The sequence below is a fragment of the Lagenorhynchus albirostris genome, chromosome 7 (genome assembly GCF_949774975.1).
Source record: "Lagenorhynchus albirostris chromosome 7, mLagAlb1.1, whole genome shotgun sequence".
Lineage (NCBI taxonomy): Eukaryota > Metazoa > Chordata > Mammalia > Artiodactyla > Delphinidae > Lagenorhynchus > Lagenorhynchus albirostris.
In genome coordinates this window covers 22,944,441-23,229,670 of record NC_083101.1, presented here as the reverse complement: position 1 = coordinate 23,229,670, position 285,230 = coordinate 22,944,441, and the positions used below count along the sequence as shown (strand labels likewise).

General features: G+C 39.6%; 3 protein-coding genes and 1 pseudogene across 3 annotated transcripts; all 4 read right to left on the bottom strand.

Annotated features, from left to right (window-relative positions):
- Positions 1-7,677: 7,677 nt before the first annotated feature.
- TXNDC8 (thioredoxin domain containing 8) lies at positions 7,678-47,021 on the bottom strand. The gene is made up of 6 exons (XM_060153350.1): positions 46,998-47,021; positions 44,102-44,206; positions 38,256-38,315; positions 35,636-35,701; positions 8,663-8,728; positions 7,678-7,740 (listed from the first exon to the last, which is right to left on the bottom strand). Exons 1-6 carry the CDS (start codon positions 47,019-47,021, stop codon positions 7,678-7,680), a joined length of 384 nt encoding a protein of 127 aa, XP_060009333.1.
- Positions 47,022-76,647: 29,626 nt separating this feature from the next.
- Positions 76,648-262,139, bottom strand: SVEP1 (sushi, von Willebrand factor type A, EGF and pentraxin domain containing 1). The gene is made up of 48 exons (XM_060154645.1): positions 261,477-262,139; positions 231,503-231,758; positions 228,111-228,287; positions 197,500-197,658; positions 196,488-196,667; positions 187,908-188,087; positions 181,624-181,821; positions 176,988-177,106; positions 174,407-174,536; positions 170,785-170,892; positions 169,892-170,023; positions 169,068-169,262; positions 167,690-167,811; positions 165,190-165,298; positions 161,547-161,711; positions 160,790-161,023; positions 158,381-158,542; positions 156,913-157,074; positions 151,552-151,713; positions 150,774-150,865; positions 149,625-149,721; positions 147,919-148,032; positions 146,561-146,674; positions 145,531-145,732; positions 142,278-142,435; positions 140,802-141,003; positions 138,768-138,943; positions 135,643-135,767; positions 134,565-134,688; positions 133,613-133,783; positions 132,060-132,233; positions 131,476-131,595; positions 129,722-129,898; positions 129,413-129,497; positions 128,386-128,577; positions 126,569-126,736; positions 114,320-114,992; positions 109,867-112,658; positions 107,501-107,726; positions 105,640-105,795; positions 100,671-100,734; positions 99,124-99,297; positions 96,023-96,199; positions 91,951-92,121; positions 88,501-88,596; positions 86,615-86,710; positions 82,244-82,337; positions 76,648-77,153 (listed from the first exon to the last, which is right to left on the bottom strand). Exons 1-48 carry the CDS (start codon positions 262,011-262,013, stop codon positions 77,132-77,134), a joined length of 10,719 nt encoding a protein of 3,572 aa, XP_060010628.1. The 5' UTR covers positions 262,014-262,139; the 3' UTR covers positions 76,648-77,131.
- LOC132523994 (U6 spliceosomal RNA) lies at positions 81,918-82,017 on the bottom strand (annotated as a pseudogene).
- Positions 179,106-180,716, bottom strand: LOC132523442 (14-3-3 protein eta). The gene has a single exon (XM_060154643.1). It carries the CDS (start codon positions 180,558-180,560, stop codon positions 179,820-179,822), a length of 741 nt encoding a protein of 246 aa, XP_060010626.1. The 5' UTR covers positions 180,561-180,716; the 3' UTR covers positions 179,106-179,819.
- Positions 262,140-285,230: the final 23,091 nt, after the last annotated feature.

Here is a 285,230-nt window from a genome sequence, read left to right as displayed (position 1 = left end):
TTGAGAGTCTGCCTGCCGATGCAGGGGACGTGGGTTCGTGCCCTGGTCTGGGAAGATCCCACATGCCGCGGAGCGGCTGGGCCCGTGAGCCGTGGCTGCTGAGCCTGCGCGTCCGGAGCCTGTGCTCCGCAACGGGAGAGGCCACAACAGTGAGAGGCCCGCGTACTGCCAAAAAAAAAAAAAAAAAAGAATAATCTGGATTCCTCCCATGACCGCCCCCCAACCTCACCCAGCTTTTGATTCAGGGTACCTAGAGGCGGGTGGGGGGTGTCTGAGAATGTGCATTTCTACCAAGTTCCCAGGTGATGCTCCTGGTCCCAGAACCTCACTTTGAGAACCCCTATACCCAGCCATCCCTGACAAAGATGAAATCCTTATAGCAATGGCTTTCAGTCATGCCTCGCCAGAACCCACGGTGAGAAATATATTTTACATTGTGACCCTAGTATAAACATACATATAACTAAACGTGTTTCATGAAATAATACTCACCATTAATGCCGTAAATGTACTCCGATATTTTTTGTTTGGTTTTAAGAAAATGCCTGCTACACTGCATTTTATGAACCATCATTGGGTCCTATCTCAGCTATAAAACACTGTTAGCGCTTGATAAATAAATATGGCACTGGTAAAAATGCACAATGCAGCCATTAGACAACGTGGCAGAAATTAAGTGATGTCCCATTCTCTATTCCTCTCAAAATAGAAAGGCCATTATCAAAGTATGGACCCTTCTTCTACATTTTTTCTTTTTTTTTTTTGCGGTACGCGGGCCTCTCACTGTTGTGGCCTCTCCCGCTGCGGAGCACAGGCTCCGGATGCACAGGCTCAGCGGCCATGGCTCACGGGCCCAGCCGCTCCATGGCATGTGGGATCCTCCCGGACCGGGGCACGAACCCGTGTCCCCTGCATCGGCAGGTGGACTCTCAACCACTGCGCCACCAGGGAAGCCCCTTTCTTCTACTCTTAAGCCAGAGAAATTATGTTGAGACCTTGGCTGCTGAAAGTGAGATGGAGAAGACTTTGGTTTCCAGGGAATTCTCTGGGACTCCGACACGTATCCTCTTTTACTGCTGACATGGAAGGCACGACTCAAATAACAATGAAGAAAATGAAACATCTTCTTGCTCCATCACGTACAGAGATGCTACAGAACGTGAAACGCTGGAGGCTGTCTGGGTGATTCCATCCATGGCACATCTGGGCATGGAATTCATCCTCCATCCTGCTTCTCTTCTCCAAAGACAATTTTGGGGGTGCCCTTTCCAGAGGCCAGTGACTTGCACAAGTTGACTGGTTACAGCTGGTCCTTGACTTTCATTGCTCCAACGTGCACACATTCCACATTCATGCACAGAACTCCATCTTTCCACTGCCACCAGCCATAGAATGATTTCCCAGCCATCTTTCCTACAGTAGCCGGTGCTCTGGGGATGGGTGGAGGCCTTAGCCAAGGTGATGGGAATGAGATAGGCTGGGACCTGGGACCTTTTACTGGAGTGCTTGCACCTGGATAAATCTCTCCTTGAGCAACAAAATACAAAGAAACTATAAATAATTGCACGCATGTGCAGTTGGGGTAATTATGAACAATAAGGTACAGAAAGGCCACAAACCAACTGCCATTTCTGAGGTGCAGAGAACAAAAGCAGGGCACTTCGCATCATGCCTGCACACAGCACCACCACGGAGGCAGGCAGACCGCCCAAGCTACCCCTCCTGCCCAACCCACCTTTCTGCCCCTACCCTCACTCCATTTAAGGAACCAGCTTCGTTTGCTACCCACTCCCAAGGGCACCTGTTTCTTATTTTTGCTCCCTCGTGCTGCAGCATGAGTCCCAGTAAAACCTTGCCTGAATTTCCATCTGGCCTCATCAATTTCTATTGATTAAAGAGTCCAAGGACCCAGGTCGGTAACAGGAATATTCACTCTCCTGTACTAATGCCAGTGCTGGTCTAGGCCCAAGGGCCTCAGTCTGGCCCACAGCTCCCTAGCCACACTCTTTGACCTTCCAGCAGTCTGGCCCTTTAGAGCGGGCTAGCTCCAAGCTGAGATCCCTGGCACGCAAATCTCATCCGGCCCAGCCTCTGTCCAAGCCTCACTCACATATCACCTGGGCTCCATAGAATGGCATGTCTGGGGAATGCCGGAGAGTGACAGCTTCAGGCCCCACCAGGCTCTTGCTTTGGTGGAGAGAGGAACTCTTCTTCCTTTGTCCTGGTATATCTGGGCCCAAAGATTTAAAGTTTAGGAGCCATAAAACCTTCCATCCTCCCCCCGGTGGTGAGGTCAGGCTAGTGGGAAACAGAAATGCCAGGCTTGATTTTGTTCAGGCAGACAAGCAGTGAGACCTGCCCGCAACCTCAAACAAGCCTTCAAGCCTTCATGAAGGCTTCCATCTGCCCCACTGAGGCGGGGTCTGGGCTGGAAAGTGGCGGCATTGTTACCAAAACGACTGGATTAGCTGCCAAGAGACACAACCAAACGGAAGAGCAGGAGAAGGAAGGATTTCTTGCTCGCAGCAAGTCAGGAGAACACTGGGGATCTTTCCCAAAGCAGTGTCTCCCCAGCTGCAAAATTGGGAAAGTTTTAAGCTAAGGGTACATGCATATTTATGAAGGGGCTTGAGCTGAAGAGAATTCAACACAGAATTGGGGCAAAGGTTGACAGAGTCCAAGCTTTAGTTGAGTGAAGTCAGGAGGGTCAGCAGAGGTCACCATCCTCTTTCCTTAGGTCCCAACCAATCTGGGGTCTCAGCATAGTTACATCCTCCACCTGGGTAGGGGTCTTAATTCCTGCAGAACTCAAAGATCTGTATCAGATTGTGATGTATATCCCTTGAGGAGGAACTAGGACTCTATTTTATCTCTGAACTATTGTTTCTTGACTACTTTTCATTCCTTTGTTCCCTTAAGATCATTAATTACTGAGATCTAGTCAAGGGCAAGCATTATGGCCAGGCTTAGATCACAAAATGGTTTAGGCCTAAAATGGCTTCTCTTATGTCAAAAAGCTGTATCTGTATACTGTATCTCCCTACTGTATTGCACAGGGAACTAGATCCAATATCCTGGGACAAACCATAATGGAAAAGAACATGAAAAAGAATGTATATATACGTACAACGGAATCACTTTGCTTGTACAGCAGAAATTACACAACATTGTAAATGAGCTATACTTCAATAAAATAAATTTTAAAAAAGCTATATCTGGTTCTTTTCCTTTGGGGACGCCCTACTCTGCCTAAGGCATCACTAAAAATAATTAAGGTTTTTTAGTAAAAAAGAAAAAAAAACTTTCTTGGAATCAAAACGATCTTCTAATCTCCAAGTCCCAGGCTTTTTAACCTTGTGACCTGTGATTTTCATAAAACACTTCCTCATTTTTAAGACATCAGGTCAACAGTCATTTCATGGGAAAGCACTCCCAGGTCACATCATGGTCAAGTAGGGATAACACGCGCTCACAAAACACTAGTGCTTCTCCCCTATAGCCACGTTACGGAGGCATCTTAAAAAATAAATTTTATATTTTGGAATAATTTTGGATTTACAGAAAAGCTGCAGAGAGAGTAAAGAGAGTTCCCATATACCTCGCACCCAGTCCCCTGATGTTAATAAATTATCATAGTATATGTCAAAACTAAGAAACCAACACTGGTATGTTACTGAGGACTAAACACCAGATTTTACTTGCACTTCACCATTTTTTCCCACTTATGCCCCTTTCTGCTCTAGGTTCCCATTCAGGGTTCCATATTGAATTTAGTTTCGTGTCTTCTGGATCTCCTCTGGACTGTGCATTGGGCTGAATACCAGCAAATCAGAGATGAGAAAGAGAACATGCTCCCATCCTATGAGAGTGTTTCAGCTTAAACATCCTAAGGGTCAAGATAAGCAACTCAAGGTTAAAGAAAGGTCAAGAGAGCTGTACCCCTCCCTGCGGGAGTCCTCCTCTGTTTGTCCTTTCCTTAGTGAGGCAAACATTGATTAACTGATACTTGCATTTCAAGGGACTGAGATCAATTTATCATTCAGAAGGAGTACAACAGCCTTTTTATGACAGTTTGCTTTTAACCTTTTGCTAGTTTTTTTTTTTTTTTTTCGGTAGGCGGGCCTCTCACCGTTGTGGCCTCTCCCGCTGCGGAGCAGAGGCTCCGGACGTGCAGGCTCAGTGGCCATGGCTCACGGGCCCAGCCGCTCCACGGCATGTGGGATCCTCCTGCACCCGGGCACGAACTCGTGTCCCCTGCATCGGCAGGCGGACTCTCAGCCACTGCGCCACCAGGGAAGCCCCCAACCTTTTGCTCTTGAGCTAACATTTAATTGTGAGATCAAGGAGCTTGAATACTCCAGGTGCACATTATTTCACATTTTAACATCTTTGAAATTGAGATGCCCCTGACAAGGAGTGGCATCTCACAGTCACAGTGGACCAGGTGGCAGGTCTGACTTGGTTGTCACTGTCTGTGTGTGCACAGACTCAGCCGCAGCTATTCATGTGTGGTCACCTGGATCAATTTAGGAGCCTTGTCGATGCCCTCTAGGTTGAGTTTAAAATGTCTTTTAAAAGAATACACTGTCAGTATTGAAATGAAAAGTTACTGTGGATGCAGAAAGGCCTCAACACACAGCAGGAGGATATACATTTGGGACCGGTAAAGGGACTAGTCATTGTTGGAGGCAAGACTGCAAATCCCTGTTTTCTCAGAATGCAGCAACCCAGTGCTTAACAGGACCCAGGAAAGGAAGTTGGATTACATTGTGTTACTGAGATATATGTAAATGAGACATTTCACCACATGCCAGGGCAGTGCTCCTGAAGGGAGAAGAAATTCCTATCAATCCTCTAGAAGAGATGAAAGAAATTTCAAAGCACTGGATTCTTCTGGGAAAATTTGGGCAAGTCATTTTGAAACAGGATGGAAGGGGGCAGGGCACAACCTTTAAAAGAGTGACATAGCCCGAGGACATGACATAAACTGATTAGAACCAAATGGGTCCAAGATGGCAGACGAGTCGATTTCCACTAGACCTTCAGCCTCAGTATATGCACATTGTAACACATCAGCAAGCTAAATGACATACCCACAGGCGCCATGACAATTCCAAGGCCATCCAAGGCCAACGGTAAGGGTCAAAAAGTGGGCGGTGGCCCAATTCCTGAAAATCCCAATCCCTTCCCCCAAATAGTTGGAATACTCCCCCCACTCATTAGCCTATGAAATTATCCACCCCTATAAAAACTGACAACCCCACACCCTGGTGCCTCTCTCGCCTTCTGAGATGGCCCACACTCTGTCTGGGGAGTGTATTTCTCTCTAAATAAATCCACTTCTTACCTATCACTTTGTCTCTCACTGAATTATTTCTGTAATGAGACATCAAGAACCTGAAATTGATTAAGTTCTGAGGCCAGGTGTGCGATCTCAGTTAACACGGGTTTAAGTCCCAATCTGGGTTTTGGCTGGGTTTGAGTCCTGGCCCGTGGGTTCAATCCCCAATCTGAGTTGCATGGTTTCAATTTAACTAGATTGTGTCTTCTATTCTCTGTAAGAAGAGAGGGATAAAAGTAGTACCTCATTTGTAGGTACTGGTGTCCTGGATCTAAATCTTAAGCAGCTCACAAGAGCCTATTAGGCCCATCTTTTCCCAGCTCCATGTTTAGTGACATCATTTGGTACCTTGAAATCTACCAAGTATTTACACCAACGAAATTGGCAATCACTACAAACTGGAACTTTTTTCTTCCCAGAGAGCCAATTAAACATTTATTAGTACATGGCTACTTACAGGATTGTTGCAAAGGTTAAACAGGGTGATGGATGCAAAAGGCTTGAAACTGAGCAGGATCCTGTGAGCCTCCTGGGCACAAAAGCCTTTCTGTGTTCCGTTTCTTGTTTGTAGGAAATAGCTTCATTCAGCCTCCATGACCTTCCCTGAGTTCCAAGGGGCAGGTTCAAATAGTTGCTAATCAGGGAAGGGAGGGGATGTGGAGACAAGGGAGGAGGAGTCAAGAAACAATAGTACGAGGCTTCCCTGGTGGTGCAGTGGTTGAGAGTCCCGCTGTCCATGCAGGGGACGCGGGTTCATGCCCCCGTCCGTGCAGATCCCACATGCTGCGGAGCGGTTGGGCCCGTGAGCCATGGCCGCTGAGCCTGCGCGTCTGTGCTCTGCAACGGGAGAGGCCACAACAGTGAGAGGCCCGCATACCGCAAAAAACAAAAACAAACAAAACAATAGTGTGGCCTTGGGACGAGTTCCCGGTTCCCGCTCAAGGGATATATATATAACAATATCTATGAGTTGTTTTGCAGATACAATAAGTCCCTTACATACGAATGAGTTCCATTCCGAAAGTGTGTTCCTAAGTCCACTTTTGTTCATAAGTCCAACAAAGTTAGCCTTGGTACCCAACTAACACAACTGGCTTTAGAATACTGTACTGTAATAGGTTTATAATACTTTTCACACAAATAATACATAACAAACACAAAAATAAAGAAAACGTTTAATCTTACAGTACGGTACCTTGAAAATTAAAGTAGTACCAGCTACATCACCACTGCTTTTATGCTTGCTTCTGGACATCCTGGGCTTGAAATAAAGATACTGTACTACTGTACTCTATACAGTACTGTAAAGTACACAAAAGCACAACCACTTGTAGAGGATGCACGCACGTGACAATGTACGCCAGACACGTGAACTAACTTACGTGACTGCACATGCGAACTCACGTTTGCATCTCTGAAAATTCGCAACTTGAAGGTTCGTATGTAAGGGACATACTGTACCGAAACCGCCACCAGGTGGAAGAAGTTTACTGTATGCTGCCCACAAGCATGCAGACCCCAGAGCAGCTGGAATCAGAAGGTTGATGCTACTGGCTCCCAGTTACCTCACCACCAACCAGTCAGAAGAATGTCCACGAGCTGATCGCGCCCTCCTCTTTGAACCATTTACTATAAAACTCCTCACTACCCCCTCCAGGTCAGGACACACAGTTTTGAGGGCATTAGCCCACTGTGGCCCCCTTTGCCCAGCAAAGCAGTAACCAATTCTTTTCTACTTCATCCAAAACTGTCTCCAAGATTCCATTCAGTATCAGTGTACAGAGGCTGAATTTCGGCTACAGGCTTGGCATATTGCCTAGCATGTAATAAGTTTTTATATATGTAAGCATAGCTGTTTATATGTGCTTTTATCCAATGACACCTTTCTAATATAAGGTGATATACTGGAGAATTTGGTACTACAAACAATGACTCAATGGGGAAGAGGCCTCTATGTATTTGGAGTGCACCAGGCCAATAAGACAGTTATTTGTTTCTTCATTGCTGAGGTGGATCCCATCTTCCACAATCTCTGGAAAACTTTCTCACTGAGCTGGTATTACTTAGCTGTGCAGGGCCTCTGCTGTGAAGGACGCTGCCTAAGGAATGTGGTCAGAGGAAGTGGAAAGGCCGAGTGAGAGAATGCAAATGCCACAATCTCTGATAGCACAAGAGTTCCAACAATTTTTGCAGTGAGATGGCAATATGGACTTCAACCTGTAAAGCATTAGGAGAGAGATCAATAGAACACTACAATGTTTGCTGGAAATAAAAACACAAACACATTCACGGTGGCCTTTTAAAACGTTGCAAGTATGTTTGTCTTGGAGATCAGCTTACATTAGTTCTCGAATCTTTTCTTCCAGTTTTTTAGCATCAGTTCCACAAAGTTCAAAAATCTGTTCACAGATACACAAAGGTGAAATAGTTATTGGTTCAAACATGGCAAAGATGAAGCTTTGAGGAATTTTGTTCCTGTTTATAAACTTATCCTCTACTCATTTCCATCATCTGCAAGATACTTTAAACATACATTAAACACATTAAATTTCTGATGTTTTAATTATTTGGCACCTTTTCAAAATTGTTTATGCTAATATGTTGCCAGATTTATATAATTCTCCACGATGTTCCTCTAAATTAAGATCTAAAACATATCATGTTGTTGGAAATGAGGAAACCCAATCACTGAAACGTCTCAGAGCGTTTATACACTGATCTTGAGGGCTTGTTAATTCATATACATGATCCCCTGAAATCAAATGGCTTGTGATTTCCCATGCCCTGACTTTAGCCCAGGTAATAGTAGTTTAATTAACTGATTCATAGAAGCATATTTTCTTTTCAAATTCTCACATCTCTGAATCAGGATGCATTTCACAGGGGATGGTATATTTTATTTGGAACACTTTTCAGTAGGAGATAAAATAAGGGTGCCTCTGTCAATGCACATCTTATGTTTGATGAAATATGGAAGTTAGAGACCCTTAACTATTCATGATCAGGTTAGTACCAGTTGTATGAGGTGGGTGGAGAGAAGGAAGAGTGTGGGTAAAATGAGGCTGAGATTGGGTGAAGACTTGAGTTTCCAGTGAGGGAGGTTTCAGCAGCCAGAAATGGTGTTAGGACATTGGGGGCAGGGGTTAGAAAAGTCTAGAACTAACTTCAGTGCTCAGTGTGCAGCAGAGAAGAAACTATGCCCACATCTAATGATTCTGCTTCCCCTTATAGCAGCATGGTGCCTGTGGGCATCATGGTTTGTTCTGTTCCTTGAAGGTAAACCCCACTCTTGTGCATCTGTCTTGATCCCGTTTCACTTACCGGCTCGCTCAGGGATCCACTTCTATAACAGCAACTTGCTCTTTTGATTCTTGAGAATAGGGTTACCTAAGTGGGTGGAGAATTTCATGATTTATCTGGGTTGTCTGGTTTGTAGCCATCTCCTCTATAAATAGTTCTCTTGGCCTTGGCCACCAGGGGAGGAAGGTGTCAGAAAGGATCTGCAAAAGGCTCTTAAGAAACTTTCTTAAGAGTCAGTGGCAGCGGGACGGTGCCTCTAGGGCGTGAAGGGAGTTTCATACTCCTCTCAGGCTAGAGCAGGTACCAAGACAAGAAGTCCTGGCAATAACATAGGCAGGGCTTGGCCACCTGAATGACCAGACTTGGCTGGGGACAGGAAAAGGATGCTAAGCTTAGCCAACTGACCAAAGTACTGAACCCATTGCCAGGAAACTCCTGACCAAGGTGAGGCAAAGGAAGACTTGGCATCCTCCATGAGGCTGGAGGTTGGGAGTCTGGGCATACTTTTTTCACTTGGGGGTATTAGGACTTTCTAGACAGCTCGGTCTGGTTGGAAAGGAACTTTGTCCCTCGTCTCTAACCAATGCTGGGGTGGAATGCAGGGTGGGAGAGGCTTGGGGTTCACCCCAGTCTCAGTCTGTCTTTCTCCATGGGAGCTGGAAAGGTACTATGTTTGCAGTGGTTCCCGTTTATCCTTCCTTGTGCCCTCTGTCCAAGGTTCCTCCTGAGTCTCTATCCTCTACTCCTCTGCTTCAGGAGTGGCTTGACTCCAGTGAAGGGCACACGTACTAGGTGAGCAGAAGAAAGGCACTGGCAAAGAAGGGATGAGAAGTTCCCAAGGTGTGTCTGTTCCCCACGACCACCGCCATGTAATTCTAGACAGTCCCCCACCCCCCCGCAGTGGTCTAGAAGATGATATTTTTGTCATTCTTATGGCAATAACTCTAGTGGATCTGATTATGCCTCCTTATCTTAGGATCTCCCCCACTGCCAAAAAGCATTGTGGAACCAAAGAGAGATTGGGGGCCCCTAAAGATGGGCATCTCTCCTTGGAGGACACTGCCCTGCACAGAGGGGTGGCACAATCTATGAGTGTATTAGAAATAGGAAGGCACAGGCCCGAAGGGAGATTTCCAGGGAGGGGTGATTTCCATGACCACGGGGTTGTGGCATGCCTGTGCTGTGACTTGGGCAGCCAGAAGCCACAAGTGCACTAAGAGCCTTGGCTACTGTTGAATGTGACTCCTCTTCCTTTTAGATACATTGAGCCTAGTACAGGGCACCATCACCCACCCTCGTACCTGAGCCAGGAAACTGAGGTCACTTAAAACATTCATATATATTCAGAACATTGCACACATGTCAGCATACAGTTTGGGGAGTTATTACAAAAGAGAGCCCACTTGCGTAACCATGTCCAGATCAAGATGCAGATAGAGCTTTAGTCCCTCGCTCCCAGTCATCACCCTGTGCCCAAAGCCAAACACTGTTCTGGATTTTTCACCATAACTGAGCTTAGTCTGTTTTTGAACTTTTATAAATGGAATTCTACGGTATGTTGTGCGTATTCTTCTGTGTCTGGCTTCTTTCACTCAACGTGATGTTTCTGAGATTTACCCATGTAATGGCCATACATTCATTTTTCAGTGTCGTTTTTTAGTACTCTGTTGCACGACTATAACACAGTTTATCCATTTTGGCTGTGACCAAGAGTGCTGCTAGGAAAATCCTTTTCCACAACTTTGTGGGGACATCTCTGGGGGCAAATGAGCACCCATTCTTGTTGGGTTCTGTTGTCTACCTGAAAGGGGGATTCCTGAGTTCAGCTTTAGTAGGAGATACCCAACAGTTTTTTGAAGTGATTGCATCAATGTACACTCCACCAGCAGGGGATGAGGGTTCTGGTTGTTCCACATGCTTGACAACACTTGGTATTGCCAGTCTTTTTCATGCTAGGCATTCGGGTGGCTTTAGGTGACATTAAATTTGTCTCTGAATTCCATGGATTTTTACCCCATCAACTTCCCTCTGGGTTTTAGTAACAGCTTACAAATTGGTTTCTCTTTCTCCAGTCTGTGCCCCTGAGGTCTCTTCTCCCCCTTGAAGCTCAAAAACATACATCCCATCATGCTTTCTATGTGAAATTCTTGAGTGTTTCTCCATCATCATAAAATCCAAGCTTTTTTTTTTTTTTCTTTGCGGTACGCAGGCCTCTCACTGTTGTGGCCTCTCCCGTTGCAGAGCTCCACAGGCTCCGGACGCGCAGGCTCAGCGGCCATGGCTCACGGGCCCAGCCGCTCCGCGGCATGTGGGATCCTCCCGGACCGGGGCACGAACCCACGTCCCCTGCATCGGCAGGCAGACGCTCAACCACGGCGCCACCAGGGAAGCCCAAAATCCAAGCTTTTTACCAGAATTCCTCGACCTTGTCCTTTCTAGCTCCACTGTCACTATCTACCGTAAACTCTGGACTCTAGCAACACTTTATAGTTGGATTTATTTATTCACTTAATAAATACTTAGTAAGTGCCTACCATAAGCCAGACATACGGTGAACAAAACAAGACAAAAGCCCCTCACGGAGCTCACATTCTAGTGATAATTTTACAATTTTATACTACTGGTGTATATGATTATCAAATAATTCCTGACCCGTACCTGTGACATTTTTTAACTCTCTGCTTCTTCCCAGCTTTAAATCACTTGCTAATCTTAAGCATCCTTTAAGATTGAACTCATGAAGACTTCCCTGAAGTCCTTCTCTGTCATCTCATAGTATCCACTATTCTAGTGCATTCCATGATTAAAGAGTTGATTTTGTTATCCGTCTTCCCCACTAGACCAAGGATGGGGACTGTACTTTATTTTCCCGCCCATAGTTTTAGTATCTAGCCCAGAACCTTACCCGGAGTAGGTGCTCTATTAATGGTGTTAGGCCTGAAATGAGTTGAACTATGCTGATTTCTGGTCACTGAGGTCCGGGTCCAAGATTTTGTGTTAAGTATCGGGGATTAGGTGTTATCTATTTTATTCTTTCTTTGTCCAATTTGCCAAAGACAAATTTTATATTTGTGTCTCCCTGTCTAGCATGGGCCTTTGCATATAGGAGTTTAATAAAAGTAGTTAATAAATAAGGAGCAGCTTACGGATAAGAGCTTATTTTATAAATAACTTTCTTTGGAAAGGATATATATGCAAGGCCATTAACATACAATTTCTGCTCAAAATATTTTCTCATTTTAACCTGAATGTTTGGCTGTACCTCTCAAGCGCATGCTCCACTCTGAAGCATTAGGAAGCAGTGTTTACCTTGTTCTTCCCAATGCCTTCATTTTTCATGTATGGCTGCCACCCTAGCAATGACTGCTAATGAAAATTACAAGCTCCAGTTTGCAAAGACCAGTGGAATATGGAGTGGCTGTTCCAGCATTAGAGAACCAACTATAGCCAACGATCAGTTAAAAAAAAAAACAACCCTGAAGTTTTATCATGGACATTTTCAAACATACACAAAAACAGAATAATAAAGTGAACCCCATCCTCTGATTACCCACCACCCAGGTGCAACCAGAGGCAGTTCTGTATGCTAAAGACATTCAATCACCTACAGAGTTTATTCCTGCCGCTGGGAAAATGCAAAGGGGCTGGAGAGACAGTGACTTCTGAGAACATAAATTAAGGAGTCTGGCTAGTGATGTCCTCATAGAATAACTATAAAATGTGTTGGCCAGTTGACGTGCAATTTAGTTGAGTCAACACTGAAGTTATGTTTGGACCAGCTGTATGAGAGCTCAACAATTTTCAGACCTCTGTAGTGAGTTAAAAACAACAACAACAGCAACAAAATTCTCCAAGCAATAGCAACCATCACAATACGAACCAAAAAGCCCAACAACCAACCCACACAAGATACTTCTTGGAGGATGGCTGTGGAAGTATATGTATGTACAAGTTTATAATTTGAAATAGTATGATGTTCTTTTTCTTTAGGAAGGGTTTATTAAGACATTAAAACTGATGAATAAGATGAAAAGGATATGTCCAACAAGAGAACGTTTAAAAGTACCTCAACCTTCTGTTGAGAGGTGGACAGTGTTAATCACCGTTTGTTCCTATCTTGGCTTCCTTCTCTGACTCCATCCACACCCGTTCCTTCCCTAGAACCATCTGCATCACATTGCAGGTATTTGTACACCTCTTTGATTTTCACAACACCCAGGGCAGACTCTGCAAATGCAAGGAGGTCAGTTAAGGTTTTTGGAGTTGAGCAAAATCCAACCAAGATGACACAGTCCCTTCAAAATAGTCTGTTTCAAACAGCTTGAATTTGTATGTACTTGCATTTAAGAAAAGAGCATATAAAGCAATCTGTTCACTCACTTTTCCCTAATCTATGCTGGCCTTTTTGTCAACTTGTTCCAGTTGTGAGACTTCAGTAACATACTAATTCACTTTCATTTTCCTGTAGCAGATTTAGAAACTGCCTATGCATCTGTTTCTTGGCACACTGGTAGCATAAATAAGGACTAAAGTGCTTTTTTCTTCTATGTTAGGAGTTGACAAACTTTTTTTGTAAGGGGCCTGATAATACCCACTTTAGGTTTTGTAGGCCATATCGTTTCTGTCAAAACTACTCAAATCAACTCTCTGTACTATCTGCAACTTTTACGTAAATCTAAGTTTTTTCTATATAAGTCTATAAATTATATAATAACATTAAAAATATAGTCTATTTTTTATAATGATAATGCAGCCATAAACTTCCTTTTATAAAAAAAAAAGTCTACCCAAGTTGTTAGGGGAACCACTGACCAAAACCGTCCGCCCTGGCCAGGCACGACAGTAACCACTTGCATGAGTTATCTTACAACAGGAGGTCCTGGTAAGGAACGTGGAACTAACAAGCTACCACCAACTGGAAGAATTCGGGAAAGGTCGAAAGGAGCGAGGAGACGCCAGTCCATATGAGCTACCAACCTTCCAGAATCCTTCTCACTGGAATCCATCTTGGCTGAGCGATGTGCACATCACCTGGAAGGACCCTGAGTCAGAATGATTGGCCAGAGACAACCCGGAAACTAACCCCATTACCATAAAGCCTGAGACTGTGAGCCACGTGGCAGAGCAGTTCTCCTGGGTACCCTTACCCTGCCGCTCTCCACCCAGGCTCCCCTTCCCAATAAAGTCTCTTGCTTTGTCAGTGCGTGTGTCTCCTTGGACAATTCATTTCCGAGCGTTAGACAAGAGCCCACTCTCGGGCCCTGGAAGGGGTCCCCCTTCCTGCGACAAAATCAGCTATTGTAGTGCGAAGGCAGCTGCAGGTAATTAGTTAAACAAATGGGCATGGCTGTGTCCCAGTAAAACTGAGAGTCAGATTTGGCCCCGAGGCCATAGTTTGCCAACCCTTATTCTATGCCATCAACTAAAGCTGCCTGAGAGTTGGTCACTCAGGACCATGTGGCTTTCTGTTGAAGGGAATAAGAGGCATGAGTCTAATGTGGGAATTCATCTCAAGCTACACTGAGAATAGGACAAGTGATTTTGGACTCTGGCCAGGTTAGATGCCATCCTGCCCATTACTGCAAGTGTGGGATGGAATTTTGTTCTTCGGGATAAAAATACTTTTGGAGCCATTCCTTTCAATGGCATATACTCTAGTTCTCATGCCTCCATTAGACCATCTGCTTAACTGTCTATTATTGGGAAAATATACCTGGTTCCTATATCCCTTCACTTCTCCCCAAGTTCAAAGGCGAGCTTGTCAGCTGAGCCTAGACAAAGGCATGAGCTCATGCCTATCCTCCTCTCCCTTTTCGGGAGTGTTTGCTCGAGGGACAGGTCTGTCCTGCAAAGCACATTTGAAGTGAGCCTAACATCTGCCTTCTAAAGATAGCTCTGGAAAGTTATGACCCTCTGTCCTCCCTTTTTGGGGCTAAATAGTTATGAAAAGCAGCAGTATCTCCTCCACCTGGGTGGGGAAGTTTGTCCTCTGTAGCCCCAGATTCTACCGTAGCGGGGGGGGGGGTCATCTCAAGATCTAGGCTACAAGTGGGAAATCTTTTGACATGGATCCAAGCCATGTTCTTCAATTACTACAATTTAGCACTACTGCTACTTTTTTTTTTTTTTTTTGCGGTACGCGGGCCTCTCACTGTTGTGGCCTCTCCCGTTGCGGAGCACAGGCTCCGGATGCGCAGGCTCAGCGGCCATGGCTCACGGGCCCAGCCGCTCTGCGGCATGTGGGATCTTCCCGGACCAGGGCACGAACCTGCATCCCCTGCATCGGCAGGCGGACTCTCAACCACTGTGCCACCAGGGAAGCCCTACTGCTACTTTTAATAAAGGTGACATTTTGATTTTCCACATGAATCCATGTGAGAAAAAAGTTAATGTAGCAGGTGTGGTTGCTTACTCCTGGCGTGTCTCCAAGAGAACCACGATTGATCCATCACCAACCCTTGGGTAATGTGGTCCTCCAAGTGTCCCTCGTGTTAGTGATGGATGATTTGGTTACATGTATCTGGAGCAATGGACTATGCCACTGCTGGCTTGCCAAGTTGTTTTGCATAAACGTCAATAATTATGATGTGCACCTAGTTTTATTGTTGGGGTCCTGAGTTTCCATTGTCATGGCTGGTTGTGTAGCTATGGTTGCTCAGCAAGATATATCTATGTGACCAGTCCCCACATAAAAAAACTCAGACCCAGAGAATCAAAAAGGCATCCCTAGGCAGAGACATTCCACACATGTCCCTGAGTTCACTGCCAGGGAGAACACTCTCCTAAGTATCTCTGGATGAGGAAGGACATCAGAATTCTGTGCTGGACCTTTCTAGACTCCAACAACACCCTTCTTTCTTCCCTGCTGCTTTAACTCTGTGTTTATTGCTGTAATAAATCTTAGCTAGGAATATAACATGCTGTTGAGTCTTGTTAATCCTTCTGTGAATCACTGAATGAAACACTCCTTTAGTTCAACAATTTCAAATTCAGAGAAGAACAGGGCTGGGACTAGGGTGGAAAATTTAAGGGATGCCAAAAACTTAGTGATTACGATAAATAATATCTTAATAAATATTTTTAAAAGTATTAACATTTAATGCAAAAAACCCATGATAAATGAAACATCAAAAATTCAAATAGGGCTTCCCTGGTGGCGCAGTGGTTGGGAGTCCGCCTGCTGATGCGGGGGACACGGGTTCGTGCCCCGGTCCGGGAGGATCCCACGTGCCGCGGAGCGGCTGGGCCCGTGAGCCATGGCCACTGGGCCTGCGCGTCCGGAGCCTGTGCTCCGTGGTGGGAGAGGCCACAGCGGTGAGAGGCCCGCGTACAGAAAAAAGAAAAAAAAAATTCAAATAAAGACAGGTTTCCACCCTACACCTGCAATATCTTGCCTCACTTGCCTCACCCAAATCCCTGCCCTGGAGAAAAGAGGTACACAAGTAATTACTGCCTGTACGTTGCTAAAGCTGAGAGCTGCATCTTTAGCTATGGTGCTAAAGGTTGCTAAATGGTGATAAATATTTGCTGTACTTCTCTGACTTTCCCTTCATGTCACTTAGTTCTTGCCTCCTCCAGTCAATTAATCTCTGATAATGTATCAGCTGCTTATGGGGCTGATATGAAACCCCTTTTGGGGATCTGCACCCCTCAGAGCCCTGAAGACTATATGAGAATTCTTTTCTTTTCCTCCTCATGCAGAAGCCCTCTGTAACTAAAACAATCCATTAAGGTCGAATACCATTGGTAGGTAACTCCTGAATGCTAAGATAACTTAGCTTAAATGCATACTATGGTTACTCAAAAGAGCTTTAGAGATCTCTGGTAACCTTCATTTCTAAATTTCTATTTACCCATACATTTTCAGGAAGATAGGTGCACAGTTAGATCCTGGGGCTCTAATAATAGCTACATTTTATAGTATGTACAAAGACTAGTGCTGGGCACTTTATTTACATTATCACAAATTTTTATGACAATAGTTCAAAGACACATGATACTGTCTCTATTTCACAAAGAATGAAACTGAGCCTTAACGTGGTTAAGACACATTCCCAAGGTCCCCCACTAATAAGAAGCAGACCTGGAATTCAACCTACAATCATCTGACTCCAGAGATGGCAAAAGCCAGCCGCAGACACTCTTTTGGGGGTGTGTGTGTGTGTGTGTGTGTGTGTGTGTGTGTGTGTGTGTCAAACCTTGTTTTTTATGCACTTGAACAATGAGCATTTGGGAGGGTCATTCTCCAGGGACCACCTCCTCCTCACTTCCTACTGTGTCACCTATTGTCCCTGCCTGGCCCTTGAAGACACTGCGTACGGGACCTCTGCTTCCAAGCCTATCCTCTTTCTAGCACTTGATGGTACCACCTACTTTGGATTCCTTTTATCTCTGTACCAACTTCAAGGAGGGTGCTTGCTGGAAATGACTTCCATGACCTCAGCTGGAGCCCTGCGATTCATACACATAAAAGGGCAAGAGCTTCTTCTCACTCCATATGAGAGCTCAGTTCTTCTGAATTACTCATTTTTGAATAACTCATGTATTAGCATCTATGTACTCATACCCCATCACTGCCATCTTTCCTAACTGCTTTAGGAAACCATCTTATGCTCATATCAAAAAATGAAAAGAGGGAGGCAACTTTTGAGAGTTGGCCCATATTTAAGCAGTTGGCCAAGACTTGCTAAATCTTTTTTAGTCTTCCTTTCCTCTACATAGACATACCAACTTTCGCTAGAAGCAACGTAATGCACATAGAGGATCTACTGATGGGCTTCAGAGGCTCATTGAATACCCTAGGCATTACATGCACATTTCAGTTTATATGTATATTTTTCTGGAGAGAGAGAGAGTTTATAGTCTCCACTGGATTTTAAGAGGGTCTACAGATTTTAAGAGGGCCTGTAAACCAAATTTATGAACTACTCATAATAGCATATAGTGTATTATTCTGGTTACAAAAATCAGCCAAGGTTTTGGATGCCCCATCTGACAGACACCACAGGAATGCACATTTTGTTTTCTTTTTCTTTTGTTTTCTTTTTTTAACCACAATGAATCTTACTAGAACATGCTGTGATGTCCTAGATGAAAACACTAAGGAATACAGCAGGAAAGAACAAACCCACCTTATTTATTACCTAGAATTTGTTTTGGCTGTCCTTTGCCCTAAAACTGTGAAATAATTATAGCTGTTGTTTATAGCGCATCCCAGCCAGATGTTCATCTAACCCCTGCATGAAAACTTCCAGCACCAGGGAAGGCCCATCATCCACCATGACCCTAGGTCATGATTATGTAGCTTCATTTGTTTTAGGTTTTTAATGTTTTATTTTGTTTATAGTCTATGTATTTTGCAAATATTTGAAATGAGCTAGACTCAAGGCCAAGATAAAATAACAGAACCATTAAAGGATGATCCAGTGTGGAGACGGCAGTTAGGAAATGCCAGGAAACTGCACGTAAGTGGGCTATTGTATTTGAGTAGAGGAGGTAATCCTGAGATTTTTGGCAACGATGGAAACAGAAACCCAAGGGATTCCCTAAGTCTTCTGATCTAATGAGAGGAAGCTGATCATATTTTCAAGGGAGGCAAACATTCTCCTAACGCTACATTCTCCTAACTCTATGTCCTACAAGGAATTATCATAAGGCTTTTTAGACAGTGTACATTTTAAAAGGCATTAATGGACAGTGGCTTGTTGCCAGGTGTTTTACCATAAATGTAAAGACATTTTTTATAACATTACTCCATCGAAGCTAGATTCTAGGGTTTGTTTTAATACTAGATAAACAATATTTAACTGCTTCAATAAGCCAATTTTCAGTTGTGCCATCCCAGAAGAAAGAGAGGAGCACGTTTATAGAAGTGCTCTCAAAGAAGTATATTTAATTTTTCTCTATTCCCAGGGAAACAAGTGAACGTCACTGGCAGCCTTCATAGTCAATTCTATTGAGAGAGGAGGGAAATTCACAGGGACTAGTCTTTTGGCCTGGCCACCCCAAACTTCCTCTGGTTCCAATGATTTTCCAGTGCAGACCACTAACAGGTAGAGCCTGAGGGGAATTTCAGAGGTCTCATAGTTCGCCTGCAGCCCTGGATGTAATGGTTAGAAATGGGGACCTTGCAGAAGCCCTACAGGGCTGTTCAGTTACCCAGTTCTGGGGGTGGAGTCCAAAGAGGTAAAAGATTTGTAATACTGTGTCTTTATTACCTCTCCCACCTCCTTTTTTTGTGCCTTTGTCTTTTGCACTGAAGATTGATATTCTTTGTCAAATGGAACAACCATTACAAATCTTTTCCACAGGTTTTCAAATGATATCTAAATTGATCCAGGTATGAATCCTTCTGGAGATATGATTACATATAACTACAAATGAAATTTAGAAGTAGACTCATTTGATATTATGACATAAATAATCTCAAGTTTTCTTTTTTTTTAAAAAAATAACTCTATAACCGCCATGCTAAGTTAACGCTATTCAACGAAAAATTCCATTCTCAAGAAAATTTCTTGGGACATGGATATCCATGTTATAGTTAGAGGCTTGCTGGATGACTCTGGAATTAGACTACAGGGAGGTAGATCAGTTTAATGGACATTGTCATCAATTCAGTTGATTTATTTTCCATTAGCTAGTTGGCATAAAATTCCAATTTGAGATCCTTAATGATCCCTAGAATACAGGCATTGTATTCCATTAATTCAAAAGGATCCATACCCTGTAGACACAAGTTAAGAAATACTTGATTATAGGAGGTCTCTCCACCTACAAGTGAGGGCTCTTACACCTCCAGAGAGAACCGAGACTAAGCAGGGCCAAGCCTTATATCAAAAGCATAGCTATGGATTTGCTCGAGAGCCTAGACACATAATCAACTGAGAACACAAAGTTTTGTTTCCTAAAACAGAGAACAACCTTTGAGCCATTAAGCAGTATCTTCTGCAGAAAGGATGAAACCAGAAAGCTATTCTGAGCTGGACAGAAACTTCCTCTGAGTCAGATTAATACGAGGACAAAATCGGAAGGGGAGGCAAAGCTGCGGGGGGATGCGGGGGACAGACAGAAGGCTTCACTTGTTTGCTCATTCATTCATTTGTTCACTCCCTCATTAGTCAAACACAAAATAAATATTTTCTATTGACGGGGCATTCTCCTAGGCCCTGGGGTTTCAAATCAGACATGAACAACTCCAAGTGCTTAGAAGAATATGAGAAAACTACATGAAGTTAAGATCTGAGTCAAACAAAAATGGGCTTGGAAAGGTAGACTGGATCAAAATTAGGGAGAAATTTTAAAGTCAGACTTGAATACAAGGGTCTAGTCTTGATTCTGAAGGCAATGGAGGGGGACAGGTATCAACTTTTAAATAAGGGAATGACATACATGGAGCAAGGATTTATTTGGAAAAGAGAACAAAGCTTTGGCATGAACTTGGGGGTGAGGAGGGCTATTGTTTAAGTTAAAGGTATTCACAGCTGGAACTAGAAGTGGGGGTGAAATTACTAAGGGAGAGAGGTAAAATGGAAAAAAGACAGAGCCTTGGGAAACACGTATATTTGAGAACGGCAGGAGACAAAGAAGCCAGAAGAACTTGGGGATGAATCAGCAATAGAAGCCAAAAAAGGAGGAAGTTTCCAGAATGTAGAAGTTGATTAGTTAATGACACTTGTGTAATCAAGGAAGAGCAGGATTGAGAAATGGCTTTTTAAACCAGGTGCTGGAAGGTTCTTGGTGACTTTCAAGAGTGGGTGAGGGAATGAGTAGAAAATGAGAATTGGAAGAAGTAAATATATCCAATTTCACGAATCAGACCACAAAATAAAAGAGAGCAGGGCTTCCCTGGTGGTGCAGTGGTTGAGAGTCCGCCTGCCGATGCAGGGGACGTGGGTTCGTGCCCCGGTCCGGGAAGATCCCACATGCCGCGGAGCGGCTAGGCCCATGAGCCATGGCCACTGAGCCTGTGCGTCCAGAGCCAGTGCTCCGCAAAGGGAGAGGCCACAACAGTGGCAGGCCCATGTACCGAAAAAAAGTAAAATAAAATAAAATAAAATAAATAAAAGAGAGCAGTCTGAGAGAACATCAGATATATTCATTAGAAATGTTTTGGTTGCAACAAGCCTCTTAGACAGCCTCATCCACCAGAGGACAGACAGCAGAAGCAAGAAGAACTACAGTCCTGCAGCCTGTGGAACAAAAACCACATTCACAGAAAAACAGACAAGATGAAAAGGCAGAGGGCTATGTACCATATGAAGGAACAAGATAAAACCCCAGAAAAACAACTAAATGAAGTGGAGATAGGCAACCTTCCAGAAAAAGAATTCAGAATAATGATAGTGAAGATGATTCAGGACCTCAGAAAAACAATGGAGGCAAAGATGGAGAAGATGCAAGAAATGTTTAACAAAGACCTAGACGAATTAAAGAACAAACAGAGATGAACAATACAATAACTGAAATGAAAACTACACTAGAAGGAATCAATAGCAGAATAACTGAGGCAGAAGAACGAATAAGTGATCTGGAAGACAGAATGGTGGAATTCACTGCTGCAGAACAGAATAAAGAAAAAAGAATGAAAAGAAATGAAGACAGCTTGAAAGACCTCTGGGACAACATTAAACGCAACAACATTCACATTATAGGGGTCCCAGAAGGAGATGAGAGAGAGAGAGGACCAGAGAAACTATTTGAAGAGATTATAGTAGAAAACTTCCTTAACATGGGAAAGGAAATAGCCACCCAAGTCGAGGAAGCACAGTGAGTCTAATACAGGATAAACCCAAGGAAAACACGCCAAGACACATAGTAATCAAATTGGCAACGATTAAAGACAAAGAAAACTTATTGAAAGCAGCAAGGGGAAAATGACAAATAACATACAAGGGAACTCCCATAAGGTTAACAGTTGATTTCTCAGCAGAAACTCTACAGGCCAGAAGGGAGTGGCATGATATACTAAAAGAGATGAAAGGGAAGAACCTACAACCAAGATTACTCAACCCGGCAAGGATCTCATTCAGATTCTATGGAGAAATCAAAAGCTTTACAGACAGGCAAAAGCTAAGAGAATTCAGCACCACCAAACCAGCTCTACAACAAATGCTAAGGGCACTTCTCTAAGTAGGAAACACAAGAGAAGAAAAGGACCCACAAAAACCAACCCAAAACAATTAAGAAAATGGTCTTAGGAACATACATATCGAGAACTACGTTAAACGTGAACGGATTAAATGCTCCAACCAAAAGACACAGGCCTGCTGAATGGATACGAAAACAAGACCCATATATATGCTGTCTACAAGAGACCCATTTCAGACCTAGGCACACATACAGACTGAAAGTGAGGGGATAGAAAAAGATATTCCATGCAAATGGAAATCAAAAGAAAGCTGGAGTAGCAATACCTATATCACATAAAATAGACTTTAAAATAAAGAATGTTACAAGAAACAAGGACACTACATAATGATCAAGGGATCAAACCAAGAAGAAGATATAACAATTATAAATATATATGCACCCAACATAGGAGCACCTCAATACATAAGGCAACTGCTAACAGCTGTAAAAGAGGAAATCGACAGTAACACAATAATATTGGGGGACTTTAACACCTCATATACACCAATGGACTGATCACCCAAAATGAAAATAAATAAGGAAACAGAAGCTTTAAATGACACAGTAGACCAGATAGATTTAATTATATTTATAGGACATTTCATCCAAAAACAGCAGATTACACTTTCTTCTCAAGTGCGCATGGAACATTCTCCAGGACAGATCACACCTTGGGTCACAAATCAAGCCTCAGTAAATTTAAGAAAACTGAAATCATATCAAGCATCTTTGCTGACCACAACACTATGAGATTAGAAATGAATTACAGGGGAAAAAAAGTAAAAAACACAAACACATGGAGGCTAAACACTACGTTACTAAATAACCAACAGACCACTGAAGAAATCAAAGAGTAAATAAAAAAAATACCTAGAGACAAATGACAATGAAAACATGACGATCCAAAACCTGTGGGATGCAGCAAAAGCAGTTCTAAGAGGGAAGTTTATAGCTATACAAGATTACATCAAGAAACAACAAAAATCTCAAATGAATAATCTAACCTTACACCTAAAGGAACTAGAGAAAGAAGAACAAACAAAACCCAAAGTTAGCAGAAGGAAAGAAAACATAAAGATCAGAGCAGAAATAAATGAAATAGAAACAAAGAAAACAATAGCAAAGATCAATAAAACTAAAAGCTGGTTCTTTGAGAAGATAAACAAAATTCTTAGAAGAAGAATTTTATTCTTAGAAGATAAACAATTAGCCAGACTCATCAAGCAAAAGAGAGAGAAGACTCAAATTAATAAAATTAGAAATGAAAAAGGAGAAGTTACAACAGACACCACAGATATACAAAGCATCCTAAGAGACTACTATAAGCAACTCTATGCCAATAAAATGGCCAACCTGGAAGAAATGGACAAATTCTTAGAAAGGTATAACCTTCCAAGACTGAAACAGAAAGAAATAGAAAATATGAACAGACCAATCACAAGTAATGAAATTGAAATTATGAATAAAAATCTTCCAACAAACAGAAGTCCAGGACCAGATGGCTTCACAGGTGAATTCTATCAAATATTTAGAGAAGAGCTAACACCCATCCTTCTCAAACTCTTCCAAAAAATTGCGGAGGAAGGAACACTCCCAAACTCATTCTATGAGGCCATCATCACCCTGATATCAAAACCAAAGATACTACAAAAAAAGAAAATTACACACCAATATCACTGATGAATGTAGATGCAAAAATCCTCAACAAAATACTGGCAAACAGAATCCAACAACACATTAAAAGGATCATACACCATGATCAAGTGAGATTTATCCCAGGGATGCAAGGATTCTTCAATATATGTACATCAATCAATTCGATACACCATATTAACAAATTGAAGAAAAAAACCATATGATCATCTCAATAGATGCAGAAAAAGCTTTTGACAAAATTCAACACCCATTTATGATAAAAACTCTCCAGAAAGTGGGCATAGAGGGAACCTACCTCAACATAATAAAGGCCATATATGACAAACCCACAGCAAACATCATTCTCAATGGTGAAAAACTGAAAACATTTCCTCTAAGATCAGGAACAACACAAGGATGTCCACTCTCACCACTATTATTCAACATAGTTTTGGAAGTTCTAGCCACAGCAATCACAGAAGAAAAAGAAATAAAAGGAATACAAATTGTAAAAGAAGTAAAACTGTCACTGTTTGCAGATGACATGATACTATACATAGAGAATCCTAAAGATGCCACCAGAAAACTACTAGAGCTAATCAATGAATTTGGTAAAGTTGCAGGATAAAAAATTAATGCACAGAAATCTCTGGCATTTCTATACACTAATGATGAAATATCTGAAAGAGAAATTAAGGAAACACTCCCAACTACCATTGCAACAAAAAGAATAAAAGACCTAGGAATAAACCTACCTAGGGAGACAAAAGACCTGTATGCAGAAAACTATAAGACACTGATGAAAGAAATTAAAGATGATACCAACAGATGGAGAGATACACCATGTTCTTGGATTGGAAGAATCAATACTGTGAAAATGACTATACTACCCAAAGCAATCTACAGATTGAATGCAATCCCTATCAAATTACCAATGGTATTTTTTATGGAACTAGGACAAAAAATCTTAAAATTTGTATGGAGACACAGAAGACCCCGGATAGCCAAAGCAGTCTTGAGGGAAAAAAACGGAGCAGGAGGAATCAGACTCCCTGACTTCAGACTATACTACAAAGCTACAGTAATCAAGATAATATGGTACTGGCACAAAAACAGAAACATAGGTCAATGGAACAAGATAGAAAGCCCAGAGGTAAACCCACGCACCTACGGTAAACTAATCTTGACAAAGGAGGCAAGGATATACAATGGAGAAAAGACAGCCTCTTCAATAAGTGGTGTTGGGAAAACTGGACAGCTACATATAAAAGAATGAAATTAGAACACTCCCTAACACCACACACTAAAATAAAATCAAAATGGATTCGAGACGTAAATGTAAGACTGGGCACTATAAAACTCTTAGAAGAAAACATAGGAAGAACACTCTTTGCCATAAATCACAGCAAAATCTTTTTTGATCCACCTCCTAGAGAAATGGAAATAAAAACAAAAATCAACAAATGGGACCTAATGAAACTTAAAAGCTTTTGCACAGCAAAGGAAACCATAAACAAGACGAAAAGACAACCCTCAGAATGGGTGAAAATATTTGCAAACGAATCAACGGACAAAGGATTAATCTCCAAAATTTATAAACAGCTCATGCAGCTCGATATTCAAAGAACAAACAACCCAATCCAAAAACGGGCAGAAGACCTAAATAGACATTTCTCCAAAGAAGACATACAGATGGCCAAGAAGCACATGAAAAGCTGCTCAACATCATTAATTGTTAGAGAAATGCAAATCAAAACTACAATAAGGTATCACCTCACACCGGTTAGAATGGGCTTCATCAGAAAATCTACAAACAACAAATGCTGGAGAGGGTGTGGAGAAAAGGGAACCCTCTTGCTCTGTTGGTGGGAATGTAAACTGATACAATCACTATGGAGAACAGTATGGAGGTTCCTTAAAAAACTAAAAATAGAATTACCATAAGATCCAGCAATCCCACTACTGGGCATATACCCAGAGAAAACCACAATTCAAAAAGACACATGCACTCCAGTGTTCACTGCAGCTCTATTTGCAGTAGGCATGTCATGGAAGCAACCTAAATGCCCATCGAAAGACAAGTGGATAAAGAAGATGTGGCTCATATTACAATTGAATATTACTCAGCCATAAAAAGGAACGAAATTGGGTCATTTGTAGAGATGTGGATGGATCTAGAGACTGTCATACAGAGTGAAGTAAGTCAGAAAGAGAAAAACAAATATCATATATTAATGCATATATGTGGAACCTAGAAAAATGGTACAAATGAACAGGATTTCAGGGTAGAAATTGAGACACAGATGTAGAGAACAAACGTGTGGACACCAAGGGGGGAAAGCTGTGGGGGGGTTGTGGTGGTGGTGTGATGAATTGGGCGATTGGGGTCGACATGTATACACTGATGTGTATAAAATTGATGACTAATAAGAAACTGCTGTATTAAAAAAAAAAAGTGCTTTGTACCAGAATGATTACTGTGTGTTGTAGGGGGAGGAGGCTACTTGATAATTTTATGTTGTTTTCCATAATTCCTTGGAATTTTCTTTCTAAAATAGATGAATTTCCTTTAGGAATTCCAGAAAGCCTTTAGAGAAATATTCTTAAAATTGTTTGCTTTACAAATGTATGTTATTTTATTGAGAAATAAGATTAAAATCATCTTTCTGATTTTAAGGAAAAAAAAAAAGAAATGTTTTGGTTGCAAAAGACAGAAAAAGCAACCCAAAGTTTACATAACTGCAGAATTTATGGGGGTAGTTCAGGCTTCAGGCATGGATAGATTCAGGGTTCAATCAATGCCATGGGCACCAGTTGGCCTGACTCTGCTTTCCTCTATATGCAGCTTTCATTTTTAGGTTCCCTATGGTGGCAAGCCAGCTATGTAATAGCTTGAGCATCATATCTTTCCAAGTTCAAGTTTAGTACAATCAAAAGATTGTACTAGCTGCTTAAGCAAAGCCCTGGGATTAGCTCTGGTTGGGCTTGGATTGGCTTGAATGGAATGAAGGGCCCATTCTTGATGGGGATGGAGTTCACTGATTTGTCTAGACCTAGAGATAGAGCCCTAGGAAGTACATGGACTAAGAACTAGAGAGGGCTTGGTTCCCTGGAGGAAAATCAGAGAACTACTAATAGGGAATGGTAGCTGGGTGGTAAAAACAACAAGGGTCCAAACACCAGGTTTGAAAAAGGATCAATGAAGAATAAAGGCCTGGCACAGAAGGGAGGGATGCAGTCAAGAGATGGATGGAATTGACTTCAAACGAGGAAGCATCTTCATTTCTCTGATGGAAGAGAAGGAGAAGATAATAAAAGATGACACACAAACCATTTGACCATGTAGGTGGAGGTAGTTAAAAATGCATATGTTGGAGACTTTCAATATGGTGGAAGAGTAAGATGTGGAGAACACCTTCCTCCCCACAAATATATCAGAAATACATCTACATGTGGAACGACTCCTACAGAACACCTACTGAATGCTGGCAGAAGACCTCAGACTTCCCCAAATGCAAGAAACTCCCCACGTACCTGGGTAGGGCAAAAGAAAAAACAGAGACAAAAGAATAGGGACGGCACCTCAGGGAGGGAGCTGTGAAGGAGGAAAAGTTTCCATACACTAGGAAGCCCCTTCACTGGTGGAGACGGGGGCGGGGGTGGGTGGCGGCGGGGGGGAAGCTTCGGAGCCACGGAGGACGGCGCAGCAACAGGGGTGCGGAGGGCAAAGCGGAGAGATTCCCGTACAGATGATCAGTGCTGACCAGCACTCACCAGCCCGAGGGGCTTGTCTGCTCACCCGCTGGGGTGGGCGGGGGCTGGGAGCTGAGGCTCGGGCTTCGGAGGTCAGACCCCAGGGAGAGGACTGGGGTTGGCTGTGTGAACACAGCCTGAAAGGGCTAGTGCACAACGGCTAGCCGGGAGGCAGTACAGGAAAAAGTCTGGAGCTGCCTAAGAGGCAAGAGACCAGTGTGCCTGAGGAGAGGGGATTCAGAGCACCGCTTAAAGGAGCTCCAGAGACGGGTGTGAGCCACGGCTATCAGCACAGACCCCAGAGATGGGCATCAGATGCTAAGGCTGCTGCCGCCACCAAGAAGCCTGTGTGCAGCACAGGTCACTATCCACACCTCCCCTCCCAGGAGCCTGTGCAGCCCGCCACTGCCGGGGTCCCATGATCCAGGGACAACTTCCCTGGGACAACACACGGCGCCTCAGGCTGTTGCAACGTCATGCTGGTCTCTGCCGCCACAGGCTCGCCCCACACTCCGTACCCCTCCCTCCCCCCAGCCTGAGTGAGCCAGAGCCCCTGAATCAGCTGCTCCTTTAACCCCGTCTTGTCTGAGCAAAGAACAGACGCACTCAGGGGACCTACACGCAGAGGCGGGGTCAAATCCAGTGCTGGACCCCAGGAGCTGTGCAAACAGAAGAGAAAGGGAAATCTCTCCCAGCAGCCTCAGGAGCAGTGGATTAAATCTCCACAATCAACGTGATGTACCCTGCATCTCTGGAATATCTGAATAGACAACGAATCATCCCAAATTGATGCAGTGGACTTTGGGAGCAATGATATAGATATATTTTTCCTTTTTCTCTTTCTGTGAGGGTGTATGTGTATGCTTCTTTGTGTGATTTTCCCTGTATAGCTTTGCTTTTACCATTTGTCCTAGGGTTCTGTCTGTCAGTTTTTTGTTTTTCTTTAGTATAGTTTTTAGCGCTTGTTATCATTGGTGGATTTGTTTTCGGTTTGGTTGCTCTCTCTTTCCTTTTTTTTCTTCTTTTTTTAAATTACTTTTTAACTGTTTATATTTAATAATTATTTTTTATTTTAATAACTTTATTTTATTTTATTATTTTCTTTCTTTCTTTTTTTCCCCTTTCTTCTGAACCCTGCGGCTGACAGGGTCTTGGTGCTCCAGCCGGGTGTCAGGCCTGTGCCTCTGAGGTGGGAGAGCCGAGTTCAGGACACTGATGCACCAGAGACCTCCCAGTTCCACGTAATATCAAGTGGCGAAAGCTCTCCCAGAGATCTCTATCTCAATGCTAAGACCCAGCTCCACTCAACGACCAGCAAGCTACAGTGTTGGACACCCCATGCCAAACAACTAGCAAGATAGGAACACAACCCCACCCATTAGCAGAGAGGCTGCCTAAAATCATAATAAGGTCACAGGCACCCCAAAACACACCACCAGACATGGACCTGCCAACCAGAAAGACAAGATCCAGCCTCATCCACCAGAACACAGGCACTAGTCCCCTCTACCAGGAAGCCTACACAACCCACTGAAACAACCTTAGCCACTGGGGTCAGACACCAAAAACAAAGGAAATATGAACGTGTAGCCTACGAAAAGGAGACCCCCAAACATAGTAAGGTAAGCAAAATGAGAAGACAGAGAAACACACAGCAGATGAAGGAGCAAGGTAAAAACCCACCAGACCAAACAAATGAAGAGGAAATAGGCAGTCTACCTGAAAAAGAATTCAGAGGAATGACAGTAAAGATGATCCATAATCTTGGAAATAGAATGGAAAAAATACAAGAAACATTTAACAAGGACCTAGAAGAACTAACGAGCAAACAAACAATGATGAACAACACAATAAATGAAATTAAAAGTTCTCTAGAAGGAATCAATAGCGGAATAACTGAGGCAGAGAACAGACAAGTGACCCGGAAGATAAAATAGTGGAAATAACTACTGCAGAGCAGAATAAAGAAAAAAGAATGAAAAGAATTGAGGACAGTCTCAGAGACCTCTGGGACAACATTAAATGCACCAACATGCAAATTATAGGGGTCCCAGAAGAAGAAGAGAAAAAAAAGGGACTGAGAAAATATTTGAAGAGATTTCAGTTCAAAACTTCCCTAATATGGGAAAGGAAATAGTTAATCAAGTCCAGGAAGTGCAGAGAGTCCGATACAGGATAAACCCAAGGAGAAGCACGCCAAAACACGTATTAATCAAACTATCAAAAATTAAATACAAAGAGAAAATATTAAAAGCAGCAAGGGAAAAACAACACACAAGGGAATCCCCATAAGGTTAACAGCTGATCTTTCAGCAGAAACTCTGCAAGCCACAAGGGAGTGGCAGGACATATTTAAAGTGATGAAAGGGAAAAGCCTACAACCAAGATTACTCTACTCAGCAAGGATCTCATTCAGATTTGACAGAGAAATTAAAACCTTTACAGACAAGCAAAAGCTAAGAGAATTCAGCACCAGCAAACCAGCTTTACAACAAATGCTAAAGGAACTTTACTAGGCAGGAAACACAAGAGAAGGAAAAGACCTACAATAACAAACCCCAAACAATTAAGAAAATGGTAATAGGAACATACATATCGATAACTACCTTAAATGTAAATGGCTTAAATGCTCCAACCAAGAGACACAGACTGGCTGAATGGATGCAAAAACAAGACCCGTATATATGCTGTCTACAAGAGACCCATTTCAGACCTAGGGACACATACAGACTGAAACTGAGGGGATGGAAAAAGATACTCCATGCAAATGGAAATCAAAAGAAAGCTGGAGTAGCTATTCTCATACCAGAGAAAATAGATTTTAAATAAAGACTATTACAAGAGGTAAAGAAGGACACTACATAATAATCAAGGGATCAATCCAAGAAGAAGATATAACAATGGTAAACATTTATGCACCCAAAAAAGGAGCACCTCAATACATAAGGCAAATGCTAACAGCCATAAAGGGGGAAATCGACAGTGACACAATCATAGTAGGGGACTTTAACACCCCACTTTCACCAATGGACAGATCATCCATAATGAAAATAAGTAAGGAAACACAAGCTTTAAATGACAATAAGATGGACTTAATTGATATTTATAGGACATTCCACCTAAAAACAACAGAATACACTTTCTTCTCAAGTGCTCATGGTACATTCTCCAGGATAGATCATATCTTGGGTCACAAATCAAGCTTTGGGAAGTTTACAAGAATTGAAATCATATCAAGTATCTTTTCTGACCACAATGCTATGAGACTAGATATAAATTACAGGAAAAAAATCTGTAAAAATTACAAGCACATGGAGGCTAAACAATATGCTACTGAATAACCAAGAGATCACTGAAGAAATCAAAAAGTTCCTAGAAACAAATGACAACGAAAACACAACGACCCAAAACCTATGGGTTGCAGCAAAAGCAGTTCTAAGGGGGAAGTTTACAGCAATACAATCCTACCTTAAGAAACAAGAAACATCTCTAATAAACAACCTAACCTTACACCTAACAATTAGAGAAAGAACAAAAAAACCCCGAAGTTAGCAGAAGGAAAGAAATCATAAAGATCAGATCAGAAATAAATGACAATGAAATGAAGGAAATGATAACAAAGATCAATAAAAGTAAAATCTGGTTCTTTGAGAAGATAAACAAAATTAATAAACGATTAGCCAGATTCATCAAGAAAAAAAGGGAGAAGACTCAAATCAACAGAATTAGAAATGAAAAAGGAGAAGTAACAACTGACACTGCAGAAATACAAAGGATCATGAGTGATTACTAGAAGCAACTACATGCCAATAAAATGGACAACCTGGAAGAAATGGACAAATTCTCTGCAAAGCACAACCTTCCGAGACTGAACCAGGAAGAAACAGAAAATATAAACAGACCAATCGCACGCACTGAAATTGAGACTGTGATTAAAAATCTTCCAACAAACAAAAGCCCAGGGCCAGATGGCTTCACTGGAGATTTCTGTCAAACATTCAGAGTGGAGCTAACACCTATACTTCTCAAACTCTTCCAAAATATAGCAGAAGGAGGAACACTCCCAAACTCATTCTATGAGGCCACCATCACCCTGATACCAAAACCAGACAAACATGTCACAAAGAAAGAAAACTATAGGCCAATATCACTGATGAACATAGATGCAAAAATCCTCAACAAAATACTAGCCAACAGAATCCAACAGCACATTAAAAGGATCATACACCATGATCTAGTGGGGTTTGTCCCAGGAATGCAAGGATTCTTCAATAAATGCATATCAATCAATGTGATACACCATATTAAGAAACTGAAGGATAAAAGCCATATGATCATCTCAATAGATGCAGAAAAAGCTTTTGACAAAATTTAACACCCATTTATGATAAAACCCTCCAGAAAGTAGGCATAGAGGGAAATTACCTCAACATAATAAAGGCCATATATGACAAACCCACAGCCAACATCATTCTCAATGGTGAAAAACTGAAACCACTTCCACTAAGATCAGCAACAAGACAAGGTTGCCCACTTTCACCATTATTATTCAACATAGTTTTGGAAGTTTTAGCCACAGCAATCAGAGAAGAAAAAGAAATAAAAGGAATCCAAATCGGAAAAGAAGAAGTAAAGCTGTCACTGTTTGCAGATGACATGATACTATACATAGAGAATCCTAAAGACGTTACCAGAAAACTACTAGACCTAATCAATGAATTCGGTAAAGTAGCAGGATACGAAATGAATGCACAGAAATCTCTTACATTCCTATACATTAATGATAAAAAATCTGAAAGAGAAATTAAGGAAACACTCCCATTTACCATTGCAACAAAAAGAATAAAAGACCTAGGAATAAACCTAGCTAAGGAGACAAAAGACCTGTATGCAAAAATCTATAAGACACTGATGAACAAAATTAAAGATGATACCAACAGATGGAGAGATATACCATGTTCTTGGATTGGAAGAATCAACATTGTGAAAATGACTATACTACCCAAAGCAATCTACAGATTCAATGCAATCCCTATCAAACTACCAATGGCATTTTTCACAGAACAAGAACAAAAAATTTCACAATTTGTATGGAAACACAAAAGACCCCAAATAGCCAAAGTAATCTTGAGCAAGAAAAATGGAGCTGGAGGAAACAGGCTCCTGACTTCAGACTGTACTACAAAGCTACAGTAATCAAGACAGTATGGTACTGGCACAAAAACAGAAATATAGATCAATGGAACAGGATAGATAGCACAGAGATAACCCACGCACATATCATCACCTTATCTTTGATAAAGGAGGCAAGAATATACAATAGAAATATGACAGCCTCTTCAATAAGTGGTGCTGGGAAAACTGGACAGCTACATGTAAAAGAATGAAATTAGAACACTCCCTAACACCATACACAAAAGTAAACTCAAAATAGATTAAAGACCTAAATGTAGGGCCAGACACTATAAAACTCTTAGAGGAAAACATATGCAGAACACTCTACGACATAAAACACAGCATGATCCTTTTTGATCCACCTCCTAGAGAAATGGAAATAAAAACAAATGGGACCTAATGAAACTTAAAAGCTTTTGCACAGCAAAGGAAACCATACACAAGATGAAAGGACAATGCTCAGAATGGGAGAAAATATTTGCAAATGAAGCAACTGACAAAGGATTAATCTCCAAAATTTATAAGCAGGTCATGCAGCTCGATATTCAGAAAAACAAACAGCCCAATCCAAAAATGGGCAGAAGATCTAAACAGACATTTCTCCAAAGAAGATATATAGATTGCCAAGAAACACATGAAAGAATGCTCAACATCACTAATCATTAGAGAAATGCAAATCAAAACAAAAATGAGGTATCACCTCACACCAGTCAGAATGGTCATCATCAAAAAATCTACAAACAATAAATGCTGGAGAGGGTATGGAGAAAAGGGAAGCCTCTTGCACTGTTGGTGGGAAAGTAAATTGATAGAGCCACTATGGAGAACAGTACAGAGGTTCCTTAAAAAACGAAAAATAGAACTACCATACGACCCAGCAATCCCACTACTGGGCATATACCCTGAGAAAACCATAATTCAAAAAGAGTCATATACCACAATGTTCACTGCAGCTCTATTTACAATAACCAGCACATGGAAACAGCCTAAGTGTCCATCGACAGATGAATGGATAAAGAAAATGTGGCACATATATACAATGGAATATTACTCAGCCATAAAAAGAAACGAAATTGAGTTATTTGTAGTGAGGTGGATGGATCTAGAGTCTGTCATACAGAGTGAAGTAAGTCAGAAAGAATAACAAATACCATATGCTAACACATATACATGGAATCTAAAAAAAAAAAAAACAGAGAGAGAGAATGGACTTGAGGACACGGGGATGATAAAGGGTATGCTGGGACAAAGTGAGAGAGTGGCATGGACTTATATATACTACCAAATGTAAAATAGATAGCTAGTGGGAAGCAGCTGCATAGCACAGGGGGATCAGCTGGGTGCTTTGTGACCACCTAGAAGGGTGGGATAGGGAGGGTGGGAGGGAGATGTAAGAGGGTGGAGATATGGGCATATATGTATATGTATAGCTGATTCACTTTGTTATAAAGCAGAAAATAACACAGCATTGTAAAGCAATTATACTGCAATAAAGTTGTTAAAAAAAAAGAATGTACACATTAAACGGTTTCAATTTTCAAGTAAAACCTCAAGAGAGGAAATAGGTAGTGTCATTTTTGGGGGGAAAAATTATTTAAATCTACTGCTTTGGGACTTCCATGGTGGCACAGTGGTTAAGAATCCACCTGCCAATGCAGGGGACATGGGTTTGATTCCTGGTCCGGGACGATGCCACATGCCACGGAGCAATTAAGCCCGAGCGCCACAACTACTGAGACTGCGTTCTAGAGCCCACAAGCCACAACTACTGAGCCCACATGCCACAACTACTGAAGTCCGCGTGCCTAGAGCCCGTGCTCCGCAACAAGAGAAACCACCACGATGAGAGGCCATGCAACGCAACAGAGTAGCCCCCGCTCACGGCAACTAGAGAAAGGCCGCGTGCAGCAACAAAGACCCAACGCAGCCAAAAAAAAAATCTATTGCTTCAATTATGTTACAGCAAATACACACAAATAGAAAACGAAGATAAAATTCTACAGCTAGCATATCAAATGCTCTCATTCTCTGTACTGCAGACTTACGTAATCTTTACAAAGTTTAAGTATGAATTTTTTTTACTTTACATATATTCTTCATAACTCTTTTATTTATTTATTTAATCTTTTAGCTCAATCATTTAAAACAATTAAAAACATTTTTTACAATTTTGAAAGGTTACTTTCCATTTATGATTATTACACAATATTGGCTATATTCCCCATGTTGTACAATACATCCTTGAGCCTGTCACAACCAATAGTTTGTACCTCCCACTCCCACACCCCTATACCGCTTCCCCCACCACCAGTAGTTTGTTTTCTGTATCTGTGAATCTGCTTCTTTTCTGTCCATAACCCTTTTTAATTGCATACTGTTTCATAGACTAGATGTATCATAAATCACTTAGCCACTCTACTAAAAAAAAACCATTTAACTTGCTTCCATATTTTGTTAGAAATAATGCTACAATTACTATGCACTTAGCCATTTATTTTTCCATGAGGTATTTCATTAGCAAAAATTCCCAAGAATGGGATAATGTGTGAAAGGGAATGAACAGTTTGTTCATCTTAAGTGTGTTGCAAAATCACCTTTCAAAAGGTACACACAAGTGTCTGTGCTCCCAGCCATGTATGTAATTACTAGTTTCATCACACACCAAGTATTTGAGGCATTCCATTCCATTAATATCTTCGAGGTAATTAACATAACATACTCATGTGTGTCAGGATGGGTCTAAAAAGTTTAGTCATGTTAATTCATTTCATTTTCACTAAGGAGGGGGAAACTTTTTACGATCCATGTTTTTACAGATAGGCAAACTAAGATACCAAGAGGTTATTAAGTAAACTGCTGGGAAGTGGAAGAACTGGTTTTTGAACCAAAGAAATCAGCCCAGAACCTGCCTGGTCAACCACTAGGCTATTTAACCTTGTAATAGCTTTTGATTGATGTTTGCCCAAGTGTGAAAAACGTGTATATATTTGTGAGAGAATTTCATCATGCCCCTTGTTATAAGGTTCTTTTTTGATGGTTCTGCCCCAGAGAGGGATAATAGTGGGGTATTTCATATGGATTGGGACACCTCAAATGGTCTGAATGGGGAGATTTATCACGATTCATGCCTTTTTTTTTACCCCTTGCCAATATGTAAAGTTCAGAAACTAAGAATTACATTGCTAAGATTGAAAATAAATACAGTTGTTTCGTCCATCCAGGACACCCCAGGCCTTTTTTTTTTAAGACTCTGATGGCTCTATAATCTATTTCAATCTGCCAGTTACCATAGAAACATACCTTCTGGGCTTGCTTGAACATCTGAAATGTGGGCATTGCTTTGATGTGATAAATTTGGGCCAACTCCTGGAAAATGAAAGAAGTAGCATGAAGTCACAGTTTTGGTATCCTCTCTCTGGACCAACAGTGGTACTTGGTGACGTCTCAGGAGGCATGTCTGAGAGCCCAGGGACAGCTGATACATTACAGATTCTCTTGCCAAGAACTTTTCTAATATATCCTCAAAGCTTCCAGGAATGTTACAGTAGAAAAAATGACTGTTTCCAGCATTCCTGAGCTTTCTCATTCAAGAGCTCTAGGAGACGGGTGAGAGATGGGGGCCAAAACAGAATGGACTGAAGGACAAAATGAGCTCTATTTAAAAGAGCTTGTGAAAGACGGCAGAAGGGAGCCAGTGGAATCCAATATGGAAAGAGCATATTGTAAAAAATAAGAACGGGTAAAGGTCTCTTTATAACTCACACTTGAGACATGGGGTGATATAATGTCTTGCATTTTAAGTAAAGCTTGCATATTTCTTTCTTTTAAGCCTTATGCCTCTTCACTGCCCATCTTTGTGAAAGATTTGGAGCCAAGAGACAAGAAAATATGTTAGCACTCCAATTGCTCTAATCCATTACAATCTGATTTCAAATACCACTTTCCGTTTATTTTGTTTGAGTCAAAAGAAAATTAGCCACCCACAGGATCAAAACCTCTCCCCTGCCACCCCCACTACATTATCATTTTCATGACCACAGCAATGACAACAATGAATACATTACTATTAGAAAAGAAAATTGTGCATTTTGTTTCACCTTAAGAGACAAAGAGCTGTAATCAAAAAAGAAAATAACACATGTTGCTGAGGGTATGGAGAAATCAGAACCCTCATACATTGCTGGTGGGAATGTAAAATAGTGCAGCTGTTTCGAAGACAATTTGTCAGTTCCTCAATAAGTTAAATAAAGAGTTACCATATGACCCAACAATTCCATGTCTAGATATATAGCCAAAAGAAACGAAAATGTATACATAAATGTTTATGCCAGTATTAGACATAATAGCGAAAAGTTGCAAACAACCCGAATGTCCATCGTAGGATGAATGGATAAAAAAAGGTAATAGATTATTCAGCAATAAAAGGGAATGGAGTACTGATACATGCCCCATCATGGATGAACCCTGCAAGCTTATGGTAAGTGAAAGAAGCCCATCACAAAAGAACACATATTCTATAATTCCATGTATATGAAATGGCTAGAATAAGCAAATCTAGAGACAATGTAGACTTATGGTTGCTTAGGGTTGAGGTGGTGGATGGAGGGATCGGGGCAGGGAGGTGACTGCTAAAGGGAACAGTGTTTCTTTCCGGAGTTGTGAACACTTTCTAAAATTGACTGTAGTGACAGGTGCACAACTCTGTGAATATGAAAAAGACAAAGAGATAATAACCCTAGCTGTGTATTCTGAATGCATAGCATATGATTCATCTTAAAGGACAATCACACACTGTCATACTTTAATGAAAGTTGAAGGAAATGGAAAAATGGAACTTTTTTTATGTTCTGGGTAGTATGTCATATATGTTGTGCCTTTTATCTTACCATACTCCGTTAATTATTACCTTGTTTTACATACAGAGAAAGTGAAGTTTATAGAGGTTAACTGATAAGAGGTCACAAAACTATTAAAGGGCAGGATGGGTGAATAGTAGATTTTTTAAATTCTAAAGCTCAAATTCAATCCAATGTATGCATAGGCCACTTGTTATCGGTACTTTTCCTCATTATAAGTGAACAAATGTTAGGAAGAAAAGTTTTGTAGACACATTGTGTGTATCAGTAAGCACATTTTGATTGAGGACACGGGCTGATTATATTTGCGGGGGGGGGTGAGGAAGAAAGGCTCTAGGGAGGTAAGGGAAGGATTTCCTGGAATTCCTTGTGGTGTTTAAAAAACCCCACAAAAAGCATAAGCTATAGCAAGGGGAAAGCAAGTTATGTTAAAATGTCTGTAATGCATTGAGTTAGGTTTTAGAAATTGAATAATAATCTATTATAGGGGTGAAAATCAGTTTTCACTCTGAGCTCAACTTCAACCAACTGGTATTGTCTGTCTAGAGCAACTCTACTGAGCAGGATTGTGGGGCAGAGTCCAGAGCAAGTGGTGAAGAATATTAGGCTTGATTAGTGAATTCTGCCATAGTATGGGAAGGCAGGGGGCAGCAGGAGAGCCACATATCTATTGTCTTTTTAAAAAAAATACAAAATATACAAGAACGTTATGAGGGAGTTTACTACAGTTCATCACACTTATATATATATATTTTTGTTTGTTTGTTTTTGCGGTACGCGGGCCTCTCACTGTTGTGGCCTCTCCCGTTGCGGAGCACAGGCTCCGGACGCGCAGGCTCAGCGGCCATGGCTCACGGGCCCAGCTGCTCCGCCGCATGTGGGATCCTCCCGGACCGGGACACGAACCCGTGTCCCCTGCACCGGCAGGCAGACTCTCAACCACTGCACCACCAGGGAAGCCTGTTCATCACACTTTAAATTGCTTATATAATCACTGAGACAGCACTCTCAATGACATTGCGTTGGATTTTACATATCTACAAGGAAGGATTTAAGATTCTTACCCGAGCATCGTCCACATCCACACTAGCAAACAGGACGTTTCGGTATTGCACAGACATTTCCTTCAAAGTAAAAGAGTAAAAAATTCCTCATTAGCTTAATGTTAATATTAAATCACACACCAGCAATGTCTTTTAGCAAAAACAAAACCGAACAAAAAGGTTGATCAAGAGAGCTAAGCATCATTCTGGCATTGCACTACTGCCTAGAACCTCAAGCACGAAAGTCAAAGTTGGATGCTGCCAAGGTCAAGCAAAGATCAACGGCAGAACCAGAGTCTAAAGTCTGTGTCCTGCTATGTATCAAAACTAGATTTTCCAGAATCCTCTGCCAGCTGTCTTCCTGTTAGGTTCTGCCAGTGGGAAGCATTTGCAGGAAAATGGAAAATGGGAGGAGGGAAAAACAACTCTCCTGCTTCTGTTCCAGATGTTCTGGAAGCATCTTTGACAGCGGTGGTGACAGTGGTGTTGGTAATGGATATGGGGTAGTGGATGCAGAAGCAGCCTGTAAATGTCAGCTCCTGGGATTTTCTTTTTTCCCAACAGCTAGGTTCATTCTTTAAGGGCACTTAATAGCATACTGATTTGTTTGCATTAACATCATATCTCAAGCATTTCCATTGACCTGTTTCAAATGAAACCTCTCTTCAATGGTGGTATGAAGTGTCCAGAGTTTGGCCAAGTGGAGACAGCAACGGATGGAGCTGTCACTGGCGGCTGCTCCTGTGGGCAAGCAGGAAGCAGCATGACATGGACTGATTAGGTGGACATTAGGTGCAGAGTTCTGTTGTAGGGATTCTCTCCGGTTGTTTGTCCATGAAATGTGCCCGAAGTGGGAGTTCTTTCTTCAGTGGCTCATCAAGATGATGAAATTGGGGGAAAACTCTTGGATAATAAATACAAAGGTCTTTGGTATCTTAGAGTACTTTGCAGATAAAAAAAAGATGCTGATTTTGACTGGCAGCATCTCCACGCCTGGCAGGAAGATGGTGTTGCCCAAGAATTCTGGAGAAATTGACTTGCACTTTTCAAGTTTCAAGATACATGGGTGTTCTCCAGTAGCAGTCAGGTGGGGCAATGGGTTTGACTTATGTGGACATCTGATTTCAGGGTCAGGTTCTATTTAGGAAGTTTTCAGAGTCTCCCAAGTCTGACAGGAAGTGGACAGGGTTATAGTAGTTTTGTATTGAGTAGTAGTCAGAAGACATGGTACAGATGGTACAGGTTCGTTGCTAGACTGGGGTTCCCTTGTGAACACTGCCTTCCCTCACTATTCCACTCCATCTACCTAGGACCCTCCTCTGCCCTCAACAAAAATTCTTCCTCCTGCTCTGTTCTTCCTCCCATACAATCTGTTACCATCTGGTCACCTGTTCTGTTTGCTCTTAACTCTAAACTGTCTCCTGAATTTGACCTTTCCTTTTTTCTCCCCAAATCACTGCCCTAGTTTTGGTAAACTCATCATTGATATTGTTGTTCACCTTGGGTTACCTGCCTCAGTCTTTCCAACCCATTCTTATACAACACTGCCAAAAGTATTTTCCAAAAACCCACATTTGATCATGGCAAAACCTTTTTAAATATTCTTCTATTTTGACTCTACAGCAACTCATTAAGTTATAACACAAGGGCCTTCTCCATCTGGGCTCAGCTTCCTTTTCAAGGCTCGTGTGTTGCTACTTCCGCTGTATACACCGTAAGTTAGCCTCACAGAGTACTTGCCTTCCCACGATCATACCATGCAATTTCTCAACAAATTTATAACCTCCTCTTTTCCAGAAATGTCCTTTTTGGGGTTCTATGCCAGGTAATCCTCTTAGCCCAGAGTCATCAAACTTTGCCCTATAGACCAAATCCAGATCTCCACATGGTCTCATAAATAAAGTTTTATTGGAACATGTTTGCCCATTCGTGTATTGCCATTGCCTGCTTTTGTGCTACAAGATCAAAGCTGAGTATATATGACATAGACCATATAACCTGCAAACCTGAAAATACTGACTGTCTTTAACCTTTACAGAAAAGGTTCCTGACCCCTGCTCTTAATCATCAAGGCCCAGATCAAATGGGACTGTGGAATTTACTCAAGACTTAAAGTTTTAAATCACTTCTTAAAATCCACATTTGCTTATGATTTACTTTTTTTCTTCTTGCCATATATCCTTTAGCAGAGACTCTGGGTTGTCAACTTTTAGTTTTTGTGTGTCTGAAAAGGTCTTTTTTAAAAAAAATTAATTAATTAAATTTTATTTATTTATGGCTGTGTTGGGTCTTCGTTGCGGTGCGCTGGCTTCTCATTGTGGTGGCTTCTCTTGTTGCAGAGCACAGGCTCTAGGCACACAGGCTTCAGTAGTTGTGGCACAGGCTCAGTAGCTGTGGCTCACGGGCTCTAGAGCACAGGCTCAGTAGTTGTGGTGCACTGGCTTAGTTGCTCTGCAGCATGTGGGATCTTCCCAGACCAGGGCTCGAACCCCTGTCCCCTGCATTGGCAGGCAGATTCTTAACCACTGTGCCACCAGGGAAGCCCCTGAAAATGTCTTGAACTCTTCCCCACCTAGAGTAATGGTATAGCTGGCTCACTTCCATTCCACCTTCCTGCAGAACCTGGAAAAGGGAAAAGGTAAAGTTTCCTTGGATTCCCTTGCAGCTAGAGTTCTGGATGCAAATTGGTTTCACCAGTGAGATGCATGAAGGCAAGACTTGGAAGGCAGAAGTGAGACAGGGCTACTTTCTTTTCATCTTTGGATGTCCTGCTGGAAAGCACTGGGGTGTGGGAGGGTAATCGTGCTGGAGGCAGCAGCTATGCTGAGGGATCCAGTGCCCCGACATCAGCTTCCGGATTCTGATTCTAACTCCCCGACTGCTGTTTTTCTGTTTGTTTGTTTTCTCCCAGTAGTGGCTTCCCATCTCTTCTCACATCTGATATTGGTAAAGTTAGGATCCCCTCAAGTGGGTCTGTTGTGCTTTTGAGTCATTCATGGGGTTCCCGTCTGGAGCCCATTCATCCAGTCTTGTAATGATTTTATGAGCATTTAACTCCTCGTATTAAAATCCTTTTCAGTCTAATTTGGTTTCTGTTTCTATTTTGATCTCCAACAAAGTGCCCTAGAGTAAGAAAAGCGTTTCCTCCAACTCCATTATGTACAATGAGTTTTTAATAAATGACACGTGATGAATACCTTCTCTTGAAAAAGTTCAAACATTACAAGAAAAATAAAGCAAAGCATGGACTTTTCCCATTCTCAATCCTCCCCCAATTTTCACTCCCTCTCACAGAAAAAAAAAAAATTGTTTGATATGCATCTTCTGCTTCCCTTTGTCTACATATTATATGTATATATGTTGATATATACATACACACATATGTATATGTATCTCTGTTTTACATAAATGTACTGTATACATTTTCCTATACTGTTCTCTTTTTACTTAATTCTATTGTTGTCTTGGAGGTAATTCCTTCATTATGTGTGGGTCTACTGGATTCTTTTTATCATCTGAATAGTATTTCACAGTGTGGATACACCCAAATTTAAAAACGGTGTGTGCATTAGTCTGGATCCCAACAGAAAACAGATGGCACATTCAAATTAGGATAACTTAGGGACATTTATCACCAAAGGGCTAACTATAAATAACTGTAAAGTTAGGGATGGGTGTTGAGGAGCTGTGAGAGTCTTCACACAACAGTAGCAGAGCCCTTACCACCCTCAGGGCCCCGAAGGTATGAAGGGAGAAAGGGGTTACCAAGCCCGAGATTAAAATGCCTCATTGGCCATTGAAATTTGATCAGCTTTGACTTTGTGGCAGGTGAGGTAGTTATACTCCTGAAGCTAAACTTTGGAGACTCTAAGTTTAAGTGTCTGAATAGAGGGGCCTGCCAGATATGAAAATGTTCCCTGTGGATATTCTAAGAATTTTAGGCAGAGAATAGATGTTGAGATGTCATGTAGCCAATTTCTCTATTTGAATATGTTTCTTTTAAAATTAAATATCAAAGGTTGTGATTGTGGTTAGAATGAATTCAGGTAGATTGAAGAGTTTAAGTCAAAAAAGTTGAAATGTTAGAAATCTTGCTGAAAATAAACCAGAGTATTTTCAGTTGTGTAGAGAAATCCAAATTTTATATTTGAAGGAATAGATTTCATAAAAGGGTCCATAAATGTGAAACATCTGTGCAATAAGGAGAAATGAAAAGAAAATGCCCTGAGTTTCTTTCTGCCGCACGTTATACACCTCCCTCCCCATCCCTCAATGGTGAAAACTCTTAAATGGGGTAATAGGAAAATTAACTAGATGAAACATTGTATAGACATGAAAATGATAATCTGGAAACTTGATAAAAACATGAACAAATGTGTATATGGAAAAAGATCTGAATATAAGTATATGATTACAACTAAGTGGAATGTTTTACTAAGATATTTTATAAAGGAGTTCAGATATGAAAGGAATATGTGAGACATAGGATTTGTTCTGATAATAGGGTGGAAGGATTGGGAGCAGTTTATTCTTTTATATTATAGTTAAAAACAAGTATCATGTTCATCTGTAATCTATTCCAATATTTGGAAGTTCTGAATTCTGGAACTTAGGTAAAATGTCATTATTATGAATAATCCATTGCTTTGTACAATTGTACTCTTTCGCACCTTTTGATGATCCTTGCAGAATTATCCATAGACAAGTAACATTAATTTTCTGGTGTGTATACTAATGATCTAATTAGATCTCACTATATTATATTCAGGTTAACCAGGATGCTTCAAAAAACTATGATTCTGTGCAAAATATTTTGTTTAATTAGGTCCCATTTGTTTATTTTTGTTTTTATTTCCATTACTTTAGGAGACGGATCTAAAAAGATACTGCTGTGATTTATGTCAAAGAGTGTTCTGCCTATGTTTTCCTCTAGAAGTTTTATAATATCCGGTCTTACATTTAGGTCTTTAATCCATTCTGAGTTTATTTTTGTATATGGTGCTAGTGAATGTTCTAATTTCATTCTTTTAAATGTGGCTGTCCAGTTTTCCCAGCACCATTTACTAAAAGGACGGTCTTTTCTCCGTTGTATATTCTTGCCTCCTTTGTCATAGATTAATTGACCATAGGGGCGTGGGTTTATTTCTGGGCTTTCTATCTTGTTCGACTGATCTACATATGTCTGTTTTTGTGCCAGTACCATACTGCTTTGATTACTGTGGCTTTGTTAGTGAGGTCTGAAATCAGGGAGCCTGATTCCTCCAACTCTGTTTTTCTTTCTCAAGATTGCTATTGGTTAGTTGTGTTTCCTTACAAATGAAAAAAAATTTTTTTTCTCTTCTGTGAAAAAAGCCATTAGTAATTTGATGAGGATTGCACTGAATCTATAGATTGCCTTGGATAGTACAGTCATTTTAAAACAAACTTATGGTTACTAAAGGGGAAAGGGGGGTAGGGGTAAATTAGGAGGTTGCTATTAACACATACACACTGCTATACATAAAACAGTTAACCAACAAGGACCTACTGTGTAGCATAGAGAACTATACTCAATATTTTGTAACTTGTAAGGGAAAAGAATCTGAAAAAGAATATCTCTATCCCTATCAATCTATCTATCTATCTATCCGTCCAAATCATTGTGCTGTATGCCTGAAACTAACACAACATTGTAAATCAACTATACTTAAATAAAATTGAAAAATTTTAAAAATAATAATAAAAAAAGAAGTAGGCACCAAGTGGGGGGGGGAAGCTGTTATTCCATAATGGCTCATAAAGGCAAAACTTTTAAGATTTATTGGGAAAACTATTTAAGAACTTTAAATTCCTTCTAAAGCTGTGAAATAGACACTGATGATACTTACATGAAAAAGAGGATAAATTCTTTTGCAAGGACCACACCATTTTGCTGAAAATTCAATTACTACAAGTTTGTTTTCGGCAGATTTCAAAAGTGCTTTTAATTCATCCTGAGACCAGAGCATAAATGAGGAAATGTGCACAATCACTGAATCTCATAATGTCTTGCAGGGAATAAAATGACAGCTTAGTTATGGTGCCCCACCCCATTGTTCTCCAGGGGATCCAACCTTTCCTAAATGTCCCTGAGGGCATATATATACATTTATCTTTCTAAGTATACATAAGTGATGATAAACCCACACAAAAAGGTTAGGATTCTATTTACCAGATGGGTTGGTAATGGTGGTTGATAATGGTTGGATACCTCTGGGGAGAGACTGAGATTGGATAGTGAGAGATGAGGGGTGGAAGGCGGGGATGAATGGGTGTTCAAGGTGGACATCTATATTTGATTTTTTAAACAAGGACCTAAACATGCATTAACAGAGAAATCTAAAGGAGAGCTAACCTAATACCTTGAATCATTTCTTGATTTTGTTTTGTTTGGTTTTGGGGGGGGGTGGGCTGATCATTATTAAAGATATAGTTAAAACCATATATTTAAGGATTAGACATGCTTCTTGCTGAATGTCTTAAGTGAATTTTTTCTACCAACTGTCTGTATCATCTAAGTAAAGTAAGATTTTCCCTCCTGGGACCTCAGATCATGGTATCTATGCTTGATTGCTTTGTGAACAATGTCCTACACTAGTTATTTCATGCACGGCTTGTCTTTCCAACAAGTCCCTGCAGAACTCAATCCTGACTCACTTCTGTGCCTCCATGGCCCCTAACTGGCACCTGGTAAGTGCTCATGGAGCATTTAGTTGATGAATGAATGATCTGCTAATACACAGTGCTCTGTTCAAGATTTACTTTTCCTTTTCTCACTGGAATTCTACCAAGAGTATCTAATTTACTCTGCGCTTGGTATTCTCTTCCTTAATCTCTACAACCACCCTATGCAGTGGATATTATTATTATTATCCCAATTTCACAGATGAAAAAACTAACATTTATTAACTTTCTCATAGTCAACCAGCTGGTGAGTGGTGTAGTTGGGATTGCTAACCTAGTAAGCTTGACCCCAGAGTCCATTTCCTTAACCACTAGACAAAATCGTCTCCTGAGTTCTTTACAGTAACGGGGCTCACTCTTCCTCTCTCTGGCCCAAATGCCATCATGCGCTTATACCTGGACCACTAATTAATACGGAGGGATGGGATCACTAATTGAGTTAAATCAATCAGGGCCTATCACTGGAAATAGGGATGGGGTTAATTCCATACAGATGGCATATACTTCATAATAGGGGAGTCTTGACAATTAACATTGCCATTTGATTTACTTTCAAGAAGTGAAACGGATGACTCAAAGAAGACATGCTCTTCCTTTACCAATATTCCTCCAAGAGAGGGGTGACTAACTTTTCAAAAAGCCACGCCAAGCCTCCACTTCTCAGTTGCTTCTGAAGTTATAAGGTAGATGCCATCCTCAAAAGCATACATGTCTTCTCTTCTCAGTAGTTGTTAGGGTGTAAAATGGACTACCTGGTCCAATGAATTTGACTTGGCTAAGTTCTCTGAAGGTAATACTCCCATGGTATGCATAGTGATCCCACATGTACCTACTGAGGCTGACTCTATGCCAGCTACTGGACACGCTGCTAGGATATAGCATAGACAAAAAACAAAACATTCCACCCACGGCCTTCATGGAGCTTACATTTGGTGGGGAAACCAATGGTAAGATTAATAAGTAAAATATATAGTAAATTTGTGATCATTGCTAATAAAGAAAAAAGGAGAGGAATAAAACAGGAGGGAAAGATGGGCACTGGATGACAATCACAGTTGGGGTGGCCAAGGTCCACCTCGATGTGACATTTGAATAAAGACATAAAGGAGACAGTAGGCCCTCAGAATAGGTCTCTGAGGAGGAGATGGAGAGGGCTTCTCAGAGGATGAGTGAGACTCCAAGCTACTCTATGAGAGTCCCAGAAAACCAAAAAAAGAAGAATTACCAAAATCATTAGCAAGTGTGTGCTATTTCTAAAACATTTTTTTATGTCAAAGGTACATGGCAATGCCTTCTTTCAATCTGGTCGCTCTCATATTTGTGATCTTACATGCAGGCACATTTGGGGAAAGTGTCAAAAGTCTAATTCTGAGGGTGCTAGTGGAGGGAAGACCCAGCCCCTATGTGTCCCTCTTCCCTCCAGCTCCTGGTCCTCCTGTAATGTGGTCACATCAGAATGTCTGGATGCTAAATGCCTGCTCTACCTCTAAATGATGTAGGCCCTTAACCACTCTTTTAGAGGCAATTTTCTTTACATAAAGAATTATCCCTGGCCCATATATGTATTGAGATTTGTTGTGGCAGTACCATTGGACAATGGATAGAAAGTGATTTTATGAAATACCACCTAAACACTTGTTAATGCCCCTGGTCCATTCTATAGGCATGTCTAGGGGTTCTGTTCTCTTTCCTGGGATAAAAGAAATATGTGGACTATTTTACTTCCATAAAATTTTCCAGGTACAACTAAGGTAAAATTGGTGGGATCAGGTACAGGATGGGCTATGTTAGGAGCTGGCCTGGATCCAGCTAGAGTCAGAGCAAGAAATGAGACGGAGGAAGGGATAAAACTCTTTTTGATCAATTTTTCTCTTGGCTACTCTCTAGAGAGTGCCATCCCTCAAGAAACAACATGAAGAACAAGCATGAAAAAAGAAAAATCTCCTCTTGCTACAGAGCAATGAAGGAGTACTGGATGGAGGAAATATTCCTTAAAGTTGATCAAATCTGCTCTCAAGATGTCTCTTTTGAAATACTCCTTGAAGCCACATAAATACTTGCCATGTCTCTAATATTCTGCACCATGACTTACACCTGGGAATTGCTGACAAAACTCTCCTGTTGGTTCAGTTGGCTGACTGTAGCTGTCTCCTATCAACTATCGGATCCTAGCTGGAATATAAGGGTACCTTCTCTATGACATCATTGAACATGACATCTTAGAATCTGGAACTTTGGCAGACATGGAGCTAATTTCATTTTGATGCTATGACTAGTTAGTCAGTGTGTGGTCAGCCAAAAATCAGCCAACTGCTGGCCTTGTGGGCGGAGTCAAAAATGTGTCTGTCTCTTGTTAACCTTCCATGCACCCCCTCCCTTCCCCAGCCCTGGCAACCACCAAATGAGAAATAAGCAAAGTAATATTAAATAGATGAAAGTTATTTTCATTTAGGATTTTGAAGGGATTAGTTTGCAGTTGAGAAAGATACTAAAGCCTAATCCTATAATAATGTTTCTTGTACATTTGGTTTTATGAGTCACAGATTCCCTAAACTTAGTTATTTTTGCTCTACTTATTTAGGAAGTAATGAAACTTCACTTTCATGGACTGGACCAGGGTTTGGCCAACTTTTTCTGCCAAGAACCAGATAATATTGGGGGCTTTATGGACCACATGCAGTCTTTGGTTCATATTCTTTGTTTTTAAATCTTTTAAAAAAGTAAACATTTTTAGCTGCTGGGCCTTACAAAGATAGCAGCAGCTTGCCAAACTCTGCACAGGATGATTTGTTATTTTTCAAAAGTTAATGTCAGAAGAAAACCCAAACATGGCCAGGACCAATGTTCCTCAGACCTTCCTCAGAGCAACAACACCAGCCATCACCACAAAGTAAGAAACTGCAGAATTCTACAATAAAACAAAACCAGCAAGATCATTCTTTCGGTTTTTTCCACTCCTCCATTCAGGTCTCTCAGGAACGAATTATCTGCCTTTCTTTTTAGTGTGTGTTAGATGAAGAGCTATGAATATTTCTTGTACAGCCTCGGCCAAGTTGTTTTTTGTTGCTTCCCAGCACCCATTTCTTCCACTTTCTACCAAAAATACACGGATTTTTCTGTGGGTGAATTTATCCCTCCTCCATTTTACAGCAGCTATGCGGTTTGTATGGGATTCATCTAAGTCCAGGGCTCCACCCTGATGATCTTAATCCAACCAACAATCCTATCTTTAGGCCAAGGGTTAAGCACGAGAGAACAAGAAAGCAAGAGAAAGCAATTCCTAGCCCTTGTGACAGTTACTGAAATTTCCTCTTTCTTCATCTGAATGTAAACAAGATGCTGGCTGGCAGCTGTTATAAAACACACAGGAACCCAGTCTTTAAGACCAATGTTTCAGAAAGCAGTGAGGCGACAGAGAGGAAACCTGGGTTTTTGGTTTGGTCCACTGGATGAAATGTTGCTGGAAGTGCTATCTAAGCCTGACATTTGTTTCCACAGACAGCAAATTCCTTTACAGCTGAAACTGAATTAAGCTGGAATTTCTAATACTTACCTGGTAAACACTCAGATACAGTATTACAGAAATTTCTCCACCTGGGTCAAACCGCAAGAACTATGACTCAACGTGGTCACTGGTGTTTAAAAATCTCTCAAACAAGGCACACAATAGTAGAGCAAAATCTAACTTCAGGATTGAGGAATCTAATTTCTGGCCTGCAATGTGTCCAGACTCAAAATAGTCATTAATGCTCTGAAATAACTATTTACCAACTGGCATTCCAGTCATCTAAGTTCCTTTCTGAGCCTCCCTAACTGCTTAATATTTATCAAGGGAGAAGGTGGAAGGAAAATGAGCTTTAGACTCAGACAAATGTTATTATGCCACTTTACGGTATATGAGAGGCACTAAACTTGGATAAAACAACTTGGTGTCAAACCTGAGTGCTGCTACTGTGAGCTCTTGAGCAAATTACTGCTTATCTAATCTTCTATTTCCTCATCTGTGAAATGGAGATAGCGCTCACCTCTTCGGGATATGATGATAATTAACAGATATAAAGAAGTCTCGTGAAGTGTGTACAGCTCCTAGCTGAAGCCAGTAAAGGCATGCACCATTCTGGCTTTCCAAGTTTCTACTTCTGAAAGGGTTTTCTTACCTCTTAGCGAACAGAAAGCAAACCGCAACCCAATGTGCTCCCTTCTGAGCTGACAGAGCTCTAAAAAGGAGAAGCGACATAGGTTGTAACCTAATGTCCACAAGCCTCTGATGGCCCACTATGTTGATCGTACCATAGGGTTGGCCAACGTTGGTAAAATGGAATATTTTAGGAATCAACAGAGCCTCTTACTTATCTTGCAAAGAGTCCTAAGATCCGGCAATGCTGGGCCTTTCATTTTGTGTCACATGATGACTGTCAGGTGGAGAGCAGTGGCTGCCCCTCTGGAGGGGGCATTGCCCTATCCAGCTGAGTCCCGTCCCCATCATCTTCCATTGCTTCAAGAACCCAAGGTGGAGTGGCAAGAAGCCATTTTTCTTGTGGGTGTGCAGCTATTTGTCTTCTACCACGAGAATAGATATTTGAAGCATTTCTATTGTCTTGCCACTGTCTGTTGTATTCTTTTTTCTTTGTCCCTGGGGTGCTTTGCTTATTAATATTACTTGCCCGGCTTCTACTGGCATTTGAGTTTGAGACTGCTGATTTTGATGCTTCTACCATCACAGCCAGGAATTTTATTCATGGTTATCCACTGAAGATCCTATCATTGCCTCTCCTTCTTCTTTTCTGTCTTTTTCATTCAAGAAGGAAAGGCAGATGTTGATGCATATTGAACATCTTCCAAGCCCTAGGTTGAGAACCAGTTTTGAAGTGTGGGCTCCATTCTTGGCATCAATGTCATTTATGTTATTTTGCAAATACCCTGTTAGTTAAGGTGATTGTGTTCACTCTACAGATGAGATAATCGAGGTGCAGCCCTTAGATAACTTATCCTAGCCGGAATCAATTTAGAATTCAAGTCTGGGTCACCTGTCAGATAGGGAGGAACACAGGGTCAGCTGGAATCTGCAGGTCCCTTAGAAAGCTACTTAGTACTGGATGAACTGAATGCAGTGAATTCCTTTTTTTCCTCTGCATCAGAAGCTATCCATCATCTTTACTATTCTTTTCCTTATGGAATATAGATCTTCTTGAACTTCTCTCCACTGCATTTGGAAAGGAGATGGTACAGAATTAACTCTCAGGCACAGCTACTTAACCAACAAACTCCTGCCATGTCCCTGGGTTCCCAGAAGTGGAGCAAGCCTGGGCCAGGATTTCTGCCTTCCGGCACTAGGGCTTGTAGACTTTTCCACAGAATTAGCTGCTAAGCAGCTTGCCCAGCCCACGGGCAGGGAGGGTACAAGCCGATGGATCACAGAAGTCTGTTTATATCCAACTGGAATCAAGCGCTATTAAAGTCCAGGAAAAGCATTATTAAAGTCCAGGAAATGACCAAGTTCATAAAAACAGACATCTTTTTTATGTTTTGCAGAGAAAGTGCTTAGTTGGTAAGCAGGGCAATTTCTAGTCCTGGATAAAAGCTCCTAGTCAAGTATTTTCTAGAAAAGCGCACTCGAGCCTTTCCTTTTACACTTGACTGCTTTCTTTGTTTCCCCGACACGCACTCACACGTAATTTTCCTAGACTCATTTCTGATCTCATTGTTGGAATCATGAAGCTCCAAAACAGTCTGGGTGGAGTCTCTTTTTGAGAAGTCAGGGTTGCATTAAAAAAAAAAAAAAATTATTCAGGGGTGGAATCCGGAGAGTGGGTTGGGAATTTGAAATCTTGAAGACATTGGCAAGAAAAAAACAGAGAGTGGGAAGAAAAGTAAAGAGAGAAAGGGAGAAAACAAAGCGGGAGAGAGGACGAGCAAAAGAGGCCAAGTGAAAACAATTTTTAAAAGAATAACTAAAAAATAAGAATAAAGAGATAAATCATTCACACACATGACTTGTAATCCACCTCAGAACTTACAGAGACACGCCAAAATGTGAAGGACCATAGAAGCAGCTAGAGAACTATTTAGTACAAAACGCAGATCATTATTAGTCTTATCCTAAAGAAAAAAAGCCAGTTTATTCTCTCTTACCAAAGACTCCGGTGGGTGATATCTTCCTCTTCATGTCAGTTTAGGCTTTAGTTGAGTGGTGAGAGGGGGAAGTTCGAGGATTCGCATGAGAGGAAGAAGGGGCTGTTCTGAAGTGCTCTGCCACCGAGGTCTAGAATTACAGCCACTACGAGGTGTTACTACTTAGTAAGCTCACAGACTAACAGTATCAGCATCACCTGCGAATTTGTTAAAAGAAAAAAATGAAAGAAGCTACAGGAACTACAACAACAGCAAAGAATAAGAAATGAAAGAAGGAGGTCGAGAAGGGAATTGTATACAGAGAGAATAAAGGATTTATAAGGAAGACTTTCATTATGTGGATGAGAAGCATGAATTCCCTGTAGAAGACCTTGTTATTCAAGGTCATAGATAGTGGAATCACCTGGGGGCTTGAGAGAAAAGCAGAATTTCAGGCTTTATCCCAGAATTTCAGGCTCTATCCCAGATGCACTGAATAAGAATCTGTATTACAAGGTTCCCCAGGTGATTCTTATGCATACGGGTGTTTGAGAAGTGCTGCTCTAGAGATCGTTTCTATCAGGGAGCTGCCTGTGGAACAGAGGACTGGGAGCTTCAGTTTCAGCCTCGCCTGGGAATTGTGAGAAACGCAAATTCTCAGGCCCCATCCTGGACCTCCTGAATCAGAATCTCTGAGGGCGGGGCCCAGAGGTGCGCGTTTAAACTAGCCCTTCGGGTGATTCTGTTGGGCGTTCATGTTAGAGAACCGCAAGGCAAGAAGTTTTTTGCTAACAACCGGATTGATTGATGTCGGATTGATTTATGTCAGTCTGGTGTATCACGCCTTCAACACCATAATGATGCAGGAGGATCAATTAAAATATCTCCCACACTGGGAATTCCCTGGCGGTCCAGTAGTGAGGACTCTGCGCTTTCACTGCTGACGGCCCTGGTTCAATCCCTGGTCGGGGAACTAACATCCCACAAGCTGTGTGGTGTGGCCAAAACCAAAAAACCAAAAAACCCAAAACCAACTCACACCCTGAGTGACTTGGGCACTGATCAGTCCAAATGGACAGCAGCTGTGCATCAGCTCAGCGGGGTGCCTGGCCCGGTATTCACCCTTTCAGTTGCTAGATTGGGGGAGATCCAGGGTGTCCAAGGGGAAGGACTGGGACAGCCTCAGTGAGGTGGGACATGAGGACAGAGGCTACGTATCAGCCATTATACATTCCCATAATTTAACAGCGGGTTCAACTGGCCATACCTGCACGTATCGGCTGAAGATCAACCTTGTGATATTGATGAAAAATGCAAAAACTGCTCTTCCCAGACATCAAGGGCAACTGCAACATTCAGAAGTGAGTCATTTACCAGGAAAAATGCTTATTCAAAATAAACAAGCACATCTGCTTGGCATTTCAGCATTGAGATGGGAATATAACCTTCAGTGATCCCTTTACTAGTAGGAAGCAAAACTCTGCTAGGTCCCTGGGTCGACGGCTAGTCTATGGGACAGAGCAGGAAGGAGCTCTACTATTTGAAAGGCACTTGGCACTGGCTCAAGGTTATGGGGGAGGAGTCACAATGGCGTGTAGTATGAATAGTACACAGCTCAGATAGTGGGGAGAAAAAGAAAGGCAAGAGGCCAAGGACTCACAGAAAGACCGAAAGAGAAAAGGGCCATCCTCAAGCATCACCCAATCCCTACAACGCGCCTTCAGGGAAGTGAATGAAACTGTATGTATCCAAAACTGTGCCAAGGGCAAAGTGTTTACAAAAGGTAAATTATCTAGTATTATGGCAATTATAGCCATCATGGGGCAATTTCTGCCAGCCTGGGGCAAACTCATGCCTCTGGCTTTTGTGGGCTGTGGCTGCAGTGAGATACATATGCACTGGGGTAATAGTAAGGAAAAGTACATGGTTACCCCAAACTTCTTAGATCCGGATCCTAAAAGTCCTTGGATTTCCCTTCAGGCATGGAAAGAGCTGGAACACAGACTGAGGTCAGGGAAATGCCTGTCACTTGGAGTGAGGGAGATGTTACATGTGAGTCAGTTTAGAAAACGATCTGCTTGAATCAGCAAACATTCTGTAAACACAGAAAACGGACCTCAGCGTGCGCTCTGATAAACTGAGGCTCAGGGAAGCACTAAGGAGGAGAATTGACTAAAGCCGCGTCATTGCTTCTTTCCTACTGAAAGGTCCCTTTGTTTTCTTTATATTAGAAAACACTTGAGTCTTCATTTACTTCTCTCATGGCCACAGGTGGCTTACAGTCCCCCCAAAGCCTCCAAGGCTTCTTGTAAAAAATCTATAGTTAATTGTGTCTTCCTGATTGCTTTTATTATAAAAACATTTCAAAATACTGAGAACAGGAACGTAGAAAAATAATTAACTGAGATACTATTTCCAAGACTGTATTATCACCACTGTTTATATGTTGATGTTATATATACACAGATGTAATTTAGTTTAAGCAAATCACCATTTTATTACTACACGATTTTGCATTTTGCTCCCTCCCTTAATGTTATGCCAGGGGCATTTTCCCATTATCTAATGAACTCAGACCCACTTGATTTGTAATTGTTGCATACCATTCTATCATTTGGGTGCATTGTGTTTTAACTGGCTTTTTTCTCATGCTCTTTACAAACTTAGTCACAAAACAACATCACAGAAAACTGTGATGCGTGTCTCTCCAATAAGTAATTGTGGAAACTCTTATTTTCTGAGAGTAACTTCCTAGGAATTTACTCTTTTTAGTGATCTTGATGCAAACTTCCTTCTTGAGCGCTTGTGCCAATTTACAGACACCAGCACATTCTTGAACTTGCTCACCTTGCCATACCATCACCAGCGTTAGCATTGATTTTTATGACTTTAATTATTCTTTGTTAAATTGATAGGAAAGCTGTTATATTATTATAGTTTTAATTTGTATTTCCTTGATTACTAATATGGTTGAACATATTTCTATTTTTTATAAAATTACTTAGTATTTAATTTTTTATTAGGAGGTCTGATTTTTTTTTTTTGCGATACGCGGGCCTCTCACTGCTGTGGCCTCTCCCGTCGCAGAGCACAGGCTCCGGTCGCGCAGGCCCAGCAGCCATGGCCCACGGGCCCAGCCGCTCCGCGGCATGTGGGATCTTCCCGGACCAGGGCACGAACCTGCGTCCCCTGCATCGTCAGGCGGACTCTCAACCACTGCGCCACCAGGGAAGCCCAGGAGGTCTGATTTTCTATTTGTGAGAGTCTCTTTATATTTTAAGTTTTTTGGTAATTAATAGTTTTTTAGGCACAGAAATTAATTTTTTAGTCAAATCTGTTGATCATGTCTTTTGTCATTTTTCCATTGATTGCATACTTGAAAAGATCCTCTCCTTTTATGGTTATTAGTGTATAGTCATATTTTTCCTAATAACAAAAAGTAACTTTACTTTTTAAACCTTTTCTGTAATGATCAAAACACATTATAAAAACCTAGGACAATCAAAATACAGAAAGGATAAAGGATGTACCCCCCCAACAAATAAAATATTATATATATTCCTCCCCCATTGTATCCATGAACATTTTACTCTTTAATATTTTCACTATTTATTTTGTTGTTGAGGGAAGAGATGAGGATATACGTACATTTTCCTCGATTCAGTTTATGGGACATCAATCTATCTCTGTTGCTTTGTGATGTTTCCTATACAACCTGTTGAGATAATATCTGACATGGCAATGTTTAAGCATTTCTGTTTTTCACCCAGTGATTTGTGTTTTTATTCTTGCACCAGACCCACTTTTGTTTATTACACATTTAATTAAAATATAAAAGCTAATATTACTTGTCCACTGGAAACTTTTCTTAGGTATGAAAAAAAGGAGGGGCAGGGATAGATTAGGAATTTGGGATTAACAGATACATACTACTATATATGAAATAGATAAAGGACTTACTGTATAGAACAGGGAACTATATTCAATACCTTATAATAACCTATAACGGAAAAGAATCTGAAAAAGAATATATAGATACATACATATATACACATATATATCAATGAATCACTTTGCTGTTCACTTGAAACTAACACAACATTGTAAATCAACTGTACTTCAATAAGAAAAAGAAAAAAAAAGTCTGGAAAAAAATCATTGCTGTTAAGTTATATGAAAAACAGCTCCTTAAAAAACTAAAAATAGAGCTACCATATGACCCAGCAATCCCACTCCTGGGCATATATCCAGAGAAAACCATAATTTGAAAGGATACATCCATCCCAATATTCACTGCAGCACTATTTACCACAGCCAAGACATGGAAGCAACCTAAATGTCCATCAACAGATGAATGGATAAAGAAGATGTGGTACATATATATACGACGGAATATTACTCAGCCATAAAAAGAATGAAATAATGCCATCTGTAGCAACATGGATGGATCTAGAGATTATCATACTCATTTTTTTAAGACTTTTAAAAAATAAATTTATAAATTTATTTTTGGCTGCATTGGGTCTTCATTGCTGCATGCGGGCTTTCTCTAGTTGCAGTGAGTGGGTGCTACTCTTTGTTATGGTGTGCAGGCTTCTCATTCGGTGGCTTCTCTTGCTGCAGAGCATGGGCTCTAGGCACGTGGTCTTCAGTAGTTGTGGCACGCAGGCTCAGTACTTGTGGCTCATGGGCTCTAGAGCGCAGGCTCAGTAGTTGTGGTGCACGGGCTTTGTTGCTCCGTGGCATGTGGGATCTTTCCAGACCAGGGGTTGAACCTGTGTCCCCTGCACTGGCAGGCGGATTCTTAACCACTGTGCCCCCAGGGAAGTCCAAGATTATCATACTTAGTGAAGTTACCCAGACAGAGAAAGAGAAATATCATATTGTTATGGAGTACTAGCTCACTCAGCTTGCTGCACGACAGGCCAATAAATTGGAGACGAGGTGTCGAGCAAGGAATACGACTGTATTTGGAAAGCCAGCAGACTGAGAAGAAGGCACACTAAAGTCTCAAAATAACCATCTTATCGGGGTTTGGATGCCAGTTTCTTTTATAGCACAGAGATGGGGAGGAGATGAGGAAGTGAAGTAAAAAGGCCATAAGTTTGGCAAATATCACCTGGAATGGCCAGCCTCGGGGAGGGGATGGGTTAATTTCTTCTTTCTTGTAGCCATCCACAGGTGGACAGCGTCTGGATGTTTCCCTGAACAAAGGCACTCTGGTTTAACATTCAGGCAGAGGGGCAGGGTTCCCCAAGGTAGGCCATTATGTATAGACAGTATCCTCTGAGTGAACAAAAGCAGTGGAAAGCAAATGTTAAAGTAAAAGAAACAGGTCCAACATGTAGTCAGATTTGGTTCTTCCCTGTTACAATATGATATCACTTATATGTGAACTATAAACCAAAAATGATACAAATGAACTCATATACAAAAGAGAAATAGACCCACAAACATAACAAATTTTGGTTACCAAAGGGGAAAGGGGTGGGGGAGAGAGGAATTAGGAGTTCCGGATTAACATAAACACACTACTATATATAAAATAGGTAACAGAGAACCTCAGACCCCAGGGAATATTAATCAGAGTGAGGCTTCCTGGAGGTCCTAATCTCAGCATCAAGACCCGGCTCTATCCAACTGCTTGCAAACTCCAGTGCTGGATGTCAAAGGCCAACAACCAGTAAGACAGGAATACAGCCCAACACATCAAAAAAAAAAAAAATGAAACGACAAAAAAATGTTATAGACGAAGAAGCAAGGTACAAACCTAACAGACCAAAATAAATGGAGACGAAATAGGCAACCTACCTGAAAAAGAATTCAGAGTAGTGAGAGTAAAGATGACCCAAAATCTCGAAAAAAGAATGGAGAAAACCCAAGAAACATTTAACAAGGATCTAGAAGAACTAAAGAGCAAACAAACAGTGATGAACAACACAATAACTGAAATTAAAAATACTATAGAAGGAATCAATAACAGAATAACTGAGGCAGAAGAATGAAGTGAGCTGGAAGATAAAATGGTGGAAATAACTGCTAGGGAGCAGAATAAAGAAAAAAGAATGAAAAGAATTGAGGACAGTCTCAGAGACCTCTGGGACAACATTAAACGCACCAACATTCGAATTATAGGGGTCCCAGAAGAAGAAGAGAAAAAGAAAGGGATTGAGAAAATATTTGAAGAGATTATAGTTGAAAACTTCCCTAATATGGGAAAGGAAATAGTTAATCAAGTCCAGGAAGCACAGAGTCACATACAGGATAAATCCAGGGAGAAGCACACCAAGACACATATTAATCAAACTATCAAAAATTAACTACAAAGAAAAAATATCAAAAGCAGCAAGGGAAAAACAACAAATAACATACAAGGGAATCCCCATAAGGTTAACAGCTGATCTTTCAGCAGAAACTCTGCACGCCAGAAGGGAGTGGCAGGACATATTTAAAGTGATGAAGGAGAAAAACCTACAACCAAGATTACTCTACACAGCAAGGATCTCATTCAGATTTGGTGGAGAAATTAACACCTTTACAGATAAGCAAAAGCTAAGAGAATTCAGTATCACCAAACCAGCTTTACAACAAATGCTAAAGGAACTTCTCTAGGCAGGAAACAGAAGAGAAGGAAAAGACCTACAATAAGGACATAAATCACAGCAGGATCCTTTTAGACCCACCTCCTAGAGAAATGGAAATAAAAACAAAAATAAACAAATGGGACCTAATGAAACTTCAAAGCTTTTGCACAGCAAAGGAAACCATAAACAAGACCAAAAGACAACCCTCAGAATGGGAGAAAATATTTGCAAATGAAGCAGCTGACAAAGGATTAATCTCCAAAATTTATAAGCAGCTCATGCAGCTCAATAACAAAAAAACCCAATTCACAAATGGGCGGAAGACCTAAATAGACATTTCTCCAAAGTAGATATACAGATTGCCAACAAACACATGAAAGGATGCTCAGCATCACTAATCATTAGAGAAATGCAAATCAAAACTACAGTGAGGTATCACCTCACACCAGTCAGAATGGCCATCATCAAAAAATCTACAAACGATAAATGCTGGAGAGGGTGTGGAGAAAAGGGAACACTCTTGCACTGTTGGCGAGTGTAAATTGATACAGCCACTATGGAGAACAGTATGGAGGTTTCTTAAAAACCAAAAATAGAACCACCATATGACGCAGCAATCCCACTACTGGGCATATACCCTGAGAAAACCATAATTCAAAAAGAATCATGTACCACAATGTTCACTGCAGCACTATTTACAATAGCCAGGTCATGGAAGCAACCTAAGTGTCCATCGACCGATGAATGGATAAAGAAGATGTGGCACATGTATACAATGGAATATTACTCAGCCATAAAAAGAAACGAAATTGAGTTATTTGTAGTGAGGTGGATGGACCTAGAGTCTGTCATACAGAGTGAAATAAGTCAGAAAGAGAAAAATAAATACCCTATGCTAACACATATATATATGGAATCTAAAAAAAAAAAAAAAAAGTTTCTGACGAACCTAGGGCCAGGACAGGAATAAAGATGCAGACATAGAGAATGGACTTGAGGACACAGGGAGGGGGAAGAGTAAGCTGGGATGAAGTGAGAGAGTGGCATGGACATATATACACTACCAAATGTAAAATAGCTAGTAGGAAGCAGCCGCATAGCACAGCGAGATCAGCTCGGTGCTTTGTGACCACCTAGAGGGTGGGATAGGGAGGGTGGGAGGGAGATGCAAGAGGGAGGGGATATGGGATATATGTATACGTATAGCTGATTCACTTTGTTATACAGCAGAAACTAACAGAACATTGTAAAGCAATTATACTCCAATAAAGATGTCAAAAAAAAAATGAAAGAGTAAATGGAAACAAAAAAAGATATCCAACAAGTGTATAGCACAGGGAACTATACTCAATATCTTATAATAACCTATAATGGAAAAGAATGTGAAAAAAAATATAACTGAATCACTTTGTTGTATACCTGAAAGTAACACAATATTGTAAATCAATTTTACTTCAATTAAAAAAAAAGCAAAAAAAAATAGCCTTTGCACGTGGAGGACAATAGAGTGTTAATATATGACATGTGGAAATGTGAGTTGTATGAAAGTTGAATGTTGAACATTGAATCCCCCCTATGTAGAGCAGGTTGGAGATGAGGTGTAAGAAAACTAAGATTGGATAAGTAGACTGTGGTCAGATTATGGAGGGACTTTAAAGAGAGGAGTTTGAGGTCAATAAGCAACTTAGAAGAAACATTAAGGGCTCTTGAGCAGGGACAGTGATGGGGGAAAGACATGCTTTAGGATGGATTGGTAACAAACGCTGTACAGGCTAGTGGCAGACACTGATTCAGAGAAGCATGTTGGGAATTGCAGAAAATCATCCATGATAGAATGAGGAGTTTTACAAGAGTGGCAACAGAGCAGAAGACAACAGTTTCTCCATATGTAAAATCGACAAGACGGCACTGGCTCAATAGATATTTGTCATTTCTATACACTCTAGGTCTATAAGGGACAAGAAAGAGTAAGAGAATGCTGCCGTTGTGAGCCTTATACCAAAAGAAATAGTAATACCACTGATCAAAATGGGAACATTTTCTCATACTGTGTGGACTGTAGGATAACCTTTTTCCACTCAACTCACCAAAACTAACCCCCAAGAGACTCTGTCCTCATCATTTTTCTCTATGATAACTCCCAAGGGGAATCCAAGCATTGTTGTTGTTGTTTTCAGTCCATCAATCCTTGGATGGGGAGTCCAGTTGTGACTATCGTTCACGCGCTCTGACTTACAGGTGGTCTTAGCTTCCTTCCACTCTCCCTGAGTTCCGTGCAGGACAAACTCTAATAGGGGCTCTTCACATGGGAGGTCCCTAAGATCAGTTTACGTAAAAGGAGGAAAAGGGTCAAACCTCCCTTTCCCTTCATCTAGGTCTCAGAGAAGAGCCCTCCAGCGTGATTCAGCCCATCTCATCAGAGTATAAGGTGACTTTGGCTAATTTTGGTTCTCTGTTTGAACATCACGAAACCAACAGGAACCCGTGTTTTCACGCCTGTAACTCTGAACCTCTTGCATTGCTTAGCTTAGGTTCCTCATCTTTCTCCTTGAATTTATCCCTAAAAAGCCTTCAGATCACCTTAGTAGAAAAGTCCCTGCTTTTGCCTTCCAGAACCATTCTGCTTCCCCCCACCCCCGCACCTACTCCACCAAGAGCCCACATGGCTTCTGCCTGGCCTATAGTCGGACATTGCTGCCCAGAATCTACAATTAGTTACTACATAATTTAAAATGTCAGTAGCTCGCATGATTCCTCAGAGGGCACCATGACCTCTGATTGCTCCAAACCTACACAAGTTTGAGAACTGCCGATCTCTAAAATGAGGCTAAGACAACTTGGTCTGCCTGCCTTACTGAGTTGTTGTGAGGATCCAATGAGATTATATGTGGAATCTGGCTTTGAAAGCTATGAATTGCTCCAGAAATCCATGAGATTGTAATTGCCATTCATTGAACACTGAGCAAACATTACTGGGCACCTATACTGGGGCAAAAAGCATGTTTGTTTTGGCTTTCAAACCATGCTTTTGTACAGGGAGTAAAAGGAGTATGTGGGAGGCATAGAAGAGGTAGATTTCAGTGTAGGTGAGTCCATTTTTCTAGAAGCTATTGGATGATCAGGTATATAGTTCAATCACCTGTGACTCCTTAGACCTTTCCCACTGTCATTCTTTTCGTTGATGCTTATTCGACATATGCCCATGATCTAATTTGAGAACTCTACCACAATGTGCTACACGGTCTACAGGATTTAGGAAAGGCACATGGGCTGCAATTTCTAGCTTGCCCAAGATGAACAATTCTGGGACAAAAACACCTTGTAAGAGGCTTCCATCGCTACTAAATTTAGTCAGTCACCCAGCCTTGTCACGTGAAAACAGTTTAGTGCTTGATCCACACCGATTGCCCTATCCCTGGACGCCTTCCTTTCTTCCCTCCATCCTCCTCCCCTAAGAGATAAAAACAAGACACAGAGAAAAGCCAATGCAGCCAGGCCTAGGAGATTATAGTACCAGTTTCAAAAATTTGAAACTAGATAAATTGAAGGTTTCAAAATAGAACACAAGGCTTTACGTAATTGGGCTAATTGGAGGAAGGCTTGGGAGCAGGTTAGGAGTAACTGGGAGTAGAGAGACAGGAGGATTTGGGGGGCAGAGTCTCAGAGAATGGTCCTCTGACCTACCCTGCGGAATTTCGTCACAAAAGAACGGGATTTCACACAGAATTTTCATAAGATGTTGGCAATGTGAGCAGTGCTATCTGGCAATCATCATGTTAGATTATTGCAACAATGGGTGTGTGGGGAAAGGAATTTTTCCTCTTTAGTAGAGTATTATAAGCCAGTGTGATGGGCGCAGGTCAACCTTGGGGGCCATGGATACCTGGTGATGGGATGGAAAAAGGCAGCAACTTTCCAAAGGAATTTCACAATGTACATTCCAGAGATGTCTCATTTTAAGGAATCAGAGCCCAAGAGAAAAAGAATGACAGATGTTACTAATTTGGAAAAACTGTAAGGTAGTTTCAGGACCCCCAGAAATGGCTGAGAACACATTAGGGAGCGGTGAGCTAGAGGTTTTACAACAGCAATAGATGCTCAGTAGAAAAAACATCTACAATATACAAGTAGAGTATTTTCATGAGCTTCCAAAAAACAAAAGCTGGTCCCAGCACACCCTCAGAGGAGGCTTTCTTGCTGAATGCCACCAGGTTAAATTAGTTCTTTTATGTTGGCTGGATAGAGTGAGATCAGATTTATCACCTTTTCTCCAAGTCAGTGCTTGGAGAAATTAGGCTTTTAGTCAAGATGTCCTCCTCCCCTACTTGGAAGCTGAAAACTGCTCCTACTGCTACATCCAGCACTTTCAAAAGATGAAGGAGAAAACAGCTTAGCTGGCGATTGTGAATACTCACAGTACACATGAAGAGTCTTAGGACTTTACACCTTCTGGAGAAGGGACAGTGTCTGGCAATGGGGACAGAGAGGTGGGACTTCTGGAGGAAAAAAATGATAAAAGGAGAGAAGGGAAGGTTTAGATTGGGCCTCTCTCCACCATGTGAGGGAACATCTAAGAGGGGAGCTCATGAAGGTCTGGGCGGGGAGGCCTTACACTTCTCTAGATAAGGGGACCAGATAGTTAGACTAAGAGACACAAATACCTGATTCTTTTTACCCCTATCTCCTATCACTAAGTCTGTTAAGTTTTGATTTTATCACCTGTATTTGAGACAAAAGTACTGAATCTTCTTGGATCGCACGCATGCACGCGTGTCTGTGTGTGTGTGTGTGTGTGTGTGTGTGTGTGTTCTTGTGTATTTTTGCTCAGGAAGGAATGTAGCCAAGATCTTCAACAGCACGGGGAGGAGAATACATTCCCAAGTTCATGTTATATAATTTTACTGTAATGAAAGAATGTTGATGAACGAATCCAGCCAGGGAAGATCCTCAAATGGCAAAGGCATTTAAGGGGCCAAAGATTAGGGACCTATTGCCTGGTTGAGGTAAGGGTGCCGAGGTGATAGTGTGGGACTTGCTTTAACCCTTTCCACACACCCTCCACTCTTTGATGTGGACAATCGATTCGTTCTTGATCTAACATAAAGTCAAACGCAAGCCAAGCTCCATTTTCCAACCACATTGCTGCATCTATTAAGTCACCACAGTCTGGGTGATAAAAGTGATGTCCACTGCATTCTCACACCCTTTTACTGTAATCCAGGAAGATTATGAAGAGGATGACAGCTCTCCAGTTCTGCAATCTACCTGCTCTTCTTAAGACTGCAGTTGGAGCCTCATAGCTCCGGCTAATATTTTTATCTTCAATCTCTGTTTATTTAACAGGTTAAACAAATACTCACCTTGTTGTTTTAATTAACTTTAGTACGGCTAATTTGTTAATTGGCCAGTTGTATTTCCTCTTCAGTGAATTTCTCACTGCGTTCACTAGAGTTTTAGGGTTTTCTTATTGATTAGTGTGAGCATTTTTATATATCAAGTGTATGAATCCTTTACCATATTACTATAAATATTTTTCTAATTTCACACACACATACACAAAAAGACTGCAGTTGGAGAGGGAATTCCCTGACTGTCCAGTGGTTAGGACTCTGTGTTTTCACTGCTGAGGGCCAGGGTTCAATCCCAGGTCGAGGAAGTAAGATCCCTCAAGCTGCATGGCACAGCCAAAAAAACTTCAAAAAATTAAAAAAAAAAAAAAAAGACTGCAGTTGTAGAGAATCTAAACAGAGGGCAGAAGTACATACTCCCTAGTGGCAGTGGCCAAGATTCTATTCTTCACTCTATTGCCAATGATGACGTCACTCTGGGTAAGTCCCTCAGCCCTGAGCTTCCTTTTTTGTTTTTTTTTTGCGGTACGCGGGCCTCTCACTATTGTGGCCTCTCCCGTTGCAGAGCACAGGCTCCGGACGCACAGGCTCAGCAGCCATGCTCACGGGCCCAGCCGCTCTACGGCATGTGGGATCCTCCCGGACCGGGGCACGAACCCGTGTCCCCTGCAGCGGCAGGCGGACTCCCAACCACTGCGCCACCAGGGAAGCCCTGAGCTTCATTTTTAAAATCTAAAGATAAAGAGATCCCCTAAGGACCTTAAGAACTTCACTAAGGTCCTTATCCCTTCCAGTGACAACTACCTTGTGGGGAGTTGTGCTGTTAAGAGGACAGATTGGTTGTGATTGTTACTGCAGAAGCTGATTTAAGGAAAGGCACTTTTTCTGGGAAAGAGGAATATGAAGTCGAAGGTCAGCACACCAAGAGAAAAGGGGAAAATGATCGTATCAGCAATGGGAAGACCAAGTGTTCCTATTCAGGGTAGAGGGGTGTAGTCCAGGTACTGCTGCCTAACAGACAAGCCCTCCAGTGTATGCTTATGTGAATCACCCAGGAACTTGGTGACAAGGCTGATACTGGGCGGAGAAGGTACTCCAAGTATGTGAAAGGGAATGACTTTGTAAGTGGCATCTTAGGGGGAAAGATGGTGGATTTAGCCAACTAGTTTTCCCCATAGACTCCACTCAGCTGTTAGGAAAACCGACAGAAATTGTTGGGGGAGGGTGCCAGGGCGGGGAGCGGTCAGGACCTAGAGAGACCTTCCACGATGACTCATACAAACAATGGTGCTTAGGAAAGAGCCTCTCTCAAATCAAAGTTCAGGGTTTCAAAGAGCTCACATGTGTTCCTTCTATCCTGATGTTTATTTTTTTGTTAGAAATACCAGGGTTTAGACAACACAGAGACTCAATAAGAAATTTCATAGACTCAGAAAATACCTCTAGAGCTTTGGGCAGTAATTCACCTAAGCCTGGAAGTTTCCATATGTCAAACGTTATATTGATACAATGCCAGGAGCTGAAGATTTCATTTGATCATGAATCTAAGATACGACGATGGCAAGGTACACTACTAAACTGCCAACTGTATCATGCAATGCCATTGTTAAGAGGCATTCCTATTTTGGAGATATTAAAAAATATATATTTTGAATGAATGAAGCATGTTTAATATCCTAACTGTTGAATACTGTGGTTTCTATGTAAGTCTAACTTTAACTGCTACCCAAACACTGTTATACTATCTGAGGATGTGGTAAAGGCAACTCTGGCCAAGAGTTTATTAATTCTCAGGGCCTTGTTATGATACCTGGCTCAGAATCCTGAACACCAAGCTGGTAGAATTAAGTGGGGAGGGTCACTGGTGGTATGTTGGTAGCAGGGCTGCCGGGTGGTAATAGGAAAACTGATTCTCTTGGCAAATTGATAGCATAGCACAAGAGACCAAGGATAACAGTGCTTTTTTTTTTTTAAGTTTTAAATTTTATTTTATTTATAAGCTTTTCAACTCCACTTCCAAGTGCTGACAGTGCCCTTATCTTAGTATTGTCCCTTCTTTTTTTAAAAAAAATTATTTCACTGAAGTATAGTTGATTTACGTGGTATTAATTTCTGCTGTATAGCAAAGTGATTCAGTTACACACACACATACACACACACATATATATATATATACACACATCTACATATATATACATCCTAATATTGTCCTTTCTTTAGTGGGAGAGATTTGGGGCCATCTAGGCATCTAATCCATAAGGTCCACAGCATGTCTCATGCACCTGTCTAAAGCATCAGCAATGTTGCATTGGGGTTAACGTTGCCTGCACTTTCCTCTGAAGGGCCCGGCTTTCAGTATTGTTGTGAGGTTTCCTCTAGTCTAGCCCAGTCACCTGGAAAGAATATGGGATTAGGAGATAAAAGAGCCTGGATTACAGTCTCACGGACTATAAGCGTTGTAATGAAACTCACAAGGAAATGTACTTGATTGAGAAAAATGGACTCAGTAAATTGTGTGAGTACCTACTTGTTGGTGAGACTCAGTCTTCACAACAACTGGAGTAGGTCTTATCCTTTTCATTATGCAGATGAGGACAGGAGGCACCTTGTCCAACTCACGTGGCTCATAAGGGAAGGGACGAGCATTTGAACGTGGGCAGTTGAATTCCAGAGCTTGTGCTTTTCATCACTGCACCCATAAATAAGAACTAAATCTTGCCATTAAGGAGAGTCAGACATAAATTAGCCATGATATAAAGATAAAAGTGCTTTAATAGACATGTTTACAAAGTGCTACACAGCCCAGAGGATGAAGGAATTAAGTTCATGCATCTTACATATTAATAAGGAAACTGAGCCTGAGAATTAGTCAGCTACATTATTTTTTTAAAGAAGGGACACATCTTACTCTATAATTTCAGATCATGGGTTTCTAAAATACCATGCATTTGTTTGTTTGCGGATCGAACAGCAATGCATTTACTACAAGACTCCTGAATATCAAACACAAGATTCGTCAGAGAATAGCCAATAAATGTGATATAAACACATTTTTTGACTGTGGAAAATTTTAAACACACACAAAAGTAGAGAGGAGAGTATAATGAGTATAATGAACTCCCAAGTACCCCTAACTCAGCTTCAGCTATTAGCAACATTCTGCTGTTCTTGCCTTAGCTATACCTACCTCTCCTCCCCCTCCCTACTTTTTTTTTGTTTTCTGGAGTACTTGAAAGCAAATCCAAGCATGCATATAATTTATTGGTAAATACTTTGGTGGGGCTATATAAACTACCAAGCCTTAAAAAATAATTAAAACGTCATTATGCCAACCAATGAAATTAATAATTCCAAATATCCACCTAATACCTAGTTTATGTCTAATTTTTTCCTGATTAATAAACATGCTTTTAATGGAAGAACTTTTGTCACTATCAAATGTCTTCCGAAACCTCATCAGGACACCAACTGTTCAGGATGCTGGGTCCCTCTCGGCATGCTCTGAATCAGTCCAGCATTCAAGGTAACTATCATCATTTTCACCTTTTAGATTTCTTTTGTCTTTGACTTTGGAAAGGCAGATTATGAAAACAGGATTGAGAAATTTGGTTGTTTGCCTCTGAGGAAAAATTATATATGTGTGTGTATATATGTAGATATATATATATACACACACAGACACATACACACACATTATCTAAAATATTATATCCCCCTAAATACTTTGTTTCTTCCCCACGAGTACTTACTATTGCATTCTTTCCTTAGTATTTATTGAGTACCTACTATATGGCAAATATCACCAAGGATATATTGATAAATAAGATATAACTTCTGTCTTCACAGAGGGAGGGAGGCAGACAAATGATAACTAAGCGCTACGGGCTAACCTCAGAACCGCAGTGGGGGGCAACTATTGGTTATGGGAAAAATAAGAAGGGGAATCTACTCCACAGGATGGAGAAAAAGCGTCAAGTTTAGCAGTATACAGAAAAGGAGCTGAGTTAGTAGATTAAAGTGTGCTCTAAATCAGAGGTGAAATGAGGAGAGAACACACAAGGACTGGTTCTGTTTCTTAGGGACCAGGATGATTGTGACTGTGAGTTGGCTAGATTTGTTTTCCTTCAGTTTACTGTAAAACTAGCCAAATATTCATATAATGATGTACATGAGAGCAAGAATACAGATGAGTGGGTGGGCCTTCCAGTTGCCCCCCTCAATCCACTTGTTGTGGTTATCAGAGTTTGATCATCTCGGCAGCCTGTGCAGTGAGGAATCAACTGGAGCTCAGTGCCTGTTCTATTTTTAGTTTGATAGGAGACACCTTAGCAGGCAAGAGTCTACACTGTTAAAGTGTACGCATGTTCCTGTGACACCATGCTTACAGGCTTCTGGGGTCCATTTCTGAATTTTGGGGTCTACTCAAGGTTCAAGTGTAGCAAGCTGGGCAGTGACTTAAGACCAAGATCATGAACTATTTTGATAGGGATAAAAAGGTCTGTGGGGTGTGTGTATGTGTGTGTGTAATACAGCTTCCAGATATATCTCACCTGTTGCTTCTCCTTCTGAATCTTAACACTTCTTTCACACCCACACCCACAAACACCCTGTCTGTTCTACTCATTGGCATTGCTGACTAGAAGGAATCTTGGAATGAGAAAGGGCAGAGCTCATTCTCCTCATGTCCTATATAAGTCGACCTTGGGGTGGAGGCAGAGGGGTTTAGAACAAAGTCAACAGCATCTGAGGGCTCAGAACAAGTGGTGATGATGATGGTGGGGTGAGGGGAGAACAAGGAGTAGAGGAAAGTGACTCAGATAAAGGAAATGGCTTGTGCAAAGGCTTCACGATGAGCCCGTGGATATTCAGAGAGCTGAAAGCCATTCGTCATGAGGTCCTCTCAATGTTGCAATTATGACTTATGGAACACAAACAGCCTGGAGTTACTTGATGGGACACTTAAAAAAACCAAGGCTGCTTTGTGATTAGGAACACTTCCTTTTGCAAACCTCAGAAACGTAGGCTGTAATAATAAAGGACCACAGTCAATAAAGCTTACTGAGGGTTGAGAATGCCAGCCATATTCTAGCTAAGGTTTGTTTTCTAGAAAGTGTGCTGTGGTTGGTTACTCTGAACCTTAGCCTTGGACTTAGGTGTTAGGCAGTAATTTCTAGATCTTGTAGGCATTGCTTCCCTACCTCAGTTTTCTTAAGTGTAAAGAGGGAGCTTTGCAGAATCAGCTGAGATGGGCTGCGGAGGGGCTGAGAAGAGGAGGGACCTGATATTTATCCAGCCATTGCTAAATACTAGGCACCCACATGACTTTCAATTCTCACAACTTTATGAGACAATGTAGGAGAAAATACATTTTAAATGACAAAGCACAATACAAACTATAAGGTGTGCAAAAACAGTTTGGAAATATTTCCCCTTTGACTGTATATTTCATAGATTCTCAATAAAGGATTCAGATTCTTTTGAAGAATGTGATGTAACTGAGAAATGCATATGGGTGGTTTTTGCTACTTTTTTTGTGGTCCTCACTTTGCTCTGTCCTTTCAGGTTTTTCTAGTTTGTCAGTTAGTCTTTATTACCCTTGCCGACTGAATACACTTTGACTTAGAGAAGTATAAACAATCTTGAACACTGCTGGGAAAGTAAAAGATTCAGTGGACATAATGAAAGGAAGAATCTTAATGATTTAGGAGGGCGAGGATCAGGTGTGTAATTAGACCGGTCAGGAATCATGCGGGTGGAGCGAATACACTAGAAAGTGGTTTCTATGAGGAGTGGGTGTGATCAGCATTTCCTCTGAAGAGAAGGGGACAGCAGTCTGTACCTCAACGCTTACAGACATCCCAACGGCCTTGGTCTATGTGTGTGTCTTTTTTTTTTTTTTTTTTTGCGGTACGCGGGCCTCTCACCGCCGCGGCCCCTCCCGTTGCAGAGCACAGGCTCCGGACGCGCAGGCTCAGCGGCATGGCTCACGGGCCCAGCCGCTCCACGGCATGCGGGATCCTCCCGGACTGGGGCACGAACCCGTGTCCCCTGCATCGGCAGGCGGACTCTCAACCACTGCGCCACCAGGGAAGCCCTATGTGTGTCTCTTTAAAGCAGCTTGGCTGCGTGCACAAAATTTAACAGCCCAGAAGTATTCCACCAAGGATCATATATTTTAAGTGATTTTGCCTGCTGATTACTGTGGCTGGAATATGTAGCTGTAGACCAGCTGAAGACATGTGGACCTTACAATATGTTTGTGGCTTTTTTATTATTTTCAAAACAGTGCGTTTCTTTCAGGCTCCATCCAACGCGACACTTTGAGCCCAGGTGACCTTTAATGGCTGGTTGGTAAGATAATTAGGGGAAAAAGGTCTGAAGTTACTGTCACTGCTTTTAGGTCAGCGTTAGGAGAGAATCATGAGTAATTAGGTATAATCCCTTCAAACAAAAAATACTGCTGCTGCTAGGTTGGTTGTTAAGGAAGCATAACAAAGTAATTCTGATGTAACCTGGCTGGTAAATTTCAGGTATTCTAAGCGTCCGGCTCTTATGTTCACTGGAGCATAAAGCACAAGGATATACTGTATAAATACACTGAGAGTTTCAATAATTAATTTCGGTTCCTTAATTTGATCATCAGCAAATATTTTCCTTTGGTGTATATAAGTAGCTCATGATTCATATCTCCTCTTGGTAACAGTTTCCACTTTTATGTTAAACTATTAATCATCTTGATCTGAACTCTTCTCTAAAGACTCCTGAAGGAGTGTTTAAACAAAATTATGTGGAGGCACAATCTTTAAACTTATACATGCCAATGCATATGCCAGATTAATTAGGGTAAACGGAAAGATGATATACTCATTCACGTGGGGCTTTCACTTCAACTCATTTTTACAAATTTAAGATTATTTTGTATGAATATGAAAGTATATTTATGAATGTAAAACTAATATATTTTCATTGAAAATTGTCAGAAATAAAGGGAAAATTTGGATGAGATAAAAATCACCCATAGTTCCATGTCTTAGGGAAAATCATTATTAACAAAGTTAGGTAAATCTCTTTCTATGCATACTGCGTATGCATTTCTAGGCAATTAAGAGCACATTATAAATACATTTTATATACTGTTTTCCACTGAACATTATGCCATGATTTTTTCTGTTATTAAAACTCTGTAAATGTAACATTTAATGGCTTCGTAATATTTAACCCTATGAATTCCATAACCAATACTATGAATTCCATAACGAATTCCAGGATTTTTCATCATATAATTTGTTGCTGATTTTTAATATTAAAAATGCTGTGATGGGCTTCCCTGGTGGTGCAGTGGTTGGGAGTCCGCCTGCCGATGCAGGGGACACGGGTTCGTGCCCGGATCCGGGAGGATCCCACATGCCGCGCAGCGGCTGGGCCCGTGGGCCATGGCCGCTGGGCCTGCGCGTCCGGAGCCTGTTGCTCCGCGACGGGAGAGGCCGCAACAGTGAGAGGCCCGCGTACCACAAAAAACCAAAACCAAAAACAAAAAATGCTGTGATAATTATCTTTGTGCATAAATATTTGTCCCTAGGTTAGATTTTTTTTTTTTTTAATGAGATTGTGTTTCGGGCAAGGAATCACTGAAGTAAAAGGCATGCGTTCACATTAAAAAATTTTTCGATTCAGGTTGCCAGTTGTTTGGAAGAAGGGTTGTACTAGTTTGTACTCCCTACAAATGTTCAAGAAAATGATTTTATCTAGTAGCCAGCTGCATATAGTCATTAAAACAAACACTACCATCACTGCTACCACCACTACCAAAACCCCTGCCAAGTGGGTAGGTGAAAAATTTTCATCATTTCTTTTATCATTAGTGAAACTGCTCATTTTCTACCCATATTTCTTCTCTAGTGAGTTGCCTGTTCGTATCTCTGCCCAAAACAAAATGTTTTCTTATGGCTATCTGTTAAATCATGATATTTTAGAATATTACTATTTTGTCATGCATGTTTCTGCTTGGTTTTACAATGCAGTTTGTGTTAAATTTTTTTTAAAATAAATTTATTTATTTATGGGTCTTTGTTGCTGCACGCGGGCTTTCTCTAGTTGCTGCGAGTGGGGGCTACTCTTCGTTGCGGTGCGCGGGCTTCTCATTGGGTGGCTTTTCTTGTTGTGGAGCACGGGCTCTAGGCGCGCAGGCTTCAGTAGTTGTGGCTTGCAGGCTCTGGAGCATAGGCTCAGTATTTGTGGCACACGGGCTTAGTTGCTCTGCGGTATGTGGGATCTTCCTGGACCAGCGCTCGAATCCGTGTCCCCTGCATTGGCAGGCAGATCCTTAACACTGTGCCACCACGGAAGCCCTGTGTTAAATTTCAACTTGTGAGAGAAGCTTCCACATTTTTGTAGTTAAATATATTTCTTTTGTGGGTCCTTTAAAATTTTATTAAAAAAATTTAAAGTGTATACGTCAGTGGTTTTTAGCATACTATTTATAAAGTTGTGCAACTATCACCACTAACAAATTGTAGAATACTTCATCAGTCCTGTACCTATTAGCAATTACTCTTCATTCTCTCCTCCCTCATCTTCTGTCTCTATAGATTTGCCTATTCTGGGCATTTCATATAGATGGAAGCATATAATACATGGCTTTTTGTGTCTGGCTTCTTTCACTGAGCATAATGTTTTCAAGGTTCCCAAGCTTCATGTCAGTCTTTTTTTTTTTGTCTCCTTTTGACCCTGTTTGGTTTTGCTACATCCTTTGTCTTTTTTGAGGAACCACAGGAACTTAAAATCTATTTGGCCATAGTACACCTTAACCCACTGGCTTTAGTTAATTTGCCATTCAGCTTCTACTGCTTCTTACATCAGCGCATTAAGCATGCTGGGTATTTGTTTGAAAAGGAAAAGCTTTACTACAGTAGAGAAGTATCCTTCTAGTCTGAGTTTTAGAGATTTTATTAAGAATAGATATTAAATTTTTCTGAAAGCTTTTCCTACATCTACTGAAATGATCAAATGGCTTCTAGTACTTGACATTCCTATGATATACAGTAGGAGTAACTTTACTACAGTTGGACAATTTTTTGATTCTTGTGGTAAAAAAACATGGATTGTTGAATTTGTTTGTATCTGTTATGATTAACTATTTTATGTTTGCCACGTGGATATTCCAAAGTTGAGAATAAGTGTTTGAATACAGTGAAAACACAGATATTTGGGGCCAGCATATCTGAGTTTTTTTTTTTTTTTTTTTGCGGTACACGGGCCTCTCACTGTTGTGGCCTCTCCCGTTGCGGAGCACAGGCTCCGGACGCGCAGGCTCAACGGCCATGGCTCACGGGCCCAGCCGCTCCGCGGCACGTGGGATCCTTCTGGACCGGGGCACGAACCCGTGTCCCCTGCATCGGCAGGCGGACTCTCAACCACTGCGCCACCAGGGAAGCCCCCTGAGTTTTAATTTAAGTTCCAATACTCATAATCCTGTGACCTTGGGCATTTTCCTTCTCATCCTCACTTTGTATAATTTTTGTAGATTTTCAATCATATGAGTATGGAAAATTTTATATCCTGCTTTTTTCCTCACTTAACTTTACACCACATACATTTTCCATGTTACTGCATTATCTTTTTGAAGGCTGGTATAATATATGATTTAGAAATGTGCTTGAGGTAGCATAGTTCAGAGTTCTTTATTGTTGGGCCTTTCATCCATGTCCACATTTTCAGCAATAATAACGTTGTGATGAAATTTATTATGTCTAAAACTTGTGTATATTAGCTCAAAGCATATAAAAATACTTTTAGGGATATAGATCATCATAGTGCTTTCTAAATTACACCAATTTACACTCTCACTGACGATATATAAAATTTCCTATTTTACTGCACACTTGCCAGCATTGTTTAACATTAAAAAAAGTCACTGCTAATCTGGTAAACAAAATGTTTTCTCCATATTTGTGAGGTTGTACTTTTTCTCACACAAATATGAATATATGGCATTTCTTTGGTGAGTTGTCTGTGTTCTGGAGTTCCGTAAGTTTTTTTTTCAATTTATATAATAAAGACATTATAATAAAATGTTCGTACTTGGTCTGTCATAAAAAATTTTCTTTCCATTTTATCTTTTTTTTTTGTTTTTTGGCTGCATGGCTTGTGGGATCTTAGCTCCTCATTGATCAAACCCACACTCTTGGCAGTGAAAGTGCAGAGTCCTAACCACTGGACCACCAGGGAATTCCATCTTTCCATTTTGATTATCATCCTCTGAATGACAGCCCAAACTTTCTATTTATGCTATCAAATCTGTTTATTATTCCTACTGTAATTTTTCTGTAACTTCTAGGTTTCGAAGGTTCTTTTTTTAATTTTTTGATACATTTATTTATTTATTTATTTATGGTTGCACTGGGGTCTTTGTTGCTGCGCATGGGCTTTCCCTAGTTGCGGCGAGCGTGTGCTACTCTTCGTTGAGGTGCGCAGGCCTCTCATTGCAGTGGCCTCTCTTGTTGTGGAGCAACGGCTCTAGGCGGGCGGGCTTCAGCAGTTGTGGCACATGGGCTCAGCAGTTGTGGCTCACGGGCTCTAGAGTGCAGGCTCAGTAGTTGTGGTGCACAGGCTTAGTTGTTCTGTGGCATGTGGGATCCTCCCAGACCAGGGCTCAAACCCATGTCCCCTGCATTGGCAGGCAGATTCCCAACCACTGCACCACCAGGGAAGTCCTTGGAAGGTTCTTTTAAGCCTTTAAATTTTTGAGAAAAATTAATTCTAAAAACTATCTTATGGTTTTAATATCAATATTTAACTCCCCAATCCACCTTGAATTTATTTTTATGTGGTGAGAATACAAATTAAAAGATTTTCAAATTTTTACCAATTGTGTAATGCCAGTCACTCTCTTACTTTCTAATATTTTACAACAAAAATTCCACTGGTTGTTGATGTTTTCTTCATGACTTCCGAGTTTTTAAATAGAATATTTAAATTAGTAGGTACAGATTTTCATATTGATGCTTTCCCGTTTCTTGATCCAGCATGCACTATTTTAATTACTGCAGCTTTTTATTATGCTTTGATTTTTAGTAAAGATGGTCCTTTTCATTATTTTTCTTTAAAATATTTTAATTTTCCATTTTTTTTCTTCTTAATGAACATTAGAGTAAATAATTTGGTCATGTTCCCCCCTCCAAATCCAATATATTAAGCGTGATTGGAATTACATTACGACTATAATTTTATTTGGGAAAAATCAACATCTTTAAGACATGTTGTTCTCTCATCCAGGAGATGGCATGCTTCTCATTATTTTAGTATTTATAAATGTTTATAGATACAATTTTATAATATTCTTCCTTGAGGTCACATAGATTTCTTACTTATATATGTATATATATTGTGAATAGGATCTTTCTCACTGTACTTTCTATTTATAAATGACAAGCAGGAAAACTATTTTTCTATCTTGTAACCATCCAGTTTACGGGACTGAGTGTTTCTAATAGATTTTCATGCCTTTGGTTTTTATCTTAGAAGGTATATCTTCGTGTTTTCTGCCAAAACGAAAATTGTGACTCTTAATTTTCTCATTTTATACCCTTTATTTATAAATTTATGTATTATTACTTTGGCTAGAACTCACAGAATAATGTTCAAGATCAGTGGGGATAGCCTTTCTGCTTTGTTTCTGGTTTAAAGGGAAGCATTTAATGGTTCACTACAGAACTGGTTATAGTTGGTTTGAAACAGATATGCTTTAAGTAATGCTGGACAAACACCCTTATTTCTTCTTTAAGAAATTTAAGAATTCACTATGAATATATTTAGTACTGGAGATTTAAAAAATAATATTCTTCTGTAAATTAGTACAGCCACTATGGAAAACAGTACGGAGGTTCCTCAAAAAACTAAAAACAGAGTTGCCGTCTGATCCAGCAATCCCATTCCTGGGCATATATCTGGAAAAAACTACAATTCGAAAAGATACATGCACCCCTATGCTCATAGCAGCCTATTTACAATAGCCAAGACCTGGGAACAACCTAAGTGTCCATCGACAGATGAGTGGATAAAGAAGATGTGGTATATGTACAATGGAATACTACTCAGCCATAAAAATGAAATAATGCCCTTGCAGCAACATGGATGAACCTAGAGATTATCGTACTTATCATACTAATTGAAGTCAGACAAAGAAAGACAAATATCACATATCACTTATATGCAAAATCTAAAATATGACACAAATGAACAGAAACAGACTCACTGACATAGCGAACAGACTCGTGGTTGCCGAAGGGGAGGGGGTGTGGGGGAGGGATGGATTGGGAGTTTGGGGTAACAGATGCAAACTATTATATATAGAATGGATAAACGACAAGGTCCTACTGTATAGCACAGGGAACTATATTCAATATCCTGTAATAACCCATAATGGAAAAGAATATGAAAAAGAATATATACATATATATGTATATATATATAAAACTGAATCACTTTGCTGTGCAGCAGAAATTTGCACAAGATTGTAAATCAACTATACTTCAATAAAATTAAAAAAAATTCTTCAACTACTTTTAGTATTATTTCCCTGTGAATCACATTTCTAGATATGTAGAACCTCATATCATTTGCAAACCTAACTCGTATGGTGCTTTACTTCCTTATTCTGTCTGCATAATGCAACTAATTTGACTTACTGTGCAGTATAGATCTTTTAATCTATTCAGAGTAACCCAATACAAATTCTACGTAGTAGGTACACTTTCAGAACTGTGTTTTGTTTTCAACTGCAGTAGCTTTTCCTAGCTAAAAATTTCTGGTACCATCTTTCTTTTTATTATTTAGATTTTGAGCTTTATTTTATAGTTTTATGATTATAAATGACAAAAATCAATATAATTTGGAAGTTGATGGGGTATAAATTAAATAAAAGGAATACTCATAAGCATGGAAGATTGGTCAAAAGAGTGAATGCCAGAAGAAAGAAGGAAGCGGACTCAATGGCTGAGGGAAGTGAAGGCGGTGAAGAGAACCATTCGGACAATCAAGATCTTTTTCATTGTTCCTGTGTTTCTTCAGAGTGCTACAGTGTGCCCCCGTGCCCTATGTGGAAGCAGTTCTCCCAGAGGATGGAGGTGAGTTGATTGGGATTTTCCTACTTGAAACAAAATCTAGTATTCTGGCTTTTTTCCCCCCCAGAAGCCTGAGGAGGTCTTTATCCTGGTAGAAGGACAGTGATGGAGTTAGGGGAAGCAGCGGAGTCTGAGAAGCAGCTCAGCTCTGCCTTGGGCAAACTCAATTCTTTCTTTGCAGGTGGAGCCAGGAGCATAGGTCTGGGAATTTTCCTCATTTGCCTTTTTCCTTCCCTTTCCCTGTTCTTTTATTCCAATCTCCTTTCTCCCAAAGCAGTGATCTTCCAGTACTTGCAGTTCTTATTCCAGCTGTGAGAAGGAAGGGGAGCACTTTATCTTGTGAACCATGGTTATTATGCTTTTTTCCCCCATCCACTAAGTTGATGCCTATAGCTTTCCAAATGTTGGTGAAGGAATTAGCCAGGCTGCCCTCAGCACCAGGACAGCGTTTTGTGTGGAGGGTAGTAGGTCCAATAGTTACTTTCCGATTAAATAAAAGGAAACCTTTACTGTTACACATATGGTAGAGAAGATGGAAATAGCACGAAGGGGTCTCCTTTATTGTAATTTCTCAGTACACTGCGTGGAATACCATAATATGCTAGTGGAATAGATCATGAATCCTCTTTATTATTCCCAGGCCACCTCACAAAATGGCACTATCCAGCAAAACATTATTTAGTAGCAAAATATATTTTAATTGAAAAATCATTTTAAGTAACTGAATAAAAATGTGTATCAGGAACTTTCCCCATAGACAGGAGAATATGTACATTTTGTGAGAGTGGAGCAGCATCTATTTAATATATTTTTATATAGAAAATACAGGCATATTTAAAAAAAGAAAGTATGTCACAAGAAATAACAAAATATAACACAAAATTAAAAGGTAAACCAAAAGTAACAAGTTGATTAAAACAAGACAAGACCCAGCACCGTGTTGGAATGTCTTTGTGTAAGTTCTGGGATGTCCAGGACTGCCAGGAAGAGATGATCCTGCATTTTAGGAGAGCTGGTTGGTTGTGCAGTGGTTAAAAGCCAGTCCTCCTCTTCCTGGAACAACAACAAAAAAAAGAGATTCAACAGAAAAGACTGAATTGAAGGGGGAACAGCTATTTGGGGGCTGATTAAAACGCAAATGAAAGTCTCAGATACCTGGGCATCATCTGTGATGTTGTTTGGATGGATGGGGGCCATTCCTTGAGAAAACAAAGGGACACGGAGGAAAAGCGCTAACATATGAAAAGATGTGAGAATCAGCACACTGGAGTTTTAGTCCTGGCTCTGTCACTAGTTTCCTGTTCGATAATCTGCTCATCTGTACAATGAGGGGTTTGGACTTGGTGAATCTGAAGGTCTCTTACAGCGTGAACCGTCTGTGGGTGTTATTATTATTTTTTTTTTATAAAATTTTAAATTTATTTTTGGTTGCGTTGGGTCTTCATTGCTGTGTGTGGGCTTTCTCTAGTTGTGGCGAGCGGGGTCTACTCTTTGTTGTGGTGCGCGGGCTTCTCATTGTGGTGGCTTCTCTTGTTGCAGAACATGGGCTCTAGGTGCGCGGGCTTCAGTTGTTGTGGTGTGCGGGCTTCAGTAGTTGTGGCACGCGGGCTCAGTAGTTGTGGCTCGTGGGCTCTAGAGCGCAGGCTCAGTAGTTGCGGCGCACGGGCTTAGTTGCTCCGCGGCATGTGGGATCATCCCGGACCAGGGCTCGAACCCGTGTCCCCTGAATTGGCAGGTGGATTCTTAACCACTGCGCGACCAGGGAAGCCCCCGTCTATGTTTTTTATTTATGGCATCTGTTTAGGATTCATTTTCTGCATACAGAGATCAGAGGAAACAGTCTCTTCCTTAAGGATTGAGCTATCTAGGAAGAATACTGGGTCAGTCTTATTCATCATCAGAGAAGGATGCAGGTTGAGGGATTTAATGAATGCCACAGGGTGTTTCTCCACCAGCTGTCACAGATGCCCAGAAACTGCTCTGTCAACCAGCACTGATTGAGCATCAATTTTTGTTCCTATACTAAGTATGAGGGAGACAATCTTTAAGGCACTCAATCTCGTGGGAGAGAAGGAAATAAATATTATTTGTAAACATTTATTATTTTGATTTCTCAGAAAAGCTTTCTCCCCATCCCATTTCAGGGAATTATACTCCACTTTTCTTTCTTCAGTGAATTGCCAGTCTCTTCTGCCCTTTACCCAAAGGTATGGTAAAAGTTTTAGCAAAATGACTTTTCACGTTAGTGTAACATGACCTAACCTAGGATCACCATTGACTGATCGATCTATGGTGGGCCCTTGAATCAATCTGGACTCATGAGTTCTTCTCCTGGATTTTTAAACTGGGTCAGCACACTATTACTATAGATGCTGGAGTGTGACAGGTAAAATGTGGGCTCTATAAGCAGTTCTGTCCTTCCATGCGAACTGAACAGCAGAGGAAAGCACTCTGCAGCAAGAGAGTCATGGAGAAGATGCTGGAGAGAGGAGGTGAGACGGGAGGTGAGAGACTTCAGATGGCTTTCAAGAACTCAGTCTGGTCGTCCTGATGCTGAGCCAACCCACGTCTTTGGGTTCCATACACGATCCCATTATTGTGATAACAGATTCCTTTCTTTGTTTAAGCCAGTTAGAGTTGCAGTAAGAGAGTCCTAGCTAATTCAGGTCTCCTAGAAAAACCCATCACAGCATAAGGAGGGGCAGGGGGGCTACTGAGGCCTCTGGGTTGACCTTTCCTTGAATGTGGGAAATGCCTCTGAGGTGAATTTGCCATCATTTTTTTGGATTCCTTTATCAACCTTTTGCGTAAAAAAATCTAGAAGATTGTGTTATCTTTATTAATAGACAGTATTTTAACATAAGCTGATAACTACCCTTCCCCTGGTCAAGAAAAAGCTTCTTTGACCCTTGAACAATGTCGGGGTTAGGGGCGCTGACCCTCTCAGCAGTCAAAAATTGGTGTACCAAAAAAAAAAAAAAATTGGTGTACAACTTTACATTTGGTCAGTCCTCTGCTGTTGTGGCTCTGTATCCACAGAGCCAACCAGATCGTGTGCACTGTACTGTGGATTTACTGCAAAAAGTCTGCATTCAGGTAAACAAATCCATGTTGTTCAAGGGTCAACTGTATTTTGATATTAGGGAATCACGCAAACTCTGAGTTTCCTTTTCGTATCTGTAAAATGAAGTAGTTGAAACATAAAGTCTAAAATTATAAGAATGTTACAAATACTTCCTGTTCCTTCTTGAGTCACTGTCATTCTTACTCCTTTTATTTTCTCTCTCTCTCTCTCTTCTATTCTTTGCTCTCTTTTTTCCCAGCAATTCTCTCCAGTTTGACTTCAAGCTCTTTCGACTCTGCTCTCAGGTAAAATGATCATCTTTATCTTGGAAACTTCTAAATATACTTGTACAATCCAAATTTGTCCTTTTGGGTTCAGTTTTTTTTTTCTCTGCAGAGATGGCATATGTTTGAGGTGATATGAAGAAATTCATGGGCATGAGACAGATTTTTTCGTTAATTAAGTTTGTATTTAGATAGATTTTTGTCTTTGCAAGTTGACTTTGATATTCCAATCGAAATGAAATAAAAGGACATGGAAAAATAAAAGCTCTTTTCAGTTAACTTTTAAAAATCAATATGGAAATATCCATTTGTTTTTAATGATTCCTATAAGATGGAAGTAAATATACAAAATACAAATCTAAGTGATGTAATACAATGATGTATATTAAAAGTTTTAAAATAGAGCTGGTGATGTTCCAACATTGCAATATTTGTGAGGACAATGTTTTAATATTGAAAATATTTTGTCAATGGTATGATGCAATATGTAATCAGAATGGTATGTTACTGGCATAAAAACAGATGCATAGATCAATGAAACAGAATAGAGAACCCAGAAATAAATCCACACGTATATGGTCAGTTAACTTACAACAAAAGAGCCAAGAATATACAACGGGGAAAGGACAGTCTCTTCGATAAATGGTACTGAGAAAACTGGACAGCCACGTGCAAAAGGATGAAAGTAGACCATTATCTTACACCATACACAAAAGTCAACTCAAAATGAATTAAAGATTTGAGTGTAAGACTTGAAACCTTAAAACTCCTAGAAGAGAACATAGGTGGTAGGCTCCTTGAGGTCAGCCTTGGCATGATTTTTTTTGGATTTGACACCAAAAACAAAGGCAACAGAAGCAAAAATAAACAAGTGGGACTACATCCAACTAAAAAGATTTTGCACAGCACAGAAAAGCATCAGCAAAATGAAAAGTCACTCTACTGAACGGGAGAAAATATTTGCCAACCATATGTCTTGTAAGGGGTTAACATCCAAAAAATATAAAGAAGTCATACAACTCAAGAGCAAAAAAATCTCCATCTGATTAAAGAATGGGCAGAGGACCCAAACAGACATTTTTCCATAGAAGACACACAGAAGGCCAACAGGTAGGTACATGAAAAGACACTCAACATCCCCAATCATCGGGAAACACAAATTAAAACTACAATTAGACATCATCTCACGCCTATTAGAATGGCTATTATCAAAAAGACAAGAAATAACAAGCATTGTTGAGGATGTAGAGAAAAGGAAACCCTTGTGCACTACTGGTGGGAATGTAAATTGGTACAGCCACTGTAGAAAACAGTATGGAGGTTCCTCAAAAAATTTAAAATAAAACTACCACATGATCCTGCAATTCCACTTCTGGGTATTTAACTGAAGAAAACAAAAACACTAACTCTAAAAGATATCTGCACCCCCGTGTTCATTTCAGCATTATTTACAATAGTCCAGACATGGAAACAACCTAAGTGTCCATCAATGGATAAATGGATAAAGAAAATATGTGTGTGTGTACACACACACACACCTACACACCACAATGGAATATTATTAAGCCATAAAAAGAATGAAATCTTGCCAACTCTGACAACATGGATGGACCTCGAGGGCATTATACTAAGTGAAATGAGTCAAAGAAAGACAAATACCGTATGATCTCGCTTGTATGTAGAATTTAAAACCAAAACCCAAACCAAACTTACAGATACACAGAACAGGTGGGTGGTCGCCAGAGGTAGCGGTGGGGGTAGCGGGTGAGCAAAATGGGTGAAAGGAGTCAAAAGGTACAAACTTCCAGTTATAAAATAAATGTCATGGGGATGTAATGTATAACATGGCAATTATAATTAATAATGCTGTATAGCACATTTGATGTTGCTAAGACAGTAGATCTTAAAGGTTCTCATCACAAGAAAAAAATTTTATAACTATGTACATGGACTTACATAGTTAACTAGACTTATTGCAGTGATCACTGTGCAATATATACATACAAATATTGAATCACTATGTTGTACTAATATACTAAACTAATATAATGTTGTATGTCCATTACACCTCAATACAAAAGTTTAAATTATTATTTTTTAAAAATTATTTCAAACTATTTCTCCTTTGATTTATTTTTGTGATAATCTTTTCTCAACTATATTTATCTGGTTAGAAATGAGAAACCAATTGCTAGAACATATTTTTACATAAATTTTCTTGTAATCCATTAAATACTGACTATATATACCATAAAAAATATGAAACAAAAATTTTGACTTTAAAAATAAACATTCCTTATCATCAATTTTAATTCTATTTTTTATTATAAACAGGAATAGAAATGAACATCAATAAAACATATTGAGTTTGTTATTTATTTGCATCCTTGCATATGAAGGGTGAAATCTTCTGTTCAAGAAGGCAGTTAATTTATTTGTTTAATTAACGCTTTTTCCTTTTTTGGGGGGGGAAATATGGAACACTTCACAAATTTGCAAGTCCTCCTTATGCAGGGGCTATGCTAATCTTCTCTGTGTTGTTCCAATTTTAGTATATGTGCTGTAACACATATGTGTCTTTGAGAAATCATTGTTTTATTTGTCAATCCTTAACTAATACTTCTTCGTTTGGTTTTAGTTCAAATTTAGGGAATATCTCAAAATGGATAGTTTTGGATACAAAATGCTTACATTCAAACTAGAGGTACCTTCTGGCTCTCGAGACAACTTAACTAACTTGAATTTCAGTCTCCTTAATTAAGTTACAGATAAATAGTAGTTTTTGGTTGTCTTACCTGGAACAGTCATGTCCTGTCCAAGCCGAGAGACAATGGCACCGGTTTGGTCTTACGCATTTTCCACCATTTAAGCAGGGAGACTGGCAAACAGCTGGGATGAGAAATTCATGTATTTATTTAATGAATACTGAGCAATTCTGAAGATGCCCATGAAGGCAGGCAGAATAAGATTTGACTCTTTTTGCTCCAGCCGCCACCATTCCTCATGGACTGCATCCTGCTACTTTGCTCAACCTCATGTCATTAAGTGGTACCACCTCCCTTTTTCCTTCCAACCGAGTCCATTTTCATATTTAAGCCCCAGGTTAAGTTCTACCTACATACTGAAACCTTTGCTGATAACTCAGTCGACTGATTTTTCTCTTTAATCTTTTTATTTGTTCAACCAATTTGACACATTCTGTTTTGAACTGTAAATTATTCAAATACTCGATGAGACTGTAAGTCTCTGGAGGGAGCCAGCACTGAACTCTATGACCGATGAAGTCATTACATCAGACATCAACTCTTACGACAACAGATCAGGCACGCAGATTGTCTAACATGACAGATGATTCAAAAGCCCTTTGTGTTTGCTAGGAAACGTATTTCATGGCTTTTACCATTGGAATTACAGAACCTGGGGTAGAGTTAAAAATTAGCCACAGGTGAAACCCTGAGTGAACACCCAGAGATTTACTACATAGACAACTTTCTCACAAGTCCTTAGTCTCAGAGTCAAACACTTCATCTACATGAATCTATCTGTTAAAAAACCTAAGGACACTAAAAACTGATGAAGACCAGTCAGTTTAACTTATCAAAGAGAAAATAAAATGTCTGTTGGGAGGAAGCTGGAAACGAGACACATTTAAGTCTCATGATTTCAGCCTCATTATAGCTTGGAAAGGGCAGGTTTCCCCAGAGGAAAAACTCATCTTCGGTGAGAGATAAAGAAATGTCACTTCTCTAATCACTCATTCATAAAATATGGGGAAAACGTCAGCAATCCAGGCACTGGATAAGCACAGAGAGAGGACAAGAGGGAAAACACCAATCTTTGCCCTTAGCTTTCTTGACGAGCAAGCGAACAGAATGAGCGTATTTGCAATATAACAAAAAGGAAATTATGAAATAAAGCAGGATTAAAAATAGCAAAAATAAAACCCAATCATCCACAACTAATTCTCCATAACTGCTTGCTAATGTATATAAAAAAATTACTCTTTTTCAAGAGCATGATGATTTAGTGGTACCTGACTGTACTAACAATTTTTTTTTTATTATTTTCACTTCTCTGTCTAAAAGCCTAACACTTTCCTCCTTCCCTATAACATGGGTGCCCCCAACGTTCTATTCTGGGCCACCTTCTCACACTACGTGTCTTCTGCAAAGACTTATTTTTTCTCCCCCATAAATGTTTTCCAATGATGACTGACATATTTCTATCTTCAATGTAGATGAGTCTTCTGGGACCCTAAACCATCATCTAATTGCCTGTCAGACCTCTCCCTTTTATGTTCCACTGGCCTCTCAAACTCAGCATGTCCTTACTTACTTAACTCCTTTTCTGTACCTTCAAACCTGTTCCTCTTGGGTTCTCTATCTCAAGGGTAGAAGTGGCACCGCCTTCCACTCAGGGGCCCAAACTGGAAATATCAGTCTTGACTCCCTTCAGACCTTTCCTCCTACAATACATCTATAATAATACAAGTAGTGTTGACTCATCTCCCTAACTTCTCTCCAATCCATCCTTTTTGGTCGTCCTCATTTCTCTAGACTTCATAACCTCTTGCCAATTCTGCTTTGATAACTCCCTAACAAGTCTCCCTAATTTAAATCTTGCTTTCTGCCCTTCTCCATACTGATGCCAAAATCATTTTTCAAAAAGAAAATCTGATCACATGATTTTCCTGCTTAAGACCCTTTAGTGGCTCAGAAGACATAATCCAGCATCTTGAACTTGGCATGCGACGCGCTTCCTAGTCTGGCTCTGCCCATCTTTACAGCTTCATTTCCAGCCACACCCCTCCACTGCCTCGGTGGCTTCAGCTCTATTTCGCTGATCACATTTGTGCTGCACTTCTACGCCTTTGGCTAGAACGAGCTCCTCCTGGTGACTCCTCTTCCTTTGATTCTGTGCTTGAAAAGCCTTTTCTGAATGTCTGCACTTGGGTAGTTTACCCATCTTCACTGTTGTCCTCTAGTCACCTACTTATAGGCCACTCTGTATCCCTTCTTATTTTCTACATTGGATTCTGGAGGGCAGGAGCTCCTGTTTTATATACTTTTGTATATTTAATATCAATACTTAGTGGGTATAAGTGGGATATGGGCTGAGGTAGCTGCAGCAAGATTGAAAAAAAAGACTATACAGCTCATGTCATTAAGGTGCTTAATGTCAGTTAGGGAGCTAAGGAGCTAAAAGAAATACAAATAAATCAGATCAACTGAGCTTTAAATGGCATGGTTCTAGCTAATTGTGTAATATCTATAGACATGGGATGTTAGAAGATAGATTATCGTGGTAGAGAGCAAGTTTAGGGACAAGAGGAAACTTAGGCAGGGCTTTGGAGGTTGGGTCAAGTTCCAATAGGTAGAGGAAGCCACACCTGCAGGGGACAGGATGTGACTGGCAGGATGGGAAGTAAGGTGTATCAGGTGTGCTGACGCCAGTCTGAGAGTCAGAAGAATTTGGGCTGGATGTGAAGACAACAGGCAACCATTTTAGGTTCTTAAAAAGGGCAATTCATGCCCAAGGTCGTGTGTAATGGTGTTGTTTTGGAAAAGGAGATGGGAAGGTCAAGTAGCAGACTCTGGCGGTGATCCAAAGAAGAGGTCTTTTACTAGCTGGTGATAGTGGGGATAGAGTAAGATGCAAGAGATACTGTGCAGGAAGGAACAGAAGGAGTGCTGACACTGGTAATCTCAGATGAAGGGGAGGGAGAGTGGAGGATGTCTCCATCTGGAAGCATGACGCCACCACCTGCAGAGAGAAGATGCCTGGGAAAGGGCAAGGCTGGTTTGCAGGTAGGTTCAATTTTGTATGCATGAGAAATAGAGATAAATACCAAGGTTGATTTGTAATAAAGAAATACCAAATAGATTGCTGTAAGAGTTTCAAATAAAAGCTTCAAATTTAGCCTCCGGTATCACATTTTTCCTTTTCTACACTCATGGATGCCTCACTTTTGGCTTTATGTGGGGTGGACGCACATCTGATTTTGCCTTTCACTACCATTTCCCTGGCTTACTTATTAATAGTGCCCCTTTCATTCTCAAAAACGTCCCAGTCTGGAGGCTAAATTATATGGTCACCCCAGCCTCAGAGCTCATGACAAGCTCTGGTGTCAGCTAGCCTGTTCTACTTTTCAATTATCCTCACTAGGAGGTGGTATACATATTATTTACAGGAGGAATAGTGGAGTGTTAAATAAATATAGCAAGTTCTTTGCTTTTAATAGTTGCCTGAAAATTAGGACATTAAAAAGGTAAAAAAATCTATCATTTTAAACTGATTGATTTATTAGACAATTACTGAAGATCCTATCATATGCAGGCACTATGCTAGGTACTGAAGATATAAAGATCACAAAGGAATATCCCTGCCCTCAGGTGGCATATAATCTAGTGAGGGCAGGGAAAGATCAATAACCGAGCAATTAAACAGATGTCAAAGTACAGTGGGATAAATGCCCGTATTTGAGATAGACAAGGGTTACTAAGGGGACATGTTTGTCACCAACAAATCAACAACAGTTTGTTACTGTCTTCCATGATAAGGAACCATCTCTTGTTGAGTTTTTTCACTTTAACTTAAATTGTATTTATTTAGAGCCTTGTTCTTTCTAGATAGTACTGCGAATTTAGTGATTTAGCTTCATAGAGATTAAAATAAATATTCTTCCAAACTTCCGCATTATGTTTCCTCTACGTTCTGCAAAATAGAGCAAATGACATGGAGAAGGCCGACAACTGAGTCGACTCAGATGCTCTTTTTTGTCACACGACCCCGAGAGGTGTCTCTGAGGCAGCCATAGGTTCAGCATTGAGACCGCCATTCAAGGGACCACCTTGAGGAATGATATATATATATATATATATATATATATATATATTTTTTTTTTTTTTTTTGGATCTTTTCAACCAAGATCCCATGAGGCATGCGGGATCTTAGTTCCCCGACCAGGGATTGAACCAAGACCCCTGCATTGGAAGCGTGGAATCTTAACCACTGGACCGCCACGGAAGTCCCTTGAGGAATTCTTGAGAAATTCTGATACCCTTTTGTTTCGCTGCCACCTCTGAATCTAAGTCACACTCATCAGCGTCCTCTAGGGCTTCACGGAGTCAAGTCACCAAGAAAACAAACCATGAGAGGAGGCCTACCTGTGTGACAGCGGGACCCTGTCCAGCCAGATGGACAGTCACACTGATAAGGTGCCACACAGCGACCGCCGTTCAGACAGGGAAGAATGCAGATTGCTAGAAAGGAGATCAAAAAGGATTTGATCAAAACACACACACTCAGATATGTTCAAGTGTTCAAAAAACATTTTCCAGGAGGAGTAAAACCTTGGATGACCCACTAGATAATCTTCCGTATGTGCTCTGTTTATTAATCAGTATCACTGGGAAGACACAATCCAGAAAGTCAGTCTGGACCCTCTACCTGATGTAATGACTCTAGTGCCAAATGCACTCTTTCCGAGAGGACACACCGTAATCGACGCCTGCTAAGTGCTTTGCTTTCTCTTCACAAACTAAGCAGAATGTTCTCCATTTGTTATCGTTTCAAATTTCCATTACAAATTACATAAAATGCTCTAAGAGGGTTTGGCTACCTCGAGATTCTCTTCTTGCCTTTAATTAAATGTGAGAATGGGAGTCAGATAAGCTCTTCCGTGCGCTGGTGTTGGCAACACATTAGTAGTGATGGGACAGCTCAGCCTTTATTTTCTTGGAGCTGAGGCCCGATGGTGACTGAATGAGGCCTCCCCTACACCCTCCACGGCAATCACTTCTCCTACTAGAAATTACTGAGCTCTGTAAAGAGGTGTAGTCTGTTTCAAAGGAGTGAGACTGTCTACTGGCTTGGTACTCAAAGCACGGTTCTCAAACCCAAAACGTTGGTATTATGTAGGACTTGGCTAGAAATGCAGAATCTCAGGTCCCAACCCAGATCTACCAAATCAGAATCTGCATTGAACTTCTCCCAGGTGTTTTGTATGCACAGTAAAGCTTGGGAAGGCCTGCTCTACGGCATTACCAGCGCATGCTCAGTGAACTAAGCCCAGCCTGTTGTTACCCCAGGGTAGATGCTTCCCGAGTCTCTGGATCCTTAGCATTATAGCAGGCCATGTGTGGGAGCCCTAGGTGGGAAGGCAGGATTGGAGAGAAGGAGAAGGAAAGATGCAATTCTCTTCTTTCTGAATCACTGTGAGAACACTTGCTTTGGTGAGCTGTTAGCAGCCTAAATTGATTTCCATCCTATAGTTTCCTTTCTAGATGAGTTGAAATAGTTACACTTTAGAATCTCTTATAAAATGTCTGGCCTTAAAAAGAACTGATATAGACCAATGGCCATCATGTCAGTGACTCAATGCGATTTACACATTCCCAGTGAAACATGAAATCATTTTATCCATACATATATATTTTTTAAGATATTGAAACAGAGTGTAGTTTAGACATTAAAAGAAATTAAAACTATTCATTTACATGCTTTTGGAAATTCAAATTTAAATGCATTTCCATGAGGATCGAAATTCTATGTTAATTTATCAAGCACTGCATAGATATGAGAGTACCAACTTTCCTTACTTTCTTAATTGGGAAGAGCTACACTTAATTAATGGTGGGCTCCAAATCTTACCTGAAAAGTACAAAGTTATGCAATGCCATGAATTTATACCAGCTGTAGCAATGAGTGGCACAGAGCACAAACAGAAGTGAGATAAAGGAAGACCAAGGTTGTGGAACCCTCTATTATAAGCTCCTTCCCAAGAAGATTCTTGGAAATCTGTGCCAGGAGGCAGATGAAGACGGCTTTGGATGGATCTCGATAACTGTATTTTTCAAGATCACTGATATTCTAGATGTTCTGCAACTAAATGACATATGTAAGTCAGCCCTTGGCCCTCTGTCTGGTCTGCTATGGGATTTAAGCCAGTGAATTTCTGCCACTAGTAAAGCCAGCTCCTGGTAACTCCCCTGAGTTGGCAACTTCTAGACCAACCACTGGGACTCAAAGTAAGATCTGAGGGCAGACTCACGCTCTTCACAGAGACGCCCCATCCAGCCGTCTGGACAGGAACAAGCATTTGGGCGTTGGCAGATACCTCCATTCTGACATGGGAACCGACATACAGCTGGAAAACAAGCAGAATGAGTCATAAATCTAGGGAATTATGGAAGGGTGGTTGTCAGAAAATAGCACTGATTATTTACATTTCATGGTATTTCCTTGAATCGAGTTTTAAGGAAGAGAAACAAAACCCAATCTCAAGATTCGGTTGGGGATGAGCATGAGGGGCTCAGGAGGGGCATAAACAAGCTTGGGTAGTTCTGAGACTGTAACTATCAACGTTTTCATAATTTGAGGATTCAGGGCAGGAGGGAACAAGGCGGTTTATATAAAAAGATAGTCTCTTTTGATCTGGACCAGGGGAAGTGCCCTTCTAGAAGATGCGAAAATTCTCTTCCAAAGGAGGCCTTTGATGGCCGGTAGCTCTTTGGTGATACCACTGTCCCACACTACCTTAAACAAGTGAAGAAACAAACAAACAAGTAAACAAACACACAACTTTCATTTGACTTCTGACTTTAAGTGACACCTGGGCTATTCCTTGAGGATACCAGCTCCTCAGTCTCCCTCTGAAGAGGAGTTTGCACACACTCTTACAACCCATGTGTTGGTGATCTCATTTCTCACTGCTGCTTCCAGACAATTAATCTCCTTTCTCTTGCAATAACCCTTGCCTCTTTTGAGGCTCATGCCTTTCACTCACTGATTTCCTCAATTCTCCCTGCCCCCAAAGTCACTGAAGACTTTGGCATTTTTGACTTAAGACATGACACCATAAAACTCCTAGAAGAGAACATTAGCAAAACATTCTCTGACATAAATTGTAGCACTATTTTCTCAGGTCAGTTTCCCAAGGCAAAAGAAATAAAAGCAAAACTAAACAAATGGTACCTAATCAAACCTATAAGCTTTTGCATAGCAAAGGAAACCATAAGCAAAATGAAAAGACAACCTATGGGCTGGGAGAAAATATTTGCAAATGATGCTACCGACAAGGGCTTAATTTCCAAAATATACAAACAGTCCATACAATTCAATATCAAAAAAACCAACAACCTAATTTACAAATGGGCAGAAGACCTAAATAGACATTTCTCCAAAGAAGACACACAGATGGCCAATAGGCACATGAAAAGATGCTCAACATCACTAGTTATTAGAGAAATGCAAACCAAAACTACAATGAGTTATCACCTCACACTGGTCAGAATGGCCATCATCAAAAAGTCTACAAATAATAAACGCTGGACAGGGTGTGGAGAAAACCCTCCTACACTGTTGGTGGGAATGTAAATTGGTGCAGCCACTAAGGAGAAGAGTATGGAGGTCCCTTAAAAAATTTTAAAAAGTTACCATATTAGTTACCGTATGATCCAGCATTCCTACTCCTGGGCATACATCCAAAAAAGACAAAAACTGTAATATGAAAAGATACACGCACCCCAGTGTTCTTAGCAGACAATGGCCAATAGCTATTAGCAGACAATAGGTGCTAATAGCCAATAGCTAATAGCAGACAACAGACAATAGCCAAGAAGCAACCTAAGTGTCCATCAACCTAAGTGTCCATATATATATGCACACACGCACACACACACAATGGAATATTACTCAGCCATAAAGAAGAATGAAATATTGCCATTTGCAGCAACATGGATGGACCTAGGGATTATCATACTAGGTGAAGTACATCAGAGAAAGACAAATATTATATGATATCACTTATATGTGGAAACTAAAAAATAATACAAATGAACTTATTTACAAAACAGAAAAAGACTCACAGATAAAGAAAACAAAATTATGGTTACTAAAGGGGAAAGGAGGAGGAGTATGGGACTAACAGATAAACAATACTATATATAAAATAAATAAAAAGGATTTATTGTATAGCATAGGGAACTGTATTCAATATCTTTTTTTTTTTTTTTTTGGCAGGGGGCCGCACCATGCGGGCTTGCGGGATCTTAGTTTGCCAACCAGATATTGAACCCGGGCCCTCGGCAGTGAAAGTGCAGAGTCCTAACCACTGGATCGGCAGGGAATTCCCTCAATACCTTGTAATAACCTATAATGGAAAAGAATCTGGAAAAGAATATATATCCGAATCACTTTGCTGTACACCTGAAACTAACACAGTATTGTAAATCAACTATAAAATTGAAAAATCAACAATAAAATAATAAAAAAAGACTTTGGCCTTTTTTCACCCCAAATCCAAATCTGACCACTGTCCTCATGGCCATGTGGACAACCCATCTAACAACCTGATTATTCTTTTAGTTCCTTGGTAATGTCTGTCTTGTTCAGTAGCAGAATTCCTCACGTTTAGTATTTGAAGAATGAATGGAATAATTATTATGATTTGTAAAAAAAAGCAGCCTATCTTATTAGAGAAATATAAGTTTTAGAAGGACATACTAGGATGTCTCATTATCTATCTCATTCCATTTTGCAGAATTTTCAACATAGAAACCTCCCCCCACCGAGAAGATATTATTATTATTATTTTTTTTTAGTTTTATTTATTTATTTAGTTTTGGCTGCGTTGGGTTTTCATTGCTGCACACAGGCTTTCTCTAGTTGCGGCGAGCGGGGGCTACTCTTCGTTGCGGTGTGCGGGCTTCTCATTGCAGTGGCTTCTCTTGTTGTGGGGCCTGGGCTCTAGGCGTGTGCAGCCTCAGTAGTTGTGGCTTGTGGGCTCAGTAGTTGTGGCTCATGGGCTTAGTTGCTCCACGGCATGTGGGATCTTCCTGGACCAGGGCTTGAACCCGTGTCCCCTGCATCGGCAGGCAGATTCTTAACCACGGCACCACCAGGGAAGTCCCCGAGAAGATATTATTGAATGCACTCACAAAATTCATCCTTAGGTTTGCAAATTCAATCCAGCAAGTAGACAGCTCGTGTAAACATGGAATGCTCGCCACCAGCCCCCAGCATGTCCACGGAGACCAAGTGGTGGGCTCTGCTTCCTTGGGGCCACCCAGTACCTCTTGTCTCATACTCTGCCCTCTGGGTGGGCTGCCTCATCCCTTATGGGGCTCAGGGGTCTGCTCAGGATGGACGAGTAGAACTGGAATCTGTGTTGAAAGACCTGAGTGTCCAGGAGGTGCCCTCATTGCCCAGACATGACACAGCTCCCCTTAGTAGCTGGAGAACACTTCCAAGATTTGGAGAGAAGACTTGCGTAAGGAGCCATGATTGACTCAGAAAGGGGCCATGTGCTGGGCCAGAGGTCTGTGTGCAAGCCTTCAAAAATCAAACTCATAAAGTTAAGGAAAATGACACACATGTTAAAAGAAGACTGAAAGCCAAGGAAAGATAAAATAGCACGCATACTAGTTGTTGGCCATATCAGACTGCCATATACATTTTCCTACAGCTTCAGTAAGAACTAACCATTCAAATATTTCCTTACCTCTGCAGACAGGAGGTGATGTCCAGGTTCCATTCTCTAGGCAAACACTCCTCAGAGAACCCTCCAACACGTATCCACTGTAACACGAGTAGGTGATCATGTCCCCATACTGATAATGTACACCTCGGGCAATTGCATTTTCTACGTGAGTTGGTGGACCACATGAGATTTCTATAGGAAAACCAAAAATATAATTAAGCTTGTGCTACTAACCCAGCCAGTGGTTGGGAGAGGACACAGTTTCACCTCTAAGACTTAAAGAGGAAAGACAAAATACACAAAGGTAACCTTTTCACTTACATAATATCTAAAAGACACCAGAAACTAAAAGCATCACCTGCTGCTCTCTAGAAAAATTAGATGTACAATCAAAGGTTTTGTCTTCTGATTCATATGTTGAAGCTGAGCTATTTTATACTCAAGGCAGTAAGTCTTGCCTTCTTATACCTCGCCAAAGAGGTATAAGAACTTCAATGCAGCATGCTTGTCAAATAAGAAGAGAAGAAGCATGGGGATTATTTATAGTCTATCACTTTAGAGTAAAGATCATGAATTGTAGTACTGCAGATTCCATCATGGCTGTTTTATTAGTGCCTAGAACAGTGCCTGGCGTACAATGGTCTCTCGATACATGTTTGAAAAATGAGTAAATGAATGAATACTGTCTCTAGCCCAAAGATACTCCATTTACACAGCTTGATGAGGTTTATGAAATTCAAGGTTTCACATCAGTTTCCCTCTTTCCAAGACGGTAAAGCAGTGACTCTCTTCTTTTGGAAAGTGTAAGATTGAAGGAGAATCCTCTCTTTTAAAAGCGCATGTACTGAATATTTAAATAAAAATGTTTATAACTAATTTTGCTCTGAGAACTTTACAAGAGAATAAACTAGATAACTAGAGTTTTTCTGTGGTGTCTCACAAGACAAGGACTCGATTGGAGTCAGGACTCTCATTAGTATCCAGTTCGTATAAGGCTAACTTTTAGATGAGTCTTCATGAACTGGCTTCTAAAAGGTCACTTTGTGGTCATAATGCTATTAAAATCTTGCCAGAGGGGATGATCAATTTGTCTGATTCTTCTAAATTTTCTTTTCCTTCTAAGGTAGTTAAAAACATTAATTCAATCAGTCAGATATCCAATATGTATCAATGCATACGGTGTACCAGAAACTGGAAAGAAATAAATGGAGAAAATGCTGCACCTTTGCTCAGACAAATGGGTGAAGATAGACAAAGAAATACTGTCGTGCAACTTAAAAAGAGCTATATTAGAGGTCCGGATGCCATACTGTAGAAAAATTGAGGTGAATGTAACTAATTATGCTTACGATTGTCAGGGTACGAATCACAACGACAGTGGCCTTTGGACCAGGCCATAAAGCCTGAGTGGATCAGAGGACTGCTGCTTCCAGGCTGGGGGAACAGCATGTAAAAAGATACCAGTGAGCTTGACGGTTCACAGACGTGGTTGTCAAAGCACGGATTTCAGGCCACCTATGTGGGAATCAGCTTGGGTTCTTATTAAAAATGCAAACTTCTGGGCTTTCTAGCTTTTGAGTCTGCATCTTACATACTCTCCCCAGAGGATTCTCATACACACTAAATGTTAATCACTGATTTGTAGCGATAAATAGCAAGATGAGGTGAAAAGGATGAGGAAGGTGGCTGCTTTGGTCCCTCAGGAAGGATATTTGTTCTAAGCCAAAGACTTCCTGTCTAACAGAAAATGCAAAAGAGGGATTGAGGACAACAACTGTGGAAACTGTCTCCTCTCCTAGGCAACCCCGGATCTTCTCAAGAATACTGAGGAATAATTAAGCATGCACTGAAGGGACATTTGTAATAAAGGCATGTCTCTCCTGGCTCTCGCTTCCAGTCCCCTGAGTGGTAAGTCTCCGGGAGCTAAGGCCAACGTGAGGATATGCGGGCAGAATCGGGCCACTTGGCCTGCTTTAGTTCAGGCTGATGGCTTTAAAGGAGCCTAGACAGTCAAGGCTTATACATACTTAGTTCTTCCCACTTCACTAGGGGTAGATTTCATAAGGAGTTGGGACCCAAATCCCAGCTAAAAGTATGATACACACTTTTCTGGAGTAAAATCAAAATTCTAATGCTGCAGTAGGCTGCTAGCTGAAAATTCAAGGATTTGGGGCTATTTTTCAGCTCTTCCTATCAGGACATATCACAAATATATACCAATTCATTTTTCAAAACAAACCTATAAGATAGGAATTATTGGTGCTATTTATGAGAACTCCAAAGTCCAGAGAAGTTAGGGCACTAGCATAAGTTTAGAATTAGAAAGTTTTGAGGACAGAACTCAAACCCAGGTTTTCTCTGATTTCAGAATCCCCATTGCCTTCATATGCACTTTTTTTTTTTTTTTGCGGTACGAGGGCCTCTCACTGTTGTGGCCTCTCCCGTTGCAGAGCACAGGCTCCGGACGCACAGGCTCAGCGGCCATGGCTCACGGGCATAGCTGCTCTGCGGCCTGTGGGATCTTCCCGGACCGGGGCACGAATCCATGTCTCCTGCATCGGCAGGCGGACTCTCAACCACTGCACCACCAGGGAAGCCCCCATATGCACATTTTTAATCTCATTAATTAAAGTGCAAGTGTTCCGAAGACGAAGACCACTGTAGGCATAACATAGTTTTATACTATGTAGCCCATTACCTCGCATCTGGTTAGACTCAATGAATATCTGTTAGTTGACTGCTGTAGAGGGAGTAGCCTGGACCACAAAGGAGGGCAGGATATTGGGCAGGAAAGATGCTTTATGTGTGTTAAGAAATGTCAAGAGTTCTATAAAAAGGAATGAAATAATGCCATTTGCAGCACTAGAGATTATCACCCTAAGTGAAGTTAAGTCAGACAGAGAAAGACAAATATCATATGATATCACTTATATGTGGAATCTAAGAAATGATACAAGTGAACTTATTTATAAAACAGAAACAGACCCACAGACATATAAAACAATCTTATGGTTACTAAAGGGAAAGGAGGGGGAGGGATAACTTAGGAATTTGGGATTAACAGATACACACTACTATATATAAAGTAGCACAGGGTACTATATTCAATATCTTGTAATAACCTATATTGGAAAAGAATCTGAAAAAGAATATATATAGAGATATTTGTAACTGAATCACTTTGCTGTCCACCCGAAACTAACACAACATTGTATATCTACTAGACTTCAATAAAAGAAAAAAATAGCAAATGCTTATGTAAATTAAAATATTTAAAAAAGCAGAATAATGTCAAGAGTTATCACAAGGCAGCAAGAGATGCTGCCAGACTGTGTGTTAGGTATCAGCATGGCGCTAGCCCAGAGGCTTTCCAGTTGTGGTTCCAGCACCAGCAGTACTGCCATCAGCAACACCTGGGAAGCTGTTAAAGATGCAAATTCTCAGGCCTCACTCCAGACCTATTGAATCAGACACTCTAGGATGGGCCCGGCAATCTGCTTTTTAAAAATTTTTTAAAATATTTATTTATTTACATACATATGCATGCATGCTGCACCGGGTCTTAGTTGCAGCATGTGGGATCTAGTTCCCTGACCAGGGATTGAACCCGGGCCCCCTGCATTGGAAGCATGGAGTCTTAATCACTGGATCCCCAGGGAAGTCTCCCAGAAATCTGTTTTTAACAAGCCCTCTAGGTGGTTCTGATATCCGCTCAAGCTGGAGAACCACGGTGAAATAATTTTTCTATTGCAAATCATGCATAGCCCATTAAAGGAGAGTTTAGGGACTCGACAGCATGGAGAAAAAAAGGTATTTTAGATTTAATATCCTGCTCACTCTTGAAGAGCACGTTTTGAAAACCTGTTCAGTAAATTCTGGTCAGGCAGGTTTTAGTCTAGTTCTGGACTGTGTTTTTATGTTTGGATTTTAAATTAAAAAAAAATTTTTTTAAGTAGCCAGACAGAAGTTGATGACCATGATAAGATAGAGTTCTAAATATCTACATGTAAGTTGACTGATTGAAAATAATCTCCCAAAGATGAGAAAACACTTCCCACTGATGAAATTCACTGGATCCCATGTGTTGACTTACTTTCACATCTGGCACTTGTCTGTGTCCACGTCTCGTCAGGGTTGCAGGTGATGATGCTTTGGCCCTGGAGCAGGAATCCTTCCCTACACTTGATAGATACGTTCTGATCGACATAAAACTCCTTTTCAGAAAGCACAGCATTCTCAGGGATCACAAAAGGGACAGGGCATGGATTTGCTGTTAAAAATAAAAGAAAATGTGTACTGGTATTTTCCCTCTTTTCTGAGTTTGTTTCTTTGAAGGCAGAGCATTAGCCCTGCTGGAGCTGGGTTCTCAGTAATGATAATATAAGGCTTAAAAATACAGAACTTCACACCATCGCCCTGATACCAAAACCGGACAAAGATGTCACAAAAAAAGAAAACTACAGGCCAATATCACTGATGAACATAGATGTCAAAATCCTCAACAAAATACTAGCAAACAGAATCCAACAGCACATTAAAAGGATCATACACCATGATCAAGTGGGGTTTATCCCAGGAATGCAAGGATTCTTCAATATACGTAAATCAATCAATGTGATACACCACGTTAACAAACTGAAGGAGGAAAACCATGTGATCATCTCAATAGATGCAGAAAAAGCTTTTAACAAAATTCAACACCCATTTATGATAAAAACTCTCCAGAAACTAGGGATACAGGGAACCTACTTCAACATAATAAAGGTCATATATGACACACCCACAGCCAACATCGTTCTCAATGGTGAAAAACTGAAACCATTTCCTCTAATATCAGGAAAAGACAAGGTTGCCCACTCTCACCACTATTATTCAACATAGTTTTGGAAGTTTTAGCCACAGCAATCAGAGAAGAAAAAGAAATAAAAGGAATCCAAATCAGAAAAGAAGTAAAACTGTCACTGTTTGCAGATGACAAGATACTATAATAGAGAATCCTAAAGATGCTACCAGAAAACTACTAGAGCTAATTAATGAATTTGGTAGAGTAACAGGGTACAAAATTAATGCACAGAAATCTCTTGCATTCCTATACACTAACAACGAAAAATCTGAAAGAGAAATTAAGGAAACACTCCCATTTACCAATGCAACAAAAAGAATAAAATACCTAGGAATAAACCTAGCTAAGGAGACAAAAGACCTGTATGCAGAAAACTACAAGACACTGATGAAAGAAATTAAAGATGATACCAAGAGATGGAGAGATATACCATGTTCTTGGATTGGAAGAATCAACATTGTGAAAATGAAAAATGACCCAAAGCAATCTACAGATTCAATGCAATCCCTATCAAACTACCAAGGGCCATTTTCACAGACCTAGAACAAAAAATTTCACAATTTGTATGGAAACACAAAAGACCCCGAATAGCCAAAGCAATCTTGAGAAAGAAAAACGGAGCTGGAGGAATCAGGCTCCCAGACTTCAGACTATACTACAAAACTACAGTAATCAAGACAGTATGGTACTGGCACAAAAACAGAAAGACAGATCAATGGAACAGGATAGAAAGCCCAGAGATAAACCCACGCACATATGGTCACCTTATCTTTGATAAAGGAGGCAAGAGTATACAATGGAGGAAAGACAGGCTCTTCAATAAGTGGTGCTGGGAAAACTGGACAGCTACATGTAAAAGAATGAAATTAGAACACTTTACAACACCATACACAAAAGTAAACTCAAAATGGATTGAAGACCTAAATGTAAGGCCAGACACTATAAAACTCTTAGAGGAAAACATAGGTAGAACACTCTATGACATAAATCATAGAAAGAGTCTTTTTGATCCACCTCCTAGAGAAATGGAAATAAAAACAAAAACAAACAAATGGGACCTAATGAAACGTAAAGCTTTTGCACAGCAAAGGAAACCATATACAAGACGAAAATTCAACCCTCAGAATGGGAGAAAATATTTGCAAATGAAGCAGCTGACAAAGGATTAATCTCTAAAATATACAAGCAGTTCATGCAGCTCAACATCAAAAATCAAACAACCCAATCCAAAAATGGGCAGAAGACCTAAACAGACATTTCTCCAAAGAAGATATACAGATTGCCAACAAACACATGAAAGGATGCTCAACATCACTAATCACTAGAGAAATGCAAATCGAAACAAAAATGAGGTATCACCTCACCCCAGTCAGAATGGCCATCGTCAAAAATCTACAAACAATAAATGCTGGAGAGGGTGTGGAGAAAAGGGAACCCTCCTGCACTATTGGTGGGAATGTAAATTGATAAAGCCACTATGGAGAACAGTATGGAGGTTCCTTAAAAAACTAAGAATAGAACTATCATATGACCCAGCAATCCCACTACTGGGCATATACCCTGAGAAAGCCATAATTCAAAAAGAGTCATATACCACAATGTTCACTGCAGCACTATTTACAGTAGCTAGGACATGGAAGCAACCTAAGTGTCCATCGACAGATGAATGGATAAAGAAGAAGTGGCACATACATACAATGGAATATTACTCAGCCATAAAAAGAAACAAAATTGAGTTATTTGTATTGAGGTGGATGGACCTAGAGTTGGTCACACAGAATGAAGTAAGTCAGAAAGAGAAAAACAAATACCGTATTCTAACACAAGTACATGGAATCTAAAAAAAAAAAAAAGGTTCTTATGAACATAGGGGCAGGACAGAAATAAAGACACAGATGTAGAGAATGGACTTGAGGACATGGGGAGGGAGAAGGGTAGGCTGGGACGAAGTGAGAGAGTAATATTGACATATATACACTACCAAATATAAAACAGATAGCTAGTGGGAAGCAGCTGCATAGCACAGGGAGATCAGCTCAGTCTCGACCGCCTAGAGGGGTGGGACAGGGAGGGTGGGAGGGAGACACAAGAGAGAGGGGATATGGGGATATATGTATGCATATAGCTGATTCACTTTGTTATACAGCAGAAACTAACACAACATTATAAAGCAATTATATTCCAATAAAGATGTTAAAAAAATACCCCATAATATTTGGTTTGGATATGCACAGATTTCTTTCTCTGGGCCAATCTCACCTATAGGTGAATTTTCCACCATGGTTTAGACATTTGGGAAACTAATTAGAAAACTGAATCTGAGTTAATCCCCTCCTAAGGTCAACACACACGTTTGCAGAGAGGAACTGGGTGGCTCCAAGTCCCATTTTCCGTGCAGGAGGCCTCGGGTGCCCCTTCAAGGCTGTAGCCTCTGTTGCAGGAATACACCACGCTGGGTCCAGCAGTACTGTTTTCAACTTCAGCTTTCCCGTTCAGAAACCCAAGTGGAGCTTCACACTTGGTCTCTAAAAAGAAAAAGAAAAGCTTCATCTTAAGTGATTTTCCCAGTCCTCTTTCCTTCTGCAAAGAACTTTATCACTCATTTAATAATTTAGAAAGAAAAAGAAAAGAAAACCACAGAGTAACACATTCCATACAGAACATTTTCTTACTATCTTGCATTTCAGAGATAGAAACTATTCAAACCATTATCATTGTAGTTTGAATTAAACCTGCTGCAAAACGGAAACAATCCCCTCATCGACACCATAGCAGTTTCCTATTCCAGACATAGGTGTTTCCTTTTCATTCTCCTCTCCTTTCACCCTGCATGTACATTCACACATTTTTTGATAATGAACAACTGAGATAAAAAAATGCTATTACTGGGAATGCCCAATGATGCCATTCTGTGACTTGAGATGTTACTCAATGTTTATGTATGTGTTTATGTACACACACACACGCACACACGGTTCTTTTTTAGAACTAAAAAGTCATATTCCCCATTGAATTTCAGCCATATAATATTGCTTAAAAGACTTAAGATTCCTATTGCATACAAAATCAACTGATTAATCTATACTAGACAGTATGGTTGAAACAACAGTGAACAAAGGTTCAGGTACCCCAAGTCCTAGTGTTAGCTCCGCCACTAATTTCATTTCTGATACTGGGCAGGTCACATCGCCCTCTCCCAGCCCGTTTTCACTCATTGGTCAACTCAAGGGTCTGGACTACATTATTCAAGAGGCCCCTTCTAGTTTGAAAATTTGATGACTCCTCCAGAATTATTAAGAGAAAAACATTTTTAAGCCTGCCGTTTTGATTGGTTTGTAACTATTGTATTTACATACATTGTCTTTCGGCAGAGGAGTAATATGAGCCATATCCTAGGAACAGAGTCACCTGTATTCACGCACATCCTGCTAAATACACTTGACTGTTCTCATACGATGAGTTAATGAAAGTTCCACAGACAGTGTGAATATTCATTTATTGGACAGTGGTACCAACATCATTTTAAGAAGATGTTGGTATTGCCCAGGACTGTTACCAAGGCAACAGCTCTAAGCCTTCTAATTTATTATTATTTTGGGGAAAAACCCATAAAAAGTCAGGTAAACTCAATAATTAACTAGTTTCTAAACAAAATGTTTGCCATTCCAGGGTCAGCAATCTTGTGCTCTATTGCAGTTTAATCATTAATCTCTACCACAGTGTTTCACCCTTCTATTGCTTTGGTGCCCTTGAGCAAAAGCCCGTAAAAGGTTCTCATGCAGTTCACGGAGTCAATTTTTTTTTTTTAATTACAAAAATGACTTATAAAGAAAATGTGGTCACATGGTTATTTTGTGTCCTTAGTATCGTTTTGGGGACTAAGTGTCATTTGACTTACTTTTGCACGTTGCCACCCCTCCACTCCACTGTCCGTTCTCCTGACAGACCCGTTCCCTGTTCCCCTGTGAATCAATGAAAACAGGTCATTGACAAGATGGTACCTCTATAATGAAAAACTAAGGGAATGCAAAGTCACCTCAGATGTGAACTTGAAACTCTTGGCACTGGAATGCTAAATAAATTCATTAAATAAATAGAGTTTAAGAGGGAGGTTTAAACTTTCAAAAATGTTTTCATCCAATTACCTCAAAATTCGTATTCTGGCTGATGAGTGTAATTAAGGTGCAGACTTGGTTTCACTTTTTGTTTAAATGATAACTAATTATAACCAATAGCAAAGACTGATGAAGAATGTGTCTGAAATGTCAGAGAGGTATATTTGCTTAGGACACTTAAAAATATTTTGACTTAAATTTATTTTTTAATACCTGAGAGGTACATCAAAGAAGGTGAATTAGTTTATTTATACCCTTGGACATGAAACATGTCAAGATATCTTATTGGTATCAGGATTGACTTTTTGACAATGTAACGTATCCATTAAAGATAAACTTACCCTATTAAGGTCCCGAGCAAGTAAAATTTTATATATTTTGAGTAAAAATCTTTCTAAAATTTATTTCCCTGCCTTCAGAAATAGAGTAAAAATAATGTAATTTACTTAAAAAATATTTATAGTTGTTATTCAATGCACTTTTGGTATATTTTCCAATATCCCATAGCCCTTGGGGGCTATACAGGCTGTCTGCGCCCCCTAGAGTTATTATGGGCTGAGCTAGGCTAAGATTACTGGGTTTTTATTTCTGGATATAATTTTTATGCGACCTTGCTGCCTCTTTCTTTGTTGTTTATCTTTTACTGTAATCATCAGTGTTCCTAATGATAACCTTTTCCCATGTTTTAAATTCCTAATTTACTATGGAATAATAAGATAAATAAAATTCTCTAACATTATATGTTAAAAAAAAAAGATTAGGTTCTAAGTAATGTATTAAGGGGCTTGACCCTAAGTCAAGTATATGAACCTTAGCACATGGACTTTGTCTCATGGCTTTTCAATCCTCAGAGCTCTTTGGATACATATCCTCTTGAAGCTGTGTTCTAAATTAGCAAGATGTCTGAAAAGGAGCAATTGCCTCTACTTTGGTTTTTATCTGATTGACTGATGTCTTTTATCCTTAATCTTCTATTCAAAGGTATTTACTTTGAGCTATCAGTTTAATTACTGACAAATCTTTACGTATAAAAAATCCATTGACTTTGATGGAAGGATACTCTCCTGACTTTCCAAGAAAATAATTGAACCAATAAAATTAAATTTTTAAAAAATATATATTCATTATTTTCTTCTTATTGAAAAAATAATATGTTTTGACTACAGAAAGGTTGGAAAACATGAAAGAAAAGTACAAAGGATTCTAGGATTCTTCATTCAGAGATAAACCCTGTTAACATTTGCTGTACTTTTGTTGTGCTTATATACTTATGTATGCACAGGAAAATATACTATTCTAGTTTGTGAATTATTCTTTATTTTCTTTCTTTTTTTTTTGCGGTATGCGGGCCTCTCACTCCTGTGGCCTCTCCCGTTGCGGAGCACAGGCTCCGGACGCACAGGCTCAGCGGCCATGGCTCACGGGCCCAGCCGCTCCGCGGCATGTGGGATCTTCCCGGACCGGGGCACAAACCTGTGTCCCCTGCATTGGCAGGTGGACTCTCAACCACTGTGCCACCAGGGAAGCCCTCTTTATTACTTTTGAGGAAGTATATGACAAGCCATCAAAGCCAGCTCCCTATTTGGGTACTTCCAGAGTGGACTACACTCAAGTAGCTAATTTTAGTCAATAGGTTAGCATTTTTCCCACTAAGATATTTTCCTTTTTCTTCTAATAATTCACATAATATTCTGTTTCAATTATGTCAATTTTTGTTCCAATAAAAACTCAACTCTATTTTCTGTAATTATTGCTGTAAAAAAAAAAAATCAAACACCATCTGTTGGTTCCCTCCTTAGTAAGTTGCAAATTTTATCATGCTTTTCCTTCTTTCTTTTTCTCTCTCTATCCCTTTACTTATCTTGCTTTTGTTTTGTTTTTTATCCGGAGTTTTAGATACAGATTAGCATCAAGTTACTATTTTTGACATAATGTATCTTTAATCAACAATTAAGTTAGATAGTTATAGTAAGTTTTAGAATTATAGATACCACTTTATTGCTCACTACCAGCGATTTTAGAACATGACTATCTCATTTTTGAGTTATTTTGATTTATTCCTCAGTTGCCTGTAGTGATTTTTTTTTTAAGTTTTTTTTTTTTTTTTTTTGCGGTACGCGGGCCTCTCACTGTTGTGGCCTCTCCCGTTGCGGAGCACAGGCTCCAGACGCACAGGCTCAGCGGCCATGGCTCATGGGCCCAGCCACTCCGCGGCATGTGGGATCTTCCCGGACCAGGGCACGAACCTGTGCCCCCTGCATCGGCAGGCGGACTCTCAACCACTGCGCCACCAGGGAAGCCCGCCTGTAGTGATTTTTGCTTCGAGAAGACTGCATGTGTAGTAAAATTTTTGAGATTTAGATGACTCAAAGAAGTTGTTTACCTTACATAAAAATGATAATTTATTTACCTATTAGAAAATTTTAACATGATTTACATTAGCTGTATTAATTACTTTGTCTGATTTTGGTAATAATATGCATACTAGGAGTAATGATAATAACTACCCTCTACTGAACTCAGACAATGCATAAAGGGTGGTGCTTGCCACTTTCTTTTATCTCCAGTCCTTGCAGTAACTTTGCAAAGGTGGTTATGGCATTTCTACTACAGATGGGATGAAACAGAGGCTCAGAGAGGTTCAGTCAGTTCCCCAACATCTTTCATCCAGCAAGAGCAGAGAGCCTGTAACAGAGGTCTGCTGGGACCAAGTCCCTATTCTTAACCACTTTTCCAGCCATTGACCTTTGGTATCTGGGGCACTTGTTAAAAATGCAAAAATTCAAATTCAACAGTTCTGTTTTTGGTAAGACTTTTCCCTAATGGTGTGTTTTTCCATCCAGAGGCATTATAATGTCTGGGTGCCTCTATTTTTTTTTCTGACATCAGTAGCCATGATGATGATAACCTAAATCCATTAATTCATAAAAGCTGCAAATTCTGAGATTTGAATTCTATCATTATTGACTGATTTCATCTACTATTTGGTTACTTAGTCATCCAGTTAGCATTGAAAAGATACTTTTCCTCCTTTCGTTGTGTTTTCAAACTAATGAATTTGCTCATGGGCATCCCCTAAAAGTTACCAACTAATTTTCTTCTAGTATCATTGTGAGTCTACTGCCATTCATGACGTATTTGATCTGTTTCAGTCCATTAAAGTTATTACCCCTTATTGATGCTAAAATGGTCTCATCTTGGCCTGTGGAAGCCTCATCCAATTGGCTCCTGAGTTTTTTTTTTTTAACATGTCACCTTTGATAGGTTCCTTCCTAACTCATATGATAAGTTTTTCTAGGCTAATCTTTTACATTTCATGTTCCAGACCTGGACTTGGTTATTTCTGTAAGTAACTGGACATTAATATTTAGAAAAACTTTCTCAGGTGATTCAAACATGTAGCTTGGAATAAGAACAATTGTTATAGCATCTCTCTCAATTTTGTGGTTAACACTGGGATATTTCCAAAATTTTTAAGGTAAATTATCTACTTCCTCAAATTTAGTGACCCATCAGTTTGCTATATATTTGTTTAGATTTTATACCACTTTCCTTCTTAACAAATTGCAAGATTAGTACTCTCACATGAAGAGCAACTGAGTTTCAAAAACAGAAAAACTCTTCAACTGCAATAACCATTACATTACCATCCTTCTTTCCCCCCACCTTTTTTTTTTTTTGCGGTACGCGGGCCCCTCACTGTTGTGGCCTCTCCCGTTGCGGAGCACAGGCTCCGGACATGCAGGCTCAGCGGCCATGGCTCACGGGCCCAGCCGCTCCGCGGCATGTGGGATCTTCCCGGACCGGGGCACGAACCCGTGTTCCCTGCATCGGCAGGCAGACTCTCAACCACTGTGCCACCAGGGAAGCTCCCCACCCCCACCTTTTTAAAAAAAAAAATCCTTGGATGAGGAAATAAAACAAGATCCACCTAAGCCTAGTTCCAGCTTTCATGGACCTATCTTATGGAAATTCTCTGGTTCTATGGTCAGTAGAAAAAAAAATGGAACATGCTATACACATTTAACAAATCACTGGCAATGCATACTTCTGCAAAACCTACATTTAATACCATGGTAACAGCAAAACAGGAAAGAAGTTTCCCGAAAAACCAAAGGACAACATTATGTAATATAAAACAGGCCTCTTAAAGTTCAAGTTTGATGATGTGATCATGCTTTTAGCAAAACTGACTGCAGCATTCACACCAAAGTAAATAGGTGCTGCTGATGGGATTTTAATATTACAAACCAGGCAAGCATGGTCTTGAGACCTATCATGGTATTTGGTTAGAACTGCTCTGGGGATTTTTTCAGGCCACACCTGCCTTGTGGGAACCTGGAATCTCAATCAAAAACCTTCCAAGGTATTTGGGCCCATTGCTTGAGGAAACCCTAGCTTTGTATAACTAAATTCTTATGGTGGCCTCCCCACAGTGACGGATGGGCTGTGTAGAATACAATTAATAGGAGGCGAAAACACAGGTTTAAATGACCAACTAAAGCCTTGTGGCTGGTATACAAAGTTCCTCTTTTTTTCATGGCTTTGATTCTTTAATTTGAGACTTACTTTGCTTTGTAAAATTGTTAGTCACTTTAAATATTTCTCAGAGAGTGCTAAAATATAAGGCAACAAAGTATAGAAAAGCCTTTTAGGACCCAAATCAGTGAAACAAAATGGCATAACACTAAAAATATTCCTAAGTATATTGGAAAAACAAATTAATGCTAGTTAAACAATTTGTTCGCTTACCTCTAATTCATAACCAGTTTCACAGTGATAAATAATTATGCTTTCAAAGCTGTATTCACTGCCAAACACAAACCCATGTTCTGGACTTTCAGGTTTCCCACAAGAAACTGGACTGCAGGATTCATCAGAAAATGGTGGTTCCCAGGTGCCATCAATCTAAATAACAAGTTATAAGTTACATTTAGAAATTAGTACACATGAATGAAGAAGTCTGCAAATATTGGTTGTAAAACAGAATAATCCGCAAATGATAGTTAGAGGACCTAGAACTTGGTCCTACTTCTGCCACTTATTTTCTTTGGCCTTAAAAAACGCACATTAATTATCAGATGGCTTTAACAGTCATCACTAAACAATTTTAGACATTTCTGAAACTCACAAAACAAGCATTTTCTTCCTCATAGAATCCTTTAAAAAATCAAGAACACCAAGAAGTATGTTTTCATTATGATGCATGAGGACTGGATGGTAGATACAAATATTCCATGACTTATAGTAATACACCCTTATATTTTACATAATTCTGCGTTTTCATCTAAAGTTGATGAGAAACGGCAACCTTCAGGCATACAATCCGAAGTTTAAAAAGATGGCTTCCTTTTCTCCCTTCCCAACATGAATACTTGAAAACACTCTATCATATATTGTGAGCAAGTCACATATTTAAAGAAAAAAAAAAAGACACACATACATTTACTTTATTTCCTCACCACCCCCGTTAGAATTAACATTTTCCAGCCTTCTTTCCAGGTATAGTGAGGTGTACACAGATGTTTCCCTTGAAGACTGTTATTCTCTTGCTAATGTTGTTTTGTTTTCTTTGAGGAAATAGCATATGAGTTGAATAGCTGTCTAAAACAAGACTTGAGGCTAAGCCCTTTATTCTACAGATGAGCCAGAAATAATTTTATATATATATATACATATATATATATGCCTGCCTCATAATTAACCATTCCCCTAATGTCAGAAATATACATTGTATCTAATTTTTCAATACTGTAAATAATGCTTCAATAAATATATTTTTTGCACAAATGATTCTGGGTATTACTATTAACTTTTAAAAGCTACATAGTATTGTTTTCTTTTGATATATCTGGAGTTTATTTTGGTATATACTAATTTTTTCCCTAGTGGTTCCTTCATTGTATCAGAATGATTTGTTTATTAATGATTCCTTTCTTCACTGACTTGTGACGATTCCTTTATCAGGATCTACTTTTGACTTATTTCTTCCATTCCATTCATTTCCCCTTCTACCGAATTTTACACTAATACCACACTGATAGGAGCTTGGCAATTCCAAGTAGCTTTATTAAAGTGACACAAGTAGTAAGCAGAGGCAGAATTTGACTCCAATTTCTGTTTCTGCTACCTTTGCTCTTCTACTAAAACTGGAAACATATTTGGTAACAATTAGGCCTCATTGCTACACATAGAGAGTCTATGTGTAGACCATACACATAGTTCATCTGTCATGAATCTCGTTATGGATGTTTAACGTTTTATTTACCTTTGGGACTTTTCACCTGCCCTTGGAACTTTCTTATTTTTAAAACTGGGACCATTGGAAAGAAAGATATATTTTATTATATTTCTACCAAAAAACTTCTCAAATTCTTTGACATGGTTGGAAACGAGACATTTTCTCTTTTCAGGACAGCAAGATACTGCCTGTGTGGATATATGTATATGTATATCTATATCCACACACTTACATATACATATATCTATACACACACACACATATAGTATAATATACACTTACATATATAACCACACACACACACACACACACACGGTATAATATATAAATGAGTTATACCCTACATGTTCTAATTAAGACAGATAATCTTACCTGACATGTTGATATATTAACCCCCTCATAGGTATACCCTTTTGCACATGACACAGAAACTTGCTTATTCACACTGAAATCATCCCCATGAACAAGTATGTGTGTTATGCTTGCTGGCAAAGGACATTTCTTAGGACTGCAAGAGATTCTCTCAGGGAACCAACGACCATCTTTCTGACAGGTGAATGTGTCTATCTCTGTATCCATCATATAACCTTCTATACACCTGCAATGCAAAAGTAAAAATGAGTGCCTTAAAGGGAGTGCAATATAGTTGGTGACTTATTCTTGGATTCAAGAAGCTGTTATAAAGCTTAGTAGACATTTTATGTGATGTATTAAAAATGACTCAAATGTCAGGGGGATGGAACTGCCTTGCAAAAACACCAAGAAAACAATGACAACCAGTTGAATCCTTAGTTATCCACATTAAGGATTAGCCAAATCTAAAGTTGCTTTAAATGTTGTTGACATGATTTACCTTTGTTCTGGATAATATCATTATTAAATTTATTTTTATTATGAAAATATCTAACAGTTCAAGAAACTCTAGACGAAGTCCAAAATAGACTCAGATACTAGTAAGAATATAACACAATTAACATTTCTGGGGAATCTACTTTGTGCCAAATGAAGTCCTCTACATAGGGTGTGTCTTTTAACCCTGTTTAGTAGGTAGGTATCATGTAACAGTAGTATTGGTGTTCAAACTCAAGTCAAGCTGGCTCTAAAACCCTCTATGATTTTTAAAATTTGCATTTTTTCATTCAGCAAATGTTTACGGAGCATTTGTTAAATTCTAGTCACTGTTCTAATTGCTCTACAAATATGAACCCATTCTCATGTCAACCCTATGAATAGGTGTGATTATTTTCTTTATGCCCATTTTTCAGATGATGAAACTGACACCAGAGAGATTAAATAACTTTCCCAGGAAGCGACAGAGCTGAGATTCCTACCTATGGAATCTGGCTCTAGAGTCCATGCCTTTACCACTATACTATGCTGCTTTTTTAATTAACTAACATTTATTGGGTGGATATATTTTTTAAATTTCGCAAATTACCAGGCTAGGTAGCAGTCACAGGTTTTGCAAACTTGGAATGATCTGTTTACTAATAAGTGAAGATCTGAAGACAATCAACACACAAGGAAAAACAAACAGGAGAGTCTTGGGAAGCAGGTCTTATTGTGATTTCTCAAGCTATCTGAGACACCAACGTCCAAACAGAAAATTGAAAATGCATGTCAAAAGCGAGGAATACTTTGTTTTTCTTCTTGGTGCATAATCCACTATTCTTTAGGTTTCATTACAGTGACAATCCTCCCTTGGGTCTATTTCTTATTGTAATTAAGAGAAAATGAAGGTAGAGCTAAAATGTCTACAACAGACACGCTTAAGAAGAGTTATTAACTTATTAATAAAATCTAAGAAGCCAATATGTGAAGGCTAATCCACAATTCCTTCAGAGAGATCAATAAAATCTAAATTGATTTAGAGGGTTGAGATATATTTACACATTACAGGCATTTATTCCAATAAAAGTCTAATTTATAAATTCATTCCATATTTTCTTATCTTTTTTTAATACTACATTTTAAATAGAGAACTTTTCAGCAAAAATCACTATCTGTGCATTAAATGCTTAGTTTGCTCAGACAGCATAGGTTGGATGTCCCCTCAAGACTATCTCCCTATTAATGTTGACCAATTAAAGTATGTGATTTTTGGGGCTTCCCTGGTGGCGCAGTGGTTGAGGGTCCACCTGCCGATGCAGGGGACACGGGTTCGTGCCCCGGTCCGGGAGGATCCCACATGCCGCGGAGTGGCTGGGCCTGTGGGCCATGGCTGCTGAGCCTGCGCGTCCGGAGCCTGTGCTCCACAGCGGGAGAGGCCACAACAGTGAAAGGCCCGTGTACCGCAAAAAAAAAAAAAATAAAAAAATAAAGTATGTGACTTTTGACCTGAATTCTTCAGCTTTTGCCTTATTTCTCCAACATCTGCATATATGAATATAATCATTAGGTTATTAACAAAGAAATTTATCAGCATAATGTTTAAAAAAGAGCCTGTGATTTAAGAGATATTAAAGCTAGCTAGAGGATCTTGCTGTTCCATGAAGAGCAACAGAATATGATAATTATATTAGGAACTACAGTCTGAAAGTGTAGAAATTTATTCTTACAAGTCAATGGATTTCTGCATAATTGTGGACAGAATAAAGCCAAGTGTTAAAAGCTTCAGCTTTTGGACAGCAGCCCAGAGAGGGTGTTTTCTTCCCAGTTAGCTACATTTTTGACCTATCACTTTTCATTTTACAACCCTCCTGCCTGTGCCCCTTGGAGACTCTAGAGCCAGGTCTTACCTGAGTTTCACTTTACTTCCATAGGTGTGTACCTCTCCAGTTGCCACTGCACTGGAGACAGGTGGTGGGGGTCCACAGGACAGGGGCTCGCAGACAGGATAAGGCTGGCTCCACGTCCCTTTCTCTGTACAAATCAGATCTGAACTGCCTCGGATGACATACCCAGATCTGCAGTTGTAAGTTATCACGTTTTCCTCCAAAGAGCCACTCTCACTGGTGAATGCATTTGGTATCGTTGGGGGAGAACCGCAAGAAGTATGTTCACAGCGTGGGAAGCCAGAGCTCCATTGGCCATTGGCTTCGCAGGTGATTTCAGAAACTCCCAGGAGCTGGAAGCCTTTGAAGCACTGAATCCGAGCTGCCTGTCCACAACCAAAATCTGTCCTGTTGACTGCTCCATTTTGAATGACTGGTGGGGAACACGTGCAAGGCAGGCAGGATGGTGGGCTGCCACTCCAGGAACTATTGGAGAGACACTTTCTTGAAGGACTTCCGTGGAGCTTATAACCGGGAAAGCACTGATACTGTATATGCCCTCCATGATAAAAGGAGAAGCCATTAGGGAAACCATGGGCAAGATCTTCAGGAGGGCCACAGCTGACTGGTTTACAGAGAGGAACCTGGGCATCCCAGTTACCATCTGATTGACAGATGAGTTTGGGGGCACCGTGCAACACGTAGCCGTCTTGACAATGGAACACCACTTTCTTCCCGAAGCCATAGTCCAGGCCATCCATCACCCCATTTGCCACCTGTAGTGGGGGAGAACACCTGACAGGCACACAGATGGGAGTCGTCCCACTCCAACTTCCATCAGCAAGACAAACACGACTGCTGGCCCCCTCCAGCAAGAACCCTTCATCGCAAGTGTACTCAACCTCTTTTTGGAACGTATACTCCTCTCCCTTTACCTGGCCATTTGCTGAGACTGGAGGTGAACCACAGTCCACAGGAATACAAATTGGCTCATTCCTATCCCAATTTTTATTTTCTTGACACGTTCTCCTGTCAGTGCCATTCAACACGTACCCAGGATTACACTCATAGTACAATATGCTCAGGTACGTGTAGTTGCTTCCTTTGATGGAGCCATTCATAACTAGATTCGGTTTGGGGCATGAGATGGCCTCACAGAGTGGGGAAGTACCACTCCATTCTCTATTCTGTAGACAAAGTCTTACGTCGGAGCCCACCAGAGTGTGCCCAGGTTTGCAGCTATACTGTATGGCACTGCCCATGGTAGTCTCTGTAAAATGCAAAAAGCCGTTTTCGGGAGCAACAGGCAGGTCACATTCCACTGAAATGCACGATGGCGCACTGCCATTCCAAGTTCCATCCTCCTGGCAGATCAGCACAGGGTTCCCCAAGAGTTCATATCCTGGATTACAGGTGTACGAAACTAGGGTGTTGTATCGGAATTTTGCTGAATGTGTAGCAGGAGATCCCTTTGTGTTTCCCCAGGTTTTAGCCACTGTTCCCAGATGATGAGGCGGGTGAGGAGTCAGATATGGAACTTCCATCATGTCTTCTTCTTGGTTAAAATATTCCTGACCGTCTCTGACCTTAGTACAGTCTCCAAAATCAATGTGAGGGGGGAGACCGCAGTCTATGAGTACACACGTTGGGATGGAGCTTGACCATCCCGACTCTTCACAGGTCTGCATGGCGTGACCAGCTACCTGGAACCCAGGGAAGCAGCTGTAGATGATCATGGCACCATAGCTGTAATCTGCACCTTCTACGAAACCGTTCTCAATGGGATGTGGGGGATCACAGTGGATGGCACTGCAAGATGGGACATCCACATCCCAATCACCTGTCTCTAGACAAGTCAAGGCTTTGGGACCTTCGAGCCTGAAGCCCCGGTCACAAGAGTAGGTAATGGTCTGTCCATAGTGTAGGTCTGTGTAAGAGAATTTGCCATTCGAAATCTCCTTGGGCTTGGGGCACTCAATGGGCTTACAGGTTGGTTTTCTTCCAAGCCAGTGACCATTTTCCCCACAAAGAGTGGTAGAATTGCCCACCAACTCAAAGCCTGGCTTGCAGGTATAGAGAGCTGTGCTGAGATAGGCAAGACCTTGCACGTCAATGATGCCATGGAGGATTTCCTCAGGTTGGGGGCATTCCACTGGCGCACATTCTGGCAGTGGAGAGCTCCAGGTGCCATCAGCCTGGCAGAAGGTGGTAGCATCTCCTCTTAAGAAAAACCCATCCACACAAGAATACTTGACAGCACTTCCGAAATGAAGAGCAGAAGAAGGAGCAGGGACACCGAAGGGAATCAGCGGAGGAGGGAGGCAAAGAACCATCTTACAAACAGGAAAAGAATCATTCCACTGCTGGGATGGCAAGCATTTCAGGACAGAGGGGCCCTGGAGGGCGTTCCCTTCTTTACAGGAAAATGTCACCACTCCCACCTCGGTGGGCAACTCCTTCAAAACCAGTTGGTTCTCCAAGAGGGGTGGCTCTGGGCACTTGGCGGGCACACACTTTTGGTTTGGCTTCTTATTCCATTTGCCGGATTTCAGGCACGTCCAAGAATGATCACCAATAAGCTCGTAACCCTCATTGCAGAAAAACTGAACCTTGGCCCCTACTTCAAAATTTTCTCCTTTCCTGTAGCCATTCTGGATCGGGGGAGGTTTTCCACAGTTGAGAGGGATGCACGACAGAGGGGATTCACTGTGCCACTGGCGATTGGCTTGGCAGACAAAGACAGGACTTCCGACTGACTTGTAGCCTGGGTTACACCGGTATCTCACTTCACTCTCAAAGGTCCTGCCAGCTGTATGCTGCATAACAGGGAGAAAACAATGAAGTACAATTTGTATAACACGGAATATAACTGACAAAATACAGCAAATCACAGTAAAGAAGAACTAAACTAAAATGCCTATGTTAAAATGTATCAATTAAGACATAAGCAAATGAGGACTTGTATTTTTCCAATAGGTCCACTCTATTTTTTTTTATTTAAATAAACAAAAAGGATGGCAGAAGGTCAAATTAGGTAATCCCTACAGCAGAAATGTTGGCCACAGCGGTCAGCCCATAATAACTAAAGATCAATAGTCTCTAAAACGATTGATGAGTTGATGGAGCAATACCAAAAATTATAAATTACTTGGTAAATTAAAAAAATCTCACCGACCAAAGCAGTGCTATAGTGTGTTGTTTTACTCACAGAAAAGGAAACACACACAAACATACATTTGTTTACGCTGTTAGATAATAAGAAAGAAATTTTTTTATGGATATGGGCCTACTGTCAGAGTTTTGTGTTCATCCTTAATATAATTTAAAAAAATTGCTGCCATGACATAAGGGTGGAAAATAAAAAGTAACATTTTACCTTTTAAACAAAAAATTTAATATTCATACTCTCAACATTCAACTATATAAGTGAATAACATAATAAGAGGTCATTTTTAGGCAGTACCAAGATGAATTACTTATGAAAACTTTAAAAAAGATTGCAATGGTTCTTTTGTTAACGGTACGTCTAGCTTCTGTGGTGCAGTGAACTTCTTGGTATTTGGACATGATTATTTGTTTTGTTTATTTATCTATTCCTTGGGCACCCCACACGCATGTAAACACCATGGCATCACAGACCTAATCCGTGTTATTAAATACTAGATCTCCAGTACTTACCTGGCACCTAGTAGGAGCTCCAGAAATATGTTAAATGAATAAATGAAGAAAGTCCCCTTACATATCCTAGACACCTTCTTCCAATGGAAAGCTAACACACCTGAGCAAAAGTCTTAAATAAAAGGCATTCACTGTTGTTTTAGAATATAAAGGAGAAAAGATACTATGTAGGCGTGGGTTTTAATAAAGTGTTTAATTAGAATACTGTCTCTTTAAAGTGACCCTTGATTTGGGGGAATAGACTGTTATTCCTGTTTTCTTGATAGATTTAATGAGAAGACACATAGTAACGAGAAAGGAGGATATGCGTGGATCTGACAAAACCCTTTGTCCTGATGAAATTACCTTTAGGTTCCCTAAAAGAAAACTGCAAAAACCACCTTACGGTGAATGGATGGTTTACCCCCATCTTTTGTCTAAAAATAAGAAATGGTAACAGACTTCTCTAGGTTCCATTTAGACCTTGATTTCTATAAAAATAAACAATACATCCATCTTGGAGTAACTTTTTATAAATCAAAATAGTATCTCTTAAAACTATTTTATTCTAATGTCATAGCTGGGCTAAAATATTGCCTTAAAATGTTTCAAGTGCCTATATGCTAGTAGAAGGTAGAAAGCTATAGATTAAAAGGATTCATGACCTCTATCAAATTCTCTCCAATATTTACCACCAATAGATTTAGCAGCTTCTGTTACTCACCTATTAGTCTATTCATGTCCCTGCTTCTGAATAAGCTACAATGGGCTGGCCCTGTAAACGATGAAAGCCATGGACACTTGTGAATCAGTCTCTTACCTCCAGAAAGCCATTCTCAACCTTTGGTGGTTCATTGCAAGATACAGGGTGGCATGTGGGTATGGGGCTACTCCACTGTCCCGTGGCTTCGCAGGCGCTCTTCTTCTCCCCTTTGATGTAGAAGCCCCTGTTGCAGCTATAAGCCACCACGGCTCCAAAACTGTAGTTTGATCCAATCGCATAGCCGTTCATGATGCGGGGCGGCTCTCCGCAGCGCACGGGGATGCACTGGATGGACATGGGGGAAGGGTTCCACTGCCCACCTCTCAGACATTCAATCTTTGCTGAGGTGTTCAGTACGAAACCCTCCGTGCATTTGAAGCTCACAACTGAGCCTGCGGCAAATTTTGCTTTGCTCACAGATTCCAAGATGCTGTAGGAAACAGCAGGGGGGTTTTCACAAAAATGAGCTATACAACGGGGCACGGCCTGACCTTCTGGGGGAACCCACTTGCCCTGGGCATTGCAGAGGAGCTGGGAGTTGTCTGCCAGGCTGTAACCATCTGAACAATAGTAGAATGCAATGTCTCCAAATAACCGATGGGCAGTCTCTGGAGAGGCATGTTCCACACTGGGGGGCTCATCACAGGAGACAGCCAGACACTGCTGGTCACTTCTGCTCCACTTGCCATTGGCCAGGCACTCAATGGTGTCAGGACCGGCAAGGGTGTAGCTATGAGATTAGGGAGAAAGGAACAGTAACTAAGCACATTATTTGAGAAAAGGTGTTTGCATCTTCTTATTCTGCTTTTATTTTTTAAATCTTTCCACCAATAACTTTACTTCTTTATCCTTTAAAACAATATTTACTATTTGAATATGAGCTTATTGATCAAATGACCTTCATTTAAGATATACATCTTGTTATTAATATTAGGGCTTGTTCAGAAAGGGAAATGGATTTTGCTATTTATACTACCAAATGTAAAATAGACAGCTAGTGGGAAGCAGCCGCATAGCACAGGGAGATCAGCTCGGTGCTTTGTGACCACCTAGAGGGGTGGGATAGGGAGGGTGGGAGGGAGACGCAAGAGGGAGGGGATATGGGGATATATGTATATGTATAGCTGATTCACTTTGTTATAAAGCAGAAACTAACACACCATTGTAAAGCAATTATACTCCAATAAAGATGTTAAAAAAAAACTCTAAAAATTGTTACACATTTCTTTAAAAATAAAAATGAGGACTAAGCTACGGTCCTGTCTGACTCAATTCAAAGTTGGAACTTCATCTAGCTATAGATGATTTCCGTTGCTTAATTTGATCACTAGTCTTTGAAACAAAAGCTCTGATGAACCACAGGTAGCCTGCATATAACTCCTAGGTATCCACTTGCTTATAATCAATGAACTTTAAAGGAGGGATTATAATTTCAGTCTCCATTGTTTCCTAAACCCTTAACCATGTGGTTAGCATTAAAAGCTGTGTCTGCATACGGCTCTGCTATTCAACCAGCATGAATAAATTTTGCTTTGTTTATGCACAGGTATTTCCCCATATATGATGATAGATTGATGACTTATAAAAATCTTAATTATGCTCAAGTGCTCTCTCAATGAAGCAGAACAAAACATTAGGATACGCAGTATTAGAATAATTACATTTGAGTCATTCTGATTTTCATTCTCACTTTTGTACTGAAGAGAAAGAGGACAGGGAGTTTGAAAGGACTGTCTAACATCCGATCAGTCCGTCGTCTTAATAATGAAGCGTAAGGGGACTAAAATAATTTGGCACCAACCGAACCCTGTTTAGAAATATTAATTTCTTCATTTTGCAGATGAGTGCATGGTTGTTCAGACAGGCTAGGAAATCTGAGAGTCACACGGGTGCAAGCAGCAGAGGTAGGATCGGAATTTGGTTTACTGGATTCCAACCCTTCTATCTTTCCCATGATGTTGCTCTATCTCTCTTCCTTTTTTTTTTTTTTTTAGGAGATGACTCTCCCTTTGTATGTATATATGTATGTATGTATTTATTTATTTTTAACATCTTTATTGGAGTATAATTGCTTTACAATGGTGTGTTAGTTTCTGCTATATGACAAAGTGAATCAGCTATATGTATACATATATCCCCATATCTACTCCCTCTTGCGTCTCCCTCCCACCCTCCCTATCCCACCCCTCTAGGTGGTCACAAAGAACCGAGCTGATCTCCCTGTGCCATGCAACTGCTTCCCACTATCTGTCTTACATTTAGTAGTGTATACATGTCAATGCTACTCTCACTTCGTCCCAGCTTACTCTTCCCCCTCCCTGTGTCCTCAAGTCCATTCTCTACGTCTGCATCTTTATTCCTGTCCTGTCCCTAGGTTCATCAGAACCATTTTTTTTTTTAGATTCCATATATATGTGTTAGCATACGGTATTTGTTTTTCTTTTTCTGACTTACTTCACTCTGTATAACAGACTCTAGGTCCATCCACCTCATTACAAATAACTCAATTTTGTTTCTTTTTGTGGCTAAGTAATATTCCATTGTATATATGTGCCACATCTTCTTTATCCATTCATCTGTCGATGGACACTTAAGCTGCTTCCATGTTCTGGCTATTGTAAATAGTGCTGCAATGTCCTCTCTCTTTTTAAAAGGAGGTCGGTTAGATCGCAATCGGTGGGTGTTCTGTGGAAACTGTATGGAAGTGTCATTAGTACAACTTATCTGACCTGCCCTTCAGCAAAGATTCTTAAGTCATTAGCTAGCAAAAATTTCTACTGAGGTCCCTTTTCATTTTATAAGGAATCAGCTCTTATAGAGAGATTAGAATTCCTTCACCCACTCTGGCAAGATTTAGGAAATCTATAGGAAACAGAAAGATCAAGGAAAAAATGATAGAGCAGCATCAGAGATATGTGTTCCTACCCTATCTACAGTCATATAACGTGCTATGGATAGAAGTGGTCTCAAAGCGAATACTCATAGCCTTCCCCAATAGCTGAGCACAGTCTCCAGTTAGGGTCTGCTGCAGTTCATTGTTGTGGAAAAGCTCAGTTCTTTGTATAAGAATATATAATAAATTTTTGGATGGCTTCTATCTTAAAGGATCCAGGAAGATATACAAAGACAGTATGTTACAAGCATAATTTTACTATTAAAAATAATAATGTATTATTAAAAATACATTGCCCTAGGTCTGAGTGCCTAGACTCTGCTATTCCTGTGTAGAATGTGCTCCATTTACAGAGGCTCTTTTTTCTGGGTCCCCTTCAATTTATTTTATCAATGTTTTGTAGTTTCAGTGTACAGATTTTTCTCATCCTTGGTTTAATCTTTTTTTTATACAGCGGGTTTTTATGAGTTATCTATTTTATACATATTAGTGTATATATGTCAATCCCAATCCCCAATTCATCCCCCCCCCCATCAGCTTTCTCCCCTTGGTGTCCATACGTTTGTTCTCTACATCTGTGTCTCTATTTCTGCCTTGCAAACCGGTTCATCTGTACCATTTTTCTAGATTCCACATATATGCGTTAATATACGATATTTGTTTTTCCCTTTCTGACTTACTTCACTCTGTATGACAGATTCTAGGTCCATCCACCTCACTGCAAATAACTCAGTTTCGTTCCTTTTTATGGCCGAGTAATATTCCATTGCATATATGTACCATATCTTCTTTATCCACTCGTCTGTCGATGGGCATTTAGGATGCTTCCTATAGAGGCTCTTGATGTTTTATATTTTTATAGCACAATTTACATCCTTTGCACACTTTGAACCATGCATCATTATTTTCATGGGGTCCTTTGGTGTTGCTACCGTATTTCATTGGCTGAAGTTTATAGACATCACCTGAGACATCCCTGATTTATTAGGATCCATTGTGCCATCTATAGAGTGCTTCCTTTAGGTAATGGGACTGACTGCTTTGAGGCAGAAGCCTCTGCCTCCAGAACCTTCCTGATTCCTCAAAGCCTCTTGAGGACGCAAGAACAGAGTCTTGTAATCTGGCAGCACTTCGTTAGGCCTCTGACCCCTGATCTGCTGAACAATATCCACCAATGACTCTTCCCTAATGGAAAATCACAGCAAAAAACTCTTCTGTAATATAATGGAAGATTACCACTAAATACATGTATTTTGATTAAATGAATTTAAAGACTGCATTTTCAATACTATCCATACTTTCCTAGAATTGACACCATCCCTTTCTCTGACTTAAGAACTTGACTTTTCTTTATGATTCTCAATCAACATTTAGTTCTTCATTAGGCAATTAGGCCATGCTGTGTGCAAGAATCCCTTCCCTAGTGTACAAGGCAATGGCAGTGCATGTACTTTGTGTCCCAGATGAAATAGCTTTTGAGGGGAGTCGTGAAAGAAGCAGGAAAGGAAGAAAAGTAACAGGAGCAAAGAAATGGGAGTGTGATATAGCTGAGGGCTTGTGGGGACTTATAAGTAGTTAGGAATGGCCTATGAACATCTGGAAAAGGAAGCAGTGGTCACTAGGATCTTGTGTGTTTTTGACAGTTGTGATGGTTAATGCGTGAAGATGTGGCAGGCACAGATTAACTGGAAATGGTTTTTGACAGTTCCTTTGACAAGGATTCTCATAAGATTTTAGCAGAAGAAATGCTGCTAGAACAGAAAGATATTTAAGCGGTTTATTAACTGGATGACCCAAAGAGTATTATTGGTTAATAGAAGTAAGCTAGTTGGGTGTTTCGTATCTTCTAATGTCACAAAACTCTGTCCTTAGCCCATCAGTTTGTAAGCAACACATAACTGTAGGGTGAAGGATAAGGGTTTTAACAGGGCAGTTCAATGTTTCTAATCTTACTAGGTAATATTTAACAAAGATAAAATGGGAGGTCCTGTATATAGATAATAAAGAAAAACTGCACAAAGGGAAACCTGGCTTAGTGGCAGCCAATGTGAAAGACTTTAGTTTCCTTGAATGAGTTGAATGAGTCAATGGTGACATCCTTAAAAGGGTTACTGCATCTTTAGAAACTCATTTATCCGGAAAGAGAAGAAGAGAAATGAAATAAATTGTCATGTTTTAAGTACCACGTGTCAGTCCCTAGGCTTGGTGTTTTTATCTCTCTTGCAGTTACATTCTAATTTGCACATTCAGCTCTGGGTATCACAATTCAAAAAGGGCTATAGACCTATTGGAATAGGCTCAGAGGACAGTGACTCTGAGAGTGAACAGACTTGGAATCATGTCCATTGATGAGAAAGAGAAAGGCAGATTTGAGGTTGAGCTGGCTGAAACGTCTGTATAAACGTCTGTCTCCCTACACCTTCACTTCCAAAGCTGCAAGCTTGGCATCTTAACCAGAATGTAGGATAATTTTTTAGTCATGGAAATGTTATGAAGGGGCTGGGATCCCTTAATGAAACCTCTCAATTAGCTCTAATGATCCATTTGTAGAACCTTGGGGCCAAGCTATGAATACTTGAATGGCTGGCATTTCAGAGGAGCAGAGGAATTTACACTGAGTGGCTTCAAAAATAAATAAATAAAGCCAGTGCTTTAGACTAGACAGCATATTCAGTGAAGATGGGGACAGAGGCTGATCAAAAATAACTGTCTCCTGAAACATATATATCAGTTAGTCTTTTAAGATGCTAAAGAAGGATATATTCTCTGAATGGCAAAAAAAAAGAGGAATTAATTTGTAGTTATTGCCTAGATAGAACTATAACTGGTCTCTGATCAAACAGCCACACCATTTCATTATGTTAGAAATCTAAATGAGTGTTAAGATTTCTGGAAGACATATTCCACCTGCTTATGTAAAAGAATCACTTAAAAATGATAAAGTTTTGTACAGATGATAAGATACATCCTATATACGTTGGCTACTAAAACAGGAAAAATTGGAATTGGTACAAATCTAAAACATTGAAATATTTAATTTTACTCTGTGTGACCTTTTGTATTCTCATTCAAGAGACATTGGGGACACCCTTGCAGTCTGTTATTAAAAATCAGGCCATATGGGGCTTCCCTGGTGGTGCAGTGATTGGGAGTCTGCCTGCCGATGCAGGGGACACGGGTTCGTGCCCTGGTCTGGGAAGATCCCACATGCCGCGGAGCAGCTAGGCCTGTGAGCCATGGCCGCTGAGCCTGCGCGTCCGGAGCCTGTGCTCCGCAGTGGGAGAGGCCACAACAGTGAGAGGCCCGTGTACCGCAAAAAAAAAAAAAAAAATCAGGCCATATGTATTATAAAACAAGTTGTTTTCCTCCATAATTCCAAGGAAAATTGTCCCATCGATATTACAGTGATGTCATAGAATGACATATTTTAGGATACACTGGCTATAATACATTATCATACTTCTGGAACGATAACAAAAATCATTTGAAAATGGGCAGAGTAATCTCCAGATGCAATTTTCAGTGATTTGATTCATGGAGTGAACGCCTACTAAGAGGCATGGGCCTGGGAAGCTTTGTGAGAAGGCTCCCCAGTGGGTTATTAGCTCTTCTCTTCTGTGAAAAAGAACCTTAAAAGAGTCTTAAAAGAGCAGCATACTAGATATTTAAAGGGCTGCAATTTAATAAGAGCAATAGAAAGTATAAATCTGTAACAGTAATTAGTTCTGTTTTCAATTGAAAAAGATTACAAAAATGTTATCGTAGTATATTCACTAATTGCATTTAAAAGTCTATATTTGAAAAGACTCAAAAGGGAAACATTCTATCAGGATGTTCGGATGTCAATGACCCTTCCTTCCTACTGAGTTTCTCACCAAGAGAGTATACATGAGGATGAAAAGGAAAACGGGAAACAAGTGAACATTTTATCAATTGAGGCAGAAAGCTGAAAACCAGTGTAATGTTTTGAAAAAAGGTGAATTTGGAAGGCGAATTTCAGGGCAGGAGACAGAAATCAGACTTATTCCTTTTCTTCTCTGGCATTCATCTTACTACTCCAGTCTCCTAAAGTCTCTACTCTTCTATCCTAATCTTGAGAGAGTGTCTTCTTTTCTTAACCCAAGGAAAGGCCCATGCAAAGCACACCACCAGTAAGAGAAGACAAAAATACTGAGACCAAAACAAGAATGTGTGTATGTGCACCCAATAAACAGGAGTGGGTAGCTTAAATGGTGTGTAGATCAGTGGTCTGTGTTAGGCAGCCCCAAGGGAGAAGAGGGAATTGAAAGGGCTAGGGAGGGAAATAGGCCCTAACATTCTTATCAGGCCAACAGCATCTTAGGAAGTGGAAGGAGACAGCAGGACGCCAAAGCCATTACACAAAAGCCATGACATAAACACAGTGATTCCATCCTGGAATAGAACAGACATTAATGCATGTTGACCCATGCTAATCAATCCCTTGCTGGGGAGAGAGAGAAAAGGAGTGAAGAGAGAGAGGACAAGCACTGACTTCTAGTTCTGGCTATAATATTGTCTGAACACCCTCCCTATATAACACTTGATGAAATACAACAGAAATTATTTTAAATGCATAGCTTAGCTGACCAGAAAGGAAATCTCCATGTGCCAGAAATGAAGAGGAAATTAAAAACAGAAAAGTAAGCCTGTGAATGAATGCTATGGCTGCCCTTGGATTGGACAGGAAAGGGGAAATAGAGAGTAATAGCTGAGTCTCTGGCAAGAATCTATGTCCTAGAAGGACATACACTGAAAGGATATTCACCAGAAAAATTCCACCTAGAGGCCTAGTGAGATGACAAGTGAGATCTCTGTATTTGCTGGGAATCTGACTGGAAAAACAAAGTCCTGGCTAAGGTAGCAGAACCCAGGACTGCACGTCATGTGGACTTGAGGGTAGGGTTTATACCATTCATTTTGTATGGAAAGCCTTTGAACTGATAAATAAATGTGAAATTAGGTTTTTGGATGGTGATACTCCTGGGGCACCTAGAAGAAAAAATAATCCTTTATACTCAGACCATTAAAGGACTGTCACAGATCAAACAAGTCCCAAACACTATAAGGACAGAATCTGAAATTACAAAACACACATGCATGCTTTCCATCATGAATGGGTCAGTAGACAGAACAAACAGCAAGATGAGGGCACCAATAAATTGAGATGATAGAAAAAGTGGTCTAAAATCTAAAACAAAAAATGAAATAAATATGTTCAAATAATTAAGGACAAAAACCCTTAAAATCCTATTTAAAAAGAAGAGACTGTAAAAAGAAATAGTTGAAAAATAAAGAGAAATTCTAAAAATAAAAATATAGAAAATAAAAATTCAAAAAAAGGGGACACGTTTCAAAAGCAGATTACAGATAGTAGAAATGAAAATTAGTGAACTGGAAGATATATGTGAGGAAATTATCCAAATGCAACCCAAGTTTTTAAAGAGATGGAAAATGTGACAGGTTAATAAACATGTAAAGTAGAAATAAAAGCTCCAGTATTTATCTAATAAAACTTACAGAAATAGAGAAAAGTGAAAGTTAAGAAGAATATTTAAAGTGAAAATAGCAATTCTCAGATGTAAGAAGTACAATGAGCCCTGAACAAGATGAATGGCAATTAGTACAACTTTAGTCATACCATAGAGAAACACCAAAACAACGAAGACAAATTAAAAAAATAAATAAAGGGAAGACACATTACTTATAAAGGAACAACAATTCAACCAGTTTCTCAACCTCAGCACTACTGACATATTGGACCAGACAATTCTTTGTTGTGGGGGTCTGTCCTATGCATTGTAGGATGTTTTAGCAGCATCCCCAGACTCTGTTCACTAGTTCCTATAGCACCTTCCCTCAACGGGGACAACCAAAAATGTCTCCAGACATTGTCAAATGTTCCTGGAGGGCAATATTGCCCCTGGTTGAGGGCTACTAAATTAGACTGATGGAATCCTCAATAGAAACACTAGAAGTCATAGGGCAATGGAAATATCTTTCAAAAATGTTTATGGAAGCAAACTATTAATGTAGACTTGTATACCCAGCTAAACTATAATTCAAGAGCAAGGGTAAAATACTATTATTTTCAGACAAAGATTGTGTAACATACTGACTCTTGCCAAAAGAAAGATATAAAGGATGTACTTTAGGAAGCAGAAGCATTAAACCCAAAGGAAGGAGTGGGATGGAAAAAGCAATTCATAAAAATGAATGCTTTTTATGAAAGATTCATAAAAATGTTAGTAAATCTAAATAAGCATTGAGTATATTAAAAAATGACTAATTTGGAAAGTTGTAAAATAAGAGGGAAGTAAAATGTAGATAGTGATAAGACATTTAAGATGAGAGGGGTGACAGAAACAAATATTTTCTAAGATCTTTGAGTTGTTCAGCAGAAAGGCAAAGAAACTGAGTATGATCTCAGAGTAGGAAAAACTTCTTAAATTTGACACATACAAAAAACAAACTCTAAAGGAAACAATTGATAAATATTGAGGACTATCTAGTATAAAGTTAAAAATATGCATGCCTCATGACCCAACAATTCTCACTTTTGGTGTCTAGGCCAGAGGTATTCTTCCTTCTATGGACTGGGAGATGTGCAAGGATGTTTACTTCAGCACTGCTGTATCATCAAATAAAGTGGAAAGCAATTAACCCTCTACGAGCAGGGAAATGGGTAACTTAGAGATTGCTCATTCTGACAAGGAAGCACTATAGAGCAGTTAAAATGAATTCTGCTGATTTACCTTTATCAACAAAGGCAAAAAACACGACGTTAAAGGAAAATCAAGCTTCAAAAGGATACTCAGAGTATGAACAACGTACATGAAAATTAAAACATTTAAATCAACAGCATATTTGTTTATGAGTACATATGTAACACAGAAAAAAATGCACATTTACTTTGAGAAGAGTGAGAAAGTGATGAGAATGGCTTCTAGCTATTTTTGTAATATTGTATTTCTTTTATAAAGAGAGATCTACAATAACTATGGCAAAATTTAACATGTACTTTTATCTCAGCAGTGGATACACAGGTAATTTTAAATAGAGATTAATTTGGTTTTGTGCTCTTTTGTATATTTAAATGTTTCATTAGGCATTTGTCCAGAAAAAAGGAATAAGACAGAGCTCTCCGGTCTGGCCACCCTCATAACGCTCTAAGAGTAAGTGTATGTAAAGGGGCAAAGTGTTCTTCCTCTCACCAAAATTGTTACTTTCAGAAAAATGAAACTATCTCCTAATAGCTATTGATATTTTTCTTTTAGGGAAAAAACATGAGTGGTAGTGATTTGTGACCATGTGTACTTTCCATTAATTTGATTAACTACTTAAGATAGTTTCCCCTATATTATTAAAATGTCATCACTTTACATAACAATGATGACACAGAAAATACTAATAAAGCCATATTTATATAGTACCTTCACGCACATGTAAAGCACTTTTATAAAAATGGCCTCATACTCTTTAACAGCTATATGACTGAGATGACAGATTGGGTTTCCATCTTTTCAATGAGAAGAAAGCTCCCAGAGTGTCTATTTGCTTAGAGCAGAAGGGATCTGTACGATAACGTGGCCCAACACCTTTATGTTTTAACTATAAAGTGGGAATAATATGTCTTCTTCAAAATCCCCCTCTTTGTTGAAGGGAGCACATGAGACAATTCACAGGAATGTCCTCTGAAGAATGTAAAACCCTCTACGAATGCAGGGATTTGTTGTGATTTTCATTATTGTCTTTATTGCTTCTTTTAACAAACTCTTTTTGTATGATACGTAGACTTAACATTAGGCAGATATAGAACTCTTCTTATGATATAAGTGAATGATTTATAGCGAAAAAAAGAAAAATGGGAATTTTTATAAGAGCATGATCTTTAAAAGTATATGCAAAGACAAAATTCTAGTAGGAGATATAGTAACGTATCATTTATCTTCGGGCAATTTAAAAACATATATGTTTATTTTCTAGTTTTGTATGGTGATAATACATTACTTCTTAATCAGAAAAAAACCCAGAAGTTATCAATATGTAGCTATTATTTGGAACATTTATATCGATAAGGTTTCACAAACATTTAAATGACTAATCTTAAACAGTACTATGTAGTTCGCTAGGAAGCAACTTTTAAATGAGTCAATCCACAGGGGAGAGATGGGGCCATCAAAAGCTAATTCCCACAAATTGATACAACATTGTAAAGCAACTATACTTCAACAAAATAAATTTTAAAAAGCCAATTCTTACACTGACATTTTAATATTCAAGATTTCTTTTCTCACTTAAGAAGGTGTTAAGATCCGGGATTTCTGTCAGTTATTTACGTGAGTATTTGACTCTCAAGAGCTTTTTGCAAGAAAATATGGTTGCCACCTGCTGGTGGCCTGTATTAGTGGAATGGTCTTCTATCTAGGTGGAAACAACTTCAACTTTCATGAAACTGTGTCCTCTCTTCTGTCCTAACATCATAGTAGTGGCACAGCTTGTTGAGTTATTATTTTCTGGCTAGTCCAAGCAGTATATCATTTTACTGCTCACAATATCCATAAGGAGTATCAACCTTTAATGACTCATAGAAGCAGAGAGAGGTTGTACCATTTTCCCCGGGCTGCACAGTGAGTGAAAGATAGAGCTGAGACACAAATGCAGAAAATGGCAGCCCCTCTGCTGTCACTCGTTCCAACTGCATGAAAAGCATCTGTGGTAAATCTGGACTGTGAAAGTTATAAACTATTACTGGTGAAAACATTTATTGAGGAAGCACGGAAAAAAATGAGCAATGAAATGCCAGTTAGATGATCTGGGATTTAATCACCCCTCAATTCTTTACTGCCTGCCTAAGACCCTAAGCAGATCACCGTCCCAGAGGGAGCCTCTCCTTTCTCTGTGTCTTACACGGTTTTTGTGAGGATAAAATGAGACGAGTATGAAAGCACTTTGTAATCTGTTCCTGTTTTTTTACATTTTATCTCTGAATTAAATGAGATCATTAAAAATTTAAAAATCTGAACTTTTTAATATTTTTTTCATGCAGATGTGGCATCTTTATGTTGTGACCTACGTCTTGCGTTTGATTTGGCAGAGGATAAATACACAAATGCCTATTTAAATATGCTTTTTCCATCTTTAATTAAAGTATAGAGATATTTTCCATTGCATTGCCCAATGTCCGTTATTCAAGGCCTAATTTGATAAATTACTCTAATTCCAGGAAAACATTGTTCCCACAGGGGAATATGCTCCCTTTCTGTTGTAAGAAAAGAACATAAAGCTCTCTTTGGCTTTGGCCGCCAGGAAATTTAATTTAGTATTCAATGGAGCCCATCTGCGGTTGGGCCCATCCTTTCCCAAAATTCCTTTCCTTCATCGGGTTTACTCACCCTTCTTTGCAAGTGTAAGTGACAGTGTTCCCAAAAGTGAAGTTACTCCCGGTGGTGACAGCATCTTTGATGGCCGGTGGCTCTCCACAGGAGACGAGATGGCAGGTAGGTGGCGCTCTATCCCAGCTGCCTGAGGCCGAGCATTCGATGACCAAAGGGCCCTGCAAGCTACAGGAAAGAATGGTGCCACCTCTTTTGTTGGCTATTTACTTACTGCTCTGGAGGTGAACAAGGAAGAACTTAGGAGAGAATAGGGGACACTTGAGGAATTTTAATACATAAAAATAAAGTTTCTTCCCATTTTATTGCTTTATATAAAAACAGGGGAAATCTGGGACTTCCCTGGCAGTCCAGTGGTTAAGATCCTGTGCTTCCACTGCAGGGGGCACAGGTTCAATCCCTGGTTGGGGAACTAAGATCCCACATGGCGTGTGGCAATCAATGTCAATCAATCACTTTTTTTTTTTTAAATGGAAATCTCAGCTGGCTATAGATTCATTTAAAACTATGAGTAGGCTAAAACAACATAACTGGGGTGCAAAATAAAATGGTTCAATGTGCTCATTGGTGGTGCTGTGATTAGCAGATTACTTGGATGAGAAAGGGTAACATGCTGGTTAGGATCTAACGATAAGGAAGACAGACACCCAGGAAGTCAGGGTAACTGAGGTCAGAGGGAACTGCCCTTGCCATTAGCCTGGGCATCTGAACAGTGTTGCTCATCACTCTGACCTCTGGTCTTCCTTTGAATTTAAAAACCTCGCAGGCCTACGGCATGCCTTATCCACCTTCACTTGCCAATCAGCTTTTGATTGTACAATTCACTCCATTTTCTGTTCATTTGATCTGTTTCATGTCAGATCCTGTTGGCCTCGTTTTTGATCACAGCCCGACTCTCTATTGTCCCTTCTTTTTGTTTTGATTTGTTTTTATTTATTTTATTTTTGGCTGTGTTGGGTCTTTGTTGCTGTGTGTGGGCTTTCTCTAGCTGCGGCGAGCGGGGGCTACTCTACGTTGCGGTGTGTGGGCTTCTCATTGCGGTGGCTTCTCTTGTTGCAGAGCACGGGCTCTAGGTGCGTGGGCTTCTGTAGTTGTGGCTCGCAGGCTCAGTAGTTGTGGCGCACAGGCTTAGTTGCCCTGCGCCATGTGGGATCTTCCCGGACTAGGGCTTGAGCCTGTGTCCCCTGCATTGGTAGGTGGATTCTTCATCACTGCGCCACCAGGGAAGCCCCCCCCCTTTTTTTTAAGATTTTTTTGATGTGGACCATTTTTTAAATCTTTATTGAATTTGTTACAATATTAACAAATTCCTTAGTTCCTTGACCAGGGATTGAACCCGCACCCGCGGCATTGGAAGGTGAAGTCTTAACTACAGGACCACCAGAGATATTGTCCCTTCTTTTTGAACACACACACACACCCCATTAATCAAATTAACCTCTTAACAGTATTAAAGACCCTGGTCCTTATCTTGACATGATTTTTACGACATCCTATGCAATATTTCGTTTGCCAAAATATCCATCACTAAAGCATTTTATTAGGTGTTGTGTTACGCTTCATAAACATTTTTTGCTTTCTTGTTTAATGTCTGAATGTTTATAACATTGAATTAGAGGTCCCAGAGACAAAATTAGATGGAATATTTCCCTGGGCATTTACTATAGGCTGAGCCTCAAGAAGTACACACATTTGAGAATATCTTACATTTAAAAACTTGTATTTCAAGCTGGCCAGTCACACGCAAGTGAAACCCACTGAGTAAATAATGAGGAACAGGGTATTGTAGGAAGCTTGGCTGGTGTCTAGGACTGTACCTGTATCCATTGTCACATGAATACGATGCAGTAGAAAGATAGGTAAGCCCACTCAAAATATATTTCCCATTATTTATGTCTTCGGGGCTGGAACACTTGACCAGTTCACACAAGGGAGGAGAATGACTCCAAGAACTGCTAGCAAGACAGGATGATTCTTTTTCACCCTCCAGAGTATATCCTTTATTACACCTGATGAAGATAAAAGAAAATGACAGAACAGAATGCCTTATTTTGCATAAGTTTATCTGTGCCAAAACTTCCAAAAAGACCAAGAATTTACACATATTGTTAGAGCACTTTTTTTTCCTACTGAAATAATGCTTTGAAAAAATTTTTTCAAGGTTGAATACTACGCATCTTGCTCTCAGGGATCCTGCTGGGTGATAAATAGAAGGACGGATTTAGGGTTTGGCTTGTCTCCAGTTTGTGTCATGGATTAGAAGTTGCAAACAGAAAATTCTTTTTTTAGAATTTATTTTATTGTAGTTGATTTACAATGTTGTGTCCATTTCTGCTGTACAGCACAGTGATTTAGTTATACATATGTATATACATACACTTTTTCATATTCTTTTCCATCATGGTTTTATCATAGGATATTGAATATAGATCTCTGTGCTATACAGTAGGACCTTGTTGTTTATCCATTCTCTATATAATAGTTTGCATCTACTATCCCAAACTCCCAATCCATTCCTCCCCCACCTGCCTTCCCCTTGGCAACCACAAGTCTGTTTTCTGTGTCTGTGAGTCTGTTTCTGACAAACAGAAAATTCTCGGTTTGAGAGTGGTGCTGTCTAGAATGAGTCCCTAGGATGCCATGGAAGAAGACCCTGCAAGTTAATGAATATTTTTGGCTATAAGCTGGAGCTCCGGATCCAAACCCAAACATGTCATTCAATTAATTCCATATTAATTTGAAAACATCCTCTGGGATTACTCTTTGTCTTTTCTTCCAGTATTCTATCACTACCAGCACGTCATCAACAAACTCTACAATGTAGTGTTAATCTTAGACACTCACCTATATATTACTTTACTGCCGTAGGTAAATGCTGATCCATCAATGCCACCATTCTCCGGGATAGCTGGTGCACCGCAGGAAACGGCTTAAGGGAGGAAAACCAAAAGGCATTGCTTTTCTTAGCCACTGTGTGTAAAAATCTCTAAAAGCTCAAGGGCAGCTCTAGGTTTTTGCTCACGTTTAAATAAAAGCCCAATACTGGGCTTTAAATACAAAGAATACTGAGACAACATAACACTTGGCATTTCTCCACCTTGACTTTCTAGAGTGGCCAAACGCCATAAACATGGGGGAATTTACTCAACATACGTTCACAATATGGTATTAGATGACTCCATTCTCCAGACTCCAAACATGTTATCTTGGCCACTCCCATCAGCTGGTGCCCTTCATCACACGAAAATGTAACTTCAGAACCCACAGTATAAATCTCCCCGGAAGAGCGGCCATTTTCTGGATTTCCTGGAGCCTTGCATTTTATAGGTTCTTGAAAGAGAGAAACGGTTTTTGTGGGTCAATAGGTGGCTTTCACACAACCATGCAAGGTCTCATAGCAAAAGAATTCCACTACAGTTAAGGTACCAGTTAAATCCTGAGGAGAAAAAAAAGCTTTTGAAGGGAAAGGCATGAAGTCCAGGGACACACTAGCTGATTAGACCAGAACATACATTTAATAGGCATTTTAAAAACGGTATTTTGAAACAGCAATGTATAAGAAAAAGAAACGAAATTTATCAGCCCCAAAAGGAAGCTGTTTATCGAGGAAGTAGTGGTGGTGCCTCAGCATGGCTCATAAGGGCTTCAGCTCTTCTTCCTTCTCCCAACGTCATACCCACTTTTTAAGAGCAATGGACCTTCTCTCAAGCTGATGTGAAGGCTGTCCCAAAGCACATTTAGGAGAAGTTCCCAGCCGCCCCTTCCAAACAGCCTACAGATCCTAAGCCTCCTATGTGTAGATCTGGGGTGAGTCACTACTTCTGGGAAAGGAAAAAAGTTAAAGGGAGATTTAGGGCTGAACAATAGGAGTGAATAAATACTTAAATTCTCAAAAAGGGAAGATATACTGATTTAATCTTTCTGAAGGATCCTTTTGGCTTATAAGCCAAGGACCTTAACTGAAACCCTTGCAAAAAGTAAAAGCAATTATAAGATTGATTTTGAGAATTCCTCTTTAATTTCTGTCTAATTGTTTTCTGGTAGTTGCTTTCTCATAACTCATGTAGAAAGATATATATGGGTTATCACAAAACATAGAGATGTGTAAGGCAGGATTGTCTGTGTTTTTTCAATGATATAATTCTGTGTGCCTGAGGCAGAAAGATACTGAAGGTGAAGAGGTGATGAAGCATCCTACTTGCTCTGACTGAGGGAGTAGAGGCCATTGCTTATATGTCTAAATCCACTCTATTATTCTTCTATTATGTAGGTATTTCTTCAACAGTCTGGTGATAAAGTTGGCTCTCAGTTTTGTTTTTCAGAAATTGGGAAGTTAGCAAAAGCACAATGCTAGTTTAAAGCACCTTGAACTGTTGCTTATGTACCATTAAAAATTTTTTTTTATTGAAGTATAGTTGATTTACAATGCTGTGTTAGTTTTAGACGTACAGCAAAGTGATTCACTTATACATATATATATATCTCTCCATTCTTTTTCAGATTTTTTTCCATTATAGGTTATTACAAGGTATTGAATATAGTTCCCTGTGCTGTACAGTAGGTCCTTGTTACTTATCTATTTTATATACAGCAGTGTGTATCTGTGAATCCCAAACTCCCAATTTATCCCTCCCCCTGTTTTCCCCTTTGGTAACCATAACTTTGTTTTCTATGTCTGTGAGTCTATTTCTGTTTTGTAAATAAGTTCATTTGTAACATTTTTTTAGATTCCACATATAAGTAATGTCATATAATATTTGTCTTTCTCTGCTTATGTATCCTTTTAAAGGTGGTTTTACTTTTCCATCTCCCCTTTGAAGTTAAAAATTTGTCTTACTGTACATTTACAATATATACTTGAATTAAAAAATTGAACTAGACTTCCCAATTACACATAGCCTAGTTACCTGCACAGTGTTTACCATCTCCTGTGTAGGGTGGGATACACGAGCAGATGTAGGATCCATTTGTATTCAGGCAGGAAGCGTGCTCACTACAATCTGACCCAACTGCACATTCATCAACATCTAAAATGAAGACAGTTTACAGATAGTACAGTTGATGGATCTGTCTTATGTAGCAAACATTTGTTTTTCCTTTTAAATGATTACATATCATTTAACACATCACACTATATATTGATATATATTGTTATGAAATTTAGATATGATAGTCATAATCACACTGCAGATCTACAATAAAAGCTATTATTTCCCCAGTTTATAGGTGAATAAGTAGAAGAACAGAAATAAATATTCTTAATATTGAGCCTGGTAAAAATTTAAAACACGTTTGGCATGTCTATGGATAGCTGCTTTGTCACTATGGCTTGCCCAGAGTTCACTAGGAGGAGATGAAATTAACAAAGGCATGCCATAAAAGCCTCAGGAATTTGGGATAATTGTCTCCCACAGAGCTAGAGTAAATGCACACAGTAATTAAATGCATGCAGTAATTAAATGCACACAGTAATTGCCAAGATTCATCTCACCAAGACACGATGGTGAAATGCCATTCCAGCTCCCATTATCCGTACAGAACATCCTTGAATCACCCAACAAATAGTAGCCATTGTTGCACTGGTAGGTCACTGTGCTGCCAGCATGGAAGTCCTCGGCTGAATAAAAGCCATTCTCCAAAGGGGGTGGCACCCCACAGCTAATGCCTGTAATGCGACAACTACATTAGGAGCAACATACTCAATGAACATTTTACTTATATTTATTTTTTTATAAATGTATTTATTTATTTTATTTTTGGCTGCACTGGGTCTTCATTGCTGCGTGCGGGCTTTCTCTAGTTGAGGCGAGCGGGGGTTACTCTTCGTTGTGGTACGCGGGCTTCTCGTTGAGGTGGCTTCTCTTGTTGCGGAGCACGGGCTCTAGGCACGCGGGCTCAGTAGTTGTGGCATGTGGTCTCAGTAGTTGTGGCTCGTGGGCTCTAGAGCGCAGGCTCAGTAGTTGTGGCGCAAGGGCTTAGTTGCTCTGCGGCATGTGGGATCTTCCCGGACCAGGGCTCAAACCCGTGTCCCCTGCACTGGCAGGCGGATTCTCAACCACTGCACCCCAAGGGAAGTCCCATTTTACTTATATTAAACTTGTAGTTGAATTAAGCATGCACTTTTCATTGCACACGAACATTAGACTGAGAACGCTTAGGAGTGGTGACAGGCTACAGCCATACCTGTGCCCAGAGCGTCTGGCTCACAGTAGCCATGCAATTCATTCATTTAAAAATATATTTATGGAGAGCCTGCTACCTGCTACACACTGTCCTGATGCTGAGGTTGCAGGAATGAACCAAACAGACAAAATCCCTGCCTTATAAAGTGTACTATCTAGTCAGAGAAGAGACACAAGAAACAGATAAATATATGATATATCAGGTAGAAGAAGATGCACTGGAGGAACTTCTCTGATCACCCTATCTGCTACAGCAGTCCTGCTTCCACTCAACCCTCTCACTTTATATCTCCCTACCCTGCTTTAGTTTTCTTCAGAGCCTTTACTTTTGGCCCTTGCTGTTCTTATTTACTATAAATAAATAATATTATATTTACTTGTTACTTTCTGTCTCTCCTACTACAATGTAAACTCCAAAAGAAGAGAGACTTTTTTCCCCAACTGCTGCATCTGCAGAACTTAGCTCAGTGTCTAGCACACACTCACACCAGGTACTTCCAAAATTGTTGAATAAATGAATAACTGGGTGTGTCCAACTTAAGAGATCTATTCCTGTTTTCCCACCCAGCAGTGACCCATCTCCCTTTGGGCTCCAGCCCTCACACCTGTCTTTCCCTCCATCCAGTTCCTTGGGTCACCCGGGTGCCTTCACAGGTGGTGGGCTCTTTGGATCCTCATCTCCCACCTCCCTCATGGTGCCCAGCACACTTCATTATACAAGGGAAGTATTCAATGAATATCTGCTATATTGGCTACTATGCATATGCAGTATTTCACTTTTATCTAGCATCCCTGAAAAGTGTTCTTAGGGTTCCAGCATTTTTCAAGAGCTACTGAAACGCCTTCAATGAAGGCAGCTCACGTTCACAGAGAGGCAGTGGCTGTGTCCACTGTCCTTGATTCAGGCAATACTGCACGGCGTTTCCGACCATCTGGAAGCCCGGGTCACAGAACAGACTGACTCTGGAGCCTGGCTTTACGTCTCCTGATGCAGTTCGCAGATGAGGCACGGATCCTTCTAAAGGTGGGCAATCTGAGGGCAGAGAATGCAGGTTCAGAGCTTGTCAGTAACACAGTGGCAGCATCACCAGGTTAAGGGTTTCAAATCATATGTTGTACCAGCGTTCGAGCGCCACTCTATTGACATTAAAACAAGATAACATGTAACCAGATCACTGGCAGGCAAAATTTCTGGAAAAAAAAACTATTGGAGTCAACAAACAACTTTCCCTCTTCCAGCAGAAGTCTGCTGAATATTTTTTAAGGAAAAAATAGTATTTTAGAGTTAATAAAATGTTCTTATGAGTTATCCAAAAACATGAATTCTAGGATACCTTCAGAAACTTGTTTAAACACACGGAATTTTAGGAGGCATTTTTGATCATTCAGAGTTTGACTATTCAGTATGTGGATCCTAACATCCATTTCTTTTCTCTCTGTGCCACCTGCCCCTAGATGACAGCTAGGAAGTACAGAGCCGAGAGAGTACCCCATCTCAAACAGGAGGATGGGACTTCGGGGGGGGGACATTTAAAAAATTAACTATATCCCTCCTCTCATCCTATTTTCCTTATCTTATTTTACCTTTGTTTAAGTTTCCTGCACAATTATTTTGTACCCTGTTACTCAGAATGTATTTAACTATTAAAAAATAATAGATCCTTCGGATGAAGGTAGGGTAAAATGAATTACTAGGTAAACAATAAACTGGCAGACATATACTACTTGACCAATAGAGAATCAAATGTCTTCTTTTGCTAGAAAATCCCAGAGTAGTCAAGAGACAGCAGAGTCTATGGAAGAAGGAAACTAACCAGAACAGAATAAGCTCTTGGAATCGATCTTCACTCTCCCCACAATTCCTGACAGGAAATCAGGCCAGGCGAGCACATTTCCTTTCCTGAGTTCCTCTGGGCATGAGGAAGCCAGCGATTTCACCTGAAAGTTTAAAAACACACCTTTAGATAAACCTCACTTTTTTTCAGGAAGACAGAGTTATTATAGCTCCTACTGAAAACCTTCACAGAAGTGTGGAGGGCAGTGGTGGGAAGCAGACTTCTGGATGTAGAGTGTGATTGCAGGGGCAAAGGAAAATTCTCTTCCTTCCCTCTCTCTCCTCCACCCCCATCATTCCTTTTCCCAAATATTTCACTGTAACTGGAATTCTCAAATTCTACCTATAGAATTTCTTGTCTAAAACTTTGCAGTGTATTCAGGTGTTATAGGGGCTCTCCCTTTCCAGTCTCCTGTCTTCTATCTCTCATCTGGAGTTGAGAAAGCTGAGGTTTAGGCAAGTTCTGCCACTATAATGATAAGAGCAGACATGTGCCAAACAGTGTCTCAATCTTACATGCAGGATTTTTCCATCCTGCCAAAACTCCACTAGGCAGTTCTATTTATCCTTCATAGATTAGAAAACTGAAGCTCACAGAGATGGAGTAACACGTTCAAAATCATCGGAGTGAGTTCGTGGTAAAACTCGTATTTGAACCCAGGCCATTGGACTGCAGACTGGTTTCAACCACTAGCCCAGCTGTTACTCTCTGTGTGTAATCTTGTGCCAGCCCTAAATTTCTCCTACTTTAGTCAGAGGGATTGGAAGTAGTCTTCTCTACGATTCTTTCTAGCTCTGAAACCACAAGATTTTATGAAACAATCATGTCCAATAAAATTGTAAAACATCACCAAGAGATTGAAAAGGAGATTCACTGAAAGTTACTGTAGATAATCTCTGCCTGGCTTAGTCTACGACCATAACGTCAAATGATATCGGTGGTAAGTTCCGGAAACCCAGAGGTGTCAATAAGATATGGCATCGTTAGGCTGTGCACATTTGTACTAGGTTTGTACCTTTGCATCTCATTACTGTCATACACTGAAAATGGAATTGACCTGCTGTGGAGACAGGACATAGTCCCAGAGGTTGAGCTGGCTTATGGAACCCACAAAAGACTCAGCTGGGTTGAATCCCTCTCCTTTTTTGTCTTGTTCTTGCCCAAGAACTAATGCACCACCACCTAAAGAGAAAGGAGAGAAAAAAGGAGGAAAACTGGCCTGATCGTTATTTCTAAAATGCTAACTTAACGAAGGCACAGCCTATATAAATGTATCAGGGAAAGTTATTGACAAGCTAAATTATCTACATTTGCTGCATGATTTATCAGTAAGATGAATTCAATATTTTATATACCAACTTAAGAAATGGTCAAAGAGGATTTCGAGTATTATATTGGCTCTCTATATATTTAACTATAAAACTAGATATATACATATATAAGCATATAATATTTTATGTCAACAAAATAGCTAAGTCCTATTTCGCCTCCTTTGTTCTAGGAAATTACCCTCCATGACAGATTACCAGGAGCTGCTCTTCATCTTTTTATTCTTCAGCTTACAATGATTAAAGTTCTATCATCAATTCCAAGGAACATTCCAGTGGCCACCTAATTGCAAAACCCAATGGAAACTCTTCAATATTCACCTATTAACCATTTCATTCTATTAAAATGCCCTTCCTGGCATACTTGATGGTCTGTGTTTGCCCCTCCAGAACTACCCTTCCCCCTTCTCCACTCTGCTTTGTGTCCCCAAGGTTGACACCTATGGACTATACCAACTGGTTTCCTCGGCCCTCTGGCTTCCGTTTGGCCAATGGAAAGACCAATTAGAGGTAAGAAAGGGGGATGAGAGAGAAGTTTAACTCCCTGGATACCTTTCTCCCAGGCAACAGATGGTAGGGGTTGCTTTCCTCTTTCTCACATCATCGCTCCCGCTGGGTGATTTCTCCCCATCACTGCAGGTTTGCCTGCTTTCTGGCGACAACTCCCCATCCTTGTCAATTCATGTCCATCTCTTGTGATTTTCCATTGTTGCCAGTCATGGTATGTTTTACTACCACATCTTGGTTCTCAAGCATGCCCACACCTTTGAAAACAATCTCTTCATGAAACTCTTCAGTTACCCTCCTTGTGTGTTTCCTGCCAGGAGCCCGACTGATTCTACTTGGTTTCCATGACAGCAGCCTCTCCTGGTTCTCCTTGAACCTTTCTGCTCATTCCCAGTCTCCCTTCCCTGCCTGCCTCTTAGACTCTGATGCACCCAGCATTCCACCCTAGCCTCCTTTCTTCTTCCTTCAGCTATTCCCCCTATCTGACCTCACTCCTGCCAATCCATGTCTATAGAGCCCTCATTCATGATTTCCCAACCTACGCCTCTTTCTTACAAAATTAATCATTAAAATTAATACATACACATAGAAGGAAATTTGAAAAAAAAAGTATAAAGAATTCCTTCTACCCTTCTACAATCATTTAACATTTTGTGTATTTCTTTCTAGGTTCTATATTCTTTTAATTATTTTTTTTAGTATGTGTGTGTGAGAGAGATTTTGAAACACACAACACAGGAGCCTACTACATATGACGTTGGAAGCTTGCTTTTCTTCTTGAACATGTTCTCATTTCATGAGTTTTAATAGCTATTTTATCAATGTGAATGCACAAGGATCCATAATTTTCTTCATTAACTAACTTAACCACCACTCCTTACTGGATATTGGGGTTGTTTCCAGGTTTGGTACTAAGATAACACTGAGATAAATAAATTGATACGTAGATATTTGTCCAGATCATTGATTCTTTCTTTTCGATTGATTCCTGGTAGTGAATTGTTGGTTGCGTGCAAAGGGTTTCTCTAAGGCTGTTGACGAAAGTTTCTGAATTGTTTCCCAGAAAGTCTGGATCAGTTTTCACACCCTCCAGGGCTCTGTAAGAACATTCACCATGCTGAATCCTTGCCAAGCATATCTTACCACTAAAAAGCAACTCTCAATTTGATATTAAGTGGTATCAACCTATGTTTGTAGCTGCACATATTCCTGGGATTAAATTCAAACTCAATATGCCTAAAACCAAATACAGAATCTTCCCCCACCCCTTATTCCTGCTCCGATAATTGTCCTTTCCCGAGAGAATTCCTATCCCAGCTAACAGACCCTCCAATAAATCTGGTCACCCAAACTGCAATCAGTCATTCACTAGGGTCTGTCAGTTGGAGCTCTGCAGTATTTACGGACAGTGATTCATTCTTATTGCTATGGTCAGACAACCATCTCCTTGGGTGGCTACTATTATAGTTCCCTTGTTTTATTTTCCTATTCCTTTAACTTACTTTCACTCTTCTATTAGGATGTAATTTTCTTTTGAGATAGAAATATTCCTTTTTTTTTTGAGATAGAAATATTCCTTTTTTTTACCATCAGTGAAATAAATGCTCATTATGAAAATATCAGAAAAGAATAAGGAAGAAAAATAAAAGCCACCTGCAATCCCACCACCCAGAGAAGGGAGGGTTAGAAACAAGAATACTCTAAATTAAACACACCACCCCACTTCCCAGGACGATGCCACTTCCTGCAGAAACGCTTTTAATGTTTCCTTATTTACTACAGAGAACCTCCAGCCATTCCTCCTCATATGACATGTGTCACAGAAGGACCTAGATAGTGCAGGCTTATTGCCAGGTACAATGCTGAGAACACTGGAACACTGAATACTTTGGCATTCCTTCAAACAAAACTCTCTAAATATTTGTTTAAAAGTATTTTTAGAAGAGAGTTTGAGTTCTATCAGAGAAAGGGCCTAAAAGATGGATAGCTATTAGCAGTGCCCCAGCTTGAATTCTGGATCTACGTGTATACTGATCACGAACCAAACCTAAAATAAAAACAACAAACAAAACCAACCAACAAAAAACACCAGCAATTAATCTCCTCGTTGGAAGACAGTTTAGTAACCACCCACTGTTACTTCAGCACGCATCTTGGTAGTCTTAATATATACCCCAAAGGCATTTCTTATAGAGTCACACAGCTCACCTAGGAAAAGCTTCTAATAATTCAGTCAGGATAATCAGGGGGTGGTAAATGGGAGAGAGAACTTAGCAAACTTGATGTTCATCAAAGCACCACCGCCTCTAGCATCAGATGGAATTATATTCCTTTTGCTAAGACATACCAGGGATGGGCGAACCAACAGAGAGGCCCACACCACCGTCAGATAATTTCCCATCGATATAGACTTTCCAGGCTCCATCAGCACTCGTCCAAGTGATTGCAATATGATGCCAACTGCCGTCATTCACCGAGGGACAGTCTGTTATTTTTTCCTTGCCATTCACATAAAGAACCCAGCTGCAGAAAGATTCCAGGGGATACAGTCATCAGTCATATGTCGTAATCCCATCTGTGGGGCATGTTACTATCTTTCCTTTTTTCCTTCTTTTCCTTTTTTGTGGGTAAAGCACTTTGGGTAAAACCGCTACTTCTTTTTCGCCATTTCAGCCATGTTTCATAGAAGCAGATTTGATTACTAATTACTCTTTATTGTAGCTCACGGAAAACTGGTTTGTGTTTCTGAAACACTGAGGGGTAGGAAAAAGTCTCAGGATGAGCTGAAAGAAGTCAGTCCAACTTGAGATAATTCACCAACTGTCTATCCTGGAGAGACTGAGTCAAGAACGGAAGGAATGAGAGCTATGTAAATGTCAGTCTGGTTTCCTTCCTCTAGGATGTACATTCCTACACCTCAGAACAGACTTCAGAGATCTCATAGGAAGTCAATCCTACCTCTCTGTTGCCAAAACAGTCACGTGGCAGACGAAGTATATCGATCCAAAGAAAAGAATAATTGGAACTAAACAGAGGTGACCAAACACAAGAGGGTTCCAACAACCATGTCGCTTAGAGGAATGTCAAAGTTAACCAGCAGTTAAAAGTAAAATATTTTCAAAAGCACATGGAGAAAAAGAAGAGACTAGGGTAAACTGATAAAGAAGGTAAGAATTCATTGACGGACTCTCCCAGCCTCTTCTGAGCCCCTATTCTAAGATGTGTATGAAAAAGTATTTTTATTGATAAACATGAATTGTCTCCCCTCTGTGTTTTCCCATTTTCCTCCCCCAATTCAAGCAGGCGACAGGTTTTCTCTTTCTATACATTCTGCCTCAGGGGAGGATTTTGCAAATTTCTTGGGATTTTGTTTCTGAACGTTCAAGTCCATTAAGAAGAATGGGGTTTGAGGATGGGAAGATTCCCACCAGAATAGTGAGACTCTCACGGATTGATGAGAGGAAAGAGAGCTCAGTGGGTCCCTGAAGCCTGCAACCTGCTCACTAGCAAAAGGCCACACATTTGGGAGGATCTGGGAGGAAAAGGCCACGTGGTGCATCACAGAATCTCTCTAGACCGAAGGCATAAACTCTCAGCCATGACAAGGACTCCACATGCGACGAAAAGCAGTAGTTCTGAAAGGACCACGGAGGCTGAGGCAGTGGATGGCTCACTGATCAGCAGGGTCGACAGATGACCAATGACGGGAGCCCTGCCTGAGTCTGTGACTCCTTAGCAAAACTCTGTGGGTTTTAGATGATCTGTGAGCATCTAAGACAGGAGAAGCAGTCAGTAGAAAGAAATCAGAGAAACAACCGGGGCTGACTTGCCCAGAGGGATGGGGTTCTGCATTTGGAATGAACTGATCCAAAAAGACACAGAGGAACGTCACCTTGCACACCTGAGATTACAGACGGATTCTATTCAATACAAGTGTCTCCCAGGGGTCAACAGTGCCACTGAAATCTCTTGACTCTTGGCCGCTCTGATATGTAAATCAAGGAGCACTGGTCTGAAAAGTCAGTTTGACACTTAACTCTGCCACTCCCAGGGTGTGAGATCTGGGGGCAAAGCGTTTAGTTTCTCTGAAACTTCATTTTACCTTTTAAGGGGCATCAGTTCCTCAAGTCATTGTGAAGCTCAAATGAAATAATACATACGAAAACACTTAGCAAATAGCAAAAGACAATACACGTATAAGGCGTTACCACTGAAACTCTGCCTCCTTATAGGACTTGTCCAGATGCTCTGATTACTGTCACCCTGCTGTTCTGCCGGCACAGCTGACCCCGCACCCCCCCCCACCACTCCAACCCCCTTGTCAGTTCTAACTTGGTGCCAGGATAAGTCCTAGCACAGCCCTCCTGACACCTCTGCTTACCCATTATAATCGGTTAGAAGGAAGGTATTATCACTGCCATTCTCGAGTGCATAGGAGATTGGCGTCCCATAGTTGGTGGTGTCAGAGGATTTCATCCAGAACGTGCAGGTTACAGCGCGGAGGGATGGAAGCACACCATCCAGCAGGACGTAACCATAGATGCCGGAAACTTCAAAATCCAGGTTAAAACCTGCAGACTGTTCTGCAACAAATAAGAAAGTATGAGCACACATACAGATGGTCAACAGACACGTGAAAGGATATTCAACATCGCTGACTATTAGAGAAATGTTAATCAAAACTACCATGTGGTATCACCTCACACCAGTTAGAAGAGCCATCATTAAAAAGTCTACAAATAATAAATGTTGGAGAGGGTGTGGAGAAAAGGGAACCCTCCTGTACTGTTGGGAATGTAAATTGGTGCAGTTACTATGGAAAACAGTACGGAGGTTCCTCAAAAAAGTAAAAATAGAGTTACCATATGATCCAGCAATCTCACTCCTGGGCATATATCTGGAGAAAACTCTAATTCTAAAAGATAGACGCACCCCGATGTTCACAGCAGCACTATTTACAATAGCCAAGACATGGAAGCAGCCTCAATATGCATCAGCAGATGAATGGATGAAGAAGATGTGGCATGTATACATATATATGGACCATTTAAAAATGTGGACCATTTTTAAAGTCTCTATTGAATCTGTTACAATATTGTTTCTGTTTTCTGTTTTGTTTTGGCCACCAGGCATGTGGGATCTTAGCTCCCCAACCAGGGGTCGAACCCACACCCCCTGTGTTGGAGGACGAAGTCTTAACCACTGGACAGCCAGTCCCTAACAAATTCTTTTAAATAAAATCATCCATGAGTATCTAAGGCAGGAAATGCACTCAGCAGTGAAAGGAAGCTGAGAAACAGGGAATAGTTGGAAGGACAGGTGGGGTTGGGGAGTCATTAAAGATGAGAGACTCTAAGCACATGTGTGGAGCGATTGATACTGCAGGAGAGAAGGATGGGGTCGCTGCAAGGGCAACTCTCCAGCCCTGCTCAGGGCTCTGGCTCCTCTCCATTTTATGAGCCCCAATCCTGCATATCCCACTCAACAGAACGAAAGTCCTACAGCTAAAAGACTCCAGTGCTCTGAGAAAGCAGTTTAGCATTGACTCTCAAACATATCCATGGATTCTGACCTTCTACATCAAGTGACCTTTCAAAGCAGCCTTTCTAAACATGCAGAATGTGAAGAGTTCTGCTAAGTTAGATTTCCTCCATTTCTCCCTTACATCTCTAAGCTTCAGCCTCCTGTGCTACTGGAGATAACATGAACCAGTCTAGTGGGTGGCTGTGAAGAATGAGTACAAAATGCTTCGCACAGTTTTTGGTATATAGGTGGTGCTCAGTGCAGGTAAACATTGACACTGTTATTCTATCATTATGGTTAGTATCGTTATTAATAACATTAAGTTCATATATACCTGTTTCACACCTGCTGCCTGAAAATCCTGGCTGACATTTACAACTGTATGAGTTTAATTCATCCACACAGGTGGCCTGATTTCTACAGGGGTTAGACTGACATTCGTTGATGTTCAAATCACAGTGTGGCCCTGTGAAGCCCACTGCACACTGGCACCTGAAAGAAAACAAACTATTGTAACAGAATAGTTGCAGAAAGGGCATCAGAAGCAGTCTCCAATGACAACATTGTCTCAAAAGACTCTGAAAAGCTGAAGTGCTATTATGATCTCTCTTATATGTGGAATCTAAATATATGTACACACACACACACACACACACACACACACACACACACACACACACACACACACACACACACACCAAGCTTATAGAACATAAGCCAGAGACAGGGAGTGGGAGGTGGGAAAAATAGGTGAATCCTTTTTTTTTTCTTTTTTTTCAATTTAACTAAATTGAATTTTTTAAAAGAACCCTGAAATGCTGAAACATATTTTCCCCATTAATACAGTGCTTTAACTTATTTTTTTAATTCATTCAAAGAAACCTATTTAAGACAACGTATATTTGAGATATTGTAGTAGCAAAAATAGAGTATAAAGCAGTTCTGGTCAAGGTGAAGTATTATTCATACAATGGGAATTTCTCTCCCCACAGAAGTGCTAGAAAAAACAAAAATTCACATATGTTAATCCAATCTCTGTAACAATGAGGTACTTTACAGATGAGTAAACCGTGGCTCAGAGGTTAATTTGCCTGAGTCCTCTTTTTACTAAGTGCTGGAGGAGGACTTTGATCTCAGTCTAGTGGCTTATTCTTAATCAGTATGCCATAGAGTCTCTGTGGTATGCAACAAACGCTTTAAACCCCTCAGAATGGAGAACACATCTAATGATGTCAAATGTTGACAAAGGTGTCATGAAATGGGAAATGTCAGTGAGTACAACTACCACTGGGCAATGTCAAGGGAAGTGGAGAGTTTGTATTCCCAGAGCCCTGTATGTCCATTTCTAGTATGAACTCTAGGAGATTACTGCCCAGGTGCACAAGGACACATATAACAAGTGTTCACAACAGCATCATTCTACACGTTCATGGAGAAGTGAATGGGAAAATAAACCATGGTATAATCATTCAGTGGAATACTAATCAGCAGTTGAAATGAGCAGACTAGAGCCAAATGTATCAGTCTTGAAAATACATAGTATTGAGTGAAAAAACAAAACCCAAAATACAAAGGGATATATATATATATACATATAACATGATACCACTTAATGTAACATGTCAAACTATACTATATGCTGTTTATGAAGTCATATACATAGTAAAACATAAAGTCTGAATGAGAAAGATATAAACCAACTTCAGGACAGTGATCACTATTGGGGAAGAAGAGAAATATGTGTGGGTGATGTGCATGTGTGCGTGTATGTACGCATATTTGGAGGGACTCCAAATCTATCTTTAGAATTTGCTTTTTTAAACACGAAAGATATAAATCAAATAAGGCAAAAGGCTAAGGTTTGATAATTACTGTGATGAGTGTATGACTTTTGTTATTCTTTGCAATTTTCTGTATGTCTGAAATATTTTTTTTTTTTTTTTTTTTTTGGTACGCGGTCCTCTCACTGCTGTGGCCTCTCCCGTTGCAGCTCTGGACGCGCAGGCTCAGCGGCCATGGCTCACAGGCCCAGCTGCTTCGCGGCATGTGGGATCTTCCCAGACTGGGGCACGAACCCGTGTCCTCTGCATCGGCAGGCGGACTCTCAATCACTGCGCCACCAGGGAAGCCCTGTCTGAAATATTTTTAATTAAAAAGGAACTGCCCAATAAATGTAGTGAATATTGTTAACCAGCATGTTTATATGGGGACCTCTTTGATATTGGCAATAATATGAATAAATGGTATTTGGGGGTTTAAAAGAAAATCTCAGCTGGAATTGGCGTGCATCTTTATGGAGTTCTGTGTAGTTGAGGGTAAATCTATTTTGGCTAGAATTTCACTCATCTTTATATGTACATGTGTGATATCATTATGGCAGTTCAATATCTTTGTCTATGAAACAGATTCATTTTGGTGGCAACTAACATTCCTTTTGAATTAGGAGGGTTTACCTTCACTTTTCCTCTAGTTAGGATTCAGACAAATTTGGTATTCATCAATTGTTTTGGACCCTGGGGAGAGTTTGGAACTCTTGCTGTTCATTTGGAAATTCTCATTGCCTATGGTTAGGGGCTGTATGCCAGAAGATATAAAAAAGCCCACGAAAAGATGATGCTACCCTGCTAAGACCTCACTTCCATATTAAGAGTGAAAGTCTCACTGGCAGAACTGGCTTCCTATTTCTTCCAGAGAGCATCCTAGCTCTGTTAGGGGATGGTAATGGAAGGGGGCTGAACCGGAAAAGTACTGGGAAATGTTGCAACTGGGGTAGAATTCTTTTTTTTTTTTTTTTGCTTTTAACTTTTGAAAACTTACAGAACCAGTTGTTTGTTGAGGGCAATAAAGTTTCCTAAAATTTTGCAAGCAAGACCAGTCTGTCTTTTGCACTGCAGAAGCCACAGATCCTGCAAGAGGAAGGGGATGGAATAGGGCAGACTTGATAGTAATAAAAAAAAAAAAAGTGTTGGTTTTCAAACTGCTTTCTACTGGCACCCTAAGAGCTGCCTCAGGAAGACAGAGTCTTTCTCCCCACAAACACTACTATTTTCAACCCCCAAAGCTTAGCTTTTATTGTTTTATTTGTTTACACTCAGATTTCTCCTGAAACAAGGGTTACTAAACTAAAAAAAAAAGTTTGAAAACCATGGTTACAGAATGTAGAATGGCGCTGTGACAGTAGAATTGCACAATTCCTATTTTAGCTAGTGGGAAAACTCCAGCTAAAATATAAAACATTTAAAACTGGGTTTTGTACAGTGCCTCTGCATTTGCTTCCGAATAAATGTGCTTCCTTTCATCTTTTATGACTTCCCAAGTATAGAACAGTGGTTTCCAAGTCTGGCTGTGCATCAGACTCACTGGGGAACTTAAAACATACAGGTTGTCTATTTTAAAATTATAGACTTTACCCAAGACTTAGGAAATCAGAACATCAGGTGGTAGGCTGATTCTACCATAGCTTATCCTTGGGCTAGGATTTGGGAAGGGCTGACTTGGAATTCAAAGTAATACTCTGGAAAGACTGCAGGATGACTGAACAGTTAAGATAATAAAAATAGTGAAAGGAGCCAGACTTAGTCTTTTACCTGAAGCTATTGGCACCATCCTTGCAGGTAGCTCCATTTTTGCACGGTTGGCTGAAACACTCATCCATGTTGATTTCACACCGGTTGCCCAAAAATCCAGGTGGGCACTTGCACAAGAAGCCCCCAAGCTGATCTTCACAGAGTGCATTATTTAAGCATGGGCTTGACTGGCATTCATTGACTTCCGTTTCACAGTGTAGGCCTGGGGATGGATGAGGACGAGAAGGAGCCCGCATGTTAACCCCTTGGGAAAACTGGGGTCAAGGTGCTGCCTCCTTAGGGCATGCTGCTTCTAAAGGACAGGAATGGAGGCTGCGGAGCCACTGGCCTACCAAACTGGTTTCACAGCCATTCTTCAACAAGCTCTGGCTTTTCTACATCATTTTAGGACTGCGTTTTTGAAAATCTGCTCTTTCAATCTTACCTCTTTCTGAAATGAACATTAGCAATGAATATCTAATTGAGATAATGTTAAAAAATGGAACTAGCAAATTTAGTTCAAAATGTTCCTCTGTTTCTTTGACCTTGCCTCTTTCCTTCACTGATCATTTTCTGTTTTGGACTTCTTCTTTATCAGTTAAGTGTAGATAGATAGATATTTTAACTCTATTATTTAGCATCCATTCACAATATGATTTTATATAATTTAACTCCAGTTCCTTCTTGAGTGCTTGTCTTAGCATGTAAACTCATGTCTTCTTTCTCTCTTTCTGTCTCTGTATACACATATATATATACACACATGTACAGGAACATATTATTTTTCTGAACTGTTTGAGAGTAAATTGTAGAAATGATGCCCTTTTACCCCTAAATACTTCAGTGTGAATTTCCTCAAAAATAAGGACTCTCTCTTATGAAATCACAGCACAGTTGTAAAATCAGAAAATTAATATTAACTTATATAATATTACATATATATATATATATATATATATATATATATATATATATGGAATGTTCGTAAATGTAATGATTTCTGGGGCTTTACAGAACTCTGTGACAACTAGGAAGAATGGAAACATCTTACCCGTGTATCCTTTCACACACGTGCAGCGATAACCAGCTAAGCCATCAACGCAAGTTCCTTTATTTGAACAAGGACTGGAGCTACACTCATTTATGTTTTCTTCACAGAGTTGACCTGCAAAGAATCATACAATATTTGAGCTGGAGAAAACTGAAAGGAATTTAAGACTAATCGGTTTTCAAGCAAGTTGTTCAGGCGTAAGAGCAAAACGATTGGAAACCATGGCTAACATGTTTGTGAAAAATTTTGCTCTTTGCCAAATACAATTATTTGCTGAATAATATTCCAATATATGTTATATATATGATATCTATCTATCTATGTATCTATATGTATGTATGTATGTATGTATGTATGTATCTACCTACCTACCTACCGCACATTTTCTTTATCCATTCATCCCTTGATTTATACTTAGCTTGTTTCCATATCTTGGCCATTGGCTACTGTGAATAATGTTGCCATGAACGTGAAAATACAGATATCTCTTTGAGACAGTGATTTCATTTCCTTTGGATGCATACCCAGATGGGGGATTACTGGATTGTATGGTAATTCTATTTTTAATTTTTTGAGGAACCTCCATGATCTTTTCCATAATGGCTGCACCAATTTACATTCCCACCAACAGTTCACAATGGTCCCCTTTTCTCCATGTCCTTGCCAGCACTGTTATCTCTTATGTCTCTTAATTTTTAATTAATTTTTATTGGAGTATAGTCGATTTACAATGTTGTGTAAGTTTCTACTGTAAAGTGAATCTACTAAAGTGAATCAGTTACACATATATCCACTCTTTTTAGATTCTATTCCCATATAGATCATTACAGAGTATTGAGTAGAGTTCCCTGTGCTATACAGTAGGTCCTTATTAGTTATCTATTTTAAATATAGTAGTGTTTATATGTCAATCCCAATCTCCCAATTTATCCCTCCCCCTCCTTTTCCCTTTGGTAACCGTTTGCTTTCTACATCTGTGATTCTATTTCTGTTTTGTAAATAGGTTCATTTGTACCGTATTTTTTAGATCCCACATATAAGCAATATCCTATGATATCTGTCTTTCTCTTTCTGACTTACTTCACTTAGTACAATAATCTCTAGGTCTATCCATGTCGCTGCAAATAACATTACTTCATTCTTTTTCATGGCTGAGTAATATTCCATTGTGTGTGTGTGTGTGTGTGTGTGTGTGTGTGTGTGTGTACACACCCACACACAAACATCTTCTTTATCCATTCCTCCATCGATGGACATTTATCTTTTGATAATAGTCATTCTAACAGGTGTGAGGTGGTAACTCATTATTTTAAGGATTCCAGGGTTAATATTCTAAGAACGAGAAACTTTCCCCTTACCTGTGTAACCAGATGGGCATTCACAAATGAACTCCCCAACTTGGTCTTTACAAATTCCATTGTTGTAGCATGGCAGTGAGCTGCATTCATCAATGTCTGTTTCACATTTTAAGCCTAAAATGCAAACCAGACACTGAAGGTCAATCAAAGAGCGGATTAACAGAAACAGAACCATGATCATTTAAAGATAATTATCCCGATAATCTGAATTTATACGGAGTGGTGGTGGTGAAGGAAAGGGCAATATTTGTTAAGAGCTACCATCTAGTTAAGTATTTAATGAAGGTATTACCTCTCTCTAAACAGCTTTAAGATATCCTTATAAGGATACATAAAAGATAGCAAAAGATCCTAAGTTAGAAGTAGAGGGGGAAAAAGGGAAATCTGGAAGCATAAAATAGAGCCAGGAATTAGTTTAATTCCAAAGTGAAAAATACAGAGTCATATATACTTGCTACCAAGGCCACTTGGCGGAGGAGGGGTGGCGGGACTAAATCCTGCCAGACCTCAGCTCATATGTCAGGTATCCTAGAATGGGGTGCATCTTCCCATAGGGTGCACACAGGCTTTCTATGGGCTAGCTCTGCCGAAACCCAGGTTCTTCTGCACCAGGGGGTCTCAAAGTGTGGTCCCTGGACCAACAATATCAGTAATCCCCTGGGAATGTGACAGAAATGCAAATTCTCACAACTTCCCTAGACCTACTGAATCAGAAATTCTGGAATTGGGCTCCAGCAATCTGTGTTTTAAGAAGTCCTCCAGATGGTTCTGATGCACGTCAAAATTTGAGAATCATTGTCCTATATTATGCTTTTCTCAACCACCTCTCACTTATAAAATTCTAGGACAAGTTCATTTTTTCTTGTGGAATGTTGGGACAGAAATTTTTATAAGAATTGAAACCCACACACATGCACATATGCACATGGTGAAATAAGTGGAATGACAACATTCTGTATTTTGTTTTCCAACTTCTCTTTTGCTTATCTTGCGGTGAATTATTTAAATACCACTTTCTCATTAAAAACACTTCATGTTGGCGGCATAAAACTCGAAAAAAAATGTAAAAACTGCATTTCTGGAAGAAAACAGGAAATTATTTTAAATAAACTGCAATTTTTAAGATATAGTTCATTTCGCCTCAAAAATTATATTTCTGGACTGAGCTGGAATTTGAACCAAACTGCAAGAAAACATAATTCTTACATAATTCCTATGTAATCAAGTTCAAAGCCACGCTGTGTTTCTAAGCACAGCTTCCAGAAAGAAAGCAAGCAACAAATCATGGCCATTCATGACAACTTCCATTCATGTGAAGCAAATGAGAGAAACTGGAGTTTGTTTAAAAATGTTTATGCTGGACAATCTGTTCTATGTTGAGTGTCATGCATTTAATTTGTGTTAGAATGCAACCTTGGACACGGCCTCTGGAACCGTATCCCAATTTAAATCGTGAGTTATGATGTGACTTTTCATAGAGAAGATGATTCTTTATTCTTCCCCCAAAACGTGCAAAGAACACTGTCATTCGTAAGATATGTATGCTTTTTTCACTTATTGGTTTGTCTTGTTCAACCAAACTTTTGTGCAATTATACAGTCTAATGTATCTTATGGCGTTTATTTTTAATGTTTCAAAGTTTGATACTGCAAGTCACAAAGATACTGTATGAAAAACACATGAAAATTTGCACTCCTCTGTGTTACCTGTATATCCAGTTGGACAGAGACACACATAACCACGCCCAAGTTGTTGGCAGGTTCCACCATTGTGGCAGGGGTTTAAGAAACATTCATGGAAAACCTACCAGTGGCAGAAAAGAAATGTATCAGAGACAAAACACTATTTGTTTCAAAGCAATTCTGAGTAGGGAGTTAGAAGGTTTACATCAGGTGTCGGTTTCCAGGTGAGGCCAGCTGGACGGCTGCCTGCATAACGCTGGTACCTGCCATATACGGGCACAAATGCTATATATTATTCTTGAGAGATGTTCTGATAAACCCAGGCAGTGTTGCTAAATGCTGGCTCCATTTAAGGCATTTTAAAAAGTATACTAAGGACAGGCCCCAACCCAGACCAGCTAAATCAGTAATCTGTGGAAGTGGTATCTGTGCATCGTTTTTAAAAGTAAGCCAGTGGATTCTAATGTGTCTGTGTCCATTATGTGCAGTTTCAAATATGACTTATGAAACCGTTATAAGTGAGTATGTTTGGATGTAGGAAGTTAAAATAAGAAATATAACTTCATTATCCTCCTTAAAAATACTTAAAGCCAAGGAATTTATTATGACATTGGGCAAGGTGCATTCAGAGTAATGGCTGAATCACCCAAAATAATTATTCTTAACTAGTCTTCAAAAAAATAAATGGAAAAGTTTTATGAGTTATGTTGCTTATTTTTTAAAAAACCCACAACTTACTCCAATAAATGATTTTTATTTTTGCTGGCAAAAAATTTACATAACTTTCATGAAAGTTGAGTAACTCTTCCTGCTAATCGGAAAAGGCCTTTGGTTAATCCAAACGCCCTTACTCAAATGATGGGTTATGCTCACGGTACATGGTACATGTTAATTATTAGCAACTCAAAAGACTCCCCACATCTACAATTCTCTGTGCCAGACATTGCTGGGAAAAATTCCCATTTCTGGTACTTAGAACTTCTAATGCTGCATTTTTGGAAAGTTCATTTTATAAGTCATAAGCAAATGTAATTATTCATTGATAATATTCATGAGTCTTGATTACTTGAAGTTTCAACTCTGGTAGTTTTTCCTCTGTGGGACACGTATAATGACAAGTTGTTTTCCAAGAATTCCATTAGAGAAAATTTTATAAATATAAAATGGACTTGCCTGACTGCTGACTTCATACTTCTTTTTGATATGTCCAGGAGAAGCAACGGGCACTACACTTTCCTCTGCTGCTGAGAAAGTTGAACTAAAACCTAATAAAATTATGGGAAAACAACTGAAAAACATATTTGTGTGTAGTAGATATTACCAATAAATAGACTCTATTTTTTTTTCTTTTTTAAAAATTGAAGTATAGTTGTTTTACTGCTAATTTCTGCTGTACAGCAAAGTGATTCAGTTATACAAATACATACATTCTTTTTAAAAATTCTTTTCCATTATGGTTTATCATAGGATATTGAATACAGTTCCCTGTGCTATACAGTAGGGCCTTGTTTATCCATTCTATATATAACAGCTTACATCTGTTAATCCCAGCCTCCCACTCCACCCCTCCTCCAAAAGCCCCTCCCCCTTGGCAACCACAAGTCTGTTCTCTAGGAGCAGACTCTATTTAAATCCCATAGTCAAGATTCTGATTCTCAGAGTGGGCAAAGCCACATATATTTTGTTTCAGTAATATAAAGAGAGCACAGAGATGGATGGAATTATGTCATTAAATTCTAGACTTTCAGAAATTTGGAATTTATCAAGTTCGACATTCCCAAAATAAGAATCTCTGAGTCACTGTCATCAAAAAGACCTTCAGAAGGATCGTTTAACACATCCGGACACCCAAAGGCACTGAAAATAGTAATATTCAGAATTGAAGCTACCGCAGAGATAAACAAAAGTCTCCAACACAGGGTTACATGAGAAATGAAGGATATCATCTTACTGGAACAATCTGTGATGGATCTGGCACCAGTGATGGTTGTAGTTCCATAAAAGGGACAAGATAAGCAGAAGGACTTCCCTGGATTGGGCTGGTAGTAGTCTCGAGGACATGGATAACAGGGCATTAACCCAGAACGAGAGAACTCTCCTACTGGACAAGGCACTGCAAAAGTAAGAACAAATCATTTGTGCTTCCTAGTAGTATACCCTACCTCTAAAAGAAGCTTTGGTTATAAGAAAGCTATCGCATTGCTAATATTTTCCCTTGCACGTACTTAATACCCAGACCATTTTATCACCTAGATAAATGTATTGTTGTTTCCTTCCCATCTTTAACAACACACAGCAACTCAGGAAAAATCAGAATTGGCCGTATAATATTGTGTTATGATTTTTCCACTTAACTTTATATCATAAGCAAATCATTCCCCAAATCATTAAGTAACATGGTGTTTAACGAATGAAAAATGTTACATCTCATTGGCAGACCATAATTGAGCTCACATTTCCTCTCCTATTGAACACTTAGCTCGTTTCTACTAGTTTGCTATTATAAATAATGCTGACATGAAATTTTCTCTATAAATTTTTTAATATAGCTCTGATTATTTCCTTGGGATAACACTTGACTTTGAGTAGTTGAGTGGTTAGAGCTAAAGATACAATTTAAAGCCATAAATGTGTCATGCCCAAATGTTTAAATAATGTAATTTACAGTCCCATTGGCAGCGTATGAAATTGCCCTTCTCACTGCATGCTCAGCCTTCAAAATGATTATTTAATTTTTTCCTACTTGAAGGTAAAAATGGAATCACGCTGTTATTTTAATTTGCATTTTGATGATAAATGAAGTTGCATTTTTTACGTTTACCAGAAATTTTTATTTCCCCTCTAGAGCTGTCTATCATTTATTGGGGGTCTTTTATTTTTAAAACTTTTAATGTCATTTTGGGTTAGACATGCTTTTCGTAAACAACATGCAGTTGAATATTACCTTTTAACCAAATTGGAAATTCTCTTGCCAAGATTTGGTGGAATATAAGAAAACAGACCCAAACATAAATTTTGGTTACATTTGGCAGAGGGATAGTGGGGTAGAGTACCCATGATTAAATCCTTGGGTTGGGGTTTTAGACTGTGACCCATAGACAAATTCAGGTGGAGTGTGTGAACTGGAGTCATTTGGGTGAGCCCTAAAACCATTATAAACTGAGAAAACTACTAAAACTATTAAGACTTGTCTGCATAAAATTAAGTATAGAAGACAGGACACAGGGAAACAGCTACTCAGGATATCAGCATACTTATCATTTAGGTTTTGGATTCTTGATAATAAAAATTAGTATAGCAGAAATAATTACCAATATGGTTGAAAAATTTAGAGATACACTTGAGGCTCAAAGGAGCATGATACGCCAAGTGATGGCATCTCTTTTTTATTGGTATGACAATAAACATGAAGTAAATGACAACACATCTGTCGTAATCTCAAGACGCTTTGATCAAATTTCTTAAGCAAAAAGAGCCAGGCGAATCTCTTGTAAAAGAGTTCTTTTACGTACCCAACTGACAAAAAGTAGAGAGTTGAATCAAGAGATGGCAGAAGATAACATAGCTATTAATGCATATTTAGAAAAAAAAATTTCTGGTGGCTACATTTGCTATATTCAAGAAGAGTTTTAAACTACAAGTATCTTTGTTTCACCAAGAATAAAATAATCTACTCTGTTACTAGATGTAGCCAGGGCTTTGCACAAACATATTATAAACCCATAGGAGTTTAAAATGGGTTTTCTGATTCCCAAGTTTCCAAAAATGATTGTCTATTTGGAAAAGGTACCTTCCAAATAGCTAATTAGTTAATTGGAAGCATAAATCTTCCACTGATAAAAGTATAAATTTTCTGTTTGAGAGGATATCTATGAGTGTGCATGATATGCTAGAAATATAAATGCTGCCACTTAAACCCAAGATGCTATAATGAATGAAACTGTTTTTTTCCATATAACTTTTTTCAGTACAATCTTAAAAAGAAGAAAAAGAAATCTTAAAAAGAAAAAAAGACTGTGCCCCTAAAAACTGACAGAATTATACTGTCAGTTGTAGCACATAATTATACTATAATTGTCAAAAATTATACTAAGATATAATAATAATAAAATCTTAAGATTAAAAATAAGCCAATTAGCATCTCAAAATAGCAAACATGGTGTTGTGATGTCTGTACTTTGCTTTTTGACCTAGAAAGTGTAAAATAAACTTTCATGTGGAAATTAGTTTAAATTACATTCCAAGGGCAGACAGTTGTCATCACAAATATACTTTCCAAGAGTGAATAATCAGCATTTAATATATAATTTATATATGCAGTACCTATATATATATATATACACACACACACACACACATATACATACACACACATATAATATATGAATGTATAAACATATACATAATAATAGCACTATCTAGTACACAGGACAGTATTAAATACACATGCATACACACATGACACAGTTCCTAATGGACTAATGTCATAAGAAAAGATGTGAGAAAGTTTCCTTTTGAACCTTGGCCAGAGAAACTGTGGTTTCTAAATCAAGACAAATGGAACAAAACTCTTCTCACCTCTTCTACTGTAAAGAAAGAGAAAAAAAGTATTCAAATATGCCAAAAGTGATATCAAAATAGAATTAAAAATAAAGCACTGAAATGACCAGGGAAACATGTAACCTCACATGTCTGTCCCCTGATAGTGTAAAGGAATAAATACAGCCTTGGAGCCATTGGTTTCCTATGACAAAGCCAAAAGTCAAAGCCTCTTATTCTGAGCCTCCTTTTAACTTCATCCTACAGGGTTGGGCTAAGAAGTGTTATCCTCCTGTGCCACAAATAATCTTTCCTTCTATTGGGACCATATGTAAACAACACCATCACCAAAAACTCATTTGTGGGATTAATTATTTTGATAAAAATCATTTTTAAAAAATGGAAAATTTCAGGCTCTTTTGTAACCAAGGACTCAAGACTATCTAATATCCTAATAAGTGACAATCGGTGAAATGTATAAAGAATGTTACATTATGCTAACATAGCAGTATACTTAAAGATAACTGCTATATTTATTAATGATATTTTCAGTTCAACAGGCCAAAGGAGGCAAAAAGTGATATGTCAGCAAAAAATAAGATAAACTGTACAACATGCCCATAAAACATAAATCAGTACAGAAAGAGAAAAGAGGAGAAGGAGAGAAAGAAAGAAGGGGAGGGGGAGAGAGGGACAGAAAAGGGAAAACTAAGGAAAATATATAAGGGACTGTTTTAGAACTCACACACATTTAAATTTAAAGTAAAAGTAAAATGGTGTTTACCCAGCACCGTAGGGGAAAGTGTCATTACCAAATATTACCAGTTCCTACTCAGGACAAGTAGACTGTGGTTAAACATATGCTAGAAATATTAGGAGAAATGGAACAGTTACCAGGAATTTAGAGATTTCCTGGGAATTATAATTACTTAATTGCAGTAATTTGCTATTAGAAAACCTCAAGGATTATTTGGAAAGTTAAAGGATAAAAATTTATCAACTATGAACTTGTTTCACTGTAAAAATCCTAGTTGCTTTTGTGGTTGGAAGGAAGGAAGGAAGGAGAGAGGGAGGGAGGGAGAGAGGGAGACAGAGAGAGAGAGAGGATTTTTTCCTGCAGACTTTCTTCCATAGTTAGCTTGTATACTGACAAAATAATAGAGTCTTTGGCAGATCTCTTTCAACCATAATGTGAGGTTTTGTTTGACTTTTAATTAAAAAAAAATCCACAGCTGGTATTACACAACACACGTGGTTTCTGAGTTTCAAATAGGTCCTAGTTAAATTCTCTTCTCATCAGTGAAACATTAGGTCGATGAACACTGCTCTCCCAATTCCTCTGGTCTAAGAGGCTTTCATCTACTGTGAAATTCTGAGAGTCAACCCGATGGAGCATATAAAACCTATAACTCACAGTATGTATTTCCTGTAGCACTTAAGTTATGAGGACTACGACTCCCAGGAAGCAATGCTGGACACGCTCCATCCCCTCCCTACCACCACACTCAAACATCCTAAGCATCTGTTTTCTAGGACTCTCAGCCTCTAAGTGGATGCAGATGTATATATGATTGGGGTGCAATGAGGATGGGATGTGTGTGTAGCTTGAGGGAATGGGGAACCAGCAGACTGGCTTCTTAAAAACATCACTCAGTAAGGGAAGAGTTTAAACCTTCAGATTGCCATAGACCTTAGGTTTTTCAGTAAGGGTATAAAGAATGGGGAGGACTCACAATTTTTTAAAAAGTCATCTTTTAGCCAGGCATGCTTGTTCTGTTCCCAGTGATGTAGCAGAGAGAGGCCAACAAATTTTTATTTTTTGCAAAGTTCCACTGAAATTGCAAAGTCATTGCAGTTTATGGGAGTTTCTGGCAATAGGCTGACCTTGACTGTCAGACCTAGTTTCACTGTCATTCTAAGTTTTCATCTTTTGCTTTTGTTTATGGCTTCCAGTTTTTTCACTGCTGGAAAACTGTACTTGGTAGGGATGTTAGAACTATTTGAAAAACAGAACTCTAATCTTTATATTTCTATTTAAACCAGTGGTTCTCAATGTGTGGTCCCTGGACCAAGCAGAATCAGCATCACTTGAGAACTAGTTAGAAATGCAAATTCTCAGGCCCCACACCTGACCTGCTGAATTAAAAACTCTGGGGCTGGGGCCCAGCAATCTATGTTTTAACAAACCCTCCATGGTGACATTTGAGAACCAAAATTAGTCATACTTTAGAATCACCTGGGGGAACTTCAGAAGAAAACCAGAAAACTTAAATCAGAATATCCGGGGGGGCAGAGACTGGGTTTCAGTATTCTCAAAATACTGATGTAAACGTGCAGTGATTCTAGTGTGCAGCCAGAGTGGATAATCACTCATGAAGATCTTCAAACTGTAGGGAATGAACGTTACAATTCAGAGGTTGTATTTTTAGAGTTTCAAGGAACGTTAGATAAGACCTCATTTTAACCCGAGGAATCTAAGTTCCTAGTTGAGATGTATTTCTATCATATCATGTGGCCACATGGTTACAAATGTTGAGGGCTGGGACCAAGCCTTGTGCTTCTTGTGTGTTCCTAACGGTACCAGCACGGTGTTTATATTATGGGTGTTTACACTTAAGTATTGACTGGCCGAATAGAAGGAAACTCTCTATAAAGAGACAGTTATTTACATTCTTTGCATGCAGTAGACATATGGTTTTGCTAAAAAGATTCCACTCCTCCATGCGTAGAACCTAGGAGGCTTGGGAAAAAAAAGCGATGTCTAAGACTTAACCTCCACAAGCAGAAATGTCCACGGCTCCTCTCTTCACTGTTGAAGTATTTTCTGGACACACGAGGCAACCCCGGGAACCAAACGCTGGCTGATAGCTGCCCAGTGGACAAGATTCGCAGGTCTCAAGCCCATTTGATGAGTAGGTGCCTTGCTTACACTGAGCTAAAACGAAAAATGTAACATGGTTAATAACGATGACGTCAGCTATACAAAATTAGCACTGTGTACAACAGGATTTTCCACATTTTAATTTACTTAGGATAGAATGAGGGTCACGAAGAACTCCAAGCATACACGTCATATTTTAGACTCCCTGTACTTCCGTATACTAAGTCTTAGGCTCATTTCCAGTTACTTGTATTATGACCTAGCACGGTGTTTGACACATAGAAAATGTCGACAAAGAGTTTTTGGGTGAAGTTAGAAACCTGCACCTCAGAAAGGCACACTCATAAGATCAAGCTGTCACGGGGAAGCTTGTTTCTGTACAAGTTCTCAGCTTGTACACTGTTCCCTTGAGTGACTGAAACAAAACCCCCATGAGCTAGAGTCTCATGACTATACCGGCACCTTTTTTCCCTCTAAATAAGAACAGGCCCTCTTACCTCCTCCTGCCTGCAGACACCATTTCATTTGAGGGTTGGCAGAGAGGAAGTAAAAGTAGTCTTAGCATCAAGCCCAGAGAGGTTAATTAAGCAACTTTCCCAAACTCATAGCAATGGTTTTGTAGTAGAGAGGGCTTAGGGCCAGATTCCCCAATTCCCGGTGCACTGTCCTTTCCTCCTGCCCTTCTCCTCCGGATGACTCTCATTTTCAGCGCTGCTAACGTTTTTAGTGCATTTGCAATCACCTAGCACTGCTCTCAAGTTTACGTGTCATGAGGTACCCACACCTGCATTGGCAACAATAGGCAAGGAGGAACAATTCTGCAATTCCTTCTTTTAGGGGTGTCTTACTGTAACTTTAAATGTGAAAGAAAATGTTTCCATCAGGAATGTTCATTGAGAATAACAGTAACAATATTTTGAAAGGACTGGATATTTTAGTAGCAAGAATAGGTGCATATGGGCCTGTAGTTATTCATTTCCAAGTAAATGGAGAGTGAATCTCATCATATCAAATATTATTCTAACAAAAAGCAGCCTAATGCTTGCTAAGAGCCATGAAAGTCCTTTCCACCAATTAAAGTGAGATTCACTAAAACACCCAGGTTCATTGACGAATGTGGATTAGAGTTCTTGACAGTGGAGTTTGACTTAGAGCAATGGACTGTTGCAAAAGGAAAGATAAATGGACTTCTCTAAAGTGAGGGAAACATTCAGGTAACAGTTTGCAATTAAAAGAAAGAAAAAAATCAATTAATGAAATTGCTTTTGGTAATGCTCATATTTCATCCTATTTGCCATTGAGATTTTATAACTGGAAACAAAATTTAGGCTTCTGGTCAAAATGAGCACTAAGCCCCTACCTTTACATTCCGAGCTACTTCTTGAATGGAGATATTCAGTGTAAGTTCCAGTTGGACAGGGTTTGCACTCAAGCTGCCCTTCTTCATCTTGATAGGAGCCCATCAAGCAGCTTTCACAGACAGAATTCTCCAGAGAATAGTAGGTTCCCAAAGGGCAATTGACTGAAGAGAAAACAAGCAGGACACATTGAATATAGTATGGAATGTGCTTTTTCCCTAAGGCATGAGAGTAATAAAGCCTGCTTCCAGATACTATTGTTTATGGGTTAAATTTTACTGCCAGAGGCTTACTCACATGATAAACCTTCCAGAAATGTATTCCTCTAAACCAACAGTAGATTTTTTTTTTTTTTGAGAAAATGCAAATTCTTGTTGACCAAGCTTAGTGTTTATATGATGGCGGCTTTGAAGTGTGGGTTAAAGTTCTAATAAACCAGATTATTCTGGAAACACACAGTTCATGGAAGAAGAGGATAAAACAATGAATGTTTAGGTTAATTTGGGGCTTCGAGATATGAAAAATGATTTCATAGCTGTTCTTCTGAATGGTTTCCCTTATGAAATTGAGTGTCCATTATAGCATTATTTCTAGAAATAAAAACAGGCAAAGGTGGTGAGCCTAAAAAAAGGGAGTTAAGTCGACCCTTGTCTCTGATTGCAGGAATTACTGCCCACTGAAGGCAAGTCTGAGGCATCCTCAGACCCAAAGCCTCCGAGGAAACAGGCCAATTTTAGAACCTTCCTTCCTTGAAGATTTGCTCTACTATTTGGACGCCTGGAGTGCAGAATTTCTGAGACCAAGGTGGGATGTTAAATTCACTGAAAGGCTGCTATCGAAGTTAGTATTTTTATAGAGAGGACACTTGAAAGAATCACTTGAGTGATTCTGAGGTGTTAAGGTATGTAAGAATTACCTGGCAACTTATTACATTTCAGATTCCAATGCCCTAACCCCAAGGGGTCACATGCATCCGTTTTGGGATGGGGCCTTAATCAAGCTGCATTTTGAAAGCACTTCAGGGTATGCTGACACAGGTAGCCTGAAGACCACACGGAGAAATGCAAAATGCTGGCCAAGGCGATTCCTGATTTTCACTCACAGGTTGAGAAAGAAACAAGAGGAGGCTCGGAAAGACGACGTTCATGTGCTTTGGATGGACTGTGTTTATCACACTGTGAAAAACTCTGCTGAGCTCTGGGAATAGCAATAAGAACTGTTGAGGAAGGTTTTCCGACCAGGACACAAGAGCCCCAACCTACAGAGGGGTTAACAGAAGACTCACGTCAGTTGGTTCCACTGAGTGTACAGAGTTTAGTCAGAGGAGATCCCGCCATCTATAAATGATGACTTGTTAGGGAAAGAGACTGGAACTGATCCAGATGGTGACAGTCTAAATTAGGGGTAAAAGCTAAGGGACTCGGGGGAGGGAGAATGGGGAAGGGAAGTTTAATGGGTCTGGGGTCTCCTTTGGGGGTGATGAAAATGTTCTGGAATTGTGATAGAGGTGACGGTTGAATGACATTGAGATTGTACTAAATACCACTGAATTGTATACTTTTTAAAATAAATTTATTTATTTTTGGCTGTGCTGGGTCTTCGTTGCTGTGCACGGGTCTAGTTGCGGCGAGCGGGGGCTACTCTTCTTTGAGGTGCGCGGGCTTCTCAAGGCGGTGGCTTCTCTTGTTGCGGAGCACAGGCTTTAGGTGCGCAGGCTTCAGTAGTTGTGGCACGTGGGTTCAGTAGTGGTGGCTTGCGGGGTCTAGAGCACAGGCTCAGTAGTTGTGGCACATGGGCTTAGTCGATCCGCGGCATGTGGGATCTTCCCAGACCAGGGATCGAACCCGTGTCCCCTGCATTGGCAGGCGGATTCTTAACCATTGCGCCACCAGGGAAGTCCCTGAATTGTATACTTTAAAATGGTTCACTTTATGCTATGTGAATTTCATGTTGGCTGCCTGGGTGGGAATCTCGGCTACACCACTTACTGTCTTAAATGGTAAGACTTACTGGGTAAGTTCTTAGCCTCCCTGGCTTCAGTTTTCTCATGTATAAAATGTACTTAATAAGAATGGTACCGCATACAGTAGCTAAACAGGATTAAACACATGAGACGGGCTCAGCCAGCACACATGAGTGGTCAGAAAGTATGAGTTTCTGTTATTGGAGTTGCTGCTGAAAGCTGTGAGGTCTAAAGATCTATAAATAAAACGAAGATTTGAGTCGCTCACCTAAAATAATTTTCTTGTTGTGACCAATAGTGGTTATCTAGATTTTTGAGACACTAAGCATGTAACAATAAGAAAATGTAGCTTTCATCACAATATCCCTTTAGAGTTGTAAAACGACTCTATCCGTGTCATTTGACCCAATAGGCACCAAATATTTTTGATTACAGGGAGAAGTCTTACCACACATACGCCCTCTCAGCATGGAGCCTGGTCTGCAGAAGAGGAAAGCCTTTTCGGTTTCTAAGGAATTGCTGTCAGCTACAAGCATTTCAGATGCAAGATGAAAGGAATACATGGGCTCCTTAGTAAGGGTCCTTTTCAGTCGATTTGTGATAGTTTCCAATGTCTTAATGAGTCGTTGCTGATTTTCCAATTCAAGGGTATCATTTCTTTCATCAGGTAAGGGCACACTAGCTGAGATAAAAACGAAACAAGAGAAAACATAACACACACACATGGTGTTGCAGGAAGCCATCTGTACTGAGTTTTTACCAAAGAGAAATAGCATATTAAAAATCTTCCAGGAAAAATAAACTGAAACTTAAACACCGCTTACTGAGCAACTAGTACCTGGAGAATATTAAAAACAACATGATTTGTTTTAACCTTTCTCTCCTATGCTGGATCTACATCACCCTTTTGTGGAGTTCTTCATGATTACATATTAAATTCCTGCAAACTCTCGCTTTTTAAAAACACACCGTAGTTCATCATGTCAAGATGAGCACAAAGCAGGGGGCTTGTTGCTATGGCAACTATAAAATACATCTGTGATAGTAAGAAAAAAATGACAAAACTTGGTTGATCGTGCTTGCCCTAATTTTCAGTTCCAGGGTCATTTCCTAATAATGATAACTAACAGATAATTTGAAAAACAGGTCTCCAATCAAGAATTTCTCTCTATATTAACCTTTTCAAATAGATAGTCTATCCTTACCTGTGATGTTAAAAATTAACTTAATTTTGTGGTCAGATAAGGGGGCACTTCTTTTATTCCGTGAAGATCTGGCTTTGCCAGAGCCCGTGGGTGTTTCTCGCACAGTGTCCAGGAAGTCATCATAAGAGTAATCCAGCCTGTTAGCTGCACCCCAGCCGACAGGTCCTGGACAATTGGGGCAGAGAGACAAAAGATGTTACAGTTGCACCTTTATCAGCGTTTAGGTTCTAATGTGAGTCCACAAATCAAACTGTCCTTGATCATCGCTTAAACTGCCCATAATAATATACCATATACAAGGTTTTGTCTGTAGTATCATACTGTAGCTTCATATGAAGTTTAGATTACCAATGAATTCCATTAAAAGTATAAAGCAAAGTCTCTGTAGAGCTATACAGGCATTTAAAACATTCTATCCTTGACCTAATAATAAATTACCTTAACTTTAGAGGAAATGGGAGGAGGTACAGATTTTAATCAATTCCTATTTCCCTTCAGGGTTTGCTCCATTCTTGCTTTTTTATATCAGCGTTATAAACTTAACGCATGGAAACAGATTTCCTTTTGTGAAGATTGTTCAAGTGTCTGCATAGCTGCATTATATTTCAAAGGTGGGGGCAGTTTCTGAGGGCAGCATGTAAGTTACATGATTACGTAGTTAGGAAGCTATGCTGGAGGCAGCACGGCTGCACGTGCTTCTTTGGATGCCCTCCATATCACTGTGATCAAGGATTCAGACTGTGGCTTCTCATATATGGTGTACGGCTGCACAATCTTAGTCAGGCTCCTCTCATCTCTCTGAATCTCAGTTTCTTTGTGTCTACACTGAGATAACTGTGCTTACCTCATAGGTTTGTCTGTGGAATAACTGAGCTAATTTATGCAAACTGGCTCATATTTGACTCATTCTAAAACCTCAGTGATAGTAAATGATAATGGTCTAGCCATACTGCTGTTGTTGCTTAGTTAGGTGCGTTAAACATCAAATTCTATTTATACAGACTTGTCCACTTAAGTAAGTTGGTTTTTGAGTAAGTTGGTTTTTTTTTTTTTAGCTTAATTCATGTTTTGGGCCATTAAAAAGAACTGGGATCAATATTTTTGTTTTTCACTTAAACATTTGTCCCACAAGTGTCATGTAGCCATTATGTTGATAGAAAAAAAAAAACAGATTAGCAAAGAGAAAAATATAAAAGATTACTTATAATTCCATCACATGGAAATAACGACCATAACATTTTAGGCAAGAATTTTTTCTATGAATATATAAATACACACATACACATTTATGCATAGATACATATATATATATATATATAGCTAGAATAAAAATAAACATACTCCACTTTTAACAAAACGAGATCATACTATATGTATATTATTTGGTAATAGCTTTTCAAATTTTTTCAAAAATATAATATTTCTGTGTCAAATGGTTTCATAATATTCTCTTCTACAGCTATACTACAAACTAAGCAGGTTTCTATCTTCAAACTTTTAGGTTATTTCAAAATTTTAGAACATCCTTGTACATACACTAGTTCATAAAGTATAAGACACCATCAATGAGAAGACACATCCCAATTTCAGAGATGCCCAAATGAAAAGTGTACATCTTAGAATTTATAAAAAGTGGTACATGTTTGTACATTAGCATGACTTTTATCTTGAGAAATATCCTTAGAAGTGGAATTTCTGGGTCTGAGCATTTTTAATCCTTTAGGTACATATCGTCAAATGCCCTTCAATGTCTCCTCTACACACAATATACGAATACGATTTTTTTCCCCTGACACCCTTGCCAACTCTGGGTGTTATGATTCTTATTCAAATTTGTTAATCTGACAGGTCAAAAATGGCATCTCATTTTAGTTTTCATTTGAATTACATGATTATTAGAAGATCAAACAATTTTAATATATTTATTGGCCCTTTATTTTCCATACATTATGACTTGCCAAGGTGTTATAACCATTACGCTGATCTTGTGACTCTGTTGTGAGGACACTCAAGAAGGAAGGGTTGTCTCTTAGGATCACTTGTACCACATGCCATCTGGATCCTTCTAGAATGACAAACATCACCCATCTCAAAGCCTCATGATGACAACTGACTCCCTCTGTGTGTATCCCTGCACCCCTGCAACCTACCTCAACAATCTGGGGGTTGAGGGAAACCTGGGTCATGTGTGACAGAAGAGGCATTGTTATTCTAGATGTGCCATTGCCAGCTCCCCTGCCAATGCCACCTTGTGTTTTTCTATCTAAAACTTTAACGTCAAATATGTACACTGAGAAGTTGTACATAATAGTTAAAATTGGAAAACAACTTAAGCCTACCAATAGGAAACTGTTTATATAAATTATGGCAAACTGACTCATAAAATAATATGCAGATATTAAAATTGTATTGAAGTATAATATTTATGACATAAAAATGTCCTGAATAAAATCTTACCTAAAAACTCACGTTTACAAAATAGTATGGGTCAGCATACATATGCATGTACAGTTACATATTCATTAATATATTAACAGAATTATTTCTGGGATTGCAGGTTATCTCAATATCGTTCTTTAGCATTTTTCAAATTTTTGCAGTAAACACATATGCACAAATAATATTTTTAAATTTAAAAATCTAAACCAACATTCAACATCACTCAGTGCTGCATCACTAAAAACACGACTAGTGTCAGAAACAAAAAGGATGTCTGCTGTCATGTGAATTAATACTGTCTCAAATAACCTTCTAAGCACTTTATTTATACTTGTACTTCCTCCTTTAATCCTTACGATGGCTCTATGAGTTCAGTACTCTTATATACCCAATTTATACGTGAGAAAATGGAAGCACAGAGTGGTTTGAGAACTTGGGCTCAAGACCACACACCTAGTTGGTGGGGAAGCCAGGATTCAGACCTTACTAGTTGCTTGTAGAGTTCATGTGCTTTAAACACGACACTATTTTGTTATCACTATTATATTTTAAAACATTACTCTGCAAGTTCTGGACAGTTTTATAAGAATGAAATAAAAATAATTACTGGAAAGGACAAGTTTGCTAATTGAAGGACACAATTGAAATCTAGAAATCTGAAGACAGTAAGCTAAATGGTCAGTTGGATCAGCCAAAAAACTCACATAGCACACTTTGGAGTAGCTTTAATAAAAGTTATATGTCAATTATATCTCAAAAAAACAAGAAAAAAGTGTTCAGACTCTACATGAAGAAAACATCAGAATTCCACTTGAAGGTATATCAGACTTGAATAAATGGCTTACTTGCAATTTAAGTTAAATGCCATATAAAAATTGTTGTTAGTACTTTATAGTTATTACTATTCTCTTCTAAGATCTCATATGAATATTTGAATTTTACAATCATAATGTGACTTAGTTTTCTTAGTTTTTATCATCGTGAGGCATTTTGGCTAATATTTTGAAAGAATTTATTTGATACACCAAATGTAATATATTTATAAAGATCATTAAGCACAGTACCAAGTTATCAAGTCATCTTAAAATACTTGATGAATAAATGAATGAAAGATCATTTTTCCAGTTTGCCCCACTCTTCTGGAATGATTTTCTTAGTCTGCAGATCAGTTTTGCCAACTACCCACACTAAATAATTTCATTACCAATTGCAAAGCCATTTTCATACTCATAATTATATTCGAGGCAGTATTTTTTGGTCAGGTCCTCCAGTCTGCAGTCAATGTCATCAGCGTCACTACAAAATGATGGGACCTGCAAATAAAAAATGAAGAGGACAAAATGTACTTCACATCTGGGTGTGCCTTGGATAAGCCCTTTGCTCCTCTGGCCTTCACCTCTCCATCAGCAGGAGGGAAGGGAGGGCCCTAGAGCTCTGTCTGCCCTTAAAAAGGCTCCCGACCTCCTCCATGCCCTCCCCTACCTCCTCTAAGTGCCTGTGGACCACCAGGATTAGCCTCATGCCTTTTCTTTCGGTTTATATCACTTACCACAAGAGAACCAGGACTCTTGGGATATCTCTTGTCTCTTAACTTTCACCCCATTTGGCTTTTTAAAAATTGAAGTGCAGTTGATTTATAACATTTTATTAATGGCTCTTTAGCTCCCTTTTCTCTGACCCTATCTCCCACCCTTCTCCAAGTCCTCAAAATCTTCCTCGATGCCCTCTGAAACACACAGTCAGTAATCAGCCAATCTCCTATTATTATTATTATTTTTTTAACCTCCTCTCTTCATGTTCTCTTCATTTTTGCTCTCAATGAAACCTGACTTCCTAGTTTTCTTAGGTGGTGGGCATGGAGGAAGTGTCCTCCTCACTCTTTATTGCTGTTTCCAGATCATGCTCCCATGAACCTCCTTGAAGCCTCACAGTTTTGAAGCTCCTGCAATCAACTATACCACACACTGACCCTCCTTGTGGCCATCACCTACAGCCCTCCCCCACTCTGAGTCACCCTCTCATTCCGAGAGCGCTTGGTAACCGTCCTTGTTAGAGCCCTCGGTGATTTCTGCATCCACCCAGCTGATCCTTCTATCACCTTGGAGTCTCACTTTCTCTTCCTCTTCTGTCTTCCAGCTCTACTTTTTTTTTTTTTTAAAGAAGATGTTGGGGGTAGGAGTTTATTAATTAATTTATTTATTTTTGCTGTGTTGGGTCTTCGTTTCTGTGCGAGGGCTATCTCTAGTTGTGGCAAACGGGGGCCACTCTTCATCGCGGTGCGCGGGCCTCTCACTATTGCGGCCTCTCTTGTTGCGGAGCACAGGCTCAGTAGTTGTGGCTCTGTTGTGGCAACAGGCCTAGTTGCTCCACGGCATGTGGGATCCTCCCAGACCAGGGCTCGAACCTGTGTCCCCTGCATTAGCAGGCAGGTTCTCAACCACTGCGCCACCAGGGAAGCCCCCAGCTCTACTTTGTCACTTGACATACATGAGACATACACTTGAGGGTATGTCTCATGATCATACCCTCAGACCTCGTTGTTACCAGTAACTGCACCTTCTCCTACTCCCAAGAATCCAACAATTCTTTGACTTCATCAGAATCTATAATCCACTGATGCTACCCACCTCCTCACTGTCTCTCAGCTCCTGATGTCTTCACTTCCTTATTTGCCCATCTTGGATCCCATGGTCTACCACCATGAATTACTCCCGTGCATGCACCCTCCTCAATATGTTTGCCTGGAGGACCTTTAACCCTGGTTAAATTCATTGCTCTGCTTTCTCCACATTTGCGCCCACATGCTCAACCATAGCTTAGGAGAAAACACAATGCTGCTTACTGCCAAGCCTACTACATTTCCCTAGAATATTCATTTATGCTCTCCTAGAAAATTATTTTATACCATGTTCTGTGTTCTCAAACCTCCAGCAACTCCTCCCCATCCACACTCCAGGCTGATCATTCCGCATCTTTTTTCACAGATCAAATAGTCACAAAAGATCCTTCCTTCACACACTTACATCACCATGTGGACTCACTCCTGTATCTATGCTCCTGTTCACTCCGCCTCCTTGATGCCTTGCTTTCTCTCACACCCTGTATCAAATCTACTACTACTACTACATCTACTTTCAGAATCTATCCAAAATCTAAGCCACTCAGCCACTCAACTCTGTTACGGATACAAATATATATATATATATATATATATATATATACACACACACATATATATGTCATCATTTCCTGCCTTCAAGACATTCAATACAGTTAAATACATCGTTTTGCTTTCTTGGAATCACTGAAAGAGTCCTAAACGAAAACACATGAAAAAGAAAATCCTTTAAATGTTCAATGATCTCCTCATCATAAAAGAAATACAGCCTACAATGGCATTTTTGTCATACTTTAAATAACAAAGCAGACATTCTCAAACCACATGGACCCTAAGCTTCCCTTTCTGACTTGGAGTGTTTTAAAAAATTCAAAGTGCTTTAACACAGATTTACATATAATTCACTCCAGAAGTCCAAAATCCTTCGAATAATTCTAAATACGAGGAGCAAGTTTGGGTCACAAAGAAGAAGGGAATCATCGGGACAAAGAATTTTTGTGGCAGGTGACCCAAAGAGGTTACAAAAAACTCAACAGTGAGCGTCCTTTCAAATACGGCAAACAACACAGGAATGCTACTGACATACCATTTTCCCCAAGGTGGTCTCAAATGCTTCAGAAAACTTCTTCAACAGCTCCGTGTCATCACAACGAGTTGCTTTGTACAGCATCTCAAAGGACTTGAACCCATGATTTGCAAAACGTTTTACTGGAAAATGTTGGAAAAAAACAGCTCCAGTTGGTTAGTGTTTTCAAAACAACGATTTAATTTTCTGTGGAATAACTGTAACTTGGTATTTTAATCCTGACATGATTTTTGGGATTGTTATAAAAACAAAAGATGACAGTTAAGGAACGTTTCCAGGCATTAATTGATCATAATAAACCATGAGCCAAGCAGCTCTGTACCCAGTTACCCGGTGATGAGTTTGCTTTGATATATTATTCTTTGCCTTCCAATCATATTAAAAAATGAGTATTTAAGAGAAAAAGAGATATAAAAATTCTCCTCATTATATTCCTGGGAATCTTTGAAAAATACTAGCTGCATCAAAGATATTATAATTTGGGCTTCCCTGGTGGCGCAGTGGTTGAGAGTCCGCCTGCCAGTGCAGGGGACACGGGTTCGTGCCCCGGTCCGGGAAGATCCCACATGCCGCGGAGCGGCTGGGCCCGTGAGCCATGGCCTCTGAGCCTGGGCGTCCGGAGCCTGTGCTCCGCAACGGGAGAAGCCACAACAGTGAGAGGCCTGCATACCGAAAAAAAAAAAAAGAAAAAAAAAAAAATCCTACTGTCTAAATCTTTGATAGAGGTGAGTGATATCACTTTTATTTGCTTCCCAAATTTGGGGAAAAAAATAGCTCAAGTAAGTGGGCTTTACTGTTTTTCTAAGACATTGGCATTTAAACTTCATCTACAGTACTAGATCAAAGATTCACTCCAGAAAATATTATTTACACTAGACAAAGATATTGGGTTTTTTTATAATAATATATAAGATTACAGAATAGCTCTAAATCTGAATCACTTCTAAAGAGAACGTGACTGATCTCTCACTGCATCACGTATATCGGCTCTTACTTTAAACATAAGCTCTTCTAAAGACTGTAAGACTATACTTTATAAGTTGAAGTTTACAAGTCAAGAATGACATGCTGACAAGTCTCTTTGGATAATTCTGGTAAATGAAAATGAGAGCGCCAAGATGGTTTTGCCATAAACTGAATCTTATCCTATAGCAATCCGATAGGTAGCAAGACTCTGGGGGGCTAATATCTTAAGTCAAGGGACAAGCATTTCTCTTAGCTGCAAACACTTCAAATTCACGGCACCGTTTTCCACTCACCAAACCTAATCCCTATATTAAAGCAATTTTTCCCTTTAATGTTTAGAAAGTTATACACATAGGCAGACAAATACATACTCACACATATGAAAGGAGTCCAGAAAATAATTAGAACTTACTAGCACAGTCTGGCCATTCAGTGGAATATGGTGGCTTCCAGATACCATCTTCATAAGCACAATAATACTTGTCAGTAGACCCTTCTGTGAAATCATAGCCCTCTAAGCAACTTAATGTGCAGTTAACTCCAGCACTATCTTGAGTACATAGAAAATCCCCATTTACAGGTGTAAATGGAACTTCACAGGGGGAACCTGTGTAAAAAAAAATTGTATTCCTCATATACAGTGGTATAAGAAATACAAATTAAAATCCAGGAGTCTAAGCTGAATTTTGAAGAGGATTCCTCCTGTCCACCACTACTCCTAGAAGAACTCTCACAGTAAATCCTTAGTGTGGGATTGTTGCAAAGTCTGCTTTTTGATTCCTAGGTGGGTACAGTTAAAAAACTGTACCTATGTGTAATTATGGGTAATTAATTACCTATGTGTAACTGTGCATATTTTATGAAAAGATAAAGTACTTCCGATTTGCAAGTTATTTTTGGCATTCCTTTAAGAAAAATGAAAACCAGACAACATTACATAGGAAATACATTTTCTGAATCTGTCTTCTCAAGCATTCAAAATAGGATCATGACAACAATACTTTACAACTTTGGAGAAAATGTTAATAAGTCGTTAATTAAAGACTACCCCAGAAGAAAATATTTCTATTTACCATGAAGTGAAGGAATAATGATCAGAAATCTCAGTAAAATCTGTCAGTATTCTAACTTTAAACATCTACTGCTCATGGACTATTTTCTTTCACAAAATAGAGCGCAACAGCAATTACATATATCAAGTTCAACTAGATTTTTGGAGGCTTATGCAGAGTATACCTTTTATGATAATGTGGATGTCACATGTTCTGTTATTGCCTGAGGGGTCAGTGGCTGTGTACCGCACTACCGTCTCCCCGTGAGGGAAAAGGTCTCCTGGTGTATGACTTCTGGTGATGGCCAACACAGCCCCTAGAAAGGAAAGAAGCGGAAAGAAGGAATCCAATTTGAGGGTTATTGTGTGCAGTCGCTTTATTTGATTTGAATTTTCATTTTCTGTTTATACAAACCAGCTGGGCATTCTATTTGTACTGATTTGGCCGCTAGTAGAAAATAAAAGATATAATTTTACGCTATAACACAGAAATTGTTGACTCAAAAACCTATTAAATTAAGGCATTCTTACTAAATATTTTCCTTGAATAGGTCAGTCACTGTGAATACTGGAAATTTAATTAAGAAATCTATTTAACTTGCATTCTTATTGCTTTTGGGGTTTTGGTCAAAGCTTTAAAGTGAATTTCAGCTATATTAGCCCATTTTTTTCTGTTTTCCCATGAATTTTTATAACTTTTTTGACAAATGTTTAAGAACGGAGTATGAAAACATAGAACTGCGTTAGATTTACCAAAAGGATGCATAGTTTATGTCTTTAGGACAATGGAAGCTTAGAGACTCAATGAATTTATTAGAACACTTTCAAATAAAACACCTTGTACACGTTTAATAATGTCCACTGAATACTGAATGAAAGGAAACGCCATGAATAGGTAAGATTAATAATGTTAAATTATATATACTTATCCTAGCATTAAAACGTATTACCTTATATAATTATTCATTCTATTTAGATGTAATTTGCTTTTCATTTCTCTTTTACCTTTTTAAAAGCTTTTTAAAATAAAGTATCATTTGGTGGTAACATACTGACAACACGATCTCTGCGTTCTCACCTGAGTTGTCCGAGAACTGAGGCTCATCCCAGGTGGCGGCATGTTCCTTCTCGGAGACCTGGACTGGAGGTGGGGATCTGCACCAGTCTATGCTAGGCGGTTCTACATCTAAAGAACATGAGATCAGAGAATGAAGTCACAACTGATGTTCAAAACTGATGAGGAGGGTTACAAGAGAGAACCAAAGTCTACTTGTGCTGGCAGAGAACCCTGACCTTGTTAGACATAAGGCTGGCCCTGGGGTCCCTTTGATGAGGAGGTATGTTTCATCCCTGACCTCAACATCAAAAGAAAAAGCTGATTCTTGCTATACTTCCCTCTGCCTGTTGAAGAAGGAATACCAGATTGCTAAAATCACCATGAGCATAGCAGTATGAAAGGCAAATTCAGGATACGGTGAGCATTTAATTTGTGAGTTTCGCCACTGGTAGTTGAGCTGACCCACCTAGAACTGTAGAAAACCTTCCCAGATAATTGGAAGGCGTGCAATGACCAAGGCAGTCATTTCACTGGGATCATTCCCACGATCCTCCTCTTAACGGAAGGGCTGATAGATGCTAAATGGAAGGACCAATGGGCAGAGATCCGAGTCATGCTGTAGAATACGTAAGATGTAAGTGAGGATGTTGTATTGTTGCAAGGCCAGGAGGTTATGTCCATAGATGGGACACTGGAGTCTAAGATTCCTAAGGCTGATAAATTCCAGGTAAAGACAAAGAACAGGGTGTGGACATGGGAATGGGGGGCTACAGTGGAGAGGGGGTGAAAGCCATGGTAGAAATGAAAGAACTGTGAGTCTGTTGCTGGGCACTGTAATCTACACTGAAGGAGGGGTTTGAGGTGGTGGCACGGATAAGCCAGGTTTCAAAGCTCTAACGGAATGTGGTGGAATTTTTAGGATGTCAGTAAAGGACAACAAAGAAGGTGTAAAGGAGGAAATTTTAACATAACTATTAATGTTTACACTTTTGAAATGTCCTTCTATTTGTAACAACATGCCTTTGAGGGACGAATACTACTTTTCTAATTATATAGGTAAGGAATCTGAAACCAGGCAAATTTAAGAGACTTGCCTTAGGTCATTAAGCTGGTAAATTGTAGTCATAGACCTCAAGACTAGGATGATATACTATCAATGACACACGGAAACATATAATTCTGAAATTAAACGAGCTCTACCTCTGGAGAATATATAGATTTTTGTTTTAAGCTAAGTCTTATGAATAAATGTTCAGTTTTTCTCTTTTCCTCACGTTTGTCATTTCCTTAGTACAGGATCTTTGGTTTACTACTTTCCTAGGCTGTAAACTCTGTCAACCAGCAGTGGAGCCTCCTTTGCTCACAGTTAGGTCTCCATGGCCTAGCAGGGCACCTGGCCCATAACAGATGCTCAGAAAAAGTTGCTGAATAAGGAAAAGAATGAAGGAACGCTCGTAGGAGGTCAGTGCACTTTGAGAATTCTGAATCAAGCCAATTCACAGTTAAATTTACAAATCCGACAGTATTTACTATTTTCCCAAAAGAAACTGCAGATGAAATAGTTCCAAGATTTTCTAAATTTATCTGATATTAGCCAAACAGTTTAAAGTTGAAGTTCAGGGACAGGAGAGCAGTAAGACGAGGCCAATGACTGTCAAAGAATTGGAGGGACCAGCCAGATGCATTGTCTCCACGAGGGAGAGAAAGTCCATTCAAAGCAAGTGAGGCAGCACTCTGTGGAATGTTAAGCAAAAGCGTTCCTATTTCCTCTCATTTATCATCAAGACACCAACACCCCCCCTCATCTGAGGAAAACAAGAAAATGCAGGCTTTGGAATATTTTCTGTGTCTCTCTCTCCCCCTCCCTTTCTCTCCCACTCTCTCTTTCCCCCTCCTTCTCCTGTCCCCTCCTCCCTCCCATTTCCTCTCTTTCATAATTTGAAAATTCAGCTAGTGTCTAGCTAGACACTCGAGTACACTTTTGACATTTCATCATGCTGACTCTTCATTGTGAAAAACGAAAACTTGGCAAACTCTTGAATCACATTTTCATGTTTAAAATCACAGCGCCATAAAAACACACCCAACGTATTTTTCATGTGACTGATAAAGTTCATGCTTAAAACAACCTTGAAAAAGCAATTAAAAACAACTAAGCACTATGACATGAACTAGACTGACTTTCACATGAGTCTTTTTACCTACTTTCACCAAAACCTATCACTTCTAGGGTAAGAAGCCAGTTTGATACACATTGGTTATTTCAAGAGGTTATGTAAAAGTCTTAAAATGAAATGAATTTAATGTACTGAATTTTAAAATAAACATTAAAAATACATCTGAGACCAAAATACAAAAATGTTAGTATATTTACACACAGCTTAATGTGTCAGGCACTACCTTGAGCAGTTTGTATATCTTAACTAATCAAAAATCTCACAATAACCCTATAAGGTAATATATTTATTAATTCTATTTCTGGATGAAGAAACTGAGGCACAGAGAGTGACTGGTTATGCTGCCTTAAGTGGGAGAGCTGGCTATGGAGTCAAGCAGTTTGGGTTCAGAGTCTGTGCTCTTGAGTGCTACAGACCACTTCATATATTCTCCACGTATTAAGTCTTGCTGGTGGGTATCTGGTATCTACTGAATTGATTGAAAGCACAAACACCAATTGGGAGATGATGGAGTAAACCAAACCAAAACAATAAAGTAAAATTAAAAAGAAGGAGTGATGTATAGCAGTGGGATGTGAGGATGGAGAGACTGGGACAGATTTCAGAGATACTAAGGAGATGAAACCAGTAGAACCTGATGAGGTATTAGATGTTGGTGATGGAGGGAGAGGAATCAAGAATGACTTCCAGATTTCTGCATGGTAGCTAGGTCTTCACTCCATTTTCTGAGCTAAGAAATATTTTAGGTTTGGGTGAGTTTGAAGTAGCTGTGGGGCATCCACGTGGGAAAGTCGGTAGGCAGTATTATACACTGCTCTGAATTTCAGAAGAGAAATTTGAACTGGAGATAGAAATCTGGGAGCTGTCAGTTAACAAAATTACCAGGAAAACCAGAGAGAGAGAAAGAGAAGAAGGCCAAGGCCGGAATCCTGGGGACGATCCACATTTGAGAGTTGGTCTGAGGAAGAGAAGCCTAAAAAAGCAATCAAGGAGGAAAAATGAGAATAATGGGGGAAAAAACCCAGAAAGACTGGTGTCAGAGAAGCTATGGAAGGAGGCAGTTTTGATAAAGAGAGCATGGTTAATAATGTAAAATCTATGGAAACATGTCAAATAAGGACTAAAAAGTGTGCAGTAGGATTAGCTCTAGAGATCACCATAACCTTGATGAAAGTAGTTTCTATGAGTGAAGGAGACAGAAGCCAGACTTGAGTGACTTTGAGAATAAATGGCAGTTAAGTCAAAAGATGATGGCAACCATTGGGAACTTTTCAAAAGGCTCATATAGGAAGGGGTCAAAGAGACAGAGTGATAATTAAAGGGTACGTAGGTTTCAAAGAGGAAGTGGCTTCAATGACAGAAGGAAGAATCAGTGAGAAAGGAGTTGTTGAAGATAAAGGAGAAGGAAAGTCTTTGGGGGCACTGGATTATTTTCACAAACCTACCCAAGTAATTTGAAGACTTACCAATAACCTTGATATGGAAAGTGCAGCTGGCTTGGTTGCTGGATAGGTCAGTTGCTGTGTACGTGATAGCAACATCTCCAATTGGGAAAAGATAAGGTGGGGTAAAAGCTGGATGAACGTGGATTGACACCTATTGGAGAGAAATATCAGGAAAGTTAAAGTTAAGATTAATAGTACTTTTATTATTTTTTGGTTTATATATTATTAGCAAAGAAGTAAAAAAGACACAATATTTTATGTATAGCAAAAAGGAAAAAAAAATCAGACATAGCCTTTGGTATACTTCTTTCTAGACTATTTATCTATATAGTTTATAGAGCTGGGATACATATGAAATGTTGAATTTTAATGTTGTAAGCAGCACTACGATAACAGTTTTGTACAGATAATTTTAAAATATTTTTATTATGTCCTTATAATAAATTTCCAGAAACAGAATTATTAACCTCAAAGTCATTAGCATTTTATTGATAGATAATACAAAATTTATTTCCCAGATCACGGTAAAAATCTGCATTCCCATTGTTAGTATTTGCATTCCCATTGTTAGTATTTGCATTCCCATTGTTAGAATTCCCATTGTTAGTATTAGTTAGTATTTGCATTCCCATTGTTAGTATTCCCATTGTTAGTATTCCCATTGTTAGTATTAGTTAGTATTTGCATTCCAATTGATAGTATCATTGTCAAAGTTCCCATTCAAAGTTCTCTGATCTATATTAAATATCATTACCTTTTGGTAAATCAAAAATATGGCATGAGGTCATTGTTTTAATTTGCAGTTTCTTAATGTCTTACGGTAAGATTAAATTCTCATATGATTGCATGATATAGATATATTCTTCCCTTTTTGAACCATATGTTTGCCTTCTTAGTCCGTTTGAAAATTATAATGTGATAAAGATAAATTTATATTAATATGTGATGTAATAAACATTCTAACATTTGACATATTTGAAGCATTTTTCTCTAGTTTGCTAGAGAACTATTAAAAATACAAATTGAGGCACTTCCCTGGTGGCGCAGTAGTTAAGAATCCACCTGCCAATGCAGGGGATATGGGTTCGATCCCTGGTGTGGGAAGATCCCACATGCCGCGGATCAACTAAGCCCATGTGCCACAACTATTGAGGCTGCGCTCTAGAGCCCACGAGCCGCAACGACTGAGCCCAGGCACCACAACTACTGAAGCCCGTGCACCTAGAACCCATGCTCCGCAACAAGAGGAGCCACCATAAGGAGAAGCCCGCCAGCAACGGAGAGTAGCCCCCCACTCGCCGCAACTAGAGAAAGCCCACGCACAGCAACGAAGACCCAACGCAGCCAAAAATAAATAATTAAAAAAATAAGTTTATTTAAAAAAATCGAGAAATACTTTTGAGGTCAGATCCATTGGTTTTTTCCACTGTATTCTGAAAAAGTATTTCAACACACAGGTGCTACATTTTGTCTAAATTCTCATGGATCCTGAAGTATGTCCCTGCACTCTTCTTAGTATTTGATGACAATGACCAGGATGATGATGACAGTGCATGTTTTCACGGGCCTCTTAATAGAATGTGGAAACTACACACGAGGGAGCACTCAACGCACACATCACCGACAGTATAGTAAGTACTATAATTTACATTTACACTTTTAAAATCAGATTTAAAAGTTACCTTGTCTTTGGTTACCTAAAGATAAATACCATATGATCTCGCTAATAAGTGGCAGGAAAAAAAAAAAAGATCACAGATACGGAGAACAGTTTGGTGGTTGCCAGAAGAGGGGTATGGGGGTGCTCAAAAGGGGTGAAGGTGGACAAAAGGTACAAACTTCCACTTATAAGATAAATAAATCCTGGAGATGTAATATACAGAGTGATGACTATATTTAATAATACACTTTAAAAAAGTTATCTTGATTTTTTAAAGTATATTGTGTTTATTCAACACAATTATCAGAACATATTGTGTGTGTGTCCTTGAATGGCACATGTCCTTGAATGACACAACTTACATATTTACATGCAAGTGTAAAAACTATATACTATTTAAGGGCATCTTCATGTATGTGAACGGTAAAAGTATAGATTTAAGAGGGTGTTAAATTCCTAATTCCTTTCCTAGCATCTGATGGATAATTACCTCAAGCTACTGTATATACTAGACTAAAATACTGTGTTCTGAATAATGCTGGTTTTAAAAAAGCTGAGTAAGAAACACTGATGTTATCTTCTTCAGACCGGCCAATATGCAATCATTTCAGGATCATATTTTAAAACATATGCTTAAAAATAGAAACTAAGATTGATTCCCCATCTTTCTTTTTCTTAAAAGATCTTCAGAGCCTAGGAAGGGGCAAAGAATTCTCAGCCAACGAATCCGCAGAATGAAGGGTTTCCGTTTTGAGATTTTCATCTGAAATTTCTAATGAAAAATTCAAGGCTGATCATTCTTCTATCAGATGGAGTATTAACATTTATGAGTACAGCTAGAGAGGGCACTATCATTAATTAGTAAGTTTTCAATAACACACATACTTGCAGTGTATTTAGAATCCATCTGACAAAGGATGCAAATATTTGCTCAAACCTTACCTTTTCCCCAGAGTTGTCTTTAGCTGTTGGGATTTGCCAAGTGATATTAGCAGAGTCTTGCTGTTCTTGAGTCTCAGCCTCTATGTCCGCAGGACAGTTGATTTGAGGAGCTTCCACATCTGATTCAGAAAATACACAAATCAGTTAACATACCAATGTGTAATTCTAAGTCGTTTAAGAGAGAGGTAAAAAGACATTAATACTCTGTGACTCGCTTTTTACATCCCAATTCCTGACTGATTTGGAATTTACAACTGCCTTCAGGATAATGTATCTCAGGATGACTTATGAAGCCCTTCCTGAACTGGTACCTGCTCCCCTAAGAGGGGACAAATCCCCCCCTCTCTGACAAATCCCCTACCAGAACTCAGTCTCCACATGGAATACTCTCAGTCCCACGAGAGCACCATGGTTCTTCTTATACCTGGGTCTTTGCCCACGTCCTTTTATTTGCCTGAATCAATGCTCTCTTCCCCCTTTACCCAGGAAACCCCTACTTGTCCTTTAATTCTCAGCTTAGACACAAGCTCCTCAGGAAGCTTCTCTGACCCCACTGGTCCATTTTAGGTGCTCACTCCACAAGTTCCCATGGCCCTCTGTCCTTCCTAACCATAACTCGTTTTGCCATTTTGAAATTAAATTTTCTCCTCCCAAAGAATTTAAGTTCTTTGAATGCCAGGATATCTCTTGTCCCATTGTATTACATAGTTCCTGGCATATAACAGGAGTTTGATAAATATTTTTGGAATGAAATAAAGAGACAGAAAAAATGAATGTTGACTGTGGCAGGAAGGAACTGCATTGGAAATGCTGTCAAATGGAATTAATTAGTGTGCTAAAAGGTACTGGCAAAACAAACAACAAATTAAAGCCAATGATATTTTTTGCAGTGTGAAACTTTGCAGTACAGATACTGAATTAGATGTGGTAACATTCCACATAGCCACATCAGTCACTGTGCAGCTAAGTTCTCATTACATGGTATAATAAATCCTCTTAAGTTACGTTAAATTAGGTCTTCTGTAACTTGCAGCTGAATATATCCGAATTGATCTAATTTGTGTCTCACATTCTTGTTCCTTTAAAATTTTATTCAATTTATATTTTCCTTTTCTCAGAGGGGCTAATACTTAGACAATTTTCCCCCACAAAGATGCATTAGCATATTAACTCTTAAAATCTAAAGCAGTATTTTATTTTTCCTTTACACTTGAATATTAGCTTGAATAGATTTGGAATTTAAAGTTTATATCTATTTTCCCTCTGTATTCTTAGAACACTGCTACATTTCCTTCTGGCATTTAGAGTTATAAATGAGAAGTGTAGTGTGAGTCTGATCCTTATTTCCTTTGTGAAATTTCTCTTTTCTCTCTGGAAACTTCAGATTTTCTCCTTAACTTTGGACCTTGGAAATTTCACAGGGAGTAGTGAAAGTATGCCTGCCCAACATTCAGAGGCTATTTTTTTTAAATTAATTTATTTACTTTTGACTGAGTTGGGTCTTTGTTGCTACGCATGGGCTTTCTCTAGTTGTGGCAAGTGGGGGCTACTCTTCGTTGCGGTGCACGGACCTTTCATTGCGGTGGCCTCTCCTGTTGTGGAGCACAGGCTCTAGGCACGCAGGCTTCAGTATTGCAGTACACGGGCTCCAGAGCACAGGCTCAGTAGTTGTGGCGCACTGGCCTAGCTGCTCAGCGGCATGTGGGATCCTCCTGGGCCAGGGCTTGAACCCGTGTGCCCTGCATTGGCAGGCGGACTCCTCTAACACCTGAGCCACCAGGGAAGCCCCTATTTTTTTTTGGAGTCACATTACTCACTGTTTTCTTGAACATGGATCAATAAACTCTATTTCTCTGGCAATGGTACTTTATTTTTTATTGAAGTATAGTTGATTTACAATGTTGTGTTAGTTTCAGGTGTACAGCAAAGTGATTCAGTTATACATACATACGTATATATACACACATATATATACACATATATATGTATATATATTTTTTCAGATTCTTTTCCATTATAGGTTATTACAAGATTTTTTTTTTTTTTGATATCCCCAAAGCAGCATTTATTTACCCACTGAATTCCAAAACATTTAATTTAGAAGTCTGGCATTTCATAATTACCCATCTTGATCGACATGGGCTGACACACATGGCGCTGTCAGGATACACAAGGACAATAGCCAAATAGTTACAAAAAAATAAATCCATGATTCTTAAACAGTCGCAACCAAAAAAAAAAAAAGTTACAGGTATCAAAACTTTAGATGCATTGCATTGAAAAGAAGGTTTGTGCACATCATAATTTAAAGAGGCAAACAAGGCGCTACTGAAACCTCACGTTAAAGTTTATTATTAAGCTGATGGAAAGGAGCAAGTGGTCTCTCATATCAGCTTCCCTTAACAGTTTTCCATTAGCTAAGAAAGAGGTGGGAGGGGTGAATTCACTTTTGCATGCACAGATGTACTGCTTTAACAAAACACTAGCAGCTGGTTTTAAGTGGACCATTTAAATACCAACTGTAGCCTGTGTGGTTAATTCTCCTAACTTCCCCGAGGCTTTCGCCTGCACTTCACCTAGATCAGCAGGCATAGGAAAATGCCTCCTTCAGAATGCACCTGTCTGCACAATTCAGAAAGGGAGCTCCTGTGGGCTCAAAGCAACCATCAGTCCAGCAATGCCCATAAATTTATCTGGAACTGCTTCCCGGGGGCAGAGAGCAGATCTGAGTAGCTGTGCTGCCATACAGATAGGTTTAGCACTAGATACTTAATGACTGTGGTGAGGAAGGACCGGTGGTGATGGGGTCGGGGCGGGGGTGGGCCGAGGCGCTCAGTTGCCTTCTCCGGCTTCCTCGTCCTGCTGGTCGCTCGTCCAGAGGGTGAGGTTGTCTCGCAGCAGCTGCATGATGAGCGTGGAGTCCTTATAGGAATCCTCGTTTAGTGTGTCCAGCTCGGCTATGGCGTCATCAAAGGCTTGTTTGGCTAAGAGGCAGGCCTGCTCGGGCGCATTCTGGATCTCGTAGTAGAACACGGAGAAGTTGAGGGCCAGGCCCAGCCGGATGGGGTGTGTTGGCTGCATGTGCTCCTTGCTGATTTCGAAGGCTTCCTTGTAGGCTGCCTCTGAAGCTTCGACCACACTGTTTTTCTTCTCGCCAGAAGCCACCTCTGCCAGGTAGCGGTAGTAGTCGCCCTTCATCTTCAAGTAGAAGACCTTGCTCTCATACTGGAAGTCATTGCAGTTCTTGATGAGGAACTTGTCCAGCAGGGCCAGCACGTCATTGCACACTGTTTCCAGCTCCTTCTCGATCTTCTCCCGGTAAGCCTTAACCTTCTCCAGCTTCTTCTCATTCCCGTCAGCCGTGGTTTTCTGCTCGATGCTGCTGATGACCCTCCAGGAAGACCGCCGGGCACCGACCACATTCTTGTAGGCCACAGAGAGGAGGTTTCGGTCTTCATTGGAGAGAGGTTCGTTGAGCTCGGTCACCGCCTTCATGGCGGAGGCCATGTCGTCGTAGCGCTCCGCCTGCTCGGCCAGCCGCGCCCGCTGAAGGAGCTGCTCGCGGTCCCCCATGTCGCTGAGCCCTGCCTCGCCTCGCGCCCCGCTCCGCTAGCTCGCCCGCTCGTCTTCTCCGGTCGCAGGGGAGGCCGCCGCCGCGCACGCGCACTGGCTCGCCGGCCGGCCCAGGCTGCAGGCAGCAGGTAGCGCCGCTCGCCCTCTCGCTGGCTCGCCCCGCTATTACAAGATATTGAATATAGTTCCCTGAGCTACTTGGTAGGACCTTGTTGTTGGGGAGAAGGGACAAATTAAGAGCTTGGGGTTAACAGATATATACTACTTTATATAAAAGAGATAAACAAGGTCTGAGGCTATTTTGATCAAAAAAATTCAAGGCTTTCTGAAGCTCAGGGGGACTTTCTTCTACTGGGAGGAAATTCTTCTCCTCCATCCCTTATCCTCTCTCTGCTTCTGGAACTCTTTATTGGGGTTTCTCGATTTATCACAGGTATCTCTTAACTTCCATCTTTTGGGCTTGATCCATTGGGATATTCAAGTTCCCTGTTTATCAGTTCTCCATTCTGAAGGAATTCTCAGTTTGCTTTGTCAAATCACTAATATTGTTTTCAACAACACCCACTCCACTTTTCGACCCTTCTCTTAGAGACATTTATATTTTTACTTCTAAGAACTCTTTCTTGCTCTCAATAGCTCCTTTTCACTGCAGTCGGCTCTTGTTGCTAGGAAGATGGCAATGTTCTCTTGTGAAAGTACTGAGATGCAGGTTTCATAGGGCTGATGACTTGCTTTTTTTAAAAAAAATTAACTTAATCTCACCTGCTTTATAGGAGCCAGAAATTCCCCAAAGATCTTCAACTCCCAATGGAAAACTTAACCTGATTTCCAGCTCTAATATCATCCTTAGTTTTCTATTTCTTCTATTGTTGCCTGGTACATTGTAATTGGATTTTGTGAGTCCATGATTTTGTAACAGACATCTTCATAGCATTTTCTGGGGTTACATCTATCCTTTTACCATAGATTTGCAGCAAAAGTAGCAAAGAGGGACAGTCCCACACTGCACCAATGTGTCATTATATAGAATTTGGTTTTTAACTTGACCATTGTACGGACCTACCTTCACAAGCAGCTGTCTGAACTTTGGCACTCCATTTTCCGGAGGTGGTGCACCTCACTTCTTCTCTGCCTCCTGATAAAATGAATCCTTGGTGGCAACTTAGCTGACAAATCGTCCCAGGTTTGGCTGGATGCTTGCCACAGGTGGGGGGTGACACGATGACACCTCTGGGCTTCTGAAAGGTGGAGCAGTGGCGCTCTATTGTAGGAGAGCAAGAAAATGTTATTTGCGTTCCCACAGATTGCAAATGTCACAGATTCGCTTTACTCGAGAAAAATACAATTGGTCTGCTGTGGGACTGACATAAGTCACTAAATGAGGTCTGTATGTGACACTAAACAAATGCTGTATTGTAAATAATGCTCAACCATCTCTCTTTAGTTACCTCATGCTATGTTGCCGGTGCATCAAAATCTTGAAAGATTTCTAACTAGCACTTAAATCAATGCCGACTGTGACTTTTATCATTTGCTTAGAGCACCTTCATTCAGTTTGCAGAATGTTACGTTATGGCTACAAAGTATAAAATAGTGAATTAGGTTCTATCTTTTATACTCTCCCTAGAATCACTATGTCATAATTAGGGCCTTGACTCTTAATGATGTTATTTTCAGCACAGATGAAGAATAGCAGATGAATTAGGTAGAATTAGGTAGACTGGAGATAGAATGGAAAATCAGACTAGGACTTAATGCAGGGCATGTGTCTCTGTGTGTGTCACACACACACACACACACACACACACGACCCCATACACACATTTGTTTGTCGTTGTAGTAGTGATTCTACTGGGAGCACTGCTGGCGTCTTTAGTCTGTATTTCCCATGTGATATGCCAGGCATTATTCTAAGGGCTTTACAAGGATAGACCCATTTAAACATATGCAGTAAGGGCTGTGGTTATTATTCCCACTTACAAACAAGAGCGCTGGAACATAATAGTAACTCTCATAGTTAACTTTCCTGAGGCTACCCAATTGGTAAGTAGCAGAACCTGTGTGCTCCTAAAATATTCCACAACCATGCCTCCTCCCTGAAATGACTGCTTTCAAACCTCTCGGTCAGCAAAAGCAAATTTTCCCGAGAAATTGATATGTTTCTTTGTTTTTGCACAGTATGTACCACGTGGTTGCCCAGACTTCCTATTTTGCTTTGACCAAGAGGAAAATCAGGGCCAAATCTGTGGTTCAAATATAACAACTATATGGGACTTTAAATCATTTATTCAGGTATGTTATTTATAAATTAAGAAAATTATTCTTTTAGCTGTCATAATTGTTGAAGATTTTATTCCCTGTTAATATTCTCTTTATTACTATTTATGACCTTTTGAATGATGTCTTTAGTTTTTATATAGTCTAATCTAATCTTTTCTAATCTAATGGTAAATCTTTTCCCATTGCTTTTATGCCTAATACATGGGTTAATAGTACGCGGGCCTCTCACCGCCTCAGCCCCTCCCACCGCGGAGCACAGGCCCCGGACGCGCAGGCCCAGCGGCCACGGCTCACGGGCCCAGCCGCTCCGCGGCACGCAGGATCCTCCCGGACCGGGACACGAACCCGCGTCCCCGCATCGGCAGGCGGACTCCGAACCACCGCGCCACCAGGGAAGCCCTAATTTATATTTTTAAAACTATGAAGAATTTATGTGTCTGGTGTGTATTAAAAACATATGAAAATTTCATTTTGTTTTTCCCAAGGAGCTAGCCAATTTTCCTTTATTATCAGTTATATAAATCTTATCTTCTCAACTGAGCTATGATGCTTCCCTAATGATACGTGAAACTCGTAAGTTTTGGAATCTATGTCCCATTGATCTGATGCAATTCTTGCATACTCTTCATTTTTGCAGTTTTAGTATATATTTTAAAACCCAGTAGAGCTACTTTCTTTTTACTACTCTTTATTACTCTTCCCTTTCAATCTTATTTCAGTGAGTTTTGCCTACACATTCTTCCAGATGAATCCTGGAGTCAATCCCCAATTCCAAAAAGGGGGCAAAAAAGAAAAACCCTTTTGGGCTATTGGATGATATTGCATTTTACATATACATATATTTGGAGAGAACTTACATTTTGATAAAATTTTATAAAAACATTAAGGTGTTCTTTTTGTCTTTCAGTAATATTTTGTAGTTTGTGTAACACAGGTTCCACACATTTCTCTTTAAGGTTATTCTTCCATATTTTATATTTTCTATAGATCTTTTGAATGTGATTTTTCTCTATATATTCTGTTTATCATTTATATAGAAGAGTTGTTTATTTGATATTCTTATGACTTTAATGAACTCTCAGTCTTTAAGTAGGTTCATTCTTTTTTGGAGGTAGACTCGTAGTTTACAAATGATTCTGAATCCTCTAAGCTCTAACCTTATGATTTATTACAAGAGCTAAAGCTTAGAGAACAATGCTAAATAATACGGATGAATCTGGAATCCTTTTCTTTTTCCAGATTTAATAAGACTGTCTACATTGTTTCCATAACTGGATGCAGATTTAAGATGGACTTTTTTATTATGTCAGTAATCAATATGAGTTTCTTAGAGTTCTATTAAAAATGTGTTTTAAATGATAATAATACATTTTTATCTTATACTGAGCAACCATATGAATTTTTCCTATTTTTTATAATGAAGTAATTTATTATGTTGATAGAGTACCTAATTTTAAACCCTCCTTACATTCCTAGGATAAACCTCTACTCGTTTTGGCAGACCATTCTTTTGAATGTGGATTGCTAGTGTATTTTCTATATATATGTATTTCTTTCTTGGTAAAAGTTGTCAGGTTGGCAATAGAATAATAATAGTTTGATAGTATGAACTGATTAACTTTCCACTAACTGGGCCAAATTACATGGTATGAGAATTACTGCTTTTTAAAAGTTTGAAAGAGTTTCACTGATCCCTCAGTCATTTTGGGAGTAGTAATTAAACTCTGATAACATTTCCATTTTTTTGTAAATTACCCATAGGTAACTATATACTTGCTTTTCTACTTTTTTTCTTGATTCATTTAATAATTTTCATTTTCTTAGAAAATCATGCATAATAAATGTATTGTACGGTATTTTATTATTCTTTTAAAAACCTCAGACCTCTGGGACTTCCCTGGTGACGCAGTGGTTAAGAATCCGCCTGCCAATGCAGGGGACACGGGTTCGATCCCTGGTCCAGGAAGACCCCACATGCTGTGGAGCAGCTAAGCCCATGCACCACAATTATTGAGCCTGTGCTCTAGAGCCTGTGAGCCACAACTACTGAGCCCACGTGCCACAGCTACTGAAACACGCGCACCTAGAGCCCGTGCTCCGCAACGAGAGAAGCCACAGCAATGAGAAGCCCGTGCACCGCAATGAAGAGTAGCCCCCTAAGCTGTGACAAAGTGAGAGAGTGGCATGGACATATATACACTACCAAACGTAAAACAGATAGCTAGTGGGAAGCAGCCGCATAGCACAGGGAGATCAGCTAGGTGGTTCGTGATCACCTAGAGGGGTGGGATAGGGAGGGTGGGAGGGAGGGAGACGCAAGAGGGAAGAGATATGGGAACATATGTATATGTATAACTGATTCACTTTGTTATAAAGCAGAAACTTACACACCATTGTAAAGCAACTATACTCCAATAAAGATGTTAAAAATAAAAATTTTAAAAAAATAGAGTAGCCCCCGCTCACCAAAACTAGAGAAAGCCCATGCGCACCAACGAAGACCCAATGCAGCCAAAAATAATAAATATATTTTAAAAAAATAAAATAAAAACCTCAGACCTCATGTATTCCTTTGTGATAGCTTCCTGGAAAAATTCTAGTTTTGCAGTTTTCTTTCTTTTTAAAATTTATTTTATTACTTTATTCAAAGATTTTCCTCTTATCCACTCTACTGCATTCCATCTCCTTTTATAATTCATCTTCATTATTATTATGTACTTCTTTCAACTTCTCTTGCAATCATTATTTTCGTAGCTTTTGAATTTAATGTTATTTTCATTCTTCCTGTTTAATAATGAAAATATTTATATCTAAGAAATTTTATCAGTGTATAATTTAACCCATACCTCATAACTTTGGTTCTAGAATTTTCTCAATTTATTTTTTAATTGTATTTTTAAAACGTCTCCTTTGTTCATTTAATTGACTTTTTTTTTATGTGTTTCAAATAACTTTTTCTTGTTTGCATTTTAATAATGCAGAGAGTTCATTTGAAGTACAGAAATTTACATCTTTATGTATTCAAATCTAGTGTCCTTTTTATTTATATGAAGTTCTTCTCCATTAAAATCCGTATTTTCTCCATATTATTTCTTATACTTCACTCCTTAATTTGCCTCATTTAATTAATTAGTTAAATTAACTTAGTGATTTTTAAAAATGAGGTGAGTCAAAACTGACTAATTTTTAGATAAGCTTCTTTCCCCCATGGATATCTAAAATTTCCCTTACTGAATATTATATTCTTCTACAAAAAATAATGTTTGTTTCTGAGCCATGTTTGCTTCCATTGTTCTGTGCATCTTTGTACCATTAATGTACTATTTTAATCACTGTGGGTTCATAATCTGTCTTATGATGGTGAGAATAAGTTCTCCCTCATTGTACCTCATGTTCAAAATTTTCCAGTTTTGCAACTATCTATTCTTCAATACGCTTTCTATTCATGTCTATCAATTTTTTAAGTGGAAAATTTCATAGTAATTATCGTTATTGTCAGAATTTGGGGGCTACGGTGAGTTGTTCCCCAATAAATTGTAAATAAGGATATAATTTCCTTTTGATGGTTAGACTTCAAATCTACCAAGATTGACATACACTTTAAATCATTACAGGGATGTACGCAATAATTTTAAAGAGAATTCTTAAAGTTTAAAGAATTTTAAAATTTTAAGTTAAACTTAATAATTAAATTTAAATTCTTTAAAGAATAACTCCAGAGTAACCTTATTAAATGTATTACATTTTTACTAAAAGACTGGGTCCCTCACAAGAAAAGCTACTCATCCATGGAGCCAGTGAAATAGATGATTCTCAGGAGTAAACATTAATATCTAGATACAAATTCTAATCTTGGGAGACAACGTTCCAACTAAAGGGATTTATTGAGATTTTTTGTTCCATTGCCAAAGCAGCCTTTTTATGGTGGATAGATCCATCATCTTCATTTAATTCTGTGAACTATCTGGAGAAGCTAACTCCCTTTGTCTTGGTTTTATGCCAACTAAGTCTGTTTGTGGTTTGGGAATCCTTGTAGCTTCTGCCTCCAGGGAAATATTATGCCTGTCAGGCCTATGTCTTTCAGTAGTCATGACAAGTATCTCATTGTTAATAAACTTTACTTGTTATTTTTATTATTAAATTATTATTTAAATATATAATACCCCCGTATAAGTTTTCTGAGCCTGCACCATGAGGGTCAACTCTAGGACTGTTACTGAACCCCTCAGTAAAGCCCAATATCCTTTCTGGTGACACCTTCCCTTATTATCAGCCCTGGATCCAATACTAGATTATACTAGAATAAACCTGTAAATCAATTTATAAAGAATAGAGATAGTTATAGTACCTAGTTTTCCCATCTAGGGTCCTGGAATACCTCAATTTATTCCCTACATATAGTTCTTCTTCCTATTTTGGAAGTTGGTTATTTAATGACTTACCTGTTAGCACTCCCAGGTATACTGTATCTGACACATCGTAAGGGTTCACTAATGGTAGTTATTATCATTTCATCATCATCATTACCATCGTTAATGTTTCAACAGTGTATAAGATGCAGCAAACTGGAAGAGCTACTGAGTTTATTCATTCTGGACCCAATTTCAGGTATGAGATGTCACAACTCTTAGTGAAGGACAAGGCAGAAAATCTTCTGATGAAAGAGAATTTTACGGCCCATCTTAACATTCACTGGTTCATAATTTTGTCCTTTCATCAACAAGGTAAAGGTAAATTGTGTTTTAAAAATTGAGGGAATTACACAGCATTTGCTGTTTAAAAATCCATCCAAATTTGCCCCAATTAAAACAAAAATCATTACCATTTGAAGCTGTAATCTTTAGGGATTCGGAAAACTGGATTGTGGTGAGAAGTCTTTTTACCAGTGGAGGGGAATAAAACTACATATTTGTTCATGTGTCTACAGCGCCATATACCTATACATATGGATGTGTATTTATACCCATAATGAGTCAGTTTTTAGTTCTAGGTCTTCAGAGAAAAGAGGAGAAACCAGAGAGCAAGAGAAATGACCCATCCAAGGCACCATGCCTTCTAAGAACTTACCCACACACCGAGGTTCTAGACCATCCCACTGGGCGTTTACTTGGCAGGTAAGCCTAGCACTTCCTTCTAGTCTGTACCCTTCATCACAGGTGACCAAACACACTGTCCTATAGGACAGTTCTCCGGTAGAACAGCTGAGGCGGCCATGTTTGGGTTGGCGGAGACGAGGGCATGTTCTCGCTATGTGAAATGAAAACAATTAGATCATATTCTACTCAATGAGGACAAAGATAATAATTATAAATTTAATAAGGCCTACACATTACAAACAGTAAATAACACACCATTATATTTTCAGTTAGTATGGGATAATTAAAAGCCTATGTTTTATCAAATGCATGGCCTAAACGACATCACTGTGTTCCACCTCTGTCTACAGGTGGGAAACTTAAGCTGTTTAAGGAGTCTGGCCCTAAATGGACAATGATGGCTGGAGACTGGGGATGGTTTACAAAGGGAGGTCCCTGCAGCCCTCAGCTGGGCCTTTGCTGTGATTCTCCAGGCTACGTTCTAACAAAAGGAAGGGGTCTTTCCCAGGACAGAGATCAGGTTCACTTCCGTTTTCAGACCTCATGGGCATATCCTGGGATTTTTAATGATCCCAGACTCTTGACAGCTGCTCAGCCTCTGCAATCTTGAACTCCAGCATTCTACTCTAGCCACAATTCTGGTCCTTTTAGCTTTTTCACCCCTTTCTTCCCAGACGCTTCCTGCAAATCCTAGCTCACGATGATAATATTGACTTATGCATTACCATTGTTTTGTTTGTTTTTGCTGCTGCAGCAGAGACTGCTAGTTGCCCACCCAATAACCACTCCTCCCAGTTTTATTCAGCACAGTAACAGGCACAGCTAGAAGATAATTCTCCACCTCCGTCGCAACAAATGAGAGCCAGTGACATATACGCTAAGGTTGTATGGGACTTCTGGAAAAGCTTTTGAGTGGGGACTGTCTCAGTTGAGAGAGTACCTTTTTTGCCTTCCCCTCTTCCTCCTTTTGTCCTGAAATACAGACATGAAGGATAGGGCCCCAGCATATTACAGGGTAAGTCTCATGCACTAAGATGGTACAGCAAAAAAATAAAAGAAGCCTAGGTCTCTGATGACAATGAGCTATCATAGCAGTTTTGGATTACCTACTTCTGTCCTTTCAGGTGAGAGAAAAACAAACCCTTAATTGTCTTATGACCTAGTTATTTGGGTCACTGATACCGGTAGGTATATGCAAACCCTAATTCCCTCTGCCCAGCATCCATTCATTTTCCCTTTGTTAATTTTCCAAGGGAAGCTCTTTCGCCTCTTTCAGCTCATGGGATTTGTATGTGTTCCAACCTTGCTCAGGGGTAGAGCCTGTGAGCCCAGATCATGTTCCCCTGGTCTGAGAAGTGACCAGGTTGCAACTGGTGATACACTTCCTTTCTCTATGGACTTTGAAACCACCATGAAAAAGGAGCTAGAAGAGTATTTACTAAGCTCTGGAGGCTGGAGAGGGCCCTGTGCCTCTGCACCACCAGCAGCAGAAGTGCCATGGGCTGTCCAGAGAACTGTGCGTTTCCCCAGCGCTGCCACTCCTGCCTCAACGCTGCATCAGAGAAGCTACAAGAAGGTACTCGGACTGCTCCTGCAGGTTCCCAAGTGACATCTGTGCTCTGAGTTCCGGCAAGAGTCTACCACCGCCTAGCCCACCCAAATCCCATAGAGCGCCTTAGAGTACATCTCTGTCAATTCCAGCAGGCCCTATATTCTTGTTCAGGACAATCGCTTCATCTACCAGGGTCATCCCCACAACAGCTCTGATCCAACTCTAACTCACAAACTCATGCACCTGCCCTCTGGAATACATCATCAGTTCTCAATAAATCCCGTCCTATCCTAAACTTCTCTTATGAACTTTTCCTTCCTTTCTCATCCTAGTAAAAAATCTTATTGTCTCTTATAGACAGGACCTGCTCTTTAATGCCTTCCCAGATCATTCTCTTCCTTCTTCCTAAACACCTCCAGCTCCCTGGAGGGAGGAAAAACATCCCTTCCCCCACCCCACCCCCGCTCCCCAGTTGCCTGTTGATCTTTTGGCCACTTCTCATTCTTCAATGATTTTATATTTCTCTCTCTCTCTCTCTCTTTCTCTCTCTGGCACACACGTGCACACACACACACACACACATAAGCTGGTGATTTCATGATCTATGTAGATGATCATTCCAATACCCCAGAGTCATATTCCTTACCTCTTCTTCACCAATAACCACATCCTTCACCTTATTTCAGCCTCCCCTCCACTGCCTTATCCTCTAGACCTTGCCAGCACCAATCCACGCACCCTCCTCTGACAACGACCTCCTATCTTCCTAGATTATTCCCTCAAGAGCTTCAACTCCGTCAAATTCTATACCCTACTGGAGCCTCCAATCTATTATGTGTTCTTCTTTAGGTAAAATTATCTCTAAAGAGTTTATGCTCTTTCTACACTTCTTTTCCTCCAGTTCTAGCTTAGACCCACTCAAATCAGGATTTCAAATCAGGAGAAGGAGGAAGGAGGAAGGACAGTAAAGGAGGAAAGAAAAGGGGAGAATAAGGAGAGGGGAGAAGAAAGGGAAGAGAAGAGGAGGAGAAAGGCAGGTGCCAGAGAGGAAGAGGAGGGGAGGGGGAGACATGGAAGAGGGTGGGGAAAGGAGAGTGCAGGGAAGGGAGAGGGAAAGGTGGGGGGCTGCAGAGACCCACGGCCGTGCACCCTTTCAGTCAGATGGCATGTACATCCTGGTGATAAACAGAGATACGGAGAGCACAAGACAGTGGATTCTTGTTGAATATGCCAACAGATGGGCGCGGATACTCATTTTAATAGCTTACAGATATAATCCAATAAGCATCAGGCATTGTACGAAAAGCAAAAACCCCTGCAAAGAACAAATCTCACTTTTCTCTCAGATAACACTCCTGCAACACTAAAGGCCACAAGACAACAGAGAGATCTCTAAATATTTTTGAACAAAATCACTTGGGACTCAAGAACTTTGTTGAGACTCTGGGTAAGATGTCTTTTTCCTTCTTTTATGCATTTGCCAATTTTTCATATGAAGCATGCAGTTACTTATGATGAAAGCTTAACTTTAAAATAATAGGAAAGGAAGTTGGGGTAAAATATTCAGTGCATATTCAACTGAAGTCGCGGTTTCACAGAATCTACTCTGAAGGAACCCATTCAAATTATATTAGTTGGCAGAACATAAATATTGGGTGCATGAAATATTCATTTAGGATTGATTACTCCTTAGAGAAAATTCAAGAATTAGATTAGAAGTTAAACCATAAGCCCTCGCCTTTCAATCACTGGGATGGTTTGGACCAAACTCAACTATTAATGACAAATGAGCAGAATTATTTTGCCTTCCACGTTTTGATTTTTATTGAGTGTGTCCACCATGTAAGTAGAATCTTTACTGAGTGTATCCAAGGGTGTAGAAATATTTTGCCTCCCATATTTTGACTTTTCTTGAGGGCACTCATCAGGTGTAGCACAATACCAAGAGCCAGGTAGGATTAAAAGTGAATGAGACAAATTACTATGATCAAGATATAGAAAATCTAGAAAACCATATTAAACAACTGCTTTTGATCCAATAAACTGCTGAAATGACTCCAGCTTTCCAACTTGAGAGGAAATGAACTTGCAACATCTCTCAAGAGAACTGATAGTAAATTAGAGCTGGTGTTTCATACATATGCAAATTACATTGCTTCTCAAGTGTTGGTTTTAATAAACTTGCACTGCTCCTCAGGGAAAACAAAGCATATGTAATAATTCCTATTTAGTTCTTAAACATTTTATACTCCTTTTCAACCAAGAATGACCATTTTTATCATTTTTGATAGGAACATGCTTATTTATGAGTTTCAACTTCAAAACTATTTTTATTTCCATAAGCTGAAAACTTCTGCAATAAACGTTTGACTGACATTCATGTTAAAGCAATCCTTAAATATTTATTTAGTCTTTTTAGAAAACAGCAATTTAGTCTTTCAAGAGAATGGTCTACTAGGTAGCAGACAATGTGAGAACTTGATCTGGTTCTCAGTGGAAAGACTCGTTAGATTTTTTTCTCAGATTTACACTTCCTGTCACTCTCCCAATTTTGACAGCTTCTACACTGAAAACAAAATAAAGCTGATGTGAAATGCAGGGTTCTCACTGTTGCCTGAACGTTTTTCTCAGGAAAAATACTATCACAAAATTGACTTTACTTTCATGTTGTGGTTTAGCTAGTTATCACTGAGAAACCACAAAGGAATCCTTACTAGTTTAGAAAGGAATGTGTAATTCAGATAAAATTCAGAGCGTAAGTGTTTTAATGAAGAATGTATAGGAGGAATAAGAATCAAGACTATTAGTTATTATTTAACCCTACAAAACATTTAGGATGTAACATGAAATTTGTAAAAGGTTTTCTATTTTACACTGGTCTTTCATTTCTGCCTCGCTTTTAGAAAGATTTTCAAGAAAAAAAATAAACTTATCCTCTGTCTTTATAATTAGATTTAAATTAGACCTGTAAAATGCTACTTTCTCCACACTACCCCTCCTGAAACAGAAGTGAATTCCCACATAACTGCCATATTTCACCAAATCCCAGACGCCCCAATTGTAAGGCACAACATTATTTTATAAGCTGCTAATAAAGAAACAGTAATGTCTGTGAAAGGATTCAACGCCACGGTTGTTGAGGTACATTTCAGTTTTAGGATGTTAAGATGTGGGGGGAAAAGTGGTTTTGAATTAATGAATTATGGTATATGTTTCACAGAACAATACCTCAAGTACAGGCAGACCTCAGAGATATTGCAGGCTCAGTTCCAGACCACCAAATACAGTGACTATTGCAGTAAAGCAAGTCCCACGATTTTTTTGGTTTCCCAGTGCATATAAAAGTTATGTTTACACTATACTGTAGTCTATTAAGTGTGCAAATTAGCATTATTCTAAAAACCAATATACGCCCATTACTTAAAAACAGTTTATTGCTAAAAAATGCTAACCATCATCTGACAACGTGGGGTTGTTATCAGTACAAACCTTCAATTTGTAAAAACTGCAACATCAGCAAAGCAAAATAAAGCAAAGCTCAGTAAAACGAAGTATGTCTATAACTAAATCCTTTAATGAGGAGCCAGAGGAAGAGCCTGACTTAGTACCTTCATTCAGGACAACTTCGTTCACTGGTAAGTTAGGGAGTAGTTTTTTGGAGATGAAATTAAAGGGAGCTCAGAAAAGTTCACATCCTGGAGCATCGCTCTTATTTTGATTAAAGTTATTTTACTTATACGGGGACATCAATGCAAACTGCATAAAAGACAACAAGCCTGCTTTTTAAAAATGGGACTGCACAATGGGAAGTGACACAAGCAGACCGTCAGCGTATCTATTTGTCAATGTACTTATCCATATCATTTACCAGAAGTATAACCAAGGATTAGCTGGGGTGGGGGAAGATACGTTCTGTGCTCATAATGAGCTCACAGACCAGCAGAGGTGATCGACGAGTTACTTAATTAAAGTAAGTAGGGTGGTTTGTATTGTAACAAGTTGGTTAAGCTGGGAAACACTGTCAGAATCCCCTTATTGTGGGCCAGTTTAGGGTTGATCAAAAGAAGAACCTGCACTTGATCTTGGAAGGCGGAAGAGAGGCAGTGATCACTGCAGGCAGAATCAGTGATGGACAAATGCACACATGCACAGTAGGTTCCAGCTTGTCTTTGGTCACCTCCACTCCACATCCCAATTGCTGACCCTGTTGACCCAAGGCGGCCCCAAGCTCGCTGCTGGGTTCTTGGATGTAGAGCATCTGGGCATGGTTACAGCGAGATAAAGCTTCTCTTAGACTTCCCAACGCACTTCTCCCTTGTGGTTCCACTTCAGCAGCTGGGTGGGCTTGGATTCTCAGACTGAACTGGTAGTAACTCCTCTGATCCTCCAATCTCTCTTCTGGACCTTCCACTTCCCAGCTCCTTCCAAAATCGTGTAAGGTCTGATTCTTAAAATAAGTTCCTTATCCCATAGCACAGATGGTGTATTTCCTGGGCTTCCCTGACTGACCCTCACACACAAAGCACAAGGGCTAGAATGCGGGTAGGACAGGTTTGTGGATGCACATACAGAGGTTAGGGGTCATCCCATCCCAGATGAGAAGGTCAGCGACAGGTAGGGCTTATATACAGGGACCAAAGGAATGACTGGACAATCAAGGCTGTTGAAACAACTTGCAAACGGATGGCTTCCCGAGAGGGCATGGCCATTTCTTAAGGCTTTAGTGTAGGATTCGAGGCTCAGGATGGAGACTGTAGAGGGTTAAAGAGGCAAGGGCCAGACCTTATCCTAAAGGGGTTGTCTGCCTGATTTTCTCACTCTTCTTTGGAAGGTCAGTAAGTGGAAAGTTAAAATGTCATGTTTTCTACCTTCTGCCATGAGGTATTTGGAAGAAGGGGTAGAGGTTTTACAAAGAACTTAATAACTATGTAACTTTACAGGAATATTTCTAAGAGGTTCCTATGATCAACCTTTTCAGTAACAGGCTTTTTACCCTTTGAGACTGTATGACTAAGAATGTCTTTGCTTTGCTTTCCCACATAAACAATAGCTTGTCGGAGTTTAGAAATCTAGGGTCTAACTCTTTCTTTCTCAGGAAACATACTCTTATCTTCTAACATTTAGAATGGCTAATAACGGGCTCAAGGCAAGTCTGATTCCCTTTCCTTTATAGGTAATATTATTTCTAACCGTGAAACAGGCCCAATTTTCTAATTTTTCCAGGGCTTTCAGAAGTTTCAATAAGATTATTTCCAGACATGGATCTGTTTTCTATAATTTGCTTCCTGGCACCCAGTAAGTGATTTTAAGTTGACTATCAAAGATTTCAGTCATGTGCATTTTCAAGATTTCCGCTTGCGGTTATATTCTTTGATCTTCTATTAGTGCTTCTCCTCCACTCCATTCTCTCTCTGGATTCCTAATCTGTGAAGAGTCTATTTCCTGTGACTATTCTTGTGTCATTTTATTCTTTCATCTTTTTTCTAATCTTTCAAATGTTGCTCTACTTTCAGAAGGATTTCTTGCGTTGATTTTCTAACTTATTAATTTGGCTTTTGACTATGTCTGTTTATTGTGCCGGCAACCCTTTTCTTCTCCCTAAGGTACCTTCCTCCTCTCAGATTTCTCCCATTTCTTGGAATCCTAATCTTATTTTACCAATGTAATTGCCTTTGAATCTCTGTGATTCCATTTTTCTCCCCTCTTCCTTCAGGTCTCCCTTGTTCACTTCGCTGATTCCTTCTCTTTTTGTTAAGTAGAGATAAGGGTCTGGACTGGGACCTGATTTAAGCAAATTCATATTCATAGATGAGTTCAGTATTGGTAGCCGATTAATACAAACAGTGAATGTCTCCTGGGGTTCACAAATGACCGTGAAGTTGTGAGTAGGTTGGCTTCCCTTATGGGTGTGGGAGCTAAGAGAAGACTAGAAGACAGAACTTCTTACCCTACTCCAGTGAGCTGGGTGATACAGGGTCTTGGAACAGTCAAAGCCTCAGCAAACTATATTGCCAAAGGATGCCTAGGGGATGTGTTGGGGGTCATGTTGCCAGATTTAGCATAAAAACAAACAAATGGGGATATCCAGTTAAATTTGAATTTCAGAAAAGCAACAAATAATTCTTTGTATAAGAAGGTCTCCAGTCTTGTATGGGACTTACTTATACTAAAAAGTTATTTGTTGTTTATCTAAAATTTGAATCTAAACGGGTGTCCTGTATTTCACCTGGCAACCCGAGGTGACGGGGGGAATACTGTATTCAGAAGCTTCACGGGCAGGGATTCTCAAGTCCTTTGGCTTGTCCCCCTCTCTTCTTAGAGAGCCTTCTCTTTCAACCCAATTTGTGAAACCCTAGGAAGCTGGCCATGCAGTGGTCGTAAGAAGTAGGAAAGTAGGTCTTGGAGACGGCAAGAGCGGAAGCGAATTAAGGTACTCTCAATTTTGCTTGTTGTTCCTCTGTATCTGATGTGGGAGCCTCAGGTTCTATCTATGGTACTGCCCCCTTTTCTGTTGGCCCGATGAGGCTCTTTGGGATGTCACTTTAGCAAACTCCCACTTTCTGTGGCATGCTATCTATTCAAAGTGAAGGCTGGGGATGTATACATTGGCTAACTACTCTTGTCACAGGATACTGGTGTGGTCCTTGGAGACCTACAATCAAAGTAGACATCAAAGCCGCACACTGACCATCCCCAAACTCTCCCTGGACCCTGTCTTGGCTGCTTGAAATCTGAGGTTTAAGGTAACCTGTCCATTTCTTTCCCAGGCAGGCCTTTCCTTTGCTTGTTCATAAAAGAAACACAAAGGGCATAGTTTATGATGATGTGGTCAACTGAACTTAGTAGTTCTGACTTCAAACCTCCTGTAATTTTTTCTCTTTCTGTGGTCTATGGTCTATGAAATCAAAAGAAACAAAGAATCCAGTAGTCCATTAGAGTTTAAGTTGAGGACGTCGAGCAAGACAATCAATAAACAACGTGAACTGGCAGTCTGCATACCTCTACAGGAGCTCTCAGAGCCGGACCACAAACCATCGGGCAGACACAAGAAGATGCTGCTTCCCACGAGGTCGAACCCGGGGTGACATCGGACCCCACAGGCTGCATTGAAGTGGCTGTTGCAAGTGTTCTGGATAAAGTAACCATTTTCAGGAGGCTTCAGGGCAGGGCAGCGGACAACTAACATTTACAGGGAGAAGAGTAAAAAGCAAAGTGAGTCTCTGTCTATAAAGCATCCTCCCCCCACCCCCGCTTTTTCTTTTCCGGTCAAGAGGACATTGTATACACAGAGCTAAATTATCAACAGCATTCCCATCTACTGCATATGAATTCCTAAGAGCGCATTTGGAAGAAGAACACTTACGGCTCATGCTTACTAGGTATTTGCTTCCAGTTAAGTTTAAAAACAGACTAAATATGGTTTAAGCTTAGAAATTTTAAAATCTTGATATCTATGTGGATACGAAATTTTCTAGTTCTTGACCCTCATAGGTCATTAGCTATTTTCCTTCTCAGTTAGAGGGGCATAAAATAAAGAACAAATAAGTCCAGCAAAGCATGTCTGCCACAAATCCCAAGAGCCACAGCTTTGACTAATTAAATACTTTTAATTTTTGATATGAATAATATCAAAGTACTTTACTTATAAAAATATTTTCTTTAAATGGATTTAACCATCACCAGAGCCCAAACTAGCTCATTTGTTATTCAAATTTGCTGTTAAATTTGTGACTTCTCTCTCTTAGATTCATTTTAGATCTTTTCCGATACTAAATCTGTTTTCATAGTCACATTACTTGTGGAGTCTCAGATCTCCTTTCTCTGGAGCAAGATGTGGATATGTTCAGTGATAAGGAATGCTAGATGATAAAAACAAAGAATTCCCCCCAAATAAGATTAGAGGAAGGAATATTAAAGACCATGCCCAATTAATTGGATGAAAACACCGGCATTACTTCCCTAAAAGAGATCAGCTTTTATATTTCCTATCTGCCAGTGGTGGGATCCGTACCTTTGCAGGTCTGGCCAGATGCCCGGTACCCCTCCTTGCAGACACAGTCTTCAGGGGAAGTACTTCCGGGTGGAGAAGTGTGATTTTCATCAGGACATGGAAGGCACGTGCTGATTCCTCCTGGTGAACCTTCTGGTTTGTATGTCCCGGATGGGCAAGCTGTGGGTAAGCCAGGGAAACCCATTTTATGTGGGGTACATCAATGGACAGTTAACAACATTTTGGAAACTGATTAGGGGGGTAAAGTCCCAAACAATAGCTTTTCATAGAAATAATCGTATAATTCAAGCAAGGAGAGAAACCAAGATTTTTTTAAAAGATTGATATAGTTGGCTATTTGCAGGTAATGAAGTGGCCTCTTTGATGTCCCACAATTAGTTACAATCACAACACATCATGGCATGATATTGCTGGGCTTATTTGTGGGAAAATTCGAAACAGCAATGTACGTAAATGGACTAAAAGGCATCAATGATACTCAACGCGTAAAAACATCGTGCTAAAGACAGTATACCCCATATTCCATCAACCCCCCGCAACCTGTGCAGCCGCACCTCCCCCATTGTGTCCCCCAACACTCACTCCCAGCAGAACAGAATAGTTGTAGATATGCAAAAAGCACTGGGCCCCTTGTTTCGGTTCAAAGCACTGGACAAAGGGTGAGGAGAAAGTAAAGGGCTTGAGGGAAATGATCCTACTGATGGGAAATAAGCCTTTTGAAGAAAAAAAGAATCACAGACCCTGCTTTTCCCAGGCTCAAGGAAAAAAAAAAAAAAAAAGATGAAAAGCGGGATCTGATTGACCTTGCTTCATATCTTCCCTCTGCACTGACAATGCGGCTTTGAATCTGTACTTACTCTCCCTGGAGTTACACATCTGTAAAGTAACTCACAATTAAGAATTCAACAACAGAGAAACTGTGGAATAAAGAGACTTGCAATACTTAATAAAGCCAAACAAATGTAGTGTAGTCAAGTATGCATTAGATTACTTAAAAAAATAGTAGCAACCAAGGAATGTGCACTTATGTGGTGATACTTGATATAAATTATCTCCTTTAATCCTCACAGTATTAATAAGTAGTATTAATAATTACTAATATTTTTATTGATAAGTACATTACTTTTATTAGTATTGTGTCTATTTTAAAGAGAGAATGGAGGCTTAGAGTAATTTGATGATTTGACTAAAGTTACTCAGTTAACAGGTGATAGCGCTAGGAGATTTTTTTAGCATTTAACATTGGTTTATTACATTTTTATGCTGAAATTCAAAATCACATTTATCTTGTTTGTAATTAGTAAGTCAAATATTTTTAAATGGTAGTACACTCCTTTCTTCTTCCTACTGTCATTTGTTTAAGGCCTGTTTCCAGGTAGACAAGCTCTGGCTTGTTTATCTTTTTCAAAGACTTTTTTTTAGGTTTACAACAAAATTGAGATAAAGATTAGAGCTAGAATTTTAAAGCAGATATTTACATAGCATTCACTATGTCCCAGGGACTGTTCTATATATTTTATAAATATTATCTGTTTATCCATTTAAGAACCTATGAAGTAATAAATATTATTAACCTCATTTTACAGATGAGAAAACTAAGGCACTAAGAGGTGTTCTAACTTGCCAAAGTTACACAGTAAGTGACAAAGCTGGGGTTTAAACCAAGAGAATTGGGATCCAGAGGCCATGTTCTTTACTACTACATGTTCTATGTCTCAAACCCAGGTCTCCTGGATGCAAAAGTCCTTGTCTTAACAACTAAAATATGCTAAAAACAGAAGAAATCATTATTGAGAGAGAAGACTCGTAATATAATGTAATTTTTAGAAAAAAATCATGCTTCTAACATTCTTGATTATATTTAAAAACAGAAGAGAACATTTTCCCATGTATATAGTAGAAAATTCCAGAATTGATAAAGCTGTAGCTATTTAAGAATGAGAGAAACATTTGTAGGAAAGTTATAATGATGTGTGACTTACGAAAAATACTTCAGCAGAAAAAAAGGGAACATTACTTCAAAGCATCATAGCATTAAATACTGAATTATTATTGAATTATTCATATTTCTGAATAGTCCTTTTTATAAAAAGTTCAGTAAATATTGGCACAGATCTTCAAGAAGATGCAGGACAACACTGTATCCTTTGAACAGAAGGCAGCAGCTATAGGAGAAAATGATTAAGATAAACATACAAATGGAAAAGAAAACATAAACTGTAACAGCAAGATTAAAACTGTTGTTGGAGGCAGTAAAAAGAAGCCAGAAAATTCCAGAACAACACAAGTAAAAGCTGTGATATTAATGCAAGAAAATATTCCTTACTTGAAGTTTCAGGGCAATAAAAACTCATCAAGTTCCCAGCAAAATTAATAAAAAGTGATTAACACCCAAAACAAAGGGAAAGTATGACAAGTGTTTAGGAAAGAAAAACAAAATAAATGGGAAAATCAAACTGACATTTCATTTTTCCTGTGCAAAAACAAATGCCATGAAAAAAGAATGAAATAAGATATACAGCTATGTGGAAAAAATATTATGAACCCAAAACTCTATATCTGGGCAACCTACTGGTAAATATGAGGGAAGAGAAATACATTTGAGAATGTGCATGACTTCTGGAAATCAACATGTATTTCACTGATTGAAAAGAAATCAACATAAAGAACTCAAGTATGAGGAAAAAAATGGTATTCAATAAATCACTTGAGATTAAGAAAGTAGTGGGACATACCATATATTGCTAAATATCTTGCTAAAATAATTGTAAAAATTATGAAATAGCAAATAAAGCCCCTTAAAAAGAAAGACATACGATCTAAGGGAAAAAAATAATAATCTTTACATATTATAAAGAAAAAATGTTTAAAGTCTGAGGGAAACGGGGGATGGTTGGGAAGAGGAAAAGATAAAGTTCTCATTTCCTTTTATATATATCAATATGAAAAAACTGAAAGAAAAACACAGGTTCAATTTGTACACAAAAAATTCACATAACTATGAATAGAAAAAGAATGCATAACCTCCAAATCAGTGGAAGAGAAAAAAACCCAAATAACAAAGGTAGAAAAACATAGCTACTAAACAACCAATGGATTCCTGAAGAAATCCAAGAGGAAATCAAAATATACCTAGAGACAAATGAAAACAAAATCACAATGATCCAAAACCTATGGGATGCAGCAAAAGCAGTTCAAAGAGGCAAGTCCATAGCAATACAATCTTACCTTGGGAAACAAGAAAAATCACAAATAAAACAACCTAACCTTACACCTAAAGCAACTAGAGAAAGAAGAGCAAACAAAACCCAAAGTTAGCAGACGGAAAGAAATTATAAAGATCAGAGCAGAAATAAATGGATTAGAGAACAAGAAAATAGTAGAAATGATCAATGAAACTAAAAGCTGGTTCTTTGAAAGGATAAACAAAATGGATAAACCTTTAGCAAGACTCATCAAGAAAAAAAAAGGAGAGGGCTCAAATCAATAAAATTAGGAATGAAAAAGGAGAAGTTACAATGGACAACACAGAAATACAAAGGATCATAAAAGACTACTACAAGCAACTGTATGCCAATAAAATGGACAACTTAGAAGAAATGGACAAATTCTTAGAAACGTACAATCTCCCAAGACTGAACCAGGAAGCAACAGAAAATATGAACAGACCAACCACAAGTACTGAAATTGAAACCGTGATTAAAAAACTCTCAACAAGCAAAAGTCTAGGACCAGATGGCTTCACAGGCGAATTCTATCAAACATTTAGAGAAGAGTTAACACCTCTCCTTCTGAAACTATTCCAAAAAATTGCAGAGGAAGGAACACTCCTGAACTCATTCTATGAGGCCACCATCACCCTGATACCAAAACTAGACAAAGATACCACAAAAAAAGAAAATTATAGGCCAATATCACTGATGAACATAGATGCCAAAATCCTCAGCAAAATACCAGCAATCCAAATCCAACAATACATTAAAAGGATCATACACCATGAGCGAGTGGGATTTATCCCAGGGATGCAAGGATTTTTCGATATCCGCAAGTCAAACAATGTGCTATACCACATCAACAAATTGAAGAATAAAAACCATATGATCATCTCAACAGATGCAGAAAAAGCTTTTAACAAAATTCAACAGCAATTTGTGATAAAAACTCTCCAGAAAATGGGCACAGAGGGAACATACCTCAACATAATAAAGGCCATATATGACAAACCTACAGCTAACATCATACTCAGTGGTGAAAAGCTGAAAGCATTTCCTCTAAGATCAGGAACAAGAGAAGGATGTCCACTCTCACCACTTTTATTCAACATAGTTTTGGAAGTCCTAGCCACGGCAATCAGAGAAGAAAAAGAAATAAAAGGAATCCAAATTGGAAAAGAAGACATAAAACTGTCACTGTTTGCAGATGACATGATACTATACATAGAAAATCCTAAAAATGCTACCAGAAAATTACTAGAGCTCATCAATGAATTTGGTAAAGTTGCACGATACAAAATTAATATACAGAAATCTGTTGCATTTCTACACACTAACAACAAAAGATCAGAAAGAGAAATTTAAAAAAAAATCCTATTTACCATTGCATCAAAAAGAATAAAATACCTAGGATAAACCTACCTAAAGAGACAAAAGACCTGTACTCTGAAAGCTATACGATGCTGATGAAAGAAACTGCAGACGGCACAAACAGATGGAAACATATACCATGTTCTTGGATTGGAAGAATCAATATTGCTAAAATGACTATACTACCCAAGGCAATCTACAGATTCAATGCAATCCCTATCAAATTACCAATGGCATTTTTCACAGAACTAGATCAAAAAATCTTAAAATTTGTATAGAGACACAAAAGACCCCAAATAGCCAAAGCAATCTTGACAAAGAAAAACAGAGCTGGAGGAATCAGGCTCCCTGACTTCAGATTCTACTGCAAAGCCACAGTCATCAAAACAGCATGGTACTGGCACAAAAACAGAAATATAGACCAATGGAACAGGACAGAAAGCCAGAAATAAACCCACGCACCCATGGTCATTTAATCTACGACAAAAGAGGCAAGAGTACAATGGAGAAAAGACAGTCTCTTCAATAAATGGTGCTGGGAAAACTGAACAACTACATGTAAAAAACAAAACTAGAACATTCTTTAACACTATACATAAAAATAAACTCAAAAGCCCTAAATGTAAGACCAGATAGTATAAAACTCTTAGAGAAAAACATAGGCACAACATTATTTGACATAAATCACAGCAATATCTTTTTTGATCTGTCTCCCAGAGTCATGGAAGTAAAAACAAAAATAAACAAATGGGACCAAATTAAACTTGAAAGCTTTTGCACAGCAAAGGAAACCACAACAAAATAAAAAGACAACCCACAGAATGGGAGAAAATATTCGCAAATGATGTGACTGACAAGGGATTAGTATCCAAAATTTACAAACAGCTCAAGTGGCTCAATATCCAAAAAACAAACAACCCAATCAAAAAATGGCCAGAAGACCTAAATAGACATTTCTCCTAAGAAGACATATAGATGGCCAAGAGGGACAAGAAAAGATGCTCAACATCACTAATTATTAGAGAAATGCAAATCAAAACTACAATGAGATTACCTCACACCAGTCAGAATGGCCATCATCAAATGGACAGTAAATGCTGGAGAGGGTGTGGAGAAAAGGGAACCGTCCTACACTGTTGGTGGGAATATAAATTGGTACAGCTGCTATGGAGAACAGTACGGTGGTTTCTCAAAAAACTAAAAATAGAGTTACCATATGATCCAGCAATCCCACTCCTGGCATTTATCTGGAGAAAAACATGGTTCGGGGCTTCCCTGGTGGTGCAGTGGTTGAGAGTCCGCCTGCCGACGTAGGGAACACAGGTTTGTGCCCCGGTCCGGGAAGATCCCACATGCCACGGAGCGGCTGGGCCCGTGAGCCATGGCCGCTGAGCCTGCGCATCCGGAGCCTGTGCTCCGCAATGGGAGAAGCCACAATGGTGAGAGGCCCACGTACCGCAAAAAAAAAGAAAGAAAAAAACATGGTTCGAAAGGATACATGCACCCCAGTGTTCACTGCAGCACTGTTTACAATAGCCAAGACATGGATGCAACCTAAATGTCCATCGACAGATGAATGGATAAAGAAGACGTGGTACATATGTACAATGGAATATTACTCAGCCATTAAAAAGAATGAAATAATGCCATTTATAGCAACATGGATGGACCTGGAGATTATCATACTAAGTGAAATAAGTCAGACAGAGAAAGACAAATATCGTATGACATCGCTTATATGCAGAATCTAAAAAAATGATACAAATGAACTTATTTACATAACAGACTCACAGACTTAGAGAATGAACTTATGGTTACCAGGGGGGAAAGGTAGGGGGAAGGGATAGACTGGGAGTTTGGGACTGTCATGTACACACTGCTGTATTTAAAACAGATAACCAACAAGGACCTTCCGTAAAAAAAAAAAGTTAAAAAATTTTTAAAAATTAAAAAAAAGAAAAACAGAACAAGAAGATAAATAGCAGAAAGAATTTATAATAAAATGTCATTAACTAAGGTAATGGAAGTAAAACCAAATATATCAGTTATCATCAATAATAGTAATGGGTTAATTTAACCCTGCTGATAACATATAAACTTAAAAACAAGCCAGAGATACAGGTTAAAAATAGTTGGATGTTAAAATATATGTTAAATATTTCAAAAAAATTTCAGGAAGCAAACAAATTAGTACCTTAAGGAGAAATAAAAGCTTAACACATAAAGAGCTTTTTCTAATACATGAAAAAGATAGGAATACTTCAATAGAAAAGTTGACAAAGAACAAAAGCTGGAAATTTACTAAAGAAGAAATGAAAATGACCTATAATAGTAGGATACACTGTCTAACCTCACTTATAATGAAAAATGCAAATTGATGACTACTTTTTAATTTGGAAAAATTTTTAATGGATGTTAGTACCCACTGCTGGCAGGCATGTGGGCAAACAGGCTCTCTCCAACTCTGTAGGGCAACCTGAGGGTAGACACCAAAAGCCTCAAGTGGAGCTTTCCCTTTGATATAGCATTTCATTTCTAATAATTTGTCCGAGTGAAAGTAAACATTTTTTACCTACACATATAAGTATGTATAACTATTGTCTGTCATTACACAGCACTGGAAATCAAGACAAATGTCAAGAGATGGGGGGTTTGTTAAATTCTTATGACAAATCCATCAAATGGTATATTAGCCATAAAAACAGAATTCTTGACATGGAAGGTCAATCAAATTGTGTAGCTGAGTGTAAAACAATGTATGTTTCAAACACCATATGTATAGTATGATCTTCTGGCTAATGAATGCATAAAATTCTATAATGTTATGAATACATGACATATATTCATGGTAGAATTATGAGCCTTCCCAGTTTGTTTATTTTTGCTGATTTACATTTTCTTGTTTTATTATACTGAATAGGTATTGTGCAAAAACATTAAAAGTAAATAAAAATTATGCATAAAAGAAAGTCATTGTCTCAAATGCTGTATTTCATTTCACAGTTATTGGTTCTCTGACCTCAGAGATCACTTTGATTCCTACTTCTCCCTCCATCTCCTTCAATATCCAAATTGAAATCATGTTGTTTGGGTTTTACTCCTTAAAAACCCTCAGCATTTCGCCTATCCCTCCATCTGCATCGCTCCTATCTTAGACAGGAACTCCTTACCTCTCTTCCAGGTTTTTACAAAGTCCTTTCACTGGTTCCCTCAACCTTCATCTCTACTCTTTAATCCATCTTAGATGTTGCTGCCTGAACATCTTTCTAAAATACAAATGTGATCAAAGCATTTTCTATCAAAAACTGCACCAACAGGATGAGGCCCTCTCTCTTTACTCTGATCAATTGGGTTGGCCAAAAAGTTCTTTTGGGTTTTTCTGTAATTCTTTGATCCATCTATAACTTTCCCCTGTCTGCTACAATGAACCAGTGAACTCCATATCCTGATCAGAAGCTGCTTCAGAATCAAGCAGAGACTAGTTTAGCAGCACACCTCCCCGACCTCAGTTTACTGGACTTGGGAGTTTGACCAATTTACTTAATTTTTCTGAGACTTTGTTTCTTCGCGTGTAATATTAGTAGTACTTGCCTTATAAATCTGTTGTTAGGATTAACTGAAATAATGTGAGTAAAGCAACAATGCCGGGCATGTAGTTGGCATTCAGTAAATGTTAGAATAATGTCCCCAACTCTTAATTTTCTCAACTATAAAAGAGACAGTTACACTTTTTTTATGGCTTGCTGTGCCCAGTAGATGCTCTGGTGCTTGGTAAATATTGTCTCCCTCTCTTTCCCTTTCCTGTCTTCCACTTAGCTTCTGCCTTGGCATATGCTTTCCTTTCTCTAAATGAACCTCCAGTATCCTTCAAGACTAACTTGTTCTTCAAAGCTTCTCTAACTTTTTCAGACAGATATTGTTACCTTCAGTTCTGTGCCTCAGAGCACATTACCCCCACCTCTGTCCTGGCACATATCACACTGCGGGTAACATACGCACTTGTCTCTTTCTCTCCATGGGGAACACACTCGTGTAAGTTCAGGGAGTCTTCCAGTCATCTGACCCAGCCATTGCCCATCCCATTGCCCGAACCGGCAGTCACTCAGTCAAAGGAGGGCAGGAGAAAACAAGCTCTATTGGAAGTGGAGGATGGGTTAGTGTGGAGGAAGGACCAAAGTCAGAGGGAGTAACAACAGGGCGGAGTGAAAGGACGTTAGACTAGGAGTCAAGACAACTGAGTTGCTATCCTGGCTGCTCCACTAACAAGCTACGGGGTCACTGGCAAGTGAGTTTTTAAAAAGTTTTCCTACAAAATACAGAGGTTACATTTAATGATGGCTATGACCTTTCCAATGCTAACATTTGATGATTCTATAAATAGAATAATACTAAAAAGTTAAATAAACTTTTCATATGAACAGTCAGATTTTACCTACAGATTTTATAATTTATTTTAAAAATAATATTACATAAAAAGGAGCTAATTTTACACCATTACTCTCCAAAACCTTTTGAGTAATCAAGAATTTACAACACTGGAGAACAGTGCTTTGGATAAAAATATCCAAAAATACATTTGGAAAGGTATTGTGAAATTCATAATGGTAATGGAAAACAGATTTTAGGAGAACTATTTAAAGGCATTGCACAACTCTAGTGGGAGAGGTGTAATCAACTTCTTTGATTCCCAAGGGGGGAAATTCCTCATCTAAAACCAAGCAAAAGTTGAAAAGATGAAATTAACTGTGGTTTGAAAAAGTTCCACAAGTGATGGTAAAGGGCTAGGGTACAATTTTTTTATCATATGAAATGATTCCCTTCCTGGAAATGTACCAAATAATGTTTCTTAATTGCTCTTCTTGTTGTTGTTAAAAGAAGCACTTTCTCTTTTCAGAAACATCTTAGCAGTTATCAGCTACTATTATTGGAACTGTGATTCTTGAAATTATCATGTGCTAACATTAGATTTTTCTTCAACTGTCAACACAATTTTTTGACTCAAGTAAATAAAAATATCAACCAGTTTGGAATTTGTAGAATATAAAGAACTCTCTGTTCTCTAAATATCAATCCTTTAGATGACTATTTTAGTTAATAATATTTATTATACAGTAACTTATACTTTACAAAATTCCTTCTTATACATAATCTAAGATTAATGTTTTAAAAATCTCTATAAATACTAAGAGCCTCTGTTCTTTGCACAATCCACCTTTAAAGGTTAATGAAACTCTTTAAAGAATATAGTTTTAGGGAAGTTGCATCAGCTGCACTCAGGCTGTGAAGTACACAACTCCAAGTGTGCCCATTCATGTAGATGATAATGGGACCCAGGAGTTGTGCAAATCAAAAGCCCTCGGTGCTGCTGTATCTAGGTAGGACATCAAGCAAGTTATCTGGGCCCCCCCCCCAAAAAAGGCTCTTCATTATTACAATATCATGCTTCTTCTCAACTTTATGGATTCATTCTGAATAAGGAATCTGTTCCTACAAACAGTTGTGTTAGGATTTTGAGCACAGGGGTCCACTGCACTAGAAAAGAACCAGCTTTCCCCGAGGCTAAGTCAATCCTTGTCACAAGTACAGGACAAGGACCTAGGTATACATATGAGGGACTTTTTTTTTAGTAGACAGCCAAGATCCTTTCTATTTTCAAGGAATTAGAAGAGGAGACTCTTTGAACTGACCTGGATTCTGCACATCTGAATCTGTGTAACATGAATTAGCATCCTGCCAACCTCCCTGTGATTGGTTAGCTCCTCTGGCTGGAATACTATTTGGGCAAAATTGTGAATGTAGGCAACTGTGTGGTGCCAGAGCAGCAAATGGCACCCAAGCTGCAGGACTCCATGTGGCAAATGTAAACATCTGCTCCAACTAGAAAGGAAATTACTGATGGACCAGGACGAGTCTATCAAAAAAGAAAAGACAAAACTCTCAAAAGACTGTGTCCGAAAGGAGATGCATCAGCGCAGTAAGCGTCATGTGTTAAGAATATATGTGTACACACATACGTACACATAGAGACATAAATACATATATCACACATAAACACATATATTACACACAAATATAACCTGGCTGAGTATAGAACACTTAGGCAAAGTCTTTGTAGTTGAAAACTCTGTGTTCTCTCTCTTTTTTTTGTTTTTTGGCTGTGCCACGCGGCTTGTGGGATCTTAGTTCCCCGACCAGGGATCAAACCCGGGCCCCTGGACCACAAGGGAATTCCCTGAAAACTCTTAATTGTCTTAAGGTGTTTACTGTCTGGGTGAGAAATGTGAGATCATCCTGAGTTTTACAATTAAAACTTCACGGGCAAGCACTTTTAGGAAAGGCCTCTGGAGATTTTAGAATTATCTTCAACTTATTTATTCCTTCTAAAATAGCTGATAGCTAAGAATTGTATAAAGAAGAAAATAAAATTTACCATAAGCTTGACTACTCTGGTTTAACTATTCTTTTAATGTTTAATATTTAGGTCGATTCCAATGTTTTACAGTTAAAAACAACGTTCCTATAATCATCTTTTTCCCTTATATCATTCACCCATTAACGTTTTTTTTCCTTAGGCAAAATAATATTAACTTTTCATTAGTCTACTGTCAAGTTATTGTATATTCCCATTATCAGGAATAAAAGTACATATCTTACTGTACTCTCATGAGTTTTTTAAATTACCAATTAATCATTATTTAAATGTGAAGTCCCATGAATTCCAATGCAGCAGGTTTTCAACTTGAATCTAGGGTGAATCTATGTCTGAGATTCAGACACGTGTAGGCCCAACAGAAGTCTATTTTCTTACGGAACTTGAGAACCTTCTGGGAGAAAACTCTATCCCTGGTAGGGGTAATATTTAAAATGTTACCAGAGGGACATCCCTGGTGGTCCAGTGGTAAAGAATCAGCGTTATAATGCAGGGGTCACGGGTTCGATCCCTGGTCAGGGAACTAAGATCCCACATGCCGCGGGGCAACTAAGCCTGTGTGCCGCAACTACTGAGCTCGCGTGCCTCAACTAGAGAGCCTGCATGCCACAAACTACAGAGCCCTGGAGCCTGCGCGCCACAACTAGAGAGAGAAAACCCACACGCCACGACTAGAGAGAAGCCTGCACGCTGCAACAAAAGATCCTGCCTGCCTCAATGAAGATCCCGCGTGTCGCAACTAAGACCCGACACAGCCAAAGGTAAATAAAAATAAATAAATAAAGAGTATTAAAAATAAGTAAATAAATAAAATGTTGCCATAATGGCATGATCACTGATCCATAAGAGCAGACATGAGCTGTAGCATCAAGCAGAGTTCTGCATGCCCACTAATCTGCCAGGTGTTACCTCTGTAGGTGCTGGATTGTGGGATAGACCAGTGAGGCTGGAGAGAGGGTGAGATCAGTAAGGGGACACTTAGGGACTTGGGGGCAGCAGCTGTTTACCAACCAATACATTTGTATTTCAAAATTTTAACAACTTTTACAACTGTACTGATGCATATCTGATGAATTAGCCTGGCCTAAGGAACAAGAGAAATGGCGCACGCTGGATCTGGTAACACTTGACTTTAGCAGTCAGAAAGGAGAAAGATTCTGAGTATAGTTTGGTGTTTGTTGTCAAATTTGTTTCCCTTTGGGTCATATAAAGAGTGGTAAGTTTTGAGTAAGGTCTCAGGCCACGGTTGCCTTTGATATTTTTCTTTCCTCATCTCTTCTACCTCAGTTCAATAAGACTTTAAGGTCTTTGAGGGCTTAGAAGTATGGGTAATATCAGTTTCTATGCCCATTGGTTGCTGTGCTAATTTAGGACCTTATTATTTTATGACTTGATCGATCTGTAACCTCTATACATACATCTCTTTTTCTAGGTTACTTCAGATTCCGTGATTTCTGCCACAGATGCTGAATTAATATTCCTGTAACATGCCTTTCATCATGCCACTTTCCTGCTCAAAAATCTTCAATGGCTTACCGTTGCCAATTGACCAAAGGCCATCTCCAGAGACTGGAATTCAAGTCCCAGTACAATCTAGTACACTGCTCCTTACCATTCTTTCCATGAATCCCACTTTTTCCCATAGATTTAGGCTACTTACCCACCCATACAAGCTAACTTCAGTCCCCATCACAAGCCTGTACTTTTCGTTGTCCACAACAGTACCCCTATTTCTAACTGTCCTCATTCTATCTTTCAAACCCATTTCAAATCCCATCATCTCCATAACTAACAGTAAATATTTTTTGAACAGCCATAGCATTTTGCATATGACATATGTCACATCATTTTTATTTTTATTCAATCTCAGTTGCTTAGAACTGGATTAACCGTAATTCTTGGTTCATGGCACACATTCTGACTTGTTTGCAGTAATTATGGCTCTACTTCATATTAAGCTACTTCAAGGCAAGTACTGTGCAAGAATCATATCTTCTGAAGTACCTAAAAGATAATTCGATAAATATTTAAAGGAGTCAATGGACAGATTTAAATGATTTCCTTCTGTAGTTTCCATAAAACCCGATTCAGAGTGACCCATTCTGCCTGGCATTCATTCATTCTGATGATCTGTGTGGTCTCCTCTACTGCACCTTGAAATACTCCAGCCATCTAGTCAATTTTCCCCTTCCATATTCCCATATTCAAATGTTTGGATTATTTTCTGAATAATCTGTGTGTAAATAAAATTGCAAGTATTTTACTTTGGCAATTACAATGCTTTCAACACGTGAAATTTCACCACCTCACCACCTTTCTCCCAGCTCATCCCTTAAAGGAGGGTGTGGTGCAAAGCATCAAGGGAGAATCCTCGGATGAGAATTCTACTAATTACTACGGGCTGTGACACTGTCTGACCTTCTCTACTTGATGTAACCAATTGGAGAACTGTTTTTTCCATCACAATGCATGGGTGATCAAGTTTATAGCCAAGTAGCTGTGAAACTAAAATGTCATCACCCTCTGTAGGGATGAAAAGGATATGACAGGTGATGGGGTACTTGGGATAGACAGAAGGATAAGACAGAACTTTGCCTGTGGTCTTCAACAGAGGATTAAAAAGGGGCAAAGTACCATGCTACGTGACAACACATGAGAGAGATGTTATCCAGACTTGAGGCAGGGGTGGGGTGGTCAGGAAAGCTCTGTTGGTCAAAGTGATTTCAGAGGTGGGACCAAGACCAAGCATAGAAGTGAGGAGAGGGGTGTAGAAACAGGGTGATAGCATTCCGGACAGAGGGAACAACATGTGCAGACCCAGAGGCAAGAGAGGGCAATCCTGAAAATATAAGAGTTCACACTGGCTGGAGGACAGAGGGGTGAGGCTTAGAAAGGTGAGTGCCAGACCCATTGGGGCTGGATAGGTCACTTTCAAAAGCTAGGAGTTTATTCTTAAGACAATGAGAACAATGACAACATGTTAAGTTAGGGTGTGCGAAAAGATCACTTTGGATGCCTTTTGGAGAAGGATTTTGAATGTGAATAACACTTCATACTCAAACACATGGAAAGATTCACTCACCCCCATCTACTTCTATACATAAGGATGATTTAAGAACTTTGAGCTATAGTTAATTAATGCCTTTTTTTTTTGCTTAATTGCTTTAATGTCTTTTTCTCCATAATTCTTGCTAAAATTGTTATCCTTTACTGATTGGCCATTAACCATTGTTTCCCATTGTCTTTTTGGTTACTTTTGGTTTTCCAGAAATAAAAGTCATCTTCAGGCATAAGATATGAGAAAAACTGACATCACCACTTCTACAAAGAGTGACCCTAAAGACATAACACATAAAGAACAATATCACTGTTGGACTGATACAACCATCATGGAAAAACCTGTCAACAGAGAAGAAATGATGCACACAAAAAGCAGAGGAACATTTTTCTGGGAAGATGGAGTAGATGTATTTTTCCTTAGTCCTTCTGCTAAAGTACAACTAAAACCCCCAGACGTTATATATAAAATAAACAAGAAATGACACTGACAAGAAGGCAGACCAACTAGGGACCTTGAGATTCAAAGAACAACATGGTAGTCAGTTCCTTGGGCTTCCTTTTTCCTCACGTATCCTAGACATAGAGCTGAAGAAGCTGGCATCCCCCAAAACACCAATGGGGATGGACAAAAACCCCCAAAACAACAAAATACAGTTCTCTCAGCCGAAGGATGAAGAAAAGGGCAGCCTAGCAAGATGGAACACTTGTGGACAGTAAACAACTGACTCCTCTCTTCTAGCCAAACTCCACAGAAAAAGACCTGTGACCCAAGCCCAGCCATACCAGGCAGAGGCCAAGTGGAGAGTCTAGACTTCCACTCCTGCAAAGCTCTAGAAAAGCACTCCCACACCTCTGCCAGAGTTGGTATGGGAGAAGGCCAAGCAGAGAGATGGGTCTTTCATGCCAATGAAGAACACAGAGGTGAGGATGGTGTCTCTCTTCCATACTCACCCAGAAGTACCAAGAGGTCCCTCCCCACCCCACTGGAGTGGTGTCTCAGGGTAGGTTCAGTGGAGAGTGAGGACTTGCACCACCACCAAGCCGTGAAGAGGTTCCTTCCTTGCAGTGTCAGTGGAGGCCACATGGGGAGCAATCATCAGGCATCCCTACCCTTTCCATCCAGGGTGGTGTCGGTGAAGGCTTAACAAAGGGCATGGACTTCCACCCACATGCAGCAGTAATGAGGATCCCCTCACCACACACATACTTATCAGTGTCAATCAACAGAGCAAAATGAGGAACCTGGGTTTCTATGTTCACCTGGCAGTGCCCCCCAACCCTCTTCCTCTGCTGGAGGAATGTTTATCTAACACTCGTGAAATGACAACATTGTAGAAATGGAGGACAGTTTAGAGGTTTCAAGAGGTTAAAGAAGGGGCAGCCAAGGGTAGGAGGGAAGTGTTTGTTGTTCTAAAAAAGCATGTTATAGAATCTCCTGGTGGTAGAGCTGTTCTATATCTTGTCTGTATCAATGTCAATATCCTGGTTGTGATATTATACTGTAGTTTTGCAAAATGATATCATTGAGAAAAACTAGGAAAATGACATAGGGGATCTCTCTGTATTAGTTCTTAAAACTGCACGTGACAATATTATCTCAAAAGAAAACATGTAATAAAAATTTAAAAAGCAAAAGGCAGAGAAGCAAAATTTCAAGGTGTATCCAGAAACACGCAATGTAGAGAAACTGTATCTTGGAGCCTGGGGTATCCGCGTCACTACTGAGGTGCAGTTGGTTGGAGGTCAGGGATATTTCTTCATACCTAACCATTGCTTTATACGTGGAACAGAATATGATGAAGAGTATGTGTGAGTATTGGCAAGACTGGAGAGGGTATTCCTCCTGCAGAAATTCACAAATTGACCCTCTTATTCATACATCAGTTTCTTTGAAATTTTACGGTTCCTAATGAGGGTCACACATTTCTCTTTCAAATTAATCTTAGGAAACACATTGTTTCCTTATTATTGTAAATGGGATTTCATCACATTTTTAAAACTTAACGTTTCATTGATTTGAAGTCTTTATCTTGCTACCTTACAAGTCTATTAATTCTACTCATTTTCCATGGATTTCTTTGGATTTTCTAGGTTAACAATAACATCATATGAAAATAGTAAAACGGCTCTTTTTTTTGTTTAACATATTAAATATTGATAGTGAAAAAGTGTAACCTTGCCCTATTAATCTTTATGGTTATATCTTTACATATTTCACGTTTCACATATAATGTGTATTTGATTACTTTTTTCTCATAACTTATTCTACAGTTCATGACTTATTTTAATACAACTGCTTCCATATTTTGACAAAATCTATACATTTCAAGGTTTTATGAAAAATTTCCCAACCACTAACACTATGCTGCATATAGTGATAATGGTTTGTTTTATATTTGTTAAATGATTGTTTAAATGATAAAAACCCACAATATCCTGGAATGCTGTCTTGACTGTGATATGAATTAAAACGCTGCCCCAAACCATCAATCATCAATACATGTAAATAGCTTTACACATACATACAAACACATACATACATACACACAAAATACCATGGTTTTAGAACAAAATTTGGAAAATAATCTCAGTAACTAGATAACATGAAAGAGATAAATGTGTGATTAGCCACTTCCTACTGTTGATCTCGGCCTTCCAGATGGCTGACTTTGATTCTAAGCCAGTGCTTCTAAGGGTCAGTAGACTTGTTCACCTTCATTTCTCTAAAAAAGGAATGGAAAATTCTCAGGAAGTTGGGAACCAAGCAGAGTTTCCATATGCTGTATTCTAACATCTAAACATGGAATTTGCTTTATTTATTTACTCGTTCATTCATTCACTCAAAGTTTATTAATGCTTACTCCAAGTTCATGGCCATGTAGCAGAGGCGATGAAAAAAGAGAAAGGGAGAGAGAGAGACATAGACATAATCCTGCCCTAAAGGGATTCATAGGATACCAGAGGAGGACAAAACCTAACAAAAATGATGATGCTGTGTGGTAAATGTTAACAAAAAAAGATATTTATGAGAACCAAAAACTCTAGATCTATCTGTGCCAGGGCAAGAAGGAATGAAAGGGAAAGTTTCATAAGAGAAGTGAGTTTGTTATGAATCCTGATGGATAGGTAAGAACTGAACAGACAGACAAAATGTGGAATATTCTAAGCAAAGGAGGACAAAAATGCACAAGTGTGGAGCCGTGAAAGAGTCTGCAGTGTCTGAGCGGCCACCAGCACCTGGGGTGGCCGGAGCATCAGATGCTGCAATGTTCATACCCAAGAGATCATTTAAGTCTAGCAGGATCTCACGGCTTTGATGTTTATTCTCAAACTTTAAAAAGAGACACAGTAATGTTTTCTGAATCTTACGTTAAAGCATTAATTCAGTTTGTCAATATAGAGCAGGTGTCTCAACCTCAGTAGAGGGTGACATTTGGAACTTGTCACAGCTGTTTGGTGTATCGTAGGCTATTTAGCAGCATCCCTGGCCTTGAGCCACTAGATGACAATAGCTCCTTCCACTGTGACAACCAATAACATCTTCAGACATTGCTAAATGTCCCCAAGGGGGCAAAATCTCTCCTTGTTAAGAACCACCACTGCTAGAGCGTAACAATTTAAATTAATCAAGGACTTAACTATATGCCAAGCACCACAGCAAGCTTTTCACACGTATTATCTCACTGCCTTTTTATAACAATCCTACTGGTATTAACCCCATTTCATAGACTAAGAAACTAAGGCCCACAGAGGTCAAAGAACTTGCCCAGAAAAACACAGTGAGGAAGTGACAGAACTAGGATTCGTCACTAGCATTCATGCCACTAACTGGTAATCCATAACTATTTATTTATAGATTTATTTATGGATTTACAAGGTTGTATAAGGATCGAATCATGTATCTCGGCATTACCAGCATTTAGCACACTCACAGCGCCCATCATTTTACTGAGCCTGATTTTTTTCTAGCTTGGGCTATCATTTGCAAATTGCTAACCTTGGCTACCATCCAAACTTGGCCAATCATCTCATATTTAGTAAGCACCATCTCCATGCAGAGCCCATGGAGCCAAACACTTGAGATGCTAAGCTACAGCTGAGAAGCAACTGTTTATTTTAAATGTAGTCCGGAAAGAGCAGCAAAATATTTCTGGATCATTTCCTTGATGGATAAGGACGGTGCGATGAGTGCCATGGAATCACTGTAGGCAATAAAATGGCACAGAGACAGCGTGGATTCTGGGCTCCGAGAGAGCTGGGTCTGCTCACTAACTTCTTTAGAGATGAATGCCATTAGGAAAACTTAAAATTCTTTCACACTGTTTCCTCTTCTGCCAAAGAGGCACATAAGCGGGCAAAGACTTTGCAAGAGGCATGTGGATGTGGCATGAATCATTTTAGAAAGCCAATTTCCAGGACCTCGACATTCCTTTGTCCTCTTAGCTAAAGTGATGTGCCAGAGAAAGCATCTACGGCACCTTTACACAACTGCCCTTTGTTCATTTTTCAAAAGAAATGTGTACTTTTCATCCCTTCTAAATCTTGATGCATTGCCCCAAGGCAATAAGTCTCCGGTATCTGGAGACCCTTCAGATCAAGGCACAATAAGCAGGTCCTCTAAGAAACTCTTCTAGTCTTTCACATACTTCAGTTAAGTATCTTTCAATATTTCTTGACATTGGAAATGGAGTATTTTGGCTCATTTCTGCGATGTTTTGAATTCAGATACATGGTAGCGTGGGGACGGGGGAGGGAAGGCATCGTTCATTTACCCCCTTTCCTTTTCAACCCCCTGACTACCGTCGAAGCACACGCCACTTCTTTAGAAGAGTCGCATGAGGGCAAAGCGAGGAAGAAAATGTCCATAAGAAATACTGAAGGTGGTAGCAGCTTATTTCGCCCAGATGACAAGTTCAGGGCAGGCTCTCTGCCTCGTTTATCAACTGTAGAATTCTAAAGTAATGTGATTGCCACTGGAATGTGCACTGGCTTATTTAGGCCTTTTTCTCTCAGAAAATAAATCTGATTTGGAGGATAGGTTTGACTGTGAGAAACATTTTCACAGATAGGTGATATGGTAGATGTTTGCCCAGAAACTAAATAAGCTAAATCTATGGCTCCAAGATTTTGATAAGAAGATATTAATGCACATTTTAGGGTAAAATGATTTTATCAAAGACTATTGAATTGTTAAAAGTTTATTAAAATTCAGGGACTTCCCTGGTGGTGCAGTGGTTAAGAATCCGCCTGCCAATGCAGGGGACACAGGTTTGAGCCCTGGTCTGGGAAGATCCCACATACCGCGGAGCAACTAAGCCTGTGCGCCACAACTACTGAGCCTGCGCTCTACAGCCCACGAGCCACAACTACTGAGCTTGTGTGCCACAGCTACTGAGCTTGTGTGCCACAACTACTGAAGACTGCATGCCTAGAGCCTGTGCTCCGCAACAAGAGAAGCCACCGTAATGAGAAGCCCGAACACTGCAACGAAGAGTAGCCCCCGCAAACCGCAACTAGAGAAAGCCCGCATGCAGCAACAAAGGCCCAATGCAGCCAAAAATATCTAAATTAAAAAAATAAATTTATTTTTTTAAAAAGTTTATTAAAATTCATACTATTTTGTTTTTCCCAAGATCAACGTTAAACAAAATGCTTCCAAATGAAATAGTAACAGGTAGTCTTTTAATAAGTCCTGGTAAAGTTCTAGTCTTTGGGGGGGGCTTCCCAGAAATTTGAGAAAATGAATGATTGGAATGATGGGTTTTTAACCCCTTTTGCGGGTGAAAAGTTTTCCAGTTCCTTAGTTTCAATAAAATTGAAAGAGGACCTAAGGGAATTGTCAGCTGAGAGATCATTTACAATCCTTTTTTGACAATAGATAACTCATGTTATTTTTGGCATGTAACTCAGGAGGAACTCCAAGAACTGAGTGACATCAATTTAACACAACTCTTTCAAATGCCATCTACATATTTGTATGAAGAAGGTTTTCAGCACTAAAACCTATCAAAATGAAAAACAGCATTGAAATGAATGCTGTATGCTCTTATTCTAATAGTGAACAACAGAAATCCATGGGTCCATGAATTAATGAACAACCCGTCTGATTAAGAGATGAATCTCCAATAGTATCTTATTTTTTATATGTAACAAGTATCAAAATGTGTAATAATGTTTGACAAATTATATACAAGTAACAACTGCAATAATAACTCAATCTGTTAGCAATTTTGGTCACAGAAAATGTAAAAATTTCGATAGATATCAACAATTTTTGGAGCAGAGAAGTAGAATTCTGCAATCAATAAAAGCCTTTAGGACATAAAAATATGTTGCATTAGAAGAGAATTATGTGGGGACTTCCCCCCGGTGGTACAGTGGTTAAGACTCCACTCTCCCAATGCAGGGGGCCTGGGTTTGATCCCTGGTCAAGGAACTAGATCCCACATGCATGCCGCAACTAAAAGTTTGCATGCCACAACTAAGGAGCCGGCGAGCCACAACTATGGAGCCCGTAAGCCACAACTAGGGAGCCTGCCTGCTGCAACTAAGACCCAGTGCAACCAAATAAATAAACAAATATTTTTTATAAAAGAACTATAAAAAAAAAGAATAGAATTATGTGGTAGAAGTGGAGTAAAGAGATCTAAGAAAACATGCAAAGTTTCGGCATTAAAAAAAGGTGCTTGCAGACATAGAAAACAAACTTATGTTTACCAAAGGGGAAAGGGGGTGAGGAGGGATAAATTAGGAGTTTGGGATTAACATATACACATTACTATATATAAAATAGATAACCAACAAGGACCTACTCTATAGCACAGGGAACTACACTCAATATTTTGTGATAACCTATACGGGAAACAGAATCTGAAAAAGAAAAAAAAAAATATATATATATATAAACCGAATCACTTTGCTGTACACCTGAAACTAACAAAACATTGTATCAACTATACTTCAATAAAACATTTTTTAAAAAGGTGCTTGTTCATCAATGGATACTACTAGAAGTAATCAGATTTGCTGTAGTACTTAGATTTCGGTGGGTACATTTAATAGAGCTGCAACAGTTTTATTTTAAAACATCAATACAGTACTATAGAAATGCCATCTTTACAAACCCCATTGAAAAGTTTAGGGGGCCTCTTAAAAATCAATGAGGGGCACGTGGGTTTTCAGTCTTTCTTTAGGGGTTACGTGAGCAAACACATTTGAAGTTTACTGATTTCGCAGATGTTAATTGTTTTCCCTTTGTCTCCTTTTCATTGTTATTGGAAAGAGTTACTTATAATGGGGCTGGGGAAAAGAAGAAGGGAGAGAGGAAGATTTTACAGTGAGAAGCAGAAATTGGTCATAATCCTTCTTTTGACAATTTTTCAATATTGGGTATATTTATGAGTAGCTCTAAAGGAAACAACATTCTGACTTTGAGAGGTTCTGTTCAAGATGGTGACGGAGGATCCTGGGCTCACCACCTCCCCCGACACACTGAATCTGCAGCTACATATGGGACAACTTCCTCTGAAAAAAAACTAAAAGCTGTCTGAGCGACCCCTACACATTGGGCAAATGACAGAAGGCCCACATCTAAACAGGCAGGAGGGGCTGGGACACAACCTAGCCATAAACCCCATAACAGCATGGCCACCCACAATCCAGAGAAAACTCAAAGCCCGAAGCTGCTCCTTGAGGCGGGAGGAGTTTGAACCCCACGTGAGTACCCAACTTGTAAGACCTGCATCTGAGAGAAGAGACCCCAAAACCTCTAGCTTTGAAAATCAACAGGGCTCGAGTCCACGAGACCCATAGACCATAAGGAACTGAGAAACGCCTCTTAATGGGCTCTTTCATGACTCACCTGCCCCAGGGTTCAGCGCAGAGGCAGTGGGTCCAAGGGCACCCGGACTTGCTGTGATTGAAGCTCATTTGCTCATCTTAAAGCATCTGAGATTAGCACACACCTAGGGGCCTGCTGACTGGCAGACACCATCTTCACCCCCTTCCTCTTCTTCACTCTAGCCAGAGGGTAGCATCTTTTTTTCTTCTTCTTTTTCCAGCAGATGCCATCTATACTCTCTCCCTCCGCTGTGCTCTAGAGCCATAGTATCTCCCGAAGGGGAGCTTTCACACATGGCTGGTGCCCTGGCTTTTGCGGCTGCTGAGTAGGGGATACCCCTTGATTGCCTGACTCTGGAGGCCGGCAGGGCTTATGCTCGTGGGTCCCACAGGACTGTAACCAATGGAGAAAGAGCTCTTAAACAGCTTCCGCCCCCAAGAGACAGGAAGAGGCAACAGACACAGGAGCTCAGACTTTCTGTGAAAGTGGCCTATTAGCAAATCATCACAGCTGCAGCCCGAGGTGGGGCAGGTTTCTAATTAAACACACGCGTAAGTGCTAACCGTGATCCTTTCCAGAGATCTCCAAGAGGAGGTGCTATCTTCACGCTCTCCCTGGCCGTGCTCCAAAATGCCAATATCTCCCAGAGGGGGGCTTTCACACACGTCTGGTGCCCTGGTTTTTGCGACTGCCTCCCAGGAGATGTCCCTGGATTTCCTGTCTCTGGAGGCCGGGGCTGGGGGGCGGCCAGTGTTCTTGGGTCCCCTGGAACGATCGGAGAGACAGTTCCAGGCAGGCTACTCCCCACCAGGGCACTGCACAGACAATAGACTGAAACCAACCACCGCCCCTCTGCTTCTGTGAAAGAGGCCTATCTTCTTCTTCTGGAGGCTTCTGGAGGGGTGGCTTCAGCTTTGCCAAGCAAACAGAGGCCTACAGAGGTGCCCTCAGGGAACCCAGGCAGTGGCATGCATGCTCTGCCACGCCGCACCTTCCTGATACCTCCTGGAAAGTTTATACACGCGTCTGGAGCCCCAGTTCTTGTGACTGCCACCCAGGGGACACCTCCAGATGACCCGGCTCTGGCGGCCAACAGGTCTTTTACACTTGGGGTCCCAGAGGACTGCATATATCGCATACTTGAAATATCTGCATACTTTAGAAGCTGCTGCCCGAAGGTGTGAATTCCAAACAGCCTGAATCTAGGTGCTGACTGAGATCCTCCCCTTTGGGACACTGACAGGTCCTGGCACAGCCTCAACTAAAATAAATTAGAAGTAAAATAGGCTGCGTGGACAGTCACAAAGGTTCAAGAGACAACCAAGAGCTAGGGGAGGGGTGGACGATAAGGGCCATCTCCTACACGGGGCCGCTAGTTCAAGACTGAGAGAGGTGTCTGTGTTATCTAATGCACAGAAAGCAACGCAGAGAGTCAAGGAAAATGAAGAAACGGCTGTTCCAAACAAAAGAACAAGACAAAACCTCAGGAAAAAACCTTAATTAAATAGAGATAAGTAATTCACCTGATAAAGAGTTCAAAGTCCTGGTCATAAAGACGCTCACCAAACTTGGGAGAAGACTGAATACAGTGAGAACTTCAACAAAGAAACAGAAAATATAGTCGAGTACCAAATAGAAGGTATAGAACTGAAGAATACAATAACTGAACTGAAATACAATATTCTGACTTTGGAGTTTTGTGATGTTTCACACCTATGGTCTAATGCTATGCATTTTCCTGTTATAAAAATTATGATAGGGCTTCCCTGGTGGCGCAGTGGTTGAGAGTCCGCCTGCCGATGCAGGGGACACGGGTTCGTGCCCCGGTCTGGGAAGATCCCACATGCCGCGGAGCGGCTGGGCCCGTGAGCCATGGCCGCTGAGCCTGCGCGTCCGGAGCCTGTGCTCCGCAATGGGAGAGGCCACAACAGTGAGAGGCCTCCGTACCGAAAAAAAAAAAATTATGATTGACTGGAAAATGCACCATCAGGACTGAATACCTACCACATTCAGTGGCAAACTGAACAAACTAGCCCAGTGCAGGCAGCAGTGACCCATCCTCCTCAAGCTGATGGGAACCACTGTCAACATGCCAGCAATATTCCCTCATAAAAAAGCAAATAGGGATACATTGTACAAATTCCTCACACCTTACAAATCCATTATTAGGCACCACTGGGGAGGTTTTTTGGAGGAAAAAACCCAGCTACGCTCTGCTCAGAGAACAAGATTTCCAAATGTTCTGGTTTCTATTCAAGAATTTCTAGAGCTCTCTGTCCTTTCTCTTTCCAAAGAAATGTTAGGAAAATGTGTGTGTGTGTATGTGTGTGTGTGTGTGTGTGTGTGTGTATGCAGGTGTGTGCCGGGTGGGGGTGGGGAATTGTGTGTATATATTTACATGTGTAATAAGATATTCCCACATAAATATTCCATTGTTACCATTTCTACTGTGTAGCCTCCTTTTATGAAAAATAATATAACCGGGGCTCTGGCTCATTATCTGGTCCTCAGCCTTGACCCCCATCCAGCTATAATTTTCAATCTGCTAATCATTCCAAACTCACTGAAATGGAGTCGATGCCTGCAAAGCAGTGTCTCAAGATGTCTATGGTCTCTGTGTCTCTCAAATCTCTTCTGGCGAAGTTCAGAACAGCTGCAGCTGCCTGGATTTACAACAGGAGTTCACTAGCTATTCACAACTGATTATGATGATCGAGCCATGTAAAAGTGACTCATCTAGTGAATTAACCATACTCTGTATTTGATTTATTGCTGACAAAATTTAACCAAATGTAAATATTGTGCATTCAAACAAATTCAGTACATTCTTAAAAATGTCTTAGCACATGCCTTTGTGCTAAGGACCCTGTGGTGCCCAAGGCAGAGGTGGAAACCAGGCAATTGCTTAAGATTTCAATAATGAGTTCTTGTCCATTTAAGAGTCTGGTATTAAACCTGGCCTCTTACCTACATCCATTTTCTTTTCCTTTTTTTTAAAATAAATTTATTTGTTTGTTTGTTTGTTTATGGCTGCGTTGGGTCTTCGTTGCTGCTTTCTCAAGTTGCGGCGAGGGGGGTCTACTCTTCGTTGTGGTGCGTGGGCTTCTCACTGTGGTGGCTTCTCTTGTTGCGGAGCACGGGCTCTAGATGTGCGGGCTTCAGTAGTTGTGGCTTGAGGGCTCCAGAGGGCAGGCTCAGTCGTTGTGGCGCACGGGCTTAGTTGCTCCGTGGCATGTGGGATCTTCCCGGACCAGGGCTTGAACCCGTGTCCCCTGCATTGGCAGGCGGATTCTCAACCACTGTGCCACCAGGGAAGCCCACATCCTTTTCCTTGATGGGCTCTGAAGGCAGGCAGTGAGGATACAGAACGAACTAGAAAATCACTGCCCATTAAATCACTAGTCTGATGAAGCAGGAACAAAGCAAATGGTTGGACCAAATGTTAAATAGAGAGCTAGTGGGAAGCAGCCGCATAGCACAGGGAGATCAGCTCTGTGCTTTGTGTCCACCTGGAGGGGTGGGATAGGGAGGGTGGGAGGGAGGGAGATGCAAGAGGGAAGAGGTATGGGGACATATGTATATGTATAGCTGATTCACTTTGTTATACAGCAGAAACTAACACATCATTGTAAAGCAATTATACTCCAATAAAAATGTTTTAAAAAAAAGCGAATAGTTGGGTGTGGTGGGAAAGGGAACCTGCAGAAGCAGGAAGAAATGTCTGAGAAATGAAATAGAATGGTATTTGGGGGAAACTATAACTAGCTCCAGCTTTTAGGTCAAAGGGTAAAGAGGTCAAATAATACAACCTTAATGCTCTGCTAAAGAGCTTGAAGTTTATTGAACAAATGAGTCATAATTAAAAAACAGTAAGCAGGTGTGTGGCATGATTGGGTTTGTCTTTATATAACTCATTCTCTTCTCTTCCTGCCTAATATCACGTTGAGCTGCGTGAAGCTGCTACCTTGTGGGTTGAAAGTGATCCAATATTGATGATCTCATAAGGATCAAACTGATACTTAACAGAATCTGAAATTATTTTTCAATTGTGTTTATTTGTTGAATGTCTATCTCTATGGCTAGATGGTAGACTCCAGAGCCAGACAACTTGGGTTCATAAATCAGCTCTATTAGCTGTGTGACCCTGGACCAGTTACTTTACCTCTCAGACTTTGTTTCCTTGTCTCACAATACTCCAGAGAGTTACTGTGACCATTACATGAGTTTATATACATCGAGGACTGAAATGGTGTCTGGGATGTAGTAAGTGCTACTCAAATATTAGCTATCATTATTATTATCACCAACATCAGTCATTTACTGCTGTCATCAGTAGCATCACCACTTCCAAATGTCTATGTTAAATGTGAAGAATGAGGAAAGTAATCCTAGAGCTAGAAATTGGGAGCGACTCCCTTTCATTAGGTTCGACAGTTTTTTAGTCCTCTTCCCTTACGTTCAATAACTAATCCTAGAAGGATGTTTTCTCAGCCCTTGAAACCTGCTCGTGTAGTATTAAAGTCCCATACCTGGATTTCTGAATTATACAAAATATCTGCAGTAAATGAAAGCGAGTTATGTAGGTTTTTTTAAAAAACAAAAACAAAATATCAACAGCCTTTCATAAAGCATTGATTTACAACCAAAAAAAAAAAAACCAACTTCCTATATGGGATGCAGTTTCGTCATCTCCCAAGTGAACTGTGAGAAAAACCCTTACAGCTAGCTCTAGTATTCTACTTTTCTACGAAAGTAACAAATACAATTTGCCTCAGCATATAACTCTTCCCTAATCAAGCAAACAACCTCTACTTCAAAATCCAATGGCACATTATCCCACTGCCCTTTCTCACACAGGATTCTTGATTTTCACTGGATACTCGTCATGTCAATATGGTCATCTTTAGTAGCAGCAAAGCTTCCCGATGCTTCACCTGCATGCAGGAACCTTCCTTATCCTCCCCATAGCACAATTCCTCAGGTTAGGGCCACTAGTCTAGCCCAGAAGAGCGGAATTTACAAAAGAGATGGGATCCCCTGTCTTCAATATCTCATTCTTGAGATAATTATTTTAATGTTCATTCATTAGCTTTCTCATAACATTTATATTATCTCACAATGATTAACAATAAAAGCTACCATTGATCAAGAATTGATGTGCCAGATACTGTCCTAAGCATTCTAAGTATATTCTCTCAGTTACCCAACCGTCTATCCACACATATACACATGACTGTATGCACACACACATATCTACAGGTATACTTCTATATACATATATGTGTATATATATACATAAAACTATACCAAAAATATATATATATACATAAAACCATACATACATATATACACATAAAACTATACCATTATTAAGCCCACTTTACAGAAGAAACTGAGAATCAGAAAGAACCACCCAAAGCCACATGGTTTATGTCAGAGGCTGAATTGGAGCTCGATCCTTCTGCATTTTTAACCACTTTCAGTTCAGTGTTTATGGTCTCCAAAAAGCAATGTACCCAAGAAGCTTTTTTCAAAAGTGCAAAATAAGCAGTTTGATAACTTGAAAACAGGATTTAGAGAAGAGTGTCCCGGGTCCCTTCCCAGTCCTGCTGATTGATGGCGGGATATGCCATCTTGAGCAAAAGACTCGTCTTGCCCTGAGACCTCAATTTCCTCTTGTAGAATGAAGGGTTTAGAGCAGATACTCCCTAAGGTTTCTTTTGGCTCTAAAGAGAAATGATCTGCTTCGGAAAGGCATTGTTTCTACAATGAGGATAAATACCCAGAATGCCAACTCTTCTTAATGAAAGGTAACATCCTCTCCTGAAGGAATAAAGTAACTATCTTCTAGTCATCCTGCAGATCTCGGTTTAGAGAGTACGATATTAGTCTAAACTTCTCGGCAGTCCCTTCTTCATACTGCACTTCACAGTTTGTGATTACAAATCGATTTGTGTAGTTAGATTGTAAGTTCTAAGAAGGTAGGCACCATGTCTGTCTGTTCACCACTGAACACCTACCTGCACATTGAACTACTGAACCACTGGCACAGAGAAAGTGCTCAGGAACATTTGTCAGCTAAACGGATTTTAAAAGGGGCTCACAGCTGCTAGGTTTTCAGTATTGGATGATTTAGAGCAAATATTTCTTTCTGCCTTTCCAAAAGATACGAGTCTAGTAATGAGTCTTTCATGTCATCAGAAGGCTATAATTTATTTATTTTCTCTTAGCTGGTACCATGAAGGAGAAGCCAGTGATGAACACTGCCTCCCGAAAGTGTGAAAATCACAGCTCAGAGTTCCAACACCACTTTCTCTAACCCCTGAGAAACAAATATTGAAGATGACGATATCAACATTTATATCAGGGACTTTCTGGCAGTCCAGTGGTTAAGACTCTGTGCTTCCACTGCAGGGAGTGCAGGTTGGATCCCTGCTCGGGGAACTAAGATCCCACAAGCTGCGTGGCACAGCCAAAAAAAAAAAAAAAAAAAACAAACCAAAAAACAGTTATATAAATGAACTGGACCTAACTGCAATCCTGCACGTAAGGAAGGCTTACTAATTTAAGAGAAGGGATGGAAAAACGATTCCTTTTGTGCTTGGTGTTCTTGCCTAGAACCAGCAGCCAAAGTGCTGTTGTCCCCTCTACTGCAGCTCCACTGACAGGCCCACCCAACTGTGTACATTTTACAGATGGATGGCTGTGCCTCTCTGCCTGCAATGCACGACTGGTAGCAGCCACAGCGACTTGGGTAACTGGGGGCAGTGGGTTTGCGAACTGCCCCCCTCTCTTCCTGCAGCTTATCCCCGGGGATGCAAGATTACACTGCCCGGGAGCGGCAGAGGCCGGGTACAGCATGGCTGAGCTGTTGGGCAGCCACACGGCAGTGGCTTGTTGGCAGCGAGCTCAGTCTAGGACCACACGGAAAGCAGACATGCTGACTACAGCATGCAGCAAAGAAAACGAGAGCTTCTGCCTGTGTTCGGTGGGCTTGGACGGGAGAGGGAAGGAGGGGGCGTCGGGGAGAGTGCCAAGCTGGGCTGTTCATGAAAGTGTGGGAAGATTCAAGGGGAGGCATCTTGCCAACTCAGAGGCAGTTGGGCAGATCCCACCCTCCCTTTTTTCTGCTTAAATGAGAAATCCTGCTTGATGGAGTGGGAGCAGGGCCAAGAAAGGAATGATTCTGCTGGGCGAGCATGGACGCTCGGACCCGGGAAGGATGTCCGCCAGCTGGGATCAGGGCCAGTGGTGGGGGGAGGAGAAATCGAGGGAAGGGAGATGAGGGAGCAACACGAATGAAAGCAAGTGTCAGAGGCTGGGACTAGCAGACGCCAACGATTATATACAGCATGGACCAACAAGGTCCTACCGTAGAGCACAGGAAACTATAGTCAATATCCTGGGATAAACCACAGTGGAAAAGAACATTAAAAAAAGAAGGTATATATATTATAACTGAATCACTCTGCTGTACAGCAGAAACGAACTCAACACCATAAATCAACTATACTTCAATTTAAAAAACAAAGTAAAAGTGAGTAAAAGAAGAACCTGAGAAGAAATGTCCCACTAGGAGAAGAAAAGAGAGAAAGCAGGTCAGGTCAAAGACCTGGAAGGTTCACCCCTGGGAGAACCACGTTTCTGTGTTATAGAGCAGACCCACCTACCTTCCCAACAGCAGAATGAAATAATGTTCACGTGAAACGAGCAGTGAAAGACCACACCGGCCAGTATAAAGTAAACCTACTGCCCCCAAATTCTCCTGGTGGGTATTAATTTCCATGGGAATACATTTTTCCCAAACAGCAAACTGTGGAAGAGTTGTAAGTTCTAAAAACCGTGTTACCTTTTAAGTAAAACAGAGCAAACCAAATGCTATCACAGCAAAACCATACAGTACTTCTGTATATCTGATATTTCCTAAAACATAATTTATTTTTGTATCACAGCTAAAATATAATTTAGAACCCAAGAATCCCAAGTTGTTCTTCTTGTCTTTCTAATATAGTATTAAAAACATGAAGATCCTGTGGTAAGAAAACCTAGAGGAGATAAAATTATAAGTGTCGAAGAAGTGAATTCCATTTTGAAGTGATGTCCCTTTTAGAGCTTTCTAATGTCCCTTCGTGGAGACTTATGAAGAGCTAAAAGACCATCAGTTACATTTTTTGGTGACCATCCTACAAGTTACATGTGGCCTGAGGACCAGAATCCCACGGGCTGCAATCTCTCACAGAGGCTGAGGTAGATTTTGGCGATTTGGCTATTGACTGATTACAAATAAAAGTTCCCAAATCTTCTCCCTTTCCGGATCTGAACCTAGGCTTCAAGAGGCCATTCTTCCTCTTGGAGCTCTGCCCCTACCATGTAAACAAGCCTGGGTTGACTTCATGGGGTCTGAGAGGCCATATAAAGGACAGCCTAGTAGTCCTAGACAAGCCCTTTTAGACCAGCCTCCAGCTAGCTGATCCCCAAACAGGTGAGAGAACTCAAGTAAGATCAGTGGGGCAGCCAACCCTACTCACAGCCAAGGACAAATGCTTGAGCCAACACAGCTGAGACCAAAAGTGCTGCCCAACCGATCCACAGACTCATGAGCAGTACCAAACACTTAGTGTTTACCCATGGAGTATGTGGACAGATTCCTACACAGGAAAAGACAACTGACACAGTTACACACAGACTGGGCACTCACCTGCGCATTCGTACTGTAGACCCTTCCCGTAATACCCCTTCTCACAGATGCACTCAAAATGACCCGTGTGTGTCCCACACTTGCAGCTTGCCATCTGGTCACAGCAGTCTTTGCCGGCTTCACACAGATACGAGCAATGGGACATATCCTCTTGAATAAAACTCCCAGAAGGCAGATCTACCAAGCACATATGACAGGGCGGTCATAAAAAAAAAATGAATGAGCAGTTGAATGTTACATTCTCTCGTTACCACAACTGAAGCTCAAGACAGAGAAAACATCTTTTCATTTCCATCAAATTCCCAACTGCTCCCCCACTCCCATCCAAATATGAAGGTGTGTGATTTGCAGGACCACAGACTGGGAATTTGATTCAGCTGGTTAAGCTATTTCAGTCTTGGACCTCATCCTAAGTTCTCAAGGCCACGCAGGGTCAGGCAGAAATTAAGTAGTTTCAGCGAGGAACCTCCAGATGCAGCAGGAAGTAATGCAGTCGGTTCTCCAGGTCACTCCCCAGGCTTCCACACCAGCATGAGGTCAGGCAGCAGTAACCAGATTTCCAGAATCCTTGTTCAGATAAATAAATAAAGCTGCAATCCTGACTGCTGTCAAAGGGTGCTGATGGTGATTACTGATTTAAGAATAAATACCATTACTTCTATAATTATTGGATTAAAAACTGAAACAATGGTACCACACAAGTTGAAGAATAGAACGAGAATCTGGTTTCTCTCTCAATTTTAAATAAATGTTCACTTGTTGTGTAAAAGGAGACCATACGGATTATTTGAGCCATGCTCTGACGTGAGCCATGCTGGGAATTCAACAACAGAGGCAGAGCCGTCCTGTTCTGAAAGTGACTTAACGGGGCAGGGTAAGGTTGACTATGACTTATCAGGAATGGATGGCCTACAATCAGGCACACAGTAAGTTCCATTTACCTGCTGAGAAAGTTCAAAAGCCTTAGCCTAAAATTCCAGCACTAGGTCCACAGTGCTAGGCCCAGATACAGTGATAGGTCCACAGTAGAAACTCAAATGAGTGAGTTTCAGCAAGACACATGAACTGCCATTGAATACCCAGAAAGGAGATTGGTGATGGCCTCAGTTATGGAACAGCTGTCTCTATGCATTAAGACCCTGAACAATAGACAGGGACAACGTAAAGGGAAGACCCCTGCCCTAAGAGAAAGAGACTTGTACAACCAAGTACTCTAAAGCCCCATCTAATAGACTATGGTGTGGGTACAAGGTCTGCAACATGGGCATCTTGGACTTAGCTCTGAGACACAGGTTTATTTGGCAGTCGAGGGAGCAAGAAAAACGTAGCTTTAAGACTGGTGCACTGGCATTTAGGTGGGGGAGAGAGATAAGTGAACAAGCTGCATGTGTGGAAAGCTATTATTCTGGAACCTACATCTATTGAGACTGGCCACAAACATGGACAGCCTTGAGACCCAAAGTGGATCCATCCAAATTGAAAGTAGTTTCAGCAGACCACAGATAGAGAGAACAAACTAGTGGTTACCAGTGAGGGGAGGGGCAGTGTGGCAGTGGGGGAGTGGAAGGTACAAACTCTTGGGTATAAGATGGGCTCAAGGATGTATTGTACAACACAGGGAACATAGGCAATATTTTGTAATAACTGTAAATTGGAAGTAACTTTAAAAATTGTATAAAAATAAAAAACTATATATATATATATAAAAAAGAAAGTTGCTTCAGAGAACATGGAGGCAGGAGAAATGAGGTTCACTTCCTTTGCCCCCATCGTTTCTTTTCAGTAAAAACAGAATTTTTTCTTACGGAACCTAAACTTGATTAGAGTATTACACATTTTAGATTTTAGTATTTTGTAATAAAAGTGATGCCTTTCAAAACTCTGTTGTGATAGGGTAACCAAAATCCTTTCCTTGAAGACTCTGTCCCATCCAGTTTCTGACTCAACTTGCATTGGGCAGAAGGCCCCCATCCTACAAAACAGAAGGTTGGTAGGACTGGAAATGAGTCCTCTATGACACAGCTAATAACACCCACAATTTCATAATCCCATCTAGTGCAACAGCCACTCTGTCTTCCTACTCAGCATATATATCACTTTTCCCAGAGACAAGGAGAAACAAAAAAAGCCCCAGTTACTGAACTTCTGTCATACGCCAAACACTGTGCTGGTGAAATTTAAATATTTTATTTAATCCTCCTGACAAAGCTATTCGGTACATGTTATAATATCTCTATTTTAAAAGTAGAGGAAACTGAAGCTCATAGATGTTAGATAAATTGGCTAAGGTAATAGCCAATGGACAGTTATTGAGAGCTTAGTATAATAAGCCCTCAGTGACTTTTCTAATCACTTTATATGTATTAATCCATTTAATCCCTGGAATAAGCCTATGAAGTAGGTACTATTCTTGTACCCTACTCTATTAACAAGAAATCTAGGGAGTGCAAAAGTTAAATAATTTTCCCAAAGCCACCCAGTTAGTAGGTGACCAATTGGGAATTTTTGCTGTATCCATAGGTAGCCTGAGACGCTGCTCTAAACTCTTCTGTTGGAACTACAGTAAGGCTGACCCACTTATTTTGAACATCACTAATTGTGAGGAAACCTCATGTTGCCATGATTTGCCCATCAAACTGAATCTTTCATGTGGACACCTGCAAAGATCAAGCCTAATTTGCTCCATGGCGTTGGTCTGAGGCTAGATCCCCATCTCCTCCTCCCAATCTGCACTTTCTCTCCTGGATCACTGCAAGATACATGCCCATACTACGCTTGGAAGTTCATCTGACTTAAGTCACCCAACTAAACATCCTTATAAATGGTGTACAAAGAACTCTAATGAATGGATTTACTGATGCTACTCCCTGTCGCTGTCACTGCTCTTCAGTTTATCCATAAGCATATCTATATTCAAACTGTCAGGTCAAGAAGTATGTGTTGAGTATTTATTGTCCCTAGAATCTTCATGTATACTTCTGGAAACACTCTGGTTAGATTCACTAAGCATGTCTCTGAATGTTTACTTCATCCTTCCAGATAACTGAAGATGAGATGTAAGTCAAGGCTTCCGACTCCGTGTGTGGCCTCAAAACACGCCTCGTTCATTCCACTGATTCTAATGGTTCCAGGTGGGAGCATATGGACGTTTTAGTGAAAATGTATCACAGTTATTAAAAAACAAAACAAAACAAATACTCCTGTTGCAAGGCCAGAATGTCATCTCTACTCATGAAGTTCAACGCAGCTCATAATACACGAAGAACACATGGGCATCACGCTCAGCGAAGACCTCATAGGGCTTGGTATTATCCCCACAGTGGGTTTCAAGAAATAAGCAGGAAGCAAACCCTGTTTAAAGGCACTGCGTGATGCCAGTAGGTTTCCATTACCTTCATGCAACGCTCGGCGGGCCAAAGCCTCAAATTCTTCAAAACTGTGGAGCAGGTAGCAGTGCTCCTCCTTTGGGGTGGAAGCCATGTCATTCAGTTCTCGAATGTTTCCTTGCCATATGCCAAAAGTGAAGATTTCCACTCCAAAATCTCGCAGTGATGCTGCAATGGGTCTTGGATCTCCCCCGTTGGAATATCCATCCGTAATGAGAAATATAACTTTTGTTGAGTTTTCTCTAGAATGACGAAGAATTTGCTGTAATGAAATAGGGCAAGTTAGTATGAGTACGTATTGTGTTGGCCTACTCTGAGCCTCCCTTATTAGGTAAGGGAGTGCTGGTGAAGATCATTAACATTTCACAAGAGCGAGGAATGGAACACTGATCAGTGAAGGGAAAACACAAACAGGCACAGATGAGAGCCTACAATGGTCTTCTCAAAGAACCACAATAAACCTGAAAAGCATTTAAAATGTATCATCATCGTCACCATCATCATCATCATCATTGCCATAGAGCTTGCTAACTGAGAGGAACAAATGTTTATGGGGACTTCCCTGGCTGTCTAGTGTAAAGAATCCACCTTCCAATGCAGGGGATGCAGGTTCAATCCCTGGTCAGGGAACGAAGATCCCACATGCTGCGAGGCAACTAAGCCCGCACACCACAACTAGAGAAGCCTGCGCACCGCAGTGAAGAGCCCACGCGCCGCAACGAAGACCCAGCACAGCCACACACAAAAAAGTTTATGGAATGAATTTGTATTCATATTATCAATTATTGTTAAACTATTTCTATTGATTTTCAGGCTCAAAATATGGACCAAATCTGAGTCTTACGTACCTACTTCCTATCATATTTAGCTAGCTACCCACTTACCTACCTAGCTGAACCACTTCATGATCATACACTAAAAGCTGGACGAGAAGAAAATTTAACAGAACATGTCTTTTCCAGAGTTAATAATGACTCACTTGCCTCCTCTATTTGTTTTTCCACTGCTCCTCCAAAATTGGAGAATTGATTCAACACTTCATCTTTTTTGGACCACCCAGTATTAGCACCAAATCAGCTGTTTTTTTGGTGGTGTCCTATCTTCATGAGAAAATACTGATTCATTCAATGTGACAACTGGGCTTTACTGTTTTAGGACAAGCGAGTTATCCTTTACAATGTTATATGCTGTTCCTTCTCTATAGGTAAAAGGAAAAAGGTGAAACCTTTTTTTTTAAAAAAGTGTATATTCATTGCCACTGATGCTTTGTAACGTCATACTGTAAAGGCACAAGAGATCCAATGGTGAGTCTGACTTATAAATAAATTTGCCGTTGTTGCTTTTCATTAGAAATGGTTAGGAAAGGTAAAGAGGCACCAGGGTATATTTTCTGGCAAGTTCTTAGAAGGAATCCAATGTTTCTTAAGCAATGATTCAAGAAATACTACATTCAGAAGAAGAGCAACATTATAACCTACATTCTGTTAGAGTTAAAAGGAGATATTATGATTTTAAAAATAACTTTGCCCCAATTCATGTTAGGGGACAGGCTCAGCTATAAGACCCAGATTCTCTCATAAGATTCATGTCTGTAGAAAGCATATTTCATTAGTATATAATTAATAGGTATTTATTCTAATTCAATAATTCCTGCCAATTAGTTTCAGAGTTTGTGAGCTAAAGATAAAGCTGTTAAATCCGAATTTAAAGACAATTAAATTAAACTAAAATTTACTCTGGAAAACATCTGGAAAGCCAGCAATTTGAGAAAAGGTATTCAAACACTTCATTCCACTTTTTCTCGAAAACCAAGTGAAATAAAGGAAAACAAACAGTGTGGAAGGACCGTACTGAAGACAGGAAGAGGGCAGGTGTATGTGGCAGAATAACGTGAGATACTAATGGCTCTTAAAGCTTAAAAAGCCGCCCTCTTGATGAATGACAAGAAGATCTGGGGTAAATACTTGGTACGTGTAAGATATTTCCTCACTCCAGACAAGAAAAGAACCTCTGAATGGCTATCGTCAAAAAGAACAGAAGTAACTAATGCTGGTGATGATGTGGAGAAAAGGGAACCCTTTGTACACTGTTGGTGGGAATATAAATTGGTGCGGCCACTGTGGAGAACAGCATGGAGGTTGCTCAAAAATCTAAAAATAGCATTACCATATGACCCAGCAATCCCACTCCTGGGTATATATCTGAAGAAAACAAGAACACTAATTTGAAAAGATACCTGAACCCCAACGTTCACAGCAGCATTATTTACAAATGCCAAGATATGGAAGCAACCTAAGTGTCCATCAAAAGATGAATGGATAAAGAGGATGTGGTATATATACACAATGGAATACTACTCGTCCATAAAAAAGAACGAAATTTTGCCATTTGCAGTAACATGGGTGGATTTGCAGGGCATTATGCTAAGTGAAATAAGTCAGACAGAGAAAGACAAATACTGTACGGTATCACTTATTATGCGGAATCTAAAATGTACAACAAATTAGTGAATATAACAAAAAACAAGCAGACTCATAAATATAGAGAACAAACCAGTGGTTACCAGTGGGGAGAGACAGGGGAGGGACAATATACGGGTGAGGGAGTGGGAAGTACAAACTACTGGGTATAAGAATAGGCTACAAGGATGTATTGTACAACATGGGGAATATAGCCAATATTTTGTAATAACTGTAGATAGAGTGTAACCTTTAAAAATTGTATAAAAAATAATTTTAAAAAAGAACCTCTGAGGAGAGGGAGAGAAAGAGGAGTTAGGGGAGGAGATTTAGATGTTGCTGTGAGGCGCTGTGCTCTATACCAATCCCTCCACACCCCCCAACTCAGTCACCGGAGGAGCGATGACTGACATTCCTTTATAGGGATGGGTATAGGGATCCATGAGTCCTCTTTCCATGTGGATATCTGGGATAATGGTAAGTCCCACAGAAGTGCTGCTGGGCACAGTGACATGGGGCAATAGAATATAACTATGTGGGATGTTGAAGGGGAGAAGACCTGATGAGTCTTGTGTATTCCTGGAGAGGCTTAGGAGAGAGAGTTGGTGCAATATCAAGACTCCTAGGGAGTTTTGCAATATTAAGGATGTGGGAGTGGCTGACAGCATGGACCATGAGAGCTATGTCTCTCTCAGGCAATAGCAACATGAAGAAATCCTGGAATCCCCAGGAGATTACTGCACCAAGGGTGGCAAAGCTGACAAACCCATATGCAGATGACCAAGGATGATCATCATGACCACTGATGAGAGAACTGAGACAATTCCAGACGATGGACATGCAGGGAGTGTCAGAGCTGAGAGGTGGACATCCACTCCTTTGCTGCAGCTTTGCAGAAGCTCCAAAGTTTAGCCTCAACTAGAGGGAGAAATGGAAGAGGGAAACATTCCTGAATGTGGCTCCGTTTTCAAAAGTGAAGCACTTGAGAAATTTCTGATTTTGAATTTGCTTGGAAGTACCTGGATGGAGTTTTCTCTCATCAGGCGGATTGGAGTCTCAAAATAGAAATGACAACTAGAAAAATATATTAGAAACATAAAGAATTTAAAAAAAATCTTAATCGGCAGAGAGTGAAATATGTTCTTTTTTACAAACACAGCTTCTCTTACTGATGGAACCTTGTGATATCTTGGAAAACAGGTAGAATAAAGTCTTTTGGAACTCCGACAACCCTACCTTATTTAGAGGGAGAGGCAAAGGCTAGAGATGAAGGGCAGAGGGAGAGAGAAAGATTCAACCTCTTTGCAGCACAGCTCAAAGATATTCTGAGGTGACAAAGGCAAGGACAACTTCAGACAAAAACCTAGTCTCCTCCCCACATGTAACTTCCTTGAAGGCAGATATTTTTGTTTAGTTCTTCAATTCTTAATTCTCAAAGTTTAGCACAGCACTTGGGAAATAGTACACACTCAATAAATATTAGTCAATAAACAGCAGCCCATAATGCAGCCAGTGCTCAGGCCAAAAACCCTGGAGTCACCCTTATCTCTCTCTCCTTGTATACTGCTTTAGAAAGCTTCCCCTCCCCAAGTCTATTAAAATATTCTCATAGTCTTTTCTCTAACACTTCTGTTTTTTAAAAATGATTAAATCCATACATTTTTCTTTGATGTGAAATAGATACTCCCTTTACTTGTATCCAACTTCATAAGCAATTTTCTTCCCTGGTTAAAGTCTCTTCATTCTGTTTTATTGACTTACTTGCTGATTCATGGCCAATGCCACATAGTTTGGTTACTATACTGTCATAGTATTTTTTTTCATATCTGGTAGGGAAACTCTAACATCCTTTTATTTTCTCTTTTAAAACGTTTGTAGTTAACCTTGAACATTCTCCTTTCCAATTGAGCTTGAGAGTCAGCTTATCAAATTCTTCATTAATTTTTTTTCTATCCAACCATTTGATCCAGCAATTCTACATCTAGAAATCTAGAGTGGATAAACTCTAGGATACACTGGGGAGAGTTGCTTGAGTACATTGGTCTTAAGTGAGCAGTGGGAATATACAGAATGTGTGTGTGTGCTGTATGTTTTGCACAAAAAGAGATAAAGTTTTCTTTTTGTGCCTTTACTGTCCTTTAGACATAAACAAATACCATCTTGGAATATTAATCTTCACTCCTGTCAATAACATTCCTTGACATCCAGGTTAGGATTTGCAGAGATTTCTGGTTGTACTACTCATTAGGTACAAAACACTTTAAGCTGTGATTCTATTTTTCTTCTCTTCTTGCAGAGAACTACTGAGTATTTACAGGAACCATTATATCTGTTGGCAAGACAATATATTAAGCTTAAAATAGTAAGAAGAATAGCAGGACTAGTAGTCCAAGCAAAGAATTACACAAGATCTGGGTTTGGAATGCACTTTAAGGATAGAGTGGGGAATGGATGATTTACTGAAAATAACCTACCCCCCTCCCCCAATCTCTGTGCTTCATCATACTTGAATAAGAACATAATTCAATAAAAACAATTTTTTCATCCCACAGATCTAAGAAGTAAATAGAGCTGTGGTAATGTTGGTGGAATGTGGTAGAGGACCAACTCTTGATTCTCCTCTTACAGTTCCTGAAATAGTTTACATCATCTGCAATCCTTTGAAAGGTATTTAAGAAATAGAATTTTTTGGTCCAGAATACTGAATGAGGCAAACCCTTTGTGGCCAACAAAAAACTTGACATGAACTTTGTATAGCAAAAGGTTATCACCATCTGTATTGTATCAAGCCTATGATTAGCTTGTATAAATATCTGGCAGAGAAGTAAGCTCCCCTTGTCCAGTAAGAGTCATTAGAATGATAAAAATGCAGGGTTGTGTAACATTGTTCTAACACCCGAGATCCATCACCATTACACAAGACTGCAATCCCCCTCCCCACACCCTCCAAGTCAGGCCACAAGGGAACTGTTTTGAAAAATGATCTTGAAAGAAAAACAGAGGTTACAAGAAAGCTGACATGGGGACAATATTTGCCCTTGGGCTCCATTAATTAAACTACATGTAGATATAATACCAACCTCAGCACAACCTTAGCTGCAATTACCCACTGTGGTCAACTTTGACTGAGGATAGTAACTAGAGAAACTCATAAGTCATCTTTAAAAAAATATGATTTTGTGAACTGATACCTATTGTGGCTCTATCAGAGCCACTTTCCTCCAGGAGGCAGAAAACTAGTGAATTATGCCAGTGTTTCAACTTGTTTTCCACATATGTTTTTTTCCATGTTAGGGAACATTAAGTACAAAGAATACACCACAGGGAATGTAAGTTGGTACAGCCACTATGGAAAACAGTATGGATATTCCTCAAAAAACTAAAAATAGAGCTGCCATATGATTAAGCAATCCCACTCCTGGGCATATTTCCAGACAAAACTATAATTCAAAAAGATACATGCGTCTGTATCTTCATAGCAGCACTATCTACAATAGCCAAGACATGGAAACAATCTAAATGTCCATCAATAGATGAATGGACAAAGAAGATGTGGTGTGTATATATATACACACATACAATGGAATACTACTCAGCCATAAAAAAGAATTAAATAATGCCATTTGTAGCAACATGGATGGACCTAGAGATTGTCATACTAAGCAAAGTAAGTCAGAAAGAGAAAGACAAATACCACAGGATATCACGTATATGTGGAATCTAAAATACAACACAAGTGAACTTATCTATGAAACAGAAACAGACTCACAGACATAGAGAACAGACTTGTGGTCGCCAAGGGGGATGAGGGGTGGGGGACGGATGGATTGGAAGTTTGGGGTTAGCAGATGCAAGCCTTTATATATAGAATGGATAAACAACAAGGTCCTACTGAATAGCGCAGGGAAGTATATTCAATATCCTGTGATAAACCATAACGGAAAAGAATTTTTAAAAGAATATGTATATATATGTATAACTGAATAACTTTGCTGCACAGCAGAAATTAATACAACATTGTAAATCAACTATACTTCAATTTAAAAAAAGACACCATAAGCTACTTGTAATATTTTCCTCATTCTTCAAATTCCAAAATTTCATCAAGCTTCATCTGCTATTTAGTTAATACTTTTAATTTGAATACTCAAATATTCTTCAGTTCAAGGAATGTTTATTGCTTCACATCTGTGAATAGTATATCTGGGAAAAGGATATATTCATATTCTTATATATTCATATTCATCTGTTGGTTCATCATTTTCTGGATATATTCTATTCTTTTTTCATTTTTATCTCATTCTACTTCCTTCCGAATTGGGTGGAAATGTCTCAAGCTTTTCTTCCATATCACTGGTTTTACACAGTGTTTCTCTTCCCTTCTACTTCCAATTAAGAATTAATCCTGGGGGCTTCCCTGGTGGCGCAGTGATTGAGAGTCCGCCTGCCGTTGCAGGGGATGCAGGTTCATGCCCCGGTCCAGGAGGATGTCATATGCCGCAGAGCAGCTGGACCCGTGAGCCACGGCCGCTGAGCCTGTGCTCTGCAACGGGAGAGGCCACAACAGTGAGAGGCCCACATACCGCAAAAAAAAAAAAAAAAAAAAAGAATTAATCCTGGACCTAGAGATTATGATACTAAGTGAAGTAAGGAGACAGAGAAAGACAAATACCATATGATATCAGTTATATGTGGAATCTAAAAACATGATACAAATATATTTATTTACAAAACAGAAACAGACTCACAGACATAGAAAACAAACTTATGGTTACCAAAGGGGAGGGGGGAAGGGATAAATTAGGAGTTTGAGATTAAAATATATACACTACTACATATAAAACAGACAAACAACAAGGACCTACTGTATAGCACAGGGAACTATATTCAACAACTTGTAATGACCTATAATGGAAGAGAATCTGAAAAAGAATAGATATATATATACCAGAATCACTTTGTTGTATACCAGAAACTAACACAACATTGTAAATCGACTATACTTCCTATTTAAAAAAAGTACCTTAAAAATCGCCTAAAAATTGTCACCTTAAGAAAAAAAAGAATTAATCCTGGCATTGCATTTATTTTTCTTTTTACAATACTTCTTTGTCTCACACAGTTTTCTCTTTATTCCCTTTAGCTTCTCAGCCAGTTTTGTTTTCCTTTCAGTCCTTTGTTTACTTCATTTCTCATCACCATTTCAGTGTTTTATTTACCTATGGTAAGTGCACATAATAAATGCTTTCTAGGATTTAGTTCTGTTTTTCACAGTGAATTCCTAAACTTTATCTGTACCTTACATTCTATCTTTATTTAGCAAAAAAATATCAAAGAAGCCAGATAGGAGTTTTGTGTCCTCCTTCTTCCTCAACCATGAATGAAATGGTATATCCAGCGAAAGTGTTTGCAGCAAACAATCAACAAGTGCGTAAAATCAGTGTTGGAATACATGGCTATAACATCTGCTATTATTATTATTGATAAAACAAATCGAAAACCTACCCAAGTGATCAGTGAAGAGGGTTAAAAATAAGCCACACACTGCATCTGGAAATAGAGGGTCTAAATAAGCACTGTCCAATAGAACTTTCTGTGATAATTGACATGTTATTTGCTCTGTTCAACAGAGTAGCCTCTAGGCACATGTGGCTACTGACCACTTGAAAGGAAGCTACTGCAACTAAGGAAGTAAATTCATAACTGTGTGTAATTTTAATTAATTTAAATTTAAATAGCCACATCTAGCTAGTGTCTACCATACTGGACCATGCAGGTCAAACTAGATATAGCCTTGTCCCTGGAGGGAAAAACACAGAAAGTCTAAGCAGGTCCATAAAAATATTCTGTCAACTCAAGAACTGCAAAATCAACTTGAAGATTTGGAAGAATACAGAATTTAATACTGAAATAAGAAGAAAGCAATGCAATAGAATGGTACTTGCATCACTAGGATTTAGAAAGCCATAGCGTCTATGAAAACAGGAACTGAAAGCCACAGAAAGAGAGCAGGCTAAGAAGAAAACAGAGATGTGCAGGAGGCGAGGGACTGGAAAAGAAAAAAAAATGCCGGGAAACCAAAAAGGCAACGAAAGACAGAAATACACCTTGGTGGTAGTGAGATAAAATGTCAGAAATCCAAACTAAAAAAGTTTATTAGTACAAATTTAGAGTAAAAAGCTGCTGACTAACCTCATTTATAAACATAAATGCACAATTCCAAATAAACACTCCCAAACTGAATTCAAATGATATTCAAAACAGAGAAAGACAAATATCATACGATATCACTTATATATGAAATCTAAAAAAATGATACAAATGAACTTATTTACAAAACAGAAATAGACTCACAGACATAGAAAACAAACTTATGGTTACCAAAGTGGAAAGGGGAGAAGAATAAATTACGAGTTTGGGACTAGCGGATACAAACAACTATATACAAAATCGGTGAACAACAAGGTCCTACTGTATAGCACAGGGAACTATATTCAATATCGTGTAATAAACTCTAATGGAAAAGAATCTGAAAAAGAATATATATATATATATAACTGAATCACTTTGCTGTACACCTGAAACATTGTAAATCAACCATATTTCAATAAAAAATAAAAATAAAGTGAATCTAAATAAAAAAATAAGATTCAAAAGATCTTTCTCCTTTATTCAATAAGGTTCATTCCTCAAATGCAAAAGTAGATTAAAATTATCTTTTGCTATAACACAACATAATCGTGCCAATTAAAAGAAAATAATAATACAAGATACTAAAAAGGCATTCAATAAAATTAAGTTTTTTATTTTTATGAATGAAAATTAGAAATAAAAAGATACTCAGTAATATGACAGAGTATCTATCTCAAAGCAACACTGTAAAATTATGCTTAACTGTGAAGACTCAGCATATTTCCCAATTAGATAAGGAGCAAATCAGCAATTCTAAGTATTTTCACTCTTACTTAAAATCCTTTTGCAACTTCTAGCCAAGGCAGTAAGACAAAACCATAATTAGTACTGCATTCCTTAAAGTTTCTGCTCTGTCTCAAAAAATCAAAATTAGAAAGCAAGGGATAAACTGGAAAATATATTCATCATGCTTGTCAAATAGAGTATTAAGGTCCTTAAAATATAAAGAACTTTTATATATCTCTAAAGGAAAAGAATGAGAAAAATAACAGAAACATAGATGTTTGAACAAAACAAAGACAAAAAAAAAGGAATTCTATTTGTCAGAAAATATGAAAAACATTTAACTTCACTAACAACCAAAATAATGAAAGTTCAATAATCGAAATACTATGTTTTCACTTCTCAAATGGTCAAAGTTTTTTTTTTTTTAAGGTAAAAGTTGTAAAATATGTGGGGAAACAGTTACTTCTACTGGAAACGCCACCTAGACTGTTAATATTTGGGAGTACAGTGAGACAAAGTGATCATAGCCCCCAAAATTTCATGTGATTTAAACTACAATTTTACATCTAAGAATATCTTAAGGAAATAACCATGGATACACATAAAAAGTGATCAAAAGGATGAATATCCTAGAATAATTTGCAAAATAGAAAATGGAAACAATATAAAATTGCAACAATAGGTTACTGGTTAAATAAATTACAGGCCGATCGTGAAATATCCTTATAATAATAATACTGAATAATATTAAATGTAAAAAGTAGGTAACCAAAAACAATGATTTTTTTTACATTAGTGTGCATGTGTGTGTAAATGTATTCAATACTACATGTATGTGCATGTATGTATGAGTATGACTAACAGCATGTACCTCAAAATGTTGACTATCTCTTGGTAGTACATTTACAGGGTTTTATTTACCTCTATTTTGTCCTTTTATATCATTTCCGAATTTTCTCTTTCTCCTTCCTCTATTCTTCCCCTACGAAACGTCACGTGAACTCAGAACTTTGAGTCTCACCTATAGACTAATGACTGCTAAATGTATGCCAAATAAACTCAAACTCCCAATATGACGTTCCAGCAGTCCAGCGGACACCTCTGCCTGAATGTGCCACATGCCCCTCAAACTCAGTTTATCCTCACGATGCACAAATAAGGTTTCCTTCCTTCTGTTCTTAAAATAGGTCAACGACGGCACCATAATCTATCCCACTTTAATAATCTGCAATCTCGGAGTAATCTATGATGCCTCCTTTCTAATCTATCACCTTCAGTAACCGATCCAGACCTATACATTTCACCTCTGAACTATCTAGGAGTCTCACGATTGTATTGCCCAGCCTTGGTTTAGGTACAGGATATTGGTTCTGTCTGGATTATTGAAAAACATCAGTTGTTTTAAGCATCTCTAGCTGAAGCTGCTCTTCTTTCAAATCCATTGTCTGACCTGCCATCCAACTTACCTTTCTGAAATACTGATCTAATCATGTTTAAAATTTCCACGATTTTCCCTCCATCTACAAAATAAAGCATAAATTTCTTTACAAGCCCTTTTATCACCTAGTCCTAAGTAACGCTTCCAGTCACATCCCTTATCCCATCCCTATCGCCTACTTCCCCAACCTACTTCTTACACCATATGCTCCCTACACCATTCTATTCAGAGGTTTTGAAACACACCATGCTTTCCTTCTGTTTGCTCCACCTGGAAATTAACAACTCTTTATCTCCCACTATGTCTACCTCCACTTTTACCAGTTCTTCAAAATCCAGATCAAAGTTCATCTCCTCATTGAAACTTTCCCAAGTATGAAATCCACCTCAATGCCCCCCACTACACACCAACCCCATCATAGTTGACACTTATATATCTGGCCATACCCCAGGCTAGCAAGATACCCAATGGCAAGGTTGACTCATATTTTTATTCCAGTGAAGATCAAAAAATAACTATGAAATAAATGGATGAAAGAATAAACAAGTAAATGCCTTAATTTTCATTAGATATGTGTCCAACATGCAGAATAAACTAATAAATTCTAGGCCAAAACTTTTGTGGCAGTAGTCTCGTTATGCAATTGTGAAATGAAAAAAATCTTATAAATGCTATATTTAAACTTATTTCACCAAACCTATATCGAGCTTCTATTATATACCAAGCATTATGCTAGGGATTTTTAATCGTACTACTTGATGATATAACAGAAACATTCACTAAAAACAAACAAGCAAAAAGTAAAACAATGACAAAAGTACAGCTGGAAAGAGTATTCTGCAGTAACTGAGCTTTCCTATTTATATTGTGATATCAAATCAATTACATTTAATATGTCTTATTTAAGCATTTACTCAGGCTTTCTAGACTGAAATTCTAGAATGAAAAAACAATGTTGGCTTGAGTAACATTTGGGCTATTTTTTACAGTCTAGCCAAATCAGAAAAGAACCAGAGGGTCAGAAAAGAACTTAATCTCAGATTTATGGTCACAGAATTTCTCCACCCACGTACATGCTTTAGTTATTAAACACAGACACAAAACATTCTGAAGTGGACCCACTGGAACAGTACATCAAATTGGGAAATGGTGTGCACGGGAGTTGATGAGTAGCAGACTTAATCCAGACTGTAAAAAAAAACAACAGAATAAACATGCAAAAGACCAAACAGTCTTCCAATAATGCCAAATTCCACCATCCATTCTAGAAACATGCCAGGAATAAAGAAAATCTGGAGAGCAAAAAGTGAAGTCATGGGGATCCAAATGACAATGAAAGAGGGCTAAATGACATGTCACTCAAACTGCTAATTGACAACAAAATAAAAATTCAAATTTATGATTAATATTGTTATCAATCAATTTATAAAATGATTTCAGCTAACATGTTAAATGTCTACACAGTATGACCGAGTAGCAGCCCATAAAGTCAAAGGTATTAATTAGGGAGTCTGTTCATGTGCTTCACATCAAGTGGTCAAAGGAGAAAGTAACCTCAAATGATACTTGGGTATCAGTTTATGGTTTTACAAATGACTTAGGCAAAGAATACAGGGGCACTTACTTAATATGACAGAAAGAGCTACTGCAAACCAATGGGCAAAAACATGCTTGAAACAGTCTCATTAAATTTAATAACAAAGCTAGACTGTCCCATCACTTCTATGTGGAAAGTCTAGCTAATATGATGAGGCAAGGAATGGAAATGAATAATCCAAAAATTTCAGATGAAACAGAATTAAATAAAAAGGAAATATTGAGAGATGTTGAGAAAGAGGTGTGCACAAGGGTAAATGTTTTAATTGCAAAGTTCTGTAACGACAACTGACTGGTAATATTTAAAAATTCAATTGGATAAACTTGAAGGGTAATTTCAGAATTTTATTGTATGGGGAAATATGAAGCTTTAAAAATAAAACTTAAAAACATACTTTTACTACATATTTATACATAATTATATATGTACTCACACATAGAAAAAAGAGTACAAAACAAAAACTAAAATAGTTATATTTTTCTGTTTCACCTAAAACTATTAATTGGTCTCTTATTTACATAACAAGGAAAAGAAGCAAAAATTATTTTTAGAGAAACGCATGCAAATCCCTCCTCACACTGATGGGATTCCTCTGGTTACCTGTGTATAGTCCTACCTCTATTCTCTACACACTGGGAAAAAAATTCTCCTCTCTCAGAGCTCTTTGTGCCTGAGTCCAAATTTCCAGGAGACAGAATATAAATGATCCATCTCAACTACTGGATCACCACCCTCAGTCCATCCAGAATGGGACAACCTCTATAGGTGGGCAAAGGATTGAGGAGGACGATGGGTATGGTTCTTGGGGAAAATGGTTGTTGATTGACATGGACCACAGAAGAAATGAGCTACAACAGAAAGGAAGAATTTAATGCTATGCCTAGACTTATCCAGCAGAAAAACTGCTTTGGACACTTATCAGGTCAAACTGTTCTTCCAAAAAAGCACCAAATGTTAGGAAACATGGTGTATAGACTAGAAGAATTCAAGTGTAAAAATATAACTGAGAAAGTAGAAACACATTATTTTTTTTCCTTTGTATTTATTATTATTTTTTTAACATCTTTATTGGAGTATAATTGCTTTACAATGGTGTGTTAGTTTCCGCTTTATAACAAAGTGAATCAGTTATACATATACATATGTTCCCATATCTCTTCCCTCTTGCGTCTCCCTCCCTTCCACCCTCCCTATCCCACCCCTCTAGGCGGTCACAAAGCACTGAGCTGATCTCCCTGTGCTATGCGGCTGCTTCCCACTAGCTATCTGTTTGACATTTGGTAGAGAAACACATTATTGATGATTCAAAGCTGTCAGGAAAGAAACTATGTCTTCTTACCAGGTATTTCAATAGTAACTGTGAAGGAAAAGTTTAGCTGGAGTTTAGAATATACAAGACACAGAGAATCTAACCATTATATTGTAAATATTTGGGATTCAGGAACAACACAATTTTTCAAAAAGCCAGATGTATTTCAAATCAAGTGTACTGATACATGGGAGATTCAAAGAGGGTGGAGGTTGAGTGGAGGTTCTCAGTTCATGAACTTATTGCGTATGTTATAATTATCCTAAATTTATCAAAAACCACATTTAATTGTGACATTTATTAGCATTCCAAATGAATGACATTTGGAAGTTCATTTTGTTTTCCTTTTGTTTCCTTTGTTTTGTTTTGTATTTTAGTTTCTATGAATGACTATATTAATTCCATTATAGGGCAACAGATTCTGTGTATCATGTTTTTTAAAAAAACTGAAATTAGACCCCAAACAATTTAGGGTTGAGTTTGCATAGGTTAGAAGACTTACTATATGTATATACTTAAATTATCAATCAATGACTGTAGTAATATTTACATCCATCATCATTCAAACATGCTGACTTTTAAAATTACTATAATACAGTCTCTAGTGAATTAAACAATTCTTATCATTTAAATACATGCTTACACCTAGAACAGTGACAGTGTTCCTTAAATATGCACTGGATATATAAATGATCTAGTTCATTACCTAAGGTACTTGAAGAAAGATGTTTCTAAGCATTGGGGATCACGGAGCCAATTGCTAAAGTGAGATTTTCTTATCTGAAGAAAACACTAAAATATTCATAATGGAGATATTTTTCTTTTGTGAAATGGAATGGCATATAAAAAAATGGGAATGTTATGATGCAGGGGAACACTGAGTATCCCAGATCAGGATAAACTGAATTTAGTTGGAAGACCAAGTTTTATACTGAGGTTTGGCATGTACATTTATAAACTTAAGTTTACACTGCATGACATTTTGAGACATGGACAAGAAGTACCTAGGACTAAAAAATAGTAACTTTGCTTGAGTCACATTTTCATTTCAACAAAAGATGTGAGGCTGAGTGCTGACCTTGGATTAGAGGAACTGAAAAGCTCAGAAAAGTAGATAAATAAAGAGGACAGAGGCAGATGTGTTGCAAACAGGAGATACAATCTCCCACTGCTTCAGTGGCTTGGTCTCTGCAAGGATTGGTGGAGACATCTGTTAAGATACACGAGGTGGGAGACGCTGGCCAGTGTAATTAAATTGTATAAAAATGGTATAAACAACAAGGTCCTACTGTATAGCACAGGGAACTGTATTCCATGTCCTGTAATAAACCATAATGGAAAAGAATATGAAAAGAAGGTATATATATCTATAACTGAATCACTTCGCTGTACAGCAGAAATTAATACAACATTGTAAATCAACTACACTTCAATAAAATAAATTTTTAAAAAATGGCATCTGAGAGGCAATTCCCTGTACTGAGTGGGGGTGAAGGGGATGGGGGCTAAAGATCATCACTTGGGATTATCAGATGCTGCAGAGAGTGTCCACTCAAATGACATTCCGCAAATGTTCGCTCCTCTTAGCCCTGTGCCTGTTCTGCTTGGTCTTCTGCGTGGGCATCCACATACTCAAGTCCTCCTCACAGCTGCCCTCTCTGCCTCAAGTCTCTGCAATGAACTTCATTGCTGAGTATGTATCAGTGGGTCTTGCCCTTACTGGATCCTCTAACAGAGGCAGTATTACACAGTGGTTAAAAGTTTAGACTTTGGCCCAGGCTGCCTGGATCTGAAATCCAGTACACCCTGACTTATCAGCAGTGCCACTCTGGTCAAGTTACTTACGTTCTCTGTGCCTCAGTTTCCTCATCTGTACTCGGGAAATAATAAGAACAACCTGAGGACACTTTTCTGTTGCAAGGGTTTAATGAATTCATATAGGGGGAGTGCTTAGTGTGGGACCTGACAAGTAGCAATTACTCACTACCATTATTCGTAAAAGAAACTTTTAACGTGTTGCTAGGATACATCCATCAAGCAGGTAAACCAATGACAGTGAAACCCATACTTCATTTGAAGCGGTGAATGAAAATAAGTCATCATATTTGTGAAGCCTGACAAGCTACATCAGGGGATTAGGGAAAATTATGACTCTATAACCAAAACCCGTACAACTCCACCTGAGCCGAGAAGGGGGTGATGATGCCCCAGGTAGAGGAAAAAAAAAGAACCACTTGAACCTGTCCTGTTATGAGGATGCCATTACAGAAGCGGTTAAAGGGCAGTGCTGACAGTGATGTGGAGAGAAGACATGAATTTAAAACCTCAGATGCCTGCACGTTCTCTTTTGAACTCATTGGATGTTCTCTTCTAGAGGTGCTGTGGGGTTTGCCTCCTGGACCAGATTTAGGGAAAAAAGGTAAGAATTCACGCCTAAGATGCTACTCAGCACTTTCTATTTCTCCCCTGGGAAAGTGGTCTAAAGGGTGAATTTGCTAAAATTATTATAACCTATCATTTAAGAAGCCAAGCATTCACTGGATATTCCTTTAAGAAGATGTCATAGCCATCCTTGTTTTAGTTAGAAATCATAGAAGCACAATACTATCTTTGATATACTAAAGTTAAAAATACTGAATACTAAGGTTATAATAAATATCATTTTCTAGGTCCTTCAGGAGATATAAAGTCAAATAAGATGTGGTCTCTCTCCTTAACAAGCAGAGGGTAGACAGACATCACCCAGACAACAAGTGCTACCAAAGAGTATGTACCATGTTTCCCTGTAATTTCCCAATCTAATTAGATAACTCCCTCCAGTATTTCCCCACATTTGGGAAAATATCAAATAGGTGAACACAGATGACTCTGCAAAATTTCTGAAAAGAACTGTACTGCTGGGACTTCAGCTACCTCTGCCTCCTAGGTTCCGATACTGGGCCTCATACCTTGAAACCACAGGAGAAACAGGAAATTTCAAAAGAGGAAAAAGTGAAAGGTGATAGAGAAAAAGTCATTGGTACTTCCTGTGTTTGTGGACTAACGATCCCTGGCCCATGTTCAGATCCCACTTCCGGTAGTACACCCAGTAACTTCTCCCTATGCCAGTTGTCTGCTTAGCAGGCAATAAAGTGACGCAAGCCCAGTTATTTTCCTTGTTCTCCTTCCCCTATGGAAAAGTCACGCACCCTTGCTTTGCCAAATGTTGGCAGGGCAGGCTGTTCCTCTGAGGCCTCTTTCTGCCTGCAACACCCGCCCCGTCCCATATCCCAGCATCTGTATCTCTTTGTCTTGAGGGCTTCCTTTGGAGACCACTCTATTCACTGGCAGGGGAGGTGAGAGCGGCAGAGAATTAATGCTCTCCAGAGAGAGGCCCTCAACAGTGACTGATGAGAGTAGGTCTATAAATGCCCCCAGATTCCTCTCTGCTGTGTTCACTCAAAGGCTTGAATTCCACCCCGGCTCCTACTGGGATTAAGCACAAATTACCTTTCCTGTAATTGCTGGTTCCCTTCCTGTCTCACATCCTGACTCTCCTAGCAATGTTTACTAGGTTTGTTTACCTCCCAAACAAGCTACTTGCACTCGAATCCTCATCTCAGTTCCGCTTCAGGCAGAACCCAAACGGAGACACTGGCTCTGTCTCTGGCCTGCATTGTCTCCATTCAATCGGCACAGGAGCAAATCAAGGCTTCTGCCCAAGTAAATTTCCAACCGGTACAGAGAATGCTGGTCTCCCCTTCACTTAGCTGCTGGAAGGGGAAAGTCCTCTAGGAGGGCCAGGAGAGATCAGCCTTCCAGTAGGAACTCTGCTCTCCCCAAAGGCAAAGATCCCCAATGCCTGCTCTGTTTCTGGGTCTCAGTTTTTCCCTCGCTTCTCCGCCCTCTGACGGTATAAACGAGACCAGGGTGCTAGGCGGAGGCTGAGGGAAATGGCTGATCGTGTAGGGCCTGCTCTGCGCAGCAACCATCCATTTCCTCTGAGGGAACGCATCAAAGTTGTTGGTGGCGCTCTTTAAAATGTGGAATATTCAGCGCTCATTAGTTTAAGCCACAGGTCCCAGTGCCAAATCTGAGACCACAGTGAAAGTCCTACATCACGCCCTGCTGCCGATGAGTACTTAAAATGCAGATTTTTACTACCGATTAGCTACAAATAGCCCAAACTTTGGTATCTTTATTGCTAGAAACTTCCAACAATAACTGCCTGAAATCACCACTTTGGGAGCAACATTTAAAAGCCAAGCATGCATATTTTGAAGGAAATTGTGACTAAAAAGAGAGAAGTCTTGGCTAGAAACAGTACTGTGAAAAACACAAACAAGCAAATAAAAATTGCTTAACTTCTTTCTAAGTCCACTGCAGATTCATCTGGAAAGGTAACGCCTATAAAATAGGATCAAGACAATGAGGCCTTATTTGCAGATACAACTTGATTGGTATAGGTCAAAATGAGTGAGCCAAGTTGACAGAGGTACCATTATCAAAATACACTATCAAACAACACAGCTGACTGTGCCTGAACCCTCTCCACCAACAACAGCAGGCAAACAGGCTGCCTGTTTCCGCCCAGGACAAAAACCACACACACAAAACAAAGTGAACCCTGAGAGCTAGAGAAGAATGGATTGTGGAAAATGGGTCCTTTGAGGCAATTTTTTCATTTACATGTGATGATATTAATGGGTTAGAGAATACCTTTCTGCTATGAGAATGTCTTTGATCAGTGAGAGTAAGAGGGATTGACAGGGCAGTGGGTCAGCATCCCTCCTCCAGGTGCGACAAGCCAAAGGAAGGCCACGTTCCCTAGCCTCTCAGCAAGGTGATGGAGTCAGTTGTTTCCACCATCTACAGCCTCAACGCTCTACTCTGTGTCACACTGTGGCCAGCCATCAGGGCTCCTCTCCTGAGTGAATACCCACAGGGAGCTTGCCAAGTGGTGAAACAACCACTGTCATCTGTGTGCAGATTTTTATGTGAGTTTGGATCCTGAAGACGCAAGGTGACACTAGGAGGGAGGAAAGGGACAGCTGGAGGGCATAACAGGATCTGTAGGGTCGGTGCTTTCAACCCAGGACAATTCTCCAGTCCTGATGGACTCCGTACAACAGCATTTGGCATTCGGGAAAAAAAAAAAAAAGATTGGAATTGTTTCACTTCGATTTCCTGATGATCAGCTAAAGCATTATTTTATTTCTTCAAGCAGAGCTGTTTCGTGGGATAGTATACAAAGTTCGCATGACAATTTAGATAAAAGCTGAGATTCAAAAGGATTTTATACTTGAGACCGACCACTTCAGGCTATGCCTCCAGATGCCCCAAAGGCATGTCTTCAATCATCTGTACCCAGGTGAGCAATGATATTTCACTTCCTAGTAAGTAATACGTGTTTGTTATAAATAGTTTTTCAAAAGCAGAAGAAATGGATTTATTTAAACAGGTAAATATACTGCCTATAGATAACTACTGTTAATATTTTGACATTTTTCTTCTCAGTTGTTTTCCTGAGTGCATAATTTTATGAAATTGGACTTTTATACATACAGTTTTATACAGTGATGGTAAACACACAGAGAGTTTTGGCTCATTTCATATGATATTTGGCCAATCTACGATGTCATTAAATAATCTTTAAAGACATGATTTTACTGAATATATTTCACTGTGGATGTGTTTTTATTCTGTTAACCTTGGAAGTTGGTTGTTGCTGCCTCTAGTTTCTGGGTGGAGTGTCAGCCATCAGAGTTACCCTCTGGTCCCCTGACACCCCCATTCTCACCCTGCCCCTGGGGAGGAAGGCTTCCTCATCTCCTCCCTCTCCCCTTTTCTTTGGCCTTGGGCTGCCAGTCTGTAGTTTACAGAGGTAGGCTCCATGTGCCCAGCACTGCCTGTTCCAGGGGATGCAAGTCAATCTAATTTAGAGATTCAGTATTAGGTTGCTGTGCACCTAAGCCTGCATTAAGCAGGAGATGCGGGCATGCTTGATTCTCCACCTGACTTCTCTGTTGTATTATAATTCAACTGATTTAGAACTCAGGAGAGGTGAAGAAAGGTGTCATTTATTAAGCCCTCCCAAACCATAGCCAAATTGTTTCTAAAGTCCTATTCCAAGGAATGCTGGGATGAACATCCTTTTACAGGAATCTCTGTGTGTTTCTTGAATTATTTCTTATGAGACGCTCCTTGGTGGGTAATTTAGTTTTACGATTTATACTTTTAAGACTGCAAACATACTGACAATTTACCACATTGCTCTGGAAACATGCTACCAATTTTAAATACACAGATGTATTGTGAATGCTCTTCATTACGAGAAAGGAGGCTGTTAAGAGGAAGACCTTGAAGATAGAAGAAAGAAGGAGAAATATTCAGTAGAAGGTATTCCTGGGCTGAGGGAAGAGACCATTACTCTAATAAAGGTGAGGAAGTATGGTTAAATAGAGATGCATACAAGTTTAGCGGTGGAACTAGTGGAAATTTGAGAGAGTTCATATCTGAGAAAATTAGAAGTGTATGTATTTTAACCATATACACATATATACATTTTAAATATCACCTTTGAAATTTTATAAAACTCTACTTTACATTAGCAACCAGTATATCCTATAACTAGGTGCAGTAGGATGGGCATTAAACGACGACGGCTACCAGGAGCGTTTCAGAGGGAATTACGAAAAGAGTGCATCGAACTCACGTACCTCAAAATATATTTTATACACTCTAGCGATAACTTACAACTGGAAAAATATCCAACTTGGACTCTACTTAGTAAATGACTAAGTAAATTTACTAAGCAAACTAATTTTACTCTGTCAATGATTCAATCTTGTAATAAGCCCTGCTAAGAACTTAAAAATATTTTTCTCTATTACTCTTGTAGGAAGTTTTGCCCTTAATTTTGAATGACATCTATTCACACAAAACAAGGTAGCCATCACTATTTCAACATATGTAGCAACTAGACTCAGCTCCTCAAGTTTATAGCTTTCGGGTTCACTGCAACTAGGAAAGAAAGAATGCTCTGAATTTGAAACATTGTTATTGCTTGACACTTTACACAAATAAAACGCAACTGGTTGAATGACCTAATGACAAAGGCAGACAGCAAAGAAGATGAATATTTAAAAAATCTTTTCATCAAGATTGATAAGAAAATGCACCTACTAATGCACTGCGTATTTCAGTTCCTTCTCACTATCATTCATTTCAAATGAAGTGCTGTAACAACATTCATGGGCTACAACATCTCCCAGAATGTTTCCTATCCACAATTGGCCTCCAAACCAAAGCAGGTTACTGTATGTAAGCAGATTCTATGCCAGAAATACATTCTTCATATGGCCGGGGGAGATTTAGAGAATAGTGTTAAAAACCTACGGGAAAGGCAGAGATAGTACAGAACAGGAAATTCCTTTTAATGTAGAAGTCTCTTAACCTGACAGCTTCCTCTGAAAAGCCAAAGAAGAACCATGTCTTCCTGAGAAAGGTTCATTTGGATTTACTAACTGACAACAAAATATTGATTATATTTTGTGGGATGCATTTTTCCCCCCATCTCTCTCAGTATAATCTTTTATTTGGGAGTGAATGCCATATTATTTAGAAGCTTCTAGGAAACTAACATAGGAAGTTTCTGTTGCCAAAATTTAAATAGATTGCTCAGGAACTTTGATAGTTTTTCTAAAACAAAAAGCATGATCAGGCACAAGGACAAAGGTATTTTTTAGTTAGGCAAGGCCTGACTCTTCCATCTTGAGCTGGGCCATCTGAGGAAGAAACGAAATGGGATTTCCAGATATTTCTCTGGTTAGACATACACTCTTCTTGACACACTGGTTTGGTAAAGGCCACTCATCACTTCCTCAGTATCCACACTCTCCTTCCTCTTCAGTAACAAAACTCTGGAAAGCTAAGGACGGGATTGAGACCAAGTCCCCCTCGGTGAGATCTACGTGGAAGTATTGTGTGAATTGCTACAGAGTCTTCTTAAGTAGCAATATGACTGTCTTTATCCTTTCTTGCCTCCTGGAATGAGCCCCTGATGGTAGGAGCTCCAACAGCTATCTTGGACCATGAGGTGACCTGAAGATGATAGAACAGAGGTCTGAAAGAGAGGACTCTGGGTCCCTGAAGACATCAGACAGCTGCCATATTAGCTCTGACTTTTCTACTCAAGACTTAATTTGAGAGAGACACAACTGTTTATCATGTTTAAGCTAGTGGTACTTTAGATTTTTCTACTACATCCAGCTAAATTTAATCTCAGCTAATATTGGGTTAAAAAGGAAGCTCAGAGGACAAACTAGAAGGGATTATACCATCTCAGGCTCTGCCAGTGATTGGTCCCTGTTAGAGTGTGGAACACAATCAAGGATCACAAAATGGAATTCTAAGTGCCAGGTGGGGATGCTGAGGAGAGAAATCACACCCAGAATTGTTACACACCCCAATCTGTCAAGAGTAAGCCCCACATGGACATATACACACTACCAAATGGTAAAATAGATAGCTAGTGGGAAGCAGCCGCATAGCACAGGGAGATCAGCTCGGTCTGTCTAGACCACCTAGAGGGGTGGGATAGGGAGGGTGGGAGGGAGACGCAAGAGGGAGGGGATATGGGGATGTATGTATATGTAGAGCTGGTTCACTTTGTTGTAGGGTAGAAACTGGCGCACCACTGTAAAGCAATTACACTCCAATGAAGATGTTAAAAAAAAAAAAGAGTAAGCCCCAAACTCAGATTTTTAAAAAATGCTATCTCCTGATTTTAAAATGCTTGCCAAAATTAAAACATACATTAAATATACATGTGTATTTTAAAATACACACACACACACACACACACACACACACACACACACATATATGCACCTGCACACACACAAATAGGCCATATATATATCACACACATTAAGGGCCAATTGAAAAACACCCATAGAATGACTATGGCCTTAAAGCCATGGTTTTTGTCTTCTGGGTTAAATTGGCATTATATCTTACGTAACACTTTAGAAGCTCTGGAGATGGGATTTCCTTCTTCTCCCTGGCTTTTGATACAACTCAACAAATGGAGGTAATACGTAAGATGTGGGTGGGGTGAGGGGTGGTGGGGAGGAGAAAGACCAGATGACAAAACGGACACTGGATTGACTCTACCTTCGGCATTCATTCAGCCCTGTGAGTACCATTTAGTTACCTAACCTCTCCTAGTATCCAGGCCTTTTCTGTAAAACTGATTCTGTAAAATCATAACATGAAAGCGCTTCATAAACTACAGATCACTTTACAAATTAAAGGTGTATCTGGTCAAGAATGAATACATTTAATAATTCTACTTCATGGTCACTGTTAAGAGAAATCCTCTCTAGCACATTGTACCAAGAGGACACTGGGGAAGGCTTTCCTATCCTCTGACCACAGAAGTGAAGTAGGACAGAGCAGTCTGCCCTTCCTCTGTGTTTAAGCATTCAGTCTTTGACCAAGTACCCTCATCATGCATTCCAACCAAACACCATATAATACTGGCAGCCAACAGTGATAAGTGTCTTTAACAGTAGCATACTGCACCCTCTTAATACATATCACAGTGTCCTGTATGCTGGGCATAACAAAACTAATAAATAAAATATACAGACACCAGACTAAGAAGAAATTAGAATTCAATATTTGACAATTATCTGCTCTCTCTCCAAATAAATTTCAGTACCATCTTTGCCTGGGAAACATACGAGAGGTCTGGATCTATTTTATGCACTGAGGATTCATTCATTCCTTCATTCCTCATTCACACTTCTAAAGTACAGATGGGATTACAAAAGAAGTTCCTACAGAAGACCAAGGCAACAGGAGAATTGTTTTAAAGCTTAAGAAGCACAAAAGAGAGAACACTTCCAGAGCTGTATTTAGCAAGATCATCTTTCCAGCATCAAAAAAGAACTTAGCTCCTTCAACAGTGACTAATTCTTGACATCTAAATCATGCTCTGAGTTTGGAACAGCTGAATCCACTGCGGATTGTATGACTCCCCTCTACCTCTTCCAATAGGGAAGGAGAACCCAAACTTTGCTTATTCCTTCAGCATCTGGGCCATCAGAAAGACTGCTTCATAGGCTATTATTGGTTCATTGTATAGAAATAAAATAGCCTTAATTTTATTCATCAGGGTTTTAATCTGGTGGCATCTCACACAACTCCAGGTTTTATCAGAACACTTAAAAGGTAAAGGTGTGAACGTGTAGCAGCGTGGACACATAATGACGATGCCCTTCCCTGGAAGCTAGGAAGAGTCTCCGCCTGTCTATTCCCAGTCTTCGGGCCACACCTAAAGCTCAGATTTTTGGCAAGGCAGCACGTTCCCCACCATCAGATCATATTTCTGGAACTCTGGAACAATAAAGAAAGCAGCAGTTTTTTCCAACGGAAGCTCCATGCTATGTTTGTGTAAGAGCTATTTAGCAAAAGTGAAGTGGGATGAGGGGCTCTGATTTTATTATGATGTGAAATGCTTAGGAGTTGAAGAGTTTTGCATTCATAGAGGGGCCAGTCCAAAATATGCACGTTAGGAAAGGCGATTTATAAATACATGTCAGGGAGAAAAACCAAAAGAAAGGTCACTGTGAAACAGTCATCTCTTGGAAAGGAAACGCTGAAGAGCTTTTCGTTTGTTTTGTCAAAGGCTTTCATGTAATTAAGTTCAAGGTGCTAAATCTTTCCCCCAATCCATTGATTGTGTGTCTCTGGAGGGAACTGTACTAACTACAGATTTCACTGCTTTTGCCCTATACTCTTTGATGACAGTCGGGGATGGTGCCCCAAAAGAAAACATCTACATTGAAGTTCATCCATTCAAATAAAGTGTGTCTGTGCATACACTCCCCCCATCAAGTGGTACAATTCTGACACCCTATAAAAAATGAAGCAATACTGTTACCCTTTTTGTTTAGTCAATCATATGTGCTGAGTAGATAACAGCAAATTTCATGTTGGTAAAGGAAATTCTCTATCTTGAAATTTTACATAAGAGGAGAAGATGTCTGAATTGGGAGGGGTAGCCATGTACTTGCAAGTGTGTATCTATGTGTTTGCATATTTGTCTGCCTGTGTTTGTGGCTGCGGACAGCTGTGAGGTCATTCAGTGTCAAATGGAAAAGGTTTGAAAAACTCATTTTTCTGGGGAAAATAATGAATAACCTAAAAATGTCCCCATGATTTTCAATTTCACGTAAAGGCCAGATCACAATCAGTTCCAATATTACCATTCTATGCACACATGGGAATCTGATGAACTGTTTCATCTCCCTGAAGAAATGTCTAAATTTCCAAACAGAACCACACAGTTTATCATTTTCAAACTAATCCTGTGATAAAACAGGCTTGCTTGATCTCTTTGCCAAAATTCACATTCAAACTTCTACTAATACCATTTCTAAACACCAGTCATCTTCTACCAATTTTCTCCATAAATATCATATTCTAATTATACCTAAGCATACTCATCAGAGGCTTGGCAATGTTACAATAAAGACATGTAGGTTTCCAGGTTAGACAGGAACTGAGTCCAGCTGACCCTCTGCTGTACCTTCTCGTAACCCAACCAAAATGAGAAAAGGAAAATAAAGTCAAGGGAAAGTTCAGTTAAAACAAACTTTTGAGAAATTTCTGCTTGTTAGATTACAAACGGATCCAGACTGAAGAAAGGCACTGGGACCCCTATTGGCAATTCCACTTTCCAAGACAGGATGTAGTATTTGGAAGGAGAAAGCTGAAGACAGAGCAGGTCTTGAGGAAAGCAGTTCATACTCAACTCATTACCCATTGAACTGATTTGGATCAACAGTACTGAGAGGCCCTGGGCAGACCTGGCCAAGCCAAACAGAGGAGCTGGTCTATGGCAAGTTTTTCCCTGATGCAGAGGGGTTCTTCCCTGATGGAGTGGGCAGTGACACGAGGAATAAGGCCAGCCTTTGGGACCTCATGAGAACTCGGAGTGGAGGCCAACAGAGGACTGAGTCTACAAAGCTGAACCCTGCCTGGCGTAACTACTTCAATCAAGAGAGGACATCTTTAGGGAGTTCTTTTGTGTCTTAAAGGCAAAAGCCTTTCAAACTTCATAGGAAAGGGGAAAAAAAGCACAAATTAAAAGTAGATTCAACAGATTGATAAAATGGCAGATGCTAGCATCATAAACAAAATTCAAAGGCAAGTGAAACACAGAGAAAAAATACTTGCCGCAGACTTGGCAGCAGGAGGGTTAATATCATTAAGATTTAAACTGCATTTACAAATCACTAAGAAAAAGAAGCACCCTCAAATGAAAGATGGATAATAATCCCAAAATATTTTAAGAGGTATTCAAAAAAAGAGCTATATATGGCCAACAGTACATGAAAAAAGTGTTCAGCCTCACTAATGAGGAAAAACAATATAAAATGGGATTCTAGGGACTTCCCTGGTGGCACAGTGGTTAAGAATCCTCCTGCCAATGCAGGGGACACAGGTTCGATCCTGGTCTAGGAAGATCCCACATGCTGCAGAGCAACTAAGCCCCTGCGCCACAACTACTGAGCCTGCACTCTAGAGCCCACGAGCCACAACTACTGAGTCCGTGTGACACAACTACTGAAGCCTGCATGCCTAGAGCCCATGCTCTGCAACAAGAAGCCCGCGCACAGCAATGAAGAGTAGCCCCTGCTCACCGCAACTACAGAAAAGCTCACACGCAGCAACGAAGACCCAACGCAGCAAAAAAATAAATAAATAAAATAAAATAAAATAAAAGGGATGCTACTCTTCACATATAAATTAGGGGTGTCATGTTCAAATGATACTAACCTGTGTTGGCTGTGCCCTATATACGGACGCAGGCACTACATGTAGGAGTGCAATTTGGTACCCACTTTCTACAGAGCCATTTGGCACACGTATCAAAGGCCTTAAAAAAATAGGCATCCTCTTTGAAGGAATAATACCTACCACTACAGAAATTTGTATTAGGGAAATTATTAGAAATATGATAGTATTGTTTGTAACAGCCTAAATATACAATAATAGGTAATTACATGATAAAAATAAAAGCACATCCTGTAATGGAATACTGTGTGACCATGAAAAATGACAAAGTAGAAGTGTGTTTCTTATTATGAAAAGAAGACTGCAAAATATGATGGAAAAGTCAAGTTAAAAAAGAGAACATACAATGCAATTCTTTTTTTGAGTAAACATTATTTATGCATGATATATGTACACATATGAAAGCACACCTACTACCTTGACAACTGCGAAAAGAAGGATATGTACCAAAATGTTACAGTGTATTTACAGAAATTTTTTCTGATTATTTTATCTTCTACAATAAACACTATCAGTAAAATAAAATGTATTCTTAAAAAACGAATCAAAGAGACTTGGACAAGAATTCAGATACAGAAGTCATGTTTAAAAAAACCAACGTCTACATCAAGAATAATTGTCTAACAGCTCATACTACTCAATAACAAAAAAACAAACAACCCAATCGAAAAATGGGAATAAGACCTAAATACATGGACTATTACTCAGCCATAAAAAAGAATGAAATAATGCCATTTGCAGCAACATGGATGGACCTAGAGATTATCATGCTAAGCGAAGTAAGTCAGAAAGAGAAAGACAAATACCGTGTGACATCACTTATATGTGGAATCTAAAATACAACACAAATGAACATATCTATGAAACAGAAACAGTCTCACAGACATAGAGAACAGACTGCGGTTGCCAAGGGGGAGGGGGAGTGGGGAAGGGAAGGATTGGGAGTTTGCAATTAGCAAATGCAAACTAGTATATACAGGATGGATAAACAACAAGGTCCTACTGTATAGCACAGGGAACTATATTCAATATCTTGTGATAAACCATAATGCAAAAAATATGAAAAAGGATATATATGTATAACTAAGTCACTTTGCTGTACAGCAGAAATTAACACAACACTGTAAATTGACTATACTTCAATAAAATTTTAAAAATTTTTAAAAAGTAAAAGAGGAATAATTGTTTGAAATTTAATTTGAAAAGATGCTATTCATGATAGCAGTATTGAATAGAATACATGTAGGTCTAAATTTGAAAAATATATGCAGGACTTAATTACTAGAAATCTATGACTTTACTGAAGGATACAAAAAGAACTGGTTATAAATGGACATACCATATTTTTGACTTGGAAGGACTATTATTATAAAATGTAGATAATCCCCAATTTAATTCTATATTTTCTATATTGAAATCAAAATCCTGGCTGGTTTCATTTCGAATATGTGAAAGTGAATTAAAAATTCATATTAAGTAATAAATATATAAAAACTGATTTAAAGAGAAAAGGTAAGAAAAAGGAGAATTTGCACTACCAGATATTTAAATATATTGTAAGGTTATAATAATTAAATCACTTTTTGAAAGCTTAAAAATAATAGATAGATAATAGGATAGACTATCCTATCATCCAGGATAATAAAAAATTCATAGAAAGCCAGGAGGAGATCAAATACCCATAAGCTTTTAGTGTATGATAAAAGTGGCATTCAATTAAATTGGAAAAGGATGAATGGCTAGTAAACAAATGATGCTGGGACGATTGGTTAACTATTTATTAAAAAATAAAGTTAGACATCTTTGTCATACCGTACACTAAAACAAGCTCCTGACAGATTAAGCTGTTAGATGGGAAAATATTTCTCTGATTTGGGAAATGAGAAAGCCATTCTAAGAACATAAGCAAATGTAGGATCTTAAAGACAAAGTTTGATGGATTTGGCTATATACAAATTTAAATCATCCATCTAACAACACTGTGATAAAGAAAAGTAAAAGGCAGTGAACTGGAGAAACATTTGCAGCATGTATAAAAAAGAGTTACCAGTCTTACTATGTAAAGAGCTTTTACAAATCATTAAAATAAACTAACAAACACGTAGCATAATTGCAAAATGGGCAAAAATTATGACCAGGTAATTATCAAAGGAAAAATACAAATGCCCAGTAAATGTATCAGAAAATGTTCATTCCCCAGTGAAACTAAAACAACAGAATTTGCTAAAATGATACCTCTATTCACCTACCAAATTGGCAAAGACATTAAAAATATGAGCACATGTTATTGGTGACCATGTGGCAAACTTACTGCTGTGATAACTCTGCTGGTGGGAATGTTAATCTATACAAGCCTCCAAGGGAGAACTGGAAATATGTATCAAGTAGTTTACAAATGTCCGTATCTTTAATTCAGCAACTTTACAGAAATTCTTCCTACAGAAGTAATCAAAGGGGTCCATAAATATTTGTGTTTACCATGACAATAAAAACCTAAGTGTCCAACAACTGGTGACAGGTAAAATAGATCATAGTATATGCACCCATTAGACTAGTATGCAACTTAGGTAGGTATATAATAACTATATTATATTATATATATAATGATGTAGATCATTTCATGATATAACAAATGAAAAATGTAGACTACAAAAGAGCAAGACACCAGTTTGGTTTAAAGTATGTGCAGATGTGCATACTGGGCAAATGTTCAACAACATGTAAACAGTGGCTTTATAAGGGTGATGGGATTAGAGGCTTCGTTCCCCCACCCCCTTTTCCTCCTCTGATTTCATTCATTTCACAAAAATTGGCTTGCTATCATGTGTCTGACATTTCTATATGCTCCAAATTTTCTTCAACTGAATATGTGTCACGTTGTAATTAGAAAAAGTTAAATTTTGGAAAAGTAAAAGTCCAGCATCTTAAACTGACTTCCTCTACCAGGTGCTAAAAATCTTGTAAAAGACTCAGAGCAACGAAATTCATATTGAAAGCATAAAATCACGTACCAGAGAATTGGCGAAATGTTCAGGCCACTTCACCTCTTACCTTCAGAGACACTTCATAAAACATACTCACCTGTTCCAGTTTGGCCACGGTTTGTCCCTACGAGCGTGGATTGTGAAGGGCATCTCAAGGACCTCTTCCTAAGAGGGTCCTCAAAGACCACTTAATAAGGAGCCTGACATCTTCCTAAGCCTTTAAAATCCATCATCCCAAGGGACCCCACCCACCAACAATAGAAGGGTAGGTATGATTCTGACTTTGGGGATGGGGACGCTTGACTCAGGGTGCTGTGGCTTGCCCTAGGCTGAGCCCGGCTTCGAGCCGGAGAGGCAGCGGTGGGCGGGCAGGGCCGGGGCGCGGGCTGGGGCCGGGGCCGGGGCCGGGAGGGGCGGGCACCTTACCGCGGCTTGCTGGAAGGCGCCCTTGGTGTAGGTGCCGCCACCGCGGTAGGTGATGGCCGGGATCTCGCGGCTGAGCAGCGCGCACTTGTGCTGGTGCGCGCGGCGGGAGGAGATGTAATCGACGCGCGGCACCACGTTGTTCTTGGACGAGAAGGTCACGATGGCCACGCGCGTGGCCGTGGGCACCACGGGGAAGTCGGACAGCAGCTTACGGACGAACTTGAGCTCGCTGAGGAAGTTGGCTTGGCCCACGCTGGACGACTCGTCCACCAGGAAGACGAGCTCCAGGCGCTCGCTGAGCTCCCGCAGCCGCCGCACGCGTCGCCGGAAAGCCTGGCCCAGCCGCTCCACTTTGCTCTCCTCCGCCGCCGCGTCCTCGCCGGGCGCGGGCGGAGCGGGCAGCCGCCCCGGGGTCTCGGGCGCGGCCTCGGGGAAGAGGCGGAAGCTGAAATTGCGCGACAGGGACAGCTGCTGAAAGGTCGCCCAGCCCGAAACGAGCGCCAGACCCCAGCAACAAAAGGCCAGGCGCGCCCACATTGCGCTGGAGACGGAGCGGCCGCCCGGGGCGCAGGCGTCGGCCCGGCGCGGAGAGATGCTCTGCCGCCCGGCTCGCTGAGGGGCGTGCGCGGCGCGGGGCTCGGGGCACGGGACGGCGGCCGCGAGCCTCAGCGCCCTCTCATCTGACACTGGGGACACAGTCCAACCTCCTCCGGCTGCCCGGGGACAAGGGATGGAACGGCGCGCGCTCGCTACCCCTCTCGCTCTCGTCTTTTCTCTCCCCTCTCTCCTCCTCCTCGCTCCCCCTGAAGCCTATAAAATGTTTGAAGGAAAGGGGGCAGTCAAGAAAAATCTCCCGCTTCCCTCCTTCTCTCCCTCCTATCTCTGTCTCTCCCTCTCCCCTCTCCTTCCTCTATCTCTGCCTCTATCTCTCTCCTCCCCCCTCTCATTCTCCTCCCGAGTTCAAGCCAAAGACTCTCGGAGATTCCATGACACCAGAACCCCGCGTCTGTCAGGCTGTCAACATTCCCGCAGCAAGCGCACTAGCGCCGAAGCCCTGATTGATCCCATATGTCTGGCAGGAGCTGCAGAGGAATTCACTGGAGATGGATCCAGATACCGAGAGTGCCACAGTAATTGGAAACACTTCGTAGAGGAAACACACACGGACTGGCCAGGGAGTTGAAAGCATCCTTTGAAAATTGCTTGCTCACCTTTTGTGTCTCTTTTTCCCTCTCCGGTTCCTCAAAGCCCTCACCAAGTGGATGTTTATTTGACTTTCCTGGTGGGGCTTTCTGGTTGTGTGAGTGTGTCCTCTTGAGGGTCGCCTCAGATCACACCATATAAGGGTTGCATCTACCCCTATGCAGCCCATAGGGATGATTCGTCATGGTGCTGCATTCATGCATTTATTTATTCATCCATTTGGTCACTCCTTCATTCAGTCAACAAATAGTTTTGAGCACCTACTGTGTGCCAGGACACCTGGAATATAAGGAGGAACACAAATTGATATAGATCTTGTCCCCGAGGAACTTATAGGGTAACAAGTGACGTGACCATTAACCAGATATTTCACAAATAATGTATATAATTACAGCTGACCATGCTAAGGCTATGAAGGAGATCTTAGGCAGATAGATTTGACCTTAGAAGACCAGGGAAGCATTTGCGGAGGACATAAAGTTTGAGCTGAAATCTGATGATGAGCAAGGGTCCCTTTTCCCCAGTCCTCTTTCATGTGCCCGGTGGTCTGTTTCAACAGGTGAGACCCACAGAGGGCTGTTTCCTTGGCTTTGAATGGTACCTGGCACATAGCTACTTTGAAACACAAGTTGCCACCTGGGGGTAGTTTTTCCAAAACAAAACCCCGAAAGGGATGGTGCAAGTGCAAAGAAGGAGTAAACTTTGCATAAGAGGTGGAGTAAACTTTGTAAAAATGATTCTAGCTAGGAGTCAGGAGCCCGGTGTAGATATGCCTCTGCAATTATATAAATCCTCTGAACCAAGACACTTCCAACTCTTGGCTTCAATTTCCACATCTGTTTCATGATGGAATTCAATGATCTCAGAGTTTCCTTTGTCTCTAATATTAGATGATTTAATTCCATCTATATTTAGTGAAATACCTTCACAGTATATTGGTTGAAATGTTAGGGCTCTTGGAGTCTGTTTGCCCAGAATGAAGTCTTGGCTCTGCCATTCAGTAGTGGTATGACCTTGACATTAGTTTGCTCATCTGTAAAATGGAGTAATAATAATAGCATATGAAAGGTTATTGTGAGGATATAATCATAAAAGCAAAGTTCTTAGGCTAGTGCTTAGACTATAGCATGTACTCTACAAATGCTGGTTGCTATTATTGCCACATTTAACCATAAATACTCTTCAAATCCTCATTTTTCTAGGATTTTTCTATTTGACCATCTACCATGCTAGAATATTAGATACTGAGGATTTAAAGCTGAATAAGACTCAGTTCCAGTCTTCCAGAAGTTCAAAGGATATCAGAAGAGAACACAGACTTGCAAACACTTACAGAGCAGTAGGATGATTGCAAGGATGGAGAGAGCAAGAAGAGAAAGTTCTCGATCTTCCCCGGGAATAAGCAAGACCTCATTTGAGCTGCGACTTTAAAAAAAGAGAAAGTCTGTCCAAATTTCATCTACTCGGTGTTATTTCGAACACATCATTAAGAGCTAACATTTTAGGACCTTTATGTGCCAGGCACTGTGGCAGCCACTATGTGTATTTGCTCATATGCTCCCAAAGAAACCCAGGGATGTAGACGATTGCTTTAGGACTTTCTGGTTGCAAGCAATAGGCACCCAACTTCTCCTTGCTGTAAACAAGAAGGGATTGCTTTGCTCAGTAACTAAACTGGACAAAAGGTAGTGGTGGACTGGTCTCAAAAAGCCTTGGAAAAGGAAATCAAGAACTACGTAAGTCTTCCATTTTTCTCTCTCTTCTGCTTCTCTTTGCATGTTGGATTAAGTTTCTGTCTTTGGATTTATGACCTGAGAAGGAAAGACTCTTCCCCCTAAGCTCAAGTTAAAAAAAAAAAATCAAGAAAAACCACCACCCCTATGACCCTAAAGAAAGACTCCACTAAAGCAAGCATGGGGTATATGCCCATTCCTTAGCCCAGCACTGTGATGAAGGGGATGGGCCATTATAATTGTCCTAACTTAGGTCATATGCTCACTGTGGCAGAGACTCCTAGTCACCTACCTACCATATCTGGTCTCCCCTTCTTGAATAGCTATAGAGCTCTTGAGTTTTAGCTGGGCACAAAGGTACCCAAAATAAAGATTACATATCCCAGCCTCCCTTACAGATGAATGCGGCCGTGATGCTAGAATCTGGGTAATGACATATAAATCCTGGTTCTGTGTGGCAGCTTCGAGAAAACCTCTTTAAAAGACAGCTGCTTCTTTTGTTGGTTGTCTCCTTTCTTCCCTTATTCCATTTTCTGCCTGGAACATGAATATGGTGTCAGACCTCTAGCAGCCATCTTGGATCATGAGAATAATGGTCACATTATAGCAACAGCTGAGTAGTAATCTAGAACGAGCCTGGGTTCCTGCAGACTTCACAGAGGAAAACCACCACAGTCATCTCAGATTGCCTATCTACCCCTTTTAATTGAGTTTTCCTGTTACATTCAGCTGAACTTGATCCTGCATAATAAACTCAAACCTGTAGCCATGGAAGCTATCCTCTCAATATATGCTTTCATAAATGCTACAGCAGAGAAAAGAGGACATACATAGTGAGTTACTCACTACCCCCAAAAGTGACACACATCACTTCTGCTTCATTTCATTGTCCAAAAAAAGATGCATGGCCATGTCCAATTCCAAAGGTTGGGAAGTACAATCCTACCATAGTCCTAGAAAGCAGAAAGTAGAAATATTTAGTGAACAGAGCAAATAATGACCATATTGAGTCACCTGAATTGGGAAGACAGTTGAGTTCAAAAAGCAAAGTGGAGACAAAACCCTGGGAAGCTTAGTCTGCCCTAAAATTGAGGAGGTTCCTATAGGAAAGTTATAAATCAATTTCTGCAAGGACTTTCTGATCTTTAGTTTGGGATAGTAAATTCACCTGATGCCTGCTGTATCACATATAACCGTGATGAATTATGTAGCAGTGGTTGACTCTAGCAGGAGTTTGTAATTGAGAAGCTATGGACATTTGATTAAATTCTTCTTTTCTACATTTTTCATCCCATGAAAAATGTTCCAGAAGCAACCTAAAGGTACTGAAATGACACCATGGAGCCAGACTGAGAAAAAACTACCTGGGATTCATCTCATGACATAAAGACTTACGTGGGAAAAAAACAAAACAAAACAAAACGTGTGTTGGTGGTGTAAGGGATGGGGCATGCCTTATATTTTTCTCACCACCTGCACCCTGATCAACAAGAAAGTGAACCTCAATCCCTGTCTATCCAATGGGACTTGTGTAAAGGACACCCACCTTCACCCCACCCTTCACTGCAACCACCTTCCTACATTAAAGCAGGTGCTGTAAAAAGACAGGACAGATTGTAGGGGGGAGAGACAGAAGGGGAAGTGAGGAAGAAAGAAGAGACTGGTGCCGGCAAAGGTCCTTCTGAGATGTCAAGAATCAAGTCCCGTAAATGGAAGCAGAGGCAGGAAAAGTTTCAGTTTCCATGAGTGTTGGGCACAGTATCTTGTTTTGTTTTAAAATCTATCACACAGGGTTAGTGAATCACAGCGACAGGCAGTAGGGACAGTAGGAAGATGCCACCTTGTGACTGTATTTTATAAGACTATCAGTTGTGAATTTAACAAAGACATTCTCCCCTGCACAGATTGTTTCTTTAAGTAGAAGTATCTGAAGATGGAGTTCATGATGGAAAAGTCTTAGCAGTGGACACTGTAAACAATGAAAAAGCGGTAAACATAAGAAAATGTTATAACGCTAGATACCGATAAAAAATTTTAAGTACATATCATTTTATGTGTCTTATTTCATTTAATCCTGCCATAAATCCTGAAATATAGTGGGTACTCCATTTTTATGGGTGAAGAAATAAAGCTATATGAGGTAGCCATAAAGTCTGGAAACAAAAATGGTTTATTGCTATTACATTTCAATGCATGGTGTGTTTAACGTGTTGTCCCTTGCTAGCAGCGCAAGCTTGCAGTGAAGGTGGCAATTAACACATCGTGTGTGTCCATCCCTGCAATTGTATGTACAGTGCACTGCCTCAGATAATTTTGGTCTCTGATTTCTGTGGACAAAACCTGAGCCTTTAACAAGCCCCAGAGGAAGGAATCAAGGGAGTTCAGAGCTGGCAGCTTCCTTCACACAACCATGTCAGCCAAACCAGTTTTGGAAATTATCCAACCAGTCCCTCACCTTCTGGCTTAATGGGTGGTGAGTGTGCCAGCCTGTTGGAACCACTCCTGGTACCCTTCCCCTAGCCTGTCATATGCTGGCATTAACTGGTTACATGATAAAATACATCTTTTCAGACACGTTACTGCAAAGAAAAATGGTCCCGAGACACGTGCTTTCCACAGGTCACACCACACCATCACCTTTGCCTTGTGTTTGGGTGGCTGAAGTTCAGTGTGGGTTGTCTTATTGTCTCCTGACCCAGCATTGCATCTACTGTTTGCCTCCCCTTTTACATAAAAAGTAGCTTGGTCTCAGTCTTTGGCATTCTTATCCAGGAGATCTGAGCTCCTTGAGCACATTTCCAAACAACAATTGGGATTATCCTCAGCTAAAGTTTGTAGGATTTAACATCTTGAACTGGTGAAAGGCACGTGGATTGAGAATTTTTCATGTGGTACTGAGAAGTACCCCCAGTTTCTAGAATGCTCTTTGAGCTGCCTATTATGTCCGCAGGGATCATTTCCTTTACCTCTTCAGAAACAGTCATCCACAAAACAGTGTGCCCAAAACATTGCCTGTGTTCTTGAATTTATGAACCAGCCTTCCAAAGGTGCTCTCTTCCAGGACACGCATTGAAGGACTCTTAGATTCACTGACAGGACCAGCCCTCATGTCCACTTAGAAGTACAGCATAGTGTGTTCATCTTTCATCATCTTCAACCTGTAAAAAATAAAATAGCATCATTTATGTTTCTAGATATTATATCCAAGGTCAAGGCTTGAACCAAACTCCATTTGTGATTTTCACCATAATTCTTGAGGTTGCTCTGCTAAAAACAAATAATAATAATGATAAAAGTTTTTAAAAGGCATATTCTTTTTATCTTTCTCTTTTCTTTCTCCCACCAGTGTGTGGAATACAAAGAGATCAGTAAAGATAATTTCCTGTTGACAAATTATGACACCACCACTCCCATCTGGAGGCAGCTATAACTATAGTTACTTTATAAAATTTATTTTTAAATTATCATGCAGTAAAATTAACTTTTTGTGGGTGTACAGCTCCATGAATTCAAACACATATACAGATTCATGTAACCACACCCACAATCAGGCGACAGAACAGTTCCATTACTCCAAAAAACTCCCTTTGCAGTTACACCCTCCCCTCACTCCTAATCCCTGGCAACCCACTGATCTGTTCTCCATCACTATAGTTTTGTCTTTTCAAGAATCATATAAATGGAATCATACAGTATGTAATTTTCTGAGACTAGCTTTTTTCACTCAGCAAAAGAACTTTGAAATTCATCTAAGTTTATGTACAGGTGTTTATATGAAGTTAAATTTTTACTGACTTAGACTAAATACCCAGGGATAGGATTACTAAATCATATGGTAAAGTATGTTTAATGTTTTAAGAAACTGCACAAATGTTTTTCAGAGTGGTACATGTACCATTGCTCATTCACAATAGAAATGTATCAGTTCTAGTGGTTCTGCATCCCATCCAGCACCCGGTACTGCGTGTGTGTGTGTGTGTACACATATAATTGTATGGGTACATATATATAATATATATATAATATATATAATTCTAGATTGATAGTCCTCTTTCTCTGTCATCTTGAGTCCACTATTGAGCCCATTCAGCAAATTTTAAATTTCAGTTATTATATTTTTCAGTTCTACAATTTTAATTTGATTCTTCTTTATATCTTCTATTTGTTGGAAGAACATTTCTATTTTTCCATTTGTTCAAGGGAGTTTATAATTGCTTGTTGAAGCATTTGTATGATAGCTGCTTTGTGATATAATTCCAATATCTGTCAGCTGGCATTGTCTTTTCCCATAAAAGTTGTGATTTCTTTTTTTTTTGGATGGCAAATTGAATTGTTTCCAGAGTATTTTGAATATCATGTTATGAAATTCTGAGTCTTATTTAAGTCCTATAGAAAGAATTGATTTTTTTTTTTTTTTTGAGCTGGCAGTTCTGTGGGATCTGGCTCCAGTGTTAGTTCAGATTTCAAAGTTTTTGCAATGCTATTAAGATTTTTCCTGTGTGTGAGGCCCCAGCGGTCAATCTGGGATCTGGGGGGTGTTCTCTTTTATAGTTCAGCCGCTAACTGAGCTCAGATGCCTGCATGGGCAGCTCAGAAGCTCCAAAGCCATCTGTTCCTCCTGATCTCCCCCATTACACGCCACTTTTCTGGGGGTTCCCCTTTTCAGTCCTTTGCCCCGAAAAACTGAGACTTTAGTTGCCTCACTCTCCTGCTTACTTCTGTGACTATGTTTTGCATTTGGGCCAAATGGTAGGAGGACAGTGAGGTTCTGCCCCATCCTCCTGAGTTTACAAATCCACTGATAAGAGAGGAAGCTTCTTCCTCCAAGTTTTGGGTCCTGATGTTGCTTTGCAGCCTCTGCCATCACTGCTGCTGCCAAGACATTGCCTGAGATTTGGGAAATATTGTACAAAAACAGGGAGAGGGAAAAAAAAAAAAAACAAACACATACACTCTCTCTTTCCCACTCTTCTGCACCTATGCCTACCTATGGGCTTCAGACTCTTGCACGGAGTCCCAGAGGATCCTAGAAGGGGAAGAAAATGGTAAACTCACTGCTGGTTCAGTGGTACTTTAAATTCTGGTCTTCTTCCCCAAGCTACCTGCTACTGTTAACTTTCTGAATCCTCAAATAGTGGCTCCACGTACCCTATAGATTTTATAGTTGTCATTAGACAGGGTGGAATGTATTTACACCTTCTTACTTAGAACTAGTACCATCACTTTATATTTGAATAGCGATTTTATTTTCCTTCATTACTCTTCCAAGGTTATCTGTTCATTTAAATTTTTATACTTCTTAAGAAAGTCTTAGTAATTTAAATTCTGTTAGGAAATTGTCCTTAATTTAAATGTACACTTAAAATTTATCCACGTAAAGATTTAAGTAGCATACAGTGTCAATTATTATATTCTCCTCCATATGTATGGTATTAGTTTCTTTCCAATGTTATATATTGGTAATTTGACTTTTTTTTCTCTTGATTACTCTCACAAACATTTAATCTATTTTGTGGTGCCTTTTACAGAACACTTGGACTCTTTGCTTTTTGATACATTAATTTATGCTTTTATCTTGCATAATTTTTTTTGTAGTTCCAAAACTTGAGTCCTTTCTTTCTTTTCATTTATTCTGTTTTTTTGTTTGTTTGTTTGTTTTTTGCGGTACGCGGGCCTCTCACTGTTGTGGCCTCTCCCGTTGCGGAGCACAGGCTCCGGGCGCGCAGGCTCAGCGGCCATGGCTCACGGGCCCAGCCGCTCCGCGGCATGTGGGATCCTCCCGGACCGGGGCACAAACCCGTGTCCCCTGCATCGGCAGGCGGACTCAACCACTGCGCCACCAGGGAAGCCCTATTCTGTTTTTTAAATAGAGCTCTTGCAGATATCATTTCCACTGAGTATAACTTTAGCTCAATCTCATGTGTAGTGTCATTATTGTTCTCTAAACAACATGTAATTAGACTTTTATTGCCTCTTTGGCCCATAAATTATTGAAGTGGGGAATTTATTTTATTTTATTTTTATGTTATTATTTTAACTCAGTGTTTTTACGTTTTGTTAAACTATTTTTAAGTTAATTTTCAGGTTTATTTCATTGAGGTCTGAGAACAGGACTGCACATTTTTTGTTCTTACTGAAATTTCTTAGGGTACAGTAAAACATACCATTAGATTTTGGGGAAAAAAATAAGCATTTTTGGTTGTAAGATATAAATTCATCTATCTTATAAATCAACTTTATTGTATACATTACTCAAATACTCCATATCCGCATTCACTTTAATCTGTTCCATCTGTTCAAGACTGTAAGCACGTTAAAATCTGGTACAGTCATTTTTTGACACTTTTTACTTATGTTTTTGGGGTTTGCTTTATATTTCTGTGATATATTAAATTTTATGCATAAATGTTTGTAATAGTTATATTCTGTGAATAAATACTCATTAACAAGCTAACTTCGTAACTTCAACAACATAAGATCAGCTTTATTCATTTAATATATTTACCTTGAATTTTACTATGTCTGGACGGCACCTCAGCTTTACTACAACTATATTATCATGATCATTATCAATATCACTGTTTTCAATTCGCTTGATATTTCCTTACTCAGTCTTTTTTATCTCCTTCTCTGTCTCTCTTTGAAATGTCTTAGGAGGAGGATATTAGATTTCTGATGGATTAAAGAGACAAATATGAATTAAATCATAAAGAAACCAGAAGAATACACAGATGAACATTTATAAGATTGTAGTGTGTGGAAGGTTTTAATCATGTAAACGAAGGAAGAAATCACAAAGCGAAACATTAATTTGACCACGTAGCAATGAACACTCTTATCATCATAAAATATCATAAACAAATTAAAAGGACAATGACAAACTGGAAAATGGCAGAAAAAATTTTATCATCCTTATGTATAAAAAGCATTCTTTTTAAGTCTACATTAGCAAGACAACTGAAAATATAGACAAAGGGTAATGGAAAGGTGATTCTGAGAAGAATAAATTCAGATGGACACCAAGCATATGAATAACTACTGAACCACATTTATAATTATGGAAATATGCATTATAACAGAAACAAGAAACTTTTTTTTTCTGCATTTCATGTTGGCAAAAATTAATGAATATATATTCAACCCGGGAAGTGGCTAAGCCTGGGTTGGCAGAAACAAAGCACATGTGCTTTCATTCTCCAATCCCTCGTTGAGGTTAAACACCACCAATTTATCTCAGCATTCTCTGCTGCTGGACCCAGATGTGGTCTTGCAGTCCTTCCCGTCAAGGAGTACCAAGTCACCACTACTAACTAACTGATGCTAGTACTCCAATGGAATGTATTTGCCATTCCTAAAGTTTAATGAAAGTGGAGCCATTCTACATGGCTAGCCCTTGGCAGCCTAATTCAATAATATGATTTTTTTTAAAGGTATGATAATGATCATATCCTTTAGCTAGGAATCCTTTCTAAGGAGAAAATCAGAGCCGAGTACACACATTTATGTACAAGGCTGGAATTTACGGTACTAATTATAAAAGTAAAATGCTAGGAACATTGGAAATAATCTTAACGTATAATAATAAGAGAATGGGGACTTCCCTGCTGGCGCAATGGTTAAGAATCCACCTGCCAATGCAGGGAACAAGGGTTCGAGCCCTGGTCCGGGAAGATCCCACATGCTGCAGAGCAACTAAGCCCCTGCGCCACAACTACTGAGCCTGTGCTCTAGAGCCCGCGAGCCACAACTACTGAGCCCGCATGCCACAACTACTGAAGCCCACGCACCTAGAGCCCATGCTTTGCAACAAGAGAAGCCACCGCAATGAGAAGCCCGCAATGAAGAGTAGCCTCTGCTCACCGCAACTAGAGAAAGCCTGCCTGCAGCAATGAAGACCCAACGCGGCCAAAAATAAATTAATTAATTAAAAAAAATAAGAGAATGGTTAGATGAAGCACATTAAATACATAAAAAGAAAATTTAGTCATTATGCTTATAGTTTCAAAAAAATTTAATGCTATAAAAATACTCAGTACATCCTGTTAAATTGGGATGGGGGAGGCAAAAAACCCACTGGCGTCATGTGAATTGTTTTAAAAAATATGCACATAGAAAACCATGATAAAAGGAAACATACAAATATGTAATAATGTTTATCGTAGGTAGAACAATAGCTATCAATTCTTATTTCATTCATTATATGTTGAGAGGGTAGAGAAACAGACTCTACCTCTTGATAGGGGAGTAGCGAGATCACGTGGCAGAAGATCATGTGGAAGAAAAATATTATTGTGGACCTCTTTGGAAAATACATTCTACCACTCAATATTAGAAGCAAATCTGTCACTTTTGGGAATCTCCTACCTGCTCTTCAACTTGCCAGTCTCATACTTGAGAATTCTAACTCTTCAGAGAGCTTTAATATATTCAGTGGGTCTTCAGCTGATGTAGGTCTAAAAAATAGGAACTTCTCTCTTGTTTCACTACTTTATAAAGAAACAATTTGCAGTGGCATAATTTATCCCTTGTGGAATGTGATTTGATCTCAGACTTACAATGTTTGCAAACTGATACAGTTTAAAATGAAGCAACATACTCCACTAATTTCTGTTTATCCTGTTAATTTGTGCATTGTTTTCCTCCAGCCAGATGTTTCTTATACTTAATTTGCCTAACAATATTCAGACTAGAAAACCATTCTAGCATTAAAAGGATGCACCAAACATACCCACATTCATTTTCCATATCCTTGGCTCTTTCTAGATCTGCCTTGCATTTTTCAACATCCTTAATTTCTATTGAACTCAGATGGAATCTATGTTTGCCAGGAAAGAAAGAAAACAAAACATGTGACAGCACTTTATATTTTTCCATGCCATATGGAAAAAGCTCAAAGACATAATATAGTCTTAAAAATCATGCTGGTGTGCATGATTTTTAAGAGTATATTGTATCTTCAGACTTGAAACCATAATACTCCTAGAAGAAAACATAGGAAGTACACTCAGTGACGTAGGTCTTAGAAACATATTTTTGGGTATGTCTCCTTAGGGAAGAGAAACAAAAGCAAAAATAAGCAAATGGGACCTCCGCAAACTTAAAAACTTTTGCACAGTGGAGGAAACCATCAACAAAACAAAAAGGCAACCTACTGAATAAGAGAAGACATTTGCAAACGACGTATCTGATAAGGGGTTAATATCCAAAATGTATAAAGAACTCATACAACTCCATATAAAAAAACTAACAACCCAATTAAAAAATGGGCAGAAGAGCTGAATAGGCATTTTCCCAAAGACATATACAGATGGCCAACAGGCATATGAAAAGATGCCCAACATCACTAATCATCAGGGAGATGCAAATTAAAACTACAATGAGATATCATCTCACACCTGTCAGAATGGCTATCATCAAAAAGTCCAGAAATAACAAGTGGTGGTTATGATGTGGGGAAAAGGGAGGGAACCCTCATACACTGTTGGTGGGAATGTAAACTGTTACAGCAACTATGGAAAACAGTATGGAGGTTCCTCAAAATGTTAAAGATAGAACTACCAGATGACCCAGAAATTCCACACCTAGGTATGTATCTGAAGAAAATGAAAACACTAATACAGAAAGATATATGTGCCCCAATGTTCACAGCAACATTATTTACAATAGACAAGATATGGAAGCAACCTAAGTATCTATCAACAGATGAATGGATGTAATACACACACACACACACACACACACACACACACACACGCATGCACACACACACAATGGAATACTACTCAGCCATACAAAAGAATGAATTTCTGCCACTTGCAATAACATGGATGGACCTGGAGGGTATTATGCTTCGTGAAATAAGTCAGACAGAAAAAGACAAATACTGTATGTTTTCACTTATATGCAGAATCTAAAAAATAAAATGAATGAATAGAATAAAACAGATTCACAGATATAGAAAACAAACTAGAGGGGAGAGGGGTCGGGGAGAAGCAGGATAGGTGAAGGGGATTAAGAGATATAGACAAATAGATATAAAATAAATAAGTTATAAGGATATAATATATACATGGGAATACAGCCAATATTTTATAATAACTTTACATGGAGTATAATCTATAAAAATATTGAGTCACTATGCTATACACCTGAAACTAATGGTGTAAGTCAATTATACTGCAATTTAAAAATATCATGCACACCGGGCATTTAAGAAAGTGTGGTAGACAACCTTTGAAACAGCCTCTAATGACACCTGCCTCCTGATATGCGTGTCTTTGTAATTCTTTCCCCTTGAATGTGGGTTGTCCTTAATGACCGACTTCCAACAATAAAATATGGCAGAAGTGTTGGGATGTCACCTTCAAGATTAAGTTACAAAAGACTCTGTTTTCCATTTTGCTCACTCTCCCCCTCTCTTGCTCTGAGGAAAGCCAGTTGCCACGTCGTGAGATGCCTGATGGAGAGGCCCACAGGGCAGGGAACTGATGTCTCTGGCCAAGAGCCAACAAGGGCCTGCAGTCTGTCAACAGCCAGGTAGCAAGCTTCGAAGTGGGGCTTCGGAAGCCTTTCAACAGCCGTACGAGTGAGCGTGGAAGCAGAGCTGCCACTGTCAAGCCCTAAGATGACCGTAGCCCTGGGCAACATCGTGGCTGTAGTTTTTTGCAAGACACTTTGAGCCAGATAACCCAGCCTAGCAACACCTGGAAATGTCAGATATGAAATGTCAGATACGAAATGTCAGATATGAATAAAAAATGTCAGATATGAAATGTTTGTTGTGTTAAGCCACTGCATTTTAGGGTAATTTACCATGGCAGCAGCAATGTGGGCACCTAAAGCCCATAAAGAAAACTCATGTCTCTGACTAGAGGAACAAATAAAAGGGCCCCTGTGGTTCAAAGAGTTTGGAGGGAATCACCATTATTTTCCCTCCATGTTTTCTCTTGCTACTTCATCCTGATGGCCTTCTCAGTAGCATGGACTGTACAACTTGAAAGAAACTCTGGCTTTCTGGTCCAAAAACCAGGGAAAGGAACCATAAGGGACAGAGTGTGTAGGGGAAATTCTAGGGAGAAGAGATCTGGAGAAAGAGATCCTCCAATTCTGTGTATGAACTGAGACAAGTCCTCAGTCATGAGCTGCAAATTCAGGGACAGACACAAAGAACCATAGCTTTGAGAACTAGACTACAATATAAACCTGTATCCATTATTCTAGACTCACCCATATGAGGTGTGTGTGTGGAGCAGACCTAAACAGCACAGAAAGGGCTTTGAAAATTGAACTTACCTTAGACTTGCCACAGAAGGAGAGACAGAATGTGTGGTCTAAACCTAACTGGGTTTATTCACTGTTAAAACAAAACAGAAGACAAGAAATTGGTGTCCTGTTAAAATCCTCTGGATTTTAGAGGACGTAGAATCTCACAATATAATATTCAAAATGTCCAGGATACATCTCAAAATTACTTCAAAAAACAAAAAAGGAAAAAAGAAGAATCTGATCACTTTTTATCAGGAAGAGATAATCAACAAATGCAAACCCCCAGACTGTTTAGATATTTGAATTATCAGACAAAGATATTAAAACAGCTATTATAAACATGTCCCATAAGGTAAAGGTGAACACTCTAAAAATGTATAAAAAGAAAAGTTTTGAGCAGAGAAACTAAAATTGAACCAAATAGAAATTTAAAAACTGAAAAATGCAATGTCTGAAATTTTTTTAAAAATTACTGGATGGGCTCAATGGCAGAAGGGGATGACGATGACAAAGGAAATATTCAGTGAACTTGAAAATAGATAAATAGAAATTAGCCAATCTGAAGAACAAAGAGTCAAAAAAAGATTAGGGGGGAAAAAAGAACAAAATCTCTGATACCTGTGGGACAGTATCAAAGTTCTAACTTTGTGTCATTAGAGTCCCAGAAGAGAGAAAAAATAGATTGGTACAAATATATATATATATATATTTTAAGAAATAACAGGTGAACACTCCTTAAATATAGTGAAAGACATAAATGTACAGATTCAAGAAGTTCTGAGACCCATCACAGGACAAACTAAAAAAAAAAATGCCTAGACACATCATAATCAAACTATCAAAAACCAAAGATTAAATTATATGTATTTTTAAATCTATATCTATCTATCTATATATATATACACACATATATAAATTATACATATAGTAGTCAGAGACAAATGACATATTACATACAGGGAAACAACAGTTTGAGTAACTAAGGATTTCTCATCAAAAATCATGGAGGCCAAAGCAGTTAAATAACATTCAAGCACTGAAGGAAAGGAATTGTCAACCTCAAATTCAATAGCCAACGAAATGTCCTTCAGGAATAATAGCAAAATAAAGACATTTTCAGCTGATGGAAAATAGAAGAATTAGAAACCACCAGACCTGCTCTAAAAAACTGCTGAAGGAAGCTCTTAAAAGATGGAGAAAAATGATACAAGGAGTAAAATGTAACTACAGAAATAAAGGAAGCACAACAGAAATGGTAAATATCAAGGTAAATAGACTATTTTTCTCCTTTTACACATTCTCTTCAAATCAGTATAACTATCAAATGCAAAATTTACAACACTGTCTGATGGTATTTTTAATGTGAGTATATGAATATGTATTACAACTATAACATAAAGAAAGCGATGTAAGGAACCTATGCAGATGTAAGGCTTCTAAATTTCTACATGTTTCAATAAGAAGACAGAGACTTTTAGGTTAGATTTTCAAAAGGACTCAATTATATGTTAACCCATTTTAAATGTAAATATAGTAGATTGATAAAAATAAAAGGAAGGTAAGAGATACACTGTGAAATCAATCACCAATCAAAAGGATACCTCAGTGGCTATATTATCACAGTCAGAGTAGACTTTAGAACAGGGAAATATTATCAGGGACAGCAAAGGACATTAAATACTGACAAAGGGGTGAATTCTAGAAGAAGCTATAATAATCCTAAATGTGTATGCTCCTAACAACAGACATCAAACTACATGAAGCAAAAACTGACGGAACTGAAAGAAGAAATAGAGAAATTAACAAATATAGTGGGAGATCTCTCTAGTCAGTAATTAATAGAAGAACTTGATAGAAAATCAGCAAGGACACAGAAGACTTCAGCAACAGTAATTGCCATTAATAGAACACTTTGTACAATTATAGCAGAATATATCTTCTTTTCAAGTGTTCATAGAACACTCACCAAGATAGATGCTATCCTGAGCCATAAAATGAGCCTTAATCAATTTACAAGAATTGAAACCATATGAAGTATGTGCTCACTATAATGGAATTAAACTAGAAATCAGAAATTAAACAGAGAAACATCTGGAAAAACCCCAAACATTTGGAAATGAAACAACCCATGGACCAAAGAAAACAATCTCAAGGGAAATTAGAAAATATTCTTAACTGAATGAAAATGAAAATACACCATATCATAAATTTATGGAATGCGGTTAAAGCAGTATTTAGAGAGAAATTTATAGCATCAAATGCTTGTATTTTAAAAGAAGGATGGTCTCAAGTGGATTTTCTAACCTCATTTTAAGAAACTAGTAAAGAACAAATTAAATCCAAAACAAGTAGAAGGAAGGAAATAATGAACGCATTATTAGGGGAGTATACTCCCTAAATAAAGGAACAGAAATAAATGAAGTGGAAAACAGAAAAACAGTAGGGAAAATCAATGAAACCAAGGAATGGTTCTCTGATTAAAACTAGCCAGACAGACCATGGGGGAGAAAAGATGCAAATTACCAATATCAGGACTAAAAGGGGAGATACCACTACAAACCACACACACATTACAAGGACAACAAAGGAATACTACAAACAACTCTATCACACAAATTCAACAACTTTTATGAGATGGACCAATTCCTTGAAAACTACAAACTACCAAAAGTCACTCAAACTAAATTTGGGGGGAATAGAGGGTATCTATCTCAGGAGACGCTCCGGGCTTTATTCAGGACCACTGCCTGCTCCCAGTATGCTGTTTCTCCAGCCTCAGGCTGAGTTCTCATCTCCATAACTCCAGCTACCATCAAAGCTTAGTCCTGAATCTTGATCATTGTTTCATTAGTCCATCCTTTTTGCTATAAACCTCTAATTCCATCCCTCTCCCCTTCCCAGAATATCTATATTGAGAGGAGAATTAATACAATCTTTAGGAACCTTGGATAGCTTAGGTTTTGCAGAAAAATTTGAAGAATCTGATTAGCCTCTCTTAGGAGCCCCTGTCCCCACCGCCCTCTGCCAAAACTTTCTCAGCAGCATGTGTGTACTCTGTATTAGTGCACATTCAGGAAGGTTCAAAGCACTTGCCTGCTACTCTCTACATGGCCAAGCCCTCTGTCAAGGGGCTGTCTTCATCCAGCAACACTCCTCAAGTCAACTAGTTTTCAGTAGTATGTGGCTTTTCTCATGAGCTTTATTTCTTTTAAGGACCAACAGAGTCCTCAGAGGAACTAACTGTTATTTGTTCCAATAACTGTTGCAAGGTTAGGACCCTAAAAGTACATCTGCTCCAGCTCTTCACTGTAATTTAAGGGAGAACTCAATGTGTTTTTGTATAGCTTATGTCTGTAGATTTATGGTTTATGAATTAACATCTAGGGCCCTTCCTCTCTTGTCAGCTTTCCAGTTAGTTTTTGTTCGTTTATAAAACGGAAAACACACACATCCAAAGCATAGTTCTCAACTCTGTCTGAAAGTGATGAAGTCGTTTTTACCCATTTCTTACAGTTTTGGAGCTGGTGTTCCCAAACTAACATTGCCTGTGAGGGACAAATATATACTTCCAGGCAGCGTCTGCCAGCATCTTGACAGGCGTGACAAGGTGCATTCCTGGCAACATTTTGAGAGAATACAAAAGCAATGGAGTGTGCAATAGATTCAACAGTTAAGCCCAAAAGTTATAATGTTTGAACTTCCCAAGAGCCACCCCCCATAATTAATATGGATTTCTTTAAACCACCAGAGCTGGGCCTCGTTCCTCTCGCACACTCCCTGGGAACGTTAACTCTCATCCAAGACCTTCCCTTAAGACCAGCAGGTCATGGTGTTTATGGCCTCAACAAAACTGGACTTTTCCTCCTAGTTACATGTTGACCAATTTCTCATTGAAGTGATTCCCCACCTTTGCAGAAACACCTGAATGCTGCCACCAACGCCTCTCTGAGCTGAGCCCTTGCCCCATCTTTGTTTCTGTTTGTTTTTCAGAACCAGAATCGGCAAGGACTCATCTTGCTTTCTAAGCAAATATATAACTCCTACTCACCTCTTCCCTTTTGGCAGCAGCAGGCCCTGCTTACCATCCCCTCTTTCACATAATTACCTCTTTCTTTATGCTCTGCCCCTTCTCTAAACAGGCAGTTTTCTTTTTGTTCTCTTGTTTCCCTTAAGTAGCTAGGAGTATAAAAGCTAGGGCTTGATTTTCACTTTGAAATGTTTCCCACACTTGTAGCGTGACTGTCACTAGAGGATTTATATTAGATTAAGTGAAGAAAAAAAATGGAGTGTGAGAGGAATGAAGAATGAAAAAAACTCTCCTGTGACAGATCAATTATTTTCAGATAAAACGTAATGTCATCCCATAGCTTAAAGTAACTCTGAGAACTGCAGCCAGTTGGAGTAACCAATAACACGAATGTGCTTAGTTCTTCTCCTTTGGAACACCGATTTTCAAATTTGAGCACCCATTGGCATCACCTGAGAAATTTTTTAAACTACTGATACATAGATCCCATCCACAAAGACTCTGATTTAACTTGTATGAGTTGCAGCCTGGGCATCAAGATTTTTAAAATTTCCCCAGGTGACTGTACTGTGCACCAAAGGGACTCTATCGTGTAGGAAATTTCCGCAGGATCAGCATCACCAGGAGAGTTTGATAAAATATCGATGGCTAGAGTTTCTGATTCAGTTGGATTGGATGCGGGCCTGAGAATTTCCATGTCTAATGAATTCCCAGCTGAAGCTGATGCTGTGGTCCTGGAGGCCTTACTTTGAGAACCGCTGCTTCAGAGCACTTTCCTTTGCATCAGAGTCACTTTTCTGTGCCTGGGATTCTGTGAAAAGGCAGGCCTGCTTTAGTAGGTGTGGGATTGGACCTAAGATTCTGCCTTACTTTGAGAACCGCTGCTTCAGAGCACTTTCCTTTGCATCAGAGTCACTTTTCTGTGCCTGGGATTCTGTGAAAAGGCAGGCCTGCTTTAGTAGGTGTGGGATTGGACCTAAGATTCTGCATTTCTAATATGCTCTCAGATGATACCAATGTTGCTGATCCCTGGACCATACATTTACAGCAAAAGATTAGAGTACAGGAACTCAACTATTAAGAGTATTCATTAAATAAATATGATTCTGTGAAAAGAGGAAAAAATTTAGTACCAAAGCACCGATTTGAAGGAAGTTTCCAATAGTAATTTCAATATCATTATACAGATACATGATAAAAATTTCATGATCTTTGAGAAATTACCCCCAAAATGGATAATGTCATATAATGAGAAATTCAAAATTACCCTGAGTATTTTTAAGGCAAAAGTGTCTAATGTTCAAGAATGCCCCCTCCAGAAAAAACAGTATTGAATGAATATTTGTTTTTAACAGCTTTCTTGAGATATAATTTACTCACCATAAAGCTCATCTATTTAAAGTGTACAATTCAATGGTTTTTAGTATATTTACAGAGTTGTGCAACCATCATCCTAATCTAATTTTAGTACATTTTCATCATTCCCAATACAAACCCCGTACCCACGGGTAGTCTCTCGCCATCTCCCTTACTCTCCCAGCTCTAAGCAATCACTCATTGACTTTCTATCTCTATAACTTGCCTACTCTGAACATTTCAGACAAATGGGATCACGCAATACGCGGTCTTTTGTGCTTGGCTTCCTTCATTTAGCATCATGTCTGTCCTCTATTATAGAATCCTATCAGCATTATATCAATACATATATAGTTATTTTTCTGGTGATATTTAAAAATTAATGTTCAGCTTTTACGTCTTTTTTTTTTTGCAAGTGCAAACGATCAGTCCTAACCAAGAATGTAAAAGTAAACTACTAACTCACATTTCTGCTTTTAAGTATATAATAAACAGTCTCAGATTTGACTCTGTTCTGAAAAGTAAGAAGAACACATAAAGATTCTGGGGCTTCCCTGGTGGCGCAGTGGTTGAGAGTCCGCCTGCCGATGCAGGGGACACGGGTTCGTGCCCCGGTCCGGGAAGATCCCACATGCCGTGGAGCGGCTGGGACCGTGAGCCATGGCTGCTGAGCCTGCGCGTCCGCAACGGGAGAGGCCACAACAGTGAGAGGCCCGCGTACCGCAAAAAAAAAAAAAAAAAAAAAAAAAAAAAGATTCTGTTTGTGATGGAACTGGTTTGCTACCATACCGGTGGAGCTTCCCAATTTTCTTACCTGGGGTGACAAGGTTACGTGACTGTAAGTGCCTTTTGTTGAACTCGAAAATGTACAACTAGCCCCTCTAAAATACAACGCGATCTCTACTAAGGCCTGACGGTTTCCTGATGATCCACTATTAAGTGAGGTCATTTGGAAGGGAAAACCAAATGCCAAGAATCTTGAAATAATAATATAACTTTTATGGCAGTTTGTAAAAAAAAAAAAAACAATCAGTGTCTGAAAACTGCCTGTTAGAGTAAGAATTGGAAACACCAGGGTCATGAATAATTGTTTTGGGGGTAATTTCCACAAAAGAGTTCTAATATAACAATTTTGTGTCTGCTCACCACCTTGTATTTTTTAACTTCTAGGCTTAAACTTAGGGTTAATAATTTTTATACTCTTTTTACTCTGCAAGTGCTTATCCGTTTTTACACAAATGACAAATCAGTTTCTGAAGTTTGTTTAGTACTTCCTTTCTATGCCTTGGGTGATGAGGGTCTTACGATAAGGTGGAGAGAGAACATTTGGTTCCCATCAAGTACTCATACACACATTAAAGCAATGGCTTCAGTTTCAGGAACTCCTGAATTTTTTGAAACATCAGAATGTGACATTTCCAAATTCTAAGACAACATGCAAATACCCAAACAAAATGGCATTTTAGTGTGAGAGCTAAATCCTAGATTTAAGATGCTAGGTTTTAAAGGAAGTGACAGATATGAAAAGAGACAAGAGAGAGGAAATATCAGAAAATATTAAAGAATTTGATAAAGTCATCTTTCAAAATTAGGAATAAGCTATTTAGCAGATTTTAGTAAAAAATAATAAAATCAGTAATATGTACATTTGTTTCTTCCAAATTAGAATTACTCTCGCCAATCTGAGAGCTCATATCTGAAGGCATAAGAAGCTATGGGTGGTGACTAACACAAGTGAACATGGCATGATGTGGTGACAGCCCATTTGGGCTCTTTAAAACGAGAAGTTTTTACTAGACTGTTTCTTAGTCTGTTTGGGGTGAGGGGGGAGCACAAAATGCTTTGAGAAGCTTATGAAAGCTATGGATCCTCTCTCCAGAAAAATTCAGACTTTTGCATACAATTTCCATAGATTCCACTTTAAAAATGGAGTTTCAGGGCTTCCCTGGTGGCACAGTGGTTAAGAATCTGCCTGCCAATGCATGGGACACAGGTTCGAGCCCTGGTCCGGGAAGATCCCACATGCTGCGGAACAACTAAGCCCGTGCGCCACAACTACTGAGCCTGCGCTCTAGAGCTTGCGAGCCACAACTACTGAGCCCATGTGCCGCATCTACTGAAGCCCATGCACTCTAGAGCCCGTGCTCTGCAACAAGAGAAGCCACAGCAAAGAGAAGCCCACCCACCGCAAACGAAGAGTAGCCCCCGCTTGCCGCAACCAGAGAAAGCCCGCGTGCAGCAACGAAGACCCAACACAGCCAAAAATCATAAACAAAAATACATAAATGTTTAAAAAACTGGACTTTCATTCAGGTTAGTGACTAGTGAAAATTCCTCCCAGATTCTGGCAACAGGCTGTCTGTCAATATTCATTATCAGTTTTTGTTATCTGGAATGTTCATTCTTTTTTGTTTTAATCAGTATTTTTTGCCAACTTGGGAGAGGAGCCATTTTGGAACTACTATTTATGAATTGTTTTGTACCAAGCACTCTGATAAGCAATTAGTCTGCATTAGCTCATTTCATCCTAACAAATCCCAATAAAAAGATTTTACTAATGAAGAAGCTGAGACTTCAGGTAGCTCCCAAGAGCCCCCCCCCCAAAGGCTGTTCCCAGCAAGGAACAGATTTGTTTCATGCACTGAAGAACATGTAGAACACAAACCATTTTTTAAAAACAAATTTACCTTCATTGGCCCAATAATTACTAGAAATTTCTTCCAGATTCTAGCAACATTCTGTTAATATTAATTTTTACTGTTTGTTATTTTGGATTGTCACTATTGTCTGGATTTTGTCAATATTTTAATGGGAACTCTGGACAGGGTAAACTAGGGGCGGCTAGCCAGAGGCCACGTTAGCCTTCTACCAGCCATTCTGACCAGAACTGTCATCTCCCTGACATAGCTCCAACATTGCCATTTGGCTTCCTTCTTATCTTTGGGTTTTGCCAAGAACCTGCTACGTGGCTTATGAACTGAACCTTATTTTATGTTCTAGACCTGTGTACTTTGTTTTCTTTTCCATTCATCCTGGTTTCATGCTGAATATGAAACTAGCTAGAAAATTACCACTTCAAAATGTTCATTGCAAGGTTGTGAAGAAAAGAACACCATTTTGGTAAAGACCGACACGTCCAAACTTATTTGGTAAATGTTTGTCATGAATGTCAATGGGTAACGAAAAATTAATGTCAATAGGTCGTGGAAACTGCTCACACTGTGATCATCTGCTTTCTCTTTTTAGTTTTCTAGGCTTCTGCCTTCTCCTTCCATCATTTTTTAAAAGCTTCTTTTATGCATATTCCTGGTTTTGGCCACATACTGTCACCTCTACACATTCTCCTTGGTGACCTCACCCACTCTCAAGTATTCATGCCATGCGAATCTCCATTTCCAGTCCAGACCTCCCTCCAAACTCAACTTGTTCAGTCACGTACAACCTGGATCCATCCATCCAGGTTTCCATGGGCATTTCAAACTCAACATGTCCAAATGAAGTTATCATCCTCGACAATCCTTCGATCTCTCATCCTATCCATTTCTCTCCCATCATTCACCTCCCCAAAACATTACCTTCCGATGTTTCTCACCACCCCATAATAATCACTGGTATTAATTTATCCATGTGAAATTCAGAAGCGCCTACATTCTTTGATCCATGTGGTCTTTTTACTCATTAATCACCATCTTCTGCATATATGAGTAGGAAGAATAACATCTACTTATCCCAGCAGTGGTTTTGTAATTATTTTAAGGCCTTTTCAAATATATTTTTGTGAATTTAAAATGATGGACTATTTTTTAATGTATTTACATATACAATGCAAAATGTTTCACCTTTGTAAGTTTGTAACTTTTGGCTTAGAAAGCATTAATATTTTTACTCAAGCCATCTGGGTCTTGGAGATGTCGTGTGTTTTTGATAATTATATGTGGAAACTGATTTTGATCTTTAAAAATTACTTTAGGAATGCTATTTGCTAAATTTCTTTTCCTTTCTGTTTTTCTGAGTGTATTACAACTAATTTGCAATTCAAAAGAAAAATTTGGAAAGGCTTATATTTAAGCAATTTCAAGTGAACATCACAGATATCAAATGATCAAACTAAAACCTTAATAGCTGTAGATGACTCAAATGTTTCTTTGACTTAACTGTCTTGTTTTATGT

Bases quoted from the DNA above. Each gene is read 5' to 3' on its own strand.
- TXNDC8 (XM_060153350.1), bottom strand. From the start codon at position 47,021: ATGGTGCAGAATATTAGAGACATG. The intron at 38,316-44,101 runs GTAAGTATCATC...TTTACTTTGAAG, and splicing joins GAATTTATCCTCTTTTTCAT to GAAATGTCTGTGCAATACCG. The intron at 8,729-35,635 runs GTATGTTTCTAT...CCACCCACTTAG, and splicing joins TGTTCAAGCAAGCCCAGAAG to GTAACCCTATTCTCAAGAAT.
- LOC132523442 (XM_060154643.1), bottom strand. From the start codon at position 180,560: ATGGGGGACCGCGAGCAGCTCCTTCAGCGGGCGCGGCTGGCCGAGCAG.
- SVEP1 (XM_060154645.1), bottom strand. From the start codon at position 262,013: ATGTGGGCGCGCCTGGCCTTTTGTTGCTGGGGTCTGGCGCTCGTTTCG. The intron at 165,299-167,689 runs GTATGTCAGTAG...TTTTATTTGCAG, and splicing joins AGACCACCTTGGGGAAAATG to GTCCCATCATTTTGTAGTGA. The intron at 129,498-129,721 runs GTATGTTGAGTA...TCCTCCCTTAAG, and splicing joins TCTAATACCATATTGTGAAC to CCGTTTCCTGCGGTGCACCA.